General features: G+C 40.6%; 6 protein-coding genes and 1 long non-coding RNA gene across 9 annotated transcripts; 2 read left to right on the forward strand and 5 right to left on the reverse strand.

Moving 5' to 3' along the window:
- Positions 1-4,855: 4,855 nt before the first annotated feature.
- On the reverse strand, positions 4,856-11,867 carry LOC113420153 (aquaporin-5-like). Its single transcript, XM_026679959.2, has 5 exons — positions 11,446-11,867; positions 10,226-10,390; positions 8,660-8,743; positions 6,766-6,940; positions 4,856-5,377 (listed from the first exon to the last, which is right to left on the reverse strand). Exons 1-5 carry the CDS (start codon positions 11,821-11,823, stop codon positions 5,328-5,330), a joined length of 852 nt encoding a protein of 283 aa, XP_026535744.2. The 5' UTR covers positions 11,824-11,867; the 3' UTR covers positions 4,856-5,327.
- Positions 11,868-29,274: 17,407 nt separating this feature from the next.
- LOC113420209 (aquaporin-5) lies at positions 29,275-36,507 on the reverse strand. Its single transcript, XM_026680055.2, has 4 exons — positions 35,847-36,507; positions 33,475-33,639; positions 32,428-32,511; positions 29,275-31,274 (listed from the first exon to the last, which is right to left on the reverse strand). The coding sequence occupies exons 1-4, from the start codon at positions 36,207-36,209 to the stop codon at positions 31,101-31,103; spliced, it is 786 nt and encodes a 261-aa protein (XP_026535840.1). The 5' UTR covers positions 36,210-36,507; the 3' UTR covers positions 29,275-31,100.
- A 15,553-nt stretch (positions 36,508-52,060) lies between these two features.
- On the forward strand, positions 52,061-158,473 carry FAIM2 (Fas apoptotic inhibitory molecule 2). Of its 3 annotated transcripts, XM_087953989.1 has the most exons (17): positions 52,061-52,165; positions 71,850-71,977; positions 72,962-73,035; positions 75,277-75,311; positions 76,442-76,520; positions 94,728-94,883; positions 116,743-116,929; positions 131,229-131,329; positions 132,352-132,416; positions 132,986-133,039; positions 139,175-139,225; positions 140,571-140,610; positions 142,134-142,171; positions 144,005-144,092; positions 145,559-145,654; positions 151,129-151,182; positions 156,850-158,473. In XM_087953989.1, the coding sequence occupies exons 7-17, from the start codon at positions 116,860-116,862 to the stop codon at positions 156,997-156,999; spliced, it is 807 nt and encodes a 268-aa protein (XP_087810115.1). In that variant the 5' UTR covers positions 52,061-52,165; positions 71,850-71,977; positions 72,962-73,035; positions 75,277-75,311; positions 76,442-76,520; positions 94,728-94,883; positions 116,743-116,859; the 3' UTR covers positions 157,000-158,473. The 3 variants fall into 3 exon arrangements, with proteins under 3 accessions (XP_087810115.1, XP_087810116.1, XP_026535747.1); XM_087953990.1 differs by lacking the exons at positions 52,061-52,165; positions 75,277-75,311; positions 76,442-76,520; positions 94,728-94,883; XM_026679962.2 differs by lacking the exons at positions 52,061-52,165; positions 71,850-71,977; positions 72,962-73,035; ... (1 more) ...; positions 76,442-76,520; positions 94,728-94,883 and adding an exon at positions 111,044-111,310.
- AQP2 (aquaporin 2) lies at positions 55,508-82,769 on the reverse strand. The gene is made up of 4 exons (XM_026679960.2): positions 82,396-82,769; positions 71,866-72,030; positions 60,111-60,191; positions 55,508-57,153 (listed from the first exon to the last, which is right to left on the reverse strand). Exons 1-4 carry the CDS (start codon positions 82,756-82,758, stop codon positions 56,938-56,940), a joined length of 825 nt encoding a protein of 274 aa, XP_026535745.1. The 5' UTR covers positions 82,759-82,769; the 3' UTR covers positions 55,508-56,937.
- On the reverse strand, positions 138,347-167,576 carry LOC148132262 (uncharacterized). Its single transcript, XR_015747246.1, has 3 exons — positions 167,423-167,576; positions 138,961-139,065; positions 138,347-138,476 (listed from the first exon to the last, which is right to left on the reverse strand). It is a non-coding gene; the product is annotated as an uncharacterized LOC148132262 (long non-coding RNA).
- Positions 167,577-177,809: 10,233 nt separating this feature from the next.
- BCDIN3D (BCDIN3 domain containing RNA methyltransferase) lies at positions 177,810-180,579 on the forward strand. The gene is made up of 2 exons (XM_026680056.2): positions 177,810-178,194; positions 179,391-180,579. Exons 1-2 carry the CDS (start codon positions 177,976-177,978, stop codon positions 179,958-179,960), a joined length of 789 nt encoding a protein of 262 aa, XP_026535841.1. The 5' UTR covers positions 177,810-177,975; the 3' UTR covers positions 179,961-180,579.
- A 38,287-nt stretch (positions 180,580-218,866) lies between these two features.
- LOC113420158 (uncharacterized) lies at positions 218,867-266,332 on the reverse strand. Its single transcript, XM_026679964.2, has 9 exons — positions 265,807-266,332; positions 251,778-251,992; positions 233,360-233,420; positions 230,386-230,481; positions 227,522-227,689; positions 226,823-226,948; positions 225,246-225,466; positions 224,179-224,234; positions 218,867-223,911 (listed from the first exon to the last, which is right to left on the reverse strand). Exons 1-9 carry the CDS (start codon positions 266,137-266,139, stop codon positions 221,996-221,998), a joined length of 3,192 nt encoding a protein of 1,063 aa, XP_026535749.2. The 5' UTR covers positions 266,140-266,332; the 3' UTR covers positions 218,867-221,995.
- Between the last annotated feature and the right edge of the window lie 22,026 nt (positions 266,333-288,358).

The following is a 288,358-nucleotide window of genomic DNA, read 5'->3' on the forward strand; positions in this document are numbered from 1 at the left end:
GTGCGTGTGAGCGCAGGATGATTCGTAGAAGAGAACAGCTCGAGCAGCACAGGTGACTTGGGAGTAAGGATGCAACTTAATGGCCCCTCCCTCCAGGGAATATAAGCCTGGTTTCAAATGTTCTAAGGACTCAGCATTGTGTGTGGAGACTCCGACTTATCTGAAGAATTCAATGCCATCTTTTATCTACAGAGAAGTTACTTGTGGATTAAAGCTGTGAAGGTTTGAGTTGCTGTGTTTGTTTGAGATTTTCTTGCTGGTAACAGGGTTAGGTCAGAACACCTTAAGATTTGTAGACTTCAACTCCCAGAATTCTGGGAGTTGAAGTCCACCATTTCAGTGTTGCCAAAATTGGGCATCCCTGCCATAAAGGGAACATAAGCAAAGACCAGCACTATTAAATGCACCTGGAAGTTAATATATGTGTTCCCCTGCTGAAACCAGACTGAAAGGGTTCAAATTAATTTGTTTCAAGATACTCTGAAGCTGCAATGTGACTATTTTTTCCATATATTCTAACAAGGGAAGTTGGAGGCAAGAATGAAAATTGTCCAGAGTCAGGTTCAATAGTGACTTCTTTGGGAGGAGAATCAATACCTCTTTAAGAGATGGCAGAACCATCTACTCCTCAAGGATGAATCTACTGCAACCCAGACCCAATCACATTTATTTCACTAACCTGGATCTAAAACACAGGTGGTCAAGAACATTGTCTGCTTCACCAGCACTAACACACTCATCTCAGATAATCAAACCAGACTGGGTCTCAGTCATCTTCCTGGGACCTCAGGATTGAAGTATAGCTTGAAGTGAATCCAAGCATCTTTAGCCAACAGAGCTCTAACATATTCCTTCTCAGTGGAATTGCAGGTGAAATTTTGATTCCACCTTTACAAATAATATCTTTTAATAGGACTCCTGGATACTACAGGAAGTACAGTACTGGATGACTATCTATGGACATCAAAAGAGAAATATTGCCCTTACTACCTTTCAATAGACCTTAATAGGAGCTCTAGGTTGTCCTTAGTTGGGTTTATTTCTCGTGGTCCATCGATGACAGGTATTTCTTCTCCTATTTCACCTCCTTCAGCTTCTTTGTAAGCTGAAGAAAACCCCAGTGTCTATGAGAGGAGAGAGGCAGCCTAGTGCAATCAAGGCCACAGCCACCCTTTTATTCCAAGAGGTGACTAAGATCTTAGTTGAACTTTTCAGCAGACCTTCAGCGACATCCCAAGCTTTTTCTGGAACTCTTCCTTAGGCATCTTAAGTGGAAATGAGAAACTGGCCATACTATAACATGGGAATAGTAGTGATCTCCCTCAATTCCAGATGCTGCTGCTGATGCCCAAACAAGAAAAACGGATCAGGCATGTGACCAACATTATGTGATGAGACCTCAATAACCTGGATCAGAACTAAGGTTGACATAATGCCATGAAATCCCAAGCTACCTCAACTCCACCCCCAGAGAAGGCAGATTGAATTACTGTATCTCAAACAATATACCTGAGGAATTTTTTATTTAATTTATTTATTTTGATTTATCAATTGCTTACAAGATAATAGGTATAAATATAGTATATACTGTACATAGTTATGAATACATGAAATGGGTACATATAAGAAAAATAAAAGAAACAATAGGACAGGGACAGTAGGCACGTTGGTGCGCTTATGCACGCCCCCTACAGACCTCTTAGGAAAGGGGTGAGATCAATAATAGACAGTCTAAGGTTAAAGTTTTGGGGGTTTGGGGAAGAAACCAGAGTCAGGTAGAGTATTCCAGACATTGACCACTCTGTTGCTGAAGTTGTATTTCCTGCAATCAAGTTTGGTGCAGTTAACCTTGAGTTTGTATCTATTGTGTGCTCTTGTGTTGTTATGGTCGAAGCTGAAGTATTCATTGACAGGTAAGTCATTGCAATGTATGATTTTATATACCATACTTAGATCAGACCGAAGACGGCATAATTCAAGGTTTTCTAGGTCTAGAATTTCAAGTCTGGTGGCATAAGGTATTCTACAATGAGTAGAGGAGTGGAGAACTCTTCTTGTGAAATATTTCTGGACTTTCTCAACTATGTTAATATCAGATACGTAATGTGGGTTCTAGACTGATGAGCTGTATTCGAGTATTGGTCTAGCAAATGTTTTGTATGCTCTAGTTAGTAGTGTGATATTACCAGAGAAAAAGCTACATAGGATTAGGTTAACAACTCTTAATGCCTTTTTGGCAATGTAGTTACAGTGGGCTCTAGCACTTAGATAATTAGAAATGAGTATTCCAAGGTCTTACAGAGCTTGGATCATCAACAAGGTCTTGACTATTCAGCTTGTATTTTTCTGATTTTTTTTTTTGCCAATATGTAAGACAGAGCATTTATTTGTTGAGATTTGAAGTTGCCATTTGTTTGACCATTCTGATACATAGTCGAGAACTTTTTGAAGGGTAGCAGTATTGTCTATGGTATTGAACAGCTTTACATCATCAGCGAAGAGAACGCAGTTGCTCTTAATATGATCACAGAGATCATTTATGTAGAGTATGAAGAGAGTTGGTCCTAGAACACTGCCTTGGGGGACACCATTGTTGATAGGTACAGAATTTGATAGGACACTCCCAATTTTGACCATTTGTTGTCTGTTTGACAGGAATGCTTCTATCCAGTTATGCAGTTGTCCAGAGATACCATAAGATTTTAGTTTTAGGAGTAGTTTGTCATGTACCACTGAATCAAAGGTTTTACAGAAGTCTATGTAGATTGCGTCTATTGCTTTGCCCTGGTCGAGTTGTGTAGTCCATATGTTTTTGCAGTGTAAGAGTTTCAGATTACAGGATAGTTTTTTTCTGAAACCAAATTGTTTATTAGAGAGTAGGTTGTTTGTTTCTAAGTGGAGGATAATGGATTGGTTAATAATTGATTCCATGACTTTACAGATGATGCAGCATAAGGAGATTGGTCTGTAATTTTCAACTAGACTGGGGTCTCCCTTTTTGAAGATGGGAATGATCATGGCTTGTGACCATAGGTTAGGCAAGGAGCTGGTCCTGAAAGATTTTTCAAAGATTATGCTTAGAGGTTCTGCTGTGGCAGTGGGTAGCTTTTTTAAGAAGTAGGCACATATTCCATCCGGTCCAATAGATAGAGATGGTTTTAGATTGCGTAGTGCTTTTTCAACATTGTCTTCTGTAAGATCGATATGTATTAGATCATTGTAGTTTTCTGTGGTACGGCTAGGAAAAACTGGGCATGATCCATTGCTGTTTACAAATACTGAGCCGAAGAATGTGTTAAAGAGGTTGGCTTTAATGGTGTCGTTGTTGCAGTCTTTACCATTAGGTCCTTTCAGGGGTGGGATGGACCTTGAGTCTTTTAGTTTGTTGTTTACGTAAAAAGCGCGGGTGGAATTGGTGCATATTCTATTCTATTCTATTCTATTCTATTCTATTCTATTCTATTCTATTCTATTCTATTCTATTCTATTCTATTCTATTCTATTCTATTCTATTCTATAATATTATTCTATTGTCAATCTAGCTCTGTCAAGATGCTCAGATAGGGAGACTGTAATGCAGTGAGGGAGGGGGTGGTGGTATAGCAGCAACTATCTTAACAGGTCCCTAGAGCCCAACCCCAAAACCAGGGTCCCATATACAATTGCCTCTGAACACCAGTAGTATATCCCAAATGACAATGGTTCTTACACCCAAGTTCCTGCTTGATGCTGTGCCCCAAACCAAGACAGGCACATTTCTGAGAGGGGTACTCCCCACCCTGATTCTCCAGATCCCATGAGTATATCCCACACCAACCTCCTCATCTATGATTTAACTACAGATGAGAGAGACTTTATCATAAACAAATTTTATTTTGATCAAAGCTAATTGCCAAGCAAATTACAGTGCTCTTTAATTCAGGGTGGATTCAATCTTCATATTCTCATGCTGACACAAGATTCAAGTAAAAGAACCAATTGCATATGGAAATTTCTCCTAAAGTGAAACATTATAACAAAGATGGGAAAAGAATTTCCTTAAACCAACTTCCTTTGTGTTGTGATACATTTGCAGATACAGAAATGGATTTTGTAAGAGTTAACCAATCTTTTCTAGTGAGCGCTGCATTCCTATTTCAGATTTAAGTTCCGAGAATTTACAGGATGTCCTGAATACAGACACTGGGTGGTATTTTAGCAAGTACTTCTCTCAGACTGAACTGGTTCAACTACTGTAAATGTTTCCTGAGCTTGTCAGCTGGAAAGCTAACAGACTGTGTCTGAAACCTGAGCGCTGTGTGATTCTGGATGAGCTCCTGTTATTTGCCCCAGTTCCTGCAAATCTAGCAGTTTGAAATCATGCATATGCAAGTAGATAAATAGATACCATTTCAGTGGGACGGTAACAGCATTTTGTGTGCCTCAGCATACAGTCATGCTGGCCACATGACCATGGAAGTATCTTCGGACAACGCTGACTCCCTTAGCTAAGAAACAAAGATGAGCACAGTCCCTTAGAGATGGATAGGGGGAAATTGTATCTTTATCTGTACATTGGTAGCATTAGGAATAATTGGCTAGCAAGAGAAAATAAACTTGGAATATATAGGCCTTTAGTCTGACTCTCTGTCGCTCTCTCTTTTGGTGTGTGTGTGAGTGTGTGTGTGTGTGTGTGTTTGCAATTTTGTTTGGCATTTTATTGCTTTTATCTATGTTTATTTTGTTGAATTTATAAAAATACAGAAATGGCATATGACTTCTTTAAATGAACAAGAAAATGATTCCTAAACTATTCAAGACATAAAGAGGTCACTAAACATGAGGATTGTAATAACACTTTATTTGTATTATCAGCCAATGTTTTCTGTCAAAAAGGTTCTCCACATGATACATATAAAGCAAGGGAAAAACAGTGCTCATTTCCACTCATTTATTTTTAATGGTTGTAGAGAAACATAAAAGTTCACTTTCCGGTTTATTAACAACAATATTATTTAAGAGAAAGTACATCTACTACACCATTAACTTTCTATATTACATACCCCACAACTGCTGCCTGATTAATTCCACAATCCAGAAAAGGATTTGAGCCACGGTTATGAAGTGGAAATGCTTACAAGTTAATGGGGTTCAGAGAGAGGATATGGTGACTTTGAGAGGGACGTGGCCTCCCCCCTCACAGCGCGGACCTATCTTTGCTTCCTCTCCAGTGCAGTGCCAAGTCTTTGGCCAGAATATTATCACAGGGACTTTTCAGGAATATGAGGCTTGATGGACATCTCTTCTCATGGAGGTAAGGTAAGCATCACTCTGAAAAGCTTTCCAAGTTACATGTGTGAAGTATAGTTCATTGGGTGGTTCTCCTGACCAGAGGGATCTGAAATTGGCAGAGAGTTAGTAGGTCTTTTTAAGAGAGCTAACCATAGTGCAATAGAGATATTACTGGCCCAAATGCCCCCCTCCCCGTCCCACACATGTGGGACAGTCACAATTTGGAGACCTCTGAAACTGTATTCACATGATCATTCGTATCCAATCAAGACTGAGAACCGCATAACATAATTAGCCAGTTACCATGCTCATTTGCAAAGAGTTGTGCAAACGACAAGGGGGTCTCATATATAAACCCCTTTTGTGGCCTTCTGACAAGCAAAACCAATGGGGAAGCCAGATTCATTTAATAGCCATCTTACTAATTTAACAACTGCAGTGATTCATTTAACAACCTGGGGTAAGAAAAGTCATAAAATGGAGCAAAATTCACTTAAAATTTTCTTAGCCACAGAAATTTTGGGCTCAACTGTAGTCGTAAATTGAGGATTACCTGTAGAAGACAGGGCTAATCTGATGTTTTGCTCTCTGAGGTGGACAGATGCTCCCAATCTGAGAAGCCAACAGAACAATTTAAAGCAGAAGTCTCCAAAGTTGGCAACTTTAAGACTTGTGGACTTCAACTCCCAGAATTCTCCAGCCGGCATAGCTTAAAGTTGCCAAGTTTGGGGACCCCTGATTTAAAGGGGCCCAGGGAGCACAATCACAGACAAACTACTGTTTTTCAAAAGTACCTGAGAGGAATGTCTATCAGTGCTCAAGCTGACAAGGTAGAAACCAAGTCAGATGTAACTGTAAACATTGAGCTGATGTCTTTGACTCTCAAGCCAGGGAAAAGTATGTCCCAAAGTCCATCGAGTCAAAAAAAGGTGAGGAAAAGAGCTAGGTTTTAAACCCTGGCATAAATATAAAGCTTGATTTCTATATACTGCCTATATGTTGGTTCATTCCATTGATGCACCCAGTGTCCATCTAAATGGACAGCCATGAACTTGTTGGGCTGGGTAGCCTATGCTCTTCTGAGAGCAGCTGTGGGGTTTCTCCCCCAGTATTTGATGACACAGTCAGTGTGTGCAGTGACTTCTAGAAGCAGCTGGCAAATTTTAGATAGGGAAGGTAGGTAGACACAGGTCTCACTGATCAGATATACTAACAAGTAGGGCTTATCCATGGATGGGGAAAATCATCGTGGCAGATTCTTTTATTAATCTGGCTTGCAAGCATGGTTTAAACCCTTGGCTTGGAGTTAAATGCCATGTCTGCCTGCGGTGGACTAAGTAGGCAGGGCATTAGAGTCTAATTTGGATCACCTTAATTTATCCCTTTTCTTGCAATAGTAAGACATTGTTTCTCTTGTGTTCTGCATAATAAAAATGGGTGGTGGGTAGAGAAGCCATTCATGCAGAATTTGATATAATTATTCAGCACACTCACTGTTCCAGCGTGAGTCAGCCCTATTTCCTGATGGCTGCTGCAGATTATCTTCAGGGGCAAAGAAGCCTTTAAAAATAGCCAGTCTCTCCTCCCTGCTCACTCTCTGGGGACATAGGACATAGTTGTAAACCACAGAAGCCAAGATAGCCCCTGTGAAAGGTCCCATCCAGTAGATCTGCAGAAAGAAGCACATGAAAAGCAGCTTTGAAGAATACAAAAACATTGCTTTGTCAGGCCAGGGTCCTTTGTATACCTTGGGTTAGTTAGATGTTAGTTAGGTGCTAGACAAACCACCAAGAAACAAATCTGACCCAAATATTTTGACACTTGAAAAGAACCAGCAATTTCAATCAGGGTGCCATGATTCCATCTCCTCTCCACATGCTTCATGGCAAAGTATGTTCTGAAGACAATTGCTGCAGTTGTCTCTCTGGTTTTATATTCTACTTATAGAACAGATTTCATGCTTAGCTAATACTTGACTGTTTACTAAGCAGAATATACTGTATTTATGAAGTCCTTGGTGTTCTCTGAGCTTGGGTGGGAGTTTTTTTGGCCGACATTTCATTACCAAGTTAGGTAATGTCATCAGTGTTAGTAGGGAGTGGGATCTGCCCTGTCCATAGTTGGTAGGAGTGGTCTTAGTGGTTCCTTGATAATACATTTGCTAATTTGACATCAGCAGAGCAAAGTTTAGACCATTGAAATAGAATCAGAGTTACTGTGGAGCACAGGATTTTATGTTTTAGTTTTATGCCTTCAGGTCAGTCTTGACCAGGGGTCCCCAGACTTGGCAACTTTAAGACTTGTGGACTTCAACTCCCAGAATTCTGGGAGTTGAAGTCCACAAGTCTTAAAGTTGCCAAGTTTGGAGACCTCTGGTCTTGACTCTTTGCCACAGTTTGGAGTTTTCTTGGCAACATTTTTGGAAGTGGTTTGCCCTTACTTCCTTCTTCTAAGATCTGAGAGTGGGGGGGGGGGGGCTAGCCCAAAATCACTTAACTGCCTTTGTATCCAAGGTAGAAACTGAAGTCACAGTCTCATGGTTTCTAACTTGATAGCTTAATCCTGACACTAAATTGGCTCTCCGCATACAATTAGGGGCGTTATTCTTGGAGCAAAGGGAAACAGGATACTACAGTGGTTCATAAGGGCCATTGAGGATCATCATCATTTGTTTGAAGACCTGTCTAAAAGTGAAGAACTGTAAGCAGAATGAAACTGCCCATCTTCAAGGAGCACACTAGGCTAATAGAATATGCACACGACTTGAACAGTTTCCTCCACCATAGTGGGTGCATCGAATATCTACTGAAACTACTAACAACTATTTCTAAATATTAGCTTGTGAATACTATGCATACTAGTGTTTTGTTTGTCCTCTGTACCAGTTGTATATTTGCTTATTTTTTTAGACAGCTCCCCATTCCTATGACACAATTTCAGAGCAAAATCTCTAGATTATCCAGGACGAGTCTTTCTCACAAATTGATTAGGCCCCTTATAAGCCTTTCGTGCCAGTAGGTGATGAGAATCGTTTTTTTAAGTGATGAAATTCTCTTGGTTTAGGTCCAGAGAGGTTGAAATAGAACTGTGATAGTCTTAGATTGGCAAATAGTTATTCAACTTGTATGATGCTGACTCTCAGCAGTTCAGGGCCCTCTCAGGCTTTTCCCTGCTTTTCCCTTCCTTACTGATTAGGGTCTTAAACCTTGCCGCTGTTTTCAATAACTTCACATGTAAACCAGGGTTAAGACTCTGGACAAACAGAGTATCTAATGGATGGAGCTGGAAGAAGGTTTATCAGTGAAGGAAGTTGGTGTGAAGGAAGTTTGTGCAATCTAGGCTAACAAATGAAGATCTGGGCTGACAGAGTTAGCAAGGAGAATCTTACCCAGTGAAAAGGACCGAATTTTCCCAGTATGACAGCAGGGGCAAAGGATCTTGCTGGATTTATGGAACAGCCAGTATAATAAATCTGTTAAAGGAAGAAAAGGCACTAGTTTAGATTGGTGATGGTCTTCTGTCAGGAGACTAAAGTAGTCTTTTTTGATGCCTGGACTTCAAATCCCAGAATTCCTCAGCTTTCTTAACCATTGCTAAGAATTCTGGAAGCTGAAGTCCACATATCTCAAAGTTGCCCAGCTTGAGAAACATTGACTTTAAGTATTATATTCATGGGGGAGCTTTTCTCTTACTTTCTCCCCAATCCTGCATAATTTATGGAGATTTGTGGAGATTTTTTGCCTCATTTAGATGAACATCACTGTCGGGATATTTCCCATTTCTTATTACCCATTGCAACAACATTTGTATATAAATTATTTGCAAACACTTCCTTGAGTTTTCTCCTGTGGATATAAATTTGAGATGATCTTGATATTTGGCATCTAGCACTACCTCCTTTCAGTACAACAGTGGAAGCTGTGTTGAACCCTATCAGAAACATGCAAGGTTGCCATGTATGCCCCTTTATAAGAAATAGCTCTCTGTATGGAGGGATCTCATATAAAGGAGCAGAAGATTATATGCCAAATCCAGTTTAAAGACAATACATTATGAAGCTGAAGTTATTTATTTGTAGGAGCATCTAGAAAGCAGACTGGGCAGCTCCATGAGACATCTGGTCATAATTGCCCACATTGCGTGAATGGTTTTGAAATTCTATTGAAAATATCAAAAGTATTTCTAGATTTGCATGCATACATATAAATTAGATCCTGCCCTCACGTGGCCTGCTTGTTAATGCTTTCCTTAATATTGCATGCATTACAATGTCACACATTTGTAAATATAATATGAAAGACGGAAACAAAATTATCATTCCAGCATACATGATTATTCAGTTAGATACACATTTCAACTCTTAAGAAATTGGTGGAAATTGAGGGGAAAAGACTATCCTGCAAATAAATCCATGTACAATTAACTACTGTTTGCAGAGTTTCATTTCTGCACTTTAATAACAATATTAAGGCAGACCTATTCTGCATGGGGTTTCTGAATCAAGGGTGTTGGTTATATTGATTTCTGAGCTGAATTGTTTTGATACTAATTAAGGATTTGAGAAAGTTCATCAGCTGTGTCAAAACACCTGTGGCTTCTCAAATTTGCTCAGTGTTTAGTTTTTTACAAGTTTTTCTTTCACTGAGTTTGAATCTGAACTGATCTAGTGTCTCTCAAAAGCATTTGGCCTTCTATTCAGCCTCCTCAAGTAAAGCACTGCTTAAAAACACAAATAAATAAATCAACTTTTGATAACCTTGAAATGTCACATTATAAAAACAAAATCAAACAAGTCAACACAGAGTGATTCCTCCCCCCTATTCTCATAAAATCTTACAAACTCCTGCCCTCTTTACTTCATCTTTCTTTAACAGGGAGATGTCTTCTGCTGTGTTTCCTGCAAGTGAACCTTTCTGCTAAATAACTGGTAAAGAATAAAATGCAAGGGACTCACCCCGACAAGGTGAGCCATAGTGACAGCCAGGCCGATAGACAACGCTGCATAGCTTCTGTTCTCTCTCCTGCGCTTATCGGTTACGGAGAAGATGCACATAACCACAGAAAAGGTTAGAATGATTTCAACCATAAAGGCTTCACCTGAAGTTACGTCTTTGGGGACCTGCCAAAGTGTCAGAAAGGAGAGTTAAGAAAAAGAAAAAAACCCAACAACACAGGCACAACACAAACAACTTGTTACGCTGTCCTTGTAAATTTCCCACCAACACAGTCTTGCTGTTGTCTTCCCAAAGATATCTTACTAGGAAATAAACTCCATTGCATGGGAGGAGGACATGTCAATTTCTCCCACCCCCAACTTTGGCTGCAGGTTTTGTTATGTATGTGGAATTCTTCAATAATTGTTGTAGAAGTAGCACATTTGTTTCAGATGAAAGGATTTTCCCCAGTGTGAGTGGCCGGCTGTTGATTCAATCATAGGAAGATCCATGGAGGGCTACCCATGAGAGCACCTCAGCACTGGTAGACTCTCTTCCTTGCCACTGCGGGGTCATCTCTGTCTAGAGCAGGGGTCTCCAACTTTGGCAACTTTTAGACTTGTGGACTTCAACTCCCAGAATTCTTCAGCCAGCTTTGCTGGCTGAGGAATTCTGGGAGTTGGCCCACAAGTCTAAAAGTTGCCAAAGTTGGAGACCCCTGCTCTAGAGACTTCCAAAGGTAGTCAGTTCCCTTGCTTGGGTCTTCTTTAATTAAACCTCACAATGCCACTGTTCCCTCCTGTTGTCCCACAAGGAGATCTCAAAGATAACAACTCCTAATACTCACAAGCGCCATAGACTGGCTTTACATATAAAGGTTCTCCATAACCATTATGCATAGTGGTTTGTTATTACCCTTCTTCTTTTGAAAGGAACACATCTCATGGCCTAAATACATGTCAACTCTAAATGCTCTCAACAAGACCAGATGGATGCTTCTGTTGTAGAAAGTTGCCTCAGAAAGGAAAATTGGATCCTGCTCGAATCACACCCTATCACCCTTGGGGTTAAATTCCTTAGGAGAGCACCCAGAAGACTATATCATAGGGTCTATTGGCAAAGTCAAAGGGGCTCCTAAAGAATTGCCTGTTTGGCTTATGTTCATGCACTGACCCAACACAATAAGTTGGGAGTCATGCACACAAGCTTTTTTCAGATTAATTGGCAAAGAAAGACTTACCTGATTGACAAATAGTGTTGAGCGGACCTCTCCGGGTGTCACCGCATAGATGATTCCTGCACCAGCAAGGGCTCCCATCACCTGTAGGATCATATAAAATACAAAGCGGACGATGGAGATCTGGTTCCCCACAAAGTAGGCAAGGGTGACAGCTGGGTTGATATGTGCACCGCTGATATGACCAAAGATTTGAACTATAGTTGCGACCGTTAGTCCGAAAGCCAAAGAAATCTGGAGAACGCTAGGTTGTTCCAAAGGCCACTTGAAGGATGAGCCCAAGGCAATGCAGAGAAAGATTGCAGTTCCTACAAATTCACTTAGAACAGCCCAAGCAAATTTGGCGGTCAGAATCTCTGCTTGTCTTTCAGTAGTAGCCATGGCTGGTGCAGTAGACACCGAGTGGGTGTTAACATGGAATTTGTAGGCACCACGAGCAAGGAGTAAATTTGCTGGCCCATGCTGCATGCATTTATAGAGAGAAAGGGATGGGTTTAACCAAGTATAGGTGGGGCCAAGGAGAAACCTGTCAGTCATCTTGAAGGTAATTTCGGAATCAGGACTACTATGTTTCAATGTTAAAATATCCCAAACAATTTCTGTAGCTAATGAGAAAACCCTAAAGAGGGCATTCTTCTCAAAGCATTAGCCTGTTTTGAAAAGACTTTTGATATTATTTCAGAGCATTCATAAGTAAAGGTAAAGGTTCCCCTCGCACATATGTGCTAGTCGTTTCCAGCTCTATGGGGCAGTGCTCATCTCCGTTACAAAGCCGAAGAGCCAGCGCTGTCCGAAGACATCTCCATGATCATGTGGGCAGCATGACTAAATGCCAAAGGCACATGGAACGCTGTTACCTTCCCATCAAAGTGGTCCCTATTTTTCTACTTGCATTTTTACATGCTTTCGAAATGTAGGTTGGCAGAAGCTGGGACAGGTAACGGGACCTCACTCCGTTACACGGTGCTAGGGATTCAAACCGCTGAACTGCCGACCTTTCTGATCAACAAGCTCAGCGTCTTAGCTACTGAGCCACCACGTCCTTGCAGAGCATTCATAACATCATAGAAGTATAGGACTGGAAGGGACCTTGGAGGTCTTGAAACAAATATGATGGTTCAATGTCTTTCTTTTCATTCTCATTCTCTGAAAAGTGGGAATTCTTATATTTTATTTTGTAGCATGCCGGTCAATGCAACTGTATGTATTTAGATGGAGTGTATGAAGCTTTGCTAGAGGAGCAAGTTCTCATATGTCCTTATCAATGGGGTGATCTTGGAGGGTCCTGCCACAGGTCCATGTGACATCTCCAGTTCATTTTGGTTTCTTCCTGATATAACTAAGGCTGTAGAAGAGAAAGCCACTTGAAGCTGAAGACCCTCATAATCACAGTTGAGGAGAGAGTTCAAAACATCCTTGTTTACACAGGCCTTCTAATTGAACCCGTCATTTTCATAAGTGTAGCTGTTTTAGCCCCTTAATTATATGCTTTAAAGTGCACCATGTAATTGCATTGATTGTTTGTTTACATGGTATTTCAGTAGCTTTTATTCACTTTTTGAAAGGTGCGCCAAGCCATTAAGGAAGTGAGCAGTACAGGCATATTTTAAACAAACAAATGAGGTTCTACACAATTTGCAACTTGTGCTGCACATTCACCATCAGAAATTTAGGGACGAAAAGTAGAGAGTTTTGGTGGGCAGGGACTATTGTCAGACTATGTTTTGCTACTCAGCATATATTTCCTCTCTTTTCTGCTGATCTGAAGTTATCTTGCCTTCCGCTGCTTTGGGCTATGTTGTGTTCTAGAGTCACAGATGCCAGTCAGAGTAACACCAAGTATTATGCTAATAGCAATCATATTTCCCTATGTGATGATGTCACGAAACCTATTCAGATTGTGGCCACAATCTTTACTGGTTTCTAAGAATGAGCTATGCATCTTTCATTTTCATAGTCTTCATTATCCAAGCAGGGTGGATAATGCATGTATGGGGCAGAAATGTTTGTGAAATCTACTTGTATAAACAGCATTTCATAAAGCCCTGTTTTGTTCGCAGACTGGAGGCACTGAGTAGATCAAAAGGACCTTTTAGTACATTTGCCACCAAGTTGCACATAATGTGAATTTTGTCTTGTGGCCACTTGAAAGGGGGACTCTGAATGATGGAAAGATAAATGATGAAAAGGAACAATATGGCATTGAATCAATGGCAATTACAATAACAAATATGATAATTTATGATATCTGATTTCACAAAAAGTATGTGGACTGAAATGCATATTGGAGGATTTTAACTCCTGCAGCTATAGAAAATGTCTAAAGTCCACGTCTTAGAATTGTTTAAAAAAATAAAAAGTGGAATTAGAGCCAAAGTTTTTCTTGAAGCAGCTTGCAGAGCAAAAGCTGAAATTCCTTCTCAGGTGAAATAATTATAAGGATGGCCACAGAAGTTTCAGCAAGATTATGGTGATATTTCTCAAAAATTCCTTATTGTTAGGTTGTTTTTAGATTTTCCCAATGATGAAATTCGGCCGTAATTTGTCATTTCAGGTCAAAGATCTTAGAATGTTTGAAGAAATTCTAAAAGACATTCACAATTTTGATAAGTTTCATGAACATCTCAGATAATAACAGAATAAGAGAGTTGGAAGGGACCTTTGAGGTCTTCAAATCCATCCTCTTGCTCAAGTAGGAGGCTCTAGACCACGGGTGTCAAACTCACGGCGTCACGTTGCTGTCATGTGACGTATCATGATGATTTTCCCTTCGTGGAGCTGGGGTGGGCGTGGCCTGGGTGTGACGCATCCAGACCATGGGCTGTCAGTTTGATATCCCTGCTGTAGACCATTTCAAACAAATGATTGTCCAATCTGTTCTTAAAAACCTCCGGTGTTGGAGCATTCACAATTTTTGGAGGCAAGTCGTTCCACTGATTAATTGTTCTAATTGTTAGGAAAACTGTCTCACCAGAAAACGATAGCATGAATGGAGAATTGAATCAAGTGAAATAGTGAATCGTCCTTTTTCAGATTTCATTCAGACTAAGATAAATGCCCATAGGAATAATAAGCATAACACAGAATTGCATTAGTGTGAATGTTCTTTTTAGATGTGTTTCCCACCAGGACTTCAAGTGGGTACTAAGAACCATGCTTGTGTTAACATTCACTCATTAAATTTTCATTTACTGGCTTTTATTAATCTAGAATAAACTAAATGCATAAATGAGGATTTCGGGGGGGCGGGGGGAGGAAACAAAGAGGAAAATGAATCCTGAAATAGACACAAAAACCTTTTCACAACCTACTTTGGAAAGGAAATTTATAGAATGTTCACTAGTCCAAACGCAACCCACTCACAAAGAACATTTTCCTATCTAAGCTGCACTGAAATGAATTATTCAGCCAGGTTGTGCTCAGAAATAATGTTTGAAAAATGTTGCTACCTAGGATCAGCTGCTACCTCAGATCTCACTGAGGGCTTAAAATCAAGCCAGAAGAAGAGGTATTCTATGCTAAGATAGCTCAAATGCCACATCTTCTATTACCAGTGGGTCTTACAGTCTATTGGTGCCTCCGAGTCAGTCCTGGCTTTGACAAGTTCCTGATGTTTTCTTGGGAAGATATTAAAAGTGGTTTGCTGGTCTATGTCATTTCAGAATATATTCACCTATATCTCTTTTTCAAATGTGCACTTTAAAAAAAAATATTACAATTTTAATACTGTTGACTTACAACAGTTTGTTTAGTGACTATTCAAAATGACAATGGCACTGACAAAAGTGACTTAGGATCATTTTTCACTGTTACAACCTTTGCAGCATCCCCATGACCACGTGATCAGAATTAAGACTCTTGGCCATTGGTTCATCTTTATGACCGTTACAGTGGCCCAGGGTTACACGATCACTTTTTGCAACCTTCTGACAAGCAAAGCCCATGGGGAAGCCAGATTCACCTAACAACTGGGTTACTAACTGCAATGATTCACTTAACAACTGTGGCAAGAAATGTCATAAAATGGGGCAAAGCTCACTTAACAAACGTCTCACTTAACAACATATATTTTGGGCTCAATCATGGTCATAAATTGAGGACTACTTGTACTTGTTATTGCTGGTATTTTTTAATGTACGTTGCTCAGAAATTTGTGACTGAGTGGTTGAGCAATGGAAGCAGCGAATGAATAAATGTAATATCTCTCTTCCACCATCCCCTTGACCCCATCTTTACATTTCTAAACATATTTATTCCTAAAATATTATTTATTTTTTCATTCATTCATTCATTCATTCATTCACTCAATTTCTAGAGCCGCCTATCGCAATCCAATTACAGTGGTACCTTGTCACCTGACTGTTTTGAAACTTGTCAAATTTGGTAGTCGATGCATTTTGACATGAACATTTTGTCCCGGTACTCGTTGTTTGTTTGGTACTCGACTGCAAGCTAGAACTTGTCGATGTCAGTTGCTTATCATATTCCTTATGGAAAAAATTTATTTGGTACTCCTCATTTTTGGTACTTGTCTTGCCTCCTGGAACCAATTAACGATGAGGACTGAGGTACTACTGTAATTCTTTTTATTTTCGTACCTTTCTGAGCTGAAATCTGCATCTGATCATTCAAGCAATGTTGGGGGGAAGCAGAGAGCAATGTTTTCATCTGCATATCAGTTCAGGGTGTATAGCTCAGCTAGATCAGACTTAGCATTGATCAGATTGCCCATGAGGGTCAACCCAAGAGGCACCTACAGTATCATCCAAATGAACACAGATTTGCCTAGTTCAGGGTTTTTCAAACTGTGTCCTATAGAACCCTAGTGTTCTGCAAGAATTTGCTGAGGCTCTGTAAGATACTAAGGGTGGGGAAAAAAGGTTATGTGAATATGGCCATTTTTATAACACTAGAGCTTTGCTTCTTGATCAGGGGTTCCATGGATTTTTTGTGGCCTGCACAAGTTTCAACAAGCCCGAGAGAATAAAACTGGTCCCTTTTCCTTAGCCATTTGATTTATTTTACTATTTTATTTTATTTAGAAAGCTTTTACTCTACCTCTCCCCAGTCACACTCAAACAAATCAGATTAATCTATTCAAAGCAACCAAGAAAACAAAACAAAACCCAAAAATGAAATCTGTGGTAAAGCGACAGAACCAGGTGACAAATAATCAAGACAGATATATTGAACTATATTTAGAGAGAAAGGAAATTATTGGCATTTTATGTTATGTTGATGTTATATTACATGGTTAGATGAAATGTTAGAATGCCCATAAATCACCTGTTGAACATTTCCCCTATCTCCAGACAGCAAACTTGCATTGATGTGAGGAGAAGCCATTTAGTTGTCATATACAGTGCACTGGGCAGAATAAACAACCTTTGAGGAACAGGAGGAAGAGCAGCAATCAAGTCAAGGGTCAGATACAAGAAATCTGAGTTCAGGGCAGAAATGTAATTGGAGGAAGCATCTCAGACATGGCTGTCCTTAGTTTTCATGAAGCTAAAGGGAGGGAGAGGGGTGTAGCACATTCAGACTTACACGATTGTGTTACTATAACCTTATCATTAAAAGTAGCATTCAGCTTATGTATCTTTGATTTTCAAATTTGGTCTATCTCGCAGGGCTGAATTAGGATAAAATATAGACAGCAATTGCTGCTTCAAGCGTTGATATGATTATGTTGACTCACATATGACATTGGGTGACATTCCTTAGGAATCGCTTGTACATAGCCACACTAAGAACCTACTTAGAGATTAATAAGATGTGGGTGACAAATCCCTAATGTACAAGACCAGGAACCTCACCTCTGCATTGTTATTGCTTTTTCTGCAGCTGCCCCAGATGGGAAACATTTGCTTCCTAAGCTGCAGATGATTCTTTTTATTGTTTATTTGATCCTCCCATCCTGGGCAGAAGAGACATTCCAGGATATCCCTTCACTCCTACCATTTTTCCTCCACCAATGATAGGAATGGCCCTTCCTAGATTTATTACCCATTGCATTACTGTGGCGTGGTCTGGAAAACAACGATGAATATGTAACTGAGCATTCTTTAAAGACTTATACATATTGAATCTTTTATGTAGATACCTAGAAAACAGGCTCCCTTACAAATAGGTCATCTAGGTAGTGTGAGGAAAATGCAGGAAGGGGCAAACTAATCCCAATTCAATTTGAATTGTCAATATAATTTTGATTGTTGAATCAACTTCCTCTACCAGCTCCCTTGGGTGATTTTGGCTTTGTTTTCAAACTTTTCATTATTTTTTTCCCATATGTTAATGAGACAGAATTTATTTTTGTTGGAACTATTGCCTTCTGTTATTTCATCAATGGACATCATCAGGTCTAATTTTCTGTCAATATGGATTTGCATCTTCTCATCCCATCCTGTTTACACATCACTAGCACTGTCAACCACTTAGTGAGTGAGTTTGCTTAATGATAGCAATAGTACTTAGACTTATATACCACTTCACAGTGCCTTACAGTCCTCTCTAAGGAGTTTACAGAGTCAGCATAGTGTCCCCAACAATATGGTCCTCATTTTACCAACCTCGGAAAAATGAAAGACTGAGTTAGTCTGAATCAAACTCCAGATTGTGGGCGGTGAGTTAGCTTGCAGTACTGCAATCTAACCACTGTGCCACCACGGCTCTACATGTTAATGATCTACCTGTTATTACAATGACTGAGTGAAAATGGTGTGCCTATGAAGAAATGTTCTACTAGATTAGACCAAAGGAGGCTCTCAATAGTCATTCAAGCAGATCAATGGATACAGTTGGGTGCAAAAATTTAGTTCAGATTGTATGCTTTGATGAAGCAAACTTTGTGTGCCACATTCCCCCTTGACTGCAGAATGGCTTATGAGAACTATTATGAAGATAACAACAGAATGCCAAAGGCAAGGTTCCCAGCATTTCTGTTTCTGATTCAGGAGCCCTGTCACCTTAATTAAATCCAAATTCTTTTGTAAAGCCATAATTTGTTTTAATTTAATTCAAATGAAGTGCTATTTGATTTGCAAATCATTTTATCCCACCCCAAGAAATCAGAGCAAATTTCTTCCTTCTCCTTTTCCCCCTCTTCCTCTAGTATTTCAGCCCAATTAACTGATATTATACAAAGTTTATGGTTACAATAAATTGGGCTGATGTGCCAAAGTGTGGACTCTCACTTTCTGCTTGGCCCATCACTGCTACAGACCACTCACCACTTTGTCAGTGCAGGAATAGCAATAATATTTAGACTTATATACCACTTCACAGTGCTTTAAATCCCTCTCTAAGCGTTTTACAGCATCAGCATAATTGCCACCAACAATCTGGGTCTCCGTTTTACCGACCTCGAAAGGATGGAAAGCTGAGTCAACCTTGAGCCAGTGCGAATCGAACTGCTGGCAGTTGGCAGAATTAGCCTGCAATACTGCATTCTAACCACTGTGCCACCACAGCTCTTTTGAATGGATCTCCTCCTTCCCCTCCATCACCACCACCACCTCCTCCTCCTCCCACTGCAAATGAATCCCATGCCTGTGTTTTCCAGCTTTAGTTCAAAACAGCCATTTCCTGGCCCGAGCTATCTTAAGCCCTTCAGGCCAGGTGGTTTCCAGCACAATTTTCCATTCTAGCGGAAACCCCATCTCTGGTTGGTTGCAGTGTCTGTCCATCAACCTAGCAATTCATTGCTAAAGCAGCTTGTTGCTGCCCTAGCAACCAATTCATCTGGGGATGCCAGGCTGGTAGATCTCTGCCATGCTTCTTGGGCTTGGATCCCCAGATGCTGGTTTAAAAAAGGCTCATCACCCCTGACCTCCTTTCAGCACCAGTTAGTAATTATGGCCGTTGTATTCCAGCAACTCATGGGACCCAATATCAATTGGGAAGCATCTTTTTCTTTTTAAAGAAAAAAAGCAGCAAGAGAAATGTCCAAATTGCCCAAAGAGAGTTATATCCAACCCAAACAGATGTGTATGCAGGTAGTCCTCAACCTACAACTGTTCATTTAATGAACGTTCAAAGTTACAACAGCACTGAAAAAAGAAACTTATGACCATTTTTTATACTTTCGACCGTTGCAGGATCCCCATGGTCACATGATCAAAATTCAGAACATGAGTGTCAAACCCCCAGCGTCACGTTACCATCACATGATGTACCGTGACATTTTCCCCCTTCATGGAGCTGGGGTGGGCACGTCTCAGTTTGACACCCCTGATTCAGAGGCCTCATATTTATGACAGTTGCAGTGTCCTGGGGTCACGTGATCAGCTATTGTCATCTTCTGATGAGCAAAGTCCATGAGGAAGCCAGATTCACATAACAACCGTGTTACTAACTGAAATGCAATGAATCACTTAGCTACTGGGGCAAGAAAAGCTGTCAAATGGGGCAAAAGCCCCTTAACAAATGTTTCACTTAACAACATAAATTGTGGTTGTAACTCAAAAACTACCTGTATATGTGGGTGTGAAAGAAGTATTATGGTGATTTGATAGAAGTTCCACCCATTCTTACATGCGTACCATTGACACAGTTTTTGTCCCTTTGATAAAAGCTCTGCCAACACCTTTGAGCGCCACCTAGTGGTCAAACTATAGGAACACACTGTCCATGCAGAGTGGATCTTCAAATCTGATGTCTTCCTCTCTGACTGGGATATGTGTTGTACCAGGGAGCTCTGCTCCTTCTGCTGTATCACATGTCTTCTGTACAGGGGTGGGATTCTACCGGTTCGGCCCGGTTCTATAGAACTGGTAGCTCCGAAGAGCAGCTGACACCAAACCGGTTCGTAGCGACAATTGTCTGTTTGTCTGTTTGGCCCACCAGGGCTCTAGGCTGTCCTTTAGTCTCTGCATTTTCCTCCTCAGCTGCTTTGCACGGCACAGCTGAGTGCCGCTTGTCAGCTGGAGCAGGTGAATGCTTGCCGGACACGGTAATTTGTAAATAGCGCACATGCGAGCATTTGGCGCGCATGCGTGTGAAGCGAACCGGTTGTTATACTGGTAGGATCCCACCCCTGCCTCTCTACCACAAGCCAGCCAGGAAAGCCTGCCTGTCCACCCACTCCTGCACTTGCCTGATTGTTACCAAAGATACTGGCCTGCCTTCAGGCTTAACAGTCTATCATCATTATATGCTCCTAACGTAGGAACCTTGCAGCCTATATAGAATTTTTCCATTTGGGGCCGAGCCATCGTTGGTCTTTGGCTGGCATTCTGCAACCATCCTCCAAAAAAGGGGCCTGGGCAAGGACAAAGAGATGAGAGGCAGGACAATATATTTGATTTCATTTCTTCTGAATGAAAACAGCATTGAAATAATTAAACAATTCTTTTCTCCCTCTATTAATTCCTGTTTAATTCCTATGATCCGTGTTAAAAATCCCAAGCATTTGTGGGCATCAGAGCGCACTGTCTCATTTCTGATTAATTTTTTTTTTAAAAAAAGACAATCTGAGCAGTACCTTCTTTAAAAGCCAGACTTGCATTGCAGAACCACAAACGTGACCAAGAGTTGTTAGATATTGATCTGTAAAAAGCTAATTGATAGCTCAGAAGAGTTTTATCAGCCAGATCAGAGTAACAAGCCAGCAGGGCTGGTTGTTCAGGATTGGGATTAAATAATCACCGCAGGATAGCTTTTTCCAGGGAGCGGACACAGTTAAGAGATCCCGTTGAAAACTGCTTTACTAATAAGACAGAAGACGAAGGGAACTGTTGGAGTTAAAGTTATTTTTCTCTTAAACTGGCACGTTGCTTCAACTTTCAAACAACAAACGTTTTAGAGGTAAAGCTTTTACTTCCGAGATCAAGAAATGAATGGCAGAAGCTCTACTAGTTTCTAAGGCAGATATGGGCTGGGGAATGGGGAGGGGGACCATTAAATGGCCACAGAGCTTTCTTAAAATATCTATTTGCAGCCATTAAATGGCAGCATGGAGTTTTTCAGCCCAGATCCAGGAGTACTCTGGATAGCTAAAATCTATGGATAGCTAAAATGGGATTTTTAAAGCGTTAACTTGGGACAACTCCATCAAATAAAACTGAAAAAAAGAAAAAGGCATGAACTAAACCTTAACTTGTATCTCCAAATTGGTGGGCAAGAACATAGATTATGTCAATGATGTAAGCTAAACTGAAATAAAATATCCAGCCTCCAACTATCTTCTCTAAGACACTTATAACTGAAAATTTAAAAGTACCAGAAGACATTAAAGAAAATGCTCAGATAAACAAGGCTTTCGAGAACTGCAAGGGAACTATTCCATATGCATTGCCCCCCCCACCCGCCCTTTAAAGCCATCAAAATATTATTGTCTCAAATTTTTGAGATGCTGCATGTTTTACATCACTCAAAAGAACCCATGGGTATATTTGATCTACCAACATGGCATGGAAGTTTAGGGCTCTATAAAGCTTTCCTTAATTATCCTTAGTTTGACAACATTTTTTTTTATTTGAATGAGTTGATGTCAACCCTTCAAAGTAGACTAGGTCAGAAAATTTATAGGTACAAGAAATACTAGAACTCTACTTTTATTTAGACCTAGAGACTATAGTCACATAATCCTGAAAGACTGTCAAAGCTTTCTTCTCATACTAAAGAAAATCATGGTTGGACTATCTTGAGTTTCTTTCTCACCCCCTTCGATTTTCCCAAGCTAAGTTCATATTTTCCTAATGGCTGCTGCATATCTTTTTCAAGGCTGATTCTGTATTCCTCTACAGTTTAACATTATTCTGCTGATATGTAAACATGATGAGCATGACATCGACATGATGAATTATCCAAGGGGACAACATATATTCCTTTAAAAAGTATCCCCTTTTTAAAGCTTAAAAACTTGGTAACTTTAAAAACTTGAATATGGAGTTTTCTTGGCAATATATGGAAGTGATTTTCCATTACCTACTTCTGGGATGTTTTCCAACTTCACAATGTATCTTTTAGTAGTGACCCATCCAACTGCTGTCCTGATCCAACCTGCTTAGCTTTGTGATATTAACCAAGGTTGGCTTGGTACTTCTACTTAGTTGAACCATAGTCCTTATCTCTTGTTTAGCATGTGTTTTTCATGCTCAGTTAGTGCACAGGAAATGCTTGTTCCGATGATATGTAAGAACTCATTCCAACTGCTAAAATCATCATCATGTTTATGGAGAAATATGGTAAGATAAATAATCAGGATATTACAGACTGAATATAATTAAAATATAGTGCTTCAGACCTCCTATCAATGCAGCACCTCCTCTCTGCCACTAACTAAAGCAGCCTAACATTTTCATATTGAAAAAAAGTGAAGAAAAGGTGTCATATTACTAAAGTAATAAATTTGCTATATTTAGTTTTGCTGAAAAAAGCTTGTGTGACTCTTTCTGAAAATATTCCAGTTTCTGCCTTACTAAAGGATAGAGATGTGCACTTTTAAAAAACAGGTAGAAGCAGAAATTTCCAAAAAGGAGTATGGCCACTGAAAAAGTATAAAATGAGAAATAAATTATTGAAAAGACTTATTTTCAGCATAGAATATTGTACTTTCCCTTAAGTTTTCAATTACAATTAAAATAATGTTATTACAATATAGGATAGAGTGGCAGAAAATAAACCCAGGATTGGGACTAGGTTGGGCAACTGTATCTGCAGAATAAATATCTTTTAAAAAAGTTTTTACTAAACGATATGTGTGTGTGTGTATAAAATATAAAGTCAAACAGTTTGAGTGTGCTTCTTACCTGGATTACTTTGCAAGGCTGACAGAATATTTTATTGCCCTAGGATTTGCAATTGCTCAGGGAGCAGAAAATAGGTAGGGTTGCATTTTTTGCAAACTTCTATTGGGCATGAGCTTTGATTGACTTAGCATGTTTTTGGTGCAAACAAGTGAAGTTCAAGCAGTGAGGACTCCCGCAGGTGGGCTTCAAACTCCTTTCTAAAGGTTAGGAACAGTCCTGTCTGGAAGTGCCCATTATTGCTTGCTCTTTCATGTGAATTATCCAATATTCCACATGAAATTACTGCAAAATTTTTCTAGGCCTCCTGTGAACATTGCATTATATACATTTCAGAGTTTGCCCGAACAAAGGTAATTAATGAGTCAAAAGCTCATGTTAAACCTCAACAATTTCTGAACAGATTTTTTCCCCCTAAAAACCAACACATTCTTGGTGATTAATTCCTAAAGGAAGAGGTGTTAATTTCCTCACCTATCTGAAAAGCCTGTTTCTAAACTCCAAAAGAGAAGGTGGCTTAGCCAAAGCTTATACCAACATGTGTTGACTCAGTTCTTAAAATATCCATCTATTCTTGATCTCTGTTGCTTATTCCCAAACTGATGCACCTCCTCTCAAATTAATAGGTGGGATCAGTTCCTTACTTGTATTTGGCAGCAGTTGCATCAAAATAGGGTTCTCCTGCAAAAGAGATATAATCTTAGTTAAACCTGTGGTATTACCTGCCTGAAGACAGATTAAAGCAGTAGACATCCAATGGTATGCTGAAGATATTTGAAGATATTTGAAGATACTCTGAAGATATTTACAAAGCATGAGCAATTATAAAGCAGACCGAGAGTTATAGTTTAGCCCAGAGAGCTGCAACCTGCGGCTCTGGAGCCACATGCGGCTCTTTCAGCCCTCTGCTGCGGCTCCCTGTCAGCTGATCCCACCACTGGCTGGCCCTTCCCTTCCCCATCACTCCTTGCCTGGACTGAGAAGGTAAGGGTGATGGCGGGGGATGAAGACTCGCTCCATATTCCAGAGCAGGAGGTGACTGAGTGGGAGGGAGTGACGTCAAGTTGGCCATGCCCACTCAGTCACATCGGTTGTTAAATTATTGGCTCCCGATGTTTTCTTTTCTGTGGGAAACAGGCCCAAATGACTCTTTGAATGTTTAAGGTTGCAAACCCCTGGTTTAGCCACATCAGAATGCTAGATTGGTTACTCTGCCCCATAAGCTCTCGGTGAGACTTATAAATTCACTCCCTATATCCTTCCCCTGTGCTGCTATTCACAAACTTGCTACAAGAAAGAGAAATTGACCGAAGTAGCTTACCACAGAAAGATAGCGAATGATCGGGAAGCAGATCAGCTGGGTGATCAGTATTACCTCAGTTGGTTTTGTTGTGCATACCAGTGTTCTCATTTATATTAACAGCTCCCTTAGGCTTGCTTTCCTCACAAGAATAGTAAGAATAAAATATTGCAGGAGACTAAAGACTGCAAAACAAATCATGGCTGTCATGTCACACCAATTTTTGTTTGTAAAAATAATAACAGGAGACAAATAAACAACTCAAGGCAGTCAACATATCGCTAGTGGCCTCGTAAACATATGTTGGCTGTCACTGGAAAGCCTGGTGTTACCACTAGACCTGGCTACCTTGGGCAAGGCGACAGTGCCTGACTGCATCATAGCCAGGAGACCCTCCACCTGCCAATCTTCCAGCAGTCAATGTTTTCTTTTGCTCTGCCATCTTACCTGGGAACAGCAAAGATGGAAAGAAACAAAGCAGAACTTTTTTCTCCTACTTCATAAGTGTAAAGAAAAGTCAGGGCATGCTGAGACAAGCGCCTTTTGCATCTTACATCCTGGTTTCCCAGGTAGCACCTGCTTAGGAGGTCCTCCATCACAATGTAAAGTCATTCGCCTCCCCCACCCCCAAATCTGATTGATGAGTTGATGTGGCCAAGGCATAATTTGAGAGGTGGGGCTAGTCTAGAATATGCAAATCTAACAGTGGTGGGATTCAATTCCCCCCCCCTACTGGTTCTGTGGGCATGGCTTGGTGGGCGTGGCAGGGGAAAGAATACTGTAAAATCTCCAGTCAGAGGTGGTATTTGCTGGTTCTCCAAACTACTCAAAATTTCCGCTACCGGTTCTCCAGAACTGGTCAGAACCTGCTGAATGCCACCTCTGAAATCTAAAGGGTCAAACTGCTTTTGTCTTCAAGATGTTGGTCCTGTTTGGAGATGGTAAATTTGAGTTAAATGGATTCATATCAGTCGAAAGAAAACTAAACGTTTCAGTAGGTTTTGGGCCTCCATTTTGCTCCCTGGGGATAACCAGCTTTCTTATATAAATCATTTATCTTATTGTCTCTTGCAATTGAAGTATAAGTAGTCCTCGACTTACAACAGTTCATTTAGTGACCATTCAAATTTACAACCATTAAAAAGTGAGTTATGACCATTTTGCACACTTATGACCATTGCAGCATCCCCCATGGTCATGCGATTTACATTCAGAGGCTTGATAACGGACTCACACAGGCAGCTTCGCTGGGTTATGTGATCCCCTTTTGTGACCTTCTGACAAGCAAAGTCAATAGGGAAGGCAGATTCACTTAACAACCATACAGATAATCAGAGTTGGAAGGGACCTTGTAGGTCATCTAGTCCAACCCCCTGCCCAAGCGGGAGATCCCACACCATTTCTGACAAATGACAGTCCAATCTCTTCTTGAAAGTCTCAAGTAATGGCGCTTCCACAACTTCCGAGGGCAAGCTGTTCCATTGGTTGATTGTTCTCACTGTCAGAAAATTTCTCCTTATTTCCATGTTAAATCTCCCCTTGTTCAGTTTCCATCCATTATTCCTTGTCTGGCCTACAGGCGCTTTAGAAAATAGCTTGACCCCTTCCTCCCTGTGGCAGCCCCTCAAATATTGGAAGACTGTTATCATGTCTCCCCTGGTCCTTCTCTTTACTAGACTAGCCATGCCCAGTTCCTGTAACCATTCTTCATGTGTTTTAGTCTCCAATCCCCTAATCATCCTGGTTGCTCTTCTCTATACTTTTTTCTAGAGCCTCAACATCTTTTTTATAATATGGTGACCAAAACTGGATGCAGTACTCTAGGTGTGGTCTTACTAAGGCTTTATAGAGTGGTATTAGTACCGCATTTGCCGGCGCATAAGGCGACTTTTTGCCCGAAAAACTTGTGCCTCCAAGTGGGGGTCGATCTTATACGCCCGGTATATCCACTGCCGGCTTTCGGATGCTTGTTGGACGCAGCGAAGGCGCTCTGGCTTCCTGGATCCCCTGCGCCGCTCTTCATCCCGCTCGCCTCGCCCGCCCGAGGCTGCAGCAGCCTTCCTGCTCTTCCCACGGCCCCTGGCACTCTGCCCTGCCGCTGCAGCCCCGGGATTTCTGGAGGGCTTCCCGGTGGTGGTGGTGGGTCGCCTTATACGCCGGGTTATCTTATACGCCCGGCAAACACGGTACTTCCCTTGATCTTGACTGTATCACTCTGTTAATACAATTTAGGATTGCATTAACTTTTTTGGCGGCGGCTGCACACTGCTGGCTCATACCGTGTTTCTCCAACAATACAGCCTCCACCAATAGAAAGGCCCAGCATGATTTCTAGGCATGAGGTGAAATTAAGCCCCACCCCCAAAATTTAGGCCTATTTAAATCATGCGTTTCCCCACCATTTCTCACATCATTCGTTAGAACTACACGAGGTGAAGAGAAATGGGCGAGGGAAGGGCGGGGGGATGGGGAAAAAGCTTGCCTTTAGGAGTGCCCTGCAGGTAGCCTAGGCTAGAATACCCCGAGAGCTGATAGAAGCTCCCTTGAAGGCAGAGTCCCCAGCCGCTTCAGGGCGTGGCGTGGCTACCCGTGTCCCCCCGCCTTTAGGGCAGTCTCTTTCAGGCGATGGAAGCTCCCCAAGTGCAGTCACCAGCCACTTCAATTGGCCGGTAGAAGCAGCCTCGGGGCGAGCGCACACAACACTCCCCTCGCTGCGAGGCCGCTTCTACCGGCCGATCGAAGTGGCTGGTGACTGCATTTGGGGAGCTTCCATCGCCGAAAGGCGAGGGGACATGGGCAGCTACGCCTCGCCCCGAAGAGGCTGGAGACTCTGCCTTCAAGGGAGCTTTCATCTGCTGATAGAAGCGGCCTCGTGGCAAGGGGAGTGTGTGTGTGTGTGTGTGTGTGTGCGATCACCCTGAGGCCGCTTCTACCGGCTGATCAAAGTGGCTGGTGACTGCATTTGGGAACTTCCATCGCCCGAAAGAGACTGCCTAAAGGCGAGGGACATGGGCAGCCACGCCTCGCCCTGAAGCAGCTGGAGACTCTGCCTTCAAGGGAGCTTTCATCTGCCGATAGAAGCGGCCTCGTGGCGAGGGGAGTGTGTGTGTGTGTGTGTGTGTGTATGTGATCACCCCGAGGCCGCTTCTACCAGCTGATCAAAGTGGCTGGTGACTGCATTTGGGGAACTTCCATCGCCCGAAAGAGACTGCCTAAAGGCGAGGGGACATGGGCAGCCACGCCTCGCCCTGAAGCAGCTGGAGACTCTGCCTTCAAGGGAGCTTTCATCTGCTGATAGAAGCGGCCTCGTGGCGAGGGGAGTGTGTGTGTGTGTGTGTGTGTGTGTGTGTGTGTGTGTGTGTGTGATCACCCCGAGGCCGCTTCTACCGGCCGATCAAAGTGGCTGGTGACTGCATTTGGGGAACTTCCATCGCCCGAAAGAGACTGCCGAAAGGCGAGGGGACACGGGCAGCCACGCCTTGCCCCGAAGCGGCTGGGGACTCTGCCTTCAAGGGAGCTTTCGTCTGTCGAAAGAAGCAGCCTCGTGGCGAGGGGAGTGTGTGTGTGTGCGCTCGCCCTGAGGCCGCTTCTACCAGCCGATCGAAGTGGCTGGTGACTGCATTTGGGGAGCTTCCATCACCCAAAAGAGACTGCCTAAAGGCGAGGAGACATGGGCAGCCACGCCACGCCCTGAAGCAGCTGGAGACTCTGCCTTCAAGGGAGCTTTCATCTGCCGATAGAAGCGGCCTCGTGGCGGAGTGTGTGTGTGTGTGTGTGCGCATCGCCCTGAGGCCGCTTCTACCAGCCGATCAAAGTGGCTGGTGACTGCATTTGGGGAGCTTCCATCACCCAAAAGAGACTGCCTAAAGGCGAGGGGACATGGGCAGCCACGCCACGCCCTGAAGCAGCTGGAGACTCTGCCTTCAAGGGAGCTTTCATCTGCCGATAGAAGCGGCCTCGTGGCGAGGGGAGTGTGTGTGTGTGTGTGTGTGTGTGTGTGTGTGTGTGCGATCACCCCGAGGCCGCTTCTACCGGCCGATCAAAGTGGCTGGTGACTGCATTTGGGGAACTTCCATCGCCCGAAAGAGACTGCCTAAAGGCGAGGGGACACAGGCAGCCATGCCACACCCTGAAGCGGCTGGGGACTCTGCCTTCGGGGAGCTTTCTTCGGCCGATAGAAGCGGCCTCGCAGCGAGGTACATGCGTATGGGCCGCTCTAGGTGGGGGAGGAAATTAAGTCACCCCCCAAAAGACAGCCTAGCCGTTTTTTCAGGGGTCCAAAAAAAATAAGGCCCGGCCTTATTTTGTGAGAAACACGGTATTTAGCTGGTTGTCCACTAAGACTCCAAGATCCCTCTCACAGTTACTGCTATTGAGCCTGGTTTCACCCAGTCATATGTGTACTTTTGGTTTTTCTTGCCAACCATGTTGCTAACTGAACAACTGCAGCGAGTCACTTAGCAAATGTGGCAAGGGAGTTCATAAAATGGGGCAAAACTCACTTAACAATCTCACTTAGCAACAGAAATATAGGGTTCAATTGTGGTCATAAGTAGAGGACTCCTTGTAGATGGCTCATCAGATATCCTTGACGAGGAAAGGTGGGGGAGAAACAAGATGGTGGCTGCATTAAGTGTGATTAAAACCCTGTCTTTTCTGTACACATACCGACATACATTTACAAAGACGATGGCGCATCCACTGTGTAGGTGTGCTGCCATTTTCACTTCCTTGCCTCTTCTCCCCCATGCTGTTCCTTAAATCTCACACACTTTCAGCCAAAGGTTATTATACACAGCCTTTCTTTTTTATTGATAATAAATAATACAATATACAACAAATAATGACAAAGCTCCCAGGCAAAACACATTCTTCTTTTGCAGAAAAACAATAGTTGGGCATGGCCTGTTCCCTCCAAAATTAAGTTATAAAGCAGACAAGTGTGTAACATTTGTTCTGGACTTTTAAGTGGAGAATGAGGCGCCTTTCCCCCCTCATAAAAGGTGGTAGCCTTTCTTAAAATTCAACTTTTGGTTTGGCCTTTCCTCACATTCTCTTGAAGTGAACCACTTCCGTTGTCACTCAGGGAACTTTCTCTTGGTCTTTAGGCCTGCCAGATAAGATTATCTTTCTCTGCAAATAGATCGCCCCCCCCCCCCCCAATCAGGCACACATTGAGCTCAAATTAGTTTATTTAAGATTTTTAAGTGGAGAAGGAGTCTTCCCCCTGCCCTATATATCAATTTCCTAAGGTCCATCAGAGAACCCTTTTGAAGCCAATTTAATTTTGTCCACATGGACGTTATCTGGTCCTGATCTTTCCCCACAACGCTAAGAAAAATCATATCTTTCTCATTCTGGGGAGAATTCTTTCTAAAATTATCCTCATTCTTTTGTGGAGGGCGGGGGGGAGGGGGAGGGAATCCATTTGGCGTTACCCTGAGGCGGGAAAGGGAGAGTGAAATGGTGATTCATCAGGTATTATAAGTGAATCGCACTCCCGTGTGATTGCACCTTCCTATGCTGCTTCTCTGTCTGTATCTGGAATCCCAGCACATTGTTGTCAGCTATCAGAGCCAATTTCCATTTACCGCTATTGGTTCTACTCCTGGTCCCATTTCTACCAATTAATTGCACTTCTGATCTCCCCTGATCTCCCCCGTTGACTTGATCTAATGATGGCAACTCTCCACTCTCTGCTCCTTCTCTCTCAGCATCAGAAACATTGAAGAATTGAGTCAGGATAACCTAAATGGCTATGGGAGATAGACTGAGCTCCACTGAACAGCCCTGAAAGGATTTTTGTCTGTTGCTTTTGGGGAATCTATGTAAGATGGAAATTAAGCCAAAGCAAGGAACTTTGATGTGCTCTATTCCCTTTGAACCCTGAAATCACTTGAGGAAGGGAATAGCTAAAGGCATTTCCTGAGGACACTTGCTTCCCTTGGCATTCTATGAAAAGAAAACCATTTATGGATCTTAAAGTACTACCTTTTTTTTAAAGATTTGCCTTTCGGGGACTTCCTATAAATCCTCACAGGTTTCAGTGCAAAGCTGCTGTCAGTTTTTCCCTCTTTCACAAGCCAACCACAGCCCAGGGTTTTGCTTCATATTTTGGCTGCCTTAAATATTAAGATTAAAGATATCCTACGGATCTCAAAACAAGTGACAAATATTGATGCCTAGATGAGATGAGCTCAAGTCACTGTGCTCCACCCCCCCCCCCCCAAAAAAGTCTGGAGCATATCAATAAACCTATAGTGGCAAATTCTGGACTCCTGCCATGAAGTCAGATGTCAATATTTAAACAAATGACTGTGCCCTGTTGTAAAAAAAAAATGTGGATAGAACAGTCCTGGAGCACATCCAGATTTTTGTACTCCCAGGACGTGAAGGTCCTGTCCTTGTCTGATTTTTGCTGTTTGAATGAGCCACGTTTTCTCATGCACTCACATACATGCAGCCGCAGGTTCAAGACAGTTATTTAGGAAAGTATTTAGACCCTCTGGGCACTGGGGGAAGTTTCTTGGGCTTACAAGGTATACAGTGAGTGTTTATCATCATGCAAGCCATCAGGATCCTTCTCTCCCTCTCCTTCTGATCGTCTTTGTTTATGGAGAAGACATTTCCATGCTTTTCTCTTTCTCTTCCCACTCTTCCTCTGACTCGTAAGTACCTTTGATGATGGCCACTCTTTCAGACATATTCATTGAGTGAGGAAGCAGAAGGTAGTTGTACAACAGAGAAGCTAGAATGCCTCCAGAAATGGGTCCAACCCAGAACACCTAAAAAACCAATACAAGGATTTAGTTAAAGACTTTCAAATTTCCCCAACTAAGCCATAGCACAGGTAATACATTTACTGCATTGGTGGGTTTGTTTAAACCCGGGTTTTGGTTAAATGGGACTGAGTAGGTTTGGTAGGTTCTGAAATGCTATTCATTATTTTAACAAGTTGTGTGAATCAGAATATCACATTAAGACATAATAAAATTTGTTTTGACCTAGCATATTATGTGAAACAGCCTACTTCATGATGCTTCTGAATTTCAGAAAGATTGAATTGTTTCTGCTTGTACAAAATCTCTGTGACTTTTCAGAAGCTAGTATGAAATGTATCTGGGTAGTGATGTATATATCAATTCCTTGATGGTCTTCTGATTCTTATGAAATTTACATCAATTTGAAGGTTCTTTTTTTATCAAAACACAAAGACAGACAAACAAAAACACAATTTCCAAGGAAGGAAATAACGTTTCAGTGAGATTTGTGGTGATTGTCATGGGCTTCTGCATTTCATAGCCTTTTCAGCTCACATTTTAAGAACCACAGTTTCAGTTGAGATATGAACATGTGAGACTAGAGACACAGAAATCCTGTTCTGTTACGAATGTTATTGAACTTTTGGCTCAACATGGTTGCAAAGCAGAAGAGAATAATGCTATTATTATTTTTTTGAAATATTTCTGGGTTATATATTGAGTTATATATTAGATCATGATGTTACTGATCTGGAATAGACCATAATCCAACCCCATTTCTACTTAGTGCAAGAATCCATTTCTTATGATTTGGAAACTATATTTCTGTTGACCAACCCTCACTTTGATAAACTACAACATCAAGGTCCTTTTTATATGTAATGTTAATAAGGTAGGTATTGCCCACGCTATACCTGTGGATTTATTTACTTTTAATGAAGAACTTTGCATTTATCTGTATTAAATTCCATTCTGTTCTTTTCATTCCACTTTTCTAACTTATTATTATATCTTGGATATTCTATTTTCTTCAGTATTAATTATCCTTCCCAGTTTTATGTCATCTTCTAACTGAATAAGCATTCCTTCCTCTAGAAAACTGCCATTAAGAATATGGTTCAATCCATTTCATTTTGATTACTATGAGCTATGCTGCTATGATAAATCCACTTCTTACCCAGTGAGCAGAGGTAAATCTTTTCATGACAACCGCAGGTCCAAAAGACCTGGCAGGATTCATAGAGCAGCCAGTGAAATAGATCTATAGAGGAGAACAAGAAAATAGGTTAGGCATATAAAATTCCCTTGCCACTTCAAGGCGGAGTTTTCTAAGAATCCGTCTGATCCCTCTCCTGGAAGATCCTTCAGCTACCACTTATCTTGCCATATATTAAGGGAAACCTGGTTTTTTGTATCACAGCAGCCAAATATTAAAAGGCGTCCCATAGATCCTGCTCCCAGCACCAGTCATGGAGAACACAAAAGGTCAGGCAATACAAATCAAGGAAGAGTCATTGTTTAAGAGGGATTTTGGCACTTCCATTGGTGGCTTGATGCTACAGACAGAGGCTTTACCATCTTTGCTGAGATTTGGAGGAAAGACCAGCCAGCATCAAGTTCAACACAGGCACTAAAGGGATTGTGAGGACTGAGTGTTTTGAATTTGGTTAATTACACCACTCACAAAAGCTTCTGATCACAACTTGGGTTTCCAGCTCTTTGGGTTGCCTGGGCTGCATTGAGTGAAGAGGAATTGTCTTGGGTAAATTACATAACACAGTATGGTATTAATAACAAACTTTATTTTTTAAATATTCTTTTTATTGTGAGGCCATTTTACTAGTTGTCCAGGATGCACAGTATGTGGCCTGCAGGCTGTGGGTTGGAAACGCCTGGCCTACGGTGCCTACAGTAGATCCTAAGTTTGTTTTGAAATTTTGTGCCTTAGAATTGGGAAGACGTTGCCCAGGAAGTTATCCTATTCTCAGAAAATCCCCATATTCCTAATGGTTCTATTTTGCAGAAAAGATTGTAGCTACAGATGTCTTATTCCCCTGGAGTTCACACACAAGCTGCTTGCACAGGAGGACAAACAGACTGTAATAGTTAGAGCACCTTATGATCTGAGGGTGGTTACCAGCCAAGAGTGGCAATGATGAGTCCTACGCTCCTTCCATTTGCTCCTTTCTTTGGCTTTTGCACAATGTGCACCAACAACACTTACCCCCACCAGACAGCCCAGGGTGACTGACAATCCAATGGAGAGAGACGGAGATCCCACTTTGTCATTTCGGCGGTTGTCGGTTGAGGCAAAAATGCACAAGACAAGCTGGAAAGTCAGGATAATCTCCACGACCACAGCCTGACCTGCTGTTGTGTTGTTGCTAAGCTATTTGAAGAAAAAGGACACAGGTTTAGACTTTAATCTGGTATGTTCTTGTCAGGAAGTCATTTTTGCTAAAAATCAAAAGGAATTGTGAATGCCGCGAAACAGAGCTTTGTGACTGTGTTGTAATTGAAATTTTTTGATATGTGATCTGCAATTAATTCTGCATAATGGCTTTTCTTGTGTCACTGGGGAGTGGTGCTCCTTAACCTCAAACAAACAATTCCATTTACCAAGTTTCAGCAGAGGTATGAGATTAGAGACACCTTCCCAAAAGAGCAAGCTAAGAGGCTTAAAAAGCTCTGCAAAAAAAAACAGAGCATGGTTCTTTGGGCGTTAAGAATGATTTCGTAAAATCTCTTTCATATAGTGTCTTGGTCACAGAAATTAAGCCTGGTCTCCTTCATCCCATCTGGAATATTTTCCTTTGGATAATGTTGTATCTATGTCAAATGGCCTCTAAAATCATTGGGGCTTGTTGAAGATAACAAAAGGAAAGATAAAAGATTGTTCAGTAATTTGGAATAGATTTAAAGTTTCTTTTGGGTAATTGGAGGTATCCTGACTTTTACATGGGTCCTGATATCATACTTAACACAAGAGTCTGCATTATTTGACTTAGAAAAGACTGTTGTTAATATACTTCATTTTAACTTCCATTGTGGATTTACATATATCTTTTTACCACCTAAATGCTTACTTTAGTTGGGGTCATAATGCAAATAGAAAGCTTTCATGGGGCAAGAGGCTCTCAGTTCTCTCTCCTTAGGTTTTTCTTCTAATAGCTGTAATTAGACAATTGATGCAATATTGACCAGTAAATCATTGCGATAATAAGTGCTGATGAAGTAAGAAGTGATGGAGAAATAAAAGGGAGAAATAAAGAGAGAAATAAAAGCCGGTTTGATCTAGTGGTTAAGGTACCAGTCTAGAAACCAAGGCTTGGGGAGTCCTACTTTTGCTTTAACATGACAACCAGCTGGGTGACTTTGGGTTAGTCACTTTCTCTCAGCCCAAACCACTTCACAGGACTGTTCTGGGGAAAATAGGAGAAGGAAGGTATATTAGGTATTTGACACCTTGAATTATTTACAAAAATAATAAAGTGGTCCTTGGGAAAAACATGGAATAAGGGGACATTGTCCATAATCTGAAATCATGGCATAGTTCTGAATAGAAGCGGTCTCAAATTCTATTGTAATTCTTAGAGAAGAGACCTGAAATTCCCACTTGCATTTAATAAGGGGGGTTTATGGGTGTTGCAAATTATTTCCATTTTGCTGCAAAGAAAACTTAAATGTGTCCCTGCAGTCACCAAGAGCCAAACAAACCTTGAGATTTGCTTTTACATGGTCCTTCAAATATTATCCCCATGCTGTTTTCTATATCTTTTTTTGTCCAGCTCTAATAGTGTTTCTCACAAGCTTCCCAGATTGTCTGTCTAATTTATTATGATGAAATCTTGGATTCAATGAATTTAATGCTGCCCTGGGATGTTTTCCAGGGATCTTGAGATAGGCCTGTTTTACATGTTTGTAGCTGTCTGTGACCGTCCTTTTCTGTTCAGAGCCCTCAGTCCTTGCATTGACCCGAAATTGATTACCCTGATTATCCAAAGATATTTTTCAGGAGGCTTGGAGGAACATTATAGTAAATGATACGTATGTGTATGCTTGTGTACACGCATGTAAATCCTAGGCACCCATTCTTTTGATGCCTTTCCAAGAACACACACGTCAACACGCACAAATTTGCACCAAGTCTGAAATTACTGGGAAAAGTTTTTCAAAAGGAAAACAATGAATCTTTAATAAGCAACCAATAACTCTAGGTAGATTCTTTACGCTGTCCCTGCTGGTCCTTTGATCGATGGCAGTGATTGAGCTAATGCATTTCTTGCTTTCCTTTTTAAACCGATTCACTCATCCTCTTAGGATATGGAGAAATTTGCAAAGAGCTCTGCCTTGTAAATAGCTCCATGCATGCTAGCAAAATTCTAGGGCCAAGGATAACAGAACATTTCCCTCTTACGTTCCATCTGTTGTACCACCTGCTCTCTGGGAATGGAAAAGAAACTCTTGCACCAGTTTCCAGGAACAGAATAGCTGCTACTTCTTTTCCCCTGAGAAGCAAATTTTCCTTGGACCTGCCTGAGAATTCCTCCTACTGATTATTAGACCCCACCACCACCTTGTGAGAGATGTACTTACCCCATTGGCTGCCAGATTACCACGGGCATTGGAGGGGGTCACTCCATAAAGGATGCCTGCACCAGCAATAGCCCCCAGCAGCTGAGCCACGATGTAAAACAACATCCGGAGGAAAGAGATCTGGTTCCCAACGAAGAAGGCGATGGTCACCGCTGGGTTGATATGACCACCGCTGATATGACCAAGGGTCTGTACCATTGTTGCAATTGCCAAGCCAAATGTCAGGGAAATCTGAAGGACACTTGGCAAGGCCGATGGCCACTTCAAGGCTGAGCCCAAACCAAAGAACACAAAAATCATGGTTGCCAAGAACTCGGTGAAGACGGCGCGGAGAAAAACAACGGTGCAGACTTCTTTCCTCATGGCTGGGCTGGAGCTGGTGGACTGGCGATGATAAGGCCAAAGATGTAAAAGGATTGTCTAAAAGTTTGTGCCATGCAGATATATGTATATATATATATATCTTTCTCTCTGTAGGTGTAGCAAGAAGGGATTGTGCCCAGGTGTGGGTGGAGCCAAGAAGGTGGCCAGTCCCCTCTTCTACTTGCTCTTCTGCAATTTGGAAACTTTCCATCTTCAAGCAAGGTCTAAGGCTAAGCTTTTTCCCTGTTTGCAAGCTCCAATTTGGATGCTAATTTCCTTATTTTTATCTCCACACAATGGAGCTCTGTTGAATGGCCTTGCTGTCATGAGATAGCCCCAGCATTGCATAATGGCATACAGATTAGCACCTAGTCTGTTTACTCTGCCCCTTCCCATTCCCCAGTCACTTTTCCTTTTCTAAGCACCTTTGATTTGTAACCTTAGGCTTTTTTGTTTTTAAAGGAATTTGTTGTTGTTTTTCCACAGCATTTGGATTGTGGCACCTTTGGTCTACTTCTTCTTTAATCCTTTTATTAAAAGGAAAGTCCTTGGACAATTGTAGTGGGCAGCTTTGCCAAACTGGATTCTTTGGGAAAGGAATATTCCCCCACCCCCAAATGAATTCTTTCCAGAGGAAAGAAACTGGAGAACCTGAAAGCCAGACCATGCCCTCATGTGCTGATTTCTCCCCAGGCTAGAGTTCCCAAGGAAGCTGGTGAATCAGGTATAACTAAAAAAAGAGTTCTTTGCCGCAGAAAACCTGAAATCAAATAGATTTCAGGTTTTCTGCAGCAAAGAGCTCTTTCTATAACTATACCTGATTTGACAAGAATGTTCTTGATTTACAACCAAGGGAATGCTGCATCAGGAGCGCCAGTGCTTTACAGTTTAATTGGCCCTTTCTGGTATATTTCTCAGCAAATATCTTCCAATTGAGTTTCTTTAAACCTTTGATAGCTCTATTTGTTTATTAGATGGTTATCCTACCTTCCCTTCAGGATCTCAAAGAAATTACACTTCTTCCTCCAAAAGCTGTGGTGGACACATGCAGACTTGGTTTGGATTAACTGCCATTGCTCCTGGCCGAATGTTGTTTCATTTCACAGTTGTTATTTGCATCAACAGTTAATGTCTCGTCTGTCTTTTGAGTTAGGTTTGATGGACTTTCCATTTTGCAAGTAAAAAAACAACAACCCAACAACAACAGTCTGAGAGACAGAAAAGCAGCAAAACCTTTACTCAGTTGTCTGGGCATGGGTTTGCGTGCTCAAGGCAACCGTCTGGATTGAGGGTTTGTCCTCGAGTCCAGCCACTGCTATGGGGTGCACAAAAATGAATGCAAAATAAAACGGCCTGAAAATGCCACAGGTCAACGGGGTCTGCAAAAAGATTAGCATTGGCCCATATTAATTTTTAAAGCTAGGCAATGCTCCCTGTCTCAGTGGGAGACATGTAACCAGCCTCCATATTATGTTTTTCCATAGCAAACACACAAACACACACAGGACCTGTTTTCCTTTAGAATCTTAAGAATGAGAGAATTGTTGCTGGGAGCTGGACTGATAACACTTTCCTGGCAAGGTTGCTTTAACTCAACTTGAGAAGAAGCTGGCAGCCTGCTGACAAATACATATCTGCGCAGGCTTGGTTTGCCATTATAATCTTTCATGAGTTGTGCTTGTGGGTACAACTACAAAGGCAAATAAACAGTGCTCTTTCTCTGTGCGTGAACGCATATGTCAGCTTTAACTCAACTTGAGGTTGCACTGTTTATTTGCCTTTGTAGGTATACCCACAAGCACAACTCATGAAAGATTATAATGGCAAACCAAGCCTGCGCAGATATGTATTTGTCAGCAGGCTGCCAGCTTCTTCTCAAGTTGAGTTAAAGCAACCTGTTAAAGCAACCTGTCTGTGATATGAGCACACATACACAAAAAAGGATGTGGGTCTTTGCAGGAGGGACAGAGGCAGCCTTATGAATGTGGGTATTAGTCTCAACTATAGTTTCCGCCTTCTCTCTAAAGATATTCAGCAGCTCATTGATTCCTAAGAAGTGATGGGGGAGCAAACATGGAGGAAAGATTGGAGTATTTGATGAGAACTTGAATCATCTTTCCCTTGGAACAGCTTACATCTTACATCAACAATATCTGCCTATCACAGGCTCTTGGGAAGGACTTGATAGGTAAATAAAAGTGTCAGATGTAGTCTAAACATCTGGCTGACTGCGACAAACTATAATCCCCATATAATTAAAACCACAATATGTGTAAATTAATAATTTAATAAATATCTTTAATTAAATAATCCATATAACATTGATAGTAATTATATATTATATTATTTAATACAGTGGTCCCCAACCTTTTTGTACCAGGGACCGGTTTCAAGCAGAAAATTTTTGCAAGGACCGGGGGAGAAGAGAAGGAGGGGGCTTTTCCTGTCGCCGCAGCTATTCCCAAGTGCCTGTTTCACCCCACCCCCACCCGCCCGCATGCCGCTTTCAATCCACAGTGTCCCGTTCTGCCTGCCTGCCTGCCTGCCTTAGTTTCTGGTTGTTTGGGAGCAGCTTCGGCTGAGAATAATAACTATTCGCCTCTTTTACTCAGCCGAAGCTGTTCCAATTCAACCATTAACGAAGGCAGGCAGGCAGGCAGAACGGAGCACTGGGTTGAACCTAAGGCGCGGGCGAGCGGGCGGACGGGGTGGGGGTGGGGGAGAAACGGCGCTTCGGAGGCGCTGCGGCGACAGGAAAAGCCCCCCACTTCTTTGAAGCAGTTTCTTCCTGGGCTGGTGGAGGAGCGAGAGAGCGACTGAGAGAGAGCTGACCCAGAGAGAAGGACAGGCTTTCGGTTGCTTCCTCCCTCCCCTTCTTTCATTTGTGTCCTTGATCCCGATCCCAGCAGCATTCACCGAAGGTGAAGAAAGCCGCCATTTTTTTTAAAAAAATTTTTGCGGCCCGGTAGAGAGTGCTCCACGGCCCGGTACCGGTCCGCGGCCCGGTGGTTGGGGATCCCTGATTTAATACATGACCCCAAAAGAACTGGAGCACCACTTGAACAGCATTGGCATTGACAAAATTGTCATCAGTCAATTGCAAAAGGCAGCTTTACTAGAACAGTTTATATCTTGCAATGATATCTGTAACACCATCCATTATCCACATCTGCCTATCCCAGGTCTTGGGAAGGACTCAGTCAGTGGACAAAAATATCAAATGTAGTCTAAACGTCTGGCTGGCTGTGCGAACAACCATAATAATAACAACAGCAAAGCAGCCTTTAAATACTTTAAACAAACGGAGTTGAAATTAATTATCAAGTAACCAAAAATACATAAATATATACCTAATGCGTGCCATAGGTTCGCCTTCACAGATCTATTCTAATAGATACCTCATTTGGGATCTGTGACATTTATGGATCTTGAGAGAAAGAAACTCCATCAGTCAAGTTTCACCCTGATGCCATTTCAACTCAGCATGAAATTACAGTGTAGAGCGGCATTTCTTCTCCAAAACCATTTTCTATACCTGTGAGCTGAGAACTTCTACAGAATTTGCCAGATGCAGATGTATCTGGTTTATTGTTTTATTTGGAATTACTGATGGCCAGATCTTTGGACCCCCAACCTACCTCATAAGGCTTGTATAAATCCTCTTGAAACATATTCAACCCAATTTGAGGTGGTTTATTGTGCCAACTCAGAAAGTCCAAACTGCCCAAGGAGCTGCTGATACAGTTTTACAGAGGAATTATTGAATCTGTCATCTGCACCTCTATAACGGTCTGGTTTGATTCTGCAACCCAACAGGACAGACACAGACTCCAGAGAGTAAGTGGGACTGCAGAAAAAAACCATTACTACCAACCTGCCTTCAATTTAGGACCTGTGTACTGCACAAGTCAAAAAGAGGGCTGTGAAAATATTTACAGACCCCTCACATCCCGGACATAAACTGATTCAACTCCTACCCTCAAAATGGCACTATAGAGCACTGCACACCAGATCAACTGGACATGAGGACACCATCACTCTGCTAAACAAATAATTCCTTCAACACTGTCCAACTATTTACAAAGTCTGCACTACTATTACTATTAATCTTCTCATCACTCTTTATCACCCATCCCCTCCCACTTGTGACTGTATAACTGTAACTTTGTTGCTTGTATTCTTACGATTTATATTGACTGTTTCCTAGTATGATTTGATTGCTTATTGTACCCTATGACTATTATTAAGTGTTGTACCTGATGATTCTTGACTGTGATGAATGTATCTTTTCTTTTATGTACGCTGAGAACATTTGCACCAAGACAAATTCCTTGTGTGTCCAATCACACTTGGCCAATAAAGAATTCTACCTACTCATATCAGTGATAAACTGGATGAAGAAGAATAAAAATTATAAGATCTGGACTTAAAACATGAGAAAATGTCTTTCAGGGAAAATTGTCCTTCTTTCTTAATGGAGTACGTAGGAAGGGTAAGGAATCCTGATTCATAAATTATTGGGAACAGTTACGTTGTGTGTTTTAATTATTTTAAATACTATAAAACATTGGTATAATAATGGGAAGACAAAGAAACACAAACAACTGTAAAAAAAGTGAAGCAAAAAATAAAACTAGGGGAATTTGGGCTATTACTAATCTATACATTAGTTATAGTATGGCTTAGATTTTTGAAAAATGATAGAGACCTATAAGGAGAAATTAATTTAATGATAATAACAAATAGATCATGATGTATTTTTGGAAATTTGAACATAATTTTGTCAACACCACTCTATCATAAAATTAAACACATTATATATGAAAATATTCTACTGTTGATACCTTGTGATTTGGGGAATTAAATAATCTTCTCTCATCCGCCCATGACTAACTGATAAACATGAGACATGAATCATTAAATGAATAGATGGGAAAAATATAAAAGGGGAACTACTCAGAAACCATTTTAGCTCTCCAAAAAACAACTCTTCTTTTGCATATTTGATTCAAATAAGCAATTGGTTTACAAGCACAAAAATAGTAGTTCTTTGGAATAGAAATGTATTGCTAGTATGTGTCGATGTGTGTGAATTGGGTAGCCATACAAATTTGTTTAATAAATAATAAACTTTAACAAATGTGAATGTCATGCTATGTATTAAGCTGTTGAACTGATCTTTTGGAACAGATTTGGCAGTGATATATTAGATTTTTAACAGTATTTTTGTTAGAAAAGAGAAGAGGAAAACCTTTTGCTGCAGAGAATGATTTAAAGATAAATTATTATATTTGTAAGACTCCATTAGACATGTCCCAAGGAAATTTGACAGTGTATTACAAAAATGGTGTCTGGTAATTTGTATGTTAATGGCTTAGCTAAAGAGCTTAACTAAACAGTGTGATGTTACAGCATTCCTTTTTTTAATAGAGAACAATTGCTCTTAAGCTTCTCTTTCAAGAGGCTTGGGGGAATATAAGAAAATTTTTAAAAAACCTCTTTAAACACAACTTCAGTACCAATGCTTTATAATGGAAATTTGGACCCTGGGATCAAATTCATACAGCCTGCTGAGATCTAATGTATTATTTTGTTGTGTGTTTGACTAGGATGTTGTATGGGTCCAGCCATGGTTTATGGCTGAACACGTTTATGTTAAGGATTAATCGCTGAGGGCTGAAATGTTACACAAGTACAACAAATGTTAGTTTATTCCATACATTGTGGAAAAGCAAATCACCCTTTCCACATTTTGTTGAACTCAAGCCCGCTGTTCTTTAGCTGCACTGAATTCCACAAGCATTTTTAAAAAAATGGACATTGTATATGGTGTCTGAACATGGATTTTATTTCTGCTGGTGTCTAGTGTCACTCTAGTCTAGTACATCATGTTGTTACCTCTTAGGGTAAAAAACCGGCTTGCCTGGATATATATATATATATATTTTTTGGTATCTGGCCAGTTTAGTTTCCTTTTAAACTGCATGCAAATGCAGCTTCAGAGGGTCGCAGGCTACAGCAGTTGCAAAGCTCCCAATGTCTTGAGGGTCTCCTGTTAAGCCCAAGCCAAATGGTCCAGTGAATGTCAGATGATTGGATTAAGCAATTCTCTTTCTGTAAATGAATGCATGTCTCCTCCACCGGTGGTCTTCTGTCAAGAAGCTCCCATGCTTTACTAGAGAAAGTGGTTTTAATTGTCAAGGCCCACATTTATTTCATCAAGTGTAACTTCTTTCCTGGCTTTATGAAAGGCTAACTTAGTCCAGAGGGGATTTGACTTCACAACCCACCTTGAAAGCAGTAGAAGGTGAAGCTCTTTGTATGTTAGGATCCATCAAGCTTAGAAAATAAGCTTTATTATTAGGATGGGAGGGTGTCCAAACTGGATCACCAGTCATACAAAATTAACATGAGGGGAGGATCCTGGAATCAAAAATAACAAAGCATGCCTTTTATTAAAAAAAAACCCTGAATGGAATGGAGGATGTGTATCTTATATTAGTTAATTGGATTAAATTAACAATTGGATAAGAATTCTGTGTTTAGAGCGATTGCAACATAGGTACTTTTGCCCAAAAATACAGTCATCATATCATCACTTTAAATGCCTTTTGATTCATAGCTTTGAGCTAACAACATGCCTTCAAACCATTTTTTAGCATTGGAGAAAGTAACATGGGTTTTACAAAATATTAAGCCAATAAGGACTATTTATAAATGATAGTTAAAAGACATCAAATTTTAAGAATATCGAGCCATGTGAATGTTTGCTCAGATATTTAGTTTGCTTCAGCTCAGAGTTTGTGAGCAATTTACAATTTGCCTACTATAGTAAGATTAAAAATTACAAAGAACAAAACAATAAAGAACAGTAAACATCAGAAATATATTGCTGCAACCACTTTAAAACATGCAGCTTAAACCTGGGGATAGTCCACAATCTCTTCTCCAAAATCATTTTTCAAACAACTTAACAGGGAGAGAGGAGGCCTTATATCTGGGGAGAGGTTAATTCCACAAGAAGGATATGTTGCCACCTGCACATCATATTTCTATAGATCTAAAGCAGAGGTGGTATTCAGCAGGCTCTGACCAGTTCTGGAGAACCGGTAGCGGACATTTTGAGTAGTTCAGAGAACTGGCAAATACCACCTCTGACTGGCCCCGCCCCCATCTATTCTCTGCCTCCTGAGTCCCAGCTGATTGGCTGGGTCTTCTTTTGTTGCCCTGCACAGGAGAACAGAGCTGGAAAGCAGGTTAGTGGGGTGGAGAGGGAATGGAGATTTTGCAGTATCCTTCCCCCAGGAGTGGGGTGGGAATGGTAATTTTACAGTAACCTTCCCCTGCCACACCATGCCCACCACACCACGCCCACAGAACTGTTAGTAACATTTTTGAATCCCACCTACTGAGTTGAGAGGACACTGGTTTTCCATCAGTTATGAAAATAGGAATTTGGACTGCACATTCAAGTTTACTATTTTCTCCACTTTGTTATTTAAATTGGAGTAAATGTGAATATTTAATCTTATCATAGGAACTCTTATCATAGGATGGGAATACATAAGATACAATAGTATACAGAACAGATAATTGCCTAGGAATCCAGCTTAACTCCCTTCTTCCAGACATATCAACTAAACAAAGAAGCTTTATTTATAGCTCCCACAATGCTTCTTATCTGAAATCCTTTTGGGTCATTATGCAAATTAAATAATGATTAAAAAAAGAAAGAGGGTCTGCGCAATGTAATACTTACAGGATATTCACTCCTTGTTCTGGGCCAGGATTTCAAAATGGCTCAAGGCTTGACAAATGTATATTTGATTGAAAAATAATAATAATAATAGAATAACAGAGGTGGAAGGGATCTAACAGATTTAACAAATAATCAGAGTTGGAAGGGACCTTGTAGGTCATCTAGTCCAACCCCCCACCCAAGCAGGAAACCTACACCATTTCTGACAGATGGCAGTCCAATCTCTTCTTGAAAGTCTCAAGTGATGGCGCTCCCACAACTTCCAAGGGCAAGCTGTTCCATTGGTTGGTTGTTCTCACTGTCAGAAAGTTTCTCCTTATTTCCATGTTGAATCTCTCCTTGTTCAGTTTCCATCCATTATTCCTTGTCTGGCCTACAGGCGCTTTAGAAAACAGCTTGACTCCTTCCTCTCTGTGGCAGCCCCTCAAATATTGGAAGACCGCTATCATGTCTCCCCTGGTCCTTCTCTTCACTAGACTAGCCATGCCCAGTTCCTCTAACCATTCTTCATATGTTTTAGTCTCCAGTCCCCTAATCATCCTGGTTGTTCTTCTCTATACTTTTTTCTAAAGTTTCAACATCTTTTTTGTAATGTGGTGACCAAAACTGGATGCAGTACCCTAGGTGTGGTCTTACTAAGGCTTTATAGAGTGGTATTAGTACTTCCCTTGATCTTGATTGTATCCCTCTGTTAATGCAATTTAGAATTGCATTAGCTTTTTTGGCTGCTGCTGCACACTGCTGGCTCATATTTAGCTGGTTGTCCACTAAGACTCCAAGATCCCTCTCACAGTTACTACTTGGAGTTCTTCTAGTCCACCCACCTGCTCAGGCAGGAAACCCTATATCATTTCAGACTAATGGTTGTCCAATCTCTTCTTAAAAACTTCCAGGGTTGGAGCATCCACAACTTCAGGAGGCAAGTTGTTCCACTGATTAATTGTTTTAATTGTCAGGAAATTTCTCCTTAATTCTAGGTTGCTTCTCTCCTTGATTAGTTTCCATCCATTGCTTCTTGTCCTGCCTTCTGGTGCTTTGGAGAATAGATTGACTTCCTCTTCTTTGTGGAACACTGCTATCATTTCACCCCTAGTTCTTTTCATTAAACTAGACATACCCAATTCCAGCAACAGTTCTTTATATGTTTTAGCCTCCAGTTCCCCTAATCATCTTTATTGCTCTTCTTTGAAGTCTTTCTAGAGTCTCAACATCTTTTTTACATTGTGGTGACAATGTATGCAGTATCTAAATGCAGTATGCCAAGTGTGGCCTTATCCTGGGGTGGGATTCTACCGGTTCAGACCGGAGTGGAGGATCACCGAAGCGGTTGTTATACTGGTGGAATCCCACCCCTGGCCTTACCAAGGCATTATAAAGTAGTATTAACACTTCATATGATCTTGATTATATCCTTCTGTTAATGCAGCCTAGAACTGGGTTGGCTTTTTTTGGCAGCTGTATCACACTGCTGGCTCATATTTAAGTGATTGTCTACTAGGACTCCAAGATTGTCTACTAGGACTCCAAGATCCCTTTCACAGTTACAAATCTGGTCTGTTTGTGGGATATATGCAAGGGAAGACCCATTAAACCAAATAGGCATCTTAGTGTTTCCCTTCAAAGAGTCTTTGGAATACAATAAGGCACACAGAGTTAGCCTGTAAAAAGATGGGTGGGAAATAAATGTAACAAATTAAACAAATGAAGCATACACGTAAGAAGTAGTATATCCTGCTAGTTTTAGATCCTGGATTGAATAGTCTTATTTCTACAAAGGAGAAGGAAAAAGGGCTGTCCCTTTAAGGTCAGGTAGGAAGCATGCAGCTAACATTTCTCTTTGTTCTTGCCCTGTCTCACAGAATCCCTGCAAGCCCATGCTTTGTTTGTTCCTATGTTCCTGAGGAGTTAGAGAAATACCCGAAGGAATCAAAGACAAAGACCTGCTATAAAAGATTTTTTTATTATTTTATTTATTTATTATCTAGGATCTCTAGCCCGCAATGCGTATTAATATTTTGGTGCAGACAAAGGCAGTAATAGTCTGAGTGATCCTGCCCAGCAGATGTGTCTGTATTACATGCCTGGTCAGGACAGACTTTTTTCAGTGTTTTCAAAGGGGGAATGTTAAGATCATTCTTCTTTTTGTTGCCATATTAAGAGATTATAAGTGTGTGTTTTCCGCTTTAAACTGGTGGAAACCTATTTTGCAGCAGATAGGGCCAGAGAAGCTCCATACCAATAGAACAAAATATTTGTAGCTCAGGTTGGGAAATTTGGTGTTGCCTGAGCTTGGTTGTTTTCTTGTAGACGTTTCATCATCCAACTAGGTAACACCATCAGTGCTGTGCAATGAAATGTCTGCAAGAAAACAACCAAGTTCAGGCAACTCCAAGGACCCTGAAGACATAGGTTTGGGGACAGTATATGGCTGTGAACATGTGAGTACTCAGGTGTATCCCTTTTAAAGATATCAAGGGGAAAAAAGTGCTGTATTGCTCCTGGCATTTGCAGAAGCCAAACCTGTTTCTCTTGCCTGCTTCTGGATTAGTTGTGATCTCAGTTGTTTTCAAAAGAAACCAAACCAAGGACAGAAATCGAAACTATGCATTCATTGTAGCTTGACAGGGGTTATTGTTCGGCACTTCTGCCCTTTGAGACTTTAATCCCTTTTTTGATTTTTAAGTTTGAGAGCTTGCTTTTATGTGTGATCTTGCATAAAATGGGAGGGAAAGAAGGAGGAAGGGAGGGAGAAAGGGAAGGAAGGGATTTATCTCTTTCATCAAAGTAACAGAGCCCTTCATACAGCTTTCTGGAACTCGTGGGTACAGGATAGAGATGTTGTGTATGTGCATATGGGGATGCATATGTGGCATGCAGGGAGCCCTCGAGTCAAAGAAAAATGAATGTGGGGAAAAAAACAACTCTCAGGTCTCTGAAAATCTGAGGCTGTGCTTATTTTTAGGATGAATTTTGGGGCAAGGGTAGGATTGTCTTTTTCAGAGAAACTCAAGCGCCAGAGAAATCAGGAGATTCAGGCAGTTCAAATGAGTATAAAGCTTTATTGCAAGCTTACGTACTCCACAAAAATCTAAACCACTAGTGGTCAAGGGAAATGAGCAGCAAGTTAAAGGAATTCAAGGTGGGCTGGAGTTAGATCTTTTATGGGCCCTCGCTGTGCAGGGACTTGTAACTGATGACATGTTTGACCCTTCCCTTGGGCTCATCCTGGTCATCACCTACAGAAATACAGTGCATGTGTATGTTGCATACAGTGTGTGTATATAGACTCTGTCTCTCCTTCTCTCACACACACAGAGTGGTGGGATTCAACATTTTTTACTACCGGTTCTGTGGGCGTGGCTTGGTGGGCATGGTGTGGCTTGGTGGGCGTGGCAGGGGAAGGATACTGCAAAATCTCCCATTCTCTCCCCACCCCACTAACCTGCTTTCCAGCTCCGTTCTCCTGTGCAAGGCAACCAAAGAAGACCCAGCCGATCAGCTGGGACTCGGGAGGCAGAGAATAAATGGGGGTGGAGCCAGTCAGAGGTGGTATTTGCTTGTTCTCTGAACTACTCAAAAAATTCCACTACCGGTTCTCCAGAACTGGTCAGAACCTGCTGAATACCACCTCTGCACACACACAATGGAATCAGGCATCAATCAAGTCTAGGTCACTTGGCTGCTAGACTTGTGTTACCATCAGCTGCTTCTCTGAGCAGCCTTGCTGTTAGACCCCATCAGAAATTTGTTGTCCTCCCCCCCAAATATATCTCTTGGACCTCTTCTTGGTAACTCTTCCACACTCCCTTTGCAGCCCTATGGAACTGAAGAAGAGCTTTGGCTTGCAACTGTTTCCTTCCTGAAGTTCAGCGTTGCTCCTTTCCTTCTGCTGAGCTGCTTTGAGGGCTCTGAGGAGCAGAAATCTGGGCTGTTCAATCAAACAACTGAACTGATAAATAAGAACCGGCAAAGTCTAAATAATGTATGATTTAATGAAAAAGGCACTTTCATTATAAATAAATAACGATATTTATTTTCATTATGTGTTGATTTGATTGGTTGATTGATGTGGTCTTCAACTCACCAACTGGCTGTCAGCCAGTCTTCATAAATCTAACGCATAAAACCGCAGCTTGTACTAGCAGGGCTTGAACTGAACAAAAGCACTCAGTGGCCTGCTATAAAACTCAGGACAATATGATTTGTGCCTCAGTTGTATATAGCCCTGCTCTTTGTTTTACACAGATGCCACAAGAAATAAATACATATCTCACCAATATCAATCATCTGCAAAGGAAGTGAAGGATACCACATAGGAGTTGACATCATTATACAAATAAAGTAAGGTGTAGTTCCATTGGAAGTCAAGATAATTTTTTGTGTGCGTGCCTTAGGAAAAATACCCTGCATTTCAATGGCATCACAGCTTGTTAGGGATATCACTTTATCTTTGAATTTTCCTCCCTCTTTCTCACTGTTATTCTAATGTTTCCTCAGTATATACAGGATCTTTTCCTCAACACTGAAGAGATTAAGACTCTTAAATAAGCTGAACTATGATTTTTCTTTTTTGAAAATTTTATTGATTTTTAAAAACAAACATAAACAAACAAAACATAGAACATAAAAACATAAAACATCTTTTTTGAAAGCAGCATGATCCTGGGTTACATCTCTTCATACAGACACAAATTCAAGTTCATGTTCATTTTTATATACCATTCCATATCTTATTACCATTCTACATTTTCTATATAGCTTCTCTCCTCTTTTAACTTTCTTAATTTTATTTTATTTATTTCATCTCAATTCAAATCATTGTACTTATATTCTTTGTCTGTCCTGTTTCAGCTGTCTATTATCTTTTCTCATTAAACAAAATTTCTCCTGTAATCACTAATTGGATTATGACGCCTTTATATCTTTCCCCTAAAATTATAACACTTAATATAATACATAACTTCCGTTCGGATTCTGCTTGGTACATTCTAAAACTACACACTGCATTTTAAAAAAGAACAAATTATAAATATGTAATATAATTAAAACGACAATCCATACCAATTCAATTCTATCATTAATATTAATATTCATTTAAATCTTAAACATTTTACACATTACTTTTCAAATAAATATCATACTTCTATGGGAACACTTATAAACTTTCCATAGTTTCTTCCCCCCCCACTTCACTTATATTTTATAAAACATTGAGTAGTTAAAATGTTCCCATTCCTTCCTAATTCAATTCTCTCATTTATTTCATTTCATTTATTTTGTTCACAAAAGTTTCACTGAATTACACTGACTATTTTAACCCACTTTTTAATCATATGTTGTTTCCAATTTTCTAACATTATTTCTAATACAAATACAACAATACAATCTTATGTACCTTTACAGAATCCCTTTTTCAATTAAATTTTCACCCATTATCTCTGAATAAGTCCTGTTTCTTTACATCTTGCTCCAAACCTTTGTAACTTCTCTTCCCTTCCTTCTTCCCTTTCTTCTTCTCTCTCCCCTTTTTACCCCCTTGTCTCTCCACCTCCATTTCCCTCTTCTGTATTCCCCTTTTCTGTTGCTTTCCAACATTATATCCACTTTTTACATTATTTTTCCCTTTTTTGGCTGTTTTTTTAAGTCTTAAATTCTCCATTCTCTTTCCCCCCTTTCCCCTTTCTTCCCCAGATAGAGTTACTTGTTCATTAAAGATGGCTTCTTCTTTGTCCCACTCTTCTAGTTGCGTAGTCTTTTCTTGTTGTTTCTCATAGGTGCAGATCGCCATTTCTAAGAATTGAAAAATGGAGCCAAAGGAGCCCTTTCGTTCTTGTGCCTCTTCTTTATATTTTTTAAATTCCATTTTCAGTTCATCCAGAAGTGATGCCATTGTAGAATTTTTTAAACAACCACCCAATTGTTTTTAGTCATTCAAATATAATTTCCAAAAATTCCAATGTCACCTAGCAGTCCAAATACACACAAGCTGTTTCTTTTAACACTTTCTTCTTTTTTCACTTTCTCTTCCTGGGGTTACTATTTAGTTGCAAAGTTCCAGTTAAAATGTATCTTATAGAAGTCTTATTAAGATTTAACTTTTGATTATTTTGAGTTCCAGGCAGACTCCTCCTTCCAAATACTGCCCTTATTCTTTTCCTCTCCCTTCCCACTTATAACAAAAAAAGAATTTGTTAAGTGTTCAGAATTTTTTCTTGTCCCCTTGGCATTTAATTATATTTCCAGTTTAGTTACCTATTGGTGCCAAAGCGGATTTTTCCGATTTCTCATTCAGCTCTCTTCGCTGTCAACGTAAGGAAGGAGAGTGAAGAAAAAAAAACTTTCCCATTTCACTTTCATTTGCTGCTTCCGACTCTTCTTTGGGAGCGATGTATCTTTTATAAAATTTAAATTCCAGGATACCTTAGTTGTTGCTTTTTATCCTGGTCAGCCAAAACTTTCATTTCTTAACTTCCTCCTGCACTTTCTTTTCCGGTTGAGTGCTTCTTTGAGGCAGCCATTTCTGACCGTCGCTCTTACCGCCTTCGGGAAAGGGAATTTGGCCAGCTGAGGAGGAGAGATGCGGCTCTCCTCAACCCTGCTGGCGCTCCCCCGTCTTCACCACCTCTACGGGGTGGCTTAGCCCCGAAGCCAGCTGGCTCGGGGCGCTCCACTGGCGAGCCCAGGCAGAAACCGCGCATGATCGCGGATTCCTGTCTGCCGCTGAAGCCCTGCAAACCGGAAGCACCAATAAGCTGAACTATGATTGATTGTCAGTTAACCATAAATACTGTATATACTGTATACAAAACATATCTCAATACCTATTGTCCATTGTTGTGCCTACCATTCTTCTTAATCATGGTGAATAAATTGACCATTAAATCTCCATCATTGTTTCTATGATTTCATCTCTTTTATTTGCATTATTCTGTTGATTTAAAGTTTAATTGTAGACAAGAATTGTAAAGAAAGCAGCATGGTATGCTGTAGGAGGGTGCTGAAGAGAGAGAACCTTATGTTACACTTCCCACAATTCTGGAATTTAAAAGGAAATATAATTGCCTTTTGCTCTATCAGCAATTTCCTTAATAGCTTTCATTGTCTTCTCGCCCATCTCTTTTCCTTTTATCTTGCCCTTTTCCTATTCATTTCATTGAAAACAATACTGCAATTGCAATTCCAGAAAAATCCTAGGTTATAGGATTTGATCATGCTAATCTTTTGATAATGATATGTAGTTTTGGCCTGGTTCTTATACTAACCAAATGGTTGATACACTTATCAAAACTATTAAACACTTGTCAAAACAATTAACAATTTATTATTTATAAAGAATACTAGTGTAATAGAGACTTTGTTACTAAACTCAAAAAATTATATTTCTTCTTATCTTTTTTAATATTATGAAAACAATTCAGTGTACTTTGCTTGGTGTCTTTTATTAATATTGTATTTGAGCATCAATTGTACAATTAATTGTAGTAATTATCTGTCCATGTATAGACATTATCTTTAAAAAAATATCTCTCCGTTTTAAATAAAAAGGAGGGGAAAAAACCTGTTAAGCATTTTAAGTTCTGTTATTGTTATAATTAAAAAATCTTACACTAAGTCAGGGATCTCCAAACTTGGCAACTTTAAGACTTGTGGACTTCAACTCCCCGAATTCTGAGAGTTGAAGTCCACAACTCTTAAAGTTGCCAAGTTTGAAGACCCCTGCACTAAGTGGTAGTCCAGATTCTTGGTCATGCAATCAGATATTCAATCAATCAGTCAGTCAGTCAGTCAATCAATCAAGTCTTGGCCTTAATGCTACTGAAATTCTCCACCCTCTGCTTTTAGGCCTTTTCATTTGTGGTTCAATTCTCTGGTAACTGAAAGCTCCTGCTTCTGATATTCCTGCTGAATGTTACCATATCTTGTCCTTTAAAGCAGGGCTGTCAACCTCCTGACTTCTCCCGGAAGTTCTACTGCAGATTCTTCAAAACTCCATCTGTATATATCTCAGGATGCTGTTTCCTCAAAAAGGCTTTGAGATGAAGGGAAGGTATTCAGATGAATAACCAGTTTTCTTGCTATGTTTGTATTTCAGGGACAGTCAAGCTTATTCACTTCTGATCTACGCAGAGCAATTTCCCTTCAGCATGTTTGCTTCTTGTGATAGTCTTCATCTTTTGGACCTGACAATCTCCAATTGGTAGAGTCACCTGTTCTTTGTCATTTGTCAGACAGTTTCAGAGTGAAATTTTCAAAGTGGATTTTGGCACAGAAGGTAATTCCACTGGTTTTAAAGTCATCACCTTGTCTTTTGGTTTATTTAATTTTATAGAACGTAATTGATGGGAGATCAAATACCATTCATCTCACAGATTGAGCAAACATACAGTGACTTCAGTGTCTAGGGTACTGATAAATCGTTCTTTCAAGGTTGGGCTGTCTTTTGCCTTCTGAAGGGTACACCAAACTGGCTCTTTCTGCAGCCACTGCAGATTGTAGAGTCTTAGAACGTTTTAGAAAAGTGGGACTTGAACTGCACCATGAAGCAAGAAACCTTATAGAGCAAGAAAGAAATGGAGCCAGGATTTCCTTTAACATAAGGCTAGCCTAGTTCCATGCCTAGCCAGATCCAAGAAGAGAGCCCAAACCAGACAGTCAAAATGGAGGATCATGAACTGAGATGGGCTTTTACCCAATTTAGGAAACATCATTGACTGACAGAAGCAAGTTTGTACCAGATGTGGGATAGATAACCAGAAATTATGTACAAGGTTTCTACTTCAACTCCCGACAACCTTTCCTCTAAATACTAATCCTTATAGTCCAAAAAAATCAAGAAGGCATCAGGATACTCACTTACATATACATCACTATATATACCTATATATAGTATAGAATATATACCACTAGCAACTTCATATTTAATAGATAAAAATAACAATGTTTGCTCTAACTATGGATGACTTCATGGACATATTACTCTGGGATTTTAGTTTAATTAATTTAATTAGATTTAATTAACCTTGTCTTGTACTTTCACTGTTTGCGCGCGCTCTCTCTCTCCCCCCCCCCTCCCCCCTCCCTCCCTCCCTCTCTCTTCCTCTCCCTCCCTCCCTCTATTTCTCCCTCTTCTCTCTCTCTCTCCCCTCTGAATAATTACTCTCATTGGTTTTCACTTTCAACTTTCATATATAAGTGCCTCTTTACTCCTTCATCCATCTTTTGGGGATCAAAGACAGATTTAGGAATCTGAAACAATTGGTATTAATTGTTATGGAGATGGCTAATCTATGAATCCTTGCCTCCTATCTATTGTACAGAGAAAAAATTGTCAACAATGGTAGGACAAAAACAGCTTTTCTCAAAAAGGATTTGTCACCTCCATCACTGTCAGAAAAACAAATCAGCTCTTTAGTGAACAAATGAAGTTGTTTAAATATCTGGGCTTTTCCTTTCAACTCCCAGGAGTCTGGAAAAAACAACCATGGGCTACTTTTGTACAGGTCCACAGATTTTCTAATGTTATTTTTTTTGCATTACATCAACTCTAAGGGTAGCAATTACGTGGCCTGAACCATAATAATTTTCAGAGAGAAAGTTATTAGACTTCTGTTACATAGCACATGGGTTTGCAATCAGTGTAACCCAAGCCTTCAAAAGAAAAAAAGAAAAAAAATCCAATGGCATTTTTAAGAATATTGCTGTGAATACCCAGGTATCTTCTGAACTCTTGATGACATTTGACAACTAGGTTGTTCTGTATAGAGGATCTCGTGTGGTTCTGATGCCTCAAATCCTGGCTTCAGTTACTTCCTCATCAATAGCTCCCTATTTTTTCCTGATCTTACCTAACAAATGGGGGAAAGGTGTAGATTTGAACTTAACCTTTTATGTCATACTGGTTCAATGGTTGACCTCAGTCAGCCTTGACAGGGTATTGCTGAATTAAACAACAAGTTGTTATTGGTGAATTTGTTTTTACCAAGGTTATATATCATATATGCATTGCTTTTAAAAAAAATATATACTATTGTATTTATTGTTAGCTTCTCTGATGTAGACATAAATTGAAATGATAATGATGATAAGATAGTTAGATGGTAGATATGGATTTGATGTACCACAATGTTCGGTGGGAATTATTTTTTGCCACGCTTCTGCTATTTCCCTAAATCTAAAGTTAGATTATGACCGGATTTCAGATTAAAATATTTGTATTAATTATTCATTCTTTGATAAATCAAACAAATGACATAGGAAATCCCCCATTAAGAACTAAATTTTCAAAAATGTAGCAAAACTATTCCGACGTTGATACTGTATGTTTCATATTTCACTTAGAGTTGAAATAACAACTTTTGATGTTGAGGGAGACTTGAAAATGTTAGTCTATAATTTTTTTATGGTACTGCTATTCAGCTTTTCAAATTCATTTTGTTGTCAACTAACTTATATTGCTGTTTCAGCACTTCAGAGGGAGATCTACCCATGGCATGGAAGGCAGGCTATGGGAGACCATGTAATACACCTGCATAGGTTGTTTTCCCACAATGAAAAAGATGATAAATGGGATATATTATGATCATCCATAGATCTGAAGTTCCCAGGTCCCTGGTTCCAGACACCTCACCCTAGCCCCCCAAAAGAACCCTCAAGTATATCAATCCTGAAATAGCTTTTTCTTCCCATTAATTACAATGGATCAGGAGTGTTAATGTCTCCCTGCTTTTATATATAATACATTTCCCCCTTTTTTGACCTGCTAATTGTAGAAACAAATAGCCTTCCCAATACATCCCCCCACCACACACATTTAGAAACATGCAGTGCTAAGTCTACCTTAATACACCATCAAGGCAGTTTTGAAAGTGATGCAAATAAGAAGTGGGAGTAGACAGGTTTATATTTCATCAACTGTGTCAAAAACCACATGATTCTTTCAGATCAGAAACCTTCGCAAATGCATCTGATTGTGGGCCACACAAAATACCAGAGAGAAGAGCCATTGCTCTGACCAAGATGTTTCCCAAGGTCTCATTTGTTTAGGAGGCCAAGAGTCTATCCTATCTATCTATCTATCTATCTATCTATCTATCTATCTATCTATCTATCTATCTATCTATCATCTATCTATCTATCTATCTATCTATCTATCTATCTATCTATCTATCATCTATCTATCTATATCATCTATCTATCTATCTATCTATCTATCTATCTATCTATCTATCTATCTATCTATCTATCTATCTATCAAAATATTTATATAACTATCTATTGTAGTTCTTTTTAACATTTATGTATGTATGTTTATATTTGTAAATCATTTATATAGCTGTCCATCTTTCAACCAACTCTGTTCAAGTTCTAGTATTAGGTTGATGATGGTGAGGGTTAAATACAGCAAAAACAGAAAAAAATGTAGCAAGATCTTCTTCATCTGAATCTTTAGGAATTAATTAGGAAAAAACCCCTATCCTTGTTGCAGAAAATGGCTTGTATAGAAAGGAGCACCTGAAATTAATCGCCCACTCTTTTTTCAGTGTAATGCTTTTTACAGTATCAATTTTATTGCACAGCTTCTGATTCATCCTTCCAATAGTTGCACCTTATCCGCAAGGCATTAGGTATAAGGCATCTGTATTAGGTAGTTTGGTATAGTTTAGTGCATATCAACCCACAGCATCAAAGGCATCTTATGCCAAACACATGATGCAATTTTTTTTTTTAAAAAAAGGCAATCATGTGAAAAGTGCTTCATTTTTAAAAAGATCTCATTTCTTTAAAGAATGCTATATGAAAAACAAGGAAGTGATATTTAGCAATGCATTTTGAATGATTCACGCACACAGATACGCAAATGCTGCTTTGACTAAAACATACCCACCCTGCTCCCAATTGCATGGAAAAATGATCCAAGGCAACAATGCTTCAAGCTTTGCAAAATGAAAAGAACATGTACAACAATGGAAAACAATTTTTGCCTAGAACAATATCTCTGGGAAAGGTGGCACAGGCCAGGGCTTGTTTCTTCCTTTTGATTTTGCAGATAGATGCCCTCCCACCATCTGAAAGTATTAATGGAGTTGTAATTTAAGAAGTTTGTTACAAACACCTTTGATTTTTTTAAAAAATGAATGTGGCTGCAACAAATAGATCTGATCTCAAGATCTTTGATCTAAAATTTGGCATAAGCACTACATTGTATTGTAATAAAATATATAAAACCATAGAGAAGGAAACCATTGTGTACACCATGAGAAACTGGATGAGGAATAAAATGATATGGCTGGTGTTTATGAGATGGGCAAAATAATCCTATGCGTGCTTACTCAAATCCTATTTTATTCCATGGTCTTTACTCTTTAGGGAATAATATTTAGGATTGCAACCTAAAGCTACTATGTAAGCTTGCACGCTTTGAAGTAAATAATTAAGAGTGCAATTTATTTACAAGACCTAGGAGAGTATTATTTCTGTTCCTTAAATTTTCCCAGCCATCATTCTGAGTACCATTATTACCTCCAGAAACTGCAATTGCAGTGCCTGTAGGGGACAACATACCCAAACTAGATAAGAGAAGTGACAGAGGGAGGGAGGGAGATAAAGAATTTCCAGAATTCTTCATGCGAGATCCTAGAAAACTCATGTGAAATTTAGCTAGCTTGAACCAGAGAAGAAAAATGCGATCAGTGAACTCTTTCATCAGTGTATATAAATCGCTGTGATGTGCTCCTTCTAGATCAACTGCTTTAAAGCTCTTAAGAGCATCCCAGAGAGCAAAAGGTACATTGTTGACAATTTGAGGAGAAAATGGATATGCACACTTGGATGTCCACAACAGATGAACAGCCACTCTGACCCAGGAAGAGCTTAATTCACACACTGTATCTGTAGCATATATGGATGCCTATTTGGCTCAGAAGAACGTGGTTAGCTATGACCTGCTCCTTTTACTGGCTCTCAGGTTCTTTAGACTTTTTCCATCACTCCCCGAGGCAAAGTCTGGGGAGAGTGCAGCTCCATTGACTGCCTCCTGCGAACTTCACGCTCTTCCCAGTCCTCCTCTGGCTCATAGCCTTTGAAGATTGCTAGCCTCTCCGACAGAGTCTTTCTATGAGGGAAGAAAACATAATTGTAGAGCAAGGAAGCCACCACTGCTCCAACCATGGGACCCAGCCAGAAGACCTGTGCATGGAAATGACAACATGAGAGAGACTCAGAAGATGGCAGAGACCATGATTACTCTCAGGTAATATAAACAAGCAAAATAGCAATAACTATAGCACTTCTATACAACCCCATAGTGCTTTACAGTACTCTCTGAGCAGTTTACAATGTTACATTGCCCACCAACAATTTGGGTCCTCATTTTACTGACCTCGGAAGGGTGGAAGGCTGAATTGGTCAGGATCAAACTCACAGCTGAGGGCAGAATTAGACTGCAATACTGCATTCTAAGCCCTGTGCCACCATGCCACTACCAAAGACAATAGGTAGCTTTATTTGAGTTAAACACCATCATTTCATCCACATTTTATTCTATGGACAGGAAGGATGTCATGAAAATAGATTTAAAGTAATTTATTGGAGAAGTCAGGGAAAGAATGGCAGGCTGCTTCCTTCCCCACCACCCCTCCCCATATATATGGATTCTGGCCTCAAGAGTCAATTAGTGAATTCAGTGATTCTACACTCCTTTTTTTTCTTCTTGTTTTAGTTTTTATTTTATTAAATATGTTTGCTGTCCATCTCGCTATTTTTGAAGGCCTCCTTCTTCCCTTTAGTTACAGTATTTCTCCAAATCACTTATCTTCCTAGGTTTCTCCAGCATTTACAAAGCCATGAAACTCCTGATAACTTTTGATCCTTGCATCTGGAATTCCTTCTTCTTTGACTTCCAAACCTTCCTGCGTTGCCCTGAGGTGTGAGTAACTCAGTCAACAACAGCCAGAGAGCCTTCTGCTCATAATTCAGCTCTTGGTGACCATGGGGCAGCTAAACTAATGATTACTAGTTAATCAATAATATAATAATCCTTAATGGTAATTCTAGACTCAGCATACATTACAACTCCTCATCACAGTGGTTTTCAATCTGTTTCCAATCCAAGAAGCTTCATACAATTGTCTGACCTTTCTCATCAAGGAAACCAGTTACAAAAGCTTCTCTGCAAAGTATATTCAAGCAATGGGCAATGGGGTTTATAGTTAAGCGGCCCTTCGTTTGGAAAGCACCAGTTTGGGGAATGTGGAGTATAGAATGCCAAAGTACATCCACCCAACTGGAAAAGCAAACAAGGTATTATTTCCTGTTATTCAGATGTCAGTGCTGAGTTACTTCATACCTTCCAACTAAGGCAACATAACTAAGATGCTAACAGTGCAGCTGGGGAGTTCATGGACAACTGCCAAAGGATTTTGCTTCCTTCATTCTTTGACTTCATTGAATATGAATGTTAAAAGTCTCCAAAAAAAAAACCACGCACACACACACAAAAAACAAAGTCACATCCACTAACAAACTGGCCTGAAACTGGTTGAAACAAGAGCCTGAAATGTTCACATTACAGCTGGAATGGGGTGCTAATCCATTGCCAAACCATTGAAAAGTCTTCTCGTTAAAAAAATTGTGTGCCAGTTGTAGCCCTTCTTAGAAGGAGAGGCTTTGCTGTCAATCATTCATACTTTAGTCCCTTCCTGCTTTGACTATTGTAATGTAATCTAAATGGGGCTGTTGTTGAAGAACATTTGGAAGCTGCAGTTGGTCTACGCGCAACAGTACTGCACTGTTTAGGATTCACCTGGCATTCCCAGGTAGCATGTCTGCTCATAAACTGCACTGATTTCCAATATGCCTCTGGGTACAATTTAAATTGTTAGAGATCACCTGTAAAGTCCTACATGGCACTGAGCCAGATTATTCATGGCACTGCCTATTCTCAGTTATTTCTGGTCAGTGATCGTTCTTTCCTTCTTGTAAGGTTATGCTTTAATTCCTGAGCTAACATGACTGGAGGAGGAATTCTGGGAGTTGAAGTCCACAAGTCTTAAAGCTGTCAAGTTTGAAGACCTCTGTTTAATCAGAGGCTTGCAGAGAGACACCTTGTGCTGCTAGAAGAAATGGACAGGACCACACAGAGCAGATGGTTTCATCTTGTTTCTGCACCTTGCCTTTTGCCTTCTCTGTGGGCCCATGAGCTGTTTCCCCAGCTCAGCTCCGCCACACATGTGTACACACGCCTTCTGCCGGCCACACATGGATGTGAGTCAGAGAAGAGGGAGACTGTATTCTGAGGATTCACATCCATGTCCCGTGGTGTGAAAAGAATGGCAGAAAAGAGGATTATTCATTGAATTCTTGGTCACACTTGGGTAGTACAACGACATGAATTGTGTGGTGTCCTCAGCTTTGGTCTCTAAGGCCCATCTCTTCTTTCATAATTTTTCTGAGATTCAGCAATCCTAGTAAGGATATTTGGGGGTAGGAAATCTTCCCCTTCCATCTAACTAATTTTACCGAAATTAATAGGAATAGAGAAAATGCAATCCCCCTTTTAAAAAATACTGAGGGAAGAGAGGATACAAGCTAGGCTTGTTTCATGAGAAGTCAGAGAATACCTGTCTATGTACATACGAGAGACAAAAGGGAATATGCAAACATGTGAATCTGTCAATGATCAAGTTAATGAATATGCTTGCTTATATGGATTATGGTATGTCCCCAATGGTTGAGAGACCCCCTAAGATTCACAAACCTCCAAACATTGCTATCCCTTTTTAGTGGTCTGTTGCAATTATAGATTATCCAGAGCAGGTTTTCTCATCCTTCGTACCTGGAGAAAACTGAAACAATGTTTGGGTTTGTTGGAACTGTTGCATTGAAAATCACAAAAAATGTGATAACTTCAGAATGCATTTCATTTTTAACATACACTATGTTTTCAATGATTACCACATCACTACAACAAAATGGCAGACAGGCATTTGGGTTGCTGTGAGTAGAAGATCCCATTATTGAAAGTGTTAGTATTGCACTGTGTTTGAAGTGAAAGAAAATATGTCTTTTTTGTTTTTTTAAATCAAGATCTCTAGCAGAACCCCTTCCACAGAATCCAGTGGAGAAAGGTTGGCCAGGTGTCTTACCCAATGGTTGTCAAATTCACCAAGAATCACAGCAGGGGCAAAAGATCTAGCAGGATTCATGGAACAGCCAGTGTAGTAGATCTAGGTAGAAAAAAAATAGGATGAAATTAGTGATGAAATATATATATTTTCCTATGTCATTATAGTTGTGCTTTTAAAGTTGTAGCAACGTTTCGGCAGAATCTCATCTGCCATCATCAGGCTTGTGTATTGTGTTTGTCTGTGAGTCAGGCTTTCACAGCCGTTTCTGTTTTAAATTTGGTGCTAGCCTACTGCTGTGCCAGAATGGTTTTTTCTTCATCCTGATTGGTTGGGAGTCTTGGTCTGTGTTTATTGGTCTTGGGGTTTGCTGTGTTCTGCTTGATTGGTGTTTCTAATATCTTCTGTCTGTTTTGTAGCATTTTTTTGTCTTGATTGGCTGGCAACATTGTGTTTCCTGTATTGGAGGCTTTTAGTGCAGCTTGGCTCCGAGTAAATGGACAGCTATCATTTGTTAAGAAGCTAGGTTTCATCTGGGTGCCTGGTTGGGGTGTGTTTGAGCTGGAGGTATCGGGGGGGTGTCTGTTTGTGCCCAGGTGTTTGCTTGGCTTGTGGTATGGAGATTTTTTTGTTTGTGAGTGCAGGCTTCCAAATAATTGACAATCTGGGGGAATCATCTCTTCTATTCATGCTTTCAGGTCTTTTTTCAATCTTTATGGCTTCTCTGATAATTCTGTAGCTGGGGTTTTCTATAGCGGCTAGGGTTTTGGTGCCATTGAAGTTGATGCTATGACCTGTGGCTTTCATGTCTTGGACTGGTGAGGAAGTGTGTTCCAGCTTTTTTACTGCATTTTTGTGTTCATCCAGGCGGGTACTTATTCTTCTATTGGTCTGTCCAATGTATGTGGCAGGGCATGATGAGCAGGAGACTTCATATATGCCTTGGTTTTCCAGGTTAATTTTATCTTTGGGGTTTCTTAGGATGGCTCCTATTTTTCTGTCTGTTTTGAAGGCAGTCTTGATGTGATGCCTGTGTAGTATCTTGCTGATTTTGTCTGTAGTACCTCTTATGTAGGGCAGGACAGCTATTCCATAGGTCTGTTCATCTTCTAGGTCTCCAGTATGTCTCAGTGTGTTTTTGTGGATCAGGCCTGTGATTTTGCTTTTGTGGAAGCCGTTGGCTGTCAGTACTTTAGTCAGGGTGCATAGTTCAGTCTTTATGTGTGTCTTGTCTGCCAGGTGTTTGGTTCTGGCAATTAGTGTTTTGGCCATGGAGTTTATCTGTGCTGGGTGGTGGTGGGATTGGGTGTTGAGGTAGCAGTTGGTGTATGTTTTCTTCTGGTATATGGTGTGTCCTAGTGTGCCATCTGTTTTTTTGTAGATTAGTACATCTAGGAATGGTAGTTGTTTGTTTGTTTCCGTTTCCATGGTGAATTTGATTTTGGGGTGTGTGCTGTTTAGGTGTGTTAGGAAATTGTTTAGGTTTTCTTTTCCATGGGGCCAAATAACAAATGTGTCATCAATAGGTGGCATTGGCTAGGGCTCTGGATTCAAATTCTTCCATGAACAAGTTTGCAATGATGGGTGACAGTGGTGATCCCATCGGGGCTCCTTCAATTTGCTTGTATCTTTGTCCTTTGTATATGAAATATGTGTTGGTTAAGCAGTGTTCTGCTAGCTCCATGAGGTGTTTAGCTTGTTGGTATTTATTTTTGATGATTTCAAGAGTTTCTTTTATCGGGACTTGAGTGAATAATGAAACCACATCGAAACTTACAAGCAGATCTTTTTGTTCCACGTGTAGATCTTTGATTATTTCCAAGAGGTGGTATGAGTTTTGTACATGTGAAGCTGCTGCTTCAGCATGGGGCTGTAGCTGCTTTGCTAGGTATTTGGCTAGGTTTTGTAGTGGTGCTCCTCTGGAACTGACTATGGGTCTGAGGGGTATGCCTTCTTTGTGTATTTTGGGGAGGCCGTATAGTTTGGGGCATCTGGAAGATTTTTCTCTTGGGATGATCATCTGTTGGATCTCTTTGCTCATGTTGCTGGTTATGATTTTCTTCTTGGTTGTTTTTTCCAGATATGTGGTTGGGTCCGTGTTTATGGGTTTGTATGTGGAGTCTTGGAGTAGGACTGTCAATTTTGTTTTGTAGTCTTTTCTATCCATTACTGCTGTGGCATTACCTTTATCTGCTGGAAGTATGATTATGCTGCTGTCGTTCCTTAGGGCTTGCAGGGCTTTTAGTTCCTCTTTGTGCAGGTTGCTTTTGGATGGTTTGCTTGTGCATAGGATGTTAGTGACGGTGTCTTATTCTATCAGCTTCATCTGTATTTAATTTAGTTAGGCTGGATTCCACTCCGCATATGATGGATTCTGTGGGGATTTTTTGGGTGCTATAACATAACTGAATCCTTTGGTTAGGACATCTGTTTCTGTTTTGGTGAGTTCTCTGTTGGAAACGTTGTATACTAATTGTTTCAGGTGTTGTTGTGAGTTGTTGGGGGCTTTCTTGTCATGTTCTAATTTCTTTAATTTCTTCAGGAGTTTGTCATTTTTATAAGTGGTTTCAGTTTCAGCTCTCCAAGTTGTAAGTTGTTTTATCTTGTCCCAAAGTAGAGGGTGGATTTTGTTGCTCAATTCCAGGTGTAGGGTTAGAAGGTCTTTATTTAACTGATCGAGTTGGATTCTCTTTCTGTGGAGCTCGTTCCTGAGTAGAGCCATTTCAGTTCTTTTCAGGATACGTTTTATATATGTATGTATCTATGTATGTACTGTATGTGTGTATGTATATGTGTATGTATGTATGTATGTATGTATGTATGTATGTATGTAGGTCTAGGTGTGTTTGGGTCTTTTCCTGTGTAAGATTAAGAGTACTCTTAATCTTACACGGGAAAAGACCCGAACACACCTAGACCTACATACCTGTACCTGTGAAAATCTACGAAAACAAGTGTGTATATATATATATATATATATATATATATATATATGTATGTATGTATGTATGTATGTATGTATGTATGTATGTATATATGGTATTCAGCTTTGTTCGGGTATTTTCCCACGTCATTGTAGATGTGCTTTTAAAGTTGTAGCAAAGTTTCGGCAGAATCTCATCTGCCATCATCAGGCTTCTGTATTGTGTTCGTCTGTGAGTCAGAAAGTCTGACTCATCATCAGGCTTCTGTATTTATTGTGTTCGTCTGTGAGTCAGAAAGTCTGACTCACAGACGAACACAATACAGAAGCCTGATGATGGCAGATGAGATTCTGCCGAAACGTTGCTACAACTTTAAAAGCACAACTATAATGACGTGGGAAAATACCCAAACAAAGCTGATTACCATATGTGTGTGTGTGTGTGTGTGTGTGTGTGTGTGTGTGTGTATGTATATGTATATGTATATGTTTTCTGAGGTTCTCGCAGGTATTTGTATGTGGATCTTTGGTTATTCGGGTTTTCTCCCGCGTAAAATTGGAAGTATCTAGGCAACGTTTCGATGAAGTCTCATTCATCATCTTCAGGCTTGTGTCTTCGGCTTTGTGCTTCTCAGAGTAATGTGAGCTTGCAGCTGCTTCTTCCTTTTAACTGCTAGTGGGGGTGTGACTTGATTGGGTGGGGGCTTGGCTGTGTTCTGATTGGCTGGGGGTGTGTTCTCATTGGTTGGGGGTTTGGCTGTGTTCTGATTGGCTGGGGGTGTGTTCTGTTCAAGTGGGGGCTTGGTTGTGCTCAGGTTAGTCTTAGTTGCTGGGGGATTTGAGCTGGTGAGCTGTGATCCTGCTGTTTGGCTTTGCGTTCGTGGTCGTGCCGCATCTGGTCGTGGTCGTGTCCCCCACCCAATCAAGTCACACCCCCACTAGCAGTTAAAAGGAAGAAGCAGCTGCAAGCTCACATTACTCTGAGAAGCACAAAGCCGAAGACACAAGCCTGAATATGATGAATGAGACGTCATCGAAACGTTGCCTAGATACTTCCAATTTTACGCGGGAGAAAACCCGAATAACCAAAGATCCATATATATATATATATATATATATATATATATATATATATATATATATATATATATATATTTGTGTGTGTGTGTGTGTGTGTGTGTGTGTAGGTCTAGGTGTGTTCGGGTCTTTTCCCGTATAAGATTAAGAGTAACTTGGTGACGTTTCGGCGAGGTCCCACTCGCCATCCTCAGGCTGGTGCTTTCGGCTTCGTGCCAGTGCAAGCAGTGTGTGATCGGAGCTGTCGTCTCTCTATAAATACTGGTGGTGGGGGCTGGTGTGCTGGCCTGGTTGGCTGCGCGGCTGCCTCTTGATTGGTTGATGGAGTTGATGTTGGTATAATGGGCTGTGTGATGGCCTTGTGAGTTTTGGAGATATCCTGGATCTTGTGCTGTAATCTCCTGGGTCGTTTGTTTTGTACTGATCTTTTTTCCATTAGCCTCCTGTGTAGTAATGGCTTGGGTAGTGGGTTGTGTGATGACCTTGTGAGACTTATTGCTGTGGTATCCTTGGTCTTGTGCTGTGATATCCTGGGTCATTTGCTGTGTTGCAACTTCTTGAGTTCTTGTGGTGTAATTTCCTGAGTTTTCTGATGTGATTATCAGAAAATGAAAAGCAAGGGTGAGTAAAACTTTGGAGAGGATAAGAAAGCATTAGATTTCAAGAAGAGCCAAAATAATCAGGGGGGGGGAAAAGTCCAAATCACTCAGGAGGAAGACTGGATTGAAATAAAAAATAAACATATACTTGAATAATTGGTCTATATATGAACTGGATGTTTTATGCCAGGTAATTATATAGATATCTCTGAATCTTAATATGGCACCTTTAAAAACAAAGCTTCCATGCTTCTGTTAAAAGCAACATTTACTGTGTCGTGTCCATCGCAGGGAAAGGAGACTCGGGAGCCAGTGACTTAGTTCAGCTTTTTATTAAGTCCCGAGATCGGCTCGGGCTCTAGTAGAAAAACGGCAGCTTTTATTCCCTGGCAGCGCGGCCGCGGCCAATGGCACTGCCGAATCTCCTGCGATTAGTTTCCACCAATCGTGGGGATTCACGGCGGGCCAATCAGTGCGGCTCGCTTGGCCAATCAGGTCGCTGTGCGCTCTGGCCAATCACGGCGCGGTGTTTGCAAGTATGTTAATGGATCGTACAGAACACCCCTCCCTCTTGGTATGGTCCTACGTAACGTAGTCCCGTAAGTGGCGGGGCTCCGTCTTGCCTACTTGACCTGCGCAGGTTAGTTGATGATTGGCCTTCGGCCAGTTCGGTCGGGTTCTGTGTTGCTCTCTGCCTCGTTGATGGAACCACCTGGAAAGGTGAGCCGGGCCTTTCGTCGCAGTTCCCTCCCAGTCTACCCGGGCTGGTCGAGCTGCTGGTGTTGCCGCTCCCGTCTGGTCTTTCTGGGCTGGTTGAGCTGGCCTGGCTGTTTCTCCCTGGTGAGGCTTCGAGCTGGGTGTCTGTTTCTGTCTCGGTTGGTGAGTATTCGGATTTCTTTCTGGTTGAGGTCGATTCCGGGCCTCCCTCCCCTCTTGGTTTGTGCTGGGGGTTCCTTCTCCTTCTGGGTGTATGTTTGTGTTTGTTTGCGTGTTGGTTGTGTTTCCTGTGGTTGTTCTCGATCTTATTTGATCGATGTGTCGTTCCATGCTCGTCTGTCGGTTGTTTGTAGCCGGTAAGAAGCGGGGACCTGTTGCCTGGGTTATCGTCGCCAGTATCCAGAGGGGTCCCCTCTCAGGTTTTTGCGTATACCGTGTCTCCTGGTGAGAATGTTCGGTACCTGCTTGATGAGTTGGTGGGTTTTTGGGGTTGTATGTGGGGTGTAGCCTATCCAGGAGGGACCTTAGTTTCCTCCCCATTAGGAGTTCTGCGGGGCTTTTGTTGGTCGTTGTATTTGGGGTTATGTGTTGGATAAAAAGTGGTTTATTTATTTTTTCCTGCATGTCCCCAGTCTCGATTTTTTGAATTGTTTTCTTTGTGAATTGGACCATTCGTTCCGCCCTACCGTTCGCCGCCGGATGAGCCAGCGCTGTCAGGGCGTGCAGTATTCCCCGTTCCGCTAGGAATTTCGAGTCGAGTGCGGTGAAGTGTGGTCTGTTATCTGACACTATTACGTCCGGGAGGCCGTGGGTCGAGAATAGTCTGTTGAGTTCTCGGATGATGGCCTCGGTTGTGGTAGTTTTCATGTTGCTTACCTCCAGCCAATTGGAGTAAGCGTCTACCGTTATAAGGAATGTATGTCCTTTAGTGGGCCCGGCGAAATCTATGTGTATCCTGGACCATGGTCCCCTGGGGTTTCCCATTCCAGGGTGGGGCGGCGGGCGGGCTAGGCCTGGATTCCTGGCATTGCTTGCAGTTAGCTACCCAGGCTTCAATTTGTTTGTCCATTCCTGGCCACCAAGCGTAGCTTCTGGCCAGGGCTTTTGACCTGACGATGCCCGGATGCCCCTCGTGTAACAAATCCAAGAACCTTTTTGTAATTTTTCTGGGATTACCACCCTGTCCCCCATAGTATACACCCTTTCTGTGTGGAAAGTTCCATTTGCTTGTTTTTAAAAGTCCTGAATGTCTCATCAACGTCTTTTTCCGGCCAGCCCTTCTCCACCCATTGCAATACCCGCGCCAGACGTTTGTCTTTATTTGTTTCGTGGGCAATGTCTGACGCGGTTAGGGGGAGGTTGGGTATGGCCTCGATGCTCAGGGTGGATGTTGTGGGTGCTGGGTCGGCGTCCAGGTCGGGTAGCGGGGTGCGGCTCAAGGCGTCCGCGTGTGTGATCATTTTGCCGGGTCGATGGGTCAGCCAGTAACTGTAGGCGGTGAGGAATTCAGACCACCTTGTCATTCTTGGGGATAGAATGTTGGGGTGGCCTTGTTTCCTGCCAGGATGCCCAACAACGGTTTGTGGTCTGTGATGATGGTGAATGTTCGGCCGTAAAGGTACTGTGGAACCTTTTGATGGCGGCGATGATTGCCAGGGCTTCCTTGTCGAGTTGGCTATAGTTCCTTTCCGGCTTCGACAAGGTTCTCGAGTAAAAGCGATGGGTGCTTCATTTCCGTTCGGGAGTGTGTGGCTGAGGATCGCCCTGATCCCGACGGTGATGCGTCGCACGTGACTGTCAGCGGGAGGGTCTCGTTGTATTGGATGAGGACGGCATCCGATGTGAGTAGGTCCTTGGTTTGGTTGAAAGCGGCTTCTCTCGTTTCCCCCAGGTCCAGGTGGCTGTTTTATCGAGCAGCCTATGCACGGTTCCGCCGCGGTTGCCTTTTGGGGTAGGAAAACATTGTAGAAATTAATCAGCCCAAGAAATGCCTGCAATTCTGTTTTGTTCCTTGGTCTGGGGGCTTCTTTGATGGCTCTGATTTTTCTCGGTTGGGTGAATGCCGTGCCAGTCTAGGAGGTATCCTAGGAACTCGACCCTCTCTGTATACAGCTGGCATTTTCTTTTTTGGCTTTTAGTCCGGCCTCTTTGAATTTTGTTAGTACCTCCCTCAGGCGACCCTCCAGTTCTTTTTGGTTGGTTGCTGACACCAGTACGTCGTCAAAGTAGGGCACCACCCCTTGATTCCTTGTAGGAGTCTCTCCATGAGGCTGTGGAAAATTCCTGGGGCCACGCTGACTCCAAACTGGAGTCTCTTACAGCAAAAAGCCCCGGTGGGTTACTATGGTCTGCGCCTCGGCGGTTTCTGCATCGACCGGTAATTGTTGGTAGGCTTGTGCCAGGTCGAGCCGCAAAACCTTGCCTCCCCCAGTGAGTGTAAGAGGTGCTGCACTACTGGGACGGGGTAGGCACTTTGTTGTGGCGCAGTTTAGGGTGGCCTTATAGTCCCCACAGATTCTCACCAACCCATCGGGCTTGACTGGGGTGACTATGGGGTCTCCCACCGGGCGTGATCAGTTGGCTCTAGGACCCCCTGTTTGATGAGTTTGTCTATCTGCTCATCGATCTTGGGCCGGAGTGCGAAAGGTACCCGCCATGGTTTTAGGCGTATCGGGGACGCTGGGGTCTAGACTGAAGGAAATAGGGGCCCTCGGTACTTGCCTAGGTGCCGTCGAACACTTCCTGGAAGTCCCTTGCGAGTTGCTCTTCCCAGTCTGCCTCTGCGGCGTGGTCGATGCCCGTCACTTCGATGCCGGCGGCGCGAACCACTATAGTCCCAAAAGGCTGGGGTGGTCTCGGTCCACGACCGTCGGGGAAGCCTTGCTGTGCGCCCCTTGAATGTTACCGAAGTGTCCTGTTCCGACTACCGGGATGCGGTTCTCTTGGTAGTCTTTAAGGATTAACTTCTGGCTTTCCAGCCCCTCTTGTGGATTGCAGGCACCAGGCACTTGATTTCCCGCCATGCAACCATGGAGAGAGTAGGACCGAGTCCACCTCCATCTTGCATGGCTTGCCCTCGATGCCCACTTCCACGTATACTTTTCGGGCGTCTGCGCTTGATGAATGGCGATGGCGACCGTCTGGTGGGTCTCCTCTCTCCGGCCGGTTCGCCGTCCGTCGGCCCGTCCGTCCCGGTCCCAACGACCCTCGGCTTGTCGGTCCCTGGGCCTGGGGGGTGCCATCTCATCTCCGGTCGCCGTTGTCTCGTCGTCGGGGCTGTAGGCTTTCTTGAGTTGGCAGACTCAGGCGATGTGGCCTCTTTTATCGCAGTGCTGGCAGATCGCATCGAAAAACCGGCACTCCGATCGAGGGTGGTCGCCCCTGCACCCGGCACATTGGGGTCCCGACTTACGACTCCGTCGATCGTGCCGGTCTCATTCTGTTTGGAGTCGATGGATGTCCTCCTCTTCATCCGTGGTGTCGGAGGCGGAGTCGAGGTCGCCCTGGTGGGTGGTGGTGGTTTCTCGGCGGCTTGCTTCTGGGCGCATCTCGGTTGTCGTACCCGCCTCGGAGGTCGCGGCTCGGTCCCGGTGTCCAGTCTCCACATTCGAGCCGCCGATTTCCAGGTCGCCTCGGCTGCGGTGGCCTCGGCAAGAAGCGTCGGCAAGGGAGATGTCTCCTTTTGCCATCAGCTGGCTTTGTAGGACCAGGTCCTTGAGCCCGAGGGCGACGCGGTCTCGTAGTGCCTCGTCCATATCCGTGAAACCGCACATGCCCCCTAGATTCCGTGGGTCTGCCATGAAATCACTGATGCTCTCACCCGGCTTCTGGTCCCTCCGGTAGAAGTCATGCCGCCTGATGAGGGTGGGCACGGCGGGAGCACAGTGGCTTGAGCAGCGGCTCGAGTCAGCCCAGTCCATCGCCTTCACGTCCTCGGGTTTCGCAAGGGCTTTCGCCATCTTAAACACTGCGGGCTCGCAGTGTGTCAGGAAAACAGCCCTTTTTTCTGCCCGTTTGCGTCCTTGAGGTTGCTACTTTCTAGGAACATCAGGAACCGATCAATGTATGATTCCCAGTCCTCAGTAGCTTGGTTAAAGGGTGCGGGCGGTGCGAGGCTGGCCATCTCGTCGATCTCGTTCCTCGGGACCACATGCTCGGTGGGGCTCAGTTCCGGGATCCCACCTTCGTCTCCAGTGTCGTGTCCGTCACAGGGAAAGGAGACTCGGGAGCCAGTGACTTAGTTCAGCTCTTTATTAAGTCCCGAGATCGGCTCGGGCTCTAGTAGAAAAACAGCGGCTTTTATTCCCTGGCTGCGGCGGCGCGGCCAATGGCACCGCTTGAATCTCCCGCGATTAGTTTCCACCAATCGCGGGATTCGCGGCGAGCCAATCAGTGTGGCTCGCTTGGCCAATCAGGTCGCCGTGCGCTCTGGCCAATCACGGCGCGGTGTTTGCAAGTATGTTAATGGATCGTACAGAACATACTGTACTATTTTTTCAACAGAAAATCATGTTCCATTAGACTTGTCATTCTGCTGTGGTTTATCTTGCTATCTGTAAATAGCAATAGCACTTAGACTTATATACCACTTTATAGTGCTTTGCAGCCTTCTCTAAGTGGTTTACAGGGTCAGCATATTGCCCCCAACAATCTGGGTAATCATTTTACCCACCTTGGAAGGATGGAAAATGGAATTTTAGTTTTAGTTTACTTTATTGTCATTGCACCTCGTACAACCAAATCAAACACCATCTTCAGTGCATATCATGACCATGAAAATAAAGACAAACGCAGATCCTTCACACTCCATACATTGAATTGAAAACCCCCGACACCGCACCAACACTGCACTATACAGTAGAATTCAATAGAGTTACTGCCCTGGGATAGAAGCTGTTTTTCAGCCTATTTGTCCTTGTTTTTATTATTCTGTACTGTCTGCCAGATGGTAATAGTTCAAAAAAAGGGTTCCCAGGATGAGATGGATCTTTGAGAATATTTTGAACTTTCTTAAGGCAGTGGGAGCTATAAAGCTCTTCCAAAGAGGGGAGAGGGCAACCAATGATCTTCTGGGCAATGATGTTAACCCTCTGGAGTGCTGTCCTATCTGCCACTGTGCAATTGGCAAACCATACAGATCAGTGGTGGGATTCAATTTTTTTTACTACTGGTTCTGTGCGTGTGGCTTGGTGGGCATGGTAGGAGAAGGATACTGTAAAATCTCCAGTCAGAGGTGGTATTTGCCGTTTCTCCGAACTACTCAAAATTTCTGCTACTGGTTCTCCAGAACTGATCAGAACCTGCTGAATACCACCTGTGATACAGAGGTGCAGTAAATTAAGATACTCTCTATGGTGAATCAATCTTTATCCAGTCAGGATTCAACGTGTGGCAGTGGAAATGCAAAGTTAGCCTGCAATACTGCATTCTAACCACTGCACCACCATGGTAAAATAAGGAGTGGAGAACATCCTTCCTTGCAGCCACTTCTAAGTCTAAAACTCAGTTGCAGAGGACTGGAATAATCTTCATGGGGAATTTTTTGAAAGTACAGGTTGTTCTTGACTTACCCTTTGATATAGCGACTGTTCAAAATTACGACGACACTGAAAAAAAATAACTTTTGTTCATTTTTCACATGACGATTGTAGCATCCCCATGGGCATATGTTCAAAATTCAGTTGCCTGGCAACGGACTCATATTTATGATGATTGCAGTGTCCCAGGGTCGTATGATCACCTTTTGCAATCTTCTGACAAGCAAAGCCAATGGGGAAGCCAGATTCATTTAACAACCGGTGTTCCTAACAACTGCAGTAATACTTAACAACGGTGACAAGAAAGGTTATGAAATGAGGCAAAACTCACTTAATAGCTTTCTTGCTTACCAACAGAAATTTTGGGCTAAGTTGTGGCCATAAGTTGAGGACTACCTGTAATTGGACAGAATTGGGAAAGGAAGAAAGAAGCCCTTTCATGCAAGCCAAAAAAGCCACATTTTTATCATTGAGATTGTCTTATAACAACTAATTAGCAAGGGCAGCCATTATGAGTACCACTAAACAGATTGATGCACTAAACTATTAAATGCGATCACTTGTACTCCTGATCTATCTCAGCAAGTAGCTAAGGATGAATTGAATCCTAATTGATGATAGCATCCTCTTAATAATAGGATCTCAGATTGGTTGCTATCTAGAAAAGTAGGGAGAGGCAGCCACATTGGAACTCAACTATGTGCAGCCCAAACCCATTGAATCTGGATTCAATGACTAGCTATGTGTTGAATCCAGAGAAAATTGCTCAGATTTTCAGCCATGTGAAACTCCACTTGAAAAGGGCCACTCTTTCAACTCTAAAATTTGGGTTTGATGGTCAATATTATTGTCCATCCCCCAAACTTTATTAAATTTCAATTTAACATCCTTGCTTAATTTTGCGCAGCAATCTGGTTACGCACCCCAATGAGATGACCCAGGACGACAGAGAAACCAATGGACAAAGCTGGAGATCCCAAGTTGTCGCTCCTGTTATCATCAGTGGAGGCAAAAATGCACAGGACCAATTGAAAAGTGAGGAAAATCTCCATGGCGACAGCTTGTCCGGATGTTGTGTTGTTTTGCACCTAGAAGAAAGCAGGAGAAAATTAAAGTGCCCTTTCTGAAATCAGTTGCTTTTATGATAGCTGAAACACTTTTTAAAACCCTCTTCAGAATTTAGTATGTCGAATACAGTACTGGGGTTGTTGTGAATCAATAAAAATGAATAACCTAAATGCAAATTAGGGGTTGAAAACCTGCACACTTGATTGGTCCTTATACAACAACTTGGGATTGGGCCAGAACCAGTCCCTGATTGGCCACTTTTGGGACTGTCCTTATTGGTCAGTAGTTGGAACCTGTTGCACATTTTCATTGGTTAATAAGGCAGCAGCTAACCCTATAAAAGGGTTACTGCTGCCCATAGCATTGCTCTGTTCCATTCTGATTCCTGTTATTATTAAAGAGTTGAAGTCACTGGTCAGATGTCTGGTCTCCTTATTCTCCAAACTTAACAGGGGTCTTTAAAATTAAATTTATGATTTGTTTTATTTCCTCAATGTATATAAAAGCCTATCTCACAATTGTGATTCTGGATGGCTTACAACATTAAAAAAAAAAAAACCTCATGAAAAATCTTAATACAAAAGTTTAAAAAGCAGGTAAGGAACCAAACCAAGACAAACCAAATCATAACCCCATCACCAGTCTCGCTAGCATTCTAACCCACCCACGTGCCTAGGATCACATTCCAATCCTTTAGAGCCTTCTGAAAAGCCAGCAGTCTAACCTTGGGGAGAATTGTGTTCCAAAAATCAGGCTCTGCAACAGAAAAGGCCTCCTTCCAAGGGCCCACAAGATGACTTCCTTTGGCCGGCAGAATCCATAGCCTGCTTTTCAGTTGCATTTCATTGTTAAATTTTGCTGAAATGTTAAGTTTTTTTTTTTTAAAACAAAGTAGTGCTGGAGGCCTTTGTTTACAAATAATTTGAGCATTGTATTTTCATTTTCTTTCAGCCCCTTAACCCCTTAGAGGTGTAAAAATCACCTATATGTTCCATTGATGAATTGGATATTGTATATTAGGAAAGGTAAGTGAAATGAATGGAATTTGATATACAACATAGGTACTAAAATTGAATACTCGAAGAACACAACATCTACTCCCCTCCCTCCCTCCCTCCCTCACAAACAAACAAACAAACAAAATAGATTGTTAGAATCATTGTAACATTCCGAAAATTCAATCCAGTGACATCTTTTTTCTTGCCTGCTGTTGGAATTGACATTTCCTGCCAACCACCACTTTGGGTGGTTGCCATTTTCCACATTCCTGGATCAGTCATTTGGATAATGTTTTGTTAGTAAAGATGGAGATGGCCACTACCTTTGGGCTATGCATCAGTGTGAATACATGTCAATATGTTAACATGTCAATGATCAAGAGTGAATTTTTATTTTTGCCTTCCTAAAATGTTAATAGGGAATCGATCCCCATCAAGGATTACACATCCATCAGGAAAATGGGCTGCCATGTATTTGCCTGGTTTTCTCTTTCCACTACAATAGTATAGTATCTCATTGTCATTGATTCAATACTACTGGTATATGACTACCCTGAGGAGAAATAGTTGAATGAACTAAATAGATAAGATCTCTATTATTTGTTTCTTTTGCTATTACAACTGCAGTTTGATTACCTTTGAATGCATCTATGCCATTGGGGAAGTAGCATTCTAGTAATAGCAGAGATTTTTTATCTGTGACTCACCTAAGCAACTGAATATATCCATTGCAATCCTGGAACACTTTGATGTTTGATAGTATCACACCTGGCCCTCATAGAAATGGTGACTCCATAATGTCCCGAAGATGCTGTTCAAAAGGCTTCTTTTGTTTGAGAAGTGAACATTTTCAAGGCAAAAAAAAACCTAAGAAAGTCCAGTTGCCTTTTGAAACAGCATCTTTGGGATGACCATGACCTGGATGATTGAGAATCTCCATAGATGTGTCTTTATAATGCAAGCCCATAAAACCTATGATAGCAGCTCACTAATGTACTCTGGGTGGTTTAATATATGCTTCAAGGTCCCGGTTTTAGTGCCCTGCCCAGCACACAGCAAAGAGGCCAGTGTTATTGTATCTTTGGTGGTCCAGAGATTGTGTTTGATCATATTTGACTTGCTGGGTGGTGACCTACATCTAGTCTTTGTTGTAACTTCTATCTGCTTGATCATTGAAGGAAATGGCCTCACAGAAGCATTGTAGTAAACAATTTTCCTCTATTAGGAAGTTTGTAGAAAAAATATCTCTATTTCTCCCAAGGACTACATCTTGGAGACCATCTTGGACTCCTCTCATCCGGGACATCAGCTCTTTGAACTATTACCATCGAGAAGGAGATTTAGGGTATTAAGAACAAGGACAACCAGATTTAAGAACAGTTTTTATCCAAGTGCAGTTTTGAGTTTGAATGCAGGGTTATAAGATTTTTGTGGAATTTAAATGGCTGAGAGTAATGGGGTATTTACATTTTTAAATTGCATAGAGATTATTGTATGGTTGGTTGTGTTTAGTTCAATTTTTTTCTTTTAGTGGTGTTTGTCCAGTTTTACTTTGTGGAAGAGCACCTCATTTCGTTGCACCCGTTAGCGAGTGTAATGACAAATAAATTCTTATGTCTTATGTCTTATGTAGTACATGGGCTGAAGTTATCAATGAGTTTGTCAAGAGCTAAACGTGGGTAGGACACCAATTATTTCTTGGTTGTCACCATTTTCCTCTTTTTGATACCTTTTTCTCCCTAGAGCAGAGCAACTTTTTCTCCAGAGAAAGAGACAAACAACTAATAACTTCCTCAGAGCAGGCTATGAGGAAGAGACAAATAATTACAATAGCAAAAACTGATCTCCTGCTTTAAAAGTTAGGCTGAGGGCCATGACAAAAATCAGGCGTGCTTCAGTTTTGCCTCTCCAAATGGCTTGTGACATTCTGTTAAGAGTTCTCTTTAGGCCGTAACCTTGTTATCTATAGAAAACATTATTGGAAAATATTATTTTAAAATGCAGCATCTGGTGTAGATGCATCCACAGGAGGATAAAAAACGAAGATGGCAACTGTGACTGCAATTAAAGCCCTACCCTTGCATGCATATTAAAAGAGGTAGGGGTTTGATTGCATAGTCATGCCAATCATCTTAACTTTTTAAATCCTCCCTGTGCTTGCCCTGATCCAGGGCTCCATAACAAAAACCAGTTGCTCAGATACAGTTGCCTTGCATAAGGTGTATGCATAATTCATGCTTTCAAGCAGCATTTATCTCCCTCCTTCAGGTGCAATTCCTGTGGTTGGGTCAGAATCTCATTAGGTAAGTAAACAGAGCCCATGGGGAAGGAAAAGCAACACAGAGCATCACATCAGCATATATATTTTTCTCAACATGGTAATCTATCTTGATAGGCCTTTTGCATTGGAAGGCTTTTCAAAGCTACATGCTTTTTTGGGGGGGGGGGGGGTTGACTGAGGAGCACATGAATATCGAAAGGGTGCTATGGCATCTTTCATCAGAAAGCTGACATGGTGGGTGTGATTAATTATAGCATAGTGTACTTACTTATGAGAAGAGGCAAATGGAGGAAGGCCTCCCACACAGCCAAGTTATCAGCTCTATTTATAATATCTTTGCCTTTTGCATGAACTCTCTACTGGTTATACTTCCTACAGGTGTCTCTAAGTCCATGTAAGGAGCAACACAGTGAGATATTCTAGAAATAAAATTGAACCTGGAAGTTATTATTTTGCACTGTACCGTGTAATGCCCTCCCCCCCTTTTTTTCAGAAAACAAAAAATAAAAGAAATAAAAGGCACCAGGAAATGTTAGTAGGCAGACTGATGTCCACAGGTTCCATGTTAAGGATCCCAGGGTAAAGCAATTCCCCAAGGGTGTCAAGCTGAGGAAGGTCTGGTAGTTGTACATCCATTTTATGCTCTTTTTATGGTCCTTTTTTCCCAGCCTCTTCGTATAAGATCATTTTTCCTTTTTTCCCCCCTGGAGGTTATAATTTGTGTGTGTACATGTTTCGTGTGTGAATGGTATGTATCAGAGGAGTCTAATCTTGGCAATTTTAAGACTTATGGAATTCTGGACGTTGAAGTCTAAAATCTTAAAGTTGCCAAGGTTGGGTATACCTGGTATATATCCATCTCGTTTCTTTATTTTCTGTGTCCATTAAATGTTCTCCTCTGTGTACTTATTCATTGCATGTACAGTGCCACTTTTCTTCCCTGACCTAAAAGTGGCATATGGTATTCTCAGCTTCCACCCTGTCTTGTGTATCTACCCACACCTTTGCAAGGAAGGTAAGGTGGAGGATGGAGGATGGTTTATCAGATGTTTCATGGCTTGTGAGTTAGTTGTAGTTGAACTACTAATCTAGAGCCAAGTGTTAGTGTACTTCTCTAACTACTGACATTCTTTCTTGTTCTTTTTTTCCAAGGGTCCACAAAGAGCAGCATAAACATGTTATGGTTGCACTAGAAAAATAGGGCCAAATGTATGGTATTGTCACAACAGAGGTAATGAACCAAATATAACAGTTAAATATATTTATTTTCATAGTTTCACACCATAGTGATATCACATTTTCCTTTTGTTAATGCCAGTAAATTATTATTATTTCTATAGAGTCACAAAAAGTTACAAAGAATCAACTAACTTTACCTAGTCATCTAGAAGTTGCATATCTTTGTTGCTTGATTGAGACTATATCAAATGAAGAATATTCTCAAAATTTAGATGAAATACCTAGTTGTTGAGCTGCAATATTAAGGGATCATGATAGTTAAGTTTGAGTTACTCACATATTTCTTTGCAAATCAGGCCTAAGTCTATCTCATGTTTAACATTTTTATTGGGTCATAAAATAAAATAAGACACAAAATATGAAAGTAAATGTCATATATCTGACCAGCCAGATTAAAACAAAAAAGCCAGTATCCAAGTAGGTCTTTTTATTATGTTCAGTCATTTAAGTATGTTTATATGCATTTAAGTGCAGATTAAAATCTGATTATTATTACAATGTTACTGGCATTTACAAATCAGTCTCTTGCCCTGTGGCAGAGATCTTACACTGATATCTTACACCAGTCTCTTGCCCTGTGCTATATCTTACACAAGATTTTGGCAAATAAAAATGTAGCTGACAATGCTAAAAATGACAGAGGGGATTGTGTCATCTTTGAAGGATGTCTGTCAGATTACCTAACTGAATGTACATATAGATTACACTTGTAAAACCTAATTGTATACAATTAGAAGTATGCAAACATTCCTGTTCTTCTCCTGCTTGTGTGTTGTAAAATCTCCAATAATTATGGATTAATTTAATTCCCAAAAGGCAACTGTTCTTTAATGATTCTTTGAGGATGCCTTGATAGTCAACATATGTCTCCAGAGGTTTGTCAATTATTCCTGAGCTATACTACATATGGAATCTTTCTACAAACTGCTCCAATAAATTATCTTAGTAATCTTATTAGAGTACATTGCCTTATTGGTCTTTCCCAAAGTGATAAATTCCACATAAATTGAAGGGTTCCCAGAATTCATAATCAACAAAGTTAAGAAGTCAAGGTAGCTGTACAAATGATTTTCATGGTGATTAATGCAGCCTTTTTCAGCCACATCCTCAAACACTAGTAATAGCAATAGCACTTATCAATAGCACTTAGACTTATATACAGCTTCAGAGTCCTGTCTAAGTGGTTTACAGAGTCAGCATATTGCCCCCAGTAATCTGAGTCCTCATTTTACCGACCTCGGAAGGATAGAAGGCTGAGTCAGTCTTGAGCTGGTGACAATCAAACTGCTGGCAGTCAGCAAAATTACCCTGCAATACTGCATTCTAACCACTGTGCCACCATGGTTCTTTTTAATAAATTAGATATTGTTGGATAGCTCTGCTTCTTAAAAACACAAGGGAGTTTAATTAGCTAGATTAGTTTATGGATAGGCAAATGGAAAGGAGACAATCTTTGTTTATAAACAAAAACACCCACAATAAATACAACCATTAAAATATTTTCAATTATCTTCAATGTGGATCACATAAATATTTAAAATCATCTTTAAGGTGGAGCTGATTTAAATAACTAAAAAGGCTCCCCAGAATAATGGCAGCTTAACCTGCTTCTAACCAACAGGATCAGGACAAACCTGGTTCCTTGTAGTTAGTTAGTGTACAATGTGGAAACACTTACAGAAAAGCATTTCCTCCCAGCTTCAGCAACCCTGATCTCCTGGTAGTATGGAATTACTGTGCCAGCATTTCCGTCAAGGTGCTCATATTGGATGGGACAAATCTGGTTGATGGAAGTGATCTTCAGCACCAAGCCATATAGGGCTTTCATAAGTAAGACTGATCCTTTAAATTGCACCCGGAGAAGTACATGCAGCCAATGCAGGGCTTGTAGCCCAGTTGTTTTATGTTATTCTGTGCCAGTTAGCACAAGGGATACTGCAATTACAGTTTCTGGGTGGTCTCCACAAAAGTGCATCAACCAGGTGATGATGACAGCATGAGTCTCAGGTGCTAGCTCCTGCTCCAGGTTTTAAGTGGTAAACACTAGCTGGGCCCTCTGACCACAACATGTATCTGCTCACTCAGTGGTAGCCATGAATTCAGGAGGACCCACCAAATCACAGAGCTCAGAGGCAATGCCATCCCTTCAAGAGACATCCCTGGGGTCCATAAAGATCTTCAATGTATAATCAGCAACTCTGCCTTGCATGGATTTAAGTCCATCTGCTTCTTCCTATCCAGGTCCTAACAGCCTCTAAACACTTTGACAAAACCTTGATTCAGTGGTGGGATTCAAATTGTTTTACTACCGGTTCTGTGGGCGTGGCTTGGTGGGTGTGGCAGGGGAAGGATACTGTAAAATCTCCAGAATAGGTGGGTATTTGGGGCCAGTCAGAGGTGGTATTTGCCGGTTCTCTGAACTACTCAAAATTTCCACTATTGGTTCTCCTGCTGAATGCCACCTCTGCCTTGATTGCATTTTGAGTGTGGGCCAGGGTAGCAATGTATAATTGGGTATCATGCACATATGGAAGATACCAATCCAAAGTGACAGATAACCTCTCCCATTAGCTTTATGCAGATATTGAAAGTTAACAGGAGAGGGTCAAAATCTGCTGCGTGCCACACATCAAAAGCCACTGAGCTGGAATTTCTTCCTCTAAAGCACAATGTCCCAGTTCTTAACCCTTGCAAAAATATTCCATCTTTGATGGTATTGAAATCCACTAGAAGAACTAAAAGAGCCAGAAGACATGCACACATCTCTGCTATGTTCTAATATAACAAGATAATTCATTAGCACCACTAAAGTGATTTTTGTGCCATATCCATGCCTGAGCCATGGCCAGAGAATTCATTTATTGTAGGGTTTTATGCAGTTATTTTTCTATTATTGCTTCAAATATTTTCCTAAGGGAAGGTTGAAAACAGGCCAACAATAGGGAGTGACTGTTAAGATGCAGGTGCACTACAACTTATTTCAAGCAGCAGGAACATACACCCCTCTCAGTGGTGGGATTCAATTTTTTTTACTACCGGTTCTGTGGGCATGGCTTCATGGTATGGCATGGCTTGGTGGGTGTGGCAGGGGAAGGATACTGCAAAATCCCATTCCCTCCCCACCCCACTAACCTACTTTCCAGCTCCGTTCCCCTGTGCAGGGCAACAAAAGAAGACCCAGCCGATCAACTGGGACTCGGGAGGCAGAGAATAGATGGGGGCAGAGCCAGTCAGAGGTGGTATTTGCCAGTTCTCCGAACTATTCAAAATTTCTTGCCAGTTCTCCAGAACTGGTCAGAACTTGCTGAATACCACCTCTGACTCCTCTGCAACAAGGCATTGGCTATCTCCTGAATCCAGTGGTCACCCAGCTAGGAGGACATAGATCCAGCTGAGAAGGGTACAGCAGACCTACCCTAGCCACTTCATTAGAGACCATAGACCAAAAGGAAGACTTCACAAGCTATTGTCCTAATATTACTATGATCCCATCCCTCTGAAGACTTTAGTGACAATATGCTGTACTAAATGGCATAGCTGCCAGCTGCTAGTCAGGAGCACAAAATTCTAATAAAAGCAGCTGGCTGACAGCTGGCTAATACAATAAGAGATCAGAAGCAATAGCCTTACAATATTACCATGTAATAATGTTATCTATTTTACTATGATCCCAGTTTTCTATTAATGATCAGCAATTTCAGAAATGGCTAACATGATGCCCTTTGGCATTAGGGTATCCACTTGTCACGCTCAAGACTTTGCTGGTTTAATGTTTAAAATTATTTCAATTTTTAAAAAAATATATAAAGAAAAAGTCAGCACCCCACTGCAAAGTGCCTTTATTTCCAAAAAATATCCCTGGTTTTCAGGAGGCATTGGAAGAAAATAAAAAAGATATGACTGTAATTAATTTTTTTTCCCTTGCCCTGAGAAAACCTTTCAGTGTTGGGAAATTGGGAGAGCACAATCAAGTAGGGAGGAGATAGGGGATTATGGGTTCATAGGGAATGTCTTTAAATAATGATTATATCAACTCTGTAGGTCTTCTAGAATTTGCCACACCATGTCAAAAAAGACTAGCCCCTGGAATTTATGAAATAGGTAAATAGGGAGAAGGAAGGACCTGCAATATTTGAGCTGATAAGGTGCCATTCTTTGCAATAATACGTAGCGTCAGGAAGTACTTGCTTTTTTTCGGAACAAATAAATAAATTGGCAATTGGGTAGCAATTTGCCATGCCAACATCAAGGCATAGCAACCTGCTTTCACAGAGAAACTGGAATATGACAGGGAAACAAACTGCTAATCCCTTAAATAGCATATGGCCCTTGTGGGAGAATAGAAACCAGAAAGCTTAAGCAAGGATTAAGTTTACAGTGCTAGAAATATGCAAAGATCATTGCTAGATTTGGAACCCATGTTAATAGATATATCATATTTATAATAACTAGCTTGCTCTAAAATGGATCAAAAAGACCTGTAGTAAAAACTCACATATTTTTTTTGTGATGGAATCTACGTATCTTTAACATCTAGATAGTGGTGAGGAAGATATATTGGAAGATTTATGAATGATTAACAATACTGTAGATCAGCAAGGTGATTTAGCAATTAGTAAAACAAAATACGTCCTCTCCTCCTAAGGTAGGTTGCTAAAAGTCTGTTCGGTTTTATCAGGGGTTTGACTGGATTTCTTGGAGGGCTGGATCAGCATTGTAGTTGTCCCGCACAGGCTGGCCTGGGGGAGCGGGGAGACAGGCCGGACAGCAGACAGGAGAGACATCTCCAGCAGCACCCTGCCAGCCAAAATGGGGTGCAAGGGGGCACCTGTGCCCCCTGTGCACCGTTTTTGCTAGCAGAGGCACAGCAGGCTGGCCCTTTGCTACTCCCAGGCTGGCCACACGGGCCACATCCATCCCATGGGCCTTGAGTTTGACACCCCTGAGTTATATCCATCAGGTCAGTGTTGACTCTAGATTTTCTCTGTGATGACATGAGCCTAACATAGTATTTCAGATCTTCCAGTGATGCACTTATATTCTACATCAGATTCCAGAGAATGGAAAGTAAAATTCTTGTGAAAACACCAAGTCTTGCAAGTCTGAAATTTACAGCCTCAATTTAATAGAAGTTCCACCTAACAGGAAAGCACATGTTTCATTACTGGCATCTTTAGTTAAAACAGTGTCAGTTAGAAGAACTGGGTATGGGGAGACCCAGTAAGTTAAGGGGAAGAGTGAGCTGGTCCACTAGCTGAGTACCCATATCCCATTAGATCAAAAAAATATTATTTACCAACCACCCTGGTTTGGGATTACACACTATGGTAAATCATAAGCAAACACTGCCTATGTTTTAGCATGAATTGTGAACCATAAACCCCATATATTGAGTCCTGCATAACACTGGACTTCAATGAGTCAAGATAAAATCCAAATCCCATCCATTTCTTCTATGGGCCAATCATGGTAAAAATCTGGGTAATATTAAGAGCTCCAACTCTTTCCAACCATTTAGTGATAGTCCAGATTTCTGCAGTCCTGGTAACTCTATGCATGAAGTTTGGAAGAAAGATATAGTAAAAATCAGCAGTAAGGGAAAGGAAGATTGCTCACCTCTTTTCAAATAGCATTGCTTTCCTTTACCCAAGTTTCTCAAAGGAAAGACTGTAATTCAGCAGAAGCATATCTACTTTGCATGTAGAAACTGTTAGGTTGGGAAAAATTCAAGCGACCCACTATCTTTCAACATAAACATTACTGAGTTAGCATGACCCATATTAATACACTTCACATAGACCACAGTGATGACCCAGAAAGCTGCAGTCCTTCAGCCCTTCCACTCCTAAAGACAGTAAAATCCTTACCCTGTTGATGGCCAAGCTGCCCCGGATATGAGCCGGAGTGATTTGATGCAGGAGAGCAGCCCCCGTCACTGCTCCTAGGATCTGTGCCACCATGTAGAAGATGGCCCTGAGGAAGGAGACTTGAGAGCCCACCAGGCAGGCCATGGTCACTGCGGGGTTAATATGGGCTCCACTGACATGACCCACTGCTTGAACCAAGGTACCAATGGCCAAGCCAAATGCAAAGGAGATCTGGAGGACATTTGGTGGGGAAGCAGGCCAGTTCAGAGCTGAGCCCAGGCCGAAGAAGACAAAGAGGAGGGTGGCTAGGAATTCAGCAAGGATAGCTCGAGTGAAGGCCACAGAGCGGAGTTCCCACATCATGGATGACAATGGTGCAGATCAGACTGGGTTGAAAGCTGTAGTTACACGTTTCCTTTTTCAATGATGATATTGTATCCTGGAAAGGTGGTGGGACAAAATCCGTATGTATGTGTGGACGTAGGCATAGAGAAAGAGAGAAGGGTATATGTGTGTGTGTGTGTGTGTGTGTGTATGTATGTGTGTGTGTGTCTGTATCTTTACCTGCAGAGCAGGTAAAAGTTATTTAAATGGAGGTGGGGTTTGGAAATCTAATGCTTTTTCATTTCTGTTCCAGTTGAGTTATTCCAGTTTAGACTCTGCCTTCTCTGATAAACTGAAAAATTAACATTTGCTAGTCTTTCCTTCCCACTAGATCTTAACCTTTTATTTCATACTTTCAAACATATTTGGCAGGGTTTTTTTGCCATTGTCTTTTTGACCTCTGTTTTCCATTTTTTTAAAGCTCATAGTTTTTAATCTGAATTTATTTCAAGTAATCTATTGGGGTTTTGGGGGTGGGCGGGGTGGGTGGGGGTGGGCTCGGCTTTGAATTTCTAAGCAATGTCCAACAGTTGCTCTTCTCTTGTATCCTGTACTCTCAACTATTTAGATCTCCCAGTATCTATCATCATTGGCCATGCTGGAACAATGGTGGGGAATCATAATCTCTCCAGTCTAATGTGACTGGAAGTATTACATATACAAATGCAGGGAGAGGAAGGACTAGAATGCCCTCTTTCACTGTACATCTTTGGAATTTTCTAACAAAATCTGTTCTTTCTGGAGCCCTATCACAAATTCCTGCTAAGCTTCTGTATCTGCAACCGTATTCTTTGAATGGGAGAAACATGATTGTGTGGTGCCTAAGGCATCAAACAAATATTTCAGATTTCCTACAGTGCAACGCTCTACAATAGGAACTCGCCATATATCTGACAGCATCTCAGGCCTATTCATAGCAGTTTGGCATCCTTGACTGATTCTGTGATCCCACCACAACAGCACCTTCACCTTCATCTACTATGAATCTACTTTAGGTGTGAACAAATTTTGTTCTGCCAGTGGTTGTATTCCATGCCAACAGTAGATAAACGTATAGGAAGATTTGAAAAGGGGATGGAAAGTGTATGAAGTTATATCGGGGGTCTATTCCATGAGTAGGGATGACGATCAGAATAATTATAGAACAATGTCCCAGTGAATATTTGCTGGCTCCTTCATTTCCACCTTTTAAAATTCCATCTCATGGTCTTTGCTGGATCATAGTCGACTCATACAATTGTTAACCTTGGTTAGAATTTTACTATTTATAGCTTTTAAGCGGTGTGCTTTTTATGCTGTCTTTAAATTTGAAAATTTTTCTAGCAAAGTTGAAAGCCCTTGGTTTCTAGAATAACTTCCTGGCCTTGATATTCAAAGTCTAAGAATGTTATCCTTGTTTCTTAAGTTTTTAAATATTACTCCCTCATTCACTTTAAAATGCTGGTAATATCTATCTGTCCCACTTGAGGTCAGGCAGGCTTTCTCCATAATCCCTTGATCATTAGATGGTTACCTCAGGGAATAGAGATATTGGTTGACATTCAGATATGCAGATATGTGATTCTTAACACAAGATCTTCCTAAGTATGCTTTACAAATCTGCTTGCCCAGGAATCCCTACAGCTGAGGGCTATATCAGGGGTGTCCAGCCTTGGCAACTCTAAGACCTATGGCCTTCAGCTTCCAGAATTCCCCAGCCAGCCAAATTTGGCTGCTTAAAGCAAATGGCATGTATTGATGACTGTTGTAGTCAGGTGATCACATTTTGCAACCTTCTGCCATGTTGAGAAAGAATGAGTGGCCCTAAGTTACCCAGCTGGTCTTTTTTTATGCCTAAAGTGGGACTAGATCTCACCTTGTCAGTTTTTAACCCAAGTTATGGATTTGAAGAAATGTATGTCACTTACATTTGGTTGATTAGAACAATTTATAAGCCCTGTATTATATCTGCATAGATTTTCTATGTAGCTTTCAGTTTTGGACTACTTCTTCTCCAGCATCTCATTCAATAAATTACCAATTCTTCTCGGATGTCCAATTATTTCCATATTATTAAGAGTCTTACCCACAAAATTGGCTTGTCTTCCAATTGAAGACTACCACTTTATCCACTATAACCTTCAGTCTATCCTCTCATACTATAGAATAAATCTATAGTATTTTGTTCCTATTCATCACAACATAATGGTTCTTCTCATCAGTCACAACAATTTCCTGATGATTCCTAAAAAAACTACTTAGCATTCCAGTTCATATTCAAATAAAGGGCAATGGCAGAATAAATTCTTATAAACATCCACCCCTAAATAGATGCATCCTGTTGTGGACCAGGTGGTTTGCAAACTTACGTTTAATTTATTTATTTATTTATTTATTTATTTTGATTTGTCAATTGTTTACAAGATAATAAGTACAAGTGTATACATAGTTGTGAATATATGAAATGGGTACATATAAGAAAAATAAAAGAATAAGAGAAACAATAGGACAGGGACGGTAGGCACGTTGGTGCGCTTATGCACGCCCCCTACGGACCTCTTAGGAAAGGGGTGAGGTCAATAGTAGACAGTCTAAGGTTAAAGTTTTTGGGGTTTGGGGAAGAGACTACAGAGTCGGGTAGAGTATTCCAGACATTGACCACTCTATTGCTGAAGTCGTATTTCCTGCAATCAAGTTTGGTGCGGTTTACTTTGAGTTTGTATCTGTTGTGTGCTCTTGTGTTGTTATGGTTAAAGCTGAAGTATTCATTGACAGGTAGGACATTGCAATGTATGATTTTATATACCATGCTTAAGTCGGACCGAAGACGGCGTAATTCGAGGTTTTCTAGTTTTAGAATTTCGAGTCTGGTGGCGTAAGGTATTCTATAACGGGTAGAAGAGTGGAGAACTCTTCTTGTGAAATACTTCTGGACTTTCTCAATTGTGTTAATATCACATACGTGATAAGGATTCCAGACTGATGAACTGTATTCGAGTATTGGTCTAGCAAATGTTTTGTATGCTCTGGTTAGTAGTGAGATATTACCAGAGAAAAAGCAACGTAGGATTAGGTTAACAACTCTTAATGCCTTTTTGGCTATGTAGTTGCAGTGAGCTCTAGCACTTAGATCATTAGAGGTGAGTATTCCCAGGTCCTTTACAGAGCTTGGGTCATCAACAAGATCTTGACTATTCAGCTTGTATTTTATTTTCTGATTTTTTTACCAATATGTAAGACAGAGCATTTATTTGTAGAGATTTGGAGTTGCCATATGTTAGACCATTCAGATACATAGTCTAGATCTTTTTGAAGGGTAGTAGTATTGTCTGTGGTATTGAACAGCTTTACATCATCAGCGAAGAGAACGCAATTGCTCTTGATATGATCACAAAGGTCGTTTATGTAGATTATGAAGAGAGTTGGTCCTAGAACACTGCCTTGGGGAACACCACTATTGACAGGTACTGGATTTGATAGGGCGTTCCCAATTTTGACCATTTGTTGTCTGTTTGACAGGAATGCTTCTATCCAGTTATTCAGTTGTCCAGAGATACCATAAGATTTTATTTTTAGGAGTAGTTTGTCGTGTACCACTGAATCAAAGGCTTTGCAGAAGTCTATGTAGATTGCGTCTATTGCTTTGCCCTGGTCGAGTTGTGTAGTCCATATGTTTTTGCAGTGTAAGAGTTGCAGATTACAGGATAGTTTTTTCCTGAAACCAAATTGTTTATTGGAGAGTAGGTTGTTTGTCTCTAAATGGAGGATGATGGATTGGTTAATAATTGATTCCATGACTTTACAGGTGACGCAGCATAAGGAGATTGGTCTGTAATTTTCAACTAGGCTTGGGTCTCCCTTTTTGAAGATGGGAATGACTGTGGCTTGTAACCATAGGTTGGGCAAGGAGCTGGTTCTGAAAGATTTTTCAAAGATTATGCTTAGAGGTTTGGCTATGGCAGCGGATAGTTTCCTTAAGAAGTAGGCACATATTCCATCCGGTCCAATAGATAGAGATGGTTTTAGGTTGCGTAGTGCTTTTTCAACGTTGTCTACTGTAAAATCGATATGTATTAGATCATTATTGTTGTCTGTGGTACGGCTAGGAAACATTGGGCATGATCCATTACTGTTTACAAACACTGAGCCGAAGAATGTGTTAAAGATGTTGGCTTTAATGGTGTCGTCGCTGCAGTCTTTACCATCAGGTCCTATCAAGGGAGGGATGGACCTTGAGTCTTTTAGTTTGTTGTTTACAAAATTGTAAAAAGCACGGGTGGAATTGGTGCTTAGAAGGTTTTCCTCTTGTTTAATGTGGTAATTGGTGCATTCGGTCTTTATCTGGTGGCATACATTTTTGTATCGGTTTTTGAAATTAGCAACGTGACCAGATTTGTTTTTCCGCCAGAGTGATCTCTTTTTGGATTGAAGTTTCCTTATTGATATGGGTAATCTGCTTTTTTGTTTTGTTTTTGGAGTTGTTGTTGGAACATATAGTTTGATGACTCTTTTGACTTCAAGTAAAAAATATGTTGTAATGGTCTTCAACAGTATTGCATCCAGTGAATAGAGATTGCCAATCGAGGGATGAGAGATCGTTATCTATAAGATCATAGTTGCCTTTTTGAAGTTACAACTAGGGATGACATCGTTGAGGTGATTTTTGTGTGGACGTATGTTGAGGCAAAAGTCAATCATATTGTGATCACTACTGGAAAAGGGTTCTTTGGTTTGTATTCGGTAAATTAAATTCAAACTATTGCAGAAGATGAGATCGAGGCAGTTGTTCAGTCTAGTGTTGTTGGTTACTAGTTGTTCAAGACCTAGATTTGTAATAGCATTGTAGAAGGTTGTGTGTATGATTTCAGTTGTACAATTATTTAGGGTCCAGTCAATATGAGGTAGATTGAAATCTCCGAGAAAGATAAAAGGGTATGGGCAGGATGTAGCCCATGTTAGTAGTGTATTTAGCTTGTTTATATGTTCGATGTCATAATCAGGTGCTCTGTAACATAGTAAGAAAGCGAATTGTGATATTTAAGGATAGTTCACAGATGATGGTTTCAGGAAGGGCAAGCTCCTGGGTAACTTGGATATTTTTTAGATGTAAGGATTTTTTATAGAATATAGCAACACCACCTCCTCGACGATTTTCACGATCTGATCGGTAAACATGATAGTCTCTTATTGTGGTAATGGAGTCGGGGAGAGATGCATTGAGCCATGTTTCACAGACAAATATAATGTCGAAGTTAGCCATATTTAAGAGGATGAGAAATTCAGGTATTTTATTCACGAGGCTTCTTGCATTGAGTAGTTTGCATTTAAGTCCGGCAGCAGTTGGGATTGAGGTAGTTGGGGGCGTGCGTGCCTAGTCTTGGGTGATGGTGGGTGGTGGGTAGTTTTGGGTGATGGTGGGTGGTGGTAGGTGGTTGAGGTAGGGTAGTGGTTGAGGGTAAAGTTGGGTATTGGGTTGCGTGTCTTACTTTTGATGCAGTCAGCATGGTAGTCAATGTACAGGTCCTTCTCTCCATTGTCTAGACGGGTTTTGAGTTCGATGCGGAGTGCACGGGAGCGGGCACGTTGCTGTATGGTTAAGTCAGGGCGGCAACGGAGGTTTTTGTGGTTGGTGTTGGTTTTGGCGAGTGAGTTTATAGTGTAAATGAGTTTACGTTTGCTTGATTCATTTTTGCAAATGATCCTGCACAAGCGTGGGGCCACAGAGCCGTCTCTATTTTTGAGCTCTCGGTCAATGCGGGAAATGTCAAGTATTTCATCGCCGGAGATGGTTGATGCTTGGTAATCTCTGATGATGTTTCGGACAGTTGTGATGTCATCATTGACAATGCTGTCTTCTAGTCCAAATAAGATGGCGTTTGGACATTTCCGTTCACGCTCAACAGCTTCTCTGATGAGGATTGGGATATCAATATTTGTCTGGGTTGCGTTTATTTGTGGATTGGGTTTTGGATTGGATTGTGGTTGTTGGGTGGAGATGTGGTTTGTGGCTATTTGATGTTCAGGTTTTTGTGTTGTGTCTTTTTTTTTCAAGGTTGGTTATTCTTTCTTTTACGGCGTCCAGGGATGCTAATATGGAGTTGAGGGATGTTTTAATGGTTTCGATGGTTGAGGATGTTTCAATGGTTTCAATGTTTGGGGATGTTTTGATGGTTTCGGCGGTATCATCTCTTTTAGACAGATCTAGTTTGGATATGCATAATTTGCAGAAATATGGAAACTCATTGGATGATTCTAGGTATCGAATCATTTGCTCAGGTAATCCCAAGCAGTCATGGTGGGTGTATTTTTTACACAGAGAACATTTGATGGAGTATTTATTATCTTTTAGATTTTTGCAGCATTTAAGCATTTAATTCTTTCTCTTGAGAAGGTAGCAGTTTATTTATTGGAGAATGTATGCTTCATTTGCATCTGCCTTTTGTCCACAGAATTTATGGTAGGAATTATGAGATCACCTTGTTTTGATTGAGAAAGAGAATGGGGACGTATTCTCATGTATAAGTAGCCTTTTGCAATTACTGCTGTTACTTGACTTAATCACTAGAGGATACTGGACTTAGCTACATTTGGGTGAAGTCAGATAATAGAAGTCCTTGCCTAGATTCTCAACTTGGATGTCCTCAAAGCTGACCATAATATGGGGTCTGAAGTCCTCTTTCTAATTACAAATCCTTAATTGGATAATTAAAATTGCGACTTTCTTTCAGTTGGAGGGCTTGGGTTTTCATAAATTAGCATCATGGATTCATTGAGAAGGTGAGGAAGGATTTGTTGCTGTTGCTTGGACATCATGGTCTGGTTGCTTAATCTTGGCAAAAAGTGCTGCCATTTGGTTGCAGCCACTGCCCTCCAGAGTACTTTTGGAAGATCAAATCTGAAGTGTGCTAGTTGACAATACTGGGTTAGACAGTTTGACTCTACATAAATCTGCTTCCTGCATTCTTAAACAGGAAATAAAAAGCCACAGTCATCCGAGGACACTCTGTTACAACCTGTAAAACAAACATTCTGTGGCTAATTAGTTTAATCAGGCTTAATATCTGGTGTTAGAGATGAATGATCAGCAAGTCGATCCTTTACTAGCCCCGAATGTTTTCATTGTCTCTTTAATCAGAAGGAAAGAAATGTATGGGAAACCTGCAGCTTTGATTTTTGCCAACTAAATCTGGTGAGGCTGAACCATTCCTTGGAAATAATAGGGTTGGAAAAAAAACCAATAAAGTGAGACTGAATTCTAAAAAGATAAGGGTTGTGTATTCATGCTAGGTATAGAAAAAGTGTGTCAGCTTGGCAACGAAGCAACAGTGAAGGCCTTCTCACACTCTGCTTCTGAAATCTCTTATCCAAGAGCCTCTCCTTGCTCCCATGGCTATTGGTTGTCCTCACCTAACAATGTTAATTGGAATCAGCAACTCCATTACTTAATAACACAATCAAAACATGCAACATCAAACGAGTACACGCCAATTTAAGGTGGCAGTTGTGGTTGTCCCAGTTGACTTCATTAAGTGAATCCCTCGTGTGTGCAGCATCCTGGATTGTCATCTGTGACCTCCTGCCAGCTTCCCCATTGACTATGCTTGTTGGAAATTGACAGTGAACGATGTTACAGGTGTTATGTCTGCCTTGTATTGCAGCTTTATTCCACTCTAGCATTCATCTCCATTGTTTTGTGATACATTTCCTGCCTCTCTAGGATTTACCTCTATCTGCTCCTGTGAGGTACTTTCTGTTCTGTGTGTGTGTGTGCATGCGTGCATGCATGCATGCATGCATGCATATATGCTGTATTCTGAATATAAAGACAGAATCAGTGATTTATACTCTCTGTGTGTATACATTTTACTGACAGTTTTGACAATAGTAAGTACTAATACCAAATGGAAATAGAACGAAATAGAAGGAAGAGAAAGGGAGAAATTAAAGAAAAGCTAAACGTGAAAAAGATATGAAGATGTTGCTTCTGATCTTCTTAGCAGTTATAAGTACAATGATATTTTAACTTCTCTCTAGGTTACATCACATTGCTCTTCTTTTTATAAACTATGTTGTCTAATCATCAGAAGCATAAATCACAAATTCATTTCCCCCCACTTTTTATGATATTTTATTTATAAAGGAGAATATTTATAGCTCAGGTTTGACATGAGATGAGGGGCCCTTGTTTTCTTGCAGACGTCTCATTATCCAAACTAGGTAACATCAGCAGTGTTAGTGATACCACTTGATATTTTATCTAGCAAGTGACCACTGGAAATAAAGACATTCCATAAATTTGCATCATGTGTCTTGTGGGCTCTGAAATGAGGCACATTGACAACAAGGCTGTGAGTGGCAGCTTCAGTCCTTATATTAAAGTCTTAGTTTACTTTATTGTCATTGCATCTCGTACAATAAAATTAAATGTCATCTTCAGTGTACATTATAATTATAAAAATAAAACACAAGCACATCCTTCACATTCTATACAATTGAATTGAAAAGTCCTGATATTGTATTAATATTGCACTATATAGTAGAATTCAATATAGTTAGTGCTCTGGGATGGAAGCTGTTTTTCAGCCTATTTGTCCTTGTTTTAATTATTCTGTACCATCTGTCAGATGGTAATAGTTCAAAAAAAGGGTGCCCAGTATGAGGTGGATCTTTGAGAATGTTTTGAACTTTCTTAAGGTAGCAGAAGCTATAAAGCTCTTCCAAAAAGGGGCAACCAATGATCCTCCGAGCATTGATGTTAACCCTCTGGAGTGCTGTCCTATCTGCCACTGTGCAATTGGCAAACCATACACAGATGCAGTAAGTTAAAATGCTCTCTATGGTGCAGCAGCACCAGAAGTTTTTCATTCAGTTGTTGTTTCCTGAGAAGTCTCAGGTAGTATAATCTCTGTGGGCCCTTTCGACCAGGGCTGCAATGTGGGCACCCCAGGTCAGGTCCTCTTTTATGATAACACCCAGAAACTTAAAACTGGCCACTTGCTCCACTCAGTCTCCACTGATAAGTGAGGGCTGGATGTCTGATCTTTTCTTTCTATAGTCCACTATAAGCTCCTTGGTCTTATTGGTGTTAAAGACCAAGTTATTGTCTCCACACCACAAAAGCAACCGGTCCACCTCATCTCGGTAGGCAGACTCATTCCCCTCTCCCTCCCCAGAGATGAGTCCCACCACTTTTGTATCATCTGCAAATTTAATAATAGCATTATTGGCATGAGTGGGAATGCAATAGTACTACTGGCATGAGTGGGAATGCAATCATGCACATAAAGAATATAAAGTAACCCCACAACAATTAATGCTTGAAAGAAAGCTTAGTACACAAAATTGTCTGCTGCAACATCCTACCTGTCAATGACTACTTCAGCTTCAATTGCAATAATACACGGGCAAACAATAGTTATAAACTCAAAGTAAACCGCTCCAAACTTGATTGCAGAAAATATGACTTCAGCAACAAAGTGGTCAATGCCTGGAACTCACTACCTGACCCTATTGTTACATCCTCAAACCCCCAAAACTTTAACCTTAAACTGTCTACCCTGGACCTCGCTCCATTCCTAAGAGGTCTGTAGGGGGGCGTGCATAAGCACACCAGCGTGCCTACCGTCCCTGTCCTACTGTTCCCATTTATATGTACTCAATTATTATGCATATACTTATACCTATTTATACTTATATATTTATATGTTATGTTCATGCTTATACTTGTTTTCTCATACATGCTTGACAAACAAAATAAATGAATAAACATAAATAAACGTGGGATGTTTTCCAATTTGGAAGTCAGTGGCTTCAATTACATCAGGTAAATAACTCAATCCAGGCCATTTGACTATTCAATTGGTGAGACATCATGCTCTTGGCTGCCTGGGACATGACAAAATGCTGAGTGCTGGAGGACAATATGAAAAGCTGCTCTAAAAGTTTCAGCTTCTCTCCTCCTTAAGAGGAAGGCAGGGTTTTTTCCTTCCCTCTTACCACAGAAAATGAAGGAAGTGAGCCAATGTCTAATGTGATTTGGATGGCGGTTACACAATTCTCACTGATGAGAATCAGATCAGGGAGATATCCCGGCTGCTCCAGCTCAAAAGAAATCATAAACATTCACTGCCTCCAGCTGTGCTCTGCATAAACAGCCTGGAAAATCACATTAATACAGGTAGTCCTTGACTTACGACCATGATTGAGCCCAATTTTTCTGTTGTTAAGTGAGACATTTCTTAAGTGAGTTTTGACCCATTTTACAACCTTTTTTGCTAGAGTTGTTAAGTGAATCACTGCAGTTGATAAGTTAGTAACATGGCTGTTAAGTGAATCTGGTTTCCCCATTGACTTTGCTGGTCAGAAGGTCGCAAAAAGGTGTGACCTTGGGACCCAGCAGTGGTTATTAAACATGAACCGGTTGCCGCGCATTTGAATTTTGATCACATGACCATGGGGATGCTGCAAAGGTCATAACTGCGAAAAATGGTCATAAGTCACATTTTTCAGTGCCGTTGAAACTTTGAATGATCACTGAACAAACTGTTGTAAGTCAAGAACTACCTGTATTATAAAGTCACTGTCATTTAAATTTGGTCTTCTGGGAATCTGTTTTCACCTGTTCAGAGGTCAGTGGGGATCCATGGATTTAGAGACCTGTAGTCCTAGTTCTTTGTAAAGCAGTGCAGACACACCCACATGATGTTATGTTGATTATGGTGATAGTGTTGTTTGAGAGTCAAGTGAGACAGATAAGATTCCCTTTAAACTCTGCAGTTGTTGAGGTGTAAGATTCCTGCGATTACAGCTCTTAAAGTGGGTGACCTGAGGCAATCAGGCCTTTCAAACCCAACAAACCTTATGATTTGAGAAAAGGAGGCAAAAGAAATGGGATGGCCCAAGAAAAAATGGTAACAGATGATTCCTTCCTCTAAATCAGGGCTGTCAAACTCCTGGCCCAAGGGCCAGATGCATCATGTGCTGACCACGTCCACACCTGGTTTAGTAAAGGGGAAAAAAAGTCCCACACATCATGTGATGCCGCCATGACGACGTGAATTTGACATCCCAGCTCTAAATCAGGGATGTCAAACTGGATTTATTCGAGGGCCAGAACAGCATTGTGGTTCTCTTTAGTGAGCCGGCCGAGGGAAGGGGAATGGGACGGATGCCTCCCGCAGGACCCTGATGGCCAAAATGGCCTCCCCGCACCCCATTTTTTGGCCTGGATGGCCTCCTGCAGCACCCTGCCGGCCAAAATGGAGCACAGGAGCCTTCATGCGGCTTTCCCCCACACATCATTTTGGCTGGCAGAGGCACCGCGGGCTGATTCTTTGCTATTTATCTGTGGGCCAGATTTAAGCACCCCATAGACCAGATGCAGCTCGCGGAGCGTGGGCCTTGAGTTTGACACCCCTGCTCTAAATGGAAGGGAAGGAAACAAATGAGATGCCTGTTTATACTGGCTCTGTGCCGCATGTCAAGTCAAACCCTCTCTTTGCCTTGATTTCAGGCATCAGCATTCCACTGTAAGTCTCAGAGGAAGCCCAGTGGGTTAGAATGCTGTGCTAAACAGGCTCACCGGTTATTATAAATGCATGCATATTCATTGGATATCATGGAAATTATCTTCTGTTCTCAATCAGTTCCTTCAACGGAAATCTAAAACTGGATAAGCCAGGTACCCCTGACATTTTTCACCAATTGGCAATGGTGTGCAAGAATATGCAACAGAAATATAATTATCTACAGTAGGTATATTTTTGATGGCTTCTCCTTCTTTTAAGTCAGTGTTCCCTTGACCCATATTTTCTATTTTTTCCTCAGATGCAGTAGAGTGGAATGCAGTGAACTTTATCTAGAATGTTCCAACCGAGACATGAATGGGAAAGCCCAAAGATATAGCTTCCAGCCATGACATTAGTTACCCATGTGCCATATATATTCAGGGTTTCTCCTTTCTCCCCTAGGAAATCTCATCATGGTCTGAGTCTTTTTCTGTGTATGCTTCATCTTCCTGGCTATGGGATTCTGGAAGTCAGTTTGACAGCTCCAATGTTCTTGGAAAGGAAATGGAACCTCCTTGTTGCAGCACAACTATCCATTAAGTGCACCAAATTTATAAGGTAAATTGTGGTACATATTTGCTACAAGTTCTAACAATAACGTCTGCCCTAACTAGTTCCTTTTTGGCAGGGGGATTCAGGCTTTTTTGTGAGAAATTATTCTGGTAAAAGACATAAAGTTGAGCCAGGTAATTGGTTCCCATAACCACATGCCAAGTTTTGATCTCTGCCAAAACTCTCAGCAGCCTCCCCCCCCCCAATTAATATCTGGCCTATTTCCCAAAAAATGTGCTTTTTAAATGATTGCCTTTATTGTAAATAACTTTAAACAGCACACCCAATGTTTGAACATATTTTTGAAGTTCATTTTGTATAGCCAGCTTTATGATAATTGTGAATGGATAATTGGTCCATCAGCAAATAAGGAATATTTTGCATTCATTTAGAAAGTATCGGTGTTATTTGGCCACGTATAAAATCTAAAACCTCTTTCAAACATAATTGCCTTCTACAGTGAACATGCCTGCCCCCCTCCCCCCCGACATGGCCAAAGTAAGTGAGATGTGGTTTTGTGATTTTTGCATTCTAGTGATATGTCTGGTGTTCTGCAGTCCAGTACTTCCTTTGCTATCCAAGAAATATGCAGGAGTACTGTTTAAGCAGAACTTGAGACTGCAATGGGGTAGCACCAATGCTACCTTGCGGCTATATAGTAGAGAATTCAATTCAGTTCAGTTCTGGAGAAAAAAGGATTAAATTTGCATTTATCATCTGTTGAGGTTCAATAGAGAATGGGCCAGTTTTTACTTTTGAGTAAAAAACAAAAAAGAGGATGGCATGCTATGTAACAAATGTGGCTTCCTTTATTCTGGATCAGTATGGACTATAATTCCCCCAAATCTACTTCCATTGACCATGTATGGATAATAGGTTAGATCAGGGGTATCAAAATGGCTTTTTTTTTTTTAATGAGGGCTGGATTAGCACTGTAGTTCTCCTCTGCGGGCGGGCGGGGGGGGGACGACGGGATGGACGCCTCCTGCAGCACTTTGATGGCCAAAATTGGGGGGGGCGTGCCCCATTTTGGCTTCCAGAGGCACCATGGGCCAGTCCTTTGCTATTTCCAGGCCGGCCCCATGGGCCAGATTTATGATGCGGCCTGCAAGCCTTCAGTTTGACACCCCTGGGTTAGATTATGCCTAACACCTCCATGAAACAGTTGGGAGAGGTCATTAGTCAGCCTCGGGCCAAGTATCATCAGTATGCTGATGAGATACAATTGTGTATTGTATTCCTGCATCAAACATTCTGTTGTCCAACTGAAATGTCATATTTTTCCATTCCTTTCCCCAAATATATGTTACAAAACAATATAATTTGCTATTGTTTTATCTAACAACTGGTTCTATCATTCTCCATCTTAGTTCCCTCTAAATAATGAAACAGATCAGTTTAGAGACAGCATCTGCCATTGCACCCGGGCCCTGTCAGAAACAAATGGGAAATCCCCACATTGGGAAATGCACTGCTAATGGCTACTCTTTTGCACTCTTTCAGTTCCGTGCTGATAAACTTATAATTACCACGAGGAATATCATCTGGAACCAAGTTTTTTTTTAAAGAAAGAAAGGGAAGGAAAAAGCTGGGATGGAAGACAACCACACACCAAATCATTTCTATAACCAGAGCAGATTCCTCTATGTCCTTCATCCTAATAATATTTGTATACATCTTTCCTCTGGGAAACCAAGGCAGGGCCTACCATGAAGTAGGTTGAGCTCTATGGTTGAGTGTGGTCCTTTTGGCCCACAAACTGATCTTACACTGATACTGAGCAATATTTATTTAGTGTGTGGCATATCATACATATACTAGCATATGCGACATGCTGTTAGGAGCCTAAGGGGGAGCTTTGGCGCTGTGGTGGCATGATGGTTAGCATCCAGTATTGCAGGCTGCTTCTGCTGACTGCCGATTACCAGGAGTTTGGCAGTTCAAATCTCACCAGGCTCAAGGTTGACTCAGCCTTCCATCTTCCCAAGGTTGGTAAAATGAGGAGCCAGATTGTTGGAGGCAATATGCTGACATTGTAAACCACTTAGAGAGGGCTGTAAAGCACCGTGAAGTGGTATATAAGTCTAAGTGCTATTGCTATTGCTATTCAGTTCTCATTTAGCTCAAAAGTTCTACATAGGATCACAGCTAAATAATCTGGCTATATCTAAAATTACACATGGAAGTTGACCAAACTGTAGGAAAGATTGTGAAATGCAGGAATCTATATACCTCTCCTCTATTTCCTAACTTGGGGATGGGGCAGCTCGAAGCTGTAAGAATACATGCAGTCTCCAAATGTCTTTTTGCAATCCCTTCTGATCACAATTGCAGCAAAGCCTCAGTTTAACAACTTAAAGTAAAAGAGGCACAAACTTGGTTCAGACTTCACTGCCATTTAATAAGCTAATGTCCATTAAACCAGGAGTTTGTTAAATCAAAGTTTTACCACAGATGATGCCAGTGATGTCAATTACATAATTATACAGTACTATCAAACCTCTTCTTGTGGGATACAATCCAGCAAGATGATCATTAGTTAGGCTTATTGTGCAAAGTAAGATATTAATAAACATATTCTTGGAAACTGAATAAACACTCATTGATTGATGAATTCATTAGGGCTGAATCTCTTAATGCTGTGAAACTGCCCTTTCCAGGTTGCTAGAGATTGAAGTATTAAGTTTTCCAATAGAAGCTTGAGGGGAATATCCATTTGCTTCTCATTAATAATTTTATGACATGCTCCAATTTCTTGGAGGCTTCACATAAACAATGTACTAAATTGAAACAAATGACCAAACGTTGGGTTTAATAACCATTCAGATTTGATTGATATTCCTGCAGAACAAGGGAGATGACCTTGATAGAGATATGCAGGGATTGTTTTTTTTTAAATATATTTTTATTAATTTTCTTTTTTTACATCATAAAACATTATGGTATCAACAACGTTCTTGGCATCTATACAGGGTTTTGGTTTAAATATAATACAGTACATTATATTGCATTTGTCTACTACTAAATAATATACAGTATTTAGCTATAATTACTATTCTTATATCTTTATATAATTTAGAAAATTTTATTTTACTTTCTTAAGGATTGTTTCAATTAACATTTTTGTCTCACTTCTTGGTTCTGTTTGTTAGCCATTTATACCAATTGTTCCAAATTGTAAAGAATTCAGAGTCATCTTTTTCTTTCAATTTCATTGTTAGCATATTCATCTTAGCACTTTCTGTTACTTTGTGTATTATTAGTTCTTCATTGGAGGTATTTGGTGTTTTCCATACCTGCACAAAGGCTATTCTGGCGGCTGTTGTAATATGTAACACTAAGTATTTTACTTCTTTCTGTAATCTTTCTTTGATGATTCCTAAAAGGAAGGATTCCGGTCTGAGCTCAATCTGATAGCCAGTGATCTCTTTTAACCAATTTTTAATTTGAATCCAGTATGTCCTGGCCTCGGGGCACATCCACTACATGTGATAAAATGTACCATCAACTTTTTTGCACTTCCAACATTTGGGACTCATGTTGGAGTAGATTTTTGCCAATCTTGTTGGAGCTAAGTACCATCTATAAAACATTTCATATATGTTTTCTTTGTATGCTGCAGGTACCGTTAACTTATAATGTATGTTCCATATTTTCTCCCATTCCTCTAATTCTATAGTGTATCCAAAATTCTGTGCACATGCAATCATTGTACTTTTGACTATTTCCTCTTCCATTTTGAAATCTAATAAATATTTATATATTTTAGTTATAAGTTTTTGTTCCGGTCCCATTAATATTTTATCTAATTGGTTCTGCCCTTTGTCAAATCCAAAATCTTTTGAGTCTTTTTTATATTTATTTTGAATTTGTAAATATGGCCACCAATCGATTATAATTACATTTTCCTTCAGTTCTTGGTTTGATTTTAATTTCCCTTGACTATCTAATAATTCTTCATAGCTTACCATTTTCCGTAGGTCTAGTCTATTTGGATGTATTATGGCTTCCATGGTTGACAGCCATCGTGGGATTTCCGTATAGTGTTTACCTTTGATTTTTTTCCAAATTGTAATCAATGAGTCTCTTATTAGGTGTTGATTGAAATAGGTATGTATATTACTTTTGTTTTCCCACAAAAATGCATGCCAACCTATCAAGAGGTCATGTCCTTCTAATGTTAAGATTCTCTTGTCTCTTAATTTAAACCAATCCTTAATCCAACTCAACACCGCTGCCTGGTAATAAAGCTCCCATTCTGGTAGTTCAAGACCACCTCTACTCCTATTATCTTGTAATAGTTTCATTTTAATACGTAGCCGCTTGCCCAACCAGACAAACTTGGATGTCATTTTATTTAGTTCTGTAAAAAAAATATTTCCCTAATTTAATTGGAATCATTTGGAATAGATATATTAGTTTTGGTAAAGTATTCATTTTCAACATTGCTATTCTTCCTAATATAGACAGTTTCAATTTGGCCCATAATTCTAATTCTTTTCGGATTTGCTTAATCAGTTTAACATAATTGTCCTCTTTTAATGATGAACATCTGGGTGATATCCAAATTCCCAGGTATTTCACCTTTTTTTACTATTTGCAGCCCCATTATGTTTTCTAATTCTACTTCCTGTTTTATTGTACAGTTTTTGACTATCATTTTATTTTTATTTTTATTTATTTTAAATCCTGCCACTTCACCAAATTTTTCTATTTGTTGCAACAATATTGATCCCGAATTCATTGGATCTTCCACTATAGATACCAAATCATCGGCAAATGCCTGAACTTTATATTCCTCATTTCTAATTTTAATTCCATGAATCTCTGGGTTGTGTCTGATTGCAGCTAGCAACACTTCTAAAGACAAGATAAATAACAGAGGCGATAATGGACACCCTTGTCTCACTCCTTTTGCAATTTCAAAATCTTCAGTGCGATCTCCATTTAATAATACACTTGCTTTTTTATTTGAGTATATTTCTTGTAATGTTTTTTCTATATTAGTGCCAAAGTTCAGCTTTTTAATTTGATATAGCATGAATTTCCAATTCAGATTATCGAATGCTTTTTGCGCATCTAAAAAAATTAAAGCTGCCTGTTTTTCTGGATGAGCTTCGTAGTATTCAATCGAATTTAGTACTGTCCTAATATTGTTTTTAACAATAGGGATTGTTATTTAGGAAAAAAATAAATAAAGAGCAGCATACAAATCTAATAAATAAAATAGGGCTAGAGCCTGGAGATTTTTAAAGTCCAGATATAAAGTCCATAATATTTGGAAGAGGTTCAGGATGATGCTTCCCTAATTCACTGAACCGTAAAGGAGGAAGTACAGCAGAACCAAGCCTTCAAGATTCTGTTGCTGTAACCAATCTCAGTAAAAATAATTTCAGCCTTCCTGTGGAGTTGATTTTCTGGTCTGGTCTACTTAGTGAAACTGACACTTCCTACTAAAAAATCCATGAAATTATATTTTATATACCGTACTAAAAAAATCAGATTACTTTTTAATTCTATTCTACTTTCTCAACACACACAACACATTAGTATAAGTTGTTAAACTTCCCATGAATAGACCCACCAAAACGCACAACCTCACCTCCTTGAATCTATTCATTGCAGTCCTTCGCCTCCCCAAAATAGCCTTGTCCATCAGCAATGTTTTTACTTCGCCCTAATTACAATTTCCTCCCTAACCACTCTGTGCTGTATACCTGTTTTTATGTCTCTATTCTAAGTTTCACTTGACAACTATTTGTTTAAAGTTGCAACAGCCTTGGAAAAAGTGACTTGCATTTACAGCTATCACCTTACCTCTGAAATCATGCAATCGGGTGCTTACTAATTTGCTCACATTTATGACCTGCTGCTGCAGAATCCTGCAATCACGATTGCAATTGTAATCTTTTTTTTGCTAATTTCCAGCAAAAAAAAACACAAAAAAACACACATTAGCAAATGCGATAAAAATTCGTGCAAAATTGGGTCCAGCTGGATCTATAACTACAGTGACTTACAACAGAAATTCCAATCTCAGATATGGTTCTAATTCAAGGACTGCCTGTAGTTCTTTTCTTTGTAGCTTTAAAGCAAGGATGTCAAACTGGATTTCTTTCTGTTCCTGGTGTGTGTGTTTGTGTGTGTGTGTGTGTGTGTGTGTGTGTGTGTGTGTGTGTGTATGTATCAGCATTGTAGTTCTCTTCTGCAAGCGGTGGAGGGGGGGGAGAGACAGGACGGATGCCTCCTTCAGCACCCTGATGGCCAAAATGGGGAACACATGAGGCTCCCTGCACCTCATTTTAGGCCTGGATGGCATTCTGCAAAAACCATGCTGTCCAAAAGGGGTGAGGGGGGTCTCATGCGCCCCCCCCCCCCTATTTTGGCCGGCAGAGTACTGAAGGAGGCCATCCAGGCTGAAAAAGGGGTGTGGGAGGACTGCACGTGGCCCCCCTCACCCTGTTTTGGCTGCCAGAGGCACTGTGTGCCAGTCCTTTGCTATTTCCAGGGCGGCTCCATGGGCCAGATTGAAATTGACCCACGGCCTTGAGTTTGACACCCCTGCTTTAAGGCCACACAAGTCAGAGCTGTATTGTTCTGACTGGGTTTCTCTACTCATCCTGTTGCTTTTGAGTACAGGTCTAGTATTCTTTCAAAAATGTGCTAAAGGCATTCTTAAAAAAAAACAATTCTAGTGCCATTTCACAAAACTCTCGTGCCCATGAATAGAAGGGGCTTTTATAATGCCTGATCAGTGTTTTCTGAAGTATCAAGCACCTAGTACAGGCCAGGGGTGTCAAACTGGCGGTGTCACGTGACATAGCATGTCTTTTCCTCCCTTCGCTAAACTGGGCCTTGGCGTGGCCAGCGTGTGACGCATCCAGCTCATGGGGCATGAGTTTGACAGCCCTGATCCAGGGCTTATATTGCTACAGTTATTCAGGCCGAACCACAGATTAGCCAGTCATATTTTTCTCTGGGCCGTCAGTTTAATGATTCACTGTGTTTTGCCACCCTATAATACTGGATTAATTGAATACAAACTATGGTTAAGTTAACCATGGAGAAACGTGTGTAAACAGAACTAATGAATTCTATTACCAAATTCCATCGGGCAATTAAGAAATGAACAGAAAAGGCTTCTCAAAAGCAAAGCATTGATGAAGCTTGTGAAGTTTCTACTGTCCCTAAATATCATAATGTGATAAACTTTAACTGATAAGAGCACAGTGGATGTATAATTAATGGTAGGAGAAAAACTGATATGGGACCTGCTAGAAAGTGTCAGTTTTCACTCAATGGTACCTTTCCACCTTCTGCTAGTACATGGGGTGGAAAGGCCAAATTCTAACCATGAGCCTATGCCCTAAAGCTGGGGGTTTCTCATAATACTTTGGAGAAAAGGTAGAAAGAGGAATGTGTTAATTCTCAGAATTTGTCTAGCTCAGAAATTTCCAGACAATAATTAGCTAAGTGCTACAGAGAATTTCACCCAAACGGCATGAACATAATTTGCTTAGACAGAGCCTTCCCCCCAGTATCTGAGGTTAAATATTATAGCTTACCTAAAATGGTTAAAAATTTCTTCTGTGTGTTTAACGCAACCCTATACTCAGGATTTTGAACAGGTTAGCTTAATTAGTTTGAAAGATCTTGTTGGAATTTGTGATTTTGATTCATTCCCCCCACCCCTTTTGCTCCTTCCTGTTCTCCCTGTGAAACCCATAAGCCAAAACCCATAAGCCAAAACCCATAAGCCTGGTGAGAATAAATAAATAAATAGGCACACCTTGTAGGACATTCTTCAGGGATGATGCAACAATTAAAGCTCACCTCCACCTTTATATTGAAGGGTGGGAATATTTAGATAAAATCTTACTTGATCACGTCAAAGTGTAGGAAATGTGATCAGAGATTATATGCTACTTTGAATCTTACTCCACTTGGAGTTTTGACAATAAAACTCGACATGGGAACCAGTGAAGAAGCAAGCAATGCAGTTCTTTAAGCATGGTTATCAATGTCATTTAATAATCGAATAATTCTAGACAAGCAGTTGGTAACCCTAAAACACTTTCAGTACAGAGGAAAGAAGATGAATACTTTCCAAAGCAGTCATCTAAAAAAAAATGTCTGTATGAACTACTGAGGCACCATCTGGGTAGGAATAGTCAGTAGATTTCATTGAATAACAAAGCAACAGGTATGCCAAATGCATTTGGCAGAGAAAATGGCATTAAAGTTATGAAAGCAATATATTTTAAGTTAATACTTTCTGATGGATGATTCCTTAAAATCTCAGAGTGGCCTTGCTGCCAACATCTAAATTTTGTGGCACATCTTTCTTTAGCTGAATACCAATCCTTGTTTAATTGTATCTAATTTCAAGCCTTAACCACAAGAAGTTGGTTAGTAAAAGTGGCAGAATAATTAATTCTGGAGAGTGTCTTGTTTTAAGAATGAGGTTATACCATATGATACTCCTATCTCATTCACTACCACATCCCTAATCTGTTGAAAGTTAAGAATTTATTTACATTTATGTCCAATTTTGACTTGGTGCATTGGAGTGGAATTAATATTAAAGAATTTAAAATGTCATCAAATAGTTTCTGTAAAATGAAATCTTTATAATTAAAGTTTCTTGGTTGAACAAAAGAATAAAGTTGATTGAAAAAGAAATTAAATACACCTAACTACATTGCAAAGGGGCTGGGGGAGGGTGGAGATAAAGAAATGTTAATCCAGATTTTAGAAATGTAGTTATTAGAATATATTGCAATAAAAACAACCAAGACTAATTAAAGACTAACAGATCTATTATGACTTACAGAAAGAAAACTCTTTTCCCCACAGCTATATTAAAGTATTGTGAAATTTTCTAGTCCTTGAGTTGGCAAAAATCTGTGTTAGCTTAAATTATTCTGCTTTGCTTGCTGAACCCTACTTAGTCTTGGGATAAGGCCAACAATGTACTTCCGCAGGAATTGGTGTTCGTCCCGGGCATCCCGATAAACCAGCAGCAAGGTGAAATAGATGATATAAAAATAAGACAAGATGTGAGTGAACCCTGCAATGAAAACAAATGGAAGGCCAGCTTAGATTCCTGCCTAAGCAGGGGATTGGAATAGAACAGTGGTTGCCAACCAGTGGGCCAGGGACCACTAGTGGTCTGTGAAAAAATTTTGGTGGTCCACAGAGAAATGTCACCCCCAAAGCAATTAAACCAGGCTGCGTGGGAACACAAGGCTGCGCCACCCACATGGCCCATGGGAACACAAGGCTTGCATCGCTTGCACTGCGAACAACATGAGGTAGTGAAGGGAGGGGGAAAGGGCAGAGGGGGGAACTTGCCCCACGTGCCCCACGCGCCTGGCCTGGCCACCGGGCTGCTTTTCTCTGCTTCTTTCTTCTTCTGCTTTTGGCTGCATGCAAGGAAAGCAGCAAAAGTCTTTCTTTCCCCCAAACTCTGCCAGAAATGAGTCTTTGGGACCCTGCAAGGCATCCTGCTCCAAGAGGCTGCGCCAGGATGACAAGTTTCAGAAAGACTCATTTCTGGCGGCGTTTGGGGGAGAGAAAGAAAGACTTCTGCTGCTTATGCTGCTTTCCTTGCATGAAGCCAAAAGTCTCTCTCTCTCTCTCTCTCTCTCTCTCTCTCTCTCTCCCTGTCCCTCTCCCTCTCCCTGTCCCTCTCCCTCTCCCTCTCTCCCTCCCTCCCTCCCTGAGAACAGAACTGGAGACAGTATCCTGCGATCCCAAATAAAGAACGATTGATTGGTGGGAAAACGGGGTGGGGAATTTTCCTACAGACTTTTTTTTTGGATTTTCCCAGGGTCTCTGGTCCGCGGGATTTAAAATTATGAATTTGGTGGTCCCTGAGGTCCAAAAGTTTGGCGATCCCTGGACTAGAAGACCTCCAAGGTCCCTTCCAACTCCGTTATTCTATTATGTTATTCTATTATAACTGCTGCTGGTTCTTACATATTTAATTCAGGACAAGTTAAAAAAGGTGATTGGTGGCATCCATGGGCTTCATTTTCCTCTCCCACTGAATTTCATTTGCCAAAGGGGAAAACATCACATTTTCTTTTACCTGAAGAAGATGGGGCTGTAGAGGAGGTGACAAGATGGTCAGACTTATCTGGTTTGGCAACTGTCAAAACCTTGAATACAGGACAGCTGATCCTCTCATAGTCTCCATCTTTTGCTCCCTGTCTGCCTTATACTGACTTATCTCTCACTCTGTGTACACATCTTGCAAGTTGTCTAAACATCAGATTGCAGATATAGCAATAGCACTTAGACTTATACTGTTTCACAGTGCTTTACAGCCCTCTCTAAGTGGTTTACAGAGTCAGCATATTGCCCCAAAACATCTGGGTCAAGCTTGCACCAGTGAGACTTGAACTGCAGAACTGCTGGCAGTCAGCAGTCAGCAAAATTACCCTGTAATACTGCATTCTAACCACTGCACAACCACAGCTTTATGGATATGGAGGTGCTTTGCACCTATGACCTATCATTTGGCTATATCTCTTTTTCATCTCCTTTTCTCTCATTCATCATATCTCTGTCTTTTGCTTCCCCACTCTCTTGCTCACTTGCAATCTTTCCCCCTTGTGAAAAACCTGATCCTCCTCCAACATTGTTCAAACAATTATTATTTTGGGCTGAATTTTTGTATCTTTGTGCCTTCATAAACTATTCTCAATATTCCAACTGGCTGATTTGTGCAGTCTTCATGTGGGTGACTTATTATTTGTCATTTCTGGTATAAGATTGTGGCCAACAACACGGAACTAATCTAATTAATACTATATGACAATCTCCTTTCTACCACTAATGGCAAAGTCGTAATCCTGAATTACACAACTAAATTCAAACTAAAGTCTCCTTTATGTTCTTTCTTCTCTCTATTTATTTATTAAAGCATTTCCTAAATGTTATAGATTAGTGGTTCTCAACCTTTTCTTCATCACAGATCCCCTCTTATGGCCATGGACCTTGGCCATTGACCGCTAAGACTCAACTCAAGATTTAAATAATAAAATTTCTTCAAGCCTTTGTGGACTTCCTCTGATGACATAGTGGCCTCCCAGCACCCCACAGACCACAAGTTGAGAACCAGTGATCTAGATCTTACTTTGCTTGCATGGCTAAGCAAAATCATTCTGAACTGCACTGAAGGACAAGGTACTTTCCTGAGGGACAACTGGTATGTCTAATGGTTAGAGGTATTGGCTTTGACATTTGTTGAGTTGGATTCTGTCCTCAATGTGTGTCTAGCTTACACTTCCTTGCCCAAGGTTTCAACATTTAGTTTTGGATTACTGTGGCTTGTGGTTATGCACTGGATATTTTCCTTTTACTCAGTAATTGCTCTGCGAGGGGAAACAGCCACTAGTTAAGCTTTTGTTTGTGTGTGCGTGTGCGTGCGCTTTTGAGTCAGGTTTTTTTTTTTTTTGACTCCTGAGGACTGGGCAAGTTTTCTGCAATTTTTCTTGTCAAGATTTTGGAAGTGATTTCCCCTCATCTCCTTCCTGCAGAATTGGTGCAATCAATCCACTCATCACGCTAACACACACATCCTTCCTCCTGTCTAATTATGTGAGGATTTTAAAAAGTGTCACTCTTCTCACCTTCCACATTGTCATGGTGATGCTATGATTGTTCTGGGCTGTGAAATAAAATACTTGCTCCATTTAAGAATCAGTCCAATCAAGCAGCTGTTTGCAGGAGCCTGATCCTGCTGTTGGATAGTATAAGGGCTTATAATTAGGCTTCAAAAACAGCAGGGGTATATTTGGTAGAAGTGGTAGTGCCTCTAGATGGCCTGCAAATGGCTCATACATGCATTCTCTGTCTCTGAAGCAATAGCATTTATATACTGATTCATAGTGTTTTACAGCCCTCCCTAAGTGATTTGCAGAGTCAGCATATTGCCCCCAACAATCTGACTCCCCATTTTATTGACCTTGGAAGGGTGGAAGGTTGAGTCAACCTTGAGCTGGTCAGGATGAAACTCCAGGATGTGGGCAGTGAGTTAGTCTGCAGTACTTCATTCTAAGCACTGTGGGAAGAAATATCCATCTGATTCAGTTCCAAGGCAGGAGGAAGACAGTGGAAACATGGAGGCTGATTGGAAAGAAGGTTTAATGATGAAGCAGAACCACATAGGTTCTGGGCAGCTGACCACATGGAGTTGAGAGTGGGGGGGTATTTATACCTTCTCTTGGGTTTTGCACTTGAGCTTCCTGTTCCTGTGCAAGAACATGTATTCTATTGACTGTTGTCAGAACCCCATGGGGCCATGTAGGGGTCATAGCTGGGTCTATAGGCAAAATACAAATCCTAGGTTTTTGTCTGAGCTAAGGTTGGTTGAGGTTTTTGAGGGTTAAGGAGTTTTTCTTAAAGGGTGTTGGGCAATTCCTATTGTGACTTAATGGCTTTGCCCTGTGTTACATCTTGAGTGAGGGTATATGCTTATGAATAGAGCTATCTAGTTATCAATAAGCTCTTTATCTCTTGTGCTGACATCTGATGTGAGCTATTAAGGAAAGTGGGGGTTGCTTTCTCCCTCTAAAAAAACATGTTTCTCCATTTCTCATCCAGGGAAATATAATATTCTGCCTTTTTAATATTTTTCAAAATATTTCATTCTTTTGGGAGGGGACTGCTGACTTTCTACAATACTGTACCAGCAAGGTTCCAGTAGCTTAATTTGCAACACAGGTTTTGGAATAAAAATAGAGGATCAGGTGAGATTGCCCTGCCCCCAATTGCTTGAAAAGATCTTCAGAGGAACAAGGATTGACAAATTGACTTTTGTATTTCTAATTCCCAAGACCAGTTTGGTAAAAAACAAAACCAAAAAACAGGTGCTGGTCTAGAAGCTGGGAGATTACAAGTTCTAGTCCTTCCTTAGTCACAAAAGCCAGTTGGGTGACTTTGGTCCAGTCATTCTCAGCGCTGTATTAAATTATTGCTTTAAAAGGAAGTTTAGGAACACAGGCTGGCTTTTCATCTAGTAGCCTGATAAAGAAGTGCTCTTGTCCTATTTAATTTTACACAAAGGTCTTACAACACAGGAAAGCTTTCCTGGAAGGAAGAGATAAGACCAAAAGAGAAAGTAACAGCCATCACTGACATTCAAAGGCAATAGCAATATGCATGTTTTTGATGGGAAAGTTGGAGTTTGAAAAGGCGGGGTTAACCTTCTGTTTGATCCCCCTTTCTTCTTTACTTTGACAGCTTTTCATAAGGATGGCAAGGTTGAGATAACTTCCAGAGGGAATATACCAGTCGAGAAAGGGGAAAACCATCACAGAAGAACCCCACTTCCAAATCTCCTGAAGAACTATCAGTCTTCAGCGGTGGAATGGGAATATTGAATGGGTTGTTCTGACTGGAGGAAGCATGTCAGCAAGTTCCCTGGGATTAAGTTACCTAGAGCTTTAAAGATCAACAGAACACTTTGAATTACACACAGAAATCTAAGGGAACCCCAATACTTTAGGTGTCACATAGCTGTAATGGCTATTACCTAACAATAAGAGTGGGTGAGGGTAGGACTGTATTCTGTACCAATTGCAGCTTATGAGTAGTTTCCCAAGGAAGCCCCAGATAGAATACATTGCAAAAGAATAGCTTAGTGTGGATGAAGATACCACTTTATGTAATCTAGTTGATTACAGATATCAGCTTGATATCAGCCAGGACTACATAATTAATTTAATTGCAATATTGGCGACAATTTTGCAGTGCCTCCAATTAGAAGCAGATCTGAACAACAGCCAGATGTTAAAATTTCAAAAAATGGCAAATATCCATTTTTTGTTTGTTTAATCCCCAAATACGTACCCATTGGTTAATCATCACACTACCCCCCAAAATGATAATGTGATAATGTCTATCTAAAATTCCATTGTCTTTGGCCTCAGTGGTTTGTATCTTTGCCTCATTAATTTATTTGGTTTGTTATTTGAAGAATTTGAATGCTTGCAAACTGTTTTATGTCACTCTTTAGATTCCCTCCTTATGTCATTTTGTGCTCACATGTCCTCTTATATTGTTTGTGTTGCAGTTGTTTGAGTGACACGAAAACTCAGTGCGTAGCTACCCCTGATAAGATCTCTGTATAAATGTAAATAAAACACAGCTTTCAAACAAGATGACATGCACCAGGGAAATGGAAAAAAAAGGTGAGACCAAAAAAAAAAAAAAAAAAAAAGATCTTGAAGAGGCCAGAACAAAAGATTGTATTGTTAACAAAGCACATACATAAAACTGGAGAAGGAGAAATTGTCTAACAGTGTATTGCCTGAGATAGAACAGCAATGCTTGCCCACGTTTATGGGAACTGAAATCCATCACATCTAGTGGATATCCTGTTGGAAGACACTGGCATACAACAGTTCATTTAATGACCATGCAAGGTTACAACAGCCCTGAAAAAAAGGACATGGCCATTTTTCACACTTATGACAGTTGTAGCATCCCCAGATTCACTTAATAGCCATATGACTAATTTAACAGCTGTAGTGATTCACTTAACAAATGTGGCAAGAAAATTTGTAAAATGGGGCAAAGCCCACTGGACAAATTTCTCACGTAACAACATAAATTTGGGGCTGAATTGTGGTTGTACGTTGAGGACTACCTGTATAGAATTCAAATAATCCCAGTGATTTAGTTAACAAACACTCAAGAATAGGGCCAGACCTTGAAAGGGGAGTGGCATACTGGTCTTTCTCTTGTTGGATGGTGGATTACTGGGTGGTGAAGGCTCACAGTGAAAGAACAAGCATAACAAATACATGGTGAAGGCCAGGCTACTTTGCAGTACTGCCTTTCTCCTATCCTTTTAGCTTGATCCACCAGATCTAGCAGACCGGACATCCTCTGGATCCCTTCTAACACATAGTGTCATCTTGTTGCACCTTGGAGTTGCATCTTCTCAGTGGCTGTACAGTGTCTGTTCTATGGAACAGCATTCTCCTGGAGATTCAGAGGCATCAAACACTTAGCTGTTTCCACAGAGGTTTGCCTCAGGAGGCTAGATGAGCTCTGCTGTTGTTGAGGAAGTATGATGTGGTGGGTTTTGTTTTTGTTTTTTTTTTCCCCCCCGTGAAAAAAGGAAGCCGAGTCAGTGTTGTTTTTTTTCCTCTTTCTCCCCCCCCCCCCCACTCCCCCCCCCGGCCCCCCCCCCCCCCCCCCCCCCCCCCCCCCCCCCCCCCCCCCCCCCCCCCCCCCCCCCCCCCCCCCCCCTCCCCCCCCCCCCCCCCCCCCCCCCCCTCCCTCCCCCGGGCCCCCCCCCCCCCCCCCGTCCCCCCCCCCCCCCCCCCCCCCCCCCCCCCCCCCCCCCCCCCCCCCCGTTTTGTTTTGCTTTGGGGTTGTTTGGGTTTTTTTTGGTGAGTGCGGTTATTGCTTATCCATGTAGACCGGTGTGTGTGTGTGTGTGTTATTTGTCATGGTTTTGTGTTTCTAACGCTTGCACACCACCCTGAGATGGGCTTCCATTAAAATTGTATAAATAAAATAAGCATTGTACTTTATGGGATTGGCAACAAGTCACAGTGTGGGTTGCCTGAAAGGAGTTGGTGATGAATCTAGGCCGCAAAGCGGCTGACCTACAATTTTACAAATAAAAGGAGATGAATATGGCCGTTTAAAAAAGGGCTCTAAAGGATCTTTGAGAGAGAAAGAGAAAGGGGGAGACATTTACTGAACTGAGCAGAGCAACAGGGATCTCCCCCTGTCTCATGAGCAAAGCTTTTCATGTGCCAGAGAAATCTAATAGTCCCCGGGCTGTGCTGCCAATTGCTCCCTAGGCTGCTGTTAGTAACACAGGAAAGTGGTGTGCCTCTCGAGTGCATCTCATTTCATCTCTCTCCCTGCATCACTGCCTCCTCCCCTCCTGTTCCCACTGCAAAATGCTGAACCTCGACTTTCTCTTGCATCCTGGCGTCCACCAGGTTCTACCTTTGCACTGCGATTCTGCACAATCGGGCCCAGAAAAAGCCTTTTAAAATAATAATAATAATAATAATAATAATAATAATAATAATAATAATAATAATAACAACAACCACTTTAATTCCTCTCTATTTCTTCCTTGGCTGAGCCTGCTCTCCTCAGCATCATCCCCCCACCCCACCCCCATTCAAAAGCTGGACAATGGTATCGCCCCAGCTCCATCAGAGGGGAAATATGCTCTAGATATTGCTGGAACGTAGGAGCATCCTTGCAGGCTGCGGCAGAGGCAGAGGCAGAAGCGGCGCCTGCACAAGAGAGCAAATCCTACTCCAGCTGGCCGCTAAAAGAGGAGACTGAATTGACTCGCCTCCATTCCTCTCCTCTCTAAAGGGGTATTATCCTGAGCCGAGCGAGGAGCGAGGAGCGTCGCTTAAGGGGAAAAGATGACACAGGGGAAGGTAGGTTCAAGCTGTACCAGGACGTGGCTGAATGACCTTTGTATTCAATTTATCAATTTCCCATCGCCCTCTTTATCTCCAGGGCTTGTAAGCTATCTGCTTTCTCAGTGTATACAGATGGAAAAGATATTTTTATTATTCGATTAGTACAGGGCTGATTGCCCTGCTTCCCTACATACTCCCATCAAGATTAAGTTTCACAGAAGCCCTAGAAAAATTACCCTAATCTAGACTGCTCATAAACCTTATAGAGCATCTTTATTTCCCCAAGCAAGGAAAGGAGGGGAGGGAATGACTTCTGAATCCATAAGAGTTGCAAATTTCTCCATGCTTGCTTTGGTTCTCCCCCAGTATTAAGAAATCTGTTCCCATGGCAACTTAGCAAGAGCATCTAATTGAAGGTCTGTTGAGTTTTAGCCCTTGATAGGGCAAATTATAATATGAATGGTGTGTTTTATAATGGTCTAAATGGTTGCAAGTTATATGTGCTCTTTTATCTGGAGTCTCAACTTTGTCACTCGGATTTGTCTGGCGCAAGGACCAGGCATCAGGTCCTAAATCCAAAATCTATAATTCAGGAAGAGGCATACGTCTTCACTCAGAGAGCTGGAGATCATGGATTCAGCAGCAAACATCCATTTTGGAATTCTGTGTTTTCTTTCTTTCTTTCTTTTAATTGTTTTCAATCCTCGGGCTAGATATGTACCGCTTTGCAGATGTCCAATTTAATATATCCTTTTCTTCTTTTAAAAATAAATAATTCAAATTATTAAATTATCAAATCAACAATTCAGTAAAATTACTTAGCATCATAATGTGCAGAGGAGAAATTAGGTATGTAACTTTGGCTTGGGCAACTGAATGTGACTGGGGGATGTTGAAATTGTGAATTCAAATTGCATTCCTGTGGCTACCCAGTGGCATTTAGGACAGGTACAAAATGTTAGAGCATGTTCACCGAAAAACAGCAGGTCATTTTGGCTGGGGAGAGTTTTTGGGGAACAATCCCTATTCATTCTTCTCCCCTATTCCCACTTTCCAAATCTCCTTTTAGCCACCTGAGACCCTCCAGATATTATGGAACTACAATCCCTGAAGGATCTGCTGACTGGAAAATTTGGTTATTGTGAGCCTGGTGAGCACCAGGATATGTGTGTGTATGTGTGTGTGTCCAAGAGCTTGCTCCTTTGCATTAGGTCATCCCTGTCTCAGCAGCACCACAATGACGCAGTTCTGGGCTCTCCTCTTGTTGCGTTTCTGATTCTGAATATTTACTGATTGCCTCAGCTTGTTCAGTTAAAACGTGTTTAATTTTGATAACCTGTATGGAATTTATCATTTCATAGCTGCAAGTGGCTACCGGGAGGCTTTGTTCACTTAAAAGAGCTTTCGATTTATTTTGTTTGTCTTTATGCGGCTGCTAAGTGATGGACAAGTAGTGACTTAACCTAAACTGAAAGACAAGCGTACAACTTTAGGCAGACTAACTAGGATTGAAGCCTGACTGAGGTTAACAGGACTTCTCATTTGAATCAGTTAAAAAAAAGTGGAGATGTCAAGGAGTACTGTCTATATTTTGAGAAAGATATGGGAATGTGGCTTTCCTATCCGAGGATCTTTTTTGAACTGGCTGAAGAATTGGGTAATTTGTGTGCTTCCCACTAGGTTTTGTTCAGCTGTAACTCCCAACATCCTTAACTAAACTGGGAATTGTTCAATTATATGTAGAAAGCCATTGTTTCCTCTTTTTGGGCCAAACTATAAGACACATTCTGACATTCTCTTGGCTTCTGTTGGCTTTCTGAAAGGAGGAATAAAAGAAAATACTCTTATGACTTTATGGCAACAGAACATTGGATTTTACTCAATCTGTTCAGCTTTTTAAGTCTCTCTGGAAATTTAAATATGAGCACTTTCACAAATTAAATGAAAAATGTCAACAGCAGTATTATTCTGATATTAATGTAATAGTAGAATAGATGTTTGGGAAGCTCATTTAATCACAAAATAGCTGCCTTTGGAGATATATACACCTGCAAAGCTGCCGTTTTCTAGAATATAAGATACCCTCTGTAAACCCTATCCCCGTAATGGTGAACCTATGGCACGCGTGCTGGAAGTGGCACACAGAGCCATTTTTGCTGCCATGCGAGAGTTCATCCGGAACAGCTGTACTGCGCATGCGCACGTGCCCCCCACCAGACAGCTGATTGTCGGGTATCTGCCACATATGCGTGGGGGGAGACACGTGTGCATGCGCAGGGGATGGGGGTGCGCACACATGTGCAGAGGCGCGTGGCACACAGGGGTCATGTGCGCAGGGGGTCGCATGCCGGGCTGGAATTCTACCAATTCGCACCTATTCACTAGAACTGGTTGTTAACATTCTAAGCAGTTTGGAGAACCGGTTGTTAGAAGAAATTACTGGCCTAATCCTGTAAGGAAAGCAGAAAGGAAACATTCTGGTGTTGCTTACAGAAACTGCCTTTCCGTTAACCCTTATTACATTCTTGGCAGGACTAGAATTCCTGTCTCAGGAACTTCTCTGGAGTTTCTTTTCCCCTCCTTTGCTGGTACTTTGCTTGTGTGGAGTGACCATTCAAAATTAGAATGGCACTGAAAAAAGTGACTTATGGCTGTTTTTCACACTTACGACTATTGCAGCATCCCCACAGTCACGAGAGGCCAGGCGAGGAGATGCGTGCCTCGATGTGAGTGATATTGAGTTGGCCATGCCCAGCCAATAACATGGCCACCAAGCCACACCCACCAACTAAGCCACGCCCACAGAACCAGTTGTTAAAAAAAATTGAATCCCACCCCTGATCGCATGCGCATGCGTGAGGGCGTGCACAAGCATTGCATTGTGGGTGGAGGTGCACGCACTTTTGGCACGCAACGAGGAAAAGGTTAGCTATTACTGCCCTATCCTAGCTATTCTTGCACAATCTTCCACACTGCCCCTTCTTTTGTTATTTTCTTGGCCTGAAGACATTTTTTTTTCAAAGAAAGCCCTGGGCTGGTGTTTCCCATCATTTTGTTTCCTAAAATAGTGTCTATGATTGAGAGGTGGGTTTGGGGTTTTTTGGGGGGTGTGGGTGGAGAGAAATTAAAACAATCTTGGAGGCTGACATTTTTCTTTGAAGCATGCCAGATTTATTATCCCTGAAAGATAAGCCAATTGTGAAAATTAAAATATAACATTTTTGAGGGTCAGTTTATCCATGACTGGTGTGTTTCAAATGGTACTTTGGTTAAAAAGTCCAGAGATGTCTTGTCTAGAGATAGGCTTATCCATATGTGGTATATTGCAATATAATTTGAGATTAAAAGAAGTACCCATAGTACTTCTTTGATATTTGGGAGGCATTATTTGGAGACTCATATATACCAGGTTCTGCCTTCCATTGATAAAAGCTTCAGGAGCTTCTTGAAGAAAGACATTAATTATATCTAACAGATAAAATAAATAAATTACAAGTTTCATGATTCACGTGCCTTCATTCAGCTGCTATTGGCTAACAGTAAGGCCCTTGAAATAATTGACAAGCAACCTCATCAAAAGTTTTTTTTTTCCAGAAAGTACAGTGTAGTAGTGAGAAAGAAGCTAAATATCTATACTTGGTTTCAGTCAGTAGCTGTTCATAGTGATGTGTTGTCAGCAGTCGATGAAATAATGTATTTAGTTGAAAGAAGTCAAGTTTTTATATGTATGTATAAGTAAATTATCTTTAAAATGGGATAGTCATTCCAGATTATCTGAGCAATGGAAACAGGGTTATTATTTCAATGTAATCTTCTCCTTTGGAGGTACCTTGAATTTCGGCTTGTTTCCTGTTTGAAGCTAAAATTACAAGTCCAGTTCAGACTTGGAAAGTCATTCGCTTGAGATCCAAACATATGGCAGCTGCTGTACATTGTGAAACGTTTTGTCCATTACTACCCTAGTTGATTTGATATATTTTCATTGCACCAGAGAATTTTCTTTAAAATAATCAGCAACAAAGCAAAACAAAACAGAAATGGAGAGGAGAGGGAGAACCTAGAACTTCTCATGCAGGAGACGTTTCCCAAGTGTCACAGCTCCAGAAGCAATAGGTCTGAATAGCTCTAAGGCAGGAAAGCAAGAGGGTCACTGAACACCAAATAACGTACCTATGTCTTGTCTTGAGAATGGGGCAGCCTTGATGCCCGTAGTGAATTCTGCAGAAATGCCTGATGCAATATAGATACATTAATACAACACTGCACCGGATATTCTTGCAGAATTCACTCCGGGCATTAAGGCTGCCCCATTCACAAGGATTGCTATTGTAAACCTCCTTGTAAGATGTATGATCAATCAGTCAACTGACCGTTCTCAGTGGTCAGGGAAAGGGACCATGGTGGCTCACGTGGTAAGACGCTGGGCCTGCGTACCATTGAGGTTGGCCAGTTCGGTGGTTTGATTCCTGTGAGCGAATAAACTATGTTGGGACAAGAAAGGAGCCTCCCCCGAATGCCTACCAGCATTCAGATGTCCCGTGGGTAAAGATAACACTGCCTGAAAAAATTCCTTTCACAGGGGCAGCCAGCCACCTCGGTCATCCCTGGCTAACACGTGCTATACGCTAAATAAATAAAGCGGGCAGGGAAAACCAGAGCAGGTCAGAAAAACAGGGGGGAAAACTTCTGATCATGCATCCCTCCCCTGCATTTATTCCAGGCTAGGAGGTTTGTAGAGAATTTACCTACACATACACGGGTATTCCTCGACTTACAACGGTTCATTTAGTGATGGTTTGAAATTACAACGGCACTGAAAAACTGACATGACCATTTTTCACACTTATGACTGTTGCAGCATTCCCCCCCCCCCCCATGATCATGTGATTTACATTTGGACCTGTGGTTGGATTCAATATTTTTTTTACTACCGGTTCTGTGGGCGTGGCTTGGTGGGTGTGGCAGGGGAAGGATACTGTAAAATCTCCAGTCAGAGGTGGCATTTGCTGGTTCTCTGAACTACTCAAAATTTCCGCTTCTGGTTCTCTAGAACTGGTCAGAACCTGCTGAATACCACCTCTGATTTGGACGCTTGACAACTGACTCACATTGTGTGATCGTTTTTTGTGACGTTCTGACAAGCGAAGTCAATGGGGAAGCCAGATTCACTTAACAACCAGGTTACTCATTTAACACTTGCGGTGACTCGCTGAACAAACGTGGCAAGAAACGTCGTAAAATGGGGCAAAACTCACTTAACACATTTTGCACAAATTCTGGGCTCAATTGTGGTCGTAAGTTGAGGATTACCTGGACCTCAAACCCTGGACCTCGTTTACTTTTGATTCTCCCCTCCATCTCTCCCCATGTAAAATTTACAAGAAAAATGGTCATTCTTTGTTTTTTTTTATTTATTTTAATCTATTTTTTTCCTGTCCCTTTTCTAGCTCTCTGTGAATAACAAGCCTGCAAATTCTGAAGGGCAGCAGGGAGATGCCGAACGAAAGCAGCCCAGTGCCCCAGCCGTACCCCCAAGCTATGAAGAGGCAACCTCAGCAGAAGGGATGAAAGCAGGGGCCTTTTCTCCCCCTCTGAATGTCCCCCTCCATCCCACTTGGGCATACGTGGATCCCAGTGAGTTGTCCGATTTCAAAATAAATAAATAAAACTCACTCAGTTTTGAAATTTAGCGACTTCTTGTCCCATGTCAGTCTGTTGGAATTCTTGTCGATCTGACATTCAGATCAGGAAGTTTTTCTCTGCCTCAGAATTTACACCTCCCCCACCGTAACCTTAACAGTACAACCAAATATTTTTTCCTCTGCATGAAAACAGACCCAATGTGAAATAGAAGTGGGAACGTTAGGAATGTCCAGAAGGGAAGTCAAAAAAGTGATACGATAGAAGCCCTTTGGATACTTTTTATACCTGTACAAAAGGGACATGGCTTCGGTTATGAGGTCATAATTGACATCTTGACTATTCTGAAATATTCTCCACTCCCTCCCATTGCCCCTCCCTTGCTTAAGGGACTAGACCAGAAATAAGGGGCTTATCTTCAGGCATGAAAGTTCACTGGGGCTGTGGGTCTGGTCGCTAAGACTAGCTTCAAAGATGATTTGGAAAAAGTGTTTTGGATTCACTCAAGCTCAACCCCAGTGGTGGGATTCAATTTTTTTTTTACTACCGGTTCTGTGGGCGTGCCTTGGTGGGCGTGGCAGGGGAAGGATACTGTAAACTCTCCAGTCAGAGGTGGTCTTTTCCGGTTCTCCGAACTACTCAAAATTTCCGCTACTGGTTCTCCAGAACTGGTCAGAACCTGCTGAATACCACCTCTGCTCAACCCCCTCTCTGATGTTCATTAAACCAGCCTGCCTTTTTCTTGGCTTCTGAGTATGATCTCAGAAATAGAAAATTACAGTCTCTGAAGTGTCCTACAACCTACCAATAAGATTATTATTTTTTAGTAAGAGTCTCTCAAGTGTAAGAGAGATCTCAAGAAAGCGAAGAAAGGGACATGTTTGAACATGAATGGTAGTAGACAAACAGGGGAAGCAGTTGCTTTGAGTCCCAGATAGAAGTGGCTTTGAATTTCACCTTGTCCCACTCCTTGCTTCATGCTTCACAGGACCTTAGTAGAAACTGCAGTGAGGAAAGGAGGAAGGAGTGAAAATTGTAACATTACCTTCTCTGCTGTGACTATAAGCCAAGGGTCTTCAAACTTGGCAAGTTTAAGACTTGTGGACTTCAACTCCCAGAAATCCTGAGCTAATATGACTGGAGGAGGAACTCTGGGAGTTGAAGTCCACAAGTCTTAAAGCTGTCAAGTTTGAAGACCCGTATAAGCTATCACCTAAGCAGCAGTGACAGCAGCACCTCATCCAGCCCTCTATCCCTCTTCCCCTTAGATCAGGGGTGTCAAACTCACATTGTCATGGTGTCGTCACGTGACATATTGGGACCTTTTTGCCCTTCGCTAAACCGGGCGTGGGCATGGCCAGTACATGACGCATCCAGCCCATGGGCTGGGAGTTTGACAGCCCTGCCTTAGATGGATCCCTTGGGAACTGCACAAAGAGAGGCTTGATCATTTGGTGGAAGCAAAGTACTCAGAAACCCCAGAACCTTCCTTGATGCTCACTTCTTTCTCTCTCCTAATCAAGGAAGAACCAATCCAGAACTAAGGAGAAATTTCTGAAGGTTAGAACAATCAAAGGGATGACTTGTTTCCAGAAGCTGTAGGTGCCCCAACAACGGGAAGTTTTTAAGAAGAGATTGGACAACTATTTGTCTGACATGGTACAGGTTTCTTGCTTGAGTTGGGGGTTGGACTAGAAAACCTCCAGGGTCCCTTCCAACTCTATTATTCTGTTATTCCCCCTCCTGGCTTGAGAAGGAATCTATGTAGAAAGACATCTAGTTGGGGGTGGTCTTCTAAAGGAGGGGGTGCATGTATGGTGGGTACATGGGAAGCTGCATTCTGAATAGAAGGGGGGAAGAGGTTCCTCTGAATCAAATAGCGAAGCAGAAGGGAGAAGGCATACTTTGTGTGATGATCAAGGAGATGAGCAAAGACCTTGCAAGGGAAGAAGTGACTTTAGAAAGGGCTTCTTCCTCTTTATCCCTAATTCACTGCAGCTTGGAGAGAGGTCCTAAGGGTTTCTACCAGCTTCTTCCAAATCATTGCGAAGGCGTGAATGTGGATATCTAGTCTTACTTGTGGTTTCCCATCTGAGATGGGCTGTGTAGAAGAGCAAACCAAACCTTTCGTTCAAATGTAATGCGAAGCAACCCAGAAGAGTTTCATGCACTTAGAATACCAGAAATAGTCACCTTGAAGCATTTCTGAACAAATCATCTTATTGTGCTAGATTTTTTTAGTACATTAAATACTGAATGAGACACAAAAATAGTACAAGAGGCTCAATAATTTTCCATATGATATTCTTTTAGCCCATATTTTTTTCCTGATTAGGAAAATATTGGATCAGTACATTTATACTGGAAAAACATTGCCCAAATGCTCGTGTTTATTTTATTAATATTCCATACGTTGTACCATAAGTACTTAACCAGATTCCAAAAATAGTAAACCCAGATCGTGGATGGTTGCAGACCTAGCTTTTTCAATCCCCTAACCTTAAGTAAGGAAGAGCGAGCATCTTATATATTTGTTTCCCTTCATATATATTTTTCTTCTGCATTAAAGTCTGCTACAATTTTGCCATTTTTGTAGAACACAACTCTGCAATGCAAACAATGGTTAGCATAATAATATTGTAAATAAGATTAAATACCCCTGGCAATATGTTGGGATAATATCTGAAAGGGATGTCTGTGTTCAGAGAGACATTCCCCACCTAACTATGGTTAGAAAAGTGGTTAGCCTTGGTGGCAAAGTACATTAGCCAGTATGGTTGGTTTACTTTTGGCTGAACACAATATATTAACCTTATTTATGGCCTGGCATTATGTGTGAATCCAGCCTTTGTGGTTGCTTAATTTAAATTTTACCCCATTTTTACGACCTTTCTTGCCACAATTTTTAAGTGAATCATTGCAATTGATAGGTTAGTAACCTTGTTGTTAAGTTAATGTGGCTTATCTATTGTCTTTGCTTATCAAAAAATCGCAAAAGGTGATCACATTACCCAGGGACACTGCAATGGTCATAATTATGAACCAATGGCCAAGCATTTGAATTTTGATCACATGACCATGGGAATGTTGCAAAGGTCATAACTGTGAAAAATGTCACGTTTTTCAGTGCCATTGTAACTTTGAATGTTCATTAAATGAACTGCTGTAAGTCGAGGACTACCTATATGTATTGCCATGCCAGTGGCAATTTTTTGGCTTGTAGAAAACAGTTTTGGGGCTTTTTCTGAAGATGGAAGGTGGCTCATTGGGAATCGAAGATCAGGAGGTGAATGGGGCAGTGAGAACATACCAAGAAGATGGGGGTGGATGGTGAAGTAGACACTGGGAAAAAGCGGTATGGGCTGGAATATACTAGAAAGATTAGGGAAGGGTAAATTCAAAGCATGCTTTGCCCCTTTTAGATAACACCTTTGAGTCATAACTGACCAGAAAAGAGAAACTGACCCCCAGAAAATCATGGCAACAGTGAATGGGAGATCCCATCAGTCTCCTGAAGATTCCAGTCCTGTATCATCATAATGCACTGACTTGGAGGACAGGAGACAACTTTTCAGCAAATTTTTTCTGCCATTGCTCTTCATTGTTTTTATTTTTTATTTTTATTTTAACTGCTAGAGCCTTTCAATGCCTTTGGAGAAGTTTTTTCTGCGTAAAACCCATACAAAGCTGGAATCCCTACAGAAACAGAGTAAATGCAACTGATCAATTAATTCTTAGCTTAGTTATTACGGTACAAATGGGCATTTGGAAAGTGGATTTAAGATAATGCCAAAATGGGACTGTTGCCCAAAGGCCAAAATTATTGACCATTACCACAATGGCAAGTTCTGATGCTTGGTCCTCTTAGCTCTTTATCGGAGTGATTTCATTTAATCAATAACTGCTTTGACAGAATATTGATCTTGAAAACTTAGAGTAGCACAAGAGTTTAGTAGAATTTATTGGCAAACCTGGGGTTATCATTACATTTTAAGCAATAATACGGATAAATCAGAATTATTCCCCTCCAAACCCTGTTGCTTCCCTGACTAATAATGTTTATGTGAAATGTACCATATCAAATAGATGGTGGGAATATTCCATTTGGAGATTTGATAAAAACGGGTAGCCCTAAATATGTGATATTCCTTCCTTGAGATATGTCTTTTGTATTATTATTATTACTAATATCTGCAATGTTTAGAGCAGGGATGTCAAACTTAAGGTCCAGGGGCCATATCCAGCCTGCAGGGTACTTATATCTGGCCTGTGGGGCTGCCCTGGAAACAATAAGGGACCAGCCCGCGGTGCTTTTGCCAGTGAAAACGGGCTCCCGAGCTCTGTTTTCGGCTGCCACGGCCTCCTGCCACCCTCTGCCAGTGAAAATGGAGCTCGGAAACCCATTCTCACTGGCAGAGTGCTTGTGACACCATAGGAATGACATTGAGCTGGCCACACCCACCCTGGCCACGCCTCCAGTCCCCCCCAAAGTCAAACACAACCCTGATGTGGCCCGCAATGAAATTGAGTTGGATTCCCCGAGTTTAGAGGATAAGTGCCTATAGCAATGATTTGGTCATTAACATAGCATATATAGCAGCAAATGAAATCATCTGAGAGAACTTTTACATCTGTTTAAAGATCCTGTAGCAGGAAATGTAATATCCCAAGGTCTTCCTTATGGTAACTAACCCTGATACCAGAGGAGAAGGAGAATGACATCTTACAGGTTAAAGATTCATTTTAATGATGAGTATTGTTGGAGCAGTGGTCCCCAACCTTTTGAGCACCAGGGACCGGTTTGTGGAAGACAAATTTTCCACAGACTGTGGGAGAGGAGGAGGAGTGTACAATGTAGATCCCTCCATGGGCAATTTACAGTAGGGTTTACTCTCCTATGAGAATCTAATGCCTGATGATCTGAAGTGGAGCTGAGGCATTGATGTTAACGCTGGGGAGTGGATGCAAATATAGATGAAGCTTCATTTGCTCACCTGCCATTCATCTCCAGCTGTGCGGCCCAGTTCTTAACAGGCCTAGGACCAGTATTGGTCCATGGCCCAGGGGTTGGGGACCCCTGTGTTGGAGCATAGATATATTAGGTCTATGGTTTAGATCAGGAGTCGCCAACCTTTTGGACCTCAGGGACCACCAAACTCATAATTTTAAATCCCAGGGATTACTAACTGGTTCTGTGGGTATGGCCTAATTTGTGGGTGTGGCTTGGTGATCATGTGACTGGCTGGGCATGGCTTGTATGCAAATATTATAAATATTTATATAAATATTGAATTTTTTATTTAAAAAAAGAGCAACTTTTAGTCAAAATCAGGCAAAGCAGGCAGGCAGATTGAGTTGCTCACAGAATCATTCAGTGATCTATCTATCTGCCATCAGCTACCTGAGTCTGTCACATAAAATTTGCTTGCTGTGAGTCTGCACTGAATAATAGAACCTTCAGTCCTAAGGGAGGTTCGGCTGTGCTTAAAAGTAGAGCCAAAGATCTAAAGACTAGCTAGAAAGCAAGAAATCCAACCATTTCCTGCTTCCTAGCTAATCTAAATCTCCCGGCACAGCAGAACAGATGATGGTCAGAAAAAGGAAAAATAGCAACTTAGCAGGCAAGTTTGCCAGATAAGGAGTAAGTGGGTGGGGAGGGTTTCCCGTGGGCCATGTGGGCGGTACAGCTTTGTGTTTCTGCGCCTGGATTAATTGCTTTGGGGCGTGCTCTGGGGGTGAGATTTCTCTGCATCCCACCAAAATTTTTCGTGGCCCACCAGTGGGCTACAGCCCACCTGTTGGCAACTGCTAGTTTAGATGAGATGGAACCACACCCCTACTATAGAATCAACTTTTAGTTTATTCCTGCTCTCAGAGGAAACATGGTTCGTGCATGTTTAGGTGAAGCTATAACTTGGAATATTTTTGCTCATTTCATCTGGTCTACCTGCCTGATCCTTCCCTAGGGCAAGTGCAACATGATCCAGTATCCAAGGAGGCTTTGGCAACTTCGGTTGTGCAAATAGATATGGCATTGTGGATATTGATTGAGCCATCTGCAAAGTAACAACATTTTATTAGCTGCCATTTTTGGATTGGTCTATTTCTAAACTTAAGTTCAAAGTTTTGCTATTGGGCGTTAAGCCCTAAAACATTTTTGAGTATCAAGTGTCGTAAGAATAATTTCTCACACTATAAAAACAAATATGTACACTATACAGTTCTGCTTTGTTTCGCATGCTGGTTGAGATATAGGTATATTAAGTGGAATCTTTTTGGTGACAGAAATCGGCTTGGAGAACGCAGGGAACCTTACTAAGCTGAATTCCCCCCATGCATATTAGGACCAGAATCCCCAGAATTTCAATGGCCATATAGGCTAAGAATTATGGCAGCTGTAGTCCCAATTCATACAGAAACCATCAGCCTAGAGAAGAGTGCTGTAGAATAATACTCTCTCCGGCTACCTTACATATGTGACTGAAAGAGGCTTTTAATAAACTTTTGACAAGATTTTTTTTATGTGTATCATTGTCTGATTTTGTAGCTATTCCTTTTGAGTGGCATTTTGATTATTACTACTGTGCCTGAAATGGTTCCTTTATTTTATTCATTTTATTTTGCTTTACTGGGCTTATTGATAACCACTTTGAACTAGTGCAAGGGTCTTCAAACTTGGCAAGTTTGTGAACTTCAACCCCCAGAATTCCTTAGCTAACATGACTGGAGGAGGAATTCTGGGAGTTGAAGTCCACAAGTCTTAAAGCTGTCAAGTTTGAAGACCCCTGTACTAGTGGGATAAAGAATAGAATAGAATAGAATAGAATCGTGTGGCCCTCGTGGGTGTGGGTCTGGTGTCATTCATCATGTTAGGTACTCGTCTGTTCATGAGGGCGGGTTTCCAAATGGCTGGTAAGCGGGAGATGTCATCTCTTTTATTCATGCTGTGTGGGCGTTTTTCTATCTCTATGGCTTCTCTGATTATTCTGTTGTTGAAGTGTTCGGTTTTGGCGATAGTTCTGGTATTTTTAAAGTCAATCTCGTGTCCTGTGGCTTTGAGGTGTTGGACCAGGGAAGAGGTCGGTTCTTCTTTTTTGATTGAGTTCTTATGTTCTTCAACGCGTGCACTTATTCTTCTGTTAGTTTGTCCAATGTATGTGGTGGGGCAGGCAGTGCAAGGGATTTCGTATACTCCTTGGCTTTCTAACTCGATTTTGTCTTTAGGCTTTCTTAGGATGGTGGATATTTTTCTGTTTGTGCAGAATGCTGTTTTAATGTTGTGTTTTTGGAGGATCTTGCTGATTTTGTCTGTAGTGCCAGACCCACACCCACGAGGGCCACACGAGATGCCACCACCACACTTCCACGTAAAAAGCAGACTCACATCCACACAGAAGATGAGACACGACCACAGACCAGAAGCCGCACTGCAGCTGCATCACTACCCACTTCAAACCCCTCTGAGCCATACATGAAGCGAACTGACCCCCACCATGAAGATGCAGCACAACCACGAACTCGAAGCCAAACAGCAAGATCACAGCTCACCAGCTCAAATCCCCCAGTAACTAAGACCAACCTGAGCACAACCAAGCCCCCACCTGAACAGAACACACCTCCAGCCAATCAGAACATGGCCAACCCCCCAACCAATCAGAACACAGCCAAAACCCCAACCAATGAGAACACCCCCCACCCAATCAGAACACAGCCAAGCCCCCACCCAATCAAGTCACACCCCCACTAGCAGTTAAAAGGAAGAAGCAGCTGCAAGCTCACATCACTCTGAGAAGCACAGAGCTGAAGACAGAAGCCTGAAGATGATGAATGAGACTTCATCGAAACGTTGCCTAGATACTTCCAATCTTACGCGGGTAGCAGTCTGATTGTTTATCAAAGAATCCAGGCTGTTATTTTAATTCAGAAGCTTGGATAATGTTTTTCTTATTTGTTAGCTTAAGCAAGATACCAACTGTTCAAAAAAAAAAAGAGAGAGAGAGAGATCAGGCTGGTGCAGCAGAGACACATCTGTCTCTGGAGGGACAGAGTTTTCATAAGTTACGTCAAGGTGGTTAATCTCAGACAATTGGATAAGGCCAAGGGAATCCACCTGCACAAGGATTAATTATATTCACAAGCTTGCTTAATATTCAAGAATAAGGAAAGGCTTTGACCCACAGCTGAAAAATAAAGTCCAATCTGTATAAAAAGTATAGTTTTCACCATTTCATGCTATCCTATTGCTAGCAAAATGCTGCGTACTAGTTTGGAATTTGGTGGGTTTTTTTTTCTTTTCTACAGTTTTCTGGAGGCATAGCTATGGATTTACAACCACAGTTGGGACTGGAATTTCTGTTGGGTCATAAAATGAATCACCATCATGTGACCAGTCCTGACTTTTTTCACTGTTTGTTTACCAAGCAAATCACACAGTTGTTTAGTGAATCATATGGTCATTAAGCGAATTCAGCTTCCCTAACTGAATAGACTTGTTGGAAGCTGGCTGGGAAGGTCACAAATCCCATTCACGTAACTGTAAGACGCTGCAACTGTAGAAAATAAGAGCTGGTTGCAAAGCACCTAAGTTGTGATCATATGACCATAGGCGTGTGTGTGTGTGTGTGTGTGTGTGTGAGAGAGAGAGAGAGAGAGAGAGACAGAGACAGAGACAGACAGACAGACAGACAGACAGAGACAGAGATAGAGACAGAGAGACAGAGACAGAGGAAGGGAGGGAGGGAGAGAGAGAGAGAGAGATGGTTGTAACTTTGAGGAAAGGTTGTAAGTCACTTTTTCTGAGGCCAATGTAACTTTGAATGGTTGTTAAAGAAATGGTCATAAGTCCTACAATTTATTTCCGTGCCTTATGCACTCATCATATCATGTGGTTGCTTGCTTATCTGACTTCCATAGGGCTCCTCTTGATGGAGAAAGTATTTTCAATTATAATCATTGAAATGTCACTTCTGAGACGTATTTGCAAGCAGAGACTTAAACAAAAAAGATACCTGCAGATCAGATAGCAAACAGCTCAATAAAATTATCAAGCATGAAGTGGCAATCAAACAGACTAAGCTTTTACTTGAAGGTATCAGGAAAAGGAGTGAAAATAAAATAGAGCATTGTAATACTACAGTGTTATTTGTAGTGCCTTACCAAAGTGCATTTTCTATAGGGGTAACTGTGTGGGCCTGCGGCAGCAAGAACATCGGAGAGTTATATTGCACCTTACAAAGTTAGAGTTTCTTTATGGCAGAAGCTATGGTACATGATAGATTATATTACAATAAATGTTTGTTTGTCTTAAAAAATATTGGAAACAATGAAACCATTTCAGAATTTCATGCTTGATGTGGAAAAGAATGTAACTTTGACTTTGGGTTTTACAGATTAGATCGATAAATCTTTATAGTTTATTATTATGGAAAAACAAAAAGCTGTGATTGATGCTAATGCCCTATTCTATTGCAACAGTGAGAGTTGGAAGTCAATGCTTCTTTTTCTTTTCTTTTCCTTACCTTTCCTCACCTCCCTCTCCCCCTTTCCTTCCCCTTTCCCTGCTCTTTTATTTACTTTCGTATTTTGCATTTTATAATATTTTATAACCTAATTGAAAATGTTTGGAAAAAAAATATTGGAAATTCTTGGTGGTGGTAGTAATGATAGGGATGTTAATCTCCGGTGCACTGCTTTTAGCTTCCTGGGCATCATAGGGGACTGGCAACACAATCATCCCTCCAATTTTGTTGAGATGCGATTCCTGAACCTGGATCCCTAACATTGAGCCCCAATATGGAAAGTTAATCGGTGGTTTTGCCAACCCCCTGCTGTGTTTTCTCTGCCTAATTTCTCAGAGTCCCTCTTTCTTCTTGACACAGAACTGTGGAAAAAGTTGTGGTGGCAGCTTTTCCAATTAACAAATTGCATTAAAAGGCAATTTTTTAAAATGAGCTATAGCTCACTCCCATGCAATGTGGTGAGATGGAATCCCTGCCAGATGCCAGTGGTTGAGGATAGTGATAAAAGAAGGTTGTTGCTTCCAAATTTATTTGCAGTTCCCCCCTCCCACCCACATGGCATGGGTTCTTTTTGTGACATTTAATGCATATAAAAACCAACTCTCCTATCCACCCCGATAGCATTACAGGTAATCCTCAGGTTACAACCGGTCACTTAGCAGCTATTTGAAATTATGACAGACCCACCCCCAGGGCTACTTTTGTCTGAAACAGTATAGGGTTTCTTGCCTGAGCAAGGTGTTGAACTAGAAGACCTCCAAGGTCCCTTCCAACTCTTCTCTTCTCTTCTCTTCTCTTCTCTTCTCTTCTCTTCTCTTCTCTTCTCTCCTCTCCTCTCCTCTCCTCTCCTCTCCTCTCCTCTCCTCCCTTCCATTCCATTCCATTCCATTCCATTCCATTCCATTCCATTCTTTACAAGCTAAGTTTGATGTTCCAATGGCTGCCCACCTCCTCGTGTTCATGTGATCACATTTTGGGTGGTTGGCAGTTGACCCCAATTTACAGCCTTTTGCAATATCCTTCAGTCATGTGATTGTAATTTATAATGTCTATTGCCGGAAACCAGCGTTTCTAGCAAAAAACACCCATTGAGTACATTGCCCATTTCATTGACACACATTCAATTTTGTAGGTAACTAAGATTGTTGGACGAGCAGGCACAAAAACAGCCAGGGAAGTGATTGAAGCCTGGGAAACAAGCCCCTTGTCAGTTAACAGGCTTGCTGAATTATCACAAGCCTATCAAATATTTAGGAGGTGGGGGCTTGGCAGCACTGGGAAATGCCAGCCAATTGCCAGCCATCAACACATCAATCAGCCAATAGGAAGGCACCACGTAAACATGAATAACTGAACACCCCAAAGCATGTATTCCAGAAGAGAAATTCCCTGAAGATGGGCTCCAGCATAAGTCCAAAAGCTCAGAAGAATACATCTCAATGATTGACCCAAATTCGATTTCGTACAATGGGTTTGCTTCATGATTGCCATGTTTGTTTAATGATTGTGGAGTTTGCTTAATGACTGCCACAAAAAAGGCCATAAATTTGGGTCTGATTTAACAACCATAATTTCAGCCTCAATCACAGTCTTAAGACAAGGACTAGGTCTTTTTAGTATTTCAATAGATAGAATGTTAATGGAATGGTTGAAATAGTAAATACGATTTCTGTGATACCAGTCACATGACCTTGGCATGCAGTTCTTGCAGTTTCACATGTCACTGGAGTCTAAACAAATCATTAAGCTGTTGCTTTCTTGAGATATTCACATGATCCCAAGAGGACAATATCTACCCGGACTCCCCTTGCCTTGTGGCCCTTTGATCCTGCTTTGCAGCTTCTGGGTCAGATTTTTCAACAGAACTGGAACATGCAGTTTTCAAAGTCATTCCAGGTTCATCTTTGACATTCTTCTTTTTCATTAGATCTTTGACCTCTGATACTGTCGCCTGTGACATCTTTTAAAATTGCCCATCTAGGAGATGGGAACTTTCCATGCACTTCAGCCTCAAAAGTAAATTAAAGTTTGTTCTATTTCCTTTTCTCCCTTTCCCTATACCTTCATATGTCCAGGGTTCAAATGCATAGAACCCACATAGCCCAGAAGCAAGGTATAAAACAGGGAATCTCTCTTTAAAAAATATATATCTAAAATGGACTTAATAGAATGGCAATTTTTTTTTTTAAAAAAACCTACATATCCTACTTAGACTTTAATTTTTAAAATGTGTGTTTATCTCTTTTAGAATTGTAAAATACTCTTATTTATACAGAGAGATGGTCAGTGTTGGTTCTTTTTCCTTGTATGACTTTATTATTTTCAAGGCATATTTTGGTTCTGTCCTGTTTCTGCCTCAGTTGGAAACTAGCTGTTCTTAAAAATTCAAACAATCATATACATACATGTGCCTGCATATTTTCAGGTGCAAAATATATCTCCCTGCACTTTCCTCTCACGTTTGCTACGTCATTTCATTAGTCCACTTGTGTTATACAGTTTTCTGTTAGGTAGGCATTTTATATAAATTTGTGCGAGTTGGAGATCTATGCTGCCACAACTGGAGGTGTTCAGAAACCCAAGTCAGATTCATCCAGCTCATCCTACCATTGGTATATTTTTTTTCTCCCCTTCCCTATTTATTATGTTTATTAGATGTTAGTACAGTATTGTGTGATATCCAATGTATAGGAACAAATAACAAAATAAAGTATCTCAAGATAGTTTCAGTTTTCTTTGTTTTATAAGGTTCCCCAATCAAAAGAGTCACAATAGGTTACAACAGATTAAAAAAATAAAAATTAATCACATGGATACCACTAACGATCAATTAAATTGAGCACAATTGAGAAAGTCCAGAAATATTTCACAAGAAGAGTTCTCCACTCCTCTACTCGTTGTAGAATACCTTATGCCACCAGACTTGAAATTCTAGAACTAGAAAACCTTGAATTACGCCGTCTTCGGTCTGATTTAAGCATGGTATATAAAATCATACATTGCAATGTCCTACCTGTCAATGAATACTTCAGCTTCAACCATAACAACACAAGAGCACACAATAGATACAAACTCAAAGTTAACCGCACCAAACTTGATTGCAGGAAATACGACTTCAGCAATAGAGTGGTCAATGTCTGAAATACTCTACCCCAGTGATCCCCAACCTTTTTTATGCCGCGGCCCGGTACCGGCATCAGCTGGGCGCCTGCCGGTGCCGGCATCAGCTGGGCGCCGCCATCTTTTTGATGAAAAGTGCTTCCGGTGAGCTTTCTACCGGAAAAGCTCACCGGAAGCACTTTTTCATCAAAAAAAGATGGCGGCGCCCAGCAACCAGCGGACCGGTAGGACTTGTTCCGCGGACCGGTACCGGTCCCCGGACCGGTGGTTGGGGACCCCTGCTCTACCCGACTCTGTAGTTTCTTCCCCAAACCCCAAAAACTTTAACCTTAGACTGTCTACTATTGACCTCACCCCTTTCCTAAGAGGTCTGTAGGGGGCGTGCATAAGCGCACCAAGGTGCCTACCGTCCCTCTCCTATTGTTTCTCTTATTTTTCTTTTATTTTTCTTATATGTACCCATTTCATGTATTCACAACTATGTATACACTTATACTTATTATCTTGTAAACAATTGGCAAATCAAATAAATAAATAAAATAAAAATAAATAAATAAAGTATAAAGGCTCAGTGGATCACAGTGATTTTTTGTTATCTTTGAATACCGTAGGAATGTGGTACTATATGTTGATAATAAGTTAGAAACCGGCAGAGGGAATCACCATTTCTTCTCACAACTACTCTGACCCGCTGGGTTGGAGGCTTTGTTTGTTGTTCTTCCACATGAAGTGCAACAGTCCTGTGAGCTACAGAAGGGAAACACCATCGCAGCTTGCTAATTTAATGAATGGCTGGCGGGGGGGGACTTTCATCCTTTTCTGAGCCTAACTGCCCTGGGAGAAGAAATAAGTGTGAGTATTCTAGAGTGGTGTTTCTCAACCTAGACCACTTTAAGATGTGTGGATTTCAACTCCTAGAATTCCACAACTGGCATGGCAAACGATGGAATTCTGGGAGTTAAAGTCTACATATCTTCAAGTCGCCAAGGCTGAGAAACACTGCTCTAGAGTAATGGTCTATCTCTGAAGGCCATTTCTGTTATAGATGGCTATTACTGGCATAGGAAAACAATGGCTGACTTGGTGTAGCGAATGAAGTGAGATGCAACTCACAATAAATAAAATGCCTTTGAATAAAATGTGTTAATGAGAAAAAGTATGCCCAGACTCCTCTTGATTTTTAGTACCGTGAATTAGCATAAATTTCCTCCAACAGTGTTTGAGCTCCATAGGGGCGTGGAAATATCTCCTCATAGAAGATTGACTACCATTACCTGCAAGTGATTTCAGAAGGAGAATGGAGTGTGGGTGGAAGGAGGGAAGTTTTAATCAAAGCTGTGTTATGTAGTGGATAGAGTAGACATTCCAGAATGAATGTGACTGCTGAAACCAGCCAGAAGAGCTAACCAATCCATAACATAGACTTCTATACTTTTATGGTTCCTATGAAGGTTTAATTTGCCTCCAATATATTCTTTGATTAGTTCAGAAAAAAAAATCTGATAATAGGTTAATTCAGTTTAATTTAAATTAAACCTGAAACTTTGTGTAAAATAAATATTCAGACCATAAATTGCAGTAGGAAAGAGCACAGTCTCATCTTATATGACATACCCTTTTACTTAGACAAAATCTTTATTTTCCACCTGTTTCAGATTCCAGCCCTAACTATGGAAGTGGATATTCAGGGGAAACTGAGACTCTCACAACTTTCAGCTGGGACGACCAGAATGTGCGCAGGGTATTCATCAGGAAGGTAATGTCAAAGCAATTAAGACCAAACCAAACTCAATGCTTAATCAGTAGTGAGGAAGAATGGTAGGTTGCAAGAGGGTTAGTTCACTTTATGTAAGTCAGAAAGAAGCGTATGATCAAGAACAGGTGTTAGAACAAAGATAAAACATCAGATAGAATCAGAGGCTAAAGCAGATTCCAGAAAGTCTAGTCATGAAGAGGTGCTTCAGAAATAATAATGCCAAGGTCAATTGTCTATTGAATGAAATCACAACTGTTAAAATTACACTCAAAACTTCAGCCTTCAGACCATCTAAAATTCCCTCCTCTTAGTTTTAAGATCTGGATCATCAGTTTCCTCCAATTTCTGGGACTTGAAGGTATTCCAGCTAATTTTGGCAAACTCCTCATCACATAAAGCTTTGAGCTTGGAATTGTGTCTTGAGTTAGACTCAGGAAAGTTAGGCCTAGATTCAAGACATTTTAGGTTCAGTGACTGGCTGGGAGTTTCTGTCAGGTCCCAAGAACGGGGGCAACACAAGGAGTTCTTTCCGAGTAGTTTCTTTATTATTGTTAGCCTACAGACAAAAATCTTGACAGATTAAACCAATTATAGCTATAGATGCACTCAGCAAACTGTTAGTTGGGGGGTCCATCTTTGCCCTCTTCCTGCCCATCAAACATTCAAAACCCCACTGTCTCTGGGAAAGAGCCCCTCCCTACCATGAATCTGGATTACATTTCACTATAGATTCACAACGTATTCTCTACTGAGGACTCCTTCATCACCCATGGATCTTGTTCTCATCAACACATAAAACAGTGACCAACTCCTTTCTTCTAGTATTGATTACATGGCCCTTATGGAGATGGCTAGAACATGATCATGTAAGGAGATTACAGTATAATGTGTGAACTTCCCCCCAAAAGAGTGAGTGGTAGAACTAGATTGATAGGGTCTGGCTTTCTTTTTAATTATCAGGTCTTCGGAATAATTGCTGAGCATTAACCAGGCTGATATTTATTCTGTTTCTTTGATATTAGGTTTATAGCATCCTTCTACTTCAGCTCCTTGTTACAGTCAGCATTGTGGCTATCTTCACTTTCTGGTAAGTCTCTGTCCTAGTAACCCTGCCTAGCAACACATCCTTTGCCGCTGCTTTTCTTTTCTGGTCTGTTATTATTATTTTTCCTATTGATGTTACTCCTCCCATATTCTCGTACTTCACATTTGTAAAATGAGGAATTAAACATGCGGAATTTTCTGATAAATGTTATGCCCCCGATCATACATCTATACTGCATGACTCAATTATGTTTTAGTTTAGTGCATATTTGAAGCATTAAGGAAGGCCACTTAGAAATATTCAGATCATAGCATCCCTTAAGGGAGGTTATTTTTAATCGAGCACTAAAATCCAAATTTGTCTTGATACTTTCATAAATCAAACATAGTGAGTGTTCTATTTTGTTTTCTATGTTAGCCATAATTAGCATCAATCAAGATTTATTGTTCCCAGCATGGCAGGCAGGCAGGCAGGCAAGCAAGGTGGTACTTTATTATTATAAAAGCATTTTTAGAAGGATGATTAGGTCAGTATTAAAATTCCGTAATCAAGGGTTGTAGTGCTCCACATTTTGCTCTCGTTATTCTAATCTCTTGCGTTTATTATTGCAGTAAACCAGTTCAAGGATATATCCAAGCAAATCCAGCCTGGTACTGGGCTTCCTAGTAAGTACAGATTTGATCTCAGAGATTATTTGTATGTCAGCCATCCAAGTTAACACGGCACCTTATAGGATAAGAAAAAACAAAAGCAAAAACAAACAAACGTTACTTGCAAAATTATCCTGTAGCTTCAATTCATTTTGTTTTTTCAAGGATAAGGTGATGTGGACCAGATTAGCCAACTAGGATCAAAGTGTAAATATGGTGTTAGCCAATTATATTTATTTATTGTTCTGTTTGTTTCAGGGGGTTAGGTCTGGTCACCATATCTATATAGGTAGTCCTCAACTTACAACCACAACTGAGCCCAAAGTTTATGTTGCTAAGTGAGAAATTTGTTAAGTGAATTTTGCCCCATTTTATGACTTTTCTTGCCTCAGTTGTTATGTGAATCACTGCAGTTGATACACTAGTGACCCAGTTGTTAAGTAAATCTGGCTTCCCCGTTGACTGCTTGACAGAAGGTCACAAAAGGGAATCACATGACCTTGGAACACAGCAATGGTCATAAATATGAACCAGTTGCCAAGCATCTGAATCTTGATCACATGATCAACTGCCCTATGGCCATTTTTTCACAGTTACGACTGTCATAACTGTGAAAAACAGTCATAGGTCACTTTTTTCATTGCCGTTGTAACTTCTGTCATTAAGCAAACTGTTGTAAGTTGAGGACCACCAGTATTCTTTTATTTTACCCACAGTCAACCATACTCAGTGCTTAAAATAGGGGAGGAAAAAGGAGAAAAGGACATGGGCACATCTCCCCCTTTGCTTTTGCTATTCCTTGTTTTTCTGCAGATTCTTTTTTAACACAACAAGACGAAAAGACAAAAGGACAAAAAAAATCATAATTTCAGAGGATAAATCTTGCATTGTTCATTATGCCCCCACACATCTTTCTTTTGTGCATACTTTGGCCACTGTTTCTAGGATTCTCTAGGGAAAGGAAGAGGATCTTGGCCCATCCACATACCTGCCTTCTGTAATTAGAGGCCTAGGAAATTTCAGAGCTGCACCTATCCAATTGACAGGGCTTTTTTCAGGAGCTGGAGAAGTGGACAAGCAAACCAATAGCTAAAAACGAACACTGGGGCAAAATTTTGCCCCATATTCGTGGGCTCAATTTAAGCAATAACAAGAGGACGTTAAGAAAGGATAATTTTATTTAAGCAAAGTGCGTACCTACTACCTACACTCTTTAATGCTGTCATTAAATGATTCAAAATATTCATGCAAGTTGGGAAATCTGGGCCCTCTCAACTGCAGCTACTACCATTTCCAATCTATGTGAAAGAGGGATGCTGGGAATTGTAGTTCAGCAACATCTTCACTGCTTACTTGACCTTTCCTCAGATATGAAAGGGATTTGAAAAAGAACTTGTACAGACAGCAAGTACAGCTTTCATCAGACCAGCTCATATGGAACAACCAGTTCTTGAGAAGTTTTTCTTCCTAGTTTGGAGGTCAAAACCCTCATATTGGTTTGCTCTGCATAAACTGGTCTTGCAGATCCATCTCCACAGACAAGTGTTCCTCCATGCTCATTGCAAATTTAGATGCAAAAGGGCGATAGCAAAAAAAAAAAAAAAAAGCAAACTCGGAGATATGATAGGAAGGTGTCAGCTTTGCAGTATGAAAGAATCTTAAAAGGAGAGATCTAAGATCAGTCATAAATGAGCACACTGAGAAAAGAAAAGTGGGAGAGAAGAATTGAATGGCTTACTCTGGAAGAGGACATGTTTTGTTTGGCTGCAAATCTCCACCCTTTAATGTCAGTTCGGGTATTTTGGCTTTCAGTGGAAACAGTCCCTATGATGACCCAGGAATTCCAGAATCTCACGAGCAAGGCATTTTACCCAGACCCTGATCGAAACTAGGCTCTGTGTGCAAACTTAGCATGCCAATAATTTTGGGATGGTGGGCTCTTTGACAGCTTTGAAACTCTGGCATGGCTACAGTTCAGCTGCAGCCACACACTCATTTGGCGTATTCAATTGCCAATCATCAAAGTGAAATCAAAGTTAGGGAAATGAAATGATCGGTATGAGTAAGAGGCATGTAAAAGGGTAGAGAAAGTCCATTCAAGCAGGAAAAAGCTATGCAAGCCATGAATCCATTATCAAGGTCCAATAGTAGCAATAGAAGACGGATACTTTTTTTTTTTAGTATGAATAGTGGCCTTGAAGAGAGAATTTAGGCAGGTAAGCATCTTTATATCTATACACAAAGACTTATTTCTTTGGTGTTTTTAAAATCCTGCCTTTATTACTTTATTGCAAGATGGCAAACATACCTAATATGCCCTCCTCCTACTATTTTTTCCACAACAATCACCCTTACGACAGCCACTTGTCTGGACAGCCACCTGTCTCAAATTGTATAGGATCTCCTGCTTGAGCAGGGGGTTGGACTAGAAGATCTCTAACGTCCCTTCCAGCTCTGTTGTCTGACTGAAACCCTGTGAGGTGGGGTAGGCAGAGAGAGAGGGGGAGGGAGAGAAAGATTGCTCACAGTCGCCGAGTCAGCTTTCATGCCAAAGGCAGGACTCGAATTCAGAGATCTCCTGATTTCTAAGACCTTCACCACTATACCCAATTGAGGTTTTCTCTCCCCTTTCCAAGACCCAATAATATTTCATTCTTCTCTGGATAAGTGTTGGGGTTAGGGTGAGGGAGTCAATGAAACACTCAAGAGAAGTACATGGTGGGATGGCACAGAACGCTAAAAACCTAGGTTACTGGATGCAAAAGAGAAAAAAAATACAGCAAGACTAGCTTGCGTGACAAGAGGCTTGCTGAATTTTCGTGTCCTGCATAACTATTTAAGGTGCAGTACTTTTGTCCTCTTCAACGAGTGCCAGCTTTTCATAATTGCATTGCTTCTTCAATCTAATGGCATACCACCTGACTATTGCAAATGTAACCTGAAACTTCATATTAACAAGCCAATTTCTTCTTTACCAAGCAGATGTTGACTGTCTGGGGAGCAGTTTAAGGTTACATTCTATTAAACTTTATCTCGTGGAAAAATACTGGTGGAATGCTTAGGGAGCAAGGGTTAACCTTAAACCTCCCATTCTGTTTTGAATCAGAAGCCTTGAGTCCTTAATAAATCTCCTTTGCATTCCGCTAGTTGGCTACAGTACATAGATGACCTGTCAGAATTGAATTGGAGGTCAGACATATCTACTTTCCACCCTGAGATGGGGTCTGGATTTCAACATAAAACTTAAAGGACTTGGAAAATGTATGCCACATTAGCCATCCAGTGGAAGGCTAATTTTCTTTAGATCGATAATATCTTTGTACATAGAGAAATATAAATATTGTACATAGAGAAATAAAGATACATACTGCAGATGATAGATGATAGACAGACAGACAGATACAGTAGGCAGGCAGGCAGACAGGCAGATATATAGTTAGATGATAGACAGAGTGATGATAGATAGATAGATGATAGATAGATAGATAGATAGATAGATAGATAGATAGATAGATAGATAGATAGATAGAGATAGATGATGGATGGATAGATGATGATGATGAAGAAGATGTGTTTAGATAGATAGATAGATAGATAGATAGATAGATAGATAGATAGATAGATAGATAGATAGATAGATAGATAGATGAGATAGAGCTTTTCAACTCATGAAAACAGCCATATCTTTTGTCTGCCTTGTGCAGCTGCTCTGGAAGCCGATCCTGGCTATTTATGTTATGTTGAATATAGAGCCTCACAGCATTTTCTCACAGCTGTGTGGTCACATGTGTGGGAGATACTGGGAACAGCTTCCCAAAGCATGGCTTTTCAAATTGCTAAATTGTTCTACATTTGAAAAAACTGCTTTGGCAGGTTCCAAAGTATCTCTTTCCAAAGAATTGTGCTGCCCTAATATCCAAGTATTGTGGAACAATGCTGATCAAAATTGCAGGACTAGCTTGGAGTGCCTAAACTAGAATAAAAGGAACATTGTTATTTTCTCCTCTACTATCACACAAGGATCAGACTTTTGCACAGGATATATTTTCAGACCTGCTCTTCAAATGTCTATCTTCATTACTATAGAAAAAGTACCATAATGTTCACAGCAGTAGAAGACAACATTGTAATAAAAGGCAACATATGGATGTTGGGAAGGGCTTGTATAATTTGAGACACAGAAAGATACTGCTTCCTTCCTCCTTCATAGAATTTGGTATCAGGACTGCAGCTGGGCTAGGTGAACAAAACATCTGATTTGGTAGAAAGCCATTGTTGGATAAGAAGCTGAAAGCCTCTGCTTACTTAATTTTATGAGAGCAAGCACAGAGAAGTGTTTAAGGACAATCTTAGGGAGGGGGGAAACGTTTATTTATTTATTTATTTATTTGATTTGCCAATTGTTTACAAGATAATAAGTATAAATGTATACATAGTTGTGAATACATGAAATGGGTACATATAAGAAAAATAAAAGAATAAGAGAAACAATAGGACAGGGACGGTAGGCACGTTGGTGCGCTTATGCACGCCCCCTACAGACCTCTTAGGAAAGGGGTGAGGTCAATAGTAGACAGTCTAAGGTTAAAGTTTTTGGGGTTTGGGGAAGAAACTACAGAGTCGGGTAGAGTATTCCAGACATTGACCACTCTATTGCTGAAGTCGTATTTCCTGCAATCAAGTTTGGTGCGGTTTACTTTGAGTTTGTATCTATTGTGTGCTCTTGTGTTGTTATGGTTGAAGCTGAAGTATTCATTGACAGGTAGGACATTGCAATGTATGATTTTATATACCATGCTTAAGTCAGACCGAAGACGGCGTAATTCAAGGTTTTCAAGTTCTAGAATTTCAAGTCTGGTGGCATAAGGTATTCTACAACGAGTAGAGGAGTGGAGAACTCTTCTTGTGAAATATTTCTGGACTTTCTCAATTGTGCTAATATCAGATACATAGTGTGGGTTCCAGACTGATGAACTGTATTCGAGTATTGGTCTAGCAAATGTTTTGTATGCTCTGGTTAGTAGTGTGATATTACCAGAGAAAAAGCTACGTAGGATTAGGTTAACAACTCTTAATGCCTTTTTGGCTATGTAGTTGCAGTGGGCTCTAGCACTTAGATCATTAGAGGTGAGTATTCCAAGGTCCTTTACAGAGCTTGAGTCATCAACAAGATCTTGACTAACGTCTTGATCTTGGTGACACTACCCTATTTATGAGCCTTCTCCCTTTTTTGTATCTACATTGTTTCAACTTGGAATCTGTTTTATTGTGTTTTATTCTACCAGTCACAGTAGGTTGTGGTAAAAATGTTATAATTTATACTTTCCTTTTAGTGTAGAAGAAATAATTCATCATTTTAGCCATTGTCTATCCAGTGCAGGATGAATGCCTCTTCCACATGTTTCCAACCAATACAGTCCTGAGAGAGGGCCGTTTTTGAGATTGTATTGCCCTGTGGAAGAAACAGACCATAATCTGCCATGCTGGTCCAATGCAGGTTGGCAGATATGATTGGTGTTAGTCTGGGGTAGGGGTAAGCAACCTGTGGCTCTGGAGCCACATGTGGCTCTTTCATCCCTCTGTTGCAGCTCCATTTCTCAAAATATGTGTCACAACTGCCAATGTGCGACACCCACCGGCCTGCGATTTATTGAGCTTTTCGACCCCTGGTAGGTCAACCATGGATAAATCCAAGAAAAGAAAAGTTTCAGAAGAAAACAGAATCTTTAATTCAACTATACATGCAAGTTTTGTGGCCACTCAGGAAATAGTCAGGCACGGGAAGGGTTTTGTGGCTCCTGGTGTTTTCTTTTCTATGGGAAACAGGTCCAAATGGCTCTTTGAGTGTTTAAGGTTGCTGACCCCTGGTCTGGGGTATCCATCATGGCCTGTTCACCTAGAGAGACCTTCTGGACATAGACATAGTCCACACTTACCCACACAAGCCCCTTTGCCTCATCAAGACCCTGATCATAGAAGAAATTATTATGTCTGGTATTTATATAGTGCTTTTTCTTCAGAATTTGTTAATCAGTGATGATCTAAGACAGAAAAAAAGAAAAATACTTAAAGTTCAGAGCAACAGCAGGCAGGATTCTCTCTCCTCCCGTTGGTTCATTATTTCTCTCTCTCTCTCTTTTCTCCTCCTAGTGCTGTATTCTTTATCACCTATTTGATCCTTGCCTGCTGCTCTGGACCAAGGTAAAATTACACAAGGGGTTGGGACCATTTGTGGTGGGTTAATTCTGTTTGGGGAAGAGACCAATGGTGGAAGAGTGGATATTCTCACCTGCCTTTGAGCTAGTCTTCTTGGCCGGTCTAAAGAACCAAATATGGCCACCAAATTTTTATGGATTTGCTTCTTTCTGGGGATTAGAATGTATTGTGAATGAGTTGTGTTTGCTTACAGATGAACATGTTGAGTATAATGGGAAGAACAAGAATATATACAAATGAGTCCTGAGATTTTATTTGTTCATTTATTAAATGTTTATGTCAACCATCTCCCCTAGAAGATGATGGGCGTCAGTTTTCCAAAAAGATGCAATTTTTTCTTTGCACAAGCTCTCCTTAGCCTGTTAACCATAGACTCAGTCATCTGCCTTTGGGGTTGGGAGGGGGGTTGAATCAGAAACATTCAATTAGTTTATCCCAAATCCTCAGAGTAGCAGTTGAATGCATCCAATGCATAGTTAGCCACCAGCCATCAATGCTCTTTTCGAAATGCACATTCATGTCCAGTGAAGAAATGCTCTCATCTTTTTAATTATTAAAACATTTCACTAAGTCATTACTTTTTTTCTGTGATAAAATTCTCAATTCTGTATGGTTCATACTCAGCAGTTTGTTCTAATACATACAGAGAAATACTCTGCGAGAAGGAAAAGGGTATGAAAAAGGAAAAATCCTGGAGAGAGAAAAAAAAAAAGCAAAACAGCCATAATGAACATGACTAGCTCAGATTCTATCTTTCAGTTGCATCAAAAGACATCTCCTATATTCTAGTGGCATTTTATGATGGGGGAAGTTGTTGACTGTATATGTCTACTGTTTATTACATGTATTAGGGTATATGTTAGACATCGGCTTAGAGAGGAAAGGAAAAGGTCTCATTCACCTGATTACTTTGCTTGAAAGGACTGATGTATCTCAATGCGGTCATATCTTGGCTAATACTTGATCCAAATTAGGCTGGCTAGCTATTTAATCCGTTCTAGCTGCCTCTTTAATAGCTGCCCAGCTCCATGATCCACAACCATTAGAAGGTGAAAGGAGAGTTAATTTTCATGCCATAAAAATGTTTCACTCAGTAGCTCCTGTACTTTTAGGCTTAGCTATAATTCAAATGAAGCCGGTGCCTTGATATCAGGCCCTTTTGTGCAACCAGAATTCTTGGAAACTTGTACATGCTGTGGCCTGATTGCCTTAATTGCTCTGTTGTTCTTTAATGATCTTATTATGCAAGTTAATGATGTACAACTTTCTTTTCACCATGATGCACTTTGGATAACCTGGTTCACTTGGCTCCCTTTCATTTAATTCACAGGAGGTATTTTCCATGGAACCTGATCCTCCTCAGCATCTTTGTAAGTAGCCTAGTATTCAGTGCTGGAACAGTTGCTTGGCCCTAGGGAACTTTTACAGCACACTCCCCCCCCAATTTAATCTGTAAATTTAAAAGGCAAAAGGTTTATCACTCATCTATTTCCAACCACAAGTAATTATGGCATGCACTATCGGTGGCATGCATCCAGTAGATCAATAAGGGATAGATTGTCAACTCCTAAAGATTCTGGCTCCTCATTGGTGCAGTAAATAAACCAAGCACATCAATCAATTAACATGAATAGTAGGAGTTTCAGCCTATGAACCTGGCCTGTAGGTAGCTGTTCAGTCTGAATAGTCCGTGTAACACCTTCATTAACTTGCGCAATTATCTAGTGAACCACAACTCATGGCTCACATGTCCAAGTTCAACATGATTGCTTCTTAGAAGGACTCCTTCTTTGCCTAAACCCTCACTTATTCTCTTCCTTATTTTTCTACCATGAGATAAAATGGTTGGATGGTTATGGAATGGTCAAACAAATGGCAACTTCAAATCTCAACAAACAAATGCTCTGTCTTACATATTGGCAAAAAAAACCCCAGAAAATAAAATACAAGTGAATGGACATGACCTTGTAGATGACCCCCACTCTGTCAAGGACCTTGGAGTACTCATCTCTAATGATCTAAGCGCTAGAGCTCACTGTAACAACATAGCCAAAAAGGCATTAAGAGTTGTTAACCTAATCCTGCATAGCTTTTTCTCCGGTAATATTGTACTACTAACTAGAGCATACAAAACATTTGCTAGACCAATTCTTGAATATAGCTCATCTGTCTGGAACCTGCATTGCATATACGACATTAACACAATCAAGAGATTCCAGAGATATTTCACGAGAACAGTCCTCTCCTCCTCTACTTGTAACAGAATACCTTATGCCACCAGACTTGAAATTTTAGGCTTAGACAACTTAGAACTATGCCGCCTTAGGTCTGACCCAAGTGTAGTACATAAAATTATCTATTGCAATGTCCTACCCATCAATGACTATTTCAATTTTAATTACAACAATACACGAGCGCACAATTGATACAAACTCAAGGTAAATCGCACCAAACTCAATTGCAGGAAATACAACTTCAGCAACAGAGTGGTCAATGCCTGGAATACTCTACACCTGACTCTGTGGTTTCTTCCACTAACTGCAAACACTTTAACCTTAGACTGTATATTGCTCACCCCATTCCTAAGAGGTCTTTAAGGGACGTGCATAAGCGCACCAACATGCCTACCGTCCCTGTCCTAGTGTCTTCTTTTATTCGTATCCATTTCATTTATCAATAATCATATTTATACCTATATCTGTTATCTGATACGTGCTCAACAAAATTAATAAATAAAATAAATAAAATATGGTAGACTACAGAATGTGGTCTTTCAGCTCAGTTGTCTTGGATAGGCTCAAAGAATGATATCCATAAACAGCTTTACATCTTTTTTCCTTCTTAGCCTCCAGCTTTTGCTTTTGCAGTAACTAAAGATTTTTATTTTTTATAGACTCTGTCCATGGCTTACCTGACAGGAATGATCTCCAGGTAAATGCCCATACTAGGTATCTGAATAACATGCTGTGTATTTGTGTGTGTGTTGTGTGTGTGTGTGTGTGTGTGTGTGTCTGCATGATTATATTTTTTCCCTGGCATTCTGCATTTTTCTGCAATCATTACTTCTGAAAATCTATATCAAATATATAATTTGATTTTAATTTCTAGGCTTTCCAAGATTCCATTATTCTCTAGTTCTTCAATTGTAGCTCAATAGCCAATAATCAGTTGCTTATAATTAGCCAACTTTTTCCAAGAGAGTTGGGCATCATTTATACTGTTATTCAGGATACCATTTATAAGTGCTATGAGCTTAGAGCTCAAAGCATTGTTAGAAACCCCACGCACCCACTTCACAGTCTGTTTCTGTTGCTCCCCTCTGGGAGGAGGTTTCGAAGTATTTATAGTGGGACTACCAGATTCTGTAACAGCTTTGTTTCCCTATGCCATCCATCTGGTAAACTCACAAGATTTGTTTTTCTCACCATGTACATGTATACATCCAAACTAGACTGTATTGTTTCTTTGAGACACATAATATAAGTGGGTATATACATAATTTTGTATTTATTTATTTATTTTGTCATGTTCATGTAGTGTATATTGGAGGTGGTGACCCTTTGAGAGCTGCATGCAATGAAATTTCATTTTAATGTATGCTGATCAGTGTACACTCAAAGTGACAATAAAGTTATTATTCTATTCTATTATTCTAACTGCTGTACAGTAGCTTTAATTCTGCCCAGAAATGAATAGATTGAAGTGGGGAGAGGGGGAAGATGCTGGAAAGAATCTTCTTTTTCAGTCTGTCTCTGGTTTGGATCTTGTATAATCCTCCCTTTGTTTCTGCTGTAATAATCCCATGTAGAACAACATGATGGATTTCCATTGTTCAGTATTTATCAAAGGCGAACCAATGGCATAGGGAGAGCAAATGTGAAGAGCAGATAAACAAAGCTGTCACTCAAGCATCCTGGACAACTGACCAGGGCAATAACCATTACCTTTCCCCTACTGTTCAGCAAAATTTTGCAAAGGAATACAAAAGCTAATGTAAATTGGGACACTCAAAATACTGAGCGTATTTTTCTAAGGGCAAATTCTATTAAAGTCTAGGTCTAAAAACTTTGGATATAATATACCGATGGAACAGTGGGAAAAATATGTTTTAAATTAAATTTTAAATATGTAAAAATTGGGATTTACATTGTTATAACTTAAAAGAGATTTGTTACAAAATGACACACTCTTGGTATATGACTGCAGAAAAATTGTCTTAGAATGTTTCAAAGTGCTGATAAAACACAATATTTGTAGGTTAGGGTTAAACTGTAGAGTCCTTGGTGCTCTCTGAGCTTGGTGGTTTTCTTGCAGATGTTTCATTAGCAATAGGTAACTTCATCATGATGTTAACTAGTTTGGTAATGAAGGTTTCCACAAGAAAGCCACCAAGCTCAGAGAGCATCTAGGATCCTACTGCATAAAGATACTTTAAATTTATTATGTGCACAACATGATAGATCATTTTATCATGTCTGGTGGGCTTGTAAAAAATACACTTAATATACAAGGAATGTTCAAGGTCAATCAACTGAAACCAGAACTTTTCTTGCTAAGATTAATTGGCGGTCAATTAGAAAAAAAAGTCCCACAGATGGTTTTCTATGATGCTAAAGATGAAAATTGGCCATTTGATTAACAACAAATTAGCATTTGATGGATCCTTAGACAAATTTATAAATTTTAAGCAGATTGTCTTCTGATATGTCTGATGTTGACTGCTTGACTCTTCTCAACGATGTCATGTCATTATTCCTTTTGCAGCTACTACAACACCACCTCTGTCCTCCTCTGCCTGGGGATTACAGCTTTGGTTTGCCTTTCCGTCACCATATTTAGCTTCCAGACCAAGGTGCATAAATGCATTTATACTATAGTTCCCTGATTTTACCATCTTCTAAGTAAACAGAGAAGTTTTTTCTTTGTTAAAGTTAGCAGGCAAACATTTTGTGATTACTCTAGAGCAGTGGTCAGGGAACAGGGGTAAATTACCCCAAATGGGGTAAAACTGAAAATCCTGGGGGTAATGAGGACGGTCGCGCTGGCGCGACCGTTCTCATTACCCCCAGGCATTTTATTTCCGACATTCTGTTTGTATAGTTTACATACACAAGGACCTTCCTTTCAAATCAAGGGAGTAACGTCGGCGTTTATAAATTTTTTGGGGGGTAAAAGGTAAAAAAGTTCCCTGACCCCTGCTCTAGAGCCGTGTTTCTCAATCTTAACAGCTTTAAGATATGTTGAGGATTCTAGGAGGTGAAATCCACCCATTTTAAAGTTTCTGAGATTTAAAAACCCTGCTTTATAATTTACATCATTGAGCAAACTTACACAGCTTCTCCTGTCATGTAGATAATGGTGGCCTTGAAAAGCAACTTTTCCATGGAATGTTCTTGCCTCTCTCCCCTCTCCCTATCCAAATATGAGAATTGGCTCAAGAATTGCCAACCAAAAAAGTTAAAATGAATTTTCTCCCACTGGGAATGAAGTTAATTGGCAACTTTTTAGATGGAGGTGGTAGGAAATGCTTTTTAAGATCTCTTCAAACAGTATGATGAGTTTTTTTTTTAAACCCACTCTATATCATCACTCATTCAGAAGGACTTTATCAGGCAGGAACAGCAAGAAAATAAAAATATAGTAGAATCATTTGAAAGAGTCTTTTGCCCTTTCCACATGGCAAGTCAAACATTTTCTATTGTTTGAAAGGACTGAGTTTATGCTCTGTGGACATCTATTCTTGATCTGATCTCTATTTATGATTTTGCCCCTATGATTGGTATTGTATTGGTATGGTTGTGGTTTATAGATAACATAAAAGGGAATATACAATATATAATATACATTAAGTTCAGAGAACATGTAGTATAGGCTATATGGCTGCTAAACGAAGTAGCAAATATTTGGGTTTTTATTTATTTATTTATTTATTTATGGGAGCCCCCCTAAATCTTGTGACTTGAAGATTCATTGGATATGAACTTCATTAATGTTCTAAGATGGCAGATTCAATGCATCTGATAAATATTAAGTTGGGAAAGGCACATGTGGGCATTACTTAGGCCAGGAATCCCCAATTCCCCGGTCCATGATATGCCAGAAACCAGAACACACAAATAAGAATGAAGCCACATTCCTGAGATGCAGGCAACACACGAAACCATATCCCCTCCGATCCGTGGAAAAACTTCACTCCACGAAACTGGTCTCTGGTGCCCCAAAGGTTGGGGGCCACTGACTTAGGCTGTCCAGGAGCTAAGGGGACTTTCAAGTTAATCCATGCATCTTATACTAATGTCCTTTTGTTTTCTCCCACAGTATGACTTTACGTCTTGCCAGGGGGTGCTTTTTGTGATGCTGATGGTGCTGCTGTTCAGTGGGATCATACTGGCTATTATGCTTCCTTTCCATTATGTAAGTTTCCTATTTTTGCCAACCAAATCCATATATATGTATCCTACCGATTGTTATTTTGCCACGTCTAGTAGCAGAGGAGACGCAGAACTTTCTTCCAATGCTCAGTTATGTCATTGATGTTATGCAAATTAGGTGTGAAGCAAAAAACACTACAGGTAGTCCTTGACTTACAACCATTTGCTTAGTGACTGTTAGAAGTTACAATGGCACCGAAAAAAAATTGATTTGTGGTCATTCCCCCCCCCCCCCGCCGTTTTGGGGTTTTTTTATTTTTAAATATACATCAACATCAATACAAGAACAGTGTGGCATCTGGGTATCATTCATTTCAATACAAGTAGCAATAATAATATTAATAATATTTCTTACATTAGTCAAACTTACATAACCCTGGTATTAATATACATGTTTCTTTTAAAGCAGTTATTCAATATTTCAATGTTCCATTTTAATGCCAATCACAATATTATTTGAGCATACATAATAATGCCCTCTTTCAACCTCTAATCTTTCCATCTAGTTATTGCTTTTATTCTATTATATAAAAATATGTGTACTAATATTCCCCTTATTTCTACCTCTATTCTAGCTTCTAGTCAGGTAATCCTAGTGTTGACACAGGTGTTTATATTAAGATATAGTCCTTCATTATTTAGTTATTCAATGTTTCAATACACCATTCTAGTGCCAATCACGATATTGTTTAAACATGCATAATAATACCATCTTTCAACCTTTAATCTTTCCATCTAGTTGTTGCTTTATATAAAAGTGTGTACTCTTATTTCTACCTCTATTCTAGTTTTTAATCAGGCCATCATTACATTAGAAAAAAAGAATATTTCCTTTCTATCCGTCATCTCTTGTTCGTGATCATTTTTCTCACTTATGACCATTGCAACATCCCCATGGTCACCTGAATAAAACTCAGAAGCTTGGCAATTGAGTCATATTTATGATGGTGTGATGATCCAGGGTGGGATACAAAATAAACACAGTCACAAAACCAGGTGAAGCCCCTTTTATTCCTTCACTTTGCTTCAAAGCTCCAAATATCCTTGACTGGAGACAAACCCCCCCCCCACAAGCAGTTACGAAAAGGAGGAAATGCCGTTTAAACTAAAAATGCCTATAAATTATAAAGGGTAAAAACAACACAAACCACACTGAAGCAATTAAGGGAACCAGGCAAGATAAGGACTTGAAGACGTCCACAGATATTGGAACACACACTGGGAAGGATGCCAAACTCAGAGAGGAACGACAGACTAGAGATATTTCCACGCTTTGTTTCCAGCACTGGCCCATACGCATGTCCGTCCTTTTAACCAGTTCTCACAGCTGCAGCCCATGAAGAGGATCAAGGCCCTTTCCTCCCCCGTAGACCATGCTATTCATGTCTCTCCCTTATCCTCTCCTCCCTGCATTCCCTAGGATGGAGAGGGGATGGGCCTGGATCTTCCTCTGACTGCCCAGCCTCCTTCACAACCTCCGGAGCCATACTTCCACTCCCTGTCAGCTGATCCTCCTCTCCCTCAGAGTCAGACTCCAACAGGGGCATGACAGATGGTTGCAATGTCCCGGGGGCATGTGGTCGCCTTTTGCGACCTTCCGACAAGCAAAATCAATGGGAAACCCGCATTTCACTTAACGACGGTGTTGCTAATGTAACAAGTGCAGTGTTTCACTTAACAAATGTGCCAAGATAAGTAATAAAATGGGGCCAAACTCACTTAACAAGTTTCTCACTTAACAACATACATTTGGGGCCTCAGTTGTGGTCATGAGTGGAGGATTACTTGTATCTTAATTTTTTTTCTGTAGTTTTCCATTGTATCGGTATCGCCTTCACTAATCCAACTACAGAAAGATCCTTTGAAAGGAAACATGGTCCAAGAATGTGAACCCCAGTAGATATTTGGAAGGGAAATCATTTCCTTTCTCCTTTGTCATTTAGACTCTTTAGATTTGATTTATTTCTCTCCTCTATTTTTATTAAGTATTTGCTTTTATCACAACCACTGCTAGCATAGCTAGTGTAAGGCAGAAGGCTTGGGACAGATTGTCAGCCAAAAGGAGAAGTGTCAGTTATCATATGGAGGTGGTAAACAATTTTGGAATATCTTGTTTAAGAGAGAAAAGTAAAGATGAGTTTTTAAAAAAACCAATAGGGCATCTTCTGCTGATCCTTTGTTCTATTGCTTGTAGAATCTGTTCTGGGGGCTGCTAATTGCCTAGTATCTCACTGCCATGTTCTCACCCTCTTTTCTATATAAGCTCACTCAGTTACAGAATATAATAGAATAACAGAGTTGGGGGGGATCTTGGAGGTCTTCTAGTCCAACCCCCTGCTCAAGGAAACAGGAAACCCTATACCATTTCTGACAAAGGGTTGTCCAATCTCAAGTGCTGGTGAACCCATGACATCTGGAAACAAGCCGTTCCATTGATTAAATGTCCTAACTGTAATTTCCTCCTAAGCCTTATCTCAGTTTGTTTTGCCATAACAATTACCTGTGTTTCAGGCCTTGTTATCACTTTGGGGGCAGCAGGTTTTGCCACTGGGTTGCGTTTAGTTTTAACTTGCTCATGGGGAAAATACTGATTGTGAGAGGGAAAGAAACGGGTAGAATGGAGGCAAGGAGGAAGGTTAGCATCTCTCCAACAACAGATAACAGATAATCAGAGTTGGAAGGGACCTTGTAGGTCATCTAGTCCAACCCCCCGCCCAAGCGGGAGACCCTATACCATTTCTGACAAATGGCAGTCCAATCCCTTCTTGAAAGTCTCAACTGATGGCGCTCCCACAACTTCCGAGGACAAGCTGTTCCATTGGTTGATTGTTCTCACTGTCAGAAACTTTCTCCTTGCTTCCAGGTTAAATCTCTCCTTGTTCAGTTTCCATCCATTATTCCTTGTCTGGCATACAGGTGCTTTAGAAAATAGCTTGACCCCTTCCTCCCTGTGGCAGCCCCTCAAATATTAGAAGACCGCTATCATGTCTCCCCTGGTCCTTCTCTTCACTAGACTAGCCAAGCCCAGTTCCTGTAACTGTTCTTCGTATGTTTTAGTCTCCAGTCCCCTAATCATCCTAATCAACACTTTTCATTCTTCCATTTGTTATCACAGGAGCCTTCTAGGTATTGAGAAATATTGATGGAAGAGGGGAGGGGGGGGTAAGCTTACCTTTTGCTGGCCTACATAATGAGGGCCCTTTGATAGGCATGCTTTGTTTGCTTGGGTTTTGGCTGGGCTGGGCTTCCCATTAGCTTTGTTGCTCTAGATAATTTCTCATCGCTAATTGTTTCCTACTGGAAACCATTTTGAACTTCCATTCACAATCTTCTGCTGTTATCATTCTTGCAGTAGCAATACACGTCATCTGCAGTGGGAGGATTTTCTAATGTCCACTATTATCGGAAATAAAAAAATACACCCATAGGCTTCTGACAGGGCATGGGAGAAAACAATTACATTATTTTATTGCTGGGATTTTCGAGTTCTTCCTCTCCTTCTCCTTTTCTTCCTTCTTCTTCCCAAAGATGTCCATTAAAAAAATACTGATGGATTGGAAATAGCCTTTGCCAACTCCTTTCACCATATCCAAGCCATTGAGCGTGATCGGCTTTCCTTTTCATTTGGTAGAATTAAAACAGAGAAGTATGGAGAAGTGCCACCCCTCAGAGGAAGCAGCAGACAAACTGGGGATTAGCAATAGTTTTTAGCCTGGTCCTCAGAGTATCTGATAATCCCTCTGATCTTGGACCTCTGCATGTTTTAATTTGCCTACAGCCTAAAACTCTGATAGGTAAGGCTGCTAAAATTGTCTCGATAAAAAATGCATTGCTTTCTTTTCCTGCAATGTTGAAGATGGTGAAAATGATTTGTTTACAACAGAGGTCTCCAAGCTTGGCAACCTTAAGACTTATGGATTTCAACTCCCAGAATTCTCCAGCCAGCATAGCATAATTGAAGTCCACATGTCTTAAAGTTGCCAAGTTTGGGGGCCCTGGTTTACAAAATCGTGTACGTAAAAAGTTTCATTTCAATGTTCCATCTTCTCCAAATGGCTTTCAGCACATTCTTGTTTTCTCGCTGTTTTTCCTGATCACACCTGTAAATTTTGGCCAGTCTGCAGATTAGAGCAGATCATGACCTGAAGTTAGTTCCAATCGATCACAAGATGATGAATGGTATGCTTGAATGCATTCAAGAATGGAGGTTGAGAAACAGATGTAGTGAACTAGCGTGACACAGAGAAAGTTGCCTACTTCCTTAATGTGATTTTTTTTGAAAAAAAGGTAGCAAGTCCCATTTTTATTTGGTCTTTGACCTTAAACAATAAATCTTGCTCGAAAGATTCTTTATATAAAGGAGTTTCACTCATGTGATTTCCCATTTACAGTTGCTGCCTATCTGTGCAACAAGCTGATAAAAGCTTTACCATGTGATCTGTGTAGATCCTTTTTACTATCCTTATAGAAAACAACAAAGGGTTTCTACAACACACACACACACACACACACACAAACCTACAAACACACACACACTTATTTGAACATGGTAGTTCCAAACAGAAATAACTATTCAAAATCTGATTGAGGGGAATGTAAGCTTCCGTCATCTACACGAGGCCCGATAATATACAAATGAGATGTTATCAGCTATATAATGTATAACATTCCTGTCATACATTCATCTTAAATATTAACAGAAGCAAAAATGGGAAAAATAATACTGCTTGCATGTCTGAATTATTCAGGCCCAAAGTAAATTTAATGGTGCTTTCTAATTAGTCTCACTATATGAAAGCAAAGAAGCTCCTTAATTACATATACATACTCAGAGAAAGATACACAATGATGGAAATAGTAGAGACCAGATACCGAAAGATGTAGCCTTAATTTGTCCCGTTAGCTTGAATGAGAAGGCCATCAGTAGTATTCTGCAAGCACACAAGTCCATAAGGAGGTCCCAACTTCCTGCAAGAGGCAAAAATAACGGAAGGACTAGAAAGGTAATGGTCCCATCAAGGCCTCAACCCCCGTTAAATGCAGAATATCCATCGCAGGAGAAACTGTAGCATCCCTAACCCTCTTTGCTGTGCTGGTGAAGGAAAGCTTTGCAACCATTTTGAGAAGAAACCTCCAGGGTCACAAATGAACGACTCCTACTTTTGGGAGCACTTTAGGGAGTGGTTAGAATCTGCTTCCCTATATTTTTCACCCAGAAGGCTCGCTTGGTTCTTTCCCTTCTTCCAGAAACATTTCTATTTGGGATAATGTACTGGAGGCAAATTCCTTGTGTGCGTCCAATCACACTTGGCCAATAAAGAGTTCTTCTTCTTCATTATTATTTGGGAATCAACCAAACCTTCCACGCAGTTGTTTGGATGTTTCTGTCCTCATATAGGTTACATTAAATTCTGCCTTATTAGGGTTGACCCCAAAGCTCTCTCTCTTTCTCTGCAGGTGCCATGGCTCCAGGCCATTTATGCTGTACTGGGTGCAGTTGTATTTACAATGGTAAGTCAGCATTGTTTGGGTTGCCTAGGTTCAAGCAGAGTCTTTTCAATGGATGTGGGTCGTATGCAGTTTTGCAGAGGGAGGGGGACAGCAAAGGGGTGAAAGTGGGCTTGGTGAGGATGCAAAGCGGTTGGAGTGACATCATGCACATAGACCAGGAGGTTCTGGTGTGGCTGGGTTGTCAAGTAATTTTTTAAAAAAACACAGTGAAGCCTAATTTAATGAACATGTTACTTCTTCAATGTGAATGCTCTCTGAGAGGCTCTAGCAGCTTGAAAAATGTGGCTTAGGGGCATTTGATATCCCTAGGGTTGAAGATTTATGGAGATTCTCAATCATCCAGGCCATGGTTGTCCCAAAGTTGCTTTTTCAAAAGGCAGCTGGACTTTGTTTTTTCCTTGAAAACATTTCACTTCTCATCCAAGAAGCTCCTTCAGCTCTTCAGTCCTTTAAGTCAGCAACTTAAAGAAAGAAAGTCCAGTTGCCTTTTGGAAAAGCACCTTTGGGACTTAAGGATGAAGCCTGTCCATATTTGGGTTAAAGTAGTGAGATCTGTGTGTCCCTTGTATGATATTACAATAATCTTATAGAAATTAGGTAAAATGTTTTCATCATTCCTTGCCTGCCTTCAAATGGAAGATGAAGTCCTTGGATAATGCCCTTCTTCAGTTTAAGAATCTTAAGCAGAGTGAAGCATCCCGAAACATTGCAGGCCAAGGAAAGCTAAAACAATATAGGCTACAATGTGCCATAGACATAAGGGGATTGTGGAAGGTATATTGTGTCAGTGATCAGTTTCAAGTTAGTTAGTCCCAAAATACGAATCTGTGGATGGAAAGTATGCTCAGCCTGATTTTTATCCCCATGAAAAGCCAAACTCCTCTCCTAGTCATGTTTTATTGTTTAGATTTCTGCACCAATGCAAAAGAACTAAAACTGTCAGGTGGTTGAATGAATGAATGGTCTCAATAAAGCCATCAACTTTTTTAAAAGGCACATGCTAGAAGCTTGTAAGCCACACACTTGTATTGAAGGGATGGATAACAAGTACATTCGTGGGAGAAGACTGGCTGTATAGACTTTGCTCCTTCCCTATTCTGGGCTCTGCCATGCTGAGAGATGCCACATAGAGAAAGATTTAAAAAAAAGGGCAGTGAGGCAGTTGAGGCATGTTGTAGGCTGGTCTCACATCAAATCTTCTTTCATGTACCATTTTCCTGTCCAGATTCTAGGCCAGATTCAGCCCATTGGGTCAGCAATGTTTTCAGCTCATCAGTTGGCAGCCCTATTTCTTTGTTCAGTAATCCATCTGATGGAAATGAACCTCCTTATTTGAGATAGGTGCCTTCTATGTGCTAGAACATTTCTCTCTTTTTGTCAGGGTTCCTGAAAAATCTTTCTGTGGAGTTCTCTGGACATTTCTCTGAGCTATCAAAAGGTTTTCTCCTTCTTTTGGCCCCAACCCTCCCTCAGTTTCCATTTATCTTCTCTGCTCCTGATTCTGGACCTTTGAATGTGGTTCTTACGCAAATACTCAGCGATAGGAGAGATATACACATATCAGCCAGTGCCTTAAGCCAACAAGGTTATCTGGCCTATTTCTGTAACCCTGTCAACAATACTGGAATAAACCAGCTTACCATTTCCAATTCCAAACAAAGAAAGGCTGTTCGCCTTGCTTTCTGATCATGTCACTTTGTACCTTTGATAACCCAGGATTGCTCATGGCACGAATCCACAAATATGAATGGTGAGTCCTGCTTCTTTAATGAGGATTTTAGGAAACAATCATAAAGCAAAGGAAAGAGATGGGTATTATTATTATTATTATTATTATTATTATTATTATTATTATTATTATTATTATTATTATTATTAGGTATTTCTTCAAGTTCAAATTCACTGAGCGCTTTGTTTCGAGTGATGAATCGTCATTGATCGGCTAATCATAATTCAGTTATCCTTGAGTCTCGATATTCTTGTTTCCATAACTTGTACATCCTTTTTTGGTAGCCTCATTTTTCTGGTTCTGCTTTGTAGTAGCATTTCATTACAGTGCGGTTCTCTGACATGGTGTATTTCTGCCGCTTCTGAGGTTGTTCAGCTTCCAGTAGCCCTGTAGGCCCATGTCCTGGTTGTTCAGCTATGGGACCTATGGCCTGTAGCCCATTTATCAACCGATGCCCAGGTTCCCCAACACCCAATGCGGTCCTTGTTAACCCGGGCGACGACCGAGCTGGTCTTGGCTTCGTTCAGTTGTGTTTCACCATGATTCATTGCATGGGTTGTTGGGTGCACTCAGTTCTGCTCCTCAGCCTAGACCTCTCTGACATGGTTGGACCTGCTGGTAGTTTGCACTACCGCCAGCACAGCTCTCAGCTTCATTGGAACAGTTAAGCCCCCCACCATGTCAAGGTGGCATCCTGTGGGGTGTTTTACGATTAGTGAATTATGATTAGCCGATCAACGACGATATTTGCCCAGAAAAGCAGGTGGCAGAGGACTTTTGCATGTGAAGCAGACAGTCGAAGAAGAGAAGCATACTCTGGCAGATTATGTGAAAGACAGTGTTGAACCAGCTTTGATGGAGGTCAATGAGAGGAAGCTGCTCAAAGTGCAGCAAACCAAGAATCAATATAGAAAAACAGCAATGCAAACTCGGGCTGACAGCTGGTGTAACAAAGCACTGCATGGACAGTTCCTGGAAAAGATCCAAGGAAAAGTAGATAAGGAAAAGACCTGGTTATGGCTGACCAATGGAACACTGAAGAAAGAAACAGAAGGCCTGATTCTTGCAGCCCAAGAACAAGCCATCAGAACGAATGTAATCAAAGCAAGCCGGAATAGAAAAATCTGCTGATGACCCCAAATGCAGACTCTGCAAAGAATGATGAAACCAGGGGTGGGATTCTACCAATTTTCACCTATTCACTAGAACCGGTTGTTAACAAACTAAGCAGTTTGGAGAACCTGTTGTTAGAAGAAATTCCTGGCCTAATCCTGTAAGGAAGGCAGGAAGGAAACATTCTGGTGTTGCTTACAGAAACTGCCTCTCCATTAACCCTTATTACAATCTTGGCAGGACTAGAATTCCTGTCTCAGGAACTTCTCTGGAGTTTTTTCCCCTCCTTTGCTGGTACATTGCTTGTGTGGAGTGACCATTCAAAGTTACAATGGCACTGAAAAAAGTGACTTATGACCATTTTTCACACTTACGACTGTTGCAGCATCCCCACAGTCATGAGAGGCCAGGTGAGGAGATGCGTGCCTCGATGTGAGTGATATTGAGTTGGCCATGCCCAGCCAATAACATGACCACCAAGCCACACCCACCCAGTCACATGACCACCAAGCCACGCCCACCACCTAAGCCATGCCCACAGAACCATTTGTTAAAAAATTTGAATCCCACCCCTGGATGAAACCATTGATCACATACTGAGCTGTTGCAAGACAATAACTCAGACTGACTACAAACAACATCACAACACAGTTGCTCAGATGGTCCACTGGAACTTGTTTCACAACTACCATCTGCCTGTAGCAAAGAACTGGTGGGACCATAAGCCTGAAAAAGTGCTCGAAAATGAGCCTGCAAAATGAACATGTGGGACTTCTGAATACAGACAGGCAAAGTTTTGGAACACAATACCCTGGATATCACGATTGTGGAGAAGAAAAAAGTGTGGATCGTCGACATTGCCATACCTGGTGACAGCAGAATCGATGAGAAACAACTTGAAAAAGTCACCAGATATCAGGACTTGAGAATCGAACTGCAGAGACTCTGGCATAAACCAGTGCAGGTGGTTCCAGTGGTAATCTGGGTGCTGTGCCTAAAGACCTAGGCAAGCACTTAAAAACAATTGGCGCTGACAAGATCACCATTGGTCAGCTGCAGAAGGCCACCTTACTGGGATCTGCTCGCATAATCCGCCAATACATCACGCAGTCCTAAACACTTGGGAAGCGTTCGACTAGTGATTTGTGATACGAAACCCTGCATGGTTATCTCGTTTGCTGTGTATACTGTCATTTTTGTAAATAATAATAATAATAATAATAATAATAATAATAATAATAATAATAATAATAATATTAATAATAGAAAATTAGCTTGAGGGTTGGTATTGGAATGATGTTAAAATACAATTTGGACTTAAGGCTGCCTCATATATCATCTGGGATAAAGCAGCAACAAGGGGGAAACAGCATAAACAATTGCCATGGCATGCTTTTGCAGCCGTTTGATAGCAGTAGCAATAGCACTTAGACTTATATACCACTTCACAGTGCTTTTACAGCCCTCTCTAAGTGGTTTACAGAGTCAGCATGTTGCCCCCAATATTCTGGGTCCTCATTTTACCTGACTCAGAAGGATGGAAGGCTGAGTCAAGCTTGAGCCTGGTGAGAATCGAACTGCCAAATTGCAGTCAGCTGGCAGTCAGCAAAAGTAGCCTGTGGTACTGCACTCTAACCACTGCACCACTGTGGCTCGTTGGTATTTGGGTTAAGGCACCAGGTTGGGAATTGGGAGATTGTGAATTCTAGTCCTATCTACTAGTCCTATCTTAGGCACAAAAGTGACCTAGGGCCAGTCCCTCTGTCTCATCTCTAGCAGGCAGGTAAAGGCAAACAAACCACTCCCAAAATCTTGCCAAGAAAACTCAGGAATGCAGCCTGGCAGTTGGTAGGAATCAAAGCTGACTTAAACGGATCAAAACCTGAAAAATAAAAAAAAGGCGCATTCAGTGTCTGAAATTGAAATCATCTTAAGTTTGACATGATTAATACCACTTCATTTGTAGTTGCAGAACTAGAAGCGCCATTTCATGAAGCTTGTATGGATGTGACAATAATGCGTAAAATATAACCCATAGATTCATTTCTAGCTTGAATTTTAATCTATCCCAGATGAATCCTCACCAGTCAACTTTATGCCACTTTGGCAAACTACTGGAAAAGAGAGACTTCCAGACCTTCTAGCTCATAAGCTTATTGCAAGGAAAAGCAGAAGAACGGTAGAAGTTCCCAGCCCAGCTGGGATCCGAAAGAAAAGTTAGGATTCAAATCTAGTGAATAGCCTATCCATTTTTAAATTTTAATATTTAAATTCTGTCCTGCCAATAAATATGCATCAGTCATAGTGTGTGGTTTAATTTTATTTAGCATATTGTGGGAACCTAGCCACTATGGCTTGTTTCGACAAACCACAATAATGCTAAGCCAAGTTCAACAAGGCTAGAGAAATCAGGACACATCTGCTGGACAGGATGATTCTTTTTTTCATATTCTTGCTCTGTCACTGACTGCAACTGGAGCTCCAGCTGGCCTACGGCTGGAGAAGATCCTCAATTTATAAGCCAAGCCAAGGGAACCTTCATAGTGAAGAGCAGAGTTGGGTAGAAGAAGTTGAATATTCACAGGTGCAAATCTAGCTGCACTTCCAAGAGAAGAATCTGGGAACATCCAGGCACAGGACGATAGGTTTTGCACACATCTTTTTTTTTCATACATCTCTGCCAACTCTTTCCTTCTTACTTAAATTATGGGATTGGGGAGTAAGGATTGGGGAACGAACAACATTACAGTGTTCTCCATCCAACGCCTTGGACACCCAAAGATTGCATTTTAATCACTGCCCGTGTCTTCTTTTTTTCTCCTTAGTTCCTGGCTTTTGATACCCAGCTCCTGATGGGCAACCGTCGCTATGCCATGAGTCCAGAGGAATATATCTTTGGAGCCCTCAACATATACCTGGACATCATCTACATATTTTCTTTTCTCCTGCAGATCTTTGGAAGCAGTCGAGACTGAGCCTCTGGGTCTTGTGTCTGATAAAACAGAAATATATTGAGAGAGAGAGAGAGAGAGAGAGAGAGATTGATAATAATACAACAATCAAGAAAGGAGAGAGGAAAGAGCAGTAACCTCTCTTGTCCTTTAGCGAGCTTCATTGCATCAAGTGAGCCTTTGCTCACCCACTGGTCTACTTGAGCTCCCTCTGCAGCCTCTGTGTGTGTGTGTGTGTGTGTGTGTGTGTGTACACGTGTGTGTGTATATATATTTATATACACATGCTCTTAGGGTAAACTGGTATATACAGTATGCTAGGCTTCCCCTTGCTTTCATAACTGCTTTCAAAATATATATTGAAATTAGTGTAGCAATAGAGGAAAGAGTACCAGGGACGGGGACCTGGGTGGTGGAGGTGGTGGTGGAAGAGAGAGAGAAATACTATTGATTTTAACTTAAAGCTGAACAAATGAAGGAATGAAATAGTCAGAAACTTAAGTTTGCTATATCCAAAGTGAGCAGGTTGTAAAAACACCCGAAAATTTATGTGAAGTTCATTTTGTATGACGTGAATTGTTCCAAATTTCAGAGTTCTGGCACAATCCTAGTCTGTATATTGTTGTTTCTACTTATATCTATCCCCACCAAGAGTTTAGTAGATTATATATATATATATATATATATAGTTCTCAGATGTTTTTTTCCCCATCCAACCGAATAACAAGATTTTATCTGCTGAAATTTCTTGGCACTTTTTGGAGGACTTCATTTTGGCTAGACAGTTGAGGCACACCTGCTGAAATAATTTTATCTGGCCTCCTCAGATAAAGGTTCCCAATTTCTAGTTGAGGATAGCTTTAAAAAATAATAATAATCAGTTATTTTGCATGATTTTGTTTCGGCCCTAATTCCAGGCTAGGCAAAAAGGGAGAGAAAAATTAACCTCATAAAAGTGATCTTTCGTGGTCTTGCGTAACCGAGGATAATGTTGGAGCTGGTTAGGCTCTGGTCCCAATCACTGGTAGAACCACCGTTTGCTTTACTTGCACCTGTGCTTCTGCTATATCACGTCTTCCACTTGTCCTTGCTCTACCCCCACCCAAACATAAGTTCCTTGGGGCATTGGGGGTACTACAGACAAGATCTTTTCCGGAGCCCAGAAGATGACAAGGCAATCAGCAAACGGAGAACCATCGTTGATTTGAGCACATTCTTAGTATTATCCCATTATTTTGTGAGTGGGTATTGAGTGGGCTTTATAGAAGAAGGAGAGTACCTTATGGCAGTTTCATATATATTATGCATAACGAAATCTAAAGAGGATTTCTGAAAAGGACTTATAAGAGTCTTCGATAACTTTGCACTCTCCCCATAATAATCCTTTAGATAGAAGATGAAGGGACATAGATGACAACCTTACTTCTCCTGTAAGACATTTTTGTAACCCTGACCACTTTTATCCATTAAAAAGTATCTTGCTACTTGTCCTGTGCAATGGTTCAGAGCTACTTTTTCTATTTTTGTGTAATCACCCAGGCCTAAGAATGCAACCTGAAAGTTGTCACTTGAAGTGATCCTACTATATTTGCTTAGAGATGACGAATGACTGTGGCAGCAGCAAACAGCCTTTTCTAGAATTTAGGACTGTATTTAAACACACACACATCCCCAATGCAATGGCATCACTGGTCAAAAACACTATTCTCATTTTTCTATGGAGTGCTTTCTAAAAATGATAAAATAGTGAGAGATGGCTTAGAATTTTTGCTTTTAAAAAAAAAGAAAGACCCAAACCGTGCTTTATTGACATTATTCTGGCACTATAGGTCAGATGGTTCATCGAGTGGTGTGGTGGCCTAGAGGTGCAGTTCTCACCTCACAATCAGGAGGCTGTGTGAGTTCAATCCTAGGTAGAGGCAGATCTTTCTCTCTTTGGGCATACTGAGAATATATCTGCTGGGGAAAAAAGTCTGCATTGGTGACAGGAAGGGCATCTGGCCAGTAAACACTCAGCTCCATTCAGTTGCCCAGATTCCACTCCACAGGGGGGATTATGGGGTCATTATAGGATAGTTGAGATGGCTCATTACTGGCTGTTAAGAAAACTACTAAAATTGAGAGGAAATGGACTCCCTCTGCAGCCTGCTATGTGTTACTCCTCGCCTCTCCCAAATATTTTCTGGTTAAATGACAATGCTGATACTTAGCTTTGGTTTAGTGGTTTGGTGTTCTGGGTAGCAGTCTTCCCCAATTTGGAGCCTTTGAGTTGTGTTTATCAAGACTACTATCCTTCCGAGCACGAGAGATGGACATGGGCGTTCCATGAATCTGGAGAGCACCAGGTACAATAAGATTATTTTGAATGATTTTTACAACAAGGATACTTGGTGTTCCTTAGTAGGCTAACAAGAGAACCATGTGGTTGAGAAAGAGCTGAATCCAGGTCTCCTTTACCACCTGGATTAGCAGACAGATGCACTGTATGGGATGATGCGGTGCCTATTTCATGATTTGCTCACTGGTGTGTGCTTTTCTTTTTAGAATGTCCTCCTCAGCCTCCAAGGATCTCTGCACACGAGGCCGAGTCTTCTGGGCCGTGTTCAGTCAGAATACCTGCTTAGCTTTCCTAGTGTTCATAGCATATTGTGTCCCCGGGTTGCTCTGTTATTCGAGGCGTACATTCTGTCCCAGGTTAATGTATGCCTTTGGTTGCATTGCTTGAGTACACCAGGTCCTCCTGGTGCAGACACATTAAGTTGCTTCAGCTACCCCCTCCCTGAAGAGCTTGCAGGCTGAGTTCAAGACTGGAATGAGCTCGTGTTTGTAGTCTCCACCAGAGCTTTTCATGCCAAGTAAGGAAGCGTGCCAAGGCTCCCTGCTCTAGAAAAACCATTCCTTTTGGGCTCTTAATGTTCCTCATTTGGAAGTCAACCAGTTATTTTCTGACTGCGGGCTGAAGGCTAAGACCAGCATCCTGAAAGCATTATTTAAAAGGTGATGCTTCCAGCTGATAGGGGTGGTTTATCTGAGATCTCCCTGAGAACAGAGAAGGGAATGCGTCATCGGGCGGTCTGTTGCAATTCTGGCCCATGAAGAAAAGAGGATTTCGCCAGCAAGGGCCCAACTCTTCTGTCCTGAACACCATCTGATTGCAACTACTCTTCAAACACTCCCGCCTCTGCAGTCCTTGTACATCGGCCAGTTAATGCCATGGCAGGACAGAAAGAAAAAATTGCCATGCACCTACCAACAAAGGCTGGTTTTGCCGCCACCCCCGCTTTTTTTCCCTTTTCTACACAATTGGTGTCATTTATGTGTTTCAAAGCCATGGCTGGAAGTTTGAAGATCAAAAACATCTCCATAATAAAGAGATGAAGCTGTGTGACTTGCGAAAGTAAACAAGCATAGCCACTTTAGGGATGGAAGAAATGGTCCATACTGATGTTCTGTCATGGATATAAATTCATTCGTAGCAAATGTAAGAGAGGCAGTTCTGGTGTGAAGAATTCTGTATATAGCAACAGCACTTAGACTTACATACCGCTTCACAGGGCTTTACAGCACTCTCTAAGCAGTTTACAGAGTCAGCATATTGCCCCCAACAATCTGGGTTCTCATTTTACTAACCTTGGAAGGATGGAAGGCTGAGCCAAACCTGAGTCAGTCAGGATCGAACTCCTGGAAGTTGGCATACTCAGTCTGCAATACTACATTCTAACCACTACACCACCATGGCTCATAGCCAAGTCTTCTTGCCTTTATGATGTGATTTTCAAATGTTTGGCCATAATTAATCATGTGATTTATTATTAAATGAATAAAGACCCAGTAAAGGTGATAATTGATTACCACCGAAGGAGGAGGGGCACATTTGTTGCTTTAAAGGGCTTGTCTCATCTCATACCTTCCAACCAAAATTTTGCCTCCAAGCCCCTAGAACAGAGGTGGGGAATTATGGCCCCTTTATGACTTGTGGACTTTAACTCTTCCATACTGGCTCAAGAATTCTGGAAGTTGAAGTCCACAGGTCATAAAAAACCATAGTTCCCCATCCCTGCCCTAGAACAACTTTTCATCACTTGAGGCTTTCCAGTGAAATTGGCTGGGAATTGTACATATTGTAATCTTGAGCATGTCAGGAGGACGTTGAAGTTGCCTTGAAAGTCAGGATGGCCATCAACAACGTAGGAACAATTTTCATTGTTCTGTTTGGGGTTTCATTTCCATCATCCCAACCAAGAGAACCCTAGTTCAGAGCCTCCAAAGAGGAGTAGTTTTCCTAACCTTGAATTAGGAACTGTGGCCTTCCTCCAAGAAACTTTCGGGGTAGAGGGTTAAATTAATAGAATGCCACAAATTTGGGATCTTATATCTACTAGTAGTTCCAACTGCTGGGAAGAAGGTGCTTATTTCTGTATTCCCCCCACCTTTATTCTACAGAATTCAGTCCTAAGTCACATTTATAGCTAGGGGGGAATGCTCGAAAGAGGCTTAAATATTGGACTTTCTGTACCCTTTCCTTTAAAATGAAACAGACCTGGCAATGGATTAAACAATTGTGCAAAATACACAGTATGAACCTGCTAATGGTTTTGGATACTTACTTTCTAAATACTCCATATGTATCAGAGTTCCATAGAAGACAATAGCAGAACAGGAATCATCTGTAGTTATTTTCTCTGAAGGCAGATAATGTGGTCCAAATGATATGCCCTGCATTTGAAAGGGTCCTTGAAAAATTTATAGATTTAGTACATCAAACACCCCTCCAAACACACATTATCCTCAAAGCTACCTACTTTTGCTGGGCATAGTGGCCACTGAACCTGTACTTTAGGATTTACTAGCTTTTTGGTAGTACCCTAAAACTCTAAACAATTGGAAATCCAAAAGGACTCAATCAGTAGATGTGGAAAGAGCCCTTCAGAATAAAAACGTGCATTAAAACAATGGCTTTATTCTGGAGAAGATCTGTCTATACGGTTGCTAAGAATTCAGCAAAGTGATGGCACATAATTAACAGCAGCATCCTCAAGGAATTATCTATTTCTCTCAGAAGCAAGTTTAAACATAGCCATTCAGCCAAGGCACAGTATTTTGTCTTTTAAAGATTATTATTACTTCCAGGGACATTTCCAGCATTATCCACACAAAAAGGGTCTTAGGGCTTAATTTTGTTTTAAGATGGGAAGTATAGTATTCTGCAGCTTCCTTTAAGAGCTTTTACAAACTCCCAAGAAAAAAACTTGCAAAAGCTCAGACTTTTTTCAGTGAACATCCGACTTGATGCTTAGGTGACAAAGGGCTAGGGTTATTTAGAGGGACAGCTTTGGTTTCTGTGTCTGAGGCGGCTAACCTCTCCTCATAAACCCAGCGTCTGATGTCATCCAATTACAGTAAGCTCACCTACAGGAAATGAAGATTTAAGAAAAGGAAGGCCTTTTGGCATGTCCTGTGGAGAAGAGCATTGTGTGTTTTAAAAGTGGCTTTAGGTTTATGGAAGAACTCTATTGAAGTTGGTGGGTTGCACTGTCATGTAGAACAGATTTTTTTTTTTACATTTTCCTGCAAGTGAGTTTCCTCCCATTTTCCTCTCAGTTTGCTCATTTTTTTTTTACAGACTACACAAAAGTGCACACACATCTTGCTGTGTACCTCCACTTTAACATTACTTATATGTGTATGCTGCCCCCCTCCAAGATAACTTTAAAAAGTAGCCATGAGGGTCAACTTTCATTTTATACACACAATAACACTGTGAAGTGGGTTGAGCAGAGAAAAAGTGGATACATGGCTGAGCCTGAGGCTTTGGTCTCAATTCAGTCCCTTAGTCACTGTTTATTATAGTGATCCCTGTGGCATATTAATCATCCATGACCTGGAGATAGGCTATGTTGATGGACTATGTTAGAAGGCAGCAAATTTTTGATGGTCTGAGATCATATTTATTTATTTATTTATTTATTTATTTATTTATTTATTCCTTCCTTCCTTCCTTCCTTCCTTCCTTCCTTCCTTCCTTCCTTCCTTCCTTCCTTCCTTCCTTCCTTCCTTCCTTCCTTCCCTCCCTCCGCCAGGAATGCAGTGAATGAAACAAGAAAGCTAAAATGGCAGGGATAGGATTTTTGGAGATCTTTGGAAGACGGGAGAATTTGGGATATTTTCTTCTCAGCCAATGTTAAGCTACATTATGGGTTACTCTTACAGCTACGGAGAGTTTCTTATCTCAGATTGGCAGGGAATTCTATTTGGTGACTCTATAAGTTGCCAGAAAGTGATTTGCCCACTCTTTTCTTAGTTCTGTAATATATACCTAATAGTAATTTAAAACTTAGTCTAAAACATGATGCTGATTGGTGTGCAATTTCACCCAGTCAATTTTCTCCCATTAGCTTATTTTAAACTAGCTAAGGCACCATATCAGTCACTATCACATTTCAGTATTGTTCTAAAGCACACACTATTCAGCTTATTCTTGCACAGTGTGTTCCTGGTTACAGTTTACAGCTGCCATATGTACGTGTGGGGGCTGTGGGGGGGGGGGCAGGGGGAAGAGAAATAAACCAAAACATACCTGGAATGAAAGTTAGGAAAGTATACAGTCACTGCCCCCTTGTGTTTTTTTTTTTTTTTCAAATTTACCAGAGCAGTTTCCTTTTGTGCACGTGGTTTGGTTATTGCTATCTTCTGAGGATAACTAATTCTCTATTCAGTAGCGAAACCTTTGCTGTAATTTCAAGTGAAGTGAACAGCAAAGGATCGGTGGTCTTTCAGCTCTCACTGTGGTGAGATACAGCGATGGCAATCACCCAAAAGGTGCTTGGGAATGGCTTCTCATCCAAAGATCTCATGGGGAGATTAAGGATCGAGATTTTTATTTGGCAGGTACTCTGTATGTGTGGATTCTTCTCCTTGCACACCCAGCTACTTTTGCTTATGTTCACTTTAGGAATTGAACATAGCTGACCCAACTCTTTGATTTTGTCTTCAGTATGAAAATATTGCACTTTCTTCATTGGTGTGACTAATCAAGGGTCCTCAAATGAAAAACCCTTTAACTCAGTTGCTGTTTAGCAACTGAGTTAAAGGGTTCTTCATTTGAGGATCAGGAAAAACCAAGGAGCACTTGCTAATTGCCAACATTCATTGTTTACGCGTACGACAGATAATAAAGTAGGAGATAATCTGAGATAGATCCCAATAGAGAATAAATGGTGATGTTTACTACCTTTGACAGTTCTCCCTCCCTCCTTTACTCTTTCTACTTCCTACACGTACATAATGAAGGAAGTACAGCCGGGGTGAAATTCAAAGAGAGGTGGTAGGGACAATTTGAGTCAGTTGGCCCCGCCCACACCCACCCGCCTTCTTCCTTTTAGAGACTGAGTCCCACCAAGCCACGCCCACAGAGCCGGTAGGGAAAATTTTTTTGAATTTCACACCTGTTACAGTCTTAGTAGTCAAGACCATTGTGGTAATAACGTCTCTGCTGCCCCCCACCCAAGGAAGATTTCTTTCCCTGATGTAGTGTTGATGCTGGATCAAAAGATTGTTATTTTCCCATGCTTCTTAAAGATGAATTGTTTGCTATTTTGATTTGTTCCACTTAATTCATTTTGTTTTGGTTATCAAGTAATACATGCGGCTGTTCAAACAGAGGTTGGACTAAAATAATAAAACCAGGCTCCAAAATTATAACAATGAAGCATAATTCTTCTGCACTGATTCATATATAATTTTTTTCTGAGTACCAGCAGATCGTTGGAAAAGTGCAGTCTCAAACTTTACTTAGTTACTGAAAGCTCCCTTCACTTGATGTTCCATCAAGGTTTCATCCTTGCATCCCCTTAAGCCATATCAGATTGCTGCTATTAGTCTTAATCATCCATGATGACATCCTATCTTTTGCCCAGGAAAGTTCTAGAAAAAATCACATTAGCTTGTAAAATGTATGTATATGTGTATGTATGTATGTATTGCATTTATATGCTGTCTGTCTCACTATCCAGAGCAACTGAGCTGTTTACAATAAAATCATAAACATAGAACATTAACAGGAATTAGATAAAAAGCTAGAAAACTAAGAGCAAGAGCAGTATGGTGGCAGATTCTTTCCTATTAATCCACTAGTCATCTAGATCAGGGGTCTCCATCCTTGGCAACTTTAAGACTTGTGGACTTCGACTCCCAGAATTTCTCAGCCAGCAGCAGCAGCATTCTTCAGCAACTGGCTGAGGAATTCTGGGAGTTGAAGTCCACAAGTCTTAAAGTTGCCAAGGTTGGAGACCCCTGATCTAGAGCATTTAGTGCTCTCATCATGGCCCTAATCCAATTGGAAGTGCCAGGTTTTAATGCCCATCCAAAAGCCAAAAGGGTGGGGGCAGATCTCACCTCCAGCGGTAAGATATTTCAAAGTGAGGGGATCATGGTAGGAAAGGCTCTTCTCTTAGACCAAACTTGGCACGTTTAAGACTTGTGGACTTCAACCCCCAGAATTCTCAGAATCCCATGACTGGCTGAGGAATGAAATCTAAAAGTCTTTGGAGACCCCTGTCCTAGACTCTGCTAGCTAACTGGGCCTATAGCATGCTCCTTTCCCCAAACTAATTCAGACTCTTAACCATTATGAAAGACAACATATTGATAGCATTAATGAATGGATTTCAACATCAACTGCTTGAGCAACAGGTAGTAATGACTCAGATTTGTTACTCTAAAAGAATAATTGCAAGTATGCTAAGTATCTGTGGGTAACATTTGTGGACTAGTACTGATCTGGCAGTTGGCTCACCTATGATCCTCTGAAAAGTTATTTTACTCCGTGGTGTTTTGTGATATACGATCATTTTAATTCTACTATGTGGTATCAACATCTGTAGTAGCAGATGTTATTGTTTTTGCTATAACAGAATATTACCTGCTTTCAGGAAATCACATCTACTTCAGCAGTGTTTGTTCAGTAGGGGCAGTCTTGACTATGAAGTCAGTGGAGGCTGCTTTGTATTTGCTTATATGCTACTGGGATGTCCACTGTATATTAGCCCCAAGGCCCTAATAAGAATGGGTGAATCTGTCAATCTCTCCTCCCTCCACAATTTAAGACAATTTCTTCTCATTTCACATAAAATCTGATTCATTTTTACACATGGTTCACAGATTATCTCTAGCGATATTGTGCAATTTCCAATTTCTACTTATATCATCATGTTGGGATGGTGTCTCTTTTACAATCCCTTGCCTGCCAGGGTGAACGAAATCATGTATTAGGAGAGCCAAGCAAAATAGTCTTAGAAACAAACATACATTATCATCCATATCCAACCCTTAAGGATCTTTCCAAAGAAAGAGAGAAAGCAACGAATCAAATCTTCAATCTGGGACCATGAATTCTGTGGTATTGTCCATGACTCACTGCTCTTAGTGTAGAATGAAATATTGTAGGAGTATAACCCTGTCAAGGAAGTCATAATAATGAGGTAGATAGCTTTCTGGCGATCTGTTTCCAACTTGCTAAGTCATGCAAATAGATCCAGTCTCTCAGCTTTTCATCGTGATTTAACAAGGCATATTTACATCGTAGATGAGGGAAACAATGATTGCAGTAATGATTTCCATGCCTTCTGATTCTTCAGCACTTTGAAGGACAAGCTAACTAGGGATTTATTATCCTTCAGACAGGTGTATTTGTATTAATATAAGCTTTCTGAACCTGAGTGATTCCTAAAGGAAGCTGAGTGATTGTCTGGAGAAGAATGGACAGGCTTCCTGGCAGAAGCATCATTATGCCTTTAAGGAAATGGTTTTGTATAATTTTCAGAGCTTGGATGAAATTACTGTTCTATTACAGGTAGCTCCATAAAGTAGCTGCCTTAACACCTGGAGCTGGGCGAGACTTACCACACAGGCTTACCTTTCGTATAATAAAGTATATTACTGTTGCTGAGTGTAGAAATGTGTTTAAGGATGATATTGTTTCTTTCCAGAAAAGTCCTTGTATTTAAGATGCTTACATTTTTAATGGCAGAATCTTGGACACTGATCATTTTTCAAAAGTCATATTTTTTGATGTTGCATGCATGGTATTTTTATTGACCAAACATAGATAGTACTCTTTTCAACCTATTTTTTGTTGAAAAAGCTTGTATGTGTCTGTAAAACCTCTGTTATATATTTTGAAATAAATTTTCCTTATTGCTGTTACTGTTGTTGTTGTTATTAGTGTATGGCATTGTTACATTAGCCAGGACACTACAGTACTTATGCAGAATAGATGTTTGGCTGACGATTTATTAGCTCTGTTGTGGTACCCACTTGCTTGTACACTTCCCAAAGTATAGCAATAGCACTTACTTATATACCACTTCATAGTGCTTTACAGCCCTCTCTGAACAGTTTACAGAGTCGGCATATTGCCCCCAACAATCTGGCTCCTCATTTTACCCACCTTGGAAGGATGAAAGGCTGAGTAAACCTTGAGCCGGTCAGACTTGAACTGCCGAATTGCTGGCAGCCGACAGTCAGCAGAAGTAGCCTGCAGGATTGCATTCTAACCACTGCGCTACTGCAGCTACCACAGGAAGGCAAGCTAACTTCATAGCAGAAAGAATGACCAGGGGCTTTTCCTGCAGCACCATCCAAGCCACCCCGCTTCCTCCACCAGAGCTGCCTTGCAAATGGGCACCACAAATGAGAAGGTTCAAAGCTGGCAGGAATCTGACTGCCTGTACAGAGCTTTGTCTCCTCACCAAAGGGGTACCTGTTTATCTATTCGCATAGACCATACTTTCAAACTATTAGGTGGGGAGAACCTGAGGCAAGTGGAAGGAGCTAGGGCTCGAACCGCTAGAGCAGAGACCATTTCTAGCATCATTAAGCTACTGAGTCACCACACCTCCAATTTTCCCTATTATAATGTATATTTGTGTATGATTTTCACCCAATAGGGAAAATTCTTCTGCATGTATTCCTGCAATATTATTATTGTATATTTTGAGACGAGGGCTTAAAAATGACTTTAAAAGGTAACAAAACCATGAAGAACTGCTGCCTTTTGATTTATGGTAAAGATCTGAAAAATTTGAGCCAGATACATTCTTATTATAAGCTAAACCAATTTCCCCCCAATCGGTATTCTCGAAAATTCCTGAAATAAAGATTCCCTTCTCCTCACAGAGATGGTAAGACAAAAGAAAGTTGCCTGACTTCACTACTACAATCAGTGAATCAAAGTCATTTTAAAAGCAAATTATTTGCTGAAAAACTCTAGTCTTCTTTTCTTATATACAAAAAAACTTTCCAAGCAGTGCAATTGTATTTATCTAAGGAATTCCTTGGGATTCCTCACCTCCACAGATCCTTTCAGTCAAGCTTAAAGCTTAAACTGATGATTCACAGTTGGAATCTATCCAGATTCTAAGCAGGCTACCTCTGAGTTTGAGAACATCAGTCAAATGCTGCCACCTGCAGGTCTGGGAAATCAGATGACAAGGGGAAACAACATCAGAAGAGAAGTAAAGCAAGTTATTTCCATACTCTTGCCAAGAGAACAGTGGTGGGAATTCACTTTTTTTTTTTTTTTTACTACCGGTTCTGTGGGCATGGCTTGGTGGGCGTGGCAGGGGAAGGATACTGTAAAATCTCCAGTCAGAGGTGGCATTTGCCGGTTCTCTGAACTACTCAAAATTTCCACAACCAGAACTGGTCAGAACTGGTCAGAACCTGCTGAATACCGCCTCTGGAACAGTATGATTATTTCCGTGTAGTCACCAGCTGAATTTCCATCTTAAATATATCTTTTTCCATTCCTGGGCAACCTTCCAGAGGAATCTTATCTCCACTGGTCAAGTTCTTCTAACAAGGCGAAGACCAGATTCACTAAAATTTCATATGCACCTTAATAGGGCAAATTCATACCAGCGCAGAGAATGATGTGGGGAATCTGGTACACAGTCCGGAATTAAATTCCAATGCAGCCATTAAGGACATGAGCTGTAATAAATAAATTAGAATACAGAATAGAAGAGTTGGAGTTGAGGGAAGACTTCTAGAAGAATGAACTATTTTGGGAAATATTTAAAAAGGCAGAATACTGTATATTTCCCTAAAGGAGAAACAAGACTAAGTACAAAAATCACCACCATTTTCCTGTCTTGATAGTGTGATTGTCCATATGATTTTTCCACATCTATGGCTCTTTTTATCACATTAAACATTCGTATTCTGGCCTCTTTCAGAAGCCTCACCTGGTTACCTCTGTTGTCAAGGGATTCTTGCTCGCACACAATTGTCTGCGCAACCAAAGTATGTTTTTGGATTCAGTAATTACGGTGATAATATCATCTTGGCATTAAAAGTGGAATATGGTAGGACAGCAATCCAAAATCTAGCCAGGAACTGTAAACAGAAAGTACAGCCTTTTGCTAATGATGTGGAGCAGTGGTTAGAATGCAGTATGGCAGGCTAATTCTGCCAACTGCCAGCAGTTCAATTCTCACCAGGCTCAAGGTTGACTCAGCCTTCTATCCTTCCAAGGTCAGTAAAATGAGGTCCCACATTGTTGGGGGCCAATATGCTAACTCTGTAAACCGCTTACAGAGGGCTGTAAAGCACTGTGAAACAGTATATACAGTAAGTCTAAGTTCTGTTGCTATTGCTTTGCTCCCTAATTAGAAGAACAAATAAAGGGTGTGTTCCTTTCCTCTTTTCGTATACTGTAAAAAGTTGATTTCAACTGCCCCTCATTATTGTCCAGTATCAGGTGGGTTTTATCTGTTGAAATTTGTTCTTTCTGACAAATATCAAATGCTTTGAGAATTTTTCTATTCAGGAAAGGAAGATGCAGACAGATCTTCTCTGTCCTGGAACCTCCCTATGTCATTTCTTAGCCTTTCCAAAGAGCTGTAATTAGCCTGTCAGAATTGGTTGAGAAAGCTCTTTTCTCTTTTCCCTGAGGCTGTTCCACAATGGCACTGCAATCGAAGGAGTTTCGGATTTGGGCAATGTGAATGTCCCTATGCATTCCAAAGTATCTTGTTGCCTCTGAATCTGAAGATTTCCACAGCTTTTCTCCATTCAGGTCTTAACATTTAAACTTGTGTTCCCCCTTTGTGTGGCTCTGGCAACTCTCTGCTTCTACAGTTACCAGAAATTGGTGGTCTCACTATTCTGATTTGGGAAACACAGAGGAACTGTTGAGTAGATCTAAAAATAGAGTTGTTTTTTTAAAAAAAACAACACAACAAAACCAAAAGTTGTGTGATAGTTACAAAAACAAAGGAAAGGATGGGGAGAGACCCTTTCTCCACTGAAGGCAGGGCACAAAAGTTGTTGCTTTACAAAGAGGAGATGTGTAAGACAAACATAAAAAGAAAATTGAGGAAATCTAGTATAAGGACTCAGCCCAAAAGATTCCAGAGAAGACTGCAAAACCACCTTGCCAGAATTAAGAAAAAAAAAATGGGCAGGGAGAATGCATAGATCTTTCCAGACATAAGGAGAGTTCATGACCACACCATTTCTTCCAGATCTAAAAGATTTTTATAGTTTCCAGTTCAAAAAGCAAACAAAAATTTTAAAAAGTCTTTCCGGAACAGCTGTCCTTCCTACAACATGGCCAATATGGAATGCTAAAGCAGAATAGCCTCATCCTTAAGAATATCACAGCCTCATCCTTAAGTATATTTAATTAAAATCTTTTAAGAAAAATAGCTGCTGAACTAACTGATATTTATAGATTTCTAAAACAGATTTTGGGGCAGAGTTCTCACAAAGTAACTTGCATTTTTAAAATAAAACTTAACATGAAAATCCTTACTTCAAAATGCATTGTTTCCCTAAAAATGAATCTTAGTACACTGAATCATAAAAAAATTCTGAAACAAAAAACATCTTGATTCCCCCCCCCCAAAATAAAATATGGCTTCAAAAGGCTTTTCGGGGTGGGGGGGGAGTGACCTATACAGGGTCATTGCTGACAAAAGGCCTGTAGCCTCTTTAAAAAACAACAACCTTGGAATACTATTTACAGAAATGACCTTAAAGATTAATAATAAACCAAAGACTGACGAGGTATGTCGAACAATTTGAAACAAATATATAGAGTGAATAAACAGTGAAATACAGGCAGTTGTGTACCCGAGAAATAACAGCACACAAGCAAGGGGAACAAAGGAGCAAAAGATGGCACAGGTAATGACATTGTTATGTGACATTATTTGCACCAGACATCATGATACAAGTACATAACTGTAGGGCAGGGGTGGGCAAACTTTTTGGCTCGGGGGCCGCATTGACTTTTAAAATTTGACAGACGGGCCGGGTCAGCACAAGATTTTTTGGGAATCGCCCCCCCTCCCCCCCTCTTCTCCTCCTTTCCCTCCCCTCGGAGGCCTCCTGAGTCAGGAGTTGCTACCGCCGGCACGGCTCCATGAGGCTCCAGTCCCGCGTTGCCTCGGGAAGGGAAAGGCAAAAGGAAGAGCGCGGCGGTGCTTTGCAACGGAGCAGCGGCACCGGAGGCTCAGGCTCAGCGGCTCCTGGTTTTGCCTTTTCTTTCCCAAGGCAACGCGGGACTGGAGCGTACAGAGCTGCGCCAGCGGTAGCAACTCCTGACAGCCCCAGCCGGACAGCTGAGCGAAGCCCGGGTGGAACTGCCTGTTGCTGCTGCCGGAGCACCACCGGGTCGCCTCCTCCAAGCAGGGCTTCCCCTCTGCCACACGGCTCGGGGCCAGGCGCGGCGCCCGCGAGTTAAAAGGAAGCCAAAAGTTGCTGGGAAGTTGCTCGGGTGCTGGAAGCAGGCTTTTAAAGTGCTGCCTGAGCAAAGTTTAAGCAGCCCGCCCGCCCGCCGGGCGGAACCCTTCCGCTCCTCAGCGGGAAGACGCTCCAGCCTGCAAACTTTGCCTTTGCAAAGTTTAAGCCTGGAAGCCCCAGAAAAAAAGGGTGATCGGCGGGGACTCACCTTCGGAGAGGTCGCACTCGAAGGTGATTTCAAACTCCCAGCCGAGGCCTTTGCAAAGTTCTTTTCTTTCCTACTTCGAGAGCGCTCCGCACTGTTTTGCAGCTTTGGGGGCCACGGGCACAGGGCAATACGCCACGCCGAGTGATTTTTTTTCAGGGCGGGCGGATTGGCCAGACCAACGGGCCGGATGTGGCCAGCGGGCCGTGGTTTGCCCACCCCTGCTGTAGGGGCTTGGGAGATGACATCATCATGTACATGCCATCATTTTGATGTCACTGCTTTTTATCTTGGGTGCAGGCAGGAAGAGGGGGGACCCTATAGCACATGAACCCTTGTGCTATATGTCACCATGCACCCAGAATCCATTAACCGGTGCTATTACTGTTTGACTTCCATGGTACAATGATTGGTTTACTCTTACAAGTGTTGAAATCAGTTAATATCTTAGATTAAGGGCGGAGAAAAGAGGGGAGATTTGAAATCTGAAATGGGCTCAAGAGGCACTTTACATTTAATTCATTATAATTAAATCCAAGATAGCCACCACCTTCTGGATATTTTGAAGAAATCTGGATCTTCACTAGCTTTCATTCACCTGCTGGCTAAGACATCCATAGACATGAGCAACAAACCCATTTCTTTGATACAATTTTCTAGAAAGGCTGGAAAAGCTGTTTTTTTTTTCCTTGAATCCGTCAAGGTGGCCTTCAGGATGACTCCTACAAAGAGACTTGACTTAGGAAGCCCTTCCAAGATGTGTGATGACCCAGGGCGTGGCACAAAGGCAACACAATCAGATAATCAGTAGGAGTCCCTTTATTAGCTCCAACTTTTCCCCCAATGTCCTGGCTACTTTCTGGGCTGGAGAAAAACTTTCCCAGGAACAGCCTTTGGCTGCAGAGAATCAAGTCCAAAATGTTGTCAACAAAAACTGTAACTATAAGTCCACTCGAGGCAAGATGAGGTAATTAGTCCGGCAGGGCAAGAGAAGGAATTCCAGACATGAAGGAATGGCAGTAATTCAACCCAGTTGGAAGGATGCCAGGATCACAGATAACCAAAGTCAACACATGATAAACTCACGTTTGTTCCCAGCAGATGCCACACTCAGCTTGCATCTCTTTTACACTCTCTTCCCAGGTGTGTCTAATGAAGGGAATCAGGGCCCTTTCCTCCCCCGTAAGCCATGCAACTCACGTTGCTCTCTTCTCTGTTCCTCCCTGTGTGCCCTAGGATGAAGAAAGAGTGGGCCTGGGTCTTCCTCTGAACTCCCTCTCCCTTGTTCTACCTCTCGCCTGCTCTGACCAACCGGACTTTGCCCTTCCCCAGTTTCCTCTACAGCCAACAGAGCCACACTCACACTCCCTATCAGCTGTTCGTCTTCCTCCTCGGATTCACACTCTGACAGGGGCATGACAAGATGTATGCAGCTGAGGCAATCCCAACCAACTTCTTCTCCGGTCTCTTTCTTCTCCTTCCTTCAGCCATCCCGAGAAAAATAATCATTCTGCCATGCTAGGAAAAGGTCAAATGAATTTTGCCACGATAGAATCTTTTTGAGTTGGTCATGGCTCCCGGCAAGATAAGTCCCTGCAGTTTTGTTGGAAAGATTTTGGAAGTGGCTTGCCCTTGCCTTCTTTCCAGGGCTGAGAGAAGGTGACTGGCTCAAAGTCACCCAGCTGACTTCCATAGCTAAGTTTTGACTAGAACTCAGGTTTCCCCACTCTTAGTCAAACACCTTAACTGCTATACCAAACTATTATTTTGCCATTAGGATACGAAAACTCACACAATAGAATACTGCCCAAACCAGGTTGGTATAATTGTGAGACATTTGTCAGTGATTCTCTTAACCTAGAGCCATGATGGTGAACCTATGGCACGCATGCCAAAGTGGCACGCTCTGTGGGCATGTGAGCCCTTGCCCCAACTGAGTTCCACCACACGTGTGCATGCCTCCTGCCGGCCAGCTGGTTTTCGGGTCTCTGTCATGCAGGCGCAAGGGGCGGGGTGCATGAAGGAGATGTGTGCGCAGGGGTGGGGGGAGCATGGGGGAAGGTCGCATATGTACGCCGCACCTCCCTGCGCCCCGTTTTTACTCCCAGGAGGCTGCAGGGAGTTGTACTAGGCCCAAAACTGGATGCAGGAGAGTGCCGCATGCCCCCCCATGCCCCGTTTTTGCTCCCAGGAGGCTGCAGGGAGGCCTACTAGGCCCAAAACGGGGCACGAATGCACGGGGAGCGGGGGGTCATGCATGCATGCACAGGGGGCAGGGCGAGTGGGAGGGGGGTCATGCATGCATTGCATTATGTGTGCAGACACGTGCTGTCACTCGCATACGCGCACTTTCGGCACACAATGACAAAAAGGTTAGCTATCACTGACCTGGAGCCTTTGGCAGATAATAACTGCATAATTAAAGAGACCCTTAAGCATCTTGACAGGAAATGGGGTTAAGACACCGCCATCTGCTGGTATGTAAAAGCATTGTTTGATGCCCAGCGTGAATGTGAATCACAAAGAGGCATCATTGATACGAATAGGTACAACACCCCCCTCGGCTTATCTTTTTAAGGCCAATTAGGATTCCCTCTTGGATAAGCTTTTCAAGAAGCAGCCTTTTCAGAGGGTAATTGAGGTGGCTAACTTTAAATCAGGACCACTGACAGTTCTAGATTGCTGTTCTCAGTATATTCATCATCAGTAGTAATACTGATATGTAAACGGGGTTTATTAAAATTAAGAATATGATACAATCTGCCTTGTTCCCATTCAATTTAGAAGTGCTAGAAAATCCAGCACTGGGAGAGTACAAAGATTGTTAAGGTAGATTTCTGCTTTCCTCTTCCTCTTCTTCCTTCTTTAAAGTAATATAATAATTCTATACTGATCAAAATTAGATATTTATATTTCCGGTCCATTCCATCTGCTAACACATTTACAAGTTGTGACCTGCACCCTTGCTGCATCTTTGATGTCTGTGATTAATTAGTGAAGCAAATACAAATGTACTCAAAACATCATTATGTACGTAGCATAACACCGAGCTGCTTCCTGTTTACGAAATTAATGCACCGTCAGCTAAGCTATGGTCTGAGATCAGAGTTCCTTCCATGGTTAACATAAATAAATCTCAAGATGATGCATACATATGCTGAAATTTCATTTCAACTTATTTGTAGATAGGAAGTATCAAATTAAGGTCTAAATTGGATTCACAGTTAGTCATACTAAAGTGTAAATTGGCTGAAGTAATGAAACAACTTATTCAGTGATTGTACTCAAATTCCAATCTTGCACTGCTATGTTACTATCTCCAAGGCTGCCTTTGATTCCCCCATAATGTCAATGGCTCATTGAAGAGGGCATCTGGCCACCTGTGTGTGTGTGTGTGTGTGTGTGTGTGTGTGTGTGTGTGTGAAAAAGGAGGAGCCAAGCAACCCACCCTCCTATCCTCACTTGCATTCTTCCTTTGTTGGGCTTGCTTTCTGCTGCCCAAAACTGAGTTTATTGCAGCAATGAATCGAATCCTGAATATATGTTGGCATAGTCCAATGTAATGCTATAAATATACAGCTAGTATTTGACAAAATTATACATAAAACAACCAATGGCGCTCACAATTGTATACAATGGCACAAACTGTTTGAATCTTTGGTAACCCTTGTCAAGGCTATGGTTTTCTCAGTTGCAATGTATGACTGTGAACGTTGGATCATAAGAAAGGCTGAGCGCCAAAGAATTGAGGCCTTTGAACTATGGCGTTGGAGAAGACTCCTGCGAGTCCCTTGGCCAGATCCTGAAGATGAAACTCAAACACTTTGGCCACCTAGTGAGAAGGAAGGACTCACTGGAGAAGAGCCTAATGCTGGGGAAGACTGAGAGCAATAGGAGAAGGGAACAACAGAGAATGAGGTGGCTGGATGGAGTCACTGAAGCAGTAGGTGTGAACTTAAATGGACTCCCGAAGATGGTAGAGGACAGGAAGGCCTGGAGGAACATTGTCCATGGGGTCATGATGGGTTGACATGACCTCACAAATAACAACAAAAAAACAAATATGGTGGCAAGGCTTCTATCTAAGGCTGTTGTGCACTTCAAGTAAGATTGACGGTGTGTTCAAGTCATTAGTTTTCTGTAATACTTCGATTTTGCATCAAATCACTTGCATGCTTTAGGATCTAAGAGATTCTGGATCTTCTTCTGATACTCTTATGTCTTCATAATAACTTTAGTGTTTCCCTTATCTGCTGGCAGAATAATGAGCAACTAATTCATACAGGGAGTCCTCAACTTATGACCACAGTTGGTACCAGAATTTCCATTGCTAAGCGATGCAGCTGGAAAGTGTGACCGCATCGCTTGTCAACAGCAATTCCAGCACTCCCCATAGTTGAGGACCCACCCCAATCTAAACTATTCCAGATTTAGTCACTCGCAGTGTTGGTAAGATAAGGTACTGCCTCCTCTTCAACTGCCCTCTTTGCCCTTTTGGTTGCTCTGCATGCTGTCTTGTGGGAAGGCAAGCAAACCAGAACCACATAACTCTGCAGTTGCTTGCCACACTGTGGTTTGGGGGGCTTTTGGTGCACCATCCCAGCAGCACAGTGCGAAGCTGCACTGCCTCAGGAAGCCCCAGCAGTGCACTGCAAAGCTCCAGCTCAGAAGCATGATGCAAAGCCACAGCCACCCCCCAATAGCGTGGTGCAAAAGCTACAGCCCAGCAGTGCAGTGTGAAGTGACAGCTGTCCTCACTGCCCTGCACTCCACCACTCCAACTGACCTTCGTCATCTTCTTGCTCCCACTGCTGATAAGGTGTGCCCATCCTCTTTGCGAGGGAACTGCTGCCCACATGACACCATCTGACTCCTGAAGGGCCAGGCCAGGTATGTTTGGTCAGCAGCGGAAGCAGGAAGATGGCAGAATTCAGCTGGGGTGGCAGGGCCTGCTGGGGGCAGGGGGCCTAGATGGGAGGGGGAGATCAGCAAGTGTAGGGAGTGGAAATGTCCCTGTGGGCTGTCAATCAATCAAATTTTGATCATGTGATGACAGGGTTGCTGCAGCAGCCATACCTTGAAGGACCATTGGTCAGTCTCTTTGTTCAGCACCACTGTAACTTCAAATGGTCAGAGTGAATGGTCATAAGTCAGGACTACCTGTAATCACTGTGTATGTCTGTAGAAATTATCAGGTCATCCAGGTCATGGTTGTCTCAAAGGTGCTTTTTGAGGAGGCACATGGATTTTCTTGTTTTTATTTTGAAGACGTCTTGCTTCTCATCCAAGAAGCTTCTTCAGTTCTTCCATTCCCCACTATCCTGTCAGAGCTGAAGAAGCTTCTTGGATGAGAAGCAAAACGTCTTCAAAACACCCCCCAGTTGCCTCTTGAAAAAGTACCTTTGGGACAATCACTGTGTATAGTTTGAGGTCTACTTGACCGTTTCCTTTTTAATAATGTAAAACAATGTTAAAGAAAAGGGAGGGATTGAGTTTTACCACACCTACTTATATAACCTATATTGGGGAAGAACCCTGCTTCCATCCATCTGTCAGTTATTACCTTAAAGGCATACATTATCCTTTAGTCTGTGCCTCAGATCCACCTTCTGGCACCACAATTTGCAGTTCAGTCCCTGCAAACTCTGATGATGGTGTTAGAAGAGCCACAGATCAGATTGCTCCAGATTGACGGTGCATCGTTGTTGTTTTTTATTTATTTATTTAGATAATTTATATGGTCACCCACTCGCTTCCAGTCACTCTAGTCTAGGCGATTTACAAAAAAGACTCCTCGGAGACAGCCTGATCCTATGCTAACTTATTCCGATGCAAGCCCTCCCCACGTTCACTGCTTCTGCTACTCACCCTTCCTTTTTTTGTGGCCCGCTACTTTAGCTCTCCAACTGTTTGCACCTCGTAGTCGTCCGGATTCTTTTTTTTTTTGCAGCCCTGGCTGCAAAAAAACTGCGCCTGTTGAAACACCCCCGGAACCTCTCCTGCTGCTGCTCCGTTCCTAGTCGGAACGAAAGCCAAGGGCCCCTAACATGGCGGCGCCCATGAGCGCGCGCTGGAAGGTTCTCCCAGACGCCGAGCCCCCGGTTTTGCCAGGCGGGGCGGCTCCGTACGGAAATTTCCCCAACTATTCCTGCTTCCATCCGCCCGAGGGACGCGTCTCCCTCTTACCTGCGACTCTTTTGAGTGAGCTGTTCCCAAGCCCGCGTGCGGGTCCCCTTTTGGGCCTGGATGTTGGATGCAATTCGGGGGTAAGAACGAGAAGGAGCGGGAGGGGAGGTCTCGGCATCTTTGCACATACTGCAGCTGTTTCCCCATTGGTTTCTTCTCGCTTGCAAATGGGCATTCCGCTCTTGCGTACGTGATCAATTATTTTCATATTACTCCGGTCATTGTTGATCTCGGCATCAGTCTGTCGGAGTCCAGCGAACCCAACTTGCAAAGTTTATCTGGCATATCCAGGCCATCTATATTCGAAGAAATTTTAAAGTATTTTTTGTAGATCGGGTTTTTCCCCATTCTGGTATGTTCCAAATGTGTTGGGCCGGCTCATCAATTCCCCAGCAATAATTGGCAAAGACGAGGGGTTGGTTTGACATTATAGTTCAGCCACATTTATAAGTCCATAGGTGGCTCACTTAAAAAATAAAAACCTTAAGAAATAGGATGCTTATATAGACAGTCTGATTTAGACTTATTTAGACAGATGCTTATATAGACACTCGGATTTCCTTTATGGGGTTAGCCAGTTAGCCTGGATGGACTCAGCCAGTGTCCTGTTGAATCTGAGTTGCTGGTGCCATGAACTATGTTTTGGCTGAGCTTTGTTTAGGATCATAGAGGGATAATTACAGGCTGAGTGGCTAAGACACTGAGCTTGTTGATCAGAAAGGTCAGCAGTTTGGCAGTTCGAATCCCTAGCACCAGGTAACGGAGTGAGTTCCCGTTACTTGTCCCAGCTTCTGCCAACCTAGCCAGAGGTGGTATTCAGCAGGTTCTGACCAGTTATGGAGAACTGGTAGCGGAAATTTTGAGAAGTTCAGAGAAGCGGCAAATACCACCTCTGACTGGAGATTTTACAGTATCCTTCCCCTGCTACGCCCACCAAGCCACGCCCACAGAACCGGTAGTAAAAAAATGTGAATCCCACCACTGAACCTAGCAGTTTGAAAGCATGTAAAAAAATGCAAGTAGAAAAATAGGGACCACTTTGGTGGGAAGGTAACAGCGTTTCGTGCGGCTTCGGTGTTTAGTCATGCCAGCCACATGACCACGGAGATGTCTTCGGACAGCGCTGGCTCTTCAGCTTAGAAACGGAGATGAGCACTGCCCCCTAGAGCTGGAATTGACCAGCATGTATGTGCAAGGGGAATATTTACCTCTTAGGGGTGGGTAACTAGGAAAATGTTGGAGCAAAAGTTGGGAAATTTCTCTTTCCTCTCTTTAGGAACTCAGTGTTGCACTCTATAGGCACCTCTTTGGCTTTAACCATACCAACCTGGAACATTCTGTGGATGGAATGGATTTCCGCCTCCTCTGCTGTGACATTGATGCAGACCTGATTGAGAGAGCCAAACAATGCAGCCCTTTCCCTGGTTCCATTTCCTACACCACTCTCGACATCATGGATCCCAGTGCAAGAGAGACTCTGCTGACTTCCTACCTGAACAAGTTTGGCCGCTGTTGGTTTGATATTTGCTTCTGCATGTCTATAACTATGTGGATCCATCTGAATCACGGGGACAGTGGTCTGGTGAAATTCTTATCTTTCCTTGCGACTAAATGTACGTATTTACTTCTTGAACCCCAGCCATGGAAATGCTACCGTGCGGCTGCTCGGCGCCTGAGGAAGTTGGGCCGGAATGATTTTGACCATTTCCATTCGCTCACCATCAAAGGGAACATGGCTGAGAAGATAACTCAGATCTTGACGAGAGACTGTGCCATGGAGTTTGTGTGTTGCTTTGGAAGCACGAGTTGGGACAGGAGCCTCTTGCTGTTTAAATCAAAAGAATAAAAACACTTGGGATAATTCAGGATTTGTATATTCTTGTTGAAGGGGCGCAATGGCTCGATGATGATGATGATGACATTAATGGCGTAATGGCTTGTTGAGGTGGTGTGATGGCAACTGGGTTCCATGCACCTTTGGCACATAGCCATACTGGCCATATGACTACAGAAAATGTCTTGGGACAATGCTGGCTCTATTTCTCAGTCAAGAAATAGAGATTACAGCCCCTAGATTTGGACACAACTGGACAGGAATACCTTTAACCTACATTCTGGCATTTAGTCAAAGGGAAAATGGCAGGTTATTGGGAGAACCAACTCTTTTGCCATGCTGTGATAGAACTGTAAGAATAACATGAGGTCTTGAAAATCATACATTTTAATATCAGAAATTATTTTCCAAATTTACCAATATATCTTGACTCTTGGAGTAGTCTCAAAATTTTGGAGACAGATCCTGCACAGAGAATTCCCACTAGATGGGAACAAAGTTTTAAGTTTTTGGTCCTCTAGCAACAGGAAAATAGATAATGCTCGGTTTCTGTATCTCACAATTTTAATGATTCTTTTCTCATCATAGAAATTTAATTTCTGTTACTTCTGAAATAAAGCCTCATATCATTTTTGGCTTTTTCTTTTGGCTCTATACTGGCACTGTATTCCTTGATAAAATTTATATTTTGACAATATAAATGGTAATGCTTTTTAGGGAGAACTGTTGAGGCATGCTCAAGCCCTTCAGAACTGGGGTTGAATGCCATTAAATTACATCGATAAAACTTCCCTTCCTCCCCGGGTACCAAGGCACATGATAGAATGAACGAATTTCAGTGTGTCAAACCAGATTCACACAATTCTTTGTTGATATCCCACACTCAGCTTTCATTGGCTTTCTTTTCAAAGCAACACAGAAGTGTGAAGTGGCAGGAACCACAGGAAGAGCCTGCTTTAATCCCTCAGAATAATTTTATAGAGGGAAATACTCTTGAGCAGAAAAAAATATTCACATAATTCTCCTGTTGAGCCTTCCACACAAACATCTCCCCCTTTGAGTGATTTTGAAATACAGTAAGCAAATTCAAAACATGCAATGATAGATTATGCATAGCTGGGTATTCTTGCACCACTGTGAATAGCTTGGGGAGTACCAAAGGTGCTTTTCAAAAAGCAACTGGACTTTCTTAGTTTTTTTTTTTCTTGAAAAACATTTTGCTTCTCACCCAAGAAGCTTCTCCAGTTCAGTTTCAGAATTGAATAACTATGACCTTGATGATCGAGTCTCTCCATTGATAGGCTAGGGGAGTAAAACCAGTGAAATGATTATATTGCTATAATCCTCGTTGCTATGTTTATGTGTTTGCAGTCTGGAGGGGTCCTTCTGGATTCATGACTCCTGCTTGAAAATAGGTGGCTGTTGTGGCTAGGAGGGTCTTAGCTCAACTTTGTAATATATTATCAGTTGCACCCATTTCTGGATCGGGAGGCTGTACTCTCAGTTACTCATGCTGTGGTTACCTCCCAAATGGACTATACACTCTACATGGATGGGGCTCTCCTTGAAGAGGGTCCAAAAGCTTCAACTGGTGCAAAATCTGGAGTGGGCAGTTATGTATGCTCCTAAAACTATGCATGTTAAACCTCTGTTCTGTGAGTTGCACTAGTTGCCAGTTTACTTCCAGATTCAGTGTGTTGGTTTTAACCCTTAAAAGTCCTAGATAGCATGAGGCTGGGTTATTGGAGGGATTACTTCTCCCTGTCCCATCAGGACTAATAGGAGGAGCTTATCAGGCAATAAAAGAGATGGCAGGAGAGTTGCATAAGATTCTGTTAATGAAGTCTCACAATAAAACCGATTTAGCTTATCTGACTGTGTTTCAAATCTTAACTACCTGGAAAGGCTGACAGCAAGTTTGAGGAGCCCATCTAAATAGGGAGCCTCTGAAATGGCTATACAGGCAGTCCTTGCTCAACAACTGCCCTGTTTAGAGACTATTTGAAGTTATGACAGTGCTGAAAAAGAATTTTACAAATGGCCGACAACAGGTTGGAAATCCATCATAGTCCTGTGATGTTTCACTTAATCATGTTGCTTAGCAATGGAATTGCCAGTCCAGATTGTGGTTGTTAAGCAAGAACTATCTGTATTGCATGAACTGAAGGCACCCTTCTGTTGTTTTAGTTACATTTTAATTGTTTAATGATTTTTAAAGTTTTATTTTTAATTGCTCTATTTTTATTCTATGCCACTATGAGTTACATTCATAAGATGGATGGCTATATCAATTTGATAAATAACTACATATAAAACAGATTGAAGGAATAAAAGTAAGAGCTTTATTATTTGGGTGACATAAAAAAACAGTTATGATAGCAACAACACTGTCCCCATTCATTCTGTTTTTGCTTTTGGATTGGGTCACACTTCCCCAGGCAGAACTGGCACACAATTTGGGATCTTCTTGGACACACAGTGCCTGCTTGAACTGTTGGCAGCCACGGCCAAGAGGTCCTTTCTGCAATGCCATAGAATGCACCAGATGCACTAATTCCTGGATTGGGAGGCTCTGCTTCACCATCACTTGCTGCCTGGACAATTGCAATGTGCGCTACATGGTGCTGCCCTTGAAGACCATACAGTGTTCCAGTTGGTCCAAATGCAGTGCTTTGGGTAGTAATATTGAGCCTCGGTGGCGCAGTGGTTAGAATGCTGTACTACAAGCTACTCCTGCAATTTGGCAGATCGAATCCCACCAGGCTCAAGGTTGACTCAGCCTTCCATCCTTCCGAGGTGGATAAAATGAGAACCCAAATTGTGTGGGGCAATATGCTGACTCTGTAAACTGCTTTGAGAGGGCTGTAAAGCACTATAAAGCGGTATATAAGTCTTAAGTGCTATTGCTATTGCCACTACTACTTCAGGAGTTACATTGGAAACCAATATTACATTGAAACCAATAAACAATTTGGTTTCAGAAAAAAACTATCCTGTAATCTGCAACTCTTACACTGCAAAAACATATGGACGACACAACTCGACCAGGGCAAAGCAATAGACGCAATCTACATAGACTTCTGTAAAGCCTTTGATTCAGTGGTACACGACAAACTACTCCTAAAAATAAAATCCTATGGTATCTCTGGACAACTGAATAACTGGATAGAAGCATTCCTATCAAACAGACAACAAATGGTCAAAATCGGGAGCGTCCTATCAAATCCAGTACCTGTCAATAGTGGTGTCCCTCAGGGCAGTGTTCTAGGACCAACTCTCTTCATACTCTACATAAACGACCTCTGTGATCATATTAAGAGCAATTGCGTCCTCTTCGCTGATGATGTAAAGCTGTTCAATACCACAGACAATACTGCTACCCTACAAAAGATCTTGACTATGTATCTGAATGGTCAAACAAATGGCAACTTCAAATCTCAACAAATAAATGCTCTGTCTTACATATTGGCAAAAAAAATCAGAAAATAAAATACAAGCTGAATAGTCAAGAACTTGTTGATGACTCAAGCTCTGTAAAGGACCTTGGAATACTCACCTCTAATGATCTAAGTGCTAGAGCCCACTGCAACTACATAGCCAAAAAGGCATTAAGAGTTGTTAACCTAATCCTACGTAGCTTTTTCTCTGGTAATATCACACTACTAACCAGAGCATACAAAACATTTGCTAGACCAATACTCGAATACAGTTCATCAGTCTGGAACCCTCATTACGTATCTGATATTAGCACAATTGAGAAAGTCCAGAAATATTTCACAAGAAGAGTTCTCCACTCTTCTACTCGTTATAGAATACCTTATACCACCAGACTTGAAATTCTTGAACTAGAAAACCTTGAATTACGCCGTCTTCGGTCTGACTTAAGCATGGTATATAAAATCATACATTGCAATGTCCTACCCGTCAATGAATACTTCAGCTTCAACCATAACAACACAAGAGCACACAATAGATACAAACTCAAAGTAAACCGCACCAAACTTGATTGCAGGAAATACGACTTCAGCAATAGAGTGGTCAATGTCTGGAATACTCTACCCGACTCTGTAGTCTCTTCCCCAAACCCCAAAAACTTTAACCTTAGACTGCCTACTATTGACCTCACCCCTTTCCTAAGAGGTCTGTAGGGGCGTGCATAAAGCGCACCAACGTGCCTACCGTCCCTGTCCTATTGTTTCTCTTATTCTTTTATTTTTCTTATATGTACCCATTTCATGTATCCACAACTATGTATACACTTATACTTACTATCTTGTAAACAATTGGCAAATCAAATAAATAAATAAAATAAATAAATAAATTGGCTTCCTATCAGCTTCTGAGTGCAATTCATTTGACTGCTTATCACCTATAAAGCCTTTGATGGCACAGTATTATTAGCAGGACTACTGATCTCCGATTATGCTTGCCTCCCACAGGATTCAACAGAGTAGAAACGCTTCAAGTCTTTCTATGAATCAGAGCCAACTATTGGGATGCAGGAGGCATGTCATATTACCTGCCCTTTGGAACAGCAAACTCTGCCACCACAAGCGCTCCACCCAAATCTGAATGGCCCTGATGCTATTGGCTTTCCATAATGGCTTGGCTTTCCCCACAAGCGCTGGATTGGGATATTAGCAGTTTAGAATTCCGAACTTGCTGTATTCTATCCTGAGCCTTGATTTATGATGTGTGGTTGTGGTTTGTCTTTTTTGGTTAGATTGAATTGTTTTTTTTTAATCTCTCATTCATCCACCAGAGAGGCATTTGTGAGTGGTGGCTGTGCAAAGAGCTTACATAAATAAATCTATAAGCACTCTGCAAATTGTGACACAAGGGTAATCAAATAGCTACAGGTTACCCAAAATCTGCTCGGATCAAGGAGGCTTTAAATTATCCACACCTATCAGGTGGCAACAGCCTTGTTGTACATTCAATCACTCTTCTGCTAAATCTTTAATCAATTACCGAGTTTGTTACAAATTTTATTTTTTTATTGAGCCACAGAACTGTATCCTATATCAATAAAGGAGCATATTTATAGCTCAGAGTTGACATGAGGGATCCTTGATGCTCTCTGAGCTTGGTTGTTTTCTTGCAGACATTTCATTACCCAAACTAGGTAACATCATGTTACAACATTATGGAGGTTGCAGAGCATTTGGTTCCCCACTAGGGGGCTCCCTTATAACACCTTCAAAAATCTGCAGCACTATCGAAAGTGTAATACCTTAATTTTCCCCATTCCTGCTTTAATTTGTCTATCAGTTTTGTAATCTCTGGATATGGCAGACAACTCTGCAGCATTTTCCAATACTGAACATTCTGTTCAAATGTGTCAATACCCATCAGGGCCTTCTCCACTTCACTTTTTATGTTAAGTTAAACATGCACCCCACACACTGACAGAAAGAAATCTGTTTTGCCGCCAGGCCTCGAGCACCATCTTTACTTCTCACAATGTGTCAGGGCTCCAAATGAGCCCCTAAAACTTCTTTACAAAAGCCAAAAGTCACTGGTTTGTTTAAAAGTATCCAGTGAAAGGATAAAAACAAAGATCTCTATAGGTTTCTTCTGAACTCCAGCATCTAAGCAGGCTTTCCCTAGGCCAGGGGTGTCAAACTCAGGGCCCATGGGTTGGATCCGGCCTGAAGGGTGCTAAGATCTGGCCTGTGGCATCACCCTGGAAACCGTGAAGGATCAGTGCCTTGACTAGCGAAAACGGAGCCGTTTTCAGCTATGAGGGCCTCCTGCAACCCTCTGCCAGTTAAAATGGAGCTTGGGGATGACGTGCACTGGCAGAGGGCTGCAGGAAGCTGTTGCAGCCGAAAATGGAGCTGGGGAGGCCGCGCAGAGCCCCCCCCCAGCTTCGTTTTTGCTGGCAGAGGGCTGCGGGTGGCTGTTGCAGTTGAAAACAGCTCAGGAGCCTCTTTTCACTGGCAGAGCACTTGGGCCACCACAGGCACCCCTGACACAAGTGATGTCAAGCTGGCCATGCCCACTCTGGCCACACCCACCCTGGCTCCCAAAGGTCAAACACGCCCCGATGCGTCCTTCAATGAAATCGAGTTTGACACCCCTGCCCTAGACCATGGCCTCAATTACAGACTTACCTGCTCCTATCAATGAGATTTGATCCTTTCTCTCATTTCAGGCCTAGTCATCCAATAGTTTGCTGCTCTCAGGGGTGGAAAAGCAAGTGCCGTCCAGATGTAAACCTTCACCTCCCAACACCTTCATGGGTGATGTGAAGGATGCTGGAAGTTATACTTCCAAGTTCTTCATCTATGTTCTGTCCTCCAGTATTCCTGCTTATCCTCTGAGAGACCATCTTTCAGACCTCATTCCCTTAAGAGTCTCACCACTATTACAGTCCTAGAAGTCGCACTAACCAGTTCTTGTAAACTTAAGGAACGTTTTGATTATTTGGAGTAGACACTTCTAAGTAAGCAAATTAGAGGAGACTGTTGTGTTTCTAGTAACTGGTACATTCCATTAAAAAAAATCTACAAGGGTTGAGAATATTCAAGATACACAGTCCACAACAGTTGCACTTTAACTTCACAACAATACTACATTGTGTGAGGGTTCAGCATTGATTTGTTTGGCTTTGAATTCAGAAAATAGTTCCCGTTCTTGCCAACAGTTGGAATTAACATAGCAGAGCTAACTGCTATTGCAGCCAATTATTTCTACTGCTACAATAGCCAATTGCATTTTTTCCTGAAAATAATTAAACTGCCCTTTTAATGGTAACAAACAATACCTTTTGTGAACAAAGGCATATACCTTTTGTGCCTTGTGATTACTTGAGCTTTAGAGCAAAACGGTTACAAGGGCTGCCACCTAAATCTTCAGTGTTATCGCAGTGCTGTTTTCCAAAATATATTACATTAAAGAATTAGATTTGCAGTTGCATTGCTAAAGCTTAATCCTACTTATACAGACTAGAGAGAAGCTGGTTGGTTTTTTGTTTTGTTTTTTTTTGGCAGAAAGTAGTTTTGGCTGAAAGGAAAGGGTTTTTGTATTTCATAGCCATTTCCCTTCCATATTTTACAGATAGTCTTTGACTTATAACTATTTTTTTTAGTGACCGTTCAAAGTTACAATGGCATTGAAAAAAAGTAATTTATGACTGATCCTCACATTCACAACTGTTGTGGCAATCTCATCGTCATGATAATTCAAGCTGTTGGCAACTGGAAGGTATTTATGGTAGTTTCAGCATCCCAAAGTTACGTTATGATTGTCATTGCAATGTTCTTAGCCAGCTTCTGATAAGCGAACTAACGATCACATGATTTACATAACAACTTCAGTGATTCACTTAACAACCGTAGCAAAAAAAGGTTATAAATTTGGGTGTGACTCACTTAACAACTCCCTTGCTTAGCAATGGCAATTCTGGTCCCAATTCTGGTCATAAGTTGAGGACTACCCATATTGCAATTTGTTCTCCATCAGTAGGATAGTACTTCATGAACAGAATGAAGTGAATAGGTATGCCATGCCCTATTGGAATTGTATCAGAAGGATAATTTAGTTGAAGAGATGGCATCCATCTACTGATTTATGTACCTAGTAACTAGACTTTGTGTTTTTCCCCATTTACTTCCCTGCCCCTTAAATTGCTCTACAACAGGGGTGTCAAAGTCGTGTCATCACAGCAGCATCATGTGACATATTGGAACTCCCCCCCCACTAAACCGGGCGGTGGCGTGGCCAGCATGTGACGCATCCGGCCCACAGGCCGCAAGTTTGACACCCCTGCTCTACAAGGCAAAGGTATTAATCAAATTGGGGAAGGAATGCAGAGAAGAGTAAAGACAGGCCCAAAACTTTTCTGGTGTTTGTTGCACTTTAAATATCTCCATGAGAAAAACTGTCTTGTAGCATATGAATATGCCGAATTATTTAACTTTCCAGAATGTACACGTAAGATATTTACATCCATCTTTGCAGCTGAGGTAATAAAGTTACAAGATAAATCACCTTGTTGTGTGTGCCTCACTTTCCTACTTAAATTGCCCAGCTGGTGGTAGTAGTGTACCACTGAAGCACTCTCTTAAAGGAAAAGAGGAAGACATCTTCCTGGTCATTTGGTTATTGTCCTATTAAATCCCAATTCCCGAATAGGAGGTGAAAAATGTGTGAAAGAAGCAGAATAATCTATAATCAATTACAATAATCTTGTAATAATCAAGAGCAACAGTATGGTGTGATGGTTATTACAATGTTTCTCAACCTTAGCAATTTCAAGATATGTCTGTACTGGAGATTCAGAGTATCAGACTGAATGAAAACTCCCCTCCTATCATGACATTTATTAAATAACCATGGTTACTAGTTATTTCCATTACTAGTTATTTCTAAATAACACAGAGTTGTTGTGATGATCAGAAGTGCGTGTTTCTCTCCCTGAGTGTGAGAGATAATAGGGATAGATAAACCAAAAAGGCAATTTAGAGTTTCTTGGAAGAAAGATGAGGCTATAAAAGTAATAGTGAGTACTAGTAAGTGTCAGACTTGTCCTCGCATCTTCAGGGTAATTGAAGACCCAGTTTTGACCATCCATTTATGATTCAGACAGAAAATATCCTGAGAAACTTTGCAGTCCAGCAGTTAGTTAGAAACCCTGCGTGAGGGTTTATGAAATCAGATTAAGAAATATTAATTGTAGGCATGAGAAACAGCAAGTTTCCTGACTGCTCACCACAGCTCTTCTTTTGAGCGCACAACTGTTACCGCCTACTCAACAAGCTGTTTTCCATGAAAGGCCGGTTTGGCAAGAGATAAAACGTTGATAGACTATTACCTCAACCTTCATTTCTTAAGAAGGGCCGGTATGTATTGCCATATACTCTAGCTTTTCAGATTTCTTTTGAACACAGCACAAGGGAAAACTACCTGGTTCTGCGACATTGTTAGGGGCTAGTTCCATTTCAGGGAAAGGCGTTGTCCCGCTCAATAATTCTATTTTGCAAAACAAGCCTGGTTAAACAAAGGCAAAATAACTCTTACCACGGGTAAGGGCAAATATGTGACTCAGCTCGCTTATCCCACAGGCAGCTCAGTTATCTGGCCTGACCTAAGGATGCTCAGATAAAAGCAATGGGATCTCCATTAAGAACTCAGCCAATAACCTTTGTGGTTATTTGGACTAAATTATGTTTATTCTTACCATTCCTTTAAAGCAATTAAGTTTCACACCACCCTATTGTGTGGTAACCAATTATTTCTAGTTGTTGTTTTAAGAGCGGAAAAGTACAAGAAGCAATCAACCCTCCTTCAGAACAATTGGACATTCCAGGGTTTCTAAAGGTTTCTCCCCGATTTTTGAGCCATGAACAATGATGAGTCCTTGTGTGAAATTGTATGTGTGTCTTGCTAAGCTGAGTATAAAATCCGGAAGCACACACTGGAATTGAAATGGCTTCTTTCTCTGTATTAGAATATCACTGAATGCATTGCATGCTACGATGGAGAGATAGTTATCAAGGTCTTAGCTGTACCACAGTGTTAATTTATTGCCAACAGAAAATAGTATGTAAGGGCAGGTTCCACGCTGGGTGTTATATATGCCAGTTTTGTGGGACTATCACAACATAGCTCAATTTACTTTCACAACAGTTTATGTCAGCCAGATTCACAAAACCCATCCCACTTGGCACTTACAGGTTTTCAGGCTTTAAATTAATCATGAATGCTGGCACCACCCGGTTATGTACAAAGAATGCCATCGCTCCAAGATCGCAGGATGCTTGGTCAGCCTTAGTTGACTTACTATTGGTACTTTGGTACCAAGAGCTTACTCATCCCACTCAATCACATAGGACCAAGTTTTCTTAGTCCCTTTTCAATGCACCCAGATCCAATATTTTCTCTGAGCTCGCTTGTTTTGTTAGTGTTTTTATTATTATTATTATTATTATTATTATTATTATTATTATTATTATTATTATTATTATTATTATTTATTACTACTGATAGAACTTCAGCTTGTGTGCTGAAACAGTTGCCTTTTCTTGTCTCCTGGTTGCCTATGAGAATGGGAATGAGAAAATATTTATTTAGAACTTCATGCTTTCGGCCAGTGGTTCCCAACCCTGGGCCATGGCCCACTACAGGTCTGTGGCCAAGTTGAGCTGCACATATGGATGTGTGCTGGCCTGCCACTCAGGCGGCCTGTTTCCCCCCTCCGCCCCTCCAGCCGGGCCACCAAGCTGCAAAGTTTGGGGACCACTGTCTTAAGCATGAAAGCCAGCTGGGTGACTGGGCCAGTTATTCTTCCTCAGCCCAATCCATCTCACAGGGTGGCTGTCGAGGGAAAAATAGGAGTAGTATAGGTAGTCCTTGACTTAAAACCATTTGTTTAATGACTGTTCTTAGTTACAATGGGTTTGAAAAAAGTGACTTATGATGGGTACTTGCACTTACAACTGTTGCAGGCACTTGATTGCAATTTGGGTGCCTGGTAATACATTTGATGGTTGCAGCATCTCCAGGTCACGTGATGGCCATTTATGACCTTCTAAGGAAATTTCTGACAAAGTGGGGAATGCTTAAAGACCATGGCATAAATAGTCATAAAATCAGATACAACTCCCCTGATGACTGTACCACTTAGTGATGGAATTTCCAGTCACAACTCTGATTGTAGGTTGAGGTCGCATTAGATATGTTTACCACCTGGAGTTATTTATAAAAATAATGAAGGCAGGATAAAAAATAAATAACACTTCTCGTCATCTTGATTCTATCCTTCTGTTGATGCAGTCTAGGGTTACACTGGCTATTTTGGTGACTGAACACATTTAAGTGACTGTTTACTCCATGATCCCTCTCATAGGAAGGAAGGGAAGGGAAGGGAAGGAAGGATTCAGTAGGCTAGCGTCAGGAGGTAGCTCATCTGGGCCTGGATGATAGATAACATTGGATGTGTTTAATATCTCAATGGGAGATGATCAAAAAATGCCAGGGCTGTAGACTAGAACTGGAAAGTGAAAGAAAACATTGTGGACAAAGACGATGGAAAACCACCTCTGTCTTCATGTCAAGGAAACTACATGGACATATTCAACTAATCACCAGAATCAAGGCTGACTTAAAGAAAACTTTACTTTCCCTTCTGCTCAGATGTTGACTAAATGCACCAAATTTAAAAGATTTTAAACCTATTGGTAAAAAAAAACAAAATCCTTAGCTTCTTTCTCTGCTCTTTGGCTTTAAAAAAGAAGCCTATCCCTTAAAAAAAAGTATACAAGAAGTCCTTGGAACAATTTCATTTCATAACCTTTCCCCCCTCCTACTTCTTACAGTATTTCCTTGTATTCCCCCACCTATATTCCTGGGACAGCTGCAGTCAGCATTTCTTCGGAGCCAGCCAAAGCAAGTCTTTACATCTTGAGTGGAGGAAGCACACATATGCGAGAGCACACACACACACACACACACACACACACTTATACAAAAGCAGCAACTACCAGCCAAGACCTGTAGCCTTGGCATGGAATGTGTAGCCTTTCCCAGTGACAACATTGCTTAGATATTCCAAGCAAGAGAGGACAGGGAAAGCAACGTGCTTGTGTTAACCGCAAGGCAAGACTCCTTCCACCTCTGTGAGCTGCTGACTTTAGCCCTGGACTCTTTTCCACTCCCATTCTTAAGCCAACCATTTCTGCCCCCTTCCAATTTTATTTAACCTTCCAACTCTTTTTTTGGGAGGGGGCTAATGTGCAAGTATGGTTTGGATCAAAAAGACAAGAATTAATTAAAGAGAGAAAAAGATCCAATAAAGTCTACAGGCACCCTGTTCTGCATACATTTCAGAAACCCACAGAATAAAGAAGGATTTCTAATAGGTATAATTATTATAATTATATATAGATATAATTATAGTAGATAGTGACAGGACTCCAGGAAATTATCTGGAAGTCCCAAATCTAGGGAAAATGACCTGGTAAGATGTATGGGACCAGGTACCTCTTCTTACAATGCACGTGAATAATCCCGAAATGTGAAATTGTTTTCTTGTACTCAAGTGATTAAAGGAATTGGCATTTTCTGGTGGGGGACAGTGAGTTACATGTTTATCATATCTTAATGAAATGATACAGGTGTAGAGCAATCTATCAGAAGCTTAGCCTGTTGTTGTTGTTTTTTTGTGCAGCAAAGCAAAAATAAGTTAAAACAAGTAAAACTGGACTTTAGGCCAGGGGGTGTTCTTGGTTCCCTCCCCCCAGAAACAAAATCTGAGTGTGTTATCTCCCATTCAAGACCATTACTTTGCAACTTAATATGAATGGTATAGTAAAATAACTGGTTTAAGGAGTCCTGTAGGATGGCTTGATGATGGACAGTGCACTGTTTGAAGTCACAGTCTACTCTAGGGGTTGCCAATTCAAACTGGACTTACTTAAGCCATGGTGGCGCAGTGGTTAAGTGCAGTATTGCAGGCAAACTCTGCCCACAGCCAGGAGTTCAATCCTAAAAACAAAAGGTTGACTCAGCCTTCCATCCTTCTGAGGTCAATAAAATAAGGGCTCAGATTGTTAGGGGCAATATGCTGACATTGTAAAGCACTTGGAGAGTGCTGTAAAGCACTATGGGGCAATATATAAGTCTAAATGCTATTGCTGTTGCTATGAAAGAAATTGACCTTGAACACTCAGATGGCAGATTGAAAAGGCTGTGAGGAGCCATGGTTGCAGTTTTCTCCACATTGGTGAGGTAACTATCATAGCTATTTCTACATTTGCTATTGTGCATAATAATCAAAATATGCAAATTCTCTCTCTCTCTCTCTCTGTGCCAAAATAGAAGTGCTGAGTGGTGAAAAAGCAGAACAACCTGAGCAATAAAGTTCCTGACAATGCTATACAGAAAACTAGAGGTCAAGATGGGGCAGGGACATTCGCTCTACTGACCAGAAAGGACGAAGCTTCTTAATAGCATTTGCTGAAAGCTGCAGAGTAGGACACTGTGTGACGTACAACTGACTATACACATCAGAGTGAGGTGGGCAGCCAAGTTTTAGACTCAAATGGCTCTGTCTCATTTTTGCCAGGTTTGTTATTTTAAATATATATGAATCAACAGATTCATGGGGCCAGGTTCTTGGTGTTCCCAAAATCTAACACAGCAATGAAAGAACAGGCTTCACTCTCTTTCTGGACTGCTCAGAATTTCTAACCTGTCATCGTGCTACTTGGGGAAAGGTAAAGATTCCCCTCGCGCATATGTGCTAGTCGTTTCCGACTCTAGGGGGCGGTGCTCATCTCCTTTACAAAGCCGAAGAGCCAGCACTGTCCGAAGATGTCTCCGTGGTCATGTGGCTGGCATGACTAAATGCCGAAGGCACACGGAACGCTGTTACCTTCCCACCAAAGTAGTCCCTATTTTTCTACTTGCATTTTTACATGCTTTTGAACTGCTAGGTTGGCAGAAGCTGGGACAAGTAATGGAAGCTCACTCCGTTATGTGGCACTAGGGATTTGAACTGCCCATCTTTCTGATTGACAAGCTCAGCCTCTTAGCCACTGAGCCACCACGTCCCCGGTAACTACTTGGGTAGAGTAGACTTTATTACAAACAACATCAGGGTTTCCCAATCTTGGCAAGGTGTCTTGGCAAGACATGTGGACTTCAAGTCCCAGAACTCTCCAGCCAGGCATGCTGGCTGAGGAATTCTGGGAGTTGAAATTAACAGATTTTAAAGTTGCCATGGCCCGGAAATCCTGAACTACATGGTGAAAGGGTGAACATTTTTAGCAACTTTATTCCTTCCTATTCTCCTTTTTTCCTTAAATGACAAAGTGATGACCGTTCTGAAAGTTAGGGTGGGGGATAGTAACACAGCTATTGAAAAATTCTTGTGGGAAAGTTGTGTGTGGAAGAACATCTGTCAAGATGTGACAGATTTGCTCTGCCTGAAGGAACAACCCACCAGTGACACATCAAACGATCAGGCAGATAGTTGGAGGTTTGCCTCAGAGATTAAAATAAACAAGTCATCTCTTTTCTTGATTTATTGGCAGAAACTCATCACTTATTTTCCTCTTTCAAAACCTCCGATATTGTACCTGCAACCTATTGTTAGGCTTTTTAATGGCACAGTTTACATTGACTGGCTTTCTTCTCTTCTGCTGACTGAGGGAAAAAATCTGAGCTCCTCCACCCTGATGAAGGTCAGGAGAGATGGATGTCCTTCAGGAGGCAGTTCTTTTAGCCAGTCCCCAGAGATGAGAAAGAGCCAAGCAAAATCCAAGCAAAGGGCGCAGAGACAAGTAATGCAGGGTGCCTCAAGAAGATGTGGGAGGCCCAACATAGGTTATGCATGTGTATCTAGTTTAATAAAAAGAAGGACTAGAGGAGACATGTTAATCGTGTTCCAATATCTAAGGGATTGCCACAAACACCCAAAATCTATTCTCCAAGGGATTGCCCAAAAACCTATTCTCCAAAGAAGAGGGGGTTCTGAAGGCAGAGCAAGAACAGTGGATGAAAACTAATCAAGGAGAAGGGAGTAATGGCCAGCTGAGGAGGAGAGATGCGGCTCTCCTCAACCCTGCTGGCGGTCTCCCCTCTCTTCACCACCTCTACAGGGTGGCTTAGCCCCGAAACCAGCCGGCTTGGGGCACTCCAGCGGCGAGCCCAGGCAGAAACCGCGCACGTTCGCAGATTCCTGTCTGTCACCGAAGCCCGAAGCCGAAGCAGGGGGTTCTGAAGGCAGAGCAAGAGCAATGGATGAAAACTAATCAAGGAGAGATCCGATCTAGAAATAAGGAGAAATTTCCTGACAGTGAGAACTATTAACCAGCGGAACGGCTTGCCTTCAGAAATTTTGGGTGCTTCAACACCAGAGGCTTTTAAGAAGAGTGTTTCCAACAGTGTAGGTGGGTCTCCTACTTGGGTGTGTGGATTGGACTAGAAGATCTCCAAGGTTCCCCTTCCAGCTTCTGTTATTCTGGCTCTCCCTCGGGGGCTGAAAAATCCTGCTTGGGTTTTATCAGGGAGGATTTTCAGCTTCGGAGTGGAGCCTTCCAGGGTTCCCCCTCTGCCCCAAGGCACCTGTTATATATTTGCATACTTGAAATACTGCCTTTTGATTGGTCTGTCTTATGTACTTGAAATACTGCCTTCTGATTGGTCCGTCTGACGGCGGGAAATTCAGGGAGCCGTCATTGGCCGCAAGCCGCGAGCAGCCACTATAAAAGAGGCCGCGGCTCCGCGGTTGTTGAAGTTACTGAGAACTAATAAAAAGAGCTGAAGTCCAACTGGTCTCGAGTGTTCCTTCCCGCGACACAACAGCACCCCTCACTTTTTAATGAAATTTCATCCACTTAACAGCATCATGGCTTAATGATCACAACTGGGTGTGCCAGGATTACAGCAGTTGAGCGAAACAGTCACGTGAGCAGTCGTCTTGCTTAATGACTGTTTTGCTCAATGACAAGAGATTCCAGGCTCAATTGTGGTCGTACGTCAAGGACTACCTGTAGCTACTGCTGGGAACCACACATAAGGATAAGGAAGGCAACATTGCTAAGACTGACTAATTATTATTAATTACTTAATGGCCATTATTATTCCAACTTTGTTTTAAAGCCCTGCGAAGGTCATAAATTGGTCACAAAGTTAGTTTTCCATCACCATCATAACAGAGCAATTGCTAAATGAGATAATTGCTACATAAGGATTATCTGTATTCACTTGCAGACTACACATTAAAATAGCAACACTTCCTTCTTAGACTGAACTAACGTTACCTTTATTTGTATTCTCCCTGCTATTTTCAGAGATTGTATTGTTCTTTCCCCTTTATTTCAGAGATAGCTTCCAATCTTTTTATACTAAAACCGGCTACCCTCATAAATTTCCTAAAAGTTACAAGGATGATTGGTGGAGTTGTATTCTTTTTCTTCCCTTTTGAACTAGGAGTTTCCCACCCTATTGGATAAGAATCCCTATCAATGGCAGAAATTCATTTCTGGCTAAATGGAAGATAGCTAAATCAGGTTCATCCCAGTCAAAAGACTTTTGTGAACAAAAGGGAGGGAGGGACCTGTTTCCTGGAGGTGGTGGGGTGGGTGTTGAGACAGGGAAAGGAGAGAGCTGAAAGCTCATTGCTATTGATTCTGCTAAAATGGCTGTCTTTAATTAATATTTTCACATCTCAGCTAAAGTTATAATGGACATGTTCATTCATGTGAAGCTGGGTCTGTCATTAATGGAAACCAGAGGAAGTATCTGTGCCAACAGCCTTCCCCACCCAAATATAGACTCAATGGATTGAGTACAGTTCTCCTAAGAGATCTACAGGCTGTGCTGGCTGAAGACAATGGAACCAGAGGCAGATACACAGCAGGCTAGAGGTCAGGTACGAGTATGAGTTTGCAGAAAGGTGATCTCTTACAATAAGACTTTCAGCCAAGTTTTAGATCCTCATGGATCAAGACACAAAGAGAAGTTTTGTGAATTATTTTTTTTAAAGTACATTATACCACAAGAACATTCAACCCAAATGAAATCCAATATTCTCTTTCCTTCACTGACACACACTTTCCTTTTATTCACTTACTCTTATTTCAAAAGTCCAACACATTCCAAGCCCACGTACACATCCTAGGAACATGCACCATTAAACCAGGCAATTCTCAGTAAGCATGCCCAGGAACTAAGTGGTCAATGACTCACGGTTGAATATACAGCCTACCTATATTTAAAAGCATTGTGCCTAAGATATTAAATAATTTGAAATTTCTACAGAGTTTGCCACATCTTTTCCCTTCCCTTCCCTTTCCCCTTTCTGTCTGCAATTTTTACCCAGCACATCCCCATATAAATGAACAACTGCTTTCCACATGCTTCCCCAGAACAAATCTGTTTTCACCATACAGTGGTAAATTAGCTAGGAGGAAATGGGATTCAGATTTATCACTAATCAGCTCTGCTGAATTTTAGGAACATTCATTTCTCTTTGAAGACTTTTTAAATGCTTTGCTTCTTTTTGAAAATAATTTTAATTCATCTACATGGTAAGATATTTTCTTTATCCTTTTAAGGCTATGGAACATCAAATGTTTTGCTTCCCCCAAAGGGGGAAAAACACAAAAGCAACAGCAGTGCAGTCCAGCAGATTGCACACAGGGTGGTTCTCCATGGGGAACCACCAGCCAAGACAAGACACAGTGCCTGGGGTCCTTCTGGCCAGAGGCATGACTGGCTTAGATTGGCCAAGGTGAAGGTGTGGGAGCCATACAGGAGAAAGCTGAGTGTTGGGTACAATTTTAGGATGTTCACTTGGGACGAGTTCATCTAGATACATCTCAATATAGTACGCCGCGGCGGGGCAGAGGGTTATGCTACAACCAAAGGCCAAGTTGTAGACTTGGCTATGCTTGTCCTAATGGATTTGTCAGCATTCATTAGTGGCTCCCATCTTGTTGACCAGATGGAGCTGTGGGTATAATAATATAGCTGTGCAAATGGTGGAGGCAACTCAGCAGCTTTCCTTCAACATCTTCTCACCCTTTGCAGGCTCTTTGGAGGGGTGTTCTGGGAAGGTGCAAAGGATGTCTCCCTTGTGGTGACACAGACATACCAGTTTGAGCTGCTTTGTGATTGCTCTTTGTGTGCAGTGTCAGTGAGGCACTGTGATTCCATACTTCAGACACCACAAAGCTGTGGTTGAGGTGATGCATCAAACCAGCTTGCTAAAGATATTTACACGTGCAACCGTGATTTGACACCAGAGCGGGACCAGGCAAGCATACAGGGCTGAGGCATTTTTATTAAGCTTTGTGGTTCACTTACAAGGCATTTGGAGAAATCTGGAATTCCAACTAATATTCTTTAAGAAACACAATTTAAAGGTACCTAAATACATAAAAGCCACTTTCTCCAACTCCTGTTGCCACAATAATGGGTCACATTCTACTTTTACCCAGGGAATAGAAGATACTACAGATGAAATAACAGGATGTTGTGGTTAAGAAAAGGCTTGATTCTAAGTGACTAAGGTCCCCAGAGGAAAATTATATTTGGACTCATTAGCTATCATCAAAGGAAATACATCCTTTACTTTTTCCCCTATTAGTAAATAATTGTCAACTACCGTAGCTCTATAAGGGAGAGGGATTAAAGTGTTAGATGTAGTTCGGTATTGAAACGAAGGCTTATTCCACATGACTTAACCGGTATTGGTGGATTTGACCTAGTTGGAGTATTCAGGATGAGGTACTCTGTTCTCTTCTGCCTTTTATTAACAGAAGCATTTAGCAAAACATGGTAAGCAAGACATATAATGCAAATTAATAAGGAAATATTTATTTAGAACTTGCTGGAGGAAAAGAGGATTTTATTCTTTTAAACTTTTGTTGTAGGCTAGAAAAAGATTCTTTAGAGACTCTAATCCTCTAAGATCAATGCAAGCTATATGGATGCAAATGAAATGCTGCTGTCCTATTTAACAGGCAGTATTGTATAACTGGGTGTGTGGTTGTGTAGCACCTTTATGTGGGTGATATTAAAAATATCATGAAATTCTCTCGCCAGGTTCAGACATGCTTCTTCAGTGACTAATGCCATTAAATAGTGTGAACATACATAGGAACTATGTATTTATGAAATTTTCCAGAAGTATTTCCATTCAAGTAAGAAAACACACCTGCTGCACACTTTCAAAATTTGGCTGGCCATAGAGCTAATAGCCAGATTAAAGAACACATAGGGGAAAAGACATTTTTAAAAAATTCCTAATTTGAAGAACTTCAAGTAGGTGGTCCTATCTTCTTTCCTTCTGAAGCTCCATTGCAAAAAAAAAAAAAAAATGCAGCACAATCCTCTACATAGAAATAAAGCCCATTTTAATTTCATTGAGCTTAATCCTCAAGCGAGAAGATTGCATGAATCAACCAGGCTTTTATTCAAATATACACTGATTACAAGGGTTGAGTCAAGCTGAAATGAGTCAGTTGAGTGTAACTTGCTTATTTGAATGAAATCAAATATTTAGTTTGATTTTGCATGAGTAAAACCCACCAAAACTTTGAATATATTTCAAAGCACCTGATTTACTTCAATATGTTGAGTCAATTTTGGAGTTCAGTTCTGAAAAATTTATCTGAAGGAGTGATTCACACAATGTTTGAAGCATGCATGCCTACTCAGAAGTAAATCTCACTTATTTTAATGGGCTGTGCTCCAGAGCTTGTTAATCAAATTGGAATAGAATTTGAACGCTCAACTTAATGTGAATAGTGTATCAAATCCAGTTCTTTGGGGAGATGTAATTTCATGAAAGTGCTATACATCTGTAGGAAAACTCATCTAACTTTAAAATTGTATCAAAGGCAACTCTGAAGTGATTTGACAAATCAGAGCAATTCAGAGGAATCGAACACTCCTAAGATTTTTTAAAAGGATAAATCAACTGAATTGCATTCAAGTTAACATCTCCAAAATTTAAATATGTTGAGCCCTAGATTGTATGGGATTTGAACCACAGTCTCCTTGAGCACATGAAGAGAAAAAAAAAACCAACAAAAAGAAGTGTTTTGGGAAAGGAGCAGTAAGGTCTCCTTCCTTTCCTGTTTTTGAGCTGCTTCTCTGAGGACACAATTTTCCGTGTGTATGTCTGGGATCCTCTGAAACTTTTCTGTCTACTTGCCCAGCTCTTGATCAGATGTAGCTCCCATGATCACCATTATCACATATCAAATAGTGAAAGAATATTACTTGAATGTATGTTTCCCAAAAGGTTAATATTTCTTACATTAACATCGATAATTCTCTCCAGAAAATTAACTTGGTTTTGCCACATATATATTTAGAATTTTGCCCGGCAAGGAAATTATCACCAATTGTTCAGTTTTCTTGAAGACCAAGCTAGAACTATCTCCATCTCCATTTCAGTTCATAGTGGTGGATCAAAAAGGCCTCAAGGTAGGAGCCTTAACACCTGGGCTTTTATGCCTGCAAAACCCAGAGCAGAAGGCTTTCAAGGGGGATGAATCGCAAACTTTGAAGCCTTGTGTTCTGTCTCTAGGATTGTAGATCTTTTCTATTTACTCTGGAAAGCCTTTGTTTTTTTGTTACAGTGTTCACTGGGAGACAGCGGAGGGGAAATGATTTATTTGCCCTAGAATTGGCGGGATCCCAATCTCCTCCCTGGTCTGTTTCTCCAACTCTTGCAGGCAGCTCCCTGCCCAAGGATTCTTCAGTTCTGAGATGATTCCTTTTGCGTTACTTTCCCCACCCCTTCCCAAAACCCTGAATCAGAGGGTGTGACCACCAGGTTCACACATACCCACAGGCCTCAGCAAGAACTGAGGAGATGCTTTTCCATTGCTGCCCTACAGAAGCAGCCCGTCCCTGGCCTCATGTCACCAGCCCATGCCAGACAACATAGCTAGCTTGAAGTACCACACATTTGTTCCAGTCATTTGCATCCATTGCATGGTTTCAATTAATCAATTAATGTCCTCCTCAGTCCAAGCCTTATTTCCATAGCCAGTTAAAGAATGGGAACTGGTTCCCCTTTCCTCTTATACAGGGCTACTATGCTTGATAGAAATTCTGAGCTCATCTGGATTTTTATATTCCAGATTTTGGTAGGCTAACCAAGTTATTGGACTCATTATTGTATTTTGCCTTCACTCTCCTTTTTGACTTATGGAGTGCAACATCTATCTAGGGTCCTTGTTTTTATACTTGAAGGAAGTAGAAAAAGAGAGAGAAAAAACAAAATGGATGTGCTGGTTCTGTGTTAAGCGATTTAAGGCTTAAGTATGGTTCAAGGACGTTGGTGGTCCCTGAGACCAGGGGTAGCATTCTACCGGTTCAGACCGGTTCATGTGAACCGGTAGTTCCGGTGATAATTTGGCCCTGTCACCCACCCCTGCCCTTTTCCTGTGCTTTATTTCCTTGTTTATGAACATAGCTGATTTGCACGACAGTGGTTTGCCACGCATCAATTGTTTTACTCACCAGGGCTGCAGCAGAAGGTAAATATAATAGCCAAAAATGGTCTTTTCTAAATGCTAACCATTAGACTGTCTACTATTGACCTCACCCCTTTCCTAAGAGGTCTCTAGGGGGCGTGCATAAGCGCATCAACGTGCCTACCGTCCCTGTCCTATTGTTTCTCTTATTCTTCTTTTATTTTTCTTATATGTACCCATTTCATGTATTCACAACTATGTATACACTTATACTTATTATCTTGTAAACAATTGGCAAATCAAATAAATAAATAAATAAATAAAATAAAATGTGTGCAAAGCACGCATTTGGTATGTGCGTTGTTACACCAGTTGAATTGCACCACTGCCTGAGACCTTTTCAGGGAGGTCCGCAAAACCATGCTGTTGGTGTCCTTGGTAATTTTTAAGCATATAAAGCAGTCTTGAGAACCAAAATGTTTGAAAACCACTGATACAGAGTAACGCAAATCAGGAAAACATTATGTAAGCTGCGATTTTGAAATTCAAGCAATTCTTGTCCTCTTTTTGATCTATATTTTTAAATGTTTGCTTGGACAAGTTGGTTATTTCAACTCACAGCCTAGGTGGAAACGCAAAAAGAAAGTTGCAATGTTCTCATGTTCTCAGGGGAAAGAAGTATTGGATTGAGAAAGAAGACTGAGCCACGGAAAACTATTGAGTAATTTGATGTCCATCGCTCATTCTCAGTTCAACTTATTTTACGGTTTTGTGAGGCAAAACTAGAAAAGTCAGGCACTTCTATGCCTCCCCAAAATCATGGAAGAAAGATAGACTATACTCCTCCTCCTCCTCCTCCTCCTCCTCCTCCTCCTCCTCCTCCTCCTCCTCCTCCTCCTCCTCCTCCTCCTCCTCCTCCTCCTCCTCCTCCTCCTCCTCTTCTTCTTCTTCTTCTTCTTCTTCTTCTTCTTCTTCTTCTTCTTCTTCTTCTTCTTCTTCTTCTTCTTCTTCTTCTTCTTCTTCTTCTTCTTCTTCTTCTTCTTCTTCTTCTTCTTCTTCTTCTTCTTCTTCTTCTTCCATTGGTGATTATGTTGGCGATCCTATTTTTAACAACAACCGCACGAAAAATTGCTGTTGAGTTTTGTCCAAACCAGTCCCTTAGATTTTGAAGCCATGATGTTCTTCTGTCTGGACCTTGTTTGCCTTCAATCTTTTCTTGGACTATATACTAATAAATAAATAACCCAAATTGTCCTACAATTTGAACATAGATTTCTGCACTCATTTCCTGGTCTGCACTCATTGTCGATTTACTTGCACATTCATGTGATATATAAAGTTATTTTTATTAGGTAGATGACAGAAGCAGAAAAAGATAGGAGGTATTGATATTGATAAAGCAGAATATCTCTGCTTTAAAGTAGGATCTGCATTCATTCCCTTGATGAATGACTTTAAACACCCATTGACCACATGGTGGTGCTGTTATCCTAATGCATCCTAACTGTGGTAAAGGAGTATTTGATTAAAACACCCTTCCCCCTTGTGGGAACCCACTGTGCCATCTGCTTTATTAATGCACCAAGAGAAACGAAACTTAGCCACCCACAACCCAGCATTCATGGATCTACTGCTGGAGATCCTTGATTAGGAGTAGTTAGTTATCAGTACTAAACCCTAGAGTTGACCCAATATAGGTAGTCCTCCACTTACGACCACAATAGGGACCAGAATTTTTGTTGCTAAGCAAGGCAGTTGCTAAGTGAGCCATGCCTGATTTTACAACCTTTTTGGGGGCTATGGTTATTAAATGAATCACACAGCCATTGAGCAAATCCAACTTCCCCATTGACTTTGCTTGTCAGAAGCCAGCTGGTAAGATCATAAACGGCAATCAGGCGACCCTGGGAGACTGCAACCATTGTAAATTCATGTTGATTACCAAGTGCTGAATTTTGATCACTGTAGAAATGTTGTGAGGGTCCTAAGTTGAGGACCAGTGGTAACTCACCTTTTTCGGTGCCATTGTAGCTTTGAATGGTCACTAAGTAAATGGTTGAGAACTACCTGTACTATAAAAACAAAAACAGATGACCTGCTATTTTAAAAATATCCAAGAAAAGAAATTTAAAGAGGCTGCCAAATGAGAAGCTGCATTTGTTAAAATGTCCTCATTACCCCATAGGCAATGCTTGCCTATCTAGGCAAAAAGCTTGTCTTCTCTTTTTTTTGCCCGTTTGGCCTTTCCAAGACAAGCAGGTCACTCTTTTAAATGAGAAACAGATTCCTTTGGGCTCTATGGTATGCCATATGCATCATTTGTGTGAAATTCTCCTGTCTCAAAGCAAGAGATATAACAAAATACCAGAATAGGCCAAGGCTGTGTCACTGAGACATTTAGGGTTACAACATGCATTACAACTGCAGGCAGTTGGGCAGTTTGATTCTCATTGGCTCAATCCTTCCAAGGTGGGAAAAATGAGGACCCAGATTGTTGGGGGCAATATGCTGACTCTGTAAACTGTTTAGAGAAGGCTGTAAAGCATTGTGAAGTGGTATATAAGTGCTAGTACTAGTGACCATGGTAACTGGAGCTGAGGGAAGCTGGCATTTGAAACCTCTGGAGGTCATGTTGATATAAGTGATGATATCTCATCTCATGGGTAATATATGCTCTCAAATGTAGTCAAAACACTACATATTTAGTGACAAAAAAGCCCTCCTTATTTCTCTCCTTACCTTAATTTCTCCATTCCTTCCCTCCTTCCTCTGTTTCTTAATCTCTGTCTCTCTCTCTTTCCAGATGTTGACACACTAAAATTCATGATCTAATTGAAGTCTTCAGAATTGATAAGGATCAATCTTGGCAACAGAATGAGAAACTACTGGCTGTTCCTAAATTCCTACTTATATTCATTCAGAATCATGCCAAGCACAGTTAAGATTGCCTGTTGGGCAAATATATCTTTCAATTACATTATATTTGCATGTATGCATATGTGTGTGTTTGTGTATGTATACGTGCATGCATCTAACTAGTCATGTTCTAAAGATGCTAAACAGAGTGATATAGATGAAAAGATTTCAAATGAGCTTTGAAAAAATATAAAATAAAATTGGTCTCACAAGCTTGGATTTTGACTTCCTGTCACAAACTTAAGGATTGAGGCAAGTCATAAATTTCTTATTTGGAAATAGGAAAAACACATTTCAAAACATTTCAGAATCATTGTGCTGTTGGATAAGAAGTGGAAATAGTCACCAGAAAATTTGATCTGATAAGTTTCTACTTAGGATCTAATATAGTCAAAGACTCCCAGTCTCCTAGCAATCTTCCCAATTGCAAAATACCAATCAAAGTCATTATGTTTTTTTAACCATTTCTCCTTAGTAAACATCTTGTGAGAAAAAAAAAAAGATAGAACACTATCTTTCTAAGTAGGGTTGTAGAGAAATCTGGATTTGAAGAACAGTGTGATCTTAATGTGGCTTTTTCTGGTATTTTGCATTGGTGGTAGAGGGTAGCTGTGCAAGGCCAGGGTTGGATGTAACTGCTACAAAGTGTTCATTTCACCCTTCACCCTTCAAAATACAGATCTCTAAACAAAATCCTGTCACAAATAGAGATAATGATGATTAAATCCCTCATATAATGTATGTTCCAGATAAAGTGTTGGCATAACCCTCTCATATGACTCTGTGAGTGAGATGAGTGGTTTCCAAATTCTCTCTCTCTCTCTCTCTTTCTCTCTCCCTCCCTCTCTCATCTCCTCTGGACAAATCCTTTGTTGAATGAAAATTTGGGAGATGAACCCAAAATATTCAAAGCAGGAGATGGTGATAGGCTGTAAAAGATGCTTTCAAGTATGCAAGAGATGCAAATATGACATTTGTCTGGATTTTTTTTTAAAGCAGCCATATATTTTCTTGGAATAACGCAACAGCTAACAGCCACAAAGTTTAAAACTGAGCCAAATGTTTACATGCTATTTCATTTCCATGCCTCCACATATGCTGGGGTTCTCACTCAAAAAGTGTTGAATATGACCGTTGTTTCTATTCAGTAATTTATCACATGGCTCCTAAGATTTTCTCCTCAGCACATAGAATTCAAAACACGGTGGCATAGAAAAACCTGATTGCCATTGGGACGAGCAGCAATTCATGAAAAGCTCATTGCATTTTGAATAAACAAACAAAAAACAGCCTTGAGTTGAGCTTGACTCCCAGTGGCTGAATCCATGCTGTTTCCTGGGCATGCAGAAGATGCCGTAGTCGTCTTCTGGAAATGCTTTCTTGATGAAAATAAATACATTTCTCACATTAACCAACAAGCCTGTACATTCCAGGGGGTGCTCCATCCAAATCTCAACAAATGCTAACCCTGCTTAACTTTTGAAATCAAGATAACCAAGATCAGTTAGATTCAATAGAAGATGGCCACCCAATTACTTAAACAAGTTGTTTTGGACCATGGAATGTATTCAAGCAGTTGTGACTGCAGTGTTGACAAATGCCACCAATATCCAGGGTATTACTGTTTCTCCGCCAATAGGGAAGTTTTCAGTTTCTAAACTGCTGTGAAAAACCCTACACATTTGGGAAAATCTTCACTCAAGGAGTGTTTGTGCAATACACAATACAGTTTCTGAATTAACCCAGTTTTTTGCATTCTCTCAATGCAGTGAACAACAAGCAGACCCCACAAGCTGTTTTGAGGAGATTCTAAGTCCCCCCAAGAAATGTACATATTACTTAAACTTAAATCTGGACACACTTTGCACGTTATATAAATGCAACCAATAGACTTTTAATTGGTCTCATTAATCCAGACATCGTTGACTTTGTTGGGTTTCAGAGTGAAGAGAAATCCTGTGATGACCAGTGCTGAATTCCATCCTTAGTTGAAAGGCAAGTCCTGTGCTTAGGAGTGGCTTTGACTAGCACTCTACCACTGCTAAGCTTGTGTTCTGCTGCCAGTACACCTGGTGAGCTGAAAGCAATTTATTGAAAGAAGAAAAACACACGCATAAGAACTCCTGGCAGATATTCCGAGTTCTTAGTTAAGCACTGGAATGTTTGCATTCCTTTCCTGATAGGCCAATCAATCCTGAGGAGACCAAGAGATAACCTTATATGGTAAATGAGAATGCTTGCTTTACTTGCCACACCTTAGTAAGAGACTGAACTTGTCAAGAAAGATACTGTACATTGAACTCCAGGTGGATGGAGTGCTTTCCTTTCCTTTCCTTTCCTTCCTTCCTTCCTTGTAAGAAAATGGGTCAACAAATGAGGGGAACGCAACTAAATGTACCCCCCTCTTTATAGGACCCACTCAGTTCTAAACTAACTAACCATATTTCAGGACAGGGTGCTAAGCAAACCCAGCCAGTAAAGGTTAGTTCCTGTTTTTTGTGTAATATGAACCTAGATAATTGGATTAATTAAGTCTGTCTGGCTAAGAATATTTTAGGAACACAGATTTTAGGGAGTATTGTAGCTCTGCTTTTATCCTATGCCAGTATACTTCTTATACTGTACGATATCCCCCATTTTTCTTGCTTTCACTGTTGCAGGGTTAATACAAAATTTACCAGTTACACCCAAGTTTCTTGTAAGCAAGTATGTGAAGAAACACGTGTGCATAAAGGATAGTTCTCGATTTGCAAACATTTGTTTAGTGACCATTCAAAGTTATGCTGTACGTGTGACATTTGCAGTGCGCCCAGGATCATGCGCTCGCCATTTGTGGCCTTCCCAGCTGGCTTCTGACAAGCAAAGCCAATGAAGGAAGCTGGGCTCACTTAACAACTGCATGATTCACTTAACAGCTGCGGTGGTTCACTTAACCATGGCAAAAAGGGTGTGTCTCACTTAACAATCCCCTTGCTTAGCAATGAATATTCTGGTCCCAATTATGATTGTAAGTCAAGGACAGTTACGGTACTATGTATATGTATATGCATATGCATATATGTATGTGATGGGCTTCTACTTGAATAACCAACTGCACATATCGTTTGAACTTTAATGCAAGAATGACCAATACAGGTACTCTTCAACTTACAACCACAACTGAGCCTGAATTTATGTTGTTAAGTGAGAAGTGTGTTGAATTTTACCCCATTTAATGACTTTTCTTGTTAAATGACTTTAGTTGTTAAATAAATCACTGAAGTTGTTAAATTAGTATCCTGGTTGTTAAGTGAATCAGGCTTCCCTAGAAGGTTGCAAAGGGTGATCAGATGACCCTGGGACACCACAACCATCATAAATATGAACCAGTTGTCAAGAATCCAAATGTAAATCACATGACCATAGGAATGGTCATAAGTGTGAAAAACGGTCATGTTGCTTTTTTTGGTGCCATTGTAACTTTGAACGGTCAGTAAATGAACTGTTGTAAGCCGAGGTCTACCTGTATATTGTTTTCTGTCCTGCTATCCAAATACTGTAGATCAGAGGTCCCCACACTTGGCAACTTTAAGACTTGTGGACTTTCAACTCCCAGAATTCTCCAGCCAGTTCTGGGAGTTGGTCCACAAGTCTTAAAGTTGCCAAGTTTGGGGATCCCTGCTGTAGATACTTCGGAACTGAATCTGCTGTAATGTAATCTGTAAATGTGGAAATGTTGCTAAACTTTCCTATTACCTTTTAAAAAAATTATTCCACCACCCCCCCCCAATGAAAACAGCCTTGACTGGTGACCAGCATCATGCCTTTTATAGCTTTATATCCCCTTTCAAGGTAAAGCTGCCTCTACATAGTTGTTCAGCAGGTTGAACATATGTAAAGTTATATTTCACAATAAAACGTAAAGAGTATTTGGATATTCAAAATACTTTGCAGTTGTTTTTTCTAGTCATTTGTCCATTGTTGCACATAAAACAGGATATTATTATTCTCCAAATTTTGCGGATTGGAAACTGAGGTGAAATGTTCTCCTTGTATAGCTCCCTGTGAATGCACAGCTGCAACTGTTTTCCCAGCTCAAAATAACCTTCCACTTAACAAAGTACATGAATGTCTTTCAGTGGGAGGACAACAGTAAGACATTTTTTTAAAAAAAAGATTTCTTTGTAATTTATCATTCAGGTCCAAACAGCTCAGCTTGTTTTCAGTTCCACAAACGTGTGCCTAGCATAAGCTGTCATGAAACTATAAGAACACTCATCCTATCTCTGTTCACCAAGCCCCAAAGTCCTTTTTAAGAGGAAAAGATAATGGATGCATATATCAAATCTGGCAATAGAGTAGACTCTAAACATTTGGTAACCACAATGCCTCCAATTTTAAAGGCCAGTTTAAACAGAGGGGAATAAAATGGCGAAGAATTTCCAATGGACTTCAGTTTAAGTGTGTGTGTGTGTGTGTGTGTGTGTGTGTGTGTGTGTTGGTAGGGAAGGAGGGTATTGTTGATTTTGGTAACAGGAACAGGAAAATCTCACTGTCTTGAGAAAAAAATCAGCTTTACAAAAACGGAATTAACCCAAAGCTTGTCTGGGCTGCAATACTTTCTCCAAAGTATGATCTCTCCCCACAAATCTGAAATAGATCAATCTTCTTCCCTTTTTCAGTGTAATATGAAGGTGATCTCTTCTCTATCTCTTTACCAGGGGCGGTGGGGAGGGGGGGTTGGGGGCTTTGCTCAGATGCATCTTATAATGGAGAGGAGTAATAATCCACACAGTTTCTGCCTGAGATGGAGAGAACAAGATGGCCCTGCATTTCTGTCTGGCTGTACTGACAATCACATCTTTCCTGAATGCTGCCAGGAAGAAAATTGCCTCCACCATCCTTAATGGCAGCAGGCTAGTTTTAGGAGTGCAAGGTATGACTATACTAGCAAGGGTCTTCAAACTTGGCAAGTTTAAGACTTGTGGACTTCAACTCCCACAATTCCTGAGCTAACATGACTGGAGGAGGAATTCTGGGAATTGAAGGCCACAAGTCTTAAAGCTGTCAAGTTTGAAGACCCCTAGACTACAATAACCATACCTCCTTTCTTACAAAGGAAAGTGCTTTATTTCTGAAAGCTGTTTTTTAGATTTATTTGGAGACCATTCTTGGCAGCAGGAGGAGACAGAAGAATCCTGTTTCATTAAATTGTATTGATAAAATCAAGATGGGGTTCATTTCTCAGATAACTTTGATATTCAGCCAGGAGATTTCTATCGCAGTGCCATGCATGCTTGTCTCACTCTGCTTGTGACTGGCACTAGGTGGCACTACAGGTGTGCTTTGAAGTACAAAGGGAATAATAAGAGTGTTAAATTGGAGTCTCTGGCTAGAAATAAATGTAAGACAGTCTTGCTATTCTTGGCAGGCCTGGGTCTGCATGTCCTCTGGATTATTTTTCAGCAAGTGGTGTTTGGTATCATGGACATTTTCTTTAAGAAGCCTTGTTTTACTTCACCTCAGTCCCTGGATTGCAAATATAATCCATGCTTTGTAATTTCACATAAAAGCTCCTTTCCTGTATTTTCATATAAACCTTCCTTTCCGGTTTTTGTATTTTCCTGAAGAAAATAATGCCCTACCCAATCATAGTTATAGTTTGAAAATACCCTCCATCTTTAGAAAGTCTTCTGGAGACTTATGGCCACACAAGAAAGGCTGAAATCTCGTGGAATAAGGCAATTATCACAGCTTTTTAGCCATTGTATTGGTGTAGAGCAGGGCTGTCGAACTCCCAACCTATGGGCCAGATGCGTCGCGTGCTGGCCATGCCCATGCCCGGTTTAGCGAAGGGGAAAAAAGTCCTATACGTCACGTGATGCTGCTGTGACGACGCGAGTTTGACACCCCTGGTGTAGAGGTTTCCTGATGCCATTCTGGGATATTGTGGATGACCTGATCATTGGTTCACCATCCCTGGGGCAGATGTGCCTTCTCTGCTCCCAGTAAAGTGACTCCTTATCATTGTTTTCCTGTGCGCAGTTTGAGACAGCAGAATTATGTCCTTCAAACTCTTTTTCTTATTGTGTCCTAATGCTGTTGCCTTTATCTCTTCCCTGTCTTATGAAAGAGACAAGCTTAAGGGGACAATGATACTGGGCCAAAAGTAATGACTTTCCTCATTCTGATGCTATCTAAAGAACCTCAGGTTACATAAAATAGGTCCGAGCGGACAATCAACTTCACAGTGCATATAAATTACTATACACATAGTACTTATTGGGTATATTTTAAAGCAATACTGGTTTTTCCTGGAATTCAACTGTGGCCCTCCACAGCTGCTTGCAAATTTTGGGAAAGATGCATATTTGCCTTAGCATATTCCTGACACACTTCAGACCGCATTTTGCCCTGTAAATCTGGATTGCTGTAAAACTTTAATATAAACTCTGTCAGGGGACTGGACTGAATAGGAACCGAGGCACGATTAGAATTAATTTCATGCTAATATTGGTTTTTTTTTATTACTCAGTGAATAGCAGCAAGAAGACGCTCTGAAATTTTGTTAACACACCTGCTTTCTATGTTTGAAACCTCTTCAGCTGATCTTTCCAGTTCAAAGAATGCTAGGTTAAATAAGCCATGGTATAAATTCCAGAGTGGATAGTAGTTAGCTGGATAGAAGTTTTAATTTGATCCGAAGGGTACGGCATTGATCATTCACTTGAATCTGCCATATTGACTTTGCAACACTTCCTCTTGGATGCCTAAACCAGAGATTTAGGTGTTGCATGAGATACCTTACAATCCTTAACTATTTTATTAAGTTACCTTCAGAATACATAATCCCCTGCCTGGAATAACACCAAAGTCTTATTTTAACCTTGAAAAAACACTCTATTGCCTGTTTGGTCAGTTTTTGTGTAAAAACCGTACCATCTTTTCTTTACCTCCAGTGAAAGAATGGATTTGCCTTGATCATATGGAAGAACCAAACTTTCTTCTTGCTGTTAAATTTATCTTTCTACATGACTCCCTCTAATTTGAACTCACTGCAAGTTTGGGGAATCCTATGCACAGTTGTTTCCCCAATATGCATTTCTTTCCTGCAAAATCCTGTATCTTCCAATGCAGTGCAATAGCCAGAGTGAGGAGAGTAAGTTTGGGTGCCCTTTTAAACTGTTGTTTGTCATCCAGTCCTGAATTTGGAGAAGCTATTTTTCATTCCAAATGCTCTGAATTCTGCAGTAAAGCAAAAAAAGAAAAAGTTTAGCAGGACTCTTTGGAGCTGCCCCATCCACCCCACAACCCCCAAAAGATTAAGTCTTTGCTTGATCTGCTGCTGAAGCAGAATCTCTTTCTCCCCACCCTTCAGTCTACAAGGGATGTTATTCAAAGTTTAGTTGCTAATCCTTTTGGATTTTTCACGGCTCTTTCATTTTGGAATGCAGTTCAGAAATACAAGTCTGGAATTGTTCTTTGTGGAAAGGTAGAGATGTCCCACCTGAACCCTAGAGGGCACTATTTACACATGTAAACATGGGCTTGGGGGAGGTTTCCTCTGCCACACCTTCTCCCACTTGTAGAAGTGGCCAAGAGATAAAATACCATAGCTACTTCAAAGATTATTGAATGCCCCTTTGTTTCCCACTTGTAATCCTTCCTGAATGTGTCTGTTAGCAAGCAATGGAGAAATCTTTCGATTTTGGTTTGGCTGTGTTTCTTGATTTTTCTTTAAGCTTGCTTACTGAAAAAGGAGAAAGGGAAATATGTCATCTAGAAATGCCCCTAAAGTAATTTCCTCTGATTGTTTTACTGATGTTTCTTGTCTTTGTTATGACAGCTGCATACTGCATGGTCAAATGTTTTGGGTTGCTTGCGTAGATAATTCTTTGGCATAAACGCTCAGGACAATTGGGAGAGATGGGTTACCATATTTTTTTTGGAGTATAAGACGCACCGGACTATAAGATGCACCTTGGTTTAGAGGAGGAAAACAAGAAAAAATAGTTTTTTGCCTCTGCGCATCCCGTTTTTGCCCTCCCCTACAGGCCAAAAATGCACCTCCGGACCTCGGGGAGGCCGTTTTCACCCTCCCGGAGGCTCGAGGAAAGCCTCTGGAACCTGGGGAGGGTGAAAATGCCCCCCCATTGTGGTGCAGGAAGCCAACTAGGTCACAACCACCATGGCCATGTCCACCCAGAAACTGGGCAGAGAACTGGTTGCTGAAATTTTTGAAGCCCACCTCCATCCTGTGGGCTGTTAAAGGGGGGGGGGGAAGGACTGATCCTCCATCAATCTAGAGCAGGGGTCCCCAACCCCCAGTCCATGGACCAGCACCAGACTGTGGCCATACCAGAAAGCAGGCCACACAAACAAGTGAAGCCCCATCCACGGAATGCAGGCAGCATGTGAAACCACTCTCCTTCTGGTCCGTGGAAAAACCTCTCTCCACGGAACCAGTCTCGGGTGCCCAAAAGGTTGGGGGGGGGGCACTCATCTGCTGTAGAGAGTGTAAAACTCTGTAATTGACTAACTTGTCCCTGGCTGCCACAGGGAGGAAGGGGTCAAGCTATTTTCTAAAACACCTGTATGCCAGACAAGGATTAGTGGATGGAAACTGAACAAGGAGAGATTCAACCTGGAAACAAGGAGAAACTTTCTGACAGTGAGAACAATCAACCAATGGAACAGCTTGCCCTCGGAAGTTGAGGGAGTGCCATCACTTGAGACTTTCAAGAAGAGATTGGACTGCCATCTGTCAGAAATGGTGTAGGGTCTCCTGCTTAGGCGGGGGGTTGGACTAGATGACCTACAAGGTCCCTTCCAACTCTGATTATCTGTATCTTAATTGGATGTCTAACTGAAATGACTTCCAATCAGAATAGAGCTGGAAGGGACCATGGAGATCTTCTAGTCCAACCCCCTGCTGAGGCAACAGACCCTATACAATTTGAGATTAATGGCTGTCCAGTCTCTTCTTAAAAACCTCCAGTGATGAAGCACTCACTACACCTGAGCACAAGCTGGTCCACTGGTTAATTGTTTTGCTAGGAAGTTGCTTCTCTCCTTGATTAGTTTCCATCCATTGTTTCTTGTCTTGCCTTCTGGTCCTTAAGTGGGTCCCCTCTTCTTTATAGCAGCCCCTCAATTATTGGAATGCTGCTATCCTGCCACTCCTAGTCCTTCTTTTCTCTAGTCTAGTCATATCCAGTTCCTGCAACCATTCTTCATATGTTTTAGTTTCCAGACCTTTAATAATCTTAGTTGCTGTTCTTCACACTTTTCCCCCAAAGTCTCAATATCTTTTTTTGTAATGTGGTGACATTTTGTAATGTGGATACATTATTCTAGGTGTGTGGACTTACTGAGGCTTTATAAAGCGGCACTAATACTTCATGTGATCTTCATTCTGTGCCTCTGTTTATACTCTTCCCCAAACCCCAAAAGCTTTAACCTTAGACTGTCTACCATTGACCTCACCCCTTTCCTAAGAGGTCTGTAGGGGGCGTGCATAAGCGCACCAACGTGCCTACCGTCCCTGTCCTATTGTTTCTCTATTTTATTTTTTTCTTATATATACCCATTTCATGTATTCACAACTATGTATACACTTATACTTATTATCTTGGAAACAATTGACAAATAAAATAAATAAATAAAATAAATAAATAAATAAATCAAGGATTGTATTGGCTTTTTTTTTTTGGCTGAAGCAGTTCATGCCCAAGTTAAGGCATGTCTCCCCCCCCTTTTTTTTTTTGGTCAGGGGGTGAGCTAGGAAGAAGAAATCTTTCTAGATGGGAAGTGGGAATAAAGGTAGGCACCCTCCCCAATCTTATCTCATTTCATTAAATCACTCTGGGATCCCTTGCCTTTTTTCTTTTAAATGTGACCCATTCTGAACAGAACTGGCAAATCTGTGACAAGTTAGTTTCAGGCTCTTAACAAGTTTGCTTTCTTTCACGCCCCTCCCTCTCCTGCCTTTCTCCTCCAAAAATAATTGCATGTTTGTCCCAAGGTGCCTGTTAGCCTCTCTTGTATTTCCTTTCCAGTAGCTTCCAGGATCCCTCCCTCTTCATTTCTTCTTGCCTATTGTTTTGAGCATAGCATACAGCTCCCACACTGTTAAACCTTTCTCTAGCTCTTCAACAGCCCTTATCCAGATGCCGCATAAATCTAGACATTCACTAGAGGGCAGACAAGAGATTATTTCTTGCCAGCTCTAGGATGGGAGGGGAAAACATTAATTATATGGATATTGCCGGTGTAGTTTAATGGAATACCCATTGTTGCTGGTTTTGATTTCACAACATCAGGAATATTTAGACTTTGGGCTTATACTTAAAAAAAAACAAAAAACCCTCAGAGTTCCACCCATCAGAACCTGGGACACCCATATAGCACTCAAGAATTCAGAGCTTAGGAATGCATTTTGTATAGCAGAATTGAATGGAGTTGATAGTCCAGCTCATGAGAATTCACTCATTAATCCATTAATTTTCAATTTAGTAATGTAAGTGGGGAACTGGTGAGTGAGCAACACTGTTAAGTATTACTTAAAATATTGGGAAGCAAACTGCCCTCCATTATGACTAATTTCTGGTTTTCCCTAGTTTCTTCTCTGCCTGATTTAAAATTATATTGCATTACAATGTTTTTCAACAGAAGTTTCAAGAGTGTTATCCAACTATTTCGTCTGGAAGGTATGCTTACTTTTCCCGAATGGAATGCAGTCCATCCAGGTTAAGTTGTCCATTGACTAACTCAACAGTGGCTGAAATATCGAACTAACAGCACAATGTTGCCAGAGCCACACTTGTTTTGTTTGGCTGGTGTTTGCAATCACATCAACAGTAAAGACAACTTGAGAAAGCAACAAAACAAGAACATAAGTAGTTTTCTGGTGAATCACTTGAAGAGCTTCTTGTGCCTTCTTTTATCACACATATCTGGAATTTTTTTCTCCCAATTGGAAACACTCCTGCTGTAACACTCTGCTGCACCTAATTTATTAGCAATTGTCTCTTCGATGGAAGAACAGCATGCAACTAGTTTGATGGCTTCATTATGGACGATGGTTTTGCCTAAGCCGAGAAATGCTTTGGCTAAATCCCAGAGACCTTCTATGTAAACTCTGGCCACTCTGTACTCTTTTTTCTTCTTGTGTTTCTCATAAAATAAGGCCGAGTCTTATTTTTTTTTTGAGCCCCCCAAAAATGGCTAGGCCGTCTTTTCGGGGATGACTTAATTCCCCCACCCCACATCCTCATCTAGAGCACCCCACGGGCAGCCATATCTCACCACCAGCTGCTCCAAACGCGCTCCAAAAAAGCAGCGGCGCTCCAAACGCGGCGGCAGCACGGGCAGAAGGGAAAGCAATGGCAGCGGAGGAAGCAGCAGCGGCAGGCACCGAAGGTCTCGGGTCTGCAGCAAAGGTGCTTGGTGGGAGTAGGGAGCTCTCTGTGCTCTGTCATGATCACCCGTTAGGAGCGGCTAGTGGCGAGGCATGGCTGCCTGTGGGGTGCTCCTAACGGCCAGTTCCTCCTGCCCTTCCCCGCCATTTCGCATGTTTTAAAATAGGCCTAAATTTGGGGGGGAGGGGCTTAATTTCATTTTATGCCTAGAAAACAGGCTGGGTCTTCCTATTGGGGCGGGGTGTATTGTTGGAGAAACACGGTACCTACAAATGTCCCTTTCTCAAGGATGTTAGGTAGTCCAGGTTGAAGGAAAGCAGGTTCTCATATGATTATCCCTCCCCCACCCATAAAATATTTGTATGGTGTTGAATTTTGGTTCCTTGGATTCATGTTTTATTAACTGAAACCATACCCATTGATGATTACCTCTTGTTTCTTAAAGACAGACAAAAGCTATGTCATTAGTTCTCCACAAAGTCCTTGGCTGCAAAGAAATTGATGTTTCGATTTGTATTGGACTGTATCAGAAAATAAATTAGCAAAATGTCCGCTATTCTGTGGGGTGATTTGGTATATACTAGAGCAGTGGTCCCCAACCTTTTTTGTACCAGGGACCAGTTTCACGCAGAAACACTTTTTCAAGGACCTGGGGGGGAAGGAGTCTGAGTTTGGTGGTTTGCTTGCAGACGTTTCATTACCTGACTAGGTAACATCTGTTGTTACCTAGTCAGGTAATAAAACGTCTGCCAGCAAACCACCAAGTTCAGGGAGCGCCAATGCCTCCTCATTGCAACCCTGAGCGACAGATATTCTCTTCTATTGGGACATTTAAAACGGAGGGTTTCAGCTGCAGATTCAGGAACTGTGCCTGGCTGAGGAGCGCCTTCAAAACTGAGTGCTGGGCGGTGGCGGCCCACGGCTGTCTCTGCGGCTCAGTCCCTGCAGGACGGCTGAGAAGCCCTGCCTCTCGGCCCTGCCTCCCTCAGCCTCATCCCTCAGGTGTCTCCCTCCCTCCCTCAGCCTCATCCCTCAGGTGTCTGCCTCGTTCCTCTCTCAGTCGCTCTCTCGCTCCTCCACCAGCCCAGGAAGAAACTGCTTCAAAGAAGCCGGCAGGGTGGCTTTTCCTGTTGGCGCAGCTCCTCCGAAGCGCCCGTTCACCCCCACCCCGCCGCCCGCAGTTCAATCCAGTGCTCCATTCTGCCTGCCTGCCTTCGTTTCTGGTTGTTTCGGAGCAGCTTTGGCTGAGTAAAAGAGGCGAATAGTTATTATTCTCAGCCGAAGCTGCTCCGAAACAACCAGAAACGAAGGCAGGCAGGCAGGCAGAATGGAGCACTGGATTGAACCTGGATTGATTGGCGGCAGGGTGGGGGTGAACGGGCGCTTTGGGGGAGCTGCGCCGACAGGAAAAGCCACCCTGCCGGCTTCTTTGAAGCAGTTTCTTCCTGGGCTGGTGGAGGAGCGAGAGAGCGACTGAGAGAGGAACGAGGCGGGAGGAAACCAAAGCCACTGAGCCAGAGAGTAGGACAGGCTTTGGTTGCTTCCTCCCTCCCCTTCTTTCATTTGTGTCCTTGATCCCAGCAGCATTCACCGAAGGCGAAGAAAGCCGCCATTTTTATTTTATTTATTTTTATTTTCTTTGCGGCCCGGTGCAAAGTGATCCACGGACCGGTACCGGTCCGCGGCCCGGTGGTTGGGGACCCCTGTACTAGAGGATGGGTTTGCTTTGAGGAGGGTTCCATGAAGATTCATGGCACTAATCCTTAACTATGCAGTTCCATCCTGCACTCTGTTTATTGGGGTTATCAGCCTCCAATGAAGTGTGCAAGCTCAGAGGAGTGGTTGGAGAGAGAAAATTGGGACTCATTATTCTAACCTGAATGCCAAGATTTCGAAAGGAATAAATGACAATTCCCTACTCCCCCAGGTTATTTTTTCACCATTTTCTTTTTAAATAGCTTAGGACTTTATTTAGCACAGCCGTATTTTAATACAGTATATATACACAACGATATTGCATTCAATGCTGTCAAATGAGTTGATTCTCACTGAACGGATATTTGAGCCACAGAAAGTGAGCAAAATGAACAGTACGGGTACAGGAGCAGAGAGCTAGGTCTTGCTCAAATGTAGTATCTAGTTATTGTGAAGACTTTTGAGTTCCCATCTGATAATTGCAGAGAAGCCACCCCCATAGATCAGATGACTAATGTAATTAACAATGTAGATAACATCTTACAATTGACTCAGTGCTTGTTTCTTTTGTCACTTAGGAACAGCAACACAAAGGCAGTGAAGATCATAATCCTAATATTTGGGATACTTCCCACCAGGGGAGAGGACCTCCATACTCTCAGTGGTGGAGTCCAGCTTATTTACCTTCCTGCAATAGCATAATACACCAGCTTGTAAAAGAACCCCATTCAGAAGGCCACCAAATACAGGTAGTCCTCAACGTACAAACACCATTGACCCCCACATTTCTGCTGCTAAGTGAGATAGTTGTAAAGTGAAGTTGTCCTATTTTATGACCTTTCTTGCTATGCTTTTTTAAGTCAATCACTGCAGTTGTTAAGTTAGTAACGCGATTGTTAAATGAATCTGGCTTCCTCATTGACTTTGCTTATCAGGTGGTCAGAAAACGTGATCACCTGACCCTGGGATACTGCAACCGTCATAAATATGAGCCAGTTGCAAGCACCTGAATTTTGGTCACGTGGCCATGGGGATGCTGTAGTGTGAAAAAAAAACACTTTTTTTTCAGTGCCGTTGTAACTTTGAATGGTCACTAAATGAACTATTGTAAGTGGAGGATTATTTGTATTTTTGATGAAAATGGGGAGAGGAGGAATATGTAGATGACTGACAAAATTTCTCAGTGAACAGAGCCTTGAATGGAATCATGCCCAACCTCATAATAACCCTATTTTCGCAATGGTAAGTATCAGTGGTGGGATTACCACTGGTTCGGTGGGCGTAGCTTGGTGGGCACGCTTTGCACACGTGCACACATTTTGCGTGTGCGTGTGTGCAAAACGCACACTTTGCGCAGGCACAGAAGTGTTTGTGCAGGCGCAGAGGTGTTCCAACTCACCTCCTGCAAGCCTGCACTCTCCCTGTTACTTCAGCAGCTGCCGCGTGGCACTCCGCTGTGTTGCGCAAAGCAGCTGTGCTTCAAAAGCAGGGAATAAAGGGGAGTATGTGAGCCCGGGTTGGTGGGCGGGCCCAACAGCAGAGCGGTGGAGAGAACCGGTTCACTCTCCCCTGCTCATTGGCGCTACTGGCTCCGTAGAACTGGGCCGAACCGGTAGAATACCACCACTGATGAGAATGGCCCAGAAATATCACATATTCTTTAAACCATAACTGGAAGGGTTTGTTGACCAAAAACCTCATTGTTTAGAAGTGCCCTTGACTGTTATGGGAATGAAGACCTATTTAACATCTTGGTTTAATAAAATCATTCACCTGTGCATCTATGGTATTTAAATAACAATACAGAAGCATGAATGTCTGATCTCAGTGCATAGAAATGCTAGCTATAACAGGCTTTAATTTTAGTGCAAGTAGGAAAGGACTATATTTCAGTAAGACCAAAATAATTGCTACAAATATATTATTTTGTCAAATACCAAAAATATAACCAGATAATAATTTCTGATTTTTCATTTACTACTTCCTTGTTAGCACAATTATGATTTTCAATTACAGTGTATGCATAGGTCTTAAAACCCTTGCTTTAGAAATGGGTGAACACACCATTATGGATCCTTACGATAAAGGCAACTTTAAACATCCTATTTACTGTTTTCTCTGCCAAGATTAAGGAATGTGAAATAACCATTGTTAGGACAATCACACAACTTTTATGGCCTTTTTCTCTCCTAATTTCCCACATGGTTGCTTGCTTCCTCAGTGCAGTTTCCTGACTTCAGGTTGCATAAAGTTGCAAGGTAAGTTAGTTGCACAAAGTGTCATTCCTTCATCATATTTGTGTTGGAACCATTCTTCCCCTTCTTCAGCTTGTTTCTGTACTGCATGTTTGGTCAGGGAGATGTTAACAGTGGATTTATTTGATCCCGAGGAGTCAAAAACTACTTGAAGACATGTAAACAACCAACTAATCAGTCCTATATATGTATGCATAAAATTGCAGTTGCTTGTTATTAGTTCCCATCATTTGATCTAGCTTCATCTGTGACTTAAGGACTGCCCAGGTTATTACACAGTTCTGTGTTTCTGTAACCTATACATCTAATACTGGGAACTGCATTCCCTTCCATGGCACACAAGACAAGTAAACTATAGAAAGGTAAGATATCAATTAGAGGTTTGTGGGATTGTAGGAAGAGAATTCTGCTAATTTATAGTAGCAAAAAACTCAAAAGTAATCAAAGGGCCTAGTGCAAAAAAGCCCAATTATTCAGCCATTTTGTTCAGCAATTGAAACGTTCTCCTTTTTGTGGATTCTAGCACTAACCTGACTCCTCTTTAGAAGGCCAGATCCTGAAGATGAAACTCAAATACTTTGGCTACCCAATGAGAAGGAAGGACTCACTGGAGAAGAGCCTAATCCTGGGAAAGATTGAGGGCAATAGAAGAAGGGGACAACAGAGAATGAGGTGGCTGGATGGAGTCATTGAAGCAATAGGTGTGAGCTTAAATGGACTCCAGAAGATGGTAAAGGACAGGAAGACCTGGAGGAATGTTGTCCGTGGGGTCGCGATGGGTCGGACACGACTTCGCAACTAATAACAAGAAGAAAGCACTACTTTTGACCATGTTTGCCTATTAATTGGCTTTCTTACATTTATTCCAAGCCCCAGTTATCTTCAGGCATCCTTAATCTAACTGTCTGTACTGCATTGGGACACAGCCCCATTTGCTGTATAACATCTGGTGGAATCACATGTGTGGTTTGCCCTCTTTATTTTTTAAAGATTGTAATTTGCTCAATGATTTTTCTGAAATGGCCAAAACGTGATACAATTCCTGCTCATTAATGAATGGCTGATTAATTGATGGAGAACCGGGAGACAAATGACATTAATACAACATCTGGAATTAAATATAAATAACGGGGTTTTGTAATTAAATATAAGCAACTCTGTTTTGGAAGTAGTGCATTTTCATCAAATTCAATCCTACAACAAACCTGAGACTCAGGCCCTTAACTTTTGTACCATCACAGATAGGAATAAGAGGATGAAGAAATGTAACTTCTCTTCCAACCAGCTCAACCAACTAATCTATGGTTAACCTGTATTTGTAATTTCTTAAACATTCTTTTTAGCTCTGATCACCAGATGCCTAATCCTTGAATATCAGCACCCAATTTCAGTTTTATAATTTCAGTTAGTTTGAAAATACAAGAAAAGGCATATGACTATCTAGGTTTATATAAAGATATAAAAAATATTCACCCACCTCTTGCCATGTCCCCAGAATTACAACATGCTAGCATAAACATAATGTGGTTGTATTTTGATAGACAATAGGAGCTGAATTTGGACAAAACTTCTTCAGCTTGTTTTCAACTATACTTTTTTCATTTTCCCTCTCCTCCCTATTTTGCATGCAAATTGCTATACAAAACTATGAGTTAAATTATTGTTATTAATATTTCTACCCATTTCCTAGCCACACATTTACCATCACTGAAAAGCAAGCATGAGATTTCTTTTCAATTATCTGCAGCTGAAATGCTATCAGCAGTTCAAAGACTTGAGTGAAGATTTAAATTTGAGACTGTATTCAGAGGTTACAATCAAAGATAAAAGGATGCAAGGCACGGGATTGCACTTATCCACCTGCATAGGTGTGCAAATAATAAAAATGAAACAACCTATGAGAATGCTGAGGCATACAAGACAAAACAGATTAATAACAGTCTCAGCTAAAACAGTGCTTTTAAGAACTGGCTGTTGAGTTTTCACTGCTGGTGTCCATTAAGGTTCGTGAAAGCCTTCTAAGCAAATGGAATTTTTTTTCCTTGTCTTTAAGAATTCAGTGGATCAACTCAAAAAGAGGATTCTTGAAATCAGTCCAAAGATCAGCAGTGAATTAGACTAACTAGCTTCCATCTAATAAGCTTTCTTGCAAAGCATCATGCTATTTGCTTTAATGTATATTTAAATTTTGGTATAATATATGTAAACAACAGAAAAAGTACCACAAACAACATATAGTAAATAATACTGGTTAAAAGTTATATACTGTTGGCTTATGTTTTGTACTGGTAGCAGTTAACATCTGTACTACAACTGCAATATTAGTCCCCTCACCATATAGTATAGCATTAAAAAAATGAGTAAAGTTCTGAACATGACCCACAAATTATAATAGCCAAAGAAGATTTGGGTCAGCATCTTCAAGCCTGCAGAATTCTGAGTCTTATTGTTACGTTGATAACAGAAACCTTTTTATGGAATTCCCACCCACAATCCATGAGTCTTTAGATGAACTTAAGCTTCTCGAATGTGGTATTTGATTCCTATTCATGTGTTTGTGAGACACTTACTTTGTGAATGGTAGTGATATAACAACAGTTCACCAGAAGAAAAGTAGTGATACACATCAGAGCAAACCTCAAAGGCCAAGGTAATGGGATGTGAGGATGCTGGCCTTTCACTCATTTCTGTTGTCATGGCTTATACACGGATTATTCATTGAAAGTTGTGTTGCTGCAGCTTCTAGAAAGGACAACTTCAGACTGATTTTCTCTTTCACCGCTTTGGCCTATATAAATTCCAGATGGGGAAAGCCTTCCACTTTCAGAACTGTGACTTTAATTTAGGCCGCTTTCTGGAACATCTTCAGCCTTGTCAGTTTCAGTTCTTGGGTGTGATGTAACTGCACATGTATAACTGTAGTTTCTAGAAATCATGCCCCCTGTACATTTTTCATTTTCTTTGTCACAACCAGTAGCCTCTTGAGTATCTCTGCTTTCTTCATTGGAGCTTCTTGATAATAAATCAGCTGCTTTAAAGCTCTCACTTTCTCCACTGTGACTTCTAGAAAAGCTAAGTTCGGCAGCATCTTCCTTTCTTCTGTGTACCTGAATAGGAGTGGAGGTCTCTACAGGACTTATACTATCACTGAGATTTCTAGAGAAGCTGCCTGCTTGCTCATGTTCAATTCTGGAATGACCAGATGGTGAGATACCTTCCTTTGCCTCATTTGCACTTCTGACATCAAAATCTGGACAACTTTTATCCCCATGACTTTCTTTGATTTCTTTACTCTGGTCTTTCACAAGATCAACATCTACAAATCCTCCTCTTCTGCTGCTTTGACCTCTGGAAGAACCACCTTCCAAAATGCCTCTGTTGAGTCTAGAAACCACAGCTTTTACGAAACCTTCACCTCCATCAGCCAGACTGCTAGAATAGTCAGCTTTATCTGGAACGCTGTGAGGTCTAGCAAAAACACTTTGAGTTAAGCCTCCTTTTCTGTCGGTGTAGATTTTAGAAAAACCACTCTCTGATTTGCTTTTTCTCCCATATACAAAAAGGCCAGGATTGTTACCTGGGATGCCTGTATTCTCCGTTGTGTGGAGATTAGAAGGTTCAGGCAGTGAAAGTTCTTCCTTTCTGGGATTAGGATCTCCTGAAATATTACTTTCCAAAGCACTTTCTCTTGCATTACTATGAATTTTTAAATCTGTCTCCTCACACAGATCTTCATCTACACCAGTAGGACTTCTGATGAACACACTGTCACTTAAAGTTGTACTTCTTATACTTGGGGTTCTAAAGCCACCATCCTTTGAGACAGTTTTTTTCTCACCACTAGGGCTCCCAGAAGCACAACCCTCTGTGTTATTATTACTGGGGGAATTAGGAAGGTTGCTCTCCTGTGTACCTTCAGTGTGGCCTTGACTAAAGATAGTATCTGTAGAGTCTTGACTTTGGTCTCTTTGTATTTTAGAAGAGTCATCCAATGAAGTATTTCTGCTGGCCTTGCTGTTGCTTTCAGAAAGGCCACCTACAGGGACTCCACCATCTTCAGTGCTCCTTGTTCTAGAAAGTATAGGTCCAATAAATTCTTCATGGCTGCCTCTAGGTTCAGGTTCATCATTCTGGCTTCTAGATAGGCTGACCTGTGAGAGGTCCCTGCTTATCTCACTGTGAGTTCCAGAAATGCCACTTTCAAGGACCCCATCACCTTCAGTATTTGTGGCTGTGGAAACAGGTTCAGCATATCCTTCATTCTCATGAACATTTCTGCATTCATTTTCATCACTCTGGCTTCTAGAAAGCCAGCCTTCTATATAGGACGCGCTAGTCCCACTGTAACTTCTAAAAAGGCTGTCTTCTGAGATACCACCACTGTGATTTCTAGCAAAAGCATTCTCTGCAGACTCTCTGCTTCTTTGGCTTTGAGACTGGTAACCAACTGGTACGCTTTCTTTTCTACAACTATGGTATCTACATCCAGAGGAATTACTGCTTTCGCCACTTTGAGTTCTGGAATATTCTGCACTTCTATGACTTGGACTTCCAATATCAGAACCGTCTTGGATATTGTCACATGTTCCACTGTGGGCTCTGGCAAATAGAGTCTCAGTCAGGGCTTCATTTTCATTGGGACTTCTAGAAAATCCAGTTACCAAACTGCTTCCACTATGGATCATTTTATTTGTCAAATCTTTTGCTCCTGATGCCACATCTGGGACATTTGTGATGCCAGAGTCAGGTAAAACTGCAAAGGCAAAATACAAAACACAGGTTTTTTTCCCCTTTTTAATGTTATTTTCTATTTTATTTTTGCTTTTAGTACTCATACACCTGAATTAACATAATTTTGAAGAGCATTCCACAAATTTTTGATATTGTATCCCACTAGCTTTGCATAATCTCAGCTCATTCAGTTCTTCAACATTTGGGAAAACAAATGTGATTTGAACAATTGTTGGATGCCTTTTTAAAAAAATGATCATTTCAAAGAAATATTAAATAACAAACTTACAGAGCTTTGGTCTGGAGTAGATTTTGCTAATGAATGCAGGTGATGGAGACTCCATGCTGTCATTAAAACAAATTAGCTCAATGTTACTATAAAATACTGGTTTTCAGAAGAAGCATATAGCAATGTAGGCAAAACTTAAAAATAAGGAATTTAGGAACCTTCCTAAATTCTTGAAACTTTGAGGGTTACCATCCTAGAAAACTAAACAGTTCCTAGAACAATGGATGCTTGCTGCCAGGATAAAAAAAAACACCTGTTTTTTACACTGACATATCCTTAAGAATTGCAGATATATGTAAAGAATATTTGTCACTGGCACCTAGCACTTAATAAAATAGTGATAGTAAATACAAAGATCTTTGGAACTCTTGAATCTTTAGAATTCCAGTGAACAGGCATCTCTGGAATTCTAAGCCCCCAGAAGACTGTTAATATTTGTTAAATGTATTAACTACCAAACCTGTGCAAATTGAAAGAACTCTCTTCACACTAACACCACACAAACACTAAATTCATTCTTTGACTTAAAAGGAACCTGGATTAGATTAGGTCAAACTTCTGATTTAATGATCAAGGATTTTAGGATTCGGAACATTAACTATATCTAGTGTCAGCATCTAATGCTAGAACATGCAGGATCTAGAATGTTAGTTCTTCAGGCAGGAGATACTAGCTATATACATCATAGTGTCTGTATCAAAGAAACTATAGTTTTCTCAGAACAAAAAGTATTATAAACCTGCCAAATGTTTCAATTTTCCTATTCAAAATATGAATCTGATGTTTGAGATGCAATGTTGCATTCTGAATATTTTTTTCTTTAAATTTTGACATTCATGCACCATAACTCTGTTGGTATTTTCTGATTTTTTAATTTTATTTTGATATTGAAACAAACTTCCCGGTATGACATGCCATAGGCCTCAGATGCTTAAATACTGAAATAATTTCTGAAGGAAGTTCAATCACCCAGGAGAATTTTGAACAGATATTTTGGAGGCAAATTCACCTAAGCTCTGCTTTCTTTTTAGTCTATATAGCCAGAAGCTTCAAATAAACAATTTTACCTGATTTCTTCTCCTTCTACTAGTTTCCTGTAAGTGAGAATCTCAATGTCCAAAGCCAGCTTGGTATTCATTAGCTCTTGATACTCCTTAACCAACTGAGCCAAGTCTTGCCTGGCATTATAAAGGGCATCTTCCAATTTTGCCAGTTTTGCTTTGGCATCGTTGAGGGCTGTTTCTCCTTGTAGACCAGCATCTTTGATGTTTTCCTCTAAATGTAGACACTGAGTAGACAGAACATCACAAATAAGGGGAAAAGCTTGTCTCAAACCCCCTGTTTCGCTTCCTTCTTCCCATTTGAAATAAATAAAAAGTCGAACTGGGAAGGAGACAAAAATGTCTTTACTCCTGCATGTCAGTCCTTTCAGTAGTAGATATAAATTGTGGCATGTCTCCAAGCACAGAAACAATCATAGAGAAATGCCTGCTCATATATCTTCACCAGCTAATTACCACCACTTGCAATTTTCCTTTATTACCCCTTAAACTTTAATATACAGGAATAGTTTGGTTGTTGCTATTAGCTTGGATAATCATCAAATTTGAATACCTCTAAGCCACACAGGAAAAGGAAAAACATACATAATTATATTTCTTAATCAGACTCTATATCAACCACACCAAGTAAATAAATAAAGCTGAGTGGGCAAACATAGCCAGATGAGCTTCCTGTACTTAAATTCTCCAGTAGTAATTTCTATCTCCTTTGTTCTTTGAGATATTAATATTCAAAAATTTCTGTCATAAATGCAGACATTTCTGTCTCTCCCAGCCTGGTTTCTGCCTAATGTTTTGGGCCACATTTCTCTTCAGTTCCAGCACATCTAGCTGGGGATGATGGAAACTGATAGTTATCATATGTGTCAGCTCACTGATGGAGTAGTAAATTTACTAAGACAACAACATGGTACTTACTGTATCATGGCAGCCTTAACATGCATAATGAAATTCATACAAACCCAAATTAAACATACCTATACCTACCTATTCCTAAACCTATTCCTACACCTATTTATTTATGTTTCATATTTCTTAACTGCCCATCTCCCTCAGATATATCTATACTTATACATAGGTGAGTGTATACACAGACACTCTTCTGAGAGCCAGTTTGGCCTAGTGGTTAAGGCATCAGATTAGAAGCCAGGAGACTTTTAGTTCCAATCCCATCTTAGGCACAAAGATAGCTGGGTGATCTTGGGCCAGCCACTCATTCTCAGCCCTAGGAAGAAAGCAAGGGCAAGTCACTTCCAAGATCTTGCCCAGAAAATTACAAGGATTAAGCCAGGCAGTTGCCAGGAGTCAACACTGACTTGGAGGAAGTAAAAAAACCCAAACAAATATATTCTCCTGTGATTACAAACACTTTCGTGTTCTTGCATGAAAACTTTCAAAATGAGATGAAATAACCAGAACTTCATATAATGTATAACATATGGGATCTGGGTCATGTTTATTTTATTTTTAGGTCTTTTCTTTTTACATCTAGACTATTGTCAAGAGCATAGGTTTCATTTGCATATTTCTATGTATTTGGGGAGGGCTGTGATTTTGTAATATTCTACCAGTCACATTCTTACCTGGCTTTTCAGAGAGACAATGCAAGACCTCAATTTTTGGATCTGTATATTTAACTCAGCAATCACCCTCCGGTCATTAAGGAGATGGTCCCCATATTTAGCACATAACTCTTCTCTTTCATTCAGCTGAAGGACAGAATTAAAAGAATATTACATACGGTAACGCTTCCTGTCCCCCTCCTCTTGCAACATCCACAGCATGGAATATAAAGTCAACACCCACTCACCCACAAACCATTATTTTGTGATCTACAAGGGCCTTATTCACAAAAGTAAAACTCCCTACCTTGCGTATCTGGAACTCTAGACTCAACATGCCCAGACCATATACTAAAACAATATAATGAAATGCTTTATATCTGAATATTATTTAATTTTCTGCTTTCTTATTAGAGTTCATATGAATTTTCTTATTTTCTTCTCTGTTCTCATTCTTTGCCTCATTATTATATTTAATCCAGATATTTTTTTTATATCAGATTTTATTTCTTTCTTGACCTTGCTGAATCTCTTTGTTATATTTTCTATTGGTCTCTGTTTTCTATTTCTTTGTGCCATGCTTTTAAGTTCAGTTAGGCATGGAGGGCTGTGGCAAAACCAAACATCTATAAATTATTCTCCTTTTCAGTGGTATTCAGTGCAACTGAGGTTCACAAAAAGTCCTTTGGACAACTTTTAATGGTACATGAACATATATACCTTGTGTCGGGTGAGTGCCTCCAATTCTTCCCAGCTTTTCATAGCCAAATATTCATACTGAGCTCTCACATCCTCCACAATCTGGTGGGGATCAGGCATGTATCTGTTGTTGTCAATCCCCAGCACAACTGAAACATCTTTAACCTGGGACATCACTTCCTCAAGCTCCTAGATCAAAAGGCTGAGATTAATATGCAAATCATACATTAAGTTTATAGTGGTTAGATCTTGCAACTCAGCACTGGAAGCTCAACTATGAATGGATATACTTTCCGTTAGGAAGTACTTTTGTTGCACACCCGGATATGGTGCTGCCTCCATTGACCTCGGCATTGGTGGGGCACTTCGTATTGGGAGACCTTCCGCCACCGTTGCTTTCCCTTCTCTCTGTGCTGCCGCCGCATTTAGAGCAACGCCACGGCGTTTGGCGCAGCCACACGGTATTTGGCGCAGCCATGCATGGCCAGCCAGTGCTCCTCCCTGCAACCGGAGCCCGGAGGAGACACTCGGCTTCAGGCGCTCCTGTTGCCACCTTCCCGGGCATCGTTCGAAGGCAAAGCCCATTCTTTTAAAAACGACGCCCTACTACTGGTATGACAAAGCCTCCCCTGCCCAAGAGGGCAGCCCAACCCCACGTGGGCAGGCGAATCTCCTGGGGCCACAGTGCAGGATCGGCCCACCCCGGGAGAAGCGCCCAGCCGCCATCCCTGCCTGGCGCTGGGCAGAGTGTGAAGAGCTTTGCCTGGGGTGCCCAGTGCAGCTGACAGGCGGGCCCTCCTGCCCAGCGGCGGAGCTCTGGCCAAGGCAGTGAGTGCCTCCCTGCCGGGCCCTCTACTCATCCCACCAGGGCCGCACCGGAGCCGGGTGGGCTGGGCAGAGCTGGGGAAACAAGCCGTGGGTACACGCCCGCCTGCCAAGTGAAAGGGCCAGGCCGACCTGAGCTTGGATTCCAAAGTCCCTCCAGCCCGACCCTGAAGGGGCTACTGGGAGAGGCTGCCCGAGGCAGTGATAGCACCCACCCATCCGCAGACAGGGAGGCGAGGCAATGGCAGCGCTGCTTCCCTGGCCAGCAGGTCCAGTGGAGAGAGCCCAAAGCCACCCGTCCTTTCCATCCCTCGCCCAGCCCGTCCCCGTCCCCACACATCTCCAAATGCACCGTCAGCTCCAAATGCTGCAGTGACATGGGCAGAGGTGCTCACTTGGCGGGGCTCAGCTCGGAGGAGGATGCAGTGCGGGCCGTTGCCTTGCCTCCCTGTCCACGGATGGGTGAGCACTATCACTGCCTCGGGCAGTCTCTCCTGATGGCCCCTTGGGAAGGAGACTTGGGAGGGACTTGGGAAGCCAAGCTCAGGTTGGCCCGGTTCTTTTGTTTGGCCAAAGAGAAAAAAATTGGGATCATGGGAATATCAAGACACTCTTGAAGTTCTTATGGAACACCAAGCAGATACTCCAGTGTAAGTATCATATACAAACACAGAATTGGATATCTATGCAGATTCTCAGTCATCCAGGTTATGGTTGTCCCAAAGGTGCTTTTTTCAAGAGGCAACTGGACTTTCTGTTTTTTTCTTTGAAGATGTCTCACTTCTCATCAAGAAGCTTCTTAGATGAGAAGCAAAATGTCTTCCAAGAAAAAACAGAAAGTCCAGTTGCCTCTTGAAAAAAGCACCTTTGGGACAAACAGCTGGATACAACGAGACAGGGCAGCAAATTACCTCTGCCAGTAGTGCTTTTAATTTTAGCAGCTGAATTGGGTAAGAATAAGGAAACCCTTTAATGCAACATAAAATGGAAAAAACAAGAAACAAGCATAGAAGGGAAACCCACGTGTACTTCTTAGACAAGCAATCAACAAGCCTGCCTCCAGCATTTTCCCTTTATTGTATTTAATACAATAAAGCGTAGGTGATTGTAGATGAGTTCAGAGGCCAAGGCAGGGCAGTGACCCATTCTTGACAGAGATAAGAGGGCTGTAAAGATGGGGGAATTTCATAACGGCTTGTTTTAAGAAACAGATCCTCAAGGCTATGAGAAAGACGAATTCCAGTCTGATTATGTATATACTGTATATCTAGATCAGTGAAAGTGAGAGGGGCTGAGCGAGTACCAGGGGGTTCCCTACTGAACCAGGTGAAAATAATTAGGATGTGTAACAGATGTAATTGCACACTAGGTGCACTCAGGAATGCCTGTGACTGACACAGATTACTGGTTCTTCTTCTTAGGTGCCACCATAGCTACTTCAAATTAAGTTAAGATACGTGTACAAGATATTGCAAGTTACACTTGATCTGGCATGTGATGAAGCTAATGATTAGCAGAAAGGAGGACAGCAATCCAATGTAAAAATAATAAAAGAGTGGGAGTTGATTCAGTTTGCACATGCTCCAAGGCACAAAGCCTGAGGAGCTCTATGCAGGTATGAAAGTTTTCAACTGCTTCTCTGAAAATTTGTATAATTGTCACTATATACTTTGTTTTTCTATTATGTCAACAATCTTTCCAAGCTTCAAATATTTATGGTAAGGTGCTTGTGGGAGTACAAGAAAGGGAGAGGATAAAATCAGGAGATGGGGGAAAGCAGGTCTGCTATTTAATTTCCCAGTGTAGTAGGTCAGTTCCATCTATTTTTAGGGCTGGTGATGTTCTTTGCATCTAGTAGTACAAGCAGCACCGGTGTGCAAACATATCTTTGGCCTTCGTGGAGTAAGTGCCCTTTTCTTTGGGGCATGTCCAAAATTCAAATAAGCAGTGTTTGTTAAATGATGATCATACCAGCTGTCAATAACTTAGATATTAGACATTTACTACAAACTAACTCCACTCCAGAACGTTCCTTCTCTCTTTCTCTCTCTTTTTCTTACCTGCTCATGGATGGTATTCATTAACTCCACCCAAGCATGAAGTCCACTTAGTTTTGATTCCAATTCTGTCTTGTGGAGAAAGCCATTGTCCAGGTCCTATGGATTAATGAAGATCAGAGAAAAAGAGTTTGCAACTTTTCACTTTAATTGGAGCTTTTGACATAAATTTCACGCAACGGAAGGAGAGAGTGTTCTTTGCAGGATTAGCATTCTGCCACTGCCATTTGAAAACAGCATTTGGTCAGAATTTTTGATTTTAATTGAGAAAAATCTCTGCCAATGGAATTTCCTTGAGATATCTTCGCAAAATGCTTGTTTTCCCCATTGGTAATATAGCAATTATACAATTTAGAAACAAACAGAAATGACCTGAGCCTTCTCTTTCTATAATTGCCATTTTGAAATTCAGGTGATTTAGGATCATAATTGAGCATGGAATTCTGGTCCTAAGTCATAAGAGGGGTCACCACATGACCAACCTGATTGTACACATTTTTGATAAACAAATCTGCAGTTGTTGAACAAACTAGCATCTTTTGCTAGAAATTTGAAGTTAAATGCCATAAATTGCATGGGACCATGGGACACTGCAAACATATATGTGGCCCATTTGCTGATTACTCAAAATGCAATCACATGATTTTGTGCAGGGGCTGTCAAATCTGAATGCTTTTTAAGAGGGGTTCTATCAGAACTTCAAACCATCATTAAGCGACTGTCATAAGTCACCATTTATATTGATGTCTGAGAGGTTAGAGGTTGTGGATTTGATTTTTTAAAAATTCTGAATACTGTCTTGGGGCATATCTGCTAGAGCAGGGGTGTCAAACTCAAGGCCCGCAGGCTGGATCCAGCCCCATGGGATGCTTAGATCTGGCCCGTGAGGCTGCCCTGGGAACAGTGAAGTACTGGCCTGAGGTGACTCTGCCAGCAAAAACGGACCTCTGGAGGACTGCATGCGGCTCTCCGGTGCTCCTTTTTCACTAGCAGAGTGCTCGGCCCACCACAGGTGTCCCCAACATGAGTGATATTGAGCTGGCCATGCCCACCCGCCCACCCGAGGTGAAACAGCCCCCCCCATGTGGCCCTCAATTAAATCGAGTTTTACACCCCTGTTCTAGGGAGATTCTATGGCATTCATACAGCAATTTATAAATACAGTACTTTAATGTGTAAAAATAAGTAATAATTGACAAATACAATAACTTTAACCAGGAATAAGCAGCACTTGCTGATGTTGCAATAACTCAGAGGGGCACTGACATTGTTTGGGACAGCGTGCCATTCAGGGGGATGGCTTTTTGTTCAAAGAATGCAATGATCCAACCCAGATTGGGTGGAGGGTGTCATGCCCCTGGTGGAGACTGACTCTGAGGAAAAGGAGGAACAGCCAACAGGGAGTGGGAGTGTGGCTCCAGAGGTGGTGGAGGAGGCTGGGGAAGGGCAGAGGTCGGCTGAGCAATCAGAGGAGGATCCAGGCCCATCCCCTATCCATCCTAGGGCACGCAGGGAGGAGAGGATCAGGGAAAAGCGAGGTCTACTCAGGAGGAGATTACCATGATCCTCATCGTGGCTTGCAGCTGGGAGCTATGTATATAAGTTTGTAACTACGTAGTCAGAATTGCTGGAGTCAAAATTTAATGTTTTCTTTGAAAGAGGTTTATCTTTGTTGGCGTTCTTCCTATGGACTCTCCTCCCTTATCTTCCTGGAATGTATGATTAATTATCTTGGCTTGCTTCAGAACTCTTGTCAATGTGGTTTGTTTTGGTTTTATTTTTGCCTCATTATTTACTTTTGTGACTTTAAACTGTGCCTAATAAAACAGTGAAGTTAAGTTGAAGGCATTACCAGACTTTAATGTATGTTTTGGGTTTTGGGTTATTTTGAGAGACTATGGGTCATCACAGAGGGTGAGATCTGTCTGCCTTGCGTTTCTAAGTTGCAAATTTTGAGTTCTAGATTTAGGGAAGTCAGGTTATGTACATCCTCTACAGGTCTCATTTTCTACCATACATATCATTTCCACAATATTTTAATAATACTGGAAATAAAAGGAATCTGGGCTGGCCCACTAGTCATCACTTAATCATAAGTGAAAGACATCAGGGGAATAAACAAGGCAACTGTGTATAATACAGGATGAACACAATTAAAAGGAATTTACAGTTAATAATAGCAGCCTGCCCTAATAAGAATTTTTGATGCTTAAGCACCACATAAATCACCACAACTAACACTGAAAAATCATTCTTCTAGAGCTGGCCTAAGTGAATTTTGCACTGGGACAAGGATCATTAAAAAGTTTAGAAATGGAAATGGTGGAAAATTCTCCATTATATATTAAATAGATTCAATATAATTAGATGCTTGACTAAAAAAATCAGTAGTGAATGCTAGATGATCCTGAAAAAGACCTGAATTTCTTTCTTTTAAATTGCTTTTCAGAGGAAAAGTTATAATCATGAAAAACTCTTTAAGAATTCATGACCACTGTCCCAAACCAGCACGTCTATGATTTTTACCTGTTCATTCCATGAACAATATAACAACCATCTAGTTATATTACATTCTGGATTATACCTGTTTTCTAAGTGGCAGTGAAAAAAGTTGTAGCAATGATAAAGAGCTTTAAAAAGGTGAAAAACAAAGCAAAACTTCAAAAATGTAAAAACTGAATTACCAGATAATGTGAATCCAATTCAAATGTTTTTTTTTTTTTTTTTTAAAAAGCTCAATTCTTGCCCTTGGAAGTTCTGGGAGCACCATCACTTGAGACTTTCAAGAAGAGGTTGGACTGCCATTTGTCAGAAAAGATGTACGGTCTCCTTCTTGGACTAGATGACCCACAAGGTCCCTTCCAACTCTGATTCTGTTATCTGTATAAAAGCTCAATCAAACCTCGAGATGATTTATCTACCTAGACCCTTGAATTGCTTTTCTCTGCTTGGATCTGAAGAATGTTTCTCTGCCTACCTTTTTAAGTGTTGTGAAGTTGAATTCCATCCCAGCGCGTTTGTTTATTTCTTCTTCATATCTAAATTAAAGAGGGTTGGTTGGTATGAATGAAATGCCAAAAGATATCATTAAAAGAGACTGTATAATTTATGTTTTCTACATTAACTCCCTTTATGTTTAGGAAAACCAGTGATTCCAATGCAGACAAATAAACATCCCACAAAAACCCTACACCTGGCCATCTGTTCATGTAATTGTGAATTATTATAACTCTTAGAAACACCAACATATGGATCTATTATACTTGTAGCTGGGCAGGTGCACACTCATGAGAGACTAGCCCTACCCTGAAGAGTTACCAAAGCAGCTATGCAGTGTCTGGGAAAATAATATACACAACAATTATTTTGAAAATAATAGCAGAAAAATGTAATGACTGTATAACTAAGTTTAGAATAAATGACAATTAATGGGACTTCATAACTTTGACTGTGTCAAGGAACAAAAGACATTTCTTTCCAATAATTTGTCCCATTTCCCACCCTGGTGCAATACATTTTTGTGGTTTTACAGGCACAACCTCTTACTGGCCATCTCAGTAGAAGTAGGCCTCAACTTACCATAGTTCATTTAGTGACCGTTCAAAGTTACAATGGCTCTGAAAAAGTGACTTACAACTGTTTTTCACACTTATGACTGTTGAAGCATCCCTATGGTCACGTGATCAAAATTCAGATAGTTGGCAACAGGTTCATATCTATGACAGTTGCAGTGTTGTGCGATCACCTTTTGTGAACTTCTGGCAAACAAAGTCCATGGGGAATCCAGATTCACTTAACAACTGTGTTACCAACTTAACAAATGCAATGCTTCACTTAACAACTGTGGCAAGAAGAGTCATAAAATGGGGCACTTAACAAATGTTTCACTTAGCAACATAAATTTTGGCCTCAATTGTGGTTGTAACTTGAGGACCACCTGTATCATAATTCCATATGACACAGTCTGTGAAATCAACTAATATCAGATGCTCAGGTTTTACATACCAACCTGCAAGTGAAAGGATTGCTAGCTGAAGGGACACAGTAATTGCTTATATAATCTAAGTAAGCTTCATAAAATCTTAACATACTCAGCAGTGCTATCAGGGTGATCAGGGAAATGAAGCATGCTTATTCAGAATATATTGCTTGCTCTTATGCCAGTGTTTGCCTTTACAAGGGGCCACTAATGTTGTCATGGGATACACAAATTTCATCTCAGGAAATCACCAAGGATTTTCCATTGAATTTGAGCAAATGACAAAGCGTACCTCTGGCTTTCGAAATCATGTCATGGGCACTCTCACAAAATGGCGGTCATATTAGGTAGCCAGTCACACACAAAAAAGCAGCTTTGGGATTCCAACAATGAATTCCAAAATATTCATCAATTTTCTCCCTGCCCTATTAATCCATAAGATGCCTTTACAGCCCAGGGGGAAATACACTTCAAGTAAAGCTCTGGGATGCGCTCACTCAACACTTTTTTCTAAAAATGCTTATGAGGTCTTTTCATTTTTAAATATTAAGGGATGCTATTTGTCATAACCAATGTTGGTCAGCTTTTTCCCCCCTCATGATTCCATCCCTGCCCAAAGGCTTGGAAATAATAACAATAATTAACAATAATAAGCAGGGCCAAGAAACAACTGTGGGTACAACTGTTATGGGAACCCAAATATCTATAGGGCAGAATAGATGAATCACTCTATATTTGATCATTTCCGTCCAGATCAAATTGATCTCCGTCCAGATCAAATTTCCTGATCTCACATAATGTCATTGCCATTATCACCACTGATGGTGTTGTTTTATACAAGTATCTTAGCAACAGCAGTCACAAACTGAATCCTCAACTCAAATATAAATAGCAATGGCAATAGCATTTATATACCGCTTTACAGTGTTTTACAGCCCTCTCTAAGCGGTTTACAGTCAGCATATTGCTCCTAACAATTTGGGTCCTTGGAAAGATGGAAGCAGAAGTAGTATTCAGCAGGTTCTGACCAGTTCTGGAGAACCGGTAGTGGAAATTTTGAGTAGTTTGGAGAACCGGCAAATCCCACCTCTGACTGGAGATTTTATAGTAACCTTCTCTAACCATGCCCACCAAGCCACGCCCACAGAACTAGTCATAATTTTTTTTGAATCCCACCACTGGATGGAAGGCTGAGTCAACCTTGAGCCTGGTGAGATAACCCAAATAAGCCCCAATTTAAGGACCATTGATTTAAACAATATTTACTATAAATATATATTTGGAAAATAGTGTTCTCAAAATATGTATCTTAAATCATATTTTAATGGGTTTTTATGTATTTTTGTCACTATATTGGATAAATTACAGCAAATTCCACAAATTCAGAAGAATAAAAACACAGTCATCAGTTAGGATCCTGTGAAGCCGGATCATGATTTTAAATGGGATCCATGGCTTTGCTCAGGATGAAGACCATACTTGCGCTTTGAATGGCATGCTGAAAATTCTGCAGAAGATGGGACAAATTACATTTAATTAAAGCCTAATAAAATCCCAATTAAATTAAGTATGGTTAAGATATTGCTCTCTGTGTAATTGTTCCTTTCTATCACATCAAAAAAATATCTACTTGAAAACAATCTTTGGAGGAGCTGTGAAAACAAAACCTAAAGACCTGGATGATTGCAAGACTCCTAAAATTTGAACATGGTCACTTACCTTAGACCAGGGGTGTCAAACTCGCAGCCCGCGGGCCTGATGCGTCACATGCCCTCATCCGGTTTAGTGAAGGGGAAAAACGTCCCGATACGTCACGTGATGCCGCCACGACGATGCACATTTGACACCCCTGCCTTAGACTAATATAGAAGGAAGGCCCACATAAACTTTATCTACCTCAGGGGTCCCCAAACTTGGCAACTTTAAGACTTGTGGACTTCAACTCCCAGAATTCCTCAGCCAGCTATTCTGGAAGTTGAAGTCCAGAAGTCTTAAAGTTGCCAAGTTTGGAGAATTCTGATCTACCTGCTTGCTTGATAATATGGAAGGGGGAGCTCTAAACTGATTTCCTCCTTAGTGATCTCCTAGGACAGGGGTCCCCAACCACCGGGCCCCGGACTGGTACCGGTCTGTGGATCATTTTGTACCGGGCCGCAAAGAATGCGGGCGCCGCCATCTTCTTTCGACGGCGCTTGAGAAAGTGCTTCCGGGTGACCTTGTCGGTCGTCAGTTGGAAAGTGGCGTTTGGGTGCTGAAGGAATCCTCACGCCCTAATTTCGTCAAAGAGGGGGGGGCTTTGAACGAAGAGCCGTCCCGATGGCGGTGGAGTCTCGCGTTACTCAGGAGGAGATTAAGAAAAAGCCCGAAAAGCCCATCGACCGCGAGAAGGTACAAAGAAGGAGTTGAAGGTGGTGGGGAGAAGCGGGGGACAGCTGGCTGGCCAGTCGCTCGGCTCGCCTTGCCTTGGTCGTGCGTGCTGATGCTGGTACCGGTCCGTGGGTCATTTTGTACCGGGCCGTGGTACAAAAAAGGTTGGGGACCACTGTCCTAGGATAGTCCTAAACCTAATATACTGAAGTTCTAAGTTTACTGAGGTTTCAAATTTGGTTAATAATGGAGGGCCTTGTTCTACTCTCTGTGGTTTCCTTGGGACTGTGCATTATTATTATTTTCTTCCCAGCAACAGTAAACCAAACAGAAGGCTAAAATTTACCCCCCTCCCATGATTTAAATATAAACAAATACACTGAAATCTCTCCAAATGTTCTCATTTATCATAGCAGCAACCTTGATGACTTGCTTCCCAAAGTCCTAATACTGGAAAAGCCCTCATTTAGAGCATTATGGAATCAATGTTGCCCTGCTCTTGGGATTACACTATTTGGATAATTTCTCCATTGTCACTGATGTCCTACTTCCTTTTTTAACAGGAGCTTTAAAGATCAAAGAGATGACCATATTCAGTGGCTTAATAGATGACCACATATCCATGGAGAGACTGATGGGTGCCAAAATAGCTCTGAACCATATATCCCGTGACATGAACTTGTTTTCTCCTGACTGACTCATTTTCCCTAAGTCTGGTTTGGGTTTGACACTGCTACATGCAGACAGTCTACTTCCTTGTGGAGTGATATGTTCAATGTGGTAAGGGAAAGGCTGATGAGTATAGGATTCCTGGAGGATGCTGGTCTGTTTAGTTTCTGAAACACCCAACCAAACGGAAGAATGTGAATGAGGAATTTATCACTGCAAAGCAAGTGCCTCTTAAAAAATATAGTAGCAACCCACAGGCATTCTCTCTAATGTTCCTCCAATAAGATTCTTCACATTGCAGTAATTCTTCATGGAGAAGAGGGCCAGTTCTGCAAATGGTTGTCAACTAACTTGATTTGATTTTCTGCTATTTAAGTCACTCCTCCCTAACAACAAGAGTGGGTAGTTTTCTGAAATTACATTATTTGGTTGTTCCGGTTGTTCCAGCTGTTTCTCATATGCCACACATATATTAATTGCTCATGTATATGAAATCAGCTGCACTTCATTTGATTTTACATTCTTCATAAAAGGTGTAGCAGAGCATTTTACAGCAAATTAAGCTGAGCTTTATTTCTTATTCCATCTAATTCAACATGTAAACATTCCCCAAAAGGTAAGACAAGTCTAGCAAGCAATGTGAGCAGTTCCAGGAGTGATGGAAGTATATACAAGATGCTATCATCCCCCAAAGAGGGATTGTCAATACATATGTTTAAAGGGAAGTGGGGTTTGCTTAGGTGCTTAAGATGGGATGAGAGTACAACATCTTCACTTGTGATTATTTTTTATTAATTAAACAAATTATATAGCTGCCCGACTCATATGGAGCAAATCCAGGCAGTGTACAGCATTAAAAATTCATAATTAAAAACTCACCTTTTTTTGAAAAATCACCTCATGCCCTCACCCCATGGTGCCCACCCCATGGGACAATCAGACAAGTCACTTAATTTGATTTGCATGAGGCCCCAAGTCTACCAACAAAACCATGTCTTCCAAAGTTTTGTTGAAAAGCAACAAGGTGGGGGCCACTCTTAACTTTTGGGGAATGTTGTTTCAAAGGGAAGATGTTATCACAGAGAAGTCAAGTTAATTACCGTATTTATCGGCGTATAACACGCACAGGCGTATAACACGCATCTTCATTTTAAGAGGGAAATTTCAGGAAAGCGCCCGTTTCACCCCCACTCCCACCCCCCGCGCGCGCTTCAATCCACAGTGTCCCATTCTGCCTGCCTGCCTGCCTGCCTTAGTTTCTGGTTGTTTGGGAGCAGCTTCGGCTGAGAATAATAACTATTCGCCTCTTTTACTCAGCCGAAGCTGTTCCGATTCAACCATTAACGAAGGCAGGCAGGCAGGCAGAACGGAGCACTGCGGGCGGGCGGGCGGGGGGCGGGGTGGGGTGGGGAGAAACGGGCGCTCAGGAAAGCCCCGCTTCTTTGAAGCAGTTTCTTCCTGTGCTGGTGGAGGAGCGAGAGAGCGACTGACAGAGCTGACCCAGAGAGAAGGACAGGCTTCGGTTGCTTCCTCCCTCCCCTTCTTTCATTTGTGTCCTTGATCCCCGATCCCAGCAGCATTCACCGAAGGCTTCTTAACATTATATCGGCGTATAACACGCATACATCATTTGCCCCCTATTTTCAGGGGGAAAAAAGTGCGTGTTATACGCCGATAAATACGGTAGATGTCAGAGAAATGCTGGTGGTTTATAATTCTGAAGGAAATCCATTCTAGAATCTAGTAATGACATAAGAGAGGCTTCTTCCTGGCAAACAGGCCATTACCTATAAACATTCTAACTTTCATGTGAAGTGTTAATACCACTTTACAATGCCTTGGTAAGGCCACATTTGGAATATTATAACCAGTTTTGAACACCAAAATATAAAAAAAGTTGGTGAGACTCTGGGAAGAGTGCAGAAAAGAGCAACAAAGACTATTAGGGTTCTGGAGGCTAAAACATATGAACGGTTGCTGGAACTGAGTATGTCTAGTTTAATGAAAAGAACTAGGAATGACATGATAGCAGTACTCCAAAATCTAAGGGGCTGCCACAAAGAAGAGGGAATCAAGCTGTTCTCCAAAGCACCTGAAGGCAGGAGAAACCAACCTAGAACTAAGGAGACATTTCCTGACAGTGATAACGACCAGTGGAACGACTTGCCTCCAGAACTTATGGGTGCTCCATCACTGGAGGCTTTTAAGAAGAGATTGGACAACCAGTTGTCTGAAACAGGGTTTCCTTCTTGAGCGGGGGGGGTGGACTAGAAGACCTCCAAAGTCCCTTCCAACTCTGTTATTCTGTTATTCAGTATGCCTATGATAGCCTCATCTTCTATGCCTAATTATTTCATATAAAACATCTCTTCCAGTTCTACCTGGAGTTGCCTGGCACTGAATCTGGAAGCTCTACTTTCAAAGCATATGTTTATCTACTGTGAACTTTCTTCTAATGCTTACACATGAGTTATAATCCACAACCACATAGGGACTTCCGTGTTGAGCCCTCCTCGCTGACGGATAGTGGATCACGACTGTCCGCAGCTATGGTCCATGCTCTTTTGTTGGAGAGCCCCGATCATTGCGATTAGGGGCTGAAGCTGCCTTGGAGGGGCAGTGGAGTAAGGGGAAGCCACAAGCCAGGTTGAGGGGAGCTGCATCTCCCCTCCTGGGCTTGGTCTTTCTCCCCCCAAAGACGACTGAAGTGGTGGTCCAAAATGGCCACCCTGAAGAAGAGGACTCAGCTGGACTAAGATTTGTGCAGGAATGAAGAAAGAGGTGGATAACATCTGAGCTGGGACAATTGGGTGAAACAACTAAACAAAAGTACCCTGGGATTAAGGTAACATCGAACTTTAAAAAAAAAGAAAAGTGAGTGGCAGAAATACAAAGGGACAGGAAAAAAATAAGAAAATAATTTTGACAGCTAAGCAGGGCTTCGAACTGGGAAAGGAAGAAGTCGGAACTAAAGACTTAATTAAATTGGACTAAAATATTTTGGCAATAAAAAGGCATAAAATAAAGCTAGACTTAAGATTGTTAAAAATAATAATAATAATAATAAAATTTACAAATTGGAGTGGATTGTGCTGGAATATTGAGGTTCAAAAAACCCTAAATAAATAAAATAGGGGAAAAAGGTGAAGACTTTGTATAACGGAAAGTGCCATCTTCTGACAAATAACTGAAACTCAAACAAAAGGGAAATCATCCTGTTTCTGTATGAACTTATGCCGATATAATGTTAAAGAAATATTGAAACAAAGTAAGAACTTTACAAAGTGAAAGCAGAACCAGAATAAAGAAAGAATCAAGGAAAGACTACCTGTGGGATTGATAGATGTTTTTGGTATAGAACCTGGGTTGGAACAATCAGGAACTTTAGAAAATTTGAAGAAGAAAGAAGGAAAGTAAAAGTGTTTTTTGTGGACTTCAACGATTATAAAATATAAGAGTGTGTAATGATGATATCTCTTTGTGAATTAAGAATGGAACTTAAAAATATGAGAGAATTACTACAGGAAAGAGGCGAATCACTTTGCTCTGTGTTAAAAGAAATGGAGAGGGTGATTGAAGAACAAGAAGAAGGAACTTCAGAGGAGGAGGAGTTGACTCAAGGAGAAGCCATTTTAAATAGACAATTAACACAAAGAACACTACAAAGACGAGGGGAAAGAAGGAAGGCTAAAAAGTTGAGATTTAAGAAGAAAATAAAAAAAGGGAATGCCTGTGAAATCAGGAGAGTTAGAAAGGCGCAGCAGAAAAGAGGAAAGGAAGATATCAAGAAAGAGAGGGATATAAACTAGAGATATGGGAAAAAGAGGGGGAGGAGAGGCAGTAATAAACAGGTACAGGAAATAAAGAAACACGGAAATAGTAAAATGATGAAAAGAAATGGTTTTTTCAGAGATAATGGTTGATGAATTAAAAGGGGGATTCTGCAGGGTGACAAGGGGTAACAAGAATATATTTGCAATTAAAAAATACTTAGAAAATAGGGTAATATAGATTATTAATGGAGGGATAACTCTTATTAGATGAATATACATTTTTATTTTTATCTTTAAAAGAAAAGTCGAGGTTTATTGAAGAAATTGTAATAATTGAAATGAATGTGAAGATGTTTAAAAATGAGGTCAATATCAGTGACCAGGAATTAAATAGTCAATCTTTCCCTTTTATCTTTTTAAAATTAGAAATAAAATTAAGGAGGGAAAATATATTGCGGAATCCAAATGAAAAAATGTAATGATTATTATTGTAATTACTTAAAAAATAAGGTTTATCGGGAATTAAGATGAGGGAATAAAGGTATATTTTAACCACTGAGGTGTCACACTCAAAGCAGTAAAAGGGGGGAAACCTATGCTTGTTTTTTTTTCCTTTTGTGTTAAAACTTGTATTAATCTAGAATTTATAGAAAGAATGTGTGATGGAAAGAAAATATGACAGATTAAAGAACTATTTAAATTAATAAGCTAATATAGACTATTAAAAGGAAGGAGAGACATTGGTAACCTTTTTTATATTAGGTAAACATATATTGTTATTTTTTGTTTTTAAAATAAATATCAAAGGATTATATTTGAAATAATTGAAATGAAACGAAAGGATATTTGGATTGAGATTAATGTAAGATACTAGGATTAGTTTGCTTGTTTCTCTTCTTTCTGAAAGTTTGGAATGGAAAAGGTAATAATAGAATTAAGTATGCATATATGAATGTATAACTATTGTCATATTTGTGTGTAAAAGTGATGACCCGGAAATATGTTGTCCACTAAAAAGAGCTTTTTGTTTTTATGTGAAAAACTGAATAAAATTTGTTTAAAATAAATAAATAATCCACAACCACATAGAGTTACTAGAAATTGGGTAGAATATACATTTAATTGTTGTTGTCATTCACTTTTTATGGATACTTAAGACTATTTTTCTTCCATTCCTTATTAGTTGGGAAACCTAGCTTGACTATATGAGACAGATTATTTTTGTAACATTATGATCTTTTAAAAAGTGACATTTTTAAAAATGTGTGCATTGATTTACAGAGTGGACAGCTGTGCTAACAAGCATCTATATCTACATATTTCTGCACTATTACTTATTCACAATGAAGGGTGATGTCTGAATAAGGCTGGAGCCACAAACAGCCTTACCAGGTTTCAGCTCTGGAATAAGAAATTGAACTAGGGATGGACAGATCTAGAAATGCAATGTGTGTAAAATACTAGCAAGAGCGAGAGCATTTATATACTGCTTCACAGTGCTTTACAACCCTCTCTCAGCAGTTTACAGAGTCAGCCTATTGCGCCCCCCCATCAATCTGGGTCCTCATTTTACCAACCTCGGAAGGATGGGAGGCTGAGTCAAACTTGAGCCCCATCAGGATTGAATTCCAGACTGTGGGCAGAGGTTTTTACCTGCAATACTGCATTCTTACCAGTGGTGGGATTCAATTTTTTTTACTACCAGTTCTGTGGGTGTGGCTTGGTGGGTGTGGCGTGGCTTGGTGGGCATAGCAGGGGAAGGATACTGGAAAATATCCATTCCCTCCCCACTCCACTAATCTGCTTTCCAGCTCCGTTCTCCTGTGCAGGGCAACCAAAGAAGACCTAGCCGATCAGCTGGGACTTGGGAGGCAGAGAATAGATGGGGGAGAGGCCAGTCAGAGGTGGTATTTGCCGATTCTCCGAACTACTCAAAATTTCCACTACTGGTTCTCCAGAACTGGTCAGTACCTGCTGAATACCACTTCTGGTTCTAACCACTTTGTTACCAGTACTCCTAGGTACGTGCATAAAAACCACAAAATACTAGCTAGTTGTTTAGTCAAAATGAAGGTTCATTCATTCATTCATTCATTCATTCATTCGATTTGTCAATCACTTACAAGATAATAGGAATAAGTATAAACATCAGTAAGAATACAGGAAATAGGTATGAATAAATGGGTACAATAGGACAGGGACAGTAGGCACGATGGTGCACTTATGCATGCTCCTTACAGACCTCTTAGGAATGGGATGAGGTCAATAGTGGATAGTTTAAGGTTAAAGGAGTGGGGGTTTGATGATGTAACAACAGAGACAGGTAGTGCATTCCAGGCATTGACCACTCTGTTGCTGTCGTACTTTCTGCAATCAAGTTTGGTGCGGTTTACATTGAGTTTGTATGTTGTGTGCTCTTGTATTGTTGCAGTTGAAGCTGAAGTAGTCATTGACTGGTAGGACATTGTAGCAGTTAATTTGTACCTGGTGTAGCCCATTCAGAAACTTCAAGCTGTCAATTATTGCAAACAACACTGTTGGTCCTTCTAAGCTGGGGAAGGACTCTTGAGGCCTGAATGTGCAGAAAGGCAGGTGCTCAGTGTGCCAAGTCCCAGCCTCAGAAGTTCGATTCCCAAGGCAAACCTTGAAGACCTTGAGCCAGCAGCAAAGACGACATGTTTGCAGCAACTATAAACGAAAAGGAATCAGCAACAGAAACGCCCAAAGGCTTCAGGAACAGGCCGCTCTTCCAAAGACAAAACAGGTGGTGACAGAACCTTCTCCCCACCCTGGGAGCTACCTATTTCATAAGCCCCATTAGAAGGATAATGGCAGAAAGGTTGGTTCTTCTGGTTTTTCTGCCCTTTGGCTGGAATGTTTGATTTGTAGCCAGGCTGTGTTAGGCTTAATTACAGCCTGCCTCATCAATATAGACCGCCAGATTCCTCTTTCCCTCTTCTTTGCAAATGAACAGATACCAGTACTGGACCCAGCCCACCCAGAGAGAGGACTTTCAAGATACCTGAGCTCTCCAAACAAAGCGTGGCAACCTGCCACAGGTTTCTGACCAGAACTGGTTGCAGAGGAGGTTGGTATCAAAGACACAATGGAAGTAGAAGGTTCCTTTCCAACTCCCAATGTCTGTAGCAGAAGGATAGACAATTAGGGATGGGAGTATGGCACTGTGCTAGATGACAACGTGAGATGCACAGACTTGCACCTCATGTACACTGATTTTTTTTTCAAGGCTGGCTCTGAGCCTTTTATAAAAAAGAAAGAGCAATCTTTAACGGGCTTCAAACTAAACAAACCTAGCGGATATGATAAACGCAAAAGCAAAATTATTCAGGATAATTGAGCTGTAATCATTAATAGGTAACCCTAACACAGGGAGTGAAGAAAGAAAAGATTTAAAAACTCCTTACAGGTTGAAGAATGGTTAGTCCCCCTAACTTGGTACTTCTTATCCTATTGGGAAATTCTGTTTCTCAAATCAAACCAAAGCAAGCCCAAGAACCAGCTGCAAATTGTCTAGCATGAGCAAGGAAACATTTAAGTATCTTATTGAATTGTTTAAAAACAACAACAACAACAACAACCGCAGTGACATCATGAAACAAAGAAGTTTCACAAATAAATGTGGTGTCCCTGCTTGCTTTTTGCCTGCAGTTGGTCCTCACCCGCTTTGGAAAAAGTCAACAGAGTGTGTAATATGAAAGCCTATAACTTGTCTGGTGGCTAAAAACATTAGAAGGTATCTTTCCAGAGATCTCCAAGTGTAACTTGGCACATTGCTCTTAGGCAGGTTCCTCGCAATAAAGGAATACTGTGTCAAAATGATGGGGATTTTCCAGACGGCATCAGGGGTGGGATTCTACCAGTTCGCACCTATTTGCTAGAACTGGTTGTTAACATTCTAAGCAGTTCGGAGAACCGGTTGTTAGAAGAAATTACTGATCTAATCCTGTAAGGAAGGCAGGAAGGAAACATTCTGGTGTTGCTTACAGAAACTGCCTCACCGTTAATCCTTATTACATTCTTGGCAGGACTAGACTTCCTGTCTCAGGAACCTCTCTGGAGTTTTCTTTCCCTCTTGTGCTGGTACTTTGCTTGTGTGGAGTGACCATTCAAAGTTACAATGGCACTGAAAAAAGTGACTTATGACCATTTTTCACACTTACGACTGTTGCAGCATCCCCACAGTCATGAGAGGCCAGGCGAGGAGATGTGTGCCTTGATGTGAGTGATACTGAGTTGGCCACGCCCAGGCAATAACATGACCACCAAGCCACATCCACCCAGTCACATGACCATCAAACCATGCCTAACAATTAAGCCACGCCCACAGAACCGGTTGCTAAAAAATTTGAATCCCACCCCTGGATGGCATGTTTGTTAGGAAGTAAAGATACAGGTAGGTTTTAAGTATTTTTCTTTACAGAGAAATCAGTTGCACAAAATATTGTAAAATCTCCTCCCCTGTCCTCCCCCCCTCCTTTCCTTAAAAATGGGAACTAGAAAACAAAAGGTTTACAAGCAGAAACATATAGGATTTCATGAAGAAGGTGCTTGATGATGTGCTTGTCAGGTTTTGCACAGGCTTTTTGTATGTGCAGCTTTAGCACTTTTCTGCACAGAAGGCTGATTTAAATAGGGAAAGAGGGAAGGATACTGCCAACTCTGGCTGTAGCTACAGCTTTTCCATGGCTTCTGCTGGGAAAGGATTGTGCATGGCCTATATTTTATACCATTTTTATAATCGGGAAGGAAGCAATTTGGCTTGCTCTGTCATTTTGCCTATTCCCCCAGGCTCCTTCCCAATGTTGCCTGACAGCGCCAGTCCCTGCCCCATTTCCTTTCCCTTGCAGAGTTCGCTTCCTCCCTTGTAGTAGCAACCTCCTTCCCAGCCTTTCACCCTTCCTCCCCAGCAATGACTACTTTTGGACATGGAAAAGCACTAGTCCATATTAGTATTATGAGCACTTTCCATATTATGCGCTAGTTCATATTATGAGCCTGGGACTTCATGCCAACTTGACAGATTGCTAAAACCAACCACTATAAATAGCTACCTACTTTTGCCCATCTCATCTGACATATAAAACAATTGGTGCTTGTTTCTCCCACTGATGGGACACTCTGCAGGAGGGGAAATATAGGTGGATAACTATCACTTTCCTTTACTCGTCCCACGTTAAACAGGAAGGACAACCCCACTCCCCAGCCTCATGACCAAGGCTGCATAGAGACCATCAGTAAGGGCGATGCAATTTATACCATCGTATTTTTCCACTGGTTGACACATTGGAGAACAGCCCTTTAATATGGCCAACTAGTTGCATCTGATATTAAAGCGTGCAATGCCATTTTATGTGACCACGGGGTAAGACTTGAAGAAACATAAAAGGGAAGAAGAGGAGGAATTAGACAAATGAACCTTTTGATGTCTCCAATGCCAGGCTGCTTTCAAGTTGCTTCTGAGACTTGGGGCAAGAAAAACACTGGCACCATCCATTCCTTGGCCAAATCAACCACAAAAACTTGTTAGGAAAAAGGTGGGGGCTGAGCTGTCATATTGCTAAACAATTGTGTGTTCCTCTTCAAGGTTTTCATCTCTTGCTTAATCTTCAGATGCTTCCACTGGTAAGCTTCCCATATTTTTCCCACAGTTTCTTTTGATAAAAATGACTATGTGAAGGGTAGAATAGCTAGAAATCCATCTGAAGAACTGCTTAAAGGCTAACTTTTAGAAATATTTATTTTATCAAACAAAATAAGATGGGAATCAGATCTAAATAAATGCTAGAAAAAATGCACTATTCTTAAGTAGCTTCAGGTAACTCAAGTCAAATCTAGCCAAGCCAAAGAAAAAAGAAAAAAAGAGATGTACATTCTGGAATGTAAAATGATGTTAATTCTCCCCTAAAACCTGTAGATATCAGTCTAGACATCATAGCTGTGTCTGTACAAGGTACTTATTTTAATTTTTAATCCAGGGGAACAGTTTATGTGAAGAATATGGTTCATGGTAAATGGGATATATTTCTACTGCTTAAAAAAGAAAATAAATCTAAATGTAAAATGTTGTACTAAGAATTAACCTATTCTAGTTTCAGCTTTATAATAAAATTGCACGCAGCATTTGTTAAATTACAAGTGACTAAATGAACTTGATCATTAAATGTAGCTTTATTTTGGTTTTTTTTAAAAAGACAAAATATACCCTTCTACTTTCTATCATCAATTTTATCCACTAATCTTTCTGGCAATCCACTCATCCAGGTTCACCTTGAGCACACTTCTTGGTGAATTAGGCTTATAATTCAGATGGCTGCAAACTGCATTCATGTATCTTTTTAAAGAGGCTATTTATGGCAATGCACATAATTATTTATTTATAAAACAGCCATAAATGCCATGTGTAATAAAAACATTAAACATAGAAACTTGAAGAGAGGAATTGCTTGCATATATAGGGGCACAAAAGAAAAAATTAGGGAGCTCATTCAGTAAAGTAGTACTTCTTAAAACATTTTTAGGTGTGGATTTGGTAATAGAAAAAGTAAAACATGATCTCGGGTAGAGAGGAAGAAAAGAAGGATGCGGGGGGGAGGGATAACCATGTTTTGATCCTGAACTCAAGTAGGAGAAGAATTTAGGACACAGAAAGAAAAGAAAGGTTGAGAATTGAGACACTGGAGAAGGGCATATTATATTTATACATAATTACACGTTTATCTCCTTGCTTCTCACATTTCTTTTCTCTTTGATTGAACTTCATGCACCGGCTTTCCAACCAGTACACAATATCCACTTATCCATCAAACCACTTTGAGGTTAAAAAAATTATTCATCAACTAAACTCTACAATTATGGGATTGGTCTTTGCCTCAAAGAGGAATAACCTTTCATACAGGCCCCATGATGTCAAGAATGTGGCAACGTGTAACTGAATCTTTCCTTAGAATCTATTCGCAGGTATGAGGAATCAAGAAAGTTCATTTTGGCATTAGGGGAAAGCTCACTCTGATACTCATAGCATTCACAGTGCTGTCTTAGAAGCAGGGCTTCTTCTAACCCCTTTGGCTGAACAACCAACTACAGCAGGGGTGTCAAACTCAAGGCCCAGGAGCCGGATCTGGCCTGCAGGGTGCTTAGATCTGGCCCATGGTGCCACCTGGAAACAGCGAAGGACTGGCCCATAGAACCCATTTTTGGTGGCAGAGGGTTGCAGGAGGCTGTCACAGCTGAAAATGGAGCACAGGAGTGGCTCTCCAAGCACTGTTTTCATTGGCAAAGGGTTGCAGGAGGCCGTCATAGCCAAAAACAGAGTTTGGGAGCCTGTTTTCTCTGGCAGAGCACTCAGGACACCATAGGCGCCCCCAACACGAGTGATGTCAAGCTGGCCACACACAACTTGGCTGCACCCACTCCGCCCCCCTCCCGGGGTCAAACACAACCCTGATGTGGCCCTCAATGAAATCGAGTTTGACACCCCTGAACAGTGTTTCCCAGAGTGAAGAATAAGACAAAATTGGAGAGAATATATGGTGGGTATGGCCACAGAAATTCCATTAGGAAAAAGAATACTCTGCACCACCGAAGATAATGATTGCCTTTCCTATTTCAAGATCACTAGGAACTTTGCATTACATGATAACAAAATCTTCACCACAGAGGCCTTTTGGCATAATTTCATTTATGAAGTATATAGGAATGCAATTATTAAAGTGCATAGAAAAAGATAATGATTTTCTTTCCTATTTCAAGATCACTAGGAACTTTGCATTACATGATAACAAAATCTTCACCACAGAGGCCTTTTGGCATAATTTCATTTATGAGTATGTAGGAATGCAATTATTAGTGCATAGAAAAAGATAATGATTTTCTTTCCATTTCAAGATCACTAGAACTTTGCATTACATGATAACAAAATCTTCACCACAGAGGCCTTTTGGCATAATTTCATTTATGAGATATAGAATGCAATTATTAAAGTGCATAGAAAAAGATAATGATTTTCTTTCCTATTTCAAGATCACTAGGAACTTTGCATTACATGATAACAAAATCTTCACCACAGAGGCCTTTTGGCATAATTTCATTTATGAAGTATGTAGGAATGCAATTATTAAAGTGCATAGAAAAAAGATAATGATTTTCTTTCCTATTTCAAGATCACTAGGAACTTTGCATTACATGATAACAAAATCTTCACCACAGAGGCCTTTTGGCATAATTTCATTTATGAAGTATGTAGGAATGCAATTATTAAAGTGTATAGAAAAAAGATAATGATTTTCTTTCCTATTTCAAGATCACTAGGAACTTTGCATTACATGATAACAAAATCTTCACCACAGAGGCCTTTTGGCATAATTTCATTTATGAAGTATATAGGAATGCAATTATTAAAGTGCATAGAAAAAAGATAATGATTTTCTTTCCTATTTCAAGATCACTAGGAACTTTGCATTACATGATAACAAAATCTTCACCACAGAGGCCTTTTGGCATAATTTCATTTATGAAGTATGTAGGAATGCAATTATTAAAGTGCATAGAAAAAGATAATGATTTTCTTTCCTATTTCAAGATCACTAGGAACTTTGCATTACATGATAACAAAATCTTCACCACAGAGGCCTTTTGGCATAATTTCATTTATGAAGTATGTAGGAATGCAATTATTAAAGTGCATAGAAAAAGATAATGATTTTCTTTCCTATTTCAAGATCACTAGGAACTTTGCATTACATGATAACAAAATCTTCACCACAGAGGCCTTTTGGCATAATTTCATTTATGAAGTATATAGGAATGCAATTATTAAAGTGCATAGAAAAAAGATAATGATTTTCTTTCCTATTTCAAGATCACTAGGAACTTTGCATTACATGATAACAAAATCTTCACCACAGAGGCCTTTTGGCATAATTTCATTTATGAAGTATGTAGGAATGCAATTATTAAAGTGTATAGAAAAAGATAATGATTTTCTTTCCTATTTCAAGATCACTAGGAACTTTGCATTACATGATAACAAAATCTTCACCACAGAGGCCTTTTGGCATAATTTCATTTATGAAGTATATAGGAATGCAATTATTAAAGTGCATAGAAAAAGATAATGATTTTCTTTCCTATTTCAAGATCACTAGGAACTTTGCATTACATGATAACAAAATCTTCACCACAGAGGCCTTTTGGCATAATTTCATTTATGAAGTATGTAGGAATGCAATTATTAAAGTGCATAGAAAAAGATAATGATTTTCTTTCCTATTTCAAGATCACTAGGAACTTTGCATTACATGATAACAAAATCTTCACCACAGAGGCCTTTTGGCATAATTTCATTTATGAAGTATGTAGGAATGCAATTATTAAAGTGTATAGAAAAAGATAATGATTTTCTTTCCTATTTCAAGATCACTAGGAACTTTGCATTACATGATAACAAAATCTTCACCACAGAGGCCTTTTGGCATAATTTCATTTATGAAGTGATTATGTAGGAATGCAATTATTAAAGTGCATAGAAAAAAAGATAATGATTTTCTTTCCTATTTCAAGATCACTAGGAACTTTGCATTACATGATAACAAAATCTTCACCACAGAGGCCTTTTGGCATAATTTCATTTATGAAGTATGTAGGAATGCAATTATTAAAGTGTATAGAAAAAAGATAATGATTTTCTTTCCTATTTCAAGATCACTAGGAACTTTGCATTACATGATAACAAAATCTTCACCACAGAGGCCTTTTGGCATAATTTCATTTATGAAGTATGTAGGAATGCAATTATTAAAGTGTATAGAAAAAGATAATGATTGCCTTTCCTATTTCAAGATCACTAGGAACTTTGCATTACATGATAACAAAATCTTCACCACAGAGGCCTTTTGGCATAATTTCATTTATGAAGTATATAGGAATGCAATTATTAAAGTGCATAGAAAAAGATAATGATTTTCTTTCCTATTTCAAGATCACTAGGAACTTTGCATTACATGATAACAAAATCTTCACCACAGAGGCCTTTTGGCATAATTTCATTTATGAAGTATGTAGGAATGCAATTATTAAAGTGCATAGAAAAAGATAATGATTTTCTTTCCTATTTCAAGATCACTAGGAACTTTGCATTACATGATAACAAAATCTTCACCACAGAGGCCTTTTGGCATAATTTCATTTATGAAGTATGTAGGAATGCAATTATTAAAGTGCATAGAAAAAGATAATGATTTTCTTTCCTATTTCAAGATCACTAGGAACTTTGCATTACATGATAACAAAATCTTCACCACAGAGGCCTTTTGGCATAATTTCATTTATGAAGTATGTAGGAATGCAATTATTAAAGTGTATAGAAAAAAGATAATGATTTTCTTTCCTATTTCAAGATCACTAGGAACTTTGCATTACATGATAACAAAATCTTCACCACAGAGGCCTTTTGGCATAATTTCATTTATGAAGTATATAGGAATGCAATTATTAAAGTGCATAGAAAAATAGAAAAGTTGTACAGGTATGTTCAGCAAACCTGTGAAGGACAAAAAAGAGAGAGAGAGAGAGAAAGAGAAGAGACTCACTTTTTTCGGAAGGAATCCATACAAACTAGCACTTCATCAAGTTCTGAGTCCAGCTGTTCTTTTTCCGCATCAATAGATCGCATTTCGAGATTCAGTTTGTTCATGTACCGGTCATAGAGGAGTTTGATGTCCAAATCAGATAGGGAATTGTCTTGTTCTTTCAAAAATTTCCATCTTGTGGCCAGAACTTGGTTGTGCTGTTCCAGATTTTGGACCTGTGGATTATTGACAGGTGGAGAAGACTATAAAGATCTTTTTCATTCAGCTGCTGCCGCAACTTAAACATTACCATGTGGAAGGGATAAATAAAAGGATATTTTGCCCTCTCCCCAAAATAATCAGTGAATAAGTAGGAATGATGTTGCCTTACTCTGGGATCAAGGAAAAAGGGACATGGGGTGCAGCCTGACTGCAATCAGCTAAAAAGCCCACATGCCTTTGAATGTGGCTACTGCTTAGGAGGGGTTGTTTGTCTAGAATTTAACCCTTTGCACAATGTCTAGACAATTCTTTTCCCTTTTTTTGTTATTCCTGCTAGAAGGAAGGAAAGTTATTTTAGTATATGAAAGAGAGTGATTGGTATGTGCAGATGAGGATCAGTTAATTTGGAAAACAGGGTACTTCACTTTACAAGCAAATATTTTTAATTGACAGTTATTAATTAAATTAATATGCATTTATATTTCTGACCTGGCCCAGCCCTTTCTGGTGTGCGTGGCTTCTGCTAGGTCTGTATATCCATTTATTCACTCACCCACACAAACATGTTGTGAGTCACATGTACACATATATTAGACAAGATGTGGGTGGGCGGGGGGTGGTGGAATCTTCAGGATTAGTTTCGGCCAGAGGCATCTGCAGTATCAGATGCATTTAATCAAAATGAAAAGCAGCAGCATTAGGTGATAAAGGTTCTGCTCCTTTCAGAGGTGTGTACGTACAAAAAGGGCAGAGCTGTGTACCACAACAAGACATTCATTTCATCATCTTCCCACTACCAATCCAGAGGTGGTATCCAGCAGGTTCTGACCAGTTCTGGAGAACTGGTAGCGGAAATTTTGAGTAGTTCGGAATACCACCTCTGACTCGCCCTGCCCCCTTCTATTCTCCGCCTCTTGAGTCCCAGCTGATTGGCTGGGTCTCCTTCTGTTGCCCTGCATAGGAGAAGGGAGCTGGAAAGCAGGTTCGTGGGGTGGGGAGGGAATGGGGATTTTGTAGTAACGCCCCCCCAGGAGCGGGGAGGGAATGAAGATTTTACAGTATCCTTTCCCTGCCACGCCCACCAAGTCACGCCCACAGAACCGGTAGTGAAAATTTTTGAATCCCATCACTGTACCAATCCCCTTGCAGATCCTTCTAGTTTCAGCTTTTGGCAACCATCATTTGTTGATGTGAAAAAGCAGGGAGTTACACAGGATTTTTTAGGGGCTGTGATAATAACTGTTTTCTGTTTATTCTTCCTTGGGGACCATCTTATATTCAAGATTACCTTCCTTTTGGATAAGTAGAGTAGTATCTCAAATATGCATGTTAAATTGTTAATCGAGCCTATTGGAAAAAGCAGCCACTGCCTTCCCCATAGCATTTCATCCAAATGTTATTTGTTTATGTAAATTAATTAATTTAAAACATTTATATAACTGCCCATTTTTCAGGCAACTCTGGGTAGCAGCTTCTAATCAAACGTAATTATTATGACATAACATAAGTAAATTCCCACAATTTATTTCATTACCAACATTCTAAAAGCACCCGTTCTTTGATAGATGGGTTTCTCTATAAACTAAATAGTCCCTTTTTGTACATAATTATTTTATTTCAGTCACACATTACTTCAGTTCACATAACAATGTGCTAACAACCATTTAAAAAAAAATCCCAAACTTTAAAAGGCCAATGACCAGTTTGATAGATAGAAAAGATAATGTGCTTCTGACTGACTTCAAGAAGGATCCTTAGCCTGAATCTTAGAAGGTGGATAGTATGAATCTAAGGTTTTACACCTTGGTTGTCTGGTGGGTCATTTTTAGGCTACTTTATGTGACAATCTCAACAAGGAGCAGCACCTGCCCAATTTTATTTGGCTCTGGAGGCCAAGCAACATCAGATTTTAATTAGTACAAGTAGCCCTTGATTTACGGTAGTTTATTTAGTGACCATTCGAAGTTAGAATGATGCTGAAAAAAGTGACGACCTATAACTTCTTTTCACACAACCATTGAATCATCCCCATGGTTATGTGATCAAAATTCAGGTGCTTGGCAACTGACTCACATTTATGTGACGGTTGCAGTGTTGTGCGAACATCTTTTGAGAACTTCTGGCAAACAAAGCCCACGGGGAGGCCAGATTCACTTAACAATTGTGTTACTAACTTAACAACTGCAATGACTCACTCAACAACTGTGGCAAGAAAGGCCATGAAATTGGGGGGCACAACTTATTTAACAAATGTCTCGCTTAGCAACATAATTTTTGGACTCAATTGTGGTCATAAGTTGAGGACTACCTGTACAGTCAAAGAAATAACAGGGCCGTAGACAAGAGCTTTAGAAGTATCTGAAAAGAAGGCCAGGGCTCATCATTTATGTACTGTGGCTAAAAAAAACTGCACACTTGTTCCCAAGTGACACTGCACCCTTGTTCTCCCTAGACAATGAGCTTGATTCACGAGCATCTTTCCCTTTACTAGTACATCAGTTTAAACTTGCAAGCAATTGTGAAACTGCAGGACAACATCCCTTTAGTAGTCCACTGAATTGTCTCCTATGATGGCATCAGCAACAATATGGCATATTTCCTTAATACATCCTACTTGCTCCGCATACTTTTAAGAAGAGAATCGGAAAAAGACAGGGAAAGAGAAAACATATGCACAAAAAAGGTCTATCCAGGTTGCAGGTTTACGGGGCAAGTCAATCCACGCTTACTTGTACTGTAGATCAGAACTGATACAATTGGTGTAAACAAGCATCTTTCTCTCTCCACCCTTCCCTAGAGGTTTAATGTATTCTTCATGAAACATCCATCATCTATTTTTGTTTTGGTGTGTGTGTGTGTGTGTGTGTGTGTGTGTGTAATCTTTTTTAGTCTTCTGACTTGTTTGCAGAGTCACCACATAAAGATTTTATGAGGGAGCCCTGAATATTGATTTATCATAACACCATGATTACATTCCCCTGAAGAGTTCCTGTTTGTAGGCTACTCCTGTATCACAATTATGCAGATGTGCTGTTTCCATCTCAAGAGCATTAATTTATATCTACAACCTTGATTTCCCCAGCTTAACCCGACCTCTCCATATAGCTGCCTCTCAACACATCGTCTTACCCACCTCTCTCTCTCTCTTTCTCTCTTTAACAGAGTATCAGACAAATTACATGGATGAAAAGCTGTGTAGCCCATTATTACATGTTACTTTTGTGGAGGAAGATGACATTATATTTGTTAAATCCTACTGGCTATCATGAAGAACCCTTGATGCATCCCCATTCTCTGCAAATGCTAGCATCATATTTGCTCTTAAGTATAGCGCTCTGATTAACAGCATAGTTCAGAAAACGTGAAATACAGCTTGAAAATGTCCTGCTTCATATAGAAACATGCTGTAGAAACTTAAGAAATTGAAGGTTTGGTAAGCTGAAACATAGTGGCAGAACTAAAAAAAGTGAAAAAATCAGGCGATCATTAAGAAGATGTTGATTCAATAATTAGTATGTGGCTAAAATTAGTTTATACTTAAATTTGCTCTTTCACTACCTTTTTTTTTAAAAAAGTTTAATATCTATTAGTTGTTCAGAATGCCTTTGCTCCCCAGTCTGTATTGTTTTATCATTCTACATCCATATCGCTTCTGCTGGTCAATGGTCAAAATTCCACGAGGAAGAACCTTATCTTGGCAGTGATGTTCTAGGATTATGCCTCTTGTTCTGATACTGCCATTTAAATAAGTGAAAATATGTCATATTGTGGTATCTGTTATTATAAATTACTATCTGCAAGCAAGGTAAAACACAGCTTTATAAAAAAGGAAAGATGTGATCTTATTTTCACAGAAGTCCCACAGAGATAATGCATTCCTCAACTGATGATCATTGTAATAATCCAGAGATCAGATGACAGATCTGATATACTTGAAAAGGAGCTAAGAGAGAAAGTAGATAAATAAACTGAAGCAAATCAACTCCAGCTGTGCTAAGAAAATAAATCATATGCTATCATCCCTACTCCTCAAGAAGGATTCATTGCTGAAATTAAGACAGGTAACAATGGGAGAGGTAAAAAAGAGATAACTTTCTGATTCTAATTAGGTGTTTTGTAATTTCATTAAAGCTTTAAATTAAAAAAGCAACAGCTCCAAACTTTTAAAACAGTGATAATTGCGGAGGTATCCAAATAGACAGGTATTGCCAGAATAATTCCTCTTGAAGATAAATATAAATGGAAATTTCACACAACCCTCAAAAAAGCTACTCTAAAACACACCTTACTTGCAGAAAATGGTGTCTTTATACTGGCATTAGCTGTTTGAAATATATAACTCAATAAATAAGTAGCTTTCTGATTTGTCACTATGGTATTTTGTTGGGATGAATACAGTCAAGATTGGATTAATAGACATGGGCTGAAAAAGCTTCTTGGATGAGAAGCAAAACTTCTTCAAAGAAAAAACAGAAAGTCCTATTGCCTCTTGAAAAAAATCAACTCTGGGACCACTATGACTTCTCCATCATTTTCAGTCTCAGGATCATAAAGATCTGATCCATCACTTTTCTTCCTGGTTTCCCTGAAGCTAGATTGAAACTGTAAATTCTAAAAGCGAAGAACAGATCCTTTCACAAAGCCTTTCCTAACCAAAATGTCATTCATATTTATTATATTTCAGTTTTCATGATCCTTTGACTAGGACACAGCCCTGGTAGTTGAGATTCCAACCATGTTAACTGGGGGTGGTTACAGGACATGAACTATCCGGAGGGCACTAAGTTAAGGTAATATATATTTGTTAATATTTTCTTCCATTTATCTACCAATGATTGATCTGAGCACCTTTCTTTAATAACTGCAAACAAACACTTCTCCATGCAAATCCCATGATGGGAAGCTGTGCCAACTCTCCAAATGCAATGGTTTCAATAGATGCGAGGAACATCTCAGTCAAGAGAGTAATACTGAAAGTTGATTTTTGAGCTAATGATCTCAGTGAATGAGGGAATATTTTTCTAACAGTGGGAGGGGATTGATTCTTTGGCACAGCTGACAAAATGATTTCCATCTTTGCGGGAGACATTGGCTCAAAAGCCTACATAAAAATCTCAAGTATCATTCTCTTGGTAAGGAGCTTCACCATATCCCTTGAAACATCTCTGCTGGAATCCCAAAGGTGCTTTTTCAAGAGACTATTGGACTTTCTGGTTTTTCTTTGAAGATGTTTCACTTCTCATCCAAGAAGCTTCTTCAGCTCTGAATGGATGGTGGGGAATGGAAGGATTTATACTTCTTGCAGGCAGCTGGTCATTTGCATTGTTTTAATGAGTTATTAAGGCCACCTGAAACATCTTCCAAGAAAAACCAGAAAGTTCAGTTGCCTCTTGAAAAAGCACCTTTGGGACAACCATGACCTGGATGATTGAGTATCTCCATAGACATCTCTGTCGGAAGTTTTTGACAGCTTTCAGACTTGAAATATACATGTGGAAATATCATGCGGTAGGAAGGTGGGAGGTATCAGAAATATGATAAAGAATCAATCTCTTATCACTTTAATTTTTTTTTTGCTTTTCTTAACTATTCCTACTTAGAGAATCATAGACTAGAAAACACACAGAAAAACAAAAATAGCACTAAAGGTGAAAATATTTTCTGGTAAAAGCCTGTCATTTGTGGCTACCAGTTATACAGTGACATGAGCATTATTGTATCCTTTTATCAGAAATATGATATCTGATAATTGTCGTCATATGTAAACTATGCCTCACATCCCAATGCAGCTGTATGTTATAGCTGAATAAGGTTAAAATGTAAAATGCAATCCTTGTTTAGCTACCACAATTGGGACTGGCAACTCAGTCATTAAGTGAAGTGATCACTAGGTTAAACCACAACTGTACTTATGATCTTACTTGTTTTACAGATTTGTGAAAAAATGTGAGATTTGGTCATTAAGTTAGTGTTTGATAATAGTCATACTTGTGAATAGTTGCTAAATGAGAACTATTCGTACTGAATCTATAAGTAACTAATATACCACAAGCTGCTGCTTTGATCCACATGATATCAAGGATCAAACTGCTTTTCAGTTCAAAGTGTAGGTAAAAGGGAAAAAACCGTTCATTCCATGAATCTCAACTTTTTAGAAAAGAGAATGAATTGTAAATAAACATTTCTTACTAATGAGCTACAGGATCATAGCTAACAGACTTCAAAAGATATACTGTATAATTATTGAACAAAGGAAAAAGGTATAAATTTCTTCACATCATAGAATAAAGGACAAGCATCTATAATGAACTTTGTAAAATGGCACACCCCAACTGATTCTCACAGATATTCTTTGCTCACAGATGACATTATATTTTGTTACCCATGGATTCTTGCTGTTATTCTTTCACCTTGTCACAGATAATCTAGTAAGGAAGAAAAGCTAAAATAGCTACCCAGCATCTTTCGGGTTTTCCATTTAAACCATCCTACACCTTACTTACTTAGGTTTTGTGTCAAAGCTTGGATTAGCTTTTTGTGTTTGCTTTTTTAAAAAAGAGACTCTCTTCTACAAATGTCACAATAGAGATATGAAGATTGTAGTCACATGCCCCAAATAAAAAATAACAAGAATTACTCTCACAGTCGATTATGTTGTCAAAGATTTCATGAAAAGGCAGAAAGACTTGTCTCCTTCCAAGCTTTTCACAACTGCTGGAGGGTTTGGGAGAGGTAGAATTTTGTCTGACTCACACTTGTTTGATAAAATGAAGAAACAGCTAGAGAGACCAGTTGGGGGTTTTGTGTGTGTGTGTGTGTATGTGTGTGTGTGTGATTTCCAACCTCTGTGCAAATGAAAGAAACTCTAGCTCTCACAAAAGTCACTTGCATGTATATGACAATGAGGGGTTAGTGCAGACTGAGAATTGATAACCAGAGCAAACAGAAATATAGAATATAGAAATATAGAAAGTCAGTGTTATCTTTGTAGACTTCTTTTGAAGAGATCTTCTGCCACTATCACGTTATAGCCTGTTTTTGTCAAAACTTCAGAAGCATGCATGACTGTAAATTCAGATTAAGTAGAATCTTTGAGTAAAGAACAATCGTAGAAGTAGAGAAAGTATGAGTTGGAAGGCTTTATAACTCTCTACTCCACTTCCCTGATCAGTGCAGAAGTCTACCATCCCTGATTGGTGGCCATCAAGGACTTGTCTGAAACTCTCCAGAAAGGAGAATATACTACTGTTCCTCTATTAATTGCACCGACCGATAAGAAATGCCTCTTAATCTCTAGCATAAATCTCCTTTTGTTTGTTCATTTCAACTGGTCTTTGCCCTACTCTTACTTTCAACAGAGGACAGATCTGCTCCTTTAACAGCTGTTATTTGTAGATGCCTACAGTGTCTGCTCTTTCCAGATTAAACATAGCCAGCTCTTTTTAACTATACTTCATAGGGCTTCATTACCAGACCTGCTATCATGTACGTAACTTTTCTTTGAATCTGTTCTAAATTCTATTGGTTTGGTTCCTTTACAAAAGAGATGTCTTGGGCTGGGCAAGATATTCCAGATGCAGCTCAGACAAAGTCAGGTACAATTGAACTATTACCATTACAACTCCATCTTTACAGGGTTGAGCTATCAGTTTATATTCCTATTTAATTTTCAGTATGCTTCCATTTCCTAAGTATGCTTCTATTTCCTAAATATTTCCTTTTTTCTTCCCAGTTGGTCAGCATTACTGGTATTCATCTCTATAATCCTCTTAAAGCTTTTAAAAAGCTGTTTTAAAAGCTCTTAAACCTTTTCCCCCATTTTTTCTCTCTTACAGAGATGATTTGTGACAATACATTCAATATTTCATTTTTCAAAGTCTTCCTCCCATCTTCTTCTCTGCTCTTTAGGATTTCAAATAATGGTATAATCCTCATAATTTGTAATCCAAACAATACATCTTTCAACTTTCCCTTGTCTAGTTATCTTCAACATGACGTGGTCACTTTTCCTGAAGGTGCCTGACATTTTCTTTCATTAGCCAGTTCCTGTCTGTGGATTAAGATCAGATCCAAGATAACTGATCTCTTTGTTTCATCATCTGAGAATTACAATTGTCAGACAGAAATTAGAAGATCGAGGGACCCCATTCTTTGTTATTTTTCAGCAGATATTTGGGTAATTGATATCTCCCACTATCACTCCATTCTCTAAGCACATTTATTCCCATCTTTATGAGATTCAGTCCTTTCCTAAGCCTCTCTTACACTGGTGTTTGTAGAAGGAGATCCATGTTATTATATGGTGGCAAAAAACAGAAAGAGTCTAATACTACTTTTTCTATATTTTTCTGATGGAAGTTTTTGATTTAGTTGATCTTTGTGAAATTGGGAATTTGAAAATAATATTGTATGGTGTCTTCTGTACATTTTAGTGCAAACCCATTATACTTCATATTCCTCAGATATAGCTTATCCACTTAGATTAGTAGCTTTAGTTCAAACTGTTTACCATGTTTAGGGTATTATCTCTTTAAAGAGCATCTGCTTCCCTTTATCTGTGGCTTCAAGGATTCAACCCCCTCCTTTGGTCTCCTCTTCCTAAGCATAATTACCACTATTAGTTCACCATGTTTGTTTGGACCTATGGAGATATTTTTGATAAAATTCCTTCCTGTATCCTTTTATTATGTACAATCTGGAGACTTTGAACAAGAACATTATCCTGCTGGGTAATTACCCTTTGTAGAACCATAGGAAAGAGCACTGCTCTCATTTCCCAAACAAGAGGTTTCCAGATGAGGCATCTATTGTAAAACTGCACTGGCAAAATTTATAGATGCTTAAGAGACCATCACTTTCTCTTTGGAATAAAATCTCAAAAGGCAAAAAATGTATGCTGATGCACTGCATTTTGATTGGCAATGCCATGCACTTGAAAGAGCATAATTTGGAAGAACTTGAGATACCTCCAAGAGCTACATGTGTATGGGTAAAGAAAAAGAGAAGTAGACATCTTAAAAGCCTATAGCTCCAACTGAATTTAATGTCTGAGCAGAATGTAGCAGATATCGACTTATCCTTCTAGTTAGAAGGTTATGTGTAACTCTCCTCTCCTCAAAGGATGTGAGGTTTTCTCTTTTTTTTTAATGGAAAAAAAAGAAGTAGTACCAAGAAAACAAGGACAGTTACAAATTGTAGTCTACAAAATTCCATGCAGTGAGGTGATTTGGTGGCAAATTAAGAACCTTATCTGAAAGCATTGTTAAAATAATTCTTGCCCAAACTTGCAGTACAGCTAATTTTTAGCCTTATGGCTTGGGCATAATAGTCCATACCCAGCCATGAAAACATTACCGGTGTTTATTTAAAAGGTTGAAGTTAGATTATAAAGAGGCCACTGATCAACAAAGACAACATTATGGCATTTTCTGGCCAACAATAGATCACTAAGCCATATGCTATTATCCATATATTCCAGTGTTTTGGAGAATAATCTTTTCTAAAACTTCCACTTGGATTCCAATTACTGTTGACAAATCAAGATTGAGCATAACATCTGACTTTATTCTGTGACTTGAGAAAAATAGGATTGCATCCAGGATTCCACATATAAAGCAGGAAAACTCCTTAAAACAATTAATGGGATTTTAAAGTTGCCTACTGGTATCCAATCAGAGAAGAGGAAAGCTTTTTAATATATGTAGAGTTGGTTGAAGTACGAAGCCCAGAATGACATTGACTATAGCAGAGACACATTTTGATAGCAAACAGTGCTCAAAACCCAAAGCAATCCATAGCATTGTGGCATTCTCTGGAAAGGTTGTGAATCGGTTCTATGGCATTTTTAATTTGCAGAATGATTTATGATTATTACAACCATATTAAAGGTTGATTGTGATAAGTGACTTTAACATAGAGAACTGGTTGATTACTCCTTGCTGCCATCCGATCATTGCCATTTCCAACCTCACTCTTTGGTACTTGGTTCAGACATTCATTTACTACATGTAGAAGCCATAGCAAAGATGGATTGATCACAGGTATGATCACTGGCATATCTGATTACAAGTAAAATAAAAATGTTTCTGCTATGATAGAAATGGCTATCTACTCCACCAGGGTCCTGTTGGTTTTTTGTTTAATTTTCATTCAATACATACCGGTATTACACAAGAAATTATATGAATTGACTTCTGGAGAGAAAGCTAGAATGACTAGAGAAATGATAAGTACCCATTCTTATGGCTGCTGGAAAGATACAGGATTTAAATTAGCCACCATCCCAGTCCTTGGCTTCACAGTACATCATCTGACTTCTAGATTAAGCCCAGTCCCCTATTAACTATTAGACCAACTATTTTAAAGAACATTTTTGCTACTCATAGTGACTACTTTCTGTACAGGTATTTCTATTGAGAAATACTGGATATCTCTTAAACAAAGACTTATGTTTCAGAGGATTTGGAGGAAAGTTACAGAGACTGATGGTCAGGCCTGCTGTCCCTTCTGTCCTTCATAAATGGGGGGAATTATCTAAACCATACATTCCCTTGTGACTTTAAATTCAAGGCAATATTTGTAATAATGGTTAAATGTTTTTTTTAAAAAAGGAAATCATTCATCGTTATGTGTCACCACTGAGAAAACATCAATTTTCCACAGAAAGTATTAAAAGAATTCCACATTGTGTTGCGATAACAACATTGGTTCCTAATGTGTTTTTCATTCAGGCAAAGAATGTACTTAAAATGTGTATGTACAGGTCAGGTTGGTTTCTTAAATGTTTTTTAGCATTTCCAAAGCTCCAAAGCTCAACATCAGACCTCATTTTAAGGCACTGGAGATTGTGCCTGCTTATTTATCTATGTGTATGTTTTAAACACAAGAATAGTATTCATGTAACTGAGAAATAAATGGAGCTTCTTAACATTAAACTACAGAGATACCATTCTGAGATATGTGTGTGAGTGTACATATTGTATGTGTAAGTTTTGAAGACTGGCATTCCCAGCCTATGTTAGTGAAGCAATACTTTAGATTAACATCTGTTTGTAGAGCATGAGGGCTTTGCAGTAACCTGCCTTGAAGAGCCAAAACTATTTTTCTTTGAAAACAATATATGTTTACTATGGATTCAGTATATAAACAACGTTCCAGCAAGAGAGAGAGAGAGAGAGAGAGAGAGAGAGAGAGACCCTAAACTCATTGCAGCTTCCTTTTTTCAATTTTGAAAGGCTTATAATTCCGTAAAACTTTAATGGAGTTTTGGATGATAGGCTCACTTATCTAATGAACAAAATAGGTATTTTTCAAATAAGTCTTTGCAAGCCAAAGGCCCTGTTATATTCTTACTGATATACTTCTGTTTCATCAGTTTTATTTTAGACAATAGAATGTGTAAAGAGCAAGATAAAACCTGGCATGAATCCTCTGAGCTCATAACATTACATCCCTGCCCTCAAATGTTACCAATAAGTCATTTTTTTTCTTTTTAAATATAGCAGAGGTATAACCTTGCTGCTTTATGAAGACATGGTTGCTTCCTGAGAAGTAACATCATTCCCACCAATGACCAAGCTTTATAGCCATTGCACTTATTACATCACAAGAGCTACCCTAAGATTTGTACAGTGGGTGGAGCCAAGGCCTGGGATGGGGTAGGCATTTTTGGAGATTTTAAAAATAGGTCCTTAAGCTTGCGCAAGACAAAAGGCAAATATTTTGACCCTTAACATCCCAATACCAAAAAATAAAAACATGCACACATGACCATTTGAAAAGTTGAAAATCTTAGCCTTGCCTATTTTAGAGGGTATTGGAAAAGATGTTGGCAAACTACATTTTGTATGCCAGTACCATAGAAAATTATATTAAAGACTAAAGCAATAGTGTTTTGAAAAGCTCAAGTCCTGCCAATTTTTTGTTTAAAGGCCTCTAAAGCCCTACTCAGCCCACATTTTTGATATTTGAAAGGCTTCTTTTTCCCTACCTAAACTTGCCCATTAAGAATGATTAAGAGAGACTTCTCCAGTTCTTGCCACCTTTTGACATGGACAATAGGGCTTTTCCAGAGGTGGCTGTTACATTGTGGAACTGTTTGTAGAGGCTTCCGCTACTTCCTTTTCTTTTTTATCACATTAAAAACATTCTGTTCTTCTTGGGTTAAATACCATCGTGTTGCTTTTATGAGTAGGGATCCTCTTTTTAACAGAATGATTTTGCTATTGCCTTTATTTAATCTGCAATCCATTGTTTATTTTTATGATTGTAATTTTCATTTTTGTTGATTTTGCAAAAATGCAGAATATACATTTCAGAAAAATAACAATAGAGAATTTTGGTCTGTAGGCATCAGTGGGCAGGTAGGTATATTTTTTTTAATGGTCTCCCCAGCTTCTGCCTCAAAAATAATTCCGTCCTTGTAGGAAACTAGAGCATCTAGGAATGAACTTTCTTAAAAACTATGTGATATATTAGATAGGAGAACTTTTCAATTAGGGATGGGTTTGGGAACATGACAGCTCACCCCATTTTGGTGTGGCATATTCTAGAATGCTATTATTACTGTAAATCACCTTATTTATTTGGAGTCTTTTCACAATCAGCTATGTCATTCTGTGTGTTCTGCATCTTCCTCATCAGCATTTATAATAAGGAAATACATTTAACTTTCATACAGTGATGTTCAATGGAATGATGCTACACTAGGATTTAAATATAACTTGCACTCCTGCTATTTTCAAATAGTATAAAGTTAGATCCAGCAATGTTTTCATAAGCCCTAGGCCAAAACAAGGCCAGCTGTGGTACAAATAATTAGAAATATGAAAGGAAACCAGTTCATTCCCAGTAACATGACAGCTTTCAAAGTAGTATTTAGCTAAATGCATAAAAGCTGCATCCTTATGGGCTAGTATTAGAACTGTGATGCTCTAGTACTGTATTAATATTTTCAACAAACTACATTTCCCAGAATTCATTGGAGAAGTCATGAGAGCTTAGTTGGTAAAATAAAACATCTTAAATTGATATTGTGCTCAAACAGTAGATACTCATTGTTATTACAATGAGTAATTGGATAGCCTCAATGATATTACAACCCAGAAGGATGTTTGAGAAAATGAGCCCACCATTGCTACAGGAGAGCTGCGTAAAACATAATAGTGTTAATGATATTAAAGTGTCAGTAGTGAAAATCAAAGCCAATGAAAATATTTTTTCTTCTTGTCTGCATTTTGAATGTATCAGTTCAAATTTGATTGCAAGCATGTAGTGGTAATTTCATTGTACTTCTACACTTCTACACTGTTCAGATAAAGAAACATGTGTATAATATTTAAAAATTACATACAAGATTACGCTTATTTGCACAAACATCATTTAATATTTTCAGAGTACTGTGAATGCTTTCATTTCTCTGAGCTGGCAACCACATTTTTTTTTTCAAAATTTCAATGAACGAAAGGCTAATCTCCCCTTCCCTTCATCCACATGCCTCATCAAAACCCAGACAGTTACCCAAGGATGGTGTACCTGAAGAAATATGACTCAGTTGCTAAAAGCAGCCCATGTTTTTCTATTATCTGAAAAACAATGTTGATACTTTTTGACCTTAATTAAATCTGGCCACTGACAATTTGGCTCTTCAAGTAGGAAATTAAATATATTTATTGAAATGCAACTCTGAACATCACCATCATTCTCAGCCTCATCCCTACCATCATCTTATGATGCTCTAAATCTGTCAGTTGAGTTAGCCTCCCATTTCTTCATGGCACATCATTTCAAGGTTATCCTCTGCTCAGCTTAAGGAGCAACTTCATCTTACCTTTCCAATTAAGGCAGCAAATTGGTTATTGAGAATCTTGATATCGTCTTTCTCCTTGTTCCTTATCTCCTGGAGAGTTGGGTCAACATCCAAGTGGAGTGGTGCCAAGAGATCTTCGTTGAAAGACACTTTTGGGTATGTATAATAGTAGCCATGTCCTGTGAGGCTGGAAGAACTGAAGCTTTTCTTGCTGGCTTCTCCCATGGTAAGACTGCTGCAGGCCCCATCCCTTGAAGAATGAGGAGAATGTGAAGGAGAACACTCTCTTCTCCTATAAGAGGCTTTGGGAGAAGTAAGGGAGCTGGTACTGAAGTTCCCAGAATGACTTGTCATCCTTACGATGAGGGAAAGCAAAGAAGCACGCAAAGAAGCACTAGGTCAGCTACCGAGAGAAAGAAGTAGCCGGTTGGGGAACAGCAGTTTAGATTAATTCCTGTTTCTGCTGAGCTCAGTTTAGCTAATGGATTACAAACACCTGTTCTCCCATGTTCATAAAGTCAGGAGGGTGTGACTGTTGATGTAATCCAGATCAACCTGTTGGCTTTGTCTCTCCCTCTTTCTCTTCCTCCTTCCCGCCCACCTTTTGTAGTTTTGTTTGTGAGGTGAGCCCAGGCATTTGTAGGAAAAGAGGGAGGAAAAAAAAAGCCCAAACCAAAATCATTCCCTTGCTTCCTTCTACTTGCTTCCTGAGGAGAGGAAGTTAAGAGGTTTCCTCAGCCCTTAATGGCAAACAAGAGGCTTGAACAGAGACACTGAACCTCAAGATCACCAAGAGCAGGAAACCTTAGAGAGTTTGAACATGTCAAAACATTCAGGCCCTGCTTTTTCTCCAGTGACTGTGCTGCTCATTTCTATTGTAAAATGCCAATTAAAGATTTTGCATGCTCAGGTTGTTCAGTTTCAGACCATTTAAGTATTGAGACAGATTCCAGGAACTTTTCTGTCTGACTTGTCTAATCAAAGCTTCTTGATTAAGCTGCAAAACATACACAATTATTTCTATCTATGCTTATAGGAAGCGTGGGGATACTAATGTATTTAATCACAAGGATTAAATTAGGCTGCAGTTAAAGATGCTTGAATAATTCAGTGTTCACAATTCCTAGTAAGAACTGAAAACATATTTGCCAGAGAGGAGTTCAACTTAAGTTAGCTATCCCTCAGATTCACAAGTGGAGTATATGTTTAAGGCAGTCTGACTTCATTAGAAAGATTACATATTTGTGGGTGGAGAAGGCTTACAAAAAGTAAACAAAAGAGGAAGCATGATAGAACAAGTAAGCATATTAAGGAAACATAGATCAAAAATGGAATTCATTTCTAAATTTGTCATACAAAGAACATTTGTGTCACTCTTAAGAGTATTTGTGCTCTTTGTATTTCATTGAGTGTTGCATATTGCTAGTTAAATAAACTACAGACATTTCAGATGAAGTGCAAGTATTGTAATATAGTCCCGTGAGGTATTTTTTAGTCTTTTATTTTAAACTTAATCTTCATTGTTCAAAAAAGTGGTACCTCAAAAGAATATTAGGGATTACACAATACTATACTTTTTTTTTAGTAGAAAATTAAATAATTTCCATCTTGTACTTGTGCGCCAGTGACATCATTGTGCCTCATAGAGTGTTCATATTTCCTAGAAAAATGTTTAAATCCAAATATGAACCTGATGCACCTCTATGCATGCATAACATCCCACTGAGATTAATCTGATTTAAATGTTTTAATTTTAACTGAATTTGACCCTATTTAAAGATTAGACTTTTAATATACAAAACCTCTGCTCCTTCACAGAATTTTAGAGAGTATATTTCCAGACATTGCCTTACATTTGTAATCATCATACAACAGTTCTCTGCCATTTTTCCATCTTTTTTTTTCTACCAGCATAGGATTGGTATTATATAGAAGTGTTTATCTGGAAGTATCTAAACTGAGCAATTCAAATTAAGGTGTTTTAAAGTCAGCATGCCAATAAATCCTAAAGCCTGACTAGCAGTGGCTCAGGGGAACAGGAAGAGTATATATAAGGGTGCTCTTCCTGTATTTTTCATTTAAACTGTCTCTCCATTGCACTTAATGGGAGTAATATTAGACCAATTTCTGATCTAATCTATTCTGGATTGATATGACTACATCTGGGATCCTGAATCTAATGTAGCCTGTCTCTGCCACACTCCTTTTTGTATTTTCCATAGTTGGGATTTCATTATTTTCTAAAAATCTGACCTCTAAAGATGAACTGTACCTCAAAATCCCAAAGGTGCTTTTCCAAAAGGCAATTGACTTTCTTGAGTTTTTTCCCCCCTTCAAAACATTTTGCTTCTCATCTAAAAAGTTTCTTCAGTTCTGGGTGAATGAGAATCTCCATAGATTTGTACCTCAAAAGTGTTTCTTCTCCATCCAAAATGGAGAAGAAACGTGAAACATTGGCCTCCATAAAATGAAAATTTCTTGAAGATTCTTGAAGGGGTAGTTGATTATAAGGCAAAATTAGTTATAGTTTATGTGAGAAGTTAACCTGATTTCTATCTGGTCCCTTGCATTTACATAATATGTAACTCTCTATTTAGCTTTATTTAATTACTATTATATATAGGGGAGAATATCTGCCAACCCTTATGAAGTGGCTAAAAGAATTTAAGGGGAAAACAACTATTAAATACTTTGTTGAGGGTAGTGAAATTAAACCTCTTTTTTTGGATTAGTAGACATTAAAAAGACTGACATTAGTGAGCTTTTCAAAAAAATTAATTGGTCCCAGCTGCTGTTATAATAAATACATGTTGCTCTTGATAGTAATAGTAATACACATTTGAAACCCCGTGTCTTACATTGGTAAGGAAGGCTTCATATCTTCTATGACTTATTTTGCCAGTTGTATCTCACAATTTCTTGTTCCTGAAATTCAGATGTTATAGTAGTGCTTCTCAAACTTTTTACTTCATTACTTAAAATTGTTTAACAGAAAGTCGTTTTTACCAAATGTAGGTAAAACACTTTTAAATCAAATTTAAATGTCCCTCCTGTGGGTTCATGTATTGCTACCTAAACAAAAACTACTTTTACCTACATTTGGGTAATTTACCTAGGTTTGGAAAGTACTATATTATGGACTGTTATTCTGTATTAACTGACATGGGAAGAACTTCTGCTGGAACCTTAATTGGATATTTATTTATATTCTTTTTATTTCTGGAAAGGTGATCTGTATCTCCCACCCAAAACTAAGCAATGAGATACCATGGGCCTCACTTCAAACTTTCCTGAATGCTTCCTATCCTTACCAGATACCTGAAGTTCTGTGGCGATCTTGGCAATTCAATTTTACAAAATTAGCAAGTTCTTCACAGTGCCTGTTTTTCTACTCAGTCAAAACAAAATGTTGATCATATTTTCTGTCTTACCAGTCTGAACTTGCCAAATCAGGAAAAGGGATTACCTGTCTCTTAAAAAATGCATGGCCCAAAGCTGATCTGATTATAATTAATAAATGGTAATTGATATAAAGATCTGGATTAAGTTTGACTTTTGTACACTAGTCATGGTTAGACATCAGCTCAAATCTGCTGTTCTGTGGCTTGTCACCACGCAGCATTGCAGAGAGCCATGTAAAGATCAAAGCCATTGGACTAGACTGTTCTGGTCAGATCTTTGGTCTCATAATGACACCTTCAACTGGTTACACCAAGGATAACTACGGTACTCCCTGGTAAAGGAGCAATGTTTCATCTTCTGCTCCTCACTGGTTTAATCTATAGAATTTTACTGGTCTGATGTCACCTGAAATAAGAAGAATGGGATCTTGTCCAAGAATGGTTTACAAAAAGAATCATAGCTGGCAAAAGAAAGATCACTGAAAGGATTATGTGTGCAGTGGCAAGATTCTGTGTTGCTGCAATGTCTACAAGAAAAAAATTGGTTACAGAATTATAGCTGTCAATTTGTGCCAATTTTTGGAGATATAATAATATTTGGAAAATGATATTTACACACATACTTATTGGCTCTCCACTCATATATACCAGGGAGTGACCCTAACTGTTTGAGAACATGTATTTTCCTAGCAGGGATGTTATTATTCACTATTAATGTACTATAATGTGTTAGTACTATTTTTTTATATATTGTAAATAGTGATGTCTATTGCTGATCTAAGACTGTAATAAAGTTATATTCTATTCTGAAAGGATTATTTATTGAGAAAATAGTTCTAAAATGTTGTTTTAGGCTGCTTTCTCAGGGGAATTTAGGTAAGTTAAAAAATGTATGATGCTAATGGAGTCAAGCATAATATACAATGCCTCTGGTCTATCACTAGCTTTTGTATTTGTGTGAAATTGCAGCAGACCTAGTGAACCTAATCTAGTCAAGATTCCAATGTAGGGTTCCCTTAGATTGAATAACTATTTCTTACAATTAAAGAAAAAAGTATAAGAAAAATAAAACTGAAATATATATTTAAGAGCAAAAATACCTATTGAAGTCAGCTGCAAAATCAGCTGGGCCTATGTGAAATGGCCGCTGCATATTCCCTTTTCCTTGACCTGGCAGAAGTTAACAATTAGTCTTCTTAATTATCAGTAATTTATTAATTATTACTAGGATGAACATCCAACAACTGAAAGAAGCTGTACTTGATAGCATAGCATGGAGAGCACTTGCCTATAGAGTCACCAAGAATAGGACATGATTGAACAGTTTAAACTACTACTACTATTTCTGAACTATCAGTCTTCAAAATTATTAGTCCACAGAATTAGGTTTTTGAATGATTAATCCTTAATCTCTAGGCCAGGGGTCTTCAAACTTGGCAAGTTTAAAATTTGTGGACTTCAACTCCCAGAATTCCTGAGCTAACTTGATTGGAGGAGGAATTCTGGGAATCGAAGTCCACAAGTCTTAAAGCTGTGAAGTTTGAAGACCCTTGCTCTAAGCTCTCACTGGATTACTTCTTTCTTTCTTTACTCTAAATCAGTGATGGTAAACTTTTGAGCTCGGCATGTCAAAAATTCAGAAAATGCCTAATGTAACTGCTGGCATTTCACTTCCCCCAAACAAAAGAGAAACAATTCTCTATCTCCCCACTCCACCACCTAGGCCACCTTGAAGCACGGCACTCAGCTACAGTGTCAAGGCTGGACCTGAAATAGAGACCCAGGCCTTGACTTTGGCCCCTAGAGCCAGTGCTGCCATTCAAAAAGGGCAACCTTGTGCCATTACCCAGGGCATACTAGCCTATAGAAACGGTGCAATTGCCGCTCTGGCCCAGCACTCCTCAGGGTCTGCTGTGAAATGCTTATCTTCAGGCAGAATTCTCTTTTATTGACAGGCCCCTGAGGCCCAGTTGAGGCTGCTCTGGACCAGAGGTGGTATTCAGCAGCAGCTGACCAGTTTTGGAGAACCGGTAGTGGAAATTTTGAGTAGTTCGGAGAACTGGCAAATACCACCTCTGCCTGGAGATTTTATGGTATCCTTCCCCTGCCACGCCCACCAAGCCATGCCCACAGAACCCAGTAGTAAAAAAAATCGAATCCCACCACTGCTCTGGACCATACAAAGCCTTCATTCTTGAAGCAGCTATGGAGAATGTTTTTCTGCAGCTTCTGAAAACCGCGCTAAAGCATGCCCTACTTTTATGCAATTTTTGGAGGGTACAGAGACGTGCACAAGAATGCCCCATTCTTGCATAATTGTAAATATTTTTCATGCAAGATGCATAAACTTTGGAGAATGATCTTGCATGGCCTTGCACCTGACAAAAAGAATGGGAAAGCATACCCTATTCTTGCACAACTTTCAGAGGGTCTGGACGCCTGGTACAGTATATTCAGGGGTGGGATTCTACAGGTTCGGACAGGTTCTATAGAACCAGTTGTTATGATTCTGTGCAGTTTGGAGAAGTGGCAAATCGTGCCCCTGGCTGGCTCTGCCCCTCTCCACCCACCCCTCCCATCCCAGTCAGTCCTTATCGCGCATGCGCAAAATCGCGCACATGCCCGACATTGCTGACTGCGTTCTCCCCCTCCTAGTTACTACTTAAGGTATTTCTTTTTTTCCCCTCCCAATGATCAACTGTTCCAATGATCATATGTGCCAGGATCCTCCTTGCTGTCTTACTGCTTCACCCAGGAGTCTTCCCTGAGGCCCAAGGGGCACATGGGTGGGAGGTGGGGGGTGCTGCACGCCCCCCCCCCGCTCTGTTTTTGCCTTCCTGGGCCCCAGGGAAGCTTCTTGGGAGCAAAAATGCCTCCCCGAGAGGCTTCCCTGAGGCCCAGGAGGCAAACCCCCCGGGGGGGGGGGTAGGGTTGCTGCAAAAAAACAAGACATCACGCCCACCCAGTCCCATGGCCACGCCCACCTAGCCACACCCACAGAACCAGTTGTTTAAACATTTTAAATCTACCCAGTGGTGGGATTCAATTTTTTTTACTGCCAGTTCTGTGGTGGTGGCTTGGTGGGCGTGGCAGGGGAAGGAGACTGTAAAATCTCCAGTCAGAGGTGGGATTTGCGAGTTCTCCAAACTACTCAAAATTTCCGCTACCGGTTCTCCAGAACTGGTCAGAACTTGCTGAATACCACCTCTGATCCCACCCCTGAGTATATTCTTAAAAAATAATGGTGGGTCACATGTGTCATGGGTTCACCATCACCATTCTAAATCTCCCATGTTCTTTTATCAGTTTCATTTTCCAAAATGTTCAGTATTGGGTCTCCGTTAGCTTCTGAAGGAAAAGACAACCACCAATATAGACTTTTATTTACCACCTTCCGTGACAAAACCTACCCACCCACCCACCCAGTTCTCTTTAAACAGAGCTATTTCCCTTGTTCTCCATTCTTGACTTTGCCCTTCATTATTCTAACAGGCCCTTTTCATTCGAGATAATGATTCAGGAGAAGGTAGGTCCCTTATGTTACAGAATATTGAGATAGGGAGGAAAACAATATTTTCACTGAGATTCTAGCAAGATCATCACAATGGCAGGTCTTAGGCTATTCCCAACCTTATTCAACTAAGGCTGCTCATTTGGTATACCTCAGTGCCATATTTTACTTCCTCTAGCTATATGAAGTCCCTCCGCCATTTCTTCAGAGAACACTGAATGCACCTATTATTTGAGAAATGCACACTCATTGTCTTACATTCTGAAAATCAGGTTTTCTGGGTCCCCAGTCAAACCTCTGTTGAAGACCTAAATTCAGTGTCAAGCTTCCTTTGGCATTTTCCTCTCCTTCAATATTACGTTTTACTACCAGTATCACTGCTCCTTTACTTTATAAATATACTATAAATTATAACCAAAGAAATAATAAATATTGTGCATAGAGCAGGGAGGGATTTGAAATGTAAATTATATTCTTCATTGTAGTAAAAATGTTAAAAAGCATATGTATTTTTAAAAATAATACTCCCATAGAATTGCCTCCTATGTTCCCATTTCCAGTTTTCCCATTCTCCTATCAAGACCTTAAGGCAATGATGTATACTTGAGATTTCAGAAAAATGATGCAAGTTGACAGGAAGATATAGAATCATACATGTATTTGTAATGAACCCCGCTTATACTTAAGCAAAATATTCCGTGGGAGGAGAAGTGGTTGCATTATGTGTGAGAGACATGGAATTTCCTGCTTTTTTTCCTTTTGTTGTGATGGCGTGGGAGTAATAATCTCTTTAAAAGGTGTTTTTCCACCTTTCCTGTTTATACTTTCGTAAACAGGGCCTTTCCAAATATCTACTGCAATTTGAAAAGGCAGATTTGCCCTCAGCTCTAATAGGCTATAATAACTAAAAGGTTGGAGGAACCAGAAGAGAATATATCTGCTATGGTGTCAGTGTGTCATGGCAATCAAAATCTTTCACAAATTTCAGTGAATCCAAATTGCCCTAACTGATTGGGAGTCCTGTTCAATTATGTAACATTTTTATAGGTAAAATTGTAGACAGCTTTTTAATAACAATGGTCCTCCAAAATAGTAACAAAATATATATAGGATCATTTGTTTTCATAAACATAGGATACTTTATGATAATCTCTTCAAAAGTTATAACAAGGAAGGGGGCCATTGGGGATCAGAATAACCTCTTCCATTATCCCCAAATTGGTAAGAAATTCATCTAAGTGCATTTTAATGCCTCTGAATAAAATTATATGTGAATTAGAACAAAATTATATGTCCAAATTTTCAAAATTCTCTAATGCAGAATACAGCTCCCCTCTCCAAAATACTTGGGGAAACTGTGCATAAAATATATATTATAAAGAAGAATGAACATCAAATTGTTTGGAAAATTGCAAATATTAGAAAAAGCCCAGAATAAAATGTACAATGTAGGAGAAATATATATATGGAAATATTTAATCTTCTTTCTGGAGATTTTAAACAAGCAAATGTGCTCAAATGTGAATGAAAAAGTTTGTGGAAAAAATCAGAACTGAACAAAATTGCCACTAAATCATTAGCTCCACTGAAATAGGCAAAAGTTATCTACAGCTTTGTATCCTTTTGATAGAAGCCTGAATCTGCCATTAGAAGAAATAACTATATTAAATAGCTAGTAGAAATGTTGATAGGCTAAATAAAAATATTATCCTAATAAATGGGAATATTGTTCCAGATAGTCTTTATCATCTTGTTATGAAACATTCTATAAACATTTCTCTATTCAACACAATTTTGATTTTGTGGAATATGGTAATTTTCAAGATTAGATGAAACACTGTGTATAGAACAAATATTAAGTATTCTTATGTCAAGAAACATCTAAAATTCTGAAGACATCAACATCCTTTGGCTTTCTCTTCCAGTAAAATGCTTTATACCCATTGTCTTGACACAGAGAGAATGGCACCTGCTGGATAAAAAAATTTTTTCCAACACTTTATTGGGTTTTTCTATTTATACATAATACCTTTACTAATTGAACAATGCTGTGATAATATATCCAATATTTCAATACACACTACTTCCATACCCTCATAACTATTATATACACTATTTACATTTTCTATTCTTATGTCTATTGTCAACCAGATATATCATGTTTCCCATATTGTATTGTATTCCATGTCAGCTTTCCCTTTTGGTTCCAAAGTTAATTTATCCATTTCCACGCACTCAAAGATTTTTTTAATTATTAAACCTTCGGGAGGTGTGGCGTTTTTCTTTCAGTACTGTGCATAGGAAATTCTGGCTACTGTTATTACGTGTAATAAAAGCTATTTATCTTTCTGTTATAGTTTCTTTTAATTATTCCTAAGAGGAATAGTTCTAGGACAAAATCAATTTTATTTTCAATTAACTCCTCTAACCACATATGAATCATTTTTCCAATATTTCTTCACTTCGGGGTATGACCACCAAGAATGAAAGAAGGTACCTTGTTGATGTCCACACTTCCAGCAATTTGGTTTTAGATTTGGGTAAATCTTAGCCAATTGTGAAGGCACCATATATCAACGATAGAACATTTTGTGTTGGCTTTCTTTGTAAGCTGCCGATTTTGTTATTTTATAATTGGTATTCCAAATCTTTTCCCACTGTCCAAAATTTCTACCCCATGCAATCATTGATCCTTTTACAATCTCCTCTGCTCTATCCCATTACCCAGCACCTGCTAGATAAATTATTATGTATAAGTATAAAAAGTGGTATAATTTTCCATTTTTTCCCAATGTGAACAGTTGTCCAGTTGTGCAGTTTCCAATAACACACCACTGCTTTTGAAATAGAAGAAATGCTACAGGAATTCTCTACGACTTTAAAGCCTCTTGTTTATTATGTTTTATGCAAAGTATACAATGTGTAGCTTGCTGCAGTTACTCCATCTTTTACTCATGTGCTTCTCCCATCCACCCACTACTGTGTAATTGTAATATAGGTTGATGAAAGATACAACAGAGCCATTGTTATGCACTTGGTAATTGGTGGCATTGTTTAATGAATGTACATGTGGAGATATATCATTAAATCATCTCAGTATGATCGGTTGTACCACAATACTTCTTGCCTTTTCCCTCTTAAGTACAGGTCTGTGCCATATCCTGTCCCAGGCCATGCACTCACATACATGAAGGGGTGGGTTTGTCCTCTTTACTAAATGAGGCTTGAAAACACACATGCTTGTAGTACAGAGACAGGTTTCCCCAAAGTTCAGCAAGTTTGGCTTACAAAAGTTCCAAATCAAAGTGGCACACAGGAGAGTTTTTAGGTGGAGTCTGAACATCCAAGTTCAAAATCAGGGTTGCAAAGTTCATGAATCAAAACACCCAGAGTGGGAGTTTACGGGTGACTATAGTCAATGGAGAGCTTGTGCTTGCTGTTCCATTTTAACAGAAACCATCTAGAATAGAAAAGAATAGAATTTTTTATTGGCCAAGTATGATTGGATACATGAGGAATTTGTCTTCGGTGCATAAACTCTCAATGAAAAATTTCATTTTTCCAAATGAAAAGGAGGACGAGGGGTGACATGATAGCAGTCTTCCAATATCTAAGGGACTACCACAGAGAAGAGGGGGTCAAGCTATTCTCCAAAGCACCTGAGGGCAGGATAAGAAGCAATAGATGGAAATTAACCTTGAACTAAGGAGAAATTTCCTGACAGTGAGAAGAATTAATCAGTGGGAAGACTTGCCTTGAGAATTTCTGGATGCTCCACCATTGGAGCTTTTAAACTAAAGATTAGACAGGGATTTGTCTGAAATGATATAGGTCTCCTTCTTGAGCAGATGGTTGGACTAGAAGAGCTCCAAGGTCCTTTCCAACTCTGTTATACTGATACATCTCTCACTGCCCAGATGGTAATGCATCTGGTGGTGCTAGAGCTGGTTGTTTGTCACTGGTTGGTACTTCTGGAGCTTGCTGCTCATAGTTGGTCCCCTCCTCTAACTCCAAATCTGAGCCCACTTTGACATGCACTGGTAAAATGCTATCCTCTTAAATCTTTATGCAGTGATATGTTTAATCCCTCCAGTAGGCAATGATGAAATATAGGTATAGCCCATATAGGTAGACCATAATTGATCCCGGAATTTTGGTTGGTGGGATTGTGAGTTGAGTCACCCTGTGTCCAGATTCAATTCTACCATCATTTTTCTTAAGCAAGCCACCATAGTCATTATGTGAATCACATGATCTTTAAGCAAATCACATGATCATACATCCAATCCAAATCCAAATTATCCAATGGGTGTTTTTTGCTGGAAATTTTCCAAATTTATTGCAAAATGCCAACACATGACCATGGGATGCTATGTTGTTGCTCCTCAGTCTAACTGTAGTTGTTCTAAGTGATTGATCCTCTTCAGAATAGTCTGTGATATAAAAGATGGCAGCTGGCAATCAATTGCCATGATCCCAAATCCCTAATTGTTATTCACACTGATGCACCAATTCAATTGAAGCAATACAACAATCATCGGCAATACTACCGTTTGCCACACATGTGAGTTTATCAAAGCCTGGCATTCCACAAACAATTCCATCAACAGACACATCGACTTAGAACCAGCCTCTGTACCCAAAAATTCAACTCAACCGCACATCCAACCAGTGACAGCACCGATGTTCAACCAATCCATGCAACCCTCCACCAGCACTTTACCATCACAAGGCCCTCACCTGATGTGATCCACACCTGACTCCTAACAAGATCCATCACTAGACCTGACCCAACACCCTCACCTGATATGACCTTCCCATCACAAGACCTATTGATTAAACGAAGACCTTATAAGCAGAAGAACACCAACACTGACATTCCCTAAATTCCACTGAAGTTGTTACCCTAGCCTGGTAATGAAACATTTGTAAACCAACCCTCTAGCTTAAAGAATGAACCGCCACCCTCATAAAAGATGTATTCCTAGTAATATGCACATTAATTCTCTGCAAAAGGGAAGTGTCCTAGTTTTTCTTAGATTTTATTTTAAGAAATGTGGCCCTTGCCACAGAGTATATTTTACAATCAAACAAGACACATGCAATGTTTTCAACAGCTGAAGCATCACATATGCACATTATCTGATTGTTAGACTTGTACGTGTTAAGTGTTTCTTTCACTAAAGCCTAAAATTACTAAACCCTTTTGCAAAGTCTGATCAAAACTTAATGCCCAAATATTCTCTCAACAGAATGCATAACAATCTATTCTTCCCTTAGGGAATATCAATTATACTGTTTCAAAATATCTGGTTCTCACATCTGGAGGGTACCAGCTATTTGGAAGATTACCAAATAGAACTTCAAAGGTAAAACAGTTTGGCAAACAGCACAAATGAAGCAATACTGTAAAAGCATTTCACAAATCCAGGCATCAGAAATTAGCATGTCCAAATACTTTTTTGAAGCAGCACTACACAGAACATATTCTAGATGTCCAAATCGTATGTTACTTAAGAAGACACTATTTTAATCATTTATATCTTCTCCAGGAAGAATATATACCTTTGTAAATTAATTTAAACATTCAAAGGTGGACTGTTAGCCACTGTTTTGACTCAAGCAATTAGGAGCCATGTCAGATGATAGAAATCTAAAGTATAATGCCACCAGTGGTGGGAATCAATTTTTTTTACTAGGATTTCTATGGGCGTGGCTTGGTGGGTGTGGCAGGGGGAAGGATACTGTAAAATCTCCAGTCAGAGGTGGGATTTGCCAGTTCTACGAACTACTCAAAATTTCCACTACCGGTTCTCCAGAACTGGTCAGAACCTGCTGAATACCACCTCAGCATGACACCCAAAAATCATTTTACCAATATTAGTTCTAACGTTCTGAAGAATTAAATCCAAACTGTACATTGTACCATTCACACAAGTATGAATCTGTTTTGCATCAAATTTAATCCATTCTGAAACATCTGCAATCTGCAGACCTCTGTAATTTCTCATGTAATAACTGATCTTAGGCTTCATCTTGCCAAAGGTACATCACTGTTGCTAATGACATACTTTACATGCCCTTTTCTCATTATTTCCATGTTTATATCAGGTAAGATGAATGGGTGTTACAATGAATGGCATTCTGAGCTTTGATTTATTATGTGCCATCAAGTTGTTGTTTACTCTTACTGACCGTATAGACAGATGTTATCTACTAATTGTGTGGACCTTCTTATAGTTCCCTGGAATAACAATAATAATAAAAAATACATCCTGGATTTTCAAACCTGATCCTGAATCATATCTTAAAATTCATGTCATTCACCATCACCTCCAAAATGTCAGCTTGTAATTTGTGCATTGTGTTGATCTAACCATTCCATAAGTAGTCTAAAATTCTTCTAACGGAGAGCATCTATAGGCTAGGATGAACATTTGGTTATGTTTAATTCACACACTGTTTTGTGGGAGCAGGAACTTACTACCTGTAGAATGATTTTCTGCACAAGGAAGGCAAGTCCAAGCAGCCACATCAATGTGATTGAACTACAACAAATAGGAACTCCCCAAAGAATCTAAAAAAGAGAAGAAAAAAATCGAGGCAGTGGTCAATACACTTCAGGAACATTCAGAATACAAGTAGTTCTTGACTTATGACCACAACTGAGCCCTACATCTCTATTGCTAAGCAGGACAGTTGTTAAGTGAATGGCTGCAATTGTTAAGTTAGCCACATGATTTTTTAATGAATCTGACTTCCCCATTGACCTTGCTTGTCAGAAGGTCACAAAAGGTGATCCCATGACCCCAGGGCACTGCAACCATCATATATATGAACCAGTTGCCATAACTTTGATCATGGGGCCATGGGGATGCTACAATGGTCATTAGTGTGAGAAAAGTCCCTTTTTTAAAGAGCTGTTGTAACTTCAAACAGTCACTAAATGAATGATTGTAGGTTGAGGACTACCTGTAAGTAAGTTTGGGGATTCAATGTGTTGTCCTTTCTATATTCTGGGCAAGAGCAAGGTTTAGTAATTCCAATATATCTGTCATAAAATGGATGGGCGGATGACCTTCTTCATTTAGTTACAATGGATTATTTTGGTTCAGTCACCCTTTTTAAATCTTACTTCACCTTAAATGTGAGCTCATTAGGGCTTTTGGGGGAAGATGTTGAAAGACTGCCCTGAGCTCTTTGAAGGATGTAATGGACTCAGCCATTATAACAATGACAATGATATCCCCAGAGCTCTTTTCATGCAATGAAGGCTATAGATGTGTGTCTCTGTGTGAGAGAGATGAGCAACATACTGGCTTCTTTGTCTTTAGTTGACTTTACTCACTTCCTTTCTTCATTTCAGCCAATTGCCAATTTAAGTGCGTTTGTAAAGATGATTTTCTATACAAGGAAGGCAAGTCCAAGCAGCCACATCGAGTGCCACCTGGTGTCCTTCTCTGACAGAGGCACCGTTTCCTTATAACGCAGATCAAATGTGTACTTTTTTGGCAATGCAGATCCATCTTCCCTGAGGGTTTTGGACAGGGCTGATGCCCTATTTTAAAAATGTGTGAGTCAAAACAAACTGGGTCTTGATTGATGCAATCAGCAAATACCTGGTTTACTCATATTACTAAGAGTAATTAAACCTGTCTACATTTACCAACCCAGGAAACCAAACCGTGTCTTGACTGATATGAGGCAATCTACAAATAGCTTGTTCTCTCATATTTCTAAGAATTGAGGCTAACCAAACCAGTCTAAATTCGTCAACACAGAATAAACAGAAAATAATATAGACTGTCTCCAATTAATGACCACAACTGGGAATGATGACATCTTTGCTGAACGATGTGATCATTAAGCAAGACATGACTCCCTCAGGCCTATGACCTTACTTCTGGTCATTAAGTGTGACATTATAAAACCATGATGTGAAATTTCAACCCATCCATCTTCATTGACTCTGCTGGTCCGAAGCCATTTGTGAAACACACAAATTGAGCGTGGAACCCCACAATGGTCATTAAATACCTGCTGGTTGCAAGGCACTCAAATCTGAATCATGTGACTGTGAGGATGTTGCAATGTGTGCAAGACACAGGTGTGAAGGGGGAAGACCAATCACAAAGCTACCTATTCAGCACTGTCATGACTTCAAACAATTATTAAATTAGGCAGTCATTAAGCAAGGACTATCTGTAGACAGGATCTATTACTGTAATATGATATTTGTTCTTTGATTTAGAAATCATCCTCCTAGGAATAATTTGGTGGAAAAGAAAATCACGAAGATCACAGAGATTATTAGAGAGGAATCACTGGGAGGCTGAGGTGGTATCCAGCAGGTTCTGACCAGTTCTGGAGAACTGGTAGTGGAAATTTTTAGTAGTTCAGAGAACCGCCAAATACCACTTCTGACTGGCTCCACCCCCATCTATTCTCTGTCTCCTGAGTCCCAGAGGATTGGCTGGGTCTTCTTTTGTTTCCCTGCACAGGAGAATGGGGCTGGAAAACAGGTTTGCAGGGTTGGGAGGGAACGGGATTTTGCAGTATTCTTCTCCTGCCACACCCACCAAGCCACCCACGTCCACCAAGCCATGCCACACTGACCAAGCCATGCCACACCGACAAAGCCATGCCCACAGAACCGGTAGTAATTTTTTTTTAATCCCACCACTGCTATGAGGGCTGTTTTAGCTTATGTTGCCTGAAGGCAGTTTTAACTGAGAGAACTGGCTTGTTGTATTTTTCCCCCACTGGAGATGGAGAATGAAATATCTGCCTGTTCAAAGCAGCTCATACCCAGTGCATTATTCAAATGCCTTCCCTTTCTGTTCCTAAAGGGAGTCAGGCTATCCAATCTATTTATCCACACACTATTTATTTTCACATGCACATGAAACAAGAACACACCCTGAACCCTGATAACCATTCTCCTTAAAATGTGTACACAGGTATGACCATATCAGCAGGAGCTTTCCAGCAAACATCCCAGCCTGAAGTTCCAAGATTCAACCTATTCCACCTCTGCACCAATTCCATGCCGGAACTGTGGCTTTCTGAATATTTATGGTACACACTTTTTGCCTTTATACTTCAACATCTCAACAGCAGGTCATTTCTACTTCTATTATACATCACACCTGGTTATCCATTAAGCCACATACAATTGATTTGTGCTGTATGGGGGCCTTGAAGATATTTCACAAGTTGTCTGCCTTTGCAATCTCAGGTAGAAAAATGAAGGCCTTTATTCAATTTCTAGTGGGCCACCAAATTTGCCATGAAGCGAAAGTTCTTCTGAGGGCTCCCTGGTTAACAAAATTTGCTAAATAGGAACGAAACATTAGCACACATCACAACCTTATTTTTTAATCTGTCAACTTCCCATTTGACAGTAAATGCTGTTAAAGTTCAAAAGAAACAACTCTCAGGGACAAACTGTGTAACTTTATTCCAATTCAGAAATGAGTTCTTTGAAATTAATGAATATATTACATGAAGGGTGTGGGAAAGAAGAGTTGAATTAGAAGAGTCTGAGAGATATTCTGTAGCATGGTAGGATTTTTAGATTTTTTTTTTATAGATGCCCAGAGATGATAAGGTAGCAGATTGCGTAAATGTTCTTACATTACCAAGAAGAAATGGCAAATAAAAAATGTATTTGCCATTCCTGTTTCTACTTTGACAGTTTCTCCTAGGGCAAAATTTGGAGGAAGTTAAAAATTGCAGAAAATATTTGATAAAACAAATGATGAACTGAGGATTGAGATGCTAATGCAGAGAAAGTTTCTACTATACAATTTTTGACATTACTACTTTTTACCAAATATAAATATAGAGGCAAGTTTCTTCTTTGGTGGAACGTCTAAGCATTTCCAGGTAAAAAGCAGAGTAAAAAGCAAAATTCTTAATAAAATGTCCCAAGAAGATGGTGATTTGGAATAATTCTGCAGTTATAGTGCATCTATTTAACAGAACAGGCCATTCTTGGAGAGTGGTGCTAGTTATACTCTAATCCTGTTAAATCTGACTGTACATAATTTGCATCAATCTATGTCTTTTGGATCACACTAGGATGGAAATGGCTACAAATGATATTGATTGCAACTCCTGGACTACTTGAATATGATAAATCTTGTTTATTATTTTGAAGGGATTCCAGAAGTACATTTTGTTCATTACATGTCTATTAAATCAGCGTGTGTTAAACTGATGCTTCACTATATAAAAATCTCATCAAACTGCAAAACAGCTTGGAAGATATAATTTCACTTAGTCACTTGATATGTATGGATGCTTAATACAAATGAATGTGCTACTATTCATAAGTATAATACAGGTGGGCCTAGTCCATTTTGTTTACTTCCAGAATCTGATTCATAAGCTCTATGCATTTTTATAGGCCTTGGAGCTAAATTGATTTTAGGTAGAAATTCATGCCTCAAGCATTTATGCCAATTATGAACGCTGATGGAAAAGAGAATGATTGATTTGAATGTTTATGATGTAGAATCATTTGGACGTATTAATAAATCTAATTATTTGAGATTGAATTATTCCCTCCCCCCATGCTGGCAACAGGCAGAGCAAGAGATTACAAAGCAATGAATTTGTTACGGTAAATAGTTTATAGCTCAGAAATAATACAATAGTCACATTGACTGACATGAAAAGTAGTAGCTGACCCAATATGTAGAAAGACATAACTTGGACTATCTTTTACTTTTAAGTAATGGATGGTTGAACTAGAAATAAGTGACTGAGTCCTTTGCCATGGTTGGGTCATGTTGTGGTCTAGATGAGATTTCTCATTACCCATTGTCTCTGCAAGATGGGTGGACCCATTAAGATGATTTTCCCAATGCACTTAATATATCCAGATGGATTCCTAAGAGTGCTTGAAAAGTTTTCCAACAACTCAATAGGTGGTTCATTAGGAACATGGTAGAGATTTGGAACTGAGAGGCAACCAAGATATTTTCTCTGTTGGTCATTCCTAGGGAGCTCCTAGATTCACTGAAAACTGCTGGAGATGAAGGGGCAAAGATGACATCTGGTATACTGTACCAGTAGAGGAAAACGAAAGGATTTTTTTTTAAAAAAAATCTGGCCAAGCAAGAGAAGAACTCAAGTTAGAGCCCACCATAGTAATTAAAGCAGTCAAGGTCTCGTACTTATGTGCTCTCATTGTGTCAATGATTTGTAATATTATTTAGGAGGGTTTTTTAAAAATCTATGAACTCTTATGGAATATTGTCTGGTATGATCTACATGGGGATTTCAACCATCCTTTGGGCTGTTGGCAGGGGTGGGGGGTTATGACTATCTGGGTCTAAGAGGTAGTTCATGCTTCTTTGTGGGAGCAAGTGTGATATCTGATAGTTTTGGACAACTACTGCCTGATGGTAAGCAGTCACCTGAGAGTATCCTTGAAGAACTGGAGAACTTGAATAATGTATTGAGAAAACCTCAATAAGCCATTAATAGCTATGACAACCATTGAGGTTGGAGACGTTTCTCCTAATTCACTTTTACGTATTTTCATCATGCTATCCCTAAGTCCTCCACCCCAGAGTGAATAGAACTCTTCAAAATCCTTTTCTCCTCCAGATTAATTGGTTGGTTTTTCTTTCTTGATCAGTACTTCTATCATACTTTCTTTTCCAAATCCTTGCTTCTTCTTCTTCTTATGTTGTTTAGGTAAGCTAAATTTTCAGGAAAAGCACCATTTTGTTAACTTCTGACCTAATTTCTGTTTCTATATTGGAATTTTGCATAATAGCAATAGCATTTAGATTTATATACTGCTTCACAGTGTTTTACAACCCTCTGTAAGCAGTTTACAAAGTCAGCATATTTCCCCCAACAATCTGGGTCCTCATTTTACCCACCTCGGAAGGATGGAAGGCTGAGTCAACCTTTGAGCCTGGTGAGATTTGAACTGCCAAACTGCAGTTAGCTGGCAGTCAGCAGAAGTAGCTTGCAGTGCTGCATTCTAACCACTGCACCACCGTGGCTCTAATGTGGGTCTTTACAGCTGAGCTTCCAATCTCCTTGAAAACCTGTGTTTTTTCTTTCACTTGTCACTAATTTTTATCTCATGGTCAATAAGTCTGGAGTTATTGCTGTACAATCCATAAACCATCTAAAAGAATCTTTGTCCTTTGTGAGACATTGAGTTATAAATGCCCAGAGAGAAAATTCTTTTCCCTTTCCCGTGAAGCCAATAAATTCTGACTTCCTCTCATTTTTTCTTGAAGTTACTTTGAACATCATGGAAACAATCCCTTCTAAGCAAAATTCAGCTTTTCTCATTGTCTATTTCTAGCATTCATGTTTGTCTACCTTAAATGAAGGTCTCTTTTTTTCATTCTTCTTCAACTGTTGGGATTGTAATATTTCAAACCATTTGACAGGAGGCAGGTGAATACATACTCTAAGCTGGGAGGTTGCTGTTTTTCTTGTTTTTCATTCAGTCTCCTATCGCTATCTGCAGGTTCATCTAGGAAGAACTGGTCTAGTTTTGCTCAATCCACAATGCTAATATTTCAGGAAAGGTCAGTAGCAAAGACTTAAAGACAAAAAAAGTTGCAAAATATATTCAGATCTTTCATCTGTGCTATAAAAGAACACAAAAATGGTTTAATATTCAGATAGGTAAGGTTGTTGCTTCCTTAAACACCATTATCAGTTAAATAAGTATACACTGGGTTCAGTGCTGGGATTCAATTTTTTTTACTACCAGTTCTGTGGGTGTGGCTTGATGGGTGTGGTGTGGCTTGGTGGGCGTGGCAGGGGAAGGATACTGTAAAATCTCCATTTCCTCCCCACTCCTGGGGGAAGGATACTGCAAAATCCCCATTCCCTCCCCACCCTTCTAACCTGCTTTCCAGCTCCGTTCTCCTGTGCAGGGCAACAAAAGAAGACCCAGCCGATCAGCTGGGACTCGGGAGGCAGAGAATAGATGGGGGTGGGGCCAGTCAGAAGTGGTATTTGCCGGTTCTCCGAACTACTCCAAATTTCCACTACTGGTTCTCCAGAACTGGTCAGAACTTGCTTAATACCACCTCTGACTGGGTTCATATATTGTGCTATGCCAGGAGCCTTCAAACTTCACAGCTTTAAGACTTGTGGACTTCAACTCCCAGAATTCTTCCTCCAGTGATATTAGCTCAGGAATTCTGGGAGTTAAAGTCCACAAGTCTTAAGCTTGCCACGTTTGAAGTCTCTTGCAATATGCTATAATAAGCCTGATATGAGATTGAAACAGAAATCTCCAACTTTTTAGCATATTAGGAGTATTTGAATATATTGGGGACATACTTGTAAAAAGATTGCAGTAACTCTTGTCTATTTGTACAATAGCTCTCTCTAGAACCTGTTATAGACCACTGATTTACTACTAGCCAACCTCTCACTGTTATCACTGCTTATCATTGTCCTTTTTCTGAATAAGAAAGCACGTTTAACATTAAGCTGCAGCCATGTCTCAAGCTTATGAGGTCTATTTGGGCCTGAGTCATGATTAAAACAAAAGGGATGACAGAGGTTGGCACTTTTTTATATTACTTATAATATAAAAAGTCAGATACTGTACAGTAGGAAGAATCTGAAGTGCCAAGAAAAGTTTTTGGCCTGTCTTGGCTTCCCAGTTACCATGCTGAGATCCTAAGCTTAGTGAAATATGTGAACTCCCCTTTATGGTTTGTAAATCATAATGTATAATTTAATTTTATGTATGAATCAAGCCACGATGCTTGGTGAAAACCAGAGGTGGTATTCAGCAGGTTCTGATCAGTACTGGAGAAATGCCACCTCTGACTGGCCCTGCCCCCATCTATTCTCTGCCTCCTGAGTCCCAGCTGATCGGCTGGGTCTTCTTTTGTTGCCCTGCACAGGAAAACGGAGCTGGAAAGCAGGTTAGTGGGGTTGGGAGGGAATGGGTATCCTTCCCCCAGGAATAGCAATAGCACTTAGATTTATATACTGCTTCATAGTGCTTTACAGACCTCTCTAAGTGGTTTACAGAGTCAGCATATTGTCCCCAACAATCTGGGTCCTCATGTTACCCACCTCGGGAGGATGGAAGGCTGAGTCAACCTTGAGCTTGGTGGGATTTGAACTGCCAAATTGCAGGCAGCCGATAGTCAGCAGAAGTGGCCTGCAGTACAGCACTCTAACCACTGCACCACCAAGGAATGGGGAAGGGAATGGGGATTTTGCAGAAACCTTCCCCCAGGAGTGGTGTGTGAATGGAAATTTTACAGTATCCTTCTCCTGCCATGCCCACCAAGCCATGCCCACCAAGCCATGCCACCACCAAGCCATGCCCACAGAACCAGAAGTAAAAAAAATTGAATCCCACCACTGATGCAAACATTTTATTAAAACAAACTGCAGCTTATAACAATGTACGTGAGGCCACTTGCTGCCTTGTAAATGGAGGCAGGCCTTTAGACTAACATGGACCTGTGTCAATCATTCATTTGACCTTCTTTCAAAATCTTGTTCTGTTTAGTGGCATAAAAACTGTCTGGGTTCCAAGCAATGGTGGGATTCAAAAAAATTCTACCAGTTCTGTGGGCATGGCTTGGTGGGCATGGCAGAGGAAGGATACTGTAAAATCTACAGTCAGAGGTGGTATTTGCCGGTTCTCCAAACTACTCAAAATTTCTGTTACCGGTTCTCCAGAATTGGTCAGACCATGCTGAACACCACCTCTGGTTCCAAGTAATAAATCCATTTCAAGCAGCACTCCAATCCAAGGCAATTAGATTCCTCAAAGAATAGCTTTATTGGAAATACCATATCGGCACTTATCTGGTGAAAACCAACTCTGAAAATTCCCATGATTTTCCACCTAATTAAAAGTAAAAGTTTTTCTTTCAACCCCGAACAATCAATCACATGGTCCAATCAAGGCGCTGTCTGATGGTCTGGTGACATCACTCCTCCTTCCTCTGACTAGGTGTGAGAACGTCCTTGGTTCCCAAGAGAAAGTACTTTATTCTGACTACACAAACCCAGCCATCATAATCATTTGTTTAGGAGCAGTTTCATACAATAACAGAGCAAAACAGTTCGGCTGTCATGTTTTTGTCAACTCTGAAGCTGGCCTGGATGAATCCATCTTGGAGCTTCAGAGTTGACAAAAACATGACAGCCAAACTGTTTTGCTCTGTTATTCTATGGAACAGCTCCTAAACAAATGATTAGGGTACTTTGCATTAAGAGAAAGGGATATTTCCATTACCTGTTTCCACTCCGATAAAGCATACGTATGCTCAAAGAAACATACATATGAGGGAGGTTTTCTGTGCAAGCATAAGTCTATTGTGTCCTTCTCTAACTCAATATCCTTGTAATAAGCTGGAATTATTCCTATTAGCATCAAGACATGCAAATTCTGCAATGTCATGATAGTAAAAGCAGTAAAAGCAGAAGTTGCATCATGTCCCAATGCACGTTTCATCATTTTAGTACCATCATAGTCAAGAACAGACTTCTATGTCTATTACCATGATGCTTAGGTATTTTGGAAATTTAGGCTTTCCATCTCAGGAGGCTTCGGACCACTGTTTCTCAATCTTAGAAGACTGAAGTATGAACTTCCAGAATTTCTCAGCCATGGAATTTAGGGACTGAAAGTCCA

This window comes from Notechis scutatus, chromosome 2, assembly GCF_049901735.1.
Source record: "Notechis scutatus isolate UNSWTSFEM ecotype Mainland chromosome 2, rNotScu1.2, whole genome shotgun sequence".
Lineage (NCBI taxonomy): Eukaryota > Metazoa > Chordata > Lepidosauria > Squamata > Elapidae > Notechis > Notechis scutatus.

Excerpts from the sequence above, each read along its gene's own strand:
- LOC113420153 (XM_026679959.2), bottom strand. The coding sequence starts at position 11,823 with ATGGCTACTACTGAAAGACAAGCAGAGATTCTGACCGCCAAATTTGCT. Across the intron at positions 8,744-10,225 it reads CTATGGCTCACCTTGTCGGG|ATTTATTATACTGGCTGTTC; the intron begins GTGAGTCCCTTG and ends TTCCTTTAACAG. Across the intron at positions 5,378-6,765 it reads GGCTGACTCACGCTGGAACA|ATCCCTCTGGTCAGGAGAAC; the intron begins GTGAGTGTGCTG and ends TGCCAATTTCAG.
- LOC113420158 (XM_026679964.2), bottom strand. The coding sequence starts at position 266,139 with ATGACAAGTCATTCTGGGAACTTCAGTACCAGCTCCCTTACTTCTCCC. Across the intron at positions 227,690-230,385 it reads TGAATACCATCCATGAGCAG|GAGCTTGAGGAAGTGATGTC; the intron begins GTAAGAAAAAGA and ends CTTTTGATCTAG. Across the intron at positions 225,467-226,822 it reads TTGTCTCTCTGAAAAGCCAG|TGTCTACATTTAGAGGAAAA; the intron begins GTAAGAATGTGA and ends CTGTCTACTCAG.
- AQP2 (XM_026679960.2), bottom strand. The coding sequence starts at position 82,758 with ATGATGTGGGAACTCCGCTCTGTGGCCTTCACTCGAGCTATCCTTGCT. Across the intron at positions 72,031-82,395 it reads GCAGCTTGGCCATCAACAGG|GTGCAAAACAACACAACATC; the intron begins GTAAGGATTTTA and ends GCTTTCTTCTAG. Across the intron at positions 60,192-71,865 it reads TCCTGGGTCATCTCATTGGG|ATCTACTACACTGGCTGTTC; the intron begins GTGCGTAACCAG and ends TTTTCTACCTAG.
- BCDIN3D (XM_026680056.2), top strand. The coding sequence starts at position 177,976 with ATGGCGGCGCCCATGAGCGCGCGCTGGAAGGTTCTCCCAGACGCCGAG. Across the intron at positions 178,195-179,390 it reads ATGTTGGATGCAATTCGGGG|GAACTCAGTGTTGCACTCTA; the intron begins GTAAGAACGAGA and ends TCCTCTCTTTAG.
- FAIM2 (XM_026679962.2), top strand. Across the intron at positions 139,226-140,570 it reads GCCTGCTGCTCTGGACCAAG|GAGGTATTTTCCATGGAACC; the intron begins GTAAAATTACAC and ends TTTAATTCACAG. Across the intron at positions 144,093-145,558 it reads TATTTAGCTTCCAGACCAAG|TATGACTTTACGTCTTGCCA; the intron begins GTGCATAAATGC and ends TTTCTCCCACAG.
- LOC113420209 (XM_026680055.2), bottom strand. The coding sequence starts at position 36,209 with ATGAGGAAAGAAGTCTGCACCGTTGTTTTTCTCCGCGCCGTCTTCACC. Across the intron at positions 33,640-35,846 it reads GTAATCTGGCAGCCAATGGG|CTTAGCAACAACACAACAGC; the intron begins GTAAGTACATCT and ends TTCTTCAAATAG. Across the intron at positions 31,275-32,427 it reads GATTTACCTCTGCTCACTGG|GTGTTCTGGGTTGGACCCAT; the intron begins GTAAGAAGTGGA and ends TTGGTTTTTTAG.